The 288,358-nt window shown below is 49.4% G+C and overlaps 2 protein-coding genes across 2 annotated transcripts; one reads left to right on the top strand and one right to left on the bottom strand.

Moving 5' to 3' along the window:
* The first annotated feature begins 12,310 nt into the window (after window positions 1–12,310).
* Window positions 12,311–34,599, top strand: ETFB (electron transfer flavoprotein subunit beta). Its single transcript, XM_056846111.1, has 7 exons — window positions 12,311–12,394; window positions 18,730–18,888; window positions 26,084–26,242; window positions 28,016–28,078; window positions 32,445–32,603; window positions 33,238–33,425; window positions 34,553–34,599. Exons 1-6 carry the CDS (start codon window positions 12,332–12,334, stop codon window positions 33,406–33,408), a joined length of 774 nt encoding a protein of 257 aa, XP_056702089.1. The 5' UTR covers window positions 12,311–12,331; the 3' UTR covers window positions 33,409–33,425; window positions 34,553–34,599.
* Window positions 34,600–100,790: 66,191 nt separating this feature from the next.
* Window positions 100,791–238,779, bottom strand: IGLON5 (IgLON family member 5). The gene is made up of 8 exons (XM_056846372.1): window positions 238,701–238,779; window positions 136,982–137,060; window positions 124,891–125,123; window positions 117,760–117,879; window positions 114,870–115,001; window positions 111,099–111,219; window positions 102,147–102,301; window positions 100,791–100,891 (listed from the first exon to the last, which is right to left on the bottom strand). The coding sequence occupies exons 1-8, from the start codon at window positions 238,777–238,779 to the stop codon at window positions 100,791–100,793; spliced, it is 1,020 nt and encodes a 339-aa protein (XP_056702350.1).
* Between the last annotated feature and the right edge of the window lie 49,579 nt (window positions 238,780–288,358).

Below are 288,358 nucleotides of genomic sequence, written 5' to 3'. Positions count from 1 at the left end.
CATAGATTATAGCTCTCTACATGTCAATGACAATATTAATTAATAATAAATAAGCCTTTCAGTATATATGCAGTGAGATTATAATAGGCTAGTTAGTATTGATAAATTTATGTAGTTGATATAACTCCCGGATTGCAGAGGGTGGACAGAATTTTAAAAAAACAAACATGATAGGGTAAGCATATAGTTTAAGTAGCGGGCACATGTTCATATGTTTTCTTGTTTTCTTATGGTTATGTTATATGTATGGTTATGTGTTGTTTTTTTATGTATGTTAAAAAAGAATAGAAATTTTTAAAAAAAATTTTTTTTAAAAGAAGCAGTTCAAGAGAGCTTTGCCCAAAGTCAGCAGTACTGCCGAGTTCATTTACAAACCAACTGCGGTAATAGATTGCTAAGTGGAACCTCTGTGGTCGTTTATGCACGGCTGTTTCACTCGCCGTCACCCCTCCGACAGCTTTGGGTCTTTGTTGGATTACGCATGCTGTTTCCGGCCACCGGAGGTCGCCTCGCTCTCCCCCTGCATTTCCCTGCGTTTTCAAATTCGAGATAGAACGGATCCCGCAAAACGAGGGGAAAGGCAGGGGGAGAGCGAGGCGACCTCTGACGGTCAGAAACGGCAGACATAACCCAGACAAAGACCCAAAGTCATCGGAGGGGTGACCGCGAGAGAAACAGCCATGCATAAAAGATCTAGGTATGGTGGAAGTATATCCCTTGAGTCCCAATTTTACAGCAGAAAACAGAGACAAAGACTTCATGGAAAACTTGGAAGAGCCCTAGAGTGGGGTTGTCAACCTATAGGTACCCCCTGGAGATCTCCTAGAATTAAAACTGATCTCCAAACTACAGGGATTCCCCCCCCCCGCCCCCCAGAGAAAATGGCAGATTTAGAGGATGGACTCTATGGCATCACATTCCTGGTGAGCTCCATCCCCTCCCTGGGCTGAAACACTTTTATAATAATAATATAGATTTACCTATAGGTACGCCCTGGAATTCTCCTAGAATTAAAACTGATCTCCAAACTACAGAGATCCCCCCACCCCTGGAGAAAATGGCAGGTTTAAAGCATGAACTCTATGGCATCACATTCCTGCTGAGCTCCATCCCCCTCCCTGGGGATTGGATTGGAAGGTCAATTTCCTTTGCTGGGATTGCCCATACATGTAATGTTTAATTCATACCGTGTTTATTATTTTTTTTATAATATTTTTAATTGTTTTCTTCATTTCATTAACACATATAAAAAACATCAATTACTTAAAATCTAGCAAGGTAATAAAAAGAAAATAATTATAACAATTAAAATATTAAATGACTTCCCCCTCACTCTCTTCCATCCTAACTTAAATTGTACATACTTTTGCTAACAACACTAATCCCTATCCTGTTAATTAATATATACTTATCTTATCTCATCTCATCTAATTGTTAATTCAATATCTTAATATAACCATAATTCTAAATTATATAAGGGATTAAATCAAAGAGTATCCTTTGAATGATCCCATTAAAAATTGCTTTTCACAGTAAAGTCTCCACGGCTCCCATTCCCCCCAAAATTGTACATTGTCAGTCTGATTTATCAAAGCCGTACGTTTTGCCATTTCTGTCAATTCTAGCATCTTATTTATCCAGTCCTTTTTTGTCGGTATCTCGTCTATACCGTGTTTATTATGGTTGAGAAATTTGTGAAAAAATAAAATAAAGCTTGCAGTGAAATTAGGGTAGGGTAACATATGTGAATGCTGACACGTTCCGCCATAGTGGGTAAGAAGATAAAAAGATTGGTACGTGTCAACCAGATCCTGGCTCTCTGCCCTTCTACACCCACCCACTCATGTTCTGTACCTCTGATGGCCAATTGGCCTTTTGATCCACTTCAGGCCAAAGCTGGCCATTTTGGCAGGTCCGCTGGAAGACAGGTAATCACACAACTGGGTTGGAGTTGGGTTGCCAACCTCAAGGTGGAGACTGGTGAGCTCCTGGAATTGCAAGTTATCTCCAGATGTCAGAGATCAGCGCCCCTGGAGAAAATGGTTGCTTTGGAGGGTGAACTATGTGGCATTATTATGGTTGCCAACCTCCAGGTACTGCAGGAATGGCTGATAACATCAATTATTTAACAATTAAGCCACAAAAACAACACTCGTGGTATAACAAGGTGTATTCAGTGCACTCCCAGTTCCCATCGGGAACGGTTAACTCAGCTGAAACGTCTGCACAACTATGTTTGTGATAGAAAATATCCCATTATTGGAATCTAAAAATTGAAGTCTACATAGTTGGTTTGCATCCCGACTGGGAGATCGAAATTGTGTTTGGAAGTACGGGTGTATATTTTGAAATATCATATTGAACGGAACTGAAGAAGGAAATAGAAACGATCGTCTTCCTTTTCACCTTGATATTATGAAGTCTTGAACACATTGTCTGTGTAGCAACTGTGGATCTTTGTACTCTGGAGGACTATTGAAATTGTGTTTGTACATTACTGTATACAGCTTGTGTGTTCCACCTTGTTTCTCCTTGCACTGAATACACCTTGTTATACCACGAGTGTTGTTTTTGTGGCTTAATTGTTAAATAATTGATGTTATCAGCCATTCCTGCACTAACTTTCTTACCATTGGTAGCAGTGCAGAGGTGTTTATTTTGGTTACTCAACCTCCAGGTACTGGCTGGAGATCTCCTGCTGTTACAACTGATCTCCAGCTGATAGAGATCAGTTCACCTGGAGAAAATGGCCACTTTGGCAATTGGACTCTATGGCATTGAAGTCCCTCCTCTCCCCAAACCCCGTCCTCCTCAGGCTCTGCCCCAAAAACCTCCCACCAGTGGTGAAGAGGGACCTGGCAACCCTAGGCTTGAGGTCCTACCCCTTCCCAAACCCTGCCTTCCTTAGGCTCCACCCCCAAATCTTCAAGAAGTTCCCAACTAGGAGATGCCAAACCTAGGAGATGCCAAAGCAAGAGGGGCAAATCCCACCCTCTTCAGGAAGCAACTAAGGGCCAAACTACACATTACATTTTTAATTGAGACAGGTCCAGGCTCCTGGATGGGGCCATGGTTAGGCTTGCCAACCTCCAGGTGGCACCTGGAGATCTGCTGCTTCTACAGTTGATCTCCAGACGACCAAGATCAGTTCTGCTTTGGAGGGTGGACTGTATGGCAATATACCCCACTGAGGTCCTGCCCCTCCAAAAACCCTGCTCTCCTCTGGCTCCACCCCCAGAATCTCAGGATATTTCCCAACCCAGACCTGGCAATCCTAGATTTTGGGCAACGTCGTTTTTTAAGCTTGCAGCAACCTGATTTAGCTCAGGACCACGGGGTGGGGAGATGGGGGTCCTGCCTTCCCCCACTCCATTTTCCCCAGCCAAAATGGCTAGGGTTGCCAACCTCCAGGTGGTGGCTGGAGATCTCCCACTATTTCAACTGATCTCCCGATGATAGAAATCAGTTCCCCTGGAGAAAAAGGCTGCTTGGGCCACTGAAGTCCCTCCCCACTCCAAGCCCCGCCCTCCTCAGGCTCCACCCCCAATATCTCCAGGAATTTCCCAACCTGGAGCTGGCAACTTAAAAATGGCCCTGAAGGGAACTATTTGCCTAAGTAGGGACCATGCACTGGATATTCTACATGCAGCCCCCATCGTAATTCTTTGTCCTTCCTATGCTTGTTTCCCCTCATCTCTTTTCCGTCAGGCATCACGGGAGCGATGGGCTTGTTCACTTACATGCGCTTCGCAAGTATGCAGTCCGGCTCCTACCTCTCGTGGTCACTGGCAGCTGGGTGGTTAGCGGTGATTGCGATTTTCGTGGCAGGTATGAGGGGCGACGTTCAAAAGTGCTGGGGACCGTTTGCGGGAGGGGAAGGGATGGCCAAGCAGAGACCGGAGGCCTTTCTGAATCCAGGCAAAGAGTCTAGAACAGGGCTCTGTGCGTCCTAAACTGCCAATATCAAATCCGGTACCTGATGGCACAAAGAACCATGCAGAAGAAACGTGGGGCTCCTAGGGTTGCCGGTGTCCAGATGGGGCCTGGACATCTCCCGGAATTACATCTGATTTCCAGACTACAGAGATCAGTTCCGCGAGAGAAAAAGGATGCTTTGGAGGGTGGTCTCTGTGGCATTGTACGTAGAGAGCCAGCATGGTGCAGTGGTGAAGAGCGGTGGACTCTAATCTGGAGAATCGGGTTTGATTCCCTGCTCCTCCGAATGAGCAGTGAACTCTAATCTGGTGAACTGGGTTGGTTTCCCCACTCCTACACATGAAGCCAGCTGGGTGACCTTGGGCTAGTCACAGTTCGCTCCGAACTCTCTCAGACCCACATACTTCACAGGGTGTCTGTTGTGGGAAGGGAGGGGAAAGTGATTGTAAGCTGCCTCCAGACTCCTTAAAGATAGAGAAAAGCGGGGTATGAAAACCAACTCTCCTCCTCCGAGGTTCCTGTCCTCCCCAGGCTCCATCCCCACATCTCTAGGAGTTTCCAAAGCCAGAGTTGACACCCTTGGATGTGCAATAGCTGGGGTTGCCAGCTCCGGGTTGCAAAATACCTGGATATTTGGGGGTGGAGCCAGGAGAGGGTAACGGGAGGGGCCTCAGCAAGGTACGATGCTCTGTTCCAGATCTCCAGCCATTACCTGGAGGATGGCAACCTTAGCCAGCACCACTGATTCAAACATATCTGAATTAGGGTTGCCAACCTCCAAGTGGTGGCTGAAGGTCGCTCCTGACAGGGAGCTATAGCAACCCTACCCACACGTTTTGCACAAGCTTCTTCAGAGGGATCTTTCCTCACCATTTCCTCATTCTTTGTACTATTTGCTTGTGATTCCCTCGTGACTGAATATGGCTTCCTCGTGACACTGGACTGTGTAAAGCCTACTCATGCTTTACGCATGGCTTACTCAAGGCTTGCAAACTGCTCGTCCACATGTGGCTCCCACACCAAAACAGGAACGTGCATGTCCATCCTCTGACCAACCATCATTCCATCCCAAGTAGGGTTGCCAGCCTCCAGGTACTGTGGAAAAATTCTATGTAGGAAATTTACTTTCAGTCCACAGCCACTAATAAAATTAATGACGCTAAGGGTGTTATTGCAATATTCTGTTATGCCCTTAACATTACAACATAAAATAAACCATCACAGTGGATAGTAATACAGTTACTCAAATGCACAAACGGAACTAAACATTACATGAATGGTCCATGTATCTGAGTCCATATGGTAGACGTTTAGATGAAAAACAACATCCAGTCACTTGTGAACACTGGTAACTTCTTAGAACACCAGGGAAAATGATTATGACTTATCCGGCAGTATGAGCTCTTCGTGCCGAGATGCACTTAATCCCGTGGCCAGCTGGTGGTTGCTGGCCAATCCCATGCTGTAATTGGGAATCCTGCTGCTGTGTGTAACTAACACAAACACGCTGCTGGAAAAAGCTTGCGTTTTAAACACACAGAACACTGCTGGAAAAAGCTATGTCATGAGAATGACATCGTAGTCCCTAAAACAAAGGGACTACGATGTCATTCTCATGAACTGCAAAATTGCAGTCGGCTGTTAGAATATAAAGTCTGAAGAAGCCAATGTGTTTTCAAGCCAACGTAATTACAACGCGAAACAAGATGAAACCGGGGTCTTGTCGCCACGTTCTATGTGCATAGAACACATAGCTTTCTCCAGCAGTGTTCTATGTGTTTAAAACGTGGAGTCAGAGGAGGGAGGGGTTTTGAGAGAGGAGGGACTTCAATGCCATAGAGTCCAATTGCCAAAGAGGCCATTTTCTCCAAGGGAACTGATTTCTATCAGCAGATCAGTTGTAATAGCGGGAGATCTCCAGCCACCACCTGGAGGTTGCTATTCCAATAACTATAAAAGTGCAACGCATCAACATTACAAGTGCTCAATAACAATACTAGTGCTCACATAGATATATACATATATGTACAAAAATTGTCAGCAAGATGACAAACAACAATGTATAAAGCACAATGGCTATCTCCAACAAATTCTGTAGGGAAGTCCAAATAAGTCTTTAAGCCAGAGTCTGAAGGATCAAATTCGCTGCTCCACAAAAACTCGTAGACAAGTGAAAAAGGAAACGTTATTCCGGATACTCTTAGCGCTTTCACCACACGCTTGGCTTCATCAGCCTCAAACATGGAGGATAAAACCCATAGTTTTAAAATCTTTCCAGGAGTTTCTTCAAGTAAATTGTTATTTTTATTTTATTTTTAATTTTTTAATTTTACAGCTCCCACAAAAAATGGGCTGCTAAGATCTCCAGCCAACACCTGGAGGCTGGCAACCCTTTGTGTGTGTGTGTGTGTGTGTAGTGACATCAAGTCGCAGCCGACTAATGGCGACCCCTTTTTTGGGTTTTCATGGCAAGAGACTAACAGAGGTGGTTTGCCAGTGCCTTCCTCTGCACAGCAACCCTGGTATTCCTTGGTGGACTCCCATCCAAATACTAACCAGGGCTGACCCTGCTTAGCTTCTGAGATCTGATGAGATCAGGCTAGCCTGGGCCATTCAGGTCAGGGACCCTACCCTTCCCCAAACCCCGCCCTGCTCAGGATTATCCCAGTGAAGCTGAAGTAGAATTCAAATAGGCCTTCTTCTGACTCAAGGTGTAGCTCAAGGTGAGGTGAAGAGATCTAGGTCCCGTCCACCGCCCGCTTCCAGGAAGCTGAACCACAACCCTACAAATGACCCCATCTCTTTCTCCGTAGGATTTTGCTACTTCTGGGCTTCCCGGAAGGAAGAAGAGCTGCTCGCTATAGAGCTGAAAAGAGTCAGCTCTGTTATGGCCCTGACAGAGGAAAGGAGGTTAACGGAATCCGAAGCGTCTGTTTTGAAAGAGAGGGATAAAACGTCTGTCACAGCATTGTGATTTCGTTTGGCCCAATGCACCCCGGATCCGGACGTTGGGAATCGGGAGACAAATCACGAGCGAACGCTGTCTGCAAGCTCATGCCCCTGAAGAACGGCAAGCTTCCTGTGTCCTCCCCATGTTTGGAAATCATGCTCATGACCCCATGTTGGAAGGAGCCTTTCTTTTTCCCTGCAAAGAAGCGACGGATGCTTACGTCGGGTTACAATGAGGCCGATCCGATATGGATAGCGAAAAAAAGGTCCCTAAGCAGAGCAATGCGAAACAACATATAGTGGAAACATTCCTGATTTTTAAAAAGATCTTGATCTTCATGACCACCATAATATACTCCTGTAATATGCTTGTGATGTGCTCCATTTCTTCAGAATTGGCAGTGAAAGGAGGGATCAGTGCTGTTTGGGAGCTCAGGGTCAGTCCCGGGTTTGGGGGCGGTGGTGGGCAGAGATTTCCCAGGACTCCCCCTCCCCTCCTCTCGTACCCTCCTTCTTTGGCCTTTTATGCAGGGATGTTTCCCCACGGTCACCCCCGCCGACTGCTTCGGGGTTTCCTTTTGATTATGCATGCCTTTTCCGCCCGTCAGAGGTCACCTCGCTCTCCCTGCACATTTTGTTCGTGTTTTCCAGATGCCGTTTTAGCCAGAATCTGGAAAATGCAGGCAAAAAGAGCGAGGCGACCTCTGATGGGTGGAAAAGGCATGCCTAATCAAAAGGAAGCCCTGAAGCAGTCGGCAGGGTGACTGCGGGGAAACGTCCCTGTATAAAAGGTCTCACCCATCTACATGAGTTGCAGTTGCCTTTGTTTCCTAACTACGGTTGCCAGCTCCAGGTTGGGAAATTCTTGGAGAGGTGGGGCCTGGGGAGGGAGGGGTTTGGTGAGGGGAACCTCGCGGGGGGTGATATGATAACCATCTTCAAGTACTTGAAGGGCTGTCATATAGAGGATGGTGCCGAGTTGTTTTCTGTTGCCCCAGAAGGTCCGACCAGAACCAACGGGTTGAAATTAAATCAAGAGTTTCCAGCTAAACATTAGGAAGAATTTTCTAACAGAGCGGTTCCTCAGTGGAACAGGCTTCCTCCGGAGGTGGTAAGCTCTCCTTCCCTGGAGGTTTTTAAGCAGAGGCTAGGTGGCCATCTGTCGGCAATGCTGATTCTATGACCTTAGGCAGGTCATGAGAGGGAGGGCATCTTGGCCATCTTCTGGGCATTGAGTAGAGGTCACTGTGTGTGTGTGGGGGGGGGGAGGTAGTTGTGAATTTCCTGCATTGTGCAGGGGGTTGGACTAGATGGCCCTGTTGGTCCCTTCCAGCTCTGATTCTATGATATAATGCCATAGAGCTCACCCTCCAAAGCAACCATTTTCTTCAGGGGAACTGATCTCTGTCATCCGATCAGCTGCAATTCCTGGAGATCTCCAGGCCCTCCTGAAGGTTGGCAACTCTACTCCTTCCCCTGCTCTATTGTGAGCCCTCCCACCACTAATGCTCATAGCCACCTGCCCTACCTGCAGCCTTTTCCCCAGTGGCACTAGCAATGCAAACATCTGGGAACATTGGTGGTGAAGCACAGTGGGCTGGGGTTGTTACCCAAATGGCCCAAATGAAAATGTCCAAATTCACCAAAGGAGCATCCTCGCTCTAACAGGTCAGAAGCCTATACATACCTGGGCTTTGGGCAAATATTATTGGGACTGTATGGCCTGATGTATACCGAGGTCCAGGATTTGATCTTATGACTCATACAAGTGTGCAGATTCTTAAACAGACATTGGTAAAGGATTTATTAAGGAAAAGAATAATAGCCAAGGGAATTAGCAAATTGAATACAGAGTTTGAAACAACCTGTACAAAATATAAAACAACAGACACTCCTCTCCCTCCAGGTAGTTTCATGGATGGAAAGGTTCTCTAGATATACTGCCTCTGGCTGAGGAGGCTCGCTCATGTAGTCTTTGTGCCACATGTCAACTTCCAACTTTCACCATGAGTCACAAAGGTTGTTCAGCAAAATTGTTGTTGTGGCTCAAAGGGCATGCTCTTGCAAGTCTGCTTTTTCAACCTGCCTGTCTGGACAAACCAATGCAGCTCCATCATCAACCAAGAAATCAGCAGGAGATGGAGTCTGGGAAGGGCAGCCATGAAGGAGCTAGAAAAGATTCTTAAGTGTAAGAATGTGTCACTGGCGACCAAGATCAAGTGAATTCATGCCAGAGTATTCCCTATTACTATGTTTGGGTGTGAAAGCTGGACAATGAAGAAAGCTGACAGAAATAAAATAGTAGAAAAGAGCAAGAGTCCAGTAGCACCTTTAAGACTAACAACATTTCTGGCAGGGTATGGGCTTTCATGAGCCACAGCTCACTTCTTCAGATACAGCTGAGGTGGTTGGCCACTGCCTGCAGACCCCAAGCCATTTAATTTTATTACATTTCTTCCCCGCCCTCCCCAGGCAGAGGCCAGGCTCAGAGCAGCTCAGAGTACCACATATGATAAAAGAAGGGGAGGGGAAGTGTGTGTGGGGTGGAGAGGGAGGATGCTGCTTGGGATTTTCCAGTAGTAGAAAAGGGCAAGAGTCCAGTAGCACCTTAAAGACTTAACAAAAATATTTTCTGGCAGGGTATGAGCTTTTGTGAGCCACAGCTCACGTCTTCAGATTGAGAAAAGGGCAAGAGTCCAGTCGCACCTTAAAGACTAACAAAAATATTTTCTGGCAGGGTATGAACTTTTGTGAGCCACAGGCTCACTTCTTCAGATACAGCTAGAATGTGAATCCATCTGTCTTTAAGCAGAGGAGAGTGAATTCAGACAAGCATTAGTATGTAGATGTTAACAGTATGTCAATGTGACTAGCAGGCGTGATGGGATGAGGTGTGGTATGCAGAAGAGTCTGTGATGTCCAGGGGAGAGATGGGTGTGGAGAAATCAGCATTGGTCATGAGCCATGAATGCAAGGTCTTTATTCAGCCCAGGTAAATGCATTGTCTTTAGTTTGAATATCAACTGTAATTCAGCAGTTTCTCTTTCCAATCTCCCTTTGCAATTCCTTGGTAAGAGAACTGCTACTCTTAAATCTGCAGCAGAATGTCCTGGAAGGTTGAAATGTTCTCCCACTGGTTTTTGAATATTGTGGTTTCTGATATCAGACTTATGTCCATTTAATCTTTGTCTACCAAAAAATATTTGTGTTAGTCTTTCAGGTGCTACTGGACTCTTGCCCTTTTCTACTACGGCAGACAGACTAACACGGCGACCCACTGGGATTTTCCAGTGAGAGAAGTTGCTCCTCCTACCCTCCATGTTTTCCCCTTTCAAACATTGCATTGCTCGCGGAGGCGGCGCGCTTTAAAATTGTTTCCCTTATATCCTTCGCTATACCAAATCGGTGTTACTCAGCGGGGGTTAACCGGGTGCAACAACGCCTGAGCTGGTTTCGCAAGTGTCACCACTCTCCTGCGAAAAGACACGCAACCCCACCAGCTCCTAGGCCAGGGATGGGGAACCTCAGGCCCGGGGGCCGTATGTGGCCCCCGAGGACATTTTTTGTGGCCCTCGGGAGCTCTGGGGCCCTGCTGTGGAGGCGGGGCACAGGGCGGCCCTCCCCGAGGGTATTCCTGGGGCCGCGGCTTACAGGGGCGCTGCGGCACCCTTTGGACCTCCTCTCACCAACTGTCAGCTGTTGGTCGGCGAGAGGAGAGGGGAGGGATGCTTCCCCCAAGGCTGCCCCCTACAGACGCGGCGTGCAGGAATGCCGGGGCACATTGTAAGCCCCTCTTGCTGCCTGTCGGCTGTTGAGCAGCGAGAGGACGGCGGGGAAAGAGGCCGGCGGCTCCCGGCGGCAGAGCATGCATGCGGGAGCCGATCGGGCTTTGAGAGGGGGGCTTTTGTGGACTCTGTGGGGGGGGGGAGAGCATGGAGACTGGGGTCTGGTCGCGTGGGGCTCTGTGCGCCGCCATGTGTGTGTGTGTGGGGGAAGTGGGGAGACTGGGGCGTGTGTGTGTGTGCGAGGGAAGGCTTTTTTCTCTTTTCTTCCTCTTTTTCTGTCACTCTTTCTCCTTTCTCTCCCTCTCTTTCTCCCTCTTTTTTTGTCTCCCTCCGTCCTTGTCTTTCTTTCTTTCCCTCCCTCCCTTTCTTTCTCCCCCTCCATTTCTTTCTCCCTTTCTCCCTCCCTCCTCCTCTTTTTCTGTTTTCCCTCCTCCCTTGCCAATCGACTGTGGTCTGCGTCCCCCCTGGCGCCTCGTTTGCTCGGGCCCACCGCTGGCTGCCCTCCCGCCTGGAAGGGGGAGCGGGGGCGCCCTGCAGGCCTTCTCTGTGTGGCCTCCCCTGGGGTTGCCAACCTCCAGGTGGTGGCTGGAGACCTGGCAACCCTAGCCTCTCCCCCCCCACCAGGAGATTTACACCTGGTATGGCCCCTGAATGATGTTATAAATGTGCAGATGGCCCTTGGCAGGAAAAAGGTTCCCCATCCCTGTCCTAGGCTGTCTGAATGGCCTTCCAACAACCCACGCGGCTTGCCCTTTCCCCCAGATCCCTTCCACTGGCGCCCCGCCCCGTAAAGGTTTGCAACGGTGATTGGCCCAGGGCCCTGACGTCAAAGAACCACCCTTTCCCGCCTCCCTCCTCTTCGCCGATTTAGCCAATGACACCGAGCCTCAGCTGGTCTTACGCCCGCCTACCGGGTCGCTCCATTGGCTCATAGGATACGAACGTGTGGTCTGATTGGGTCATGTGAATTCTATCCCCTGATTGGCCCAGGGCCCTGACGTCAAAGAACCACCCTTTCCCGCCTCCCTTCTCTTCGCCGATTTATTTAATGACACCGAGTCTCAGCTGTTCTTACGCCCGCCTACCGGGTCGCTCCATTGGCTCATAGGATACGAACCTGTGGCCTGATTGGGTCATATGAATTCTATCCCCTGATTGGCCCAGGGCCCTGACGTCAAAAAACCACCCTTTCCCGCCTCCCTTCTCTTCGCTGATTAATCAATGACACCGGGTCTCAGCTGTTCTTACGCCCGCCTACCGGGTCGCTCCATTGGCTCATAGGATACGAACCTGTGGCCTGATTGGGTCATGTGAATTCTATCCCCTGATTGGCCCAGGGCCCTGACGTCAAAAAAACCACCCTTTCCCGCCTCCCTTCTCTTCGCTGATTAATCAATGACACCGAGTCTCAGCTGTTCTTACGCCCGCCTACCGGGTCGCTCCATTGGCTGATAGAATACGAACTTGTGGCCTGATTGGGTCGTAGGCGTTCTATCCCCTCCCTTCGCGCCGTCACGCCCCAGCGCTTTTTCCTCATTGAAGTGAGGCTCCTTCACCGATTGGCTGGACCGGTCTAGTGGGCGGGAGGAGGGCGTCCCTGGAGGCGGGGTCTCCTTCATGGGGGCGGGGCTGCGGGGAGAGGGACCGGGAGGAGGGCCAAGATGGCGGCGTCCGGGCTGAGGGCGATGGTGGGGGTGAAGCGGGTCATTGACTACGCGGTGAAGGTGCGTGTCTTGGGCGCCTGGGTTTCCCTTTCCCTCGGGGTCGGCTAGGCCGGCCTGGGTGGCGCGTCACGTGGAGCTGAGGTTGGGGGGGGCCCCTGAGCTTCCATGTGCAGGAGCAGTCTATCTCCGGGCTCAAGCCGCCAGGCCGGTTTCCTATGCTTGGCACTAAAGGAAGCTGAACTGGATGGAGCCGGTTGCATAGAAAGTGGAAGAGAGGGGAGGTTTTGGGGGCGGGGTCTGAGGAGGGGGCGGGGTTAAGGGAGGGGAGGGGCTTCTTTTTAATTTTTTTATAACATTTTTAATTGTTTTTTTATAGTACAGTAGTCTCCATCATTCATTAAGATAATTACATAATATAAACAGTATTTCTCTAGTCTGTATAACTAATTAGTTCATATATTTACGTTGACGTCCCCTCTCTCCTCCTCTTATCCTGTTGATAACTTTATTGTCACCTTTGCATTTAATTTCTTAGTTCAATATTTAATCTATTAATCGGATTACGTTTCTTAAAATCTGAATCTTTAATCTTCATCATATTTCTGCCTTACTCAATTGAATTAGAGCAAAACATAACCTTCAATGCTTCCCAATTTAAGTTCATTTTGACAATATATTGTCCGTGCCTCCCATTCTCCCACAAATTCTTTATTGTCCTTTCGATTTACGAATGCCGGAAGTTTCGCCATTTCTGCTGGTTCCAACATTTTATTTATCCAGTCCATCTTATCTCTGAAAGTTTCCATTTTGCTGCATAGACCAATCTTGCAGCTGTAGTGGCATATATAAAAAAAGATCTCTGAGTTAATATTGTTTTAATATTAATACTTAATAACATCATTTCTGGCGTTTTAGGGATATTCTGTTGCATAATCAGTCTCAGTTCATTGTAGATCATATCCAAAGGGAGGAGAAGGGCTTCAATGCCATAGAGTCCAATGGCCCAAGCAGCTGTTTTCGTCAGGTGAACTGGAGATCAATTGTAATAATAGGAGATCTCCAGCTCGCGCCTGGAGGTTGGTAACCCTATCCTGCCAAGTTAGGGTTTTCCCTCTGGCTTGGAAAATCCCTGGAGATTTGGAAGTAGGGCCAGGGGAAAGCAGAGCGTGGGGAGGGCTCTTGGAGGGGCCGTGATCCCATTTGGATCTGCCCTCCAAAGCTGCCTTTTTCTCCCCGAGACCTGATCTCCATGTGGAGATCAATTGGGATTCTAGGAAAAAAACCCTAGAACTTGGCAAGTGTCTGTACAGCCTAGCCTGCCATTGAAAAATCACAACCTCAGGCTTCCTCTCTGTCCCATTCTGCAGAGATGAGGCAGGCAGCAGCTAGAGACGGGGCATTTTTAGTGGTGGCTCCTGGCCTGAGCGGTGCCCTTTGACTCCATGGTCACTTGGCACCTGCCTTTGCTATTGCTTAGCTCCAGGCTGACCCATTTCTTTTTTTAACCCGGCTTTTAGTTGAGTGATTCCATTCTGTTTTGAAAGCTGTTTTTACAGTCCGCTTCTATCCCGGGGGCTGTTTTATGGATGCCGGCTGTTGTTTTATGTTGTGTTTCATGTTTTGTTTCAGTGTTGATCATTCTTAGGTTGTTCTTATTTTATGGTGTTATTTTTGCCTAGTGAGCTTCTTCCAGCTGGTTCTCTGGAAAGGCAGTGTGTAAATTTTCTAAATAAACAAGCCCCGCAACAGCTGTGAGGCGGGGAGGCTAACCTGAACCTCCATGTTTAGAGGCAGTATACCTTGGAACTACACAGCCTGGTGACAGATAAGCACTGAGAGCTGTTGCCTTCATGCCCACCTTACAGGCTTCTTGACTGGTCACTTTTGGCAATTGGTTATTGGACTACATGAGCCCTTGACCTAAACTAGCAGTTTATATGACTTTTTTTCTCACTTTTCAAAAAGATTTAAAAATAGGGCAAGCCTGAAAACATCAATGATTTGTTGAAGAGTTCTTCCTGGAACATCACGTTTGGCTGATGGTTGCAGCTAAAATAATAATAATAATACATTTATTAAAAAGCAAAAGCAAGTATGGCTGCATTTATGGCAGGTAGCCAGAAGGAGGCTCATTTTTTTAAGTGTAGCACATGCCCTGTATAATACTTTGAATTTGTAGCTTTGAATCTGTCCGGGGCTTACAATCACCTTCCCCTCCCCACAACAGACACCCTATGAGGTAGGTGGGGCTAAGAGAGTGTGACTAGCCCAAGGTGGCTTCATGTGTCAGAGTGGGGAAACCAACCCAGTTCACCAGATTGGCGTCTGCCACTCATGTGGAAAAGTGGGGAATCAAACCCTGTTTCTCCAGATTAGAGTCCACTGCTCCAAACCACCGCTTTTTACCACTATACCAACACAGCTGCCCTCATCAGAAAGAGATCAGGGGCCTATCTCTGGCGCTTTCAGCCCTAAGACGATCTTGACATCTCAGGCTACTGTTGGGCAAACGTCAGTAAGATGTGCAAAGAGCAGTTTTGCAGTGCAGCGCCTTAAGGTACTTGACACGCTTGTTTGGGTCTATAGAAATACACTGGACAAAATCCACTGGAGGGGAAAATGACCCAGCCTGACAAACAATGGGTACCCAAAAGGTTGAGTGAAATAAAATGCAATTAAACAATAAATTAGTATTTATTACAAATCGCTATGCATATATAGGTTGAGTATCCCTTGTCCGGCTGCTTGGGACCAGAAGTGGTCCGTATTTCTGTCTTTTGGAATATTTGCATATACATAATGAGATATCTTGGGGATGGGACCCAAGTCTAAATTCGAAATAAACTTATGTTTTATATACACTTTATACACATAGCCTGGATGTAATTTTAATATTTTAAATAATTTAATAACATAGCCTGAATGTAATTTTAAACAATATTTTTAATAATTTTGTGTACATTGAACCATCAGAAGGCAAATTGGCATGCTGCTGAGGGCCTGTAGCATAGTCCACTTGGAATGCATCTCATAATACAAACCCAGGCTGATACAAAAATTGTTCTATTTGTTAATGAAAGTTTCTGTGTGCATAATGTGTCGTACAAGACCACCGGAAGAAGGCCTGGGGGCCGAAACGCGTTTGGCATGTGGTTTTAGATTATCAACCCTGTATTTGTTGCCGTAAGGGCTTGTTTTTAATGTATGCATAGCGCTTTGTAATAAATATTAATTTATTGTTTAGGTGCATTTTATTTCACCCATCCTTTTGGGTACCAAACTTTGTCTAGAAGTCCAGCCACTCTTTGTAGCTGTATATGGAGTCACAAGCACTGAGCCAGGCTAGTTACAGTCCCTAACATTGGGCACAAAGGCCCTTCTTTTTAATCATAATCATAATAAACCTTTAATGGCCCTTCTTTCTGACTGTAGTATGTGATTGCTGTTCACTGTGTGGGGAAAGAGCCTGAGGCTTTATGCAAACAGAAGCCGCTCCTGAAGACCTTTGACTCAAATGTTTTGGAGAAGTCTCAGCAACACTAGCTGGACAGGTGCTGCCTTCCAACCTGCCCAGTTTCTTTCCCACAAACAGTCTCAGGGGCAGGGAAGTCATCTGACTAAAGGGGTAGAGGTTTTCCCTAGCCGGGTGTTTCTCACAGATGTTTGTATCATCATTTCAGGACCTAGAATCATAGAGTTGGAAAGGGCCACCAGGGCCATCTAGAACAACCCCCTGCACAATGCAGGAAATTCACAACTACCTCCTCCCACACCCCCGGCGTAGGGTTGCCAACCTCCAGGTACTAGCTGGAGATCTCCCGTTATTACAACTGATCTCCAGCTGATAGAGATCAGTTCCCCTGGAGAAAATGGCCACTTTGGCAATTGGACTCTATGACATTGAAGTCCCTCCTCTCCCCAAACCCTGAAACTCCTCAGGCTCCACCCTAAAAACCTCCTGCCGGTGGCGAAATGGGACCTGGCAACCCTACTAAGTTTGGATCATGCACTGACCCCTTTCTCTTCCCCCTCTTCCTCTTCACCACACCTGGGCAGCCACTGTGTGAACGGAATGTGAGACTAGATGGGCCTTTAGTCTGATCCATCATGGATCTTATTATTTTCTTATTGCATCGAATATCCAGACCAAAGTCTGTTTAAGGGAACCTTCTAGCCGTGGAACCGTAAGGGCAGCCACTTTGATCCGAAGACCTCTTAGTCTGATCCAAAGAGGTTATGTAGCCCTTCTTCCTGTTTTACCCAGATGTCCGAAGATATAAAGGCTGAGACGCCAGCCCCCCAACTCTGCTGCATCTGAAGCACCGTTATTCAAAAAGGGTTTTGTTGTTGTTGTTGTTGTTGTTGCTTCAATCGTTTAGTGCAGGGGTGTCAAACATAAGGCCCGCGGGCCAGATCCGGCCTGTGCGAGGACTTATCCAGCCTGCGAGCCAGCTGAAGCAGGCCTCCCCACTCTCGATCTGGGCTGGTGAGGCACGGCTCGGCCCCCACCAAGGGACATTTATGTCATATCTGTGCCGTGTAACAAATGAGTTCGACACCCTTGGTTTAGTGTCTGGCAGAGGGACCTCTCCTCCAGGAATGTGGCTAATCCCCTTGGCTAATCCCCAGCCTGTGGTTAGTAACATTTGAGGGAGAGTTATTTTTTTTTTGCCTCCTCTACCCCCCCTTCACATGGACTGTCCCCAGGAAAGTGATTGTGCAGAGGGAGTTATTATGCCAACCGGCAGTCCGGGGATACGCTTTGATTCCCGCAATTGTAGAGCGGCGCCGAGCGTATCCGTGTACCACCGGGTCATGTCAGAGTTGGTCTCCGTGTAATTTTATTCCCGTGCGTGGCCGAAGAGAACGCGAGAGAGGGGGGAAAATAATCATCCCGAACGACCGCTGTAATTGGCCTACCAAGAAGCCGGTGCGTGAGAAACGGCACGTGCCGTTGCCCCGTGTTTGTGGCAAAATCAAGGAACGGCGCAGCGCTACAGTCCCGTCAGGGCCGGGAGTTTGGGCACAGTCGCGATGAGCGCCCTGTGTTGAGATCTTGGGTGGTTCGCCTGGCTGCCCTACAGGAGTGTTTCTGCTGGTGCAGAATTTGTAGCTTGATCTCAGCAGATCTTGGGAGCAAAGCAGGGTCGGCCCTGGTTAGTACTTAGATGGGAAAGCACCTAGGAAGTCTAGGGCCATTTATGCGTGGCTGTTTCCTCACAGTCACCCCACCGACTACTTTGGCTCTTTGCTTTGATTATGCTTGCATTTTCCAAACCGTCAGAGGTCGCCTCGCTCTTCCCCTGCGTTTTCTGGATGCTGGCTAAACACGCGGGCAAAACGTGCAGAAACATGCCGGGAGAGCGGCCTCTGACGGTCGGGAAATGCAAGCACAGTCAAAGCAAAGCCCCAAAGTAGTCGGGGTGACTGCGAGGAAACAGCCATGCATATATGGCCTGGGATCACTCTGCAGAGGCAAGCAATGGCAAACCACCTCTGTTCGGCTTTGGCCCTGACAACCTTATGGCAGGGTGTCCCCAACCCTTTTGAGCCTGCGGGCACCTTTGGAATTCTGACCCAGGGTGGTGGGCGCAGCCACAAAATGACTGCCACAGGAGGCAGAGCCAACTACGACATGGCTGCCATAAGAGGAGGAGACAACCACGCAATGTCAGGGAGGGAGGTTATGCCTAACTCTGATCGTAACTTTTCAGCATTTCAGGCAGAGGATCGGTTTACAGGATGCCTTTTAAAATGAACATACTGTTTACAATATTTTATTGAACACGCACAGCTTACCTTCAGTCATGCAATGAAGAACATTGGGCTGTGGTTGCCAGCAGCTGCTTGAAGCAATGTTGTTTTTTTAAAAAATCTGCACAACCAATTAGATCTCCAGTGGACAAAGGGGAGCCTTGCTGGGCAGAAGCCCCACCCACTTCCTAAAAGCACTTGTTGGGCACCAGGAGAAGTATTGGCGGGTGCCATGGCGGCAACCCCCGCCCTATGGGGTCACCATAAATTGGCTGCGCCTTGTCGGTACTTTCCACCACCAGAATTGGTGAGTCCACCTGCCTCTTCTCAGGTCATTGTTTTCTTTCGCTGACAGCTGTCGCTGTTCCTTATCCAAACGAGGAGGGGAGGCCACCCCCAGAGGTTAGCTCCCCAGTTACGGCTCTCCTGGGATGGCTTCCTTAAAGAAATTGCCCTCCTCCAAGAACATAAGAAAAGCCCTGCTGGATCAGACCAAGGCCCATCAAGTCCAGCAGTCTGTCCACACATTGGTCAACCAGGGGCCTCTAGGAAGCCCCCAAACAAGACGACTGCAGCACCACCATCCTGCCTGTGTTCCACAGCACCTAAGATAACAGGCATGCTCCTCTGATCCATTGCAGGTCCGAGTGAAACCAGACAAGACCGGGGTGGTGACGGACGGGGTGAAGCATTCCATGAACCCCTTCTGCGAGATCGCCGTGGAAGAGGCCGTGCGCCTTAAGGAAAAGAAGCTGGTCTCTGAGGTGGTGGCGGTCAGCTGCGGACCACAGCAGTGCCAGGTGAGCCCACGGGTCCTGGACCCAGAGGAAGATGGATGGGAGGAAGTGAGCCTTCCGCCAGGGAAGCCCCATAACCACAACCCACATCTGAGTATCCAAAGTTCTCCTTAAGCTCCTCCTATGCCCACATTCTATTAATGGTATCTCAAACCCCAATTCTGTTCTCTCAGATTACCCAGTCCCCTCTGCTTTCTCTTAAATGGCTGCCGCTTCCCCCCACCCCCTGTAGTTTGGAGCGGTGGACTCTGATCTGAAGAACTGGGTTTGATTCCCCACTCCTCCACATGAGCGGCAGAGGCTGGATTTGTTTCCCCACTCCTCCACACAAAGCCAGCTGGGTGTCCTTGGGCTAGTCACAGCGCTCTCAGCCCCACCTACCTCACAGGGTGTCTGTTGTGGGGAGGGGAAAGGAAGGTGTTTGTAAGCCGGTTTGATTCTTCCTTAAGTGGTTGAGAAAGTCGGCATATAAAAACCAACTCTTCTTTTTCTTCTTTCCTCCACAAATATTCCTTAGGTGTATTTATTTTATTCATTTAAAAAAAAAATTCTATCCCGCTCCTTCCCAGCATCAGCGGGCTCACCAGGTTACAACCTATGAGCAGCCTAAATTGCCCTTCTTAGGCAGAGCTCTTCTGACCTCGAAAGCTATGCAGGGTCGGGCACGATTAGTACTTGGGTGCGAAACCACCAAGGAAGACTGGGGTTGCTATGTAGAGGAAGGCCAAGGCAAACCACCTCTGAACCTCTCTTGCCTGGAACACCCCATGGTTGGGGTCACCCTGTGTCATTTGCGACTTGGATGTACCTTCTTTTTATGACCTCCCAGTTGAATCAGTCGTGTTTGGTGCACAGGTTACATGGAATCTGGTGTAGTAGGACGTGGGCAAGAAACTGCCTTGAGGTTTCAGGCCAAAAAAATTTGACTGGTCCAGCCGGTAAAGTGCGCAGAGGCCTTAGGAGTAATGTATCACCTCGTGTTTTATTACTGGAGGCTTATAAAGTGTCAGATGTTGTACTAAAAGCCACACACTTGTTAAAAATTTTGAGCACAGTGTGAGTCTTCCTTGGGAGCTTATAATAACACAGTTGGCACGTGTCTTGGCTTGCTTACTCAAGTCATCTTAGAACCATAGAGTTGGAAGGGGCCTCCAGGGTCACCTAGTCTGACTCCCTGCGCAATGTAGGAAATTCACAACTACCTCCCCCCCACACGCCCAGTGACCCCCTACTCCATTCTCCCAGAAGGGGGCAACCCCCCCAAATCTTGGTCTCATTGCGAAAATGCCCCCCCCCAGTGAATCTTGTGGCAAGCTCGTCCACGTTGCGTGGGATGATTGAGGTGGGGAGGGGTCACTGACCCAAAGCAGGGGCTGGGGGTCGGCTTTCCGAACCGTTGCCGCTTCAGGCCTCTTGGGTGTCTGGAATGCCTCCTCCCGACTACCTTTCTCTGGCGGCTGTTTGGAAGCAAGGTGGAGGTGGGCAGGTCGAGCCATTTCCCATCTGCCAGCTTGGTCAGCTGTCTGTGAGCGGCATGATTAATTCCAAAGCAAGGATGTTGCACTCCGTTAGCCACGGCCCATGAGGAAGATGGCCACAAGGTGGCAGCAGCTGTACACGAGATGACTGTTCTTTGGGACTGGGTGGGGGGTTGTTGTGTCTGTTTCCTCTCCCAAATCTGACCGCCCTGCAGGGCCATTCTAATTTTTATTCTATTAGACTTTTATCCTGCCCTTTCCCCACCAAGACACTGCTCAGAGCAACTCACAACAAATACAGTATTTTGCCGTCTATGAGGCACCCCCATGTTTAAGACGACCCCTATTTTTTTGAACTAAATTAAGACAAAAATAGGGGTCATCTTATACATGGGGGCGAAAGAGTCCTGTTGCCCTGGCTGGCCGGCATCTGGCGAGCAGGGGAAGAGGCCAGTGGCCCTGGCCAGCCAGCATCCGATGCCCACCGGCGGCAACCGGTTTGAACATCGGATGCTGGCCAGCCAGGGCCACTGGCCTCCTCCCCTGCTCGCTCTCTTCCCCACCTGTCAGCTGACGGCCAGGGAAGAGAGGAAGCGGCTAAAGAGTCCTGTCGCCCTGGCCAGCCAGCGGCCAGCGTTCAAACTGGTCGCTGCCCGTTAGCTGACGGGTGGGGCCAGTGGCAGTGGCTGGCTTCGGTGTATAAGACAACCCTCAATTTGGGGGGCAAAATTAAAAAAAAAAGTCATCTTATACATGGAAAAATACGGTAACACACATTGAGTATCCCTTATCTGGACATCTGATATCCAGACTGACCCGAAAACCAGACTTTTTGAGCCGGCGTGCACTCATTACTCACAGGCCCTCAGCAATCCTCCAGTTTGCTTTCTGATGGTTCACAAAATTATTAAAAATATTATTTAAAATTACATCCAGGCTATGTGTATAAAGTGTATATAAAACATAAATGTATTTAATGTTTAGACTTGGGTCCCATCCCCAAGATATCTCATTATGTACGTGCAGATATTCCAAAATACGGAAAGATCCAAAATGCGGACCACTTCTGGTCCCAAGCAGTCTGGATAAGGGATACTCAACCTGTACATCTAAAAATCATCTAAAGTATGCAATATAATAAAATAACAACTCCTACAATGTCATGGGATAGTCCCATGGTGCAGAGTGGTAAGCTGCAGTATTGCAGTCAAAAGCTCTGCTCACAACCTGGGTTCGATCCTGACGGAAGTTGGTTTCAGGTAGCCGGCTCAAGGTTGACTCAGCCTTCCATCCTTCCGAGGTCGGTCAAATGAGTACCCAGCTTGCTGGAGGTAAAGGGAAGACGACTGGGGAAGGCAATGGCAAACCACCCCGTAAACAAAGTCTGCCTAGTAAATGTTGGGATGTGACGTCAACCCATGGGTCAGGAATGACCCGGTGCTTGCACAGGGGACCTTTACCTTTTTTTACAATGTCATGCAGATTAAAATCCACATAGGATGAGTAGGACTTTCATCTCTGTAAAACTAATCTAAAGAAGGCAGCAGAGTTGCACCCTTCTAAGCCCGTTGACCTCAGTGGTGTTACTCTGCTTTGGATTGCGCTGGTAAAGTCTAAAGCAGGGGTGTCGAACTCATTTGTTACGAGGGCTGGATATGACATAAATGTCATTTAGTCGGGCTGGAGCCCAGCGCGTACATTGTCCTCTCCAACAGTCCCCAACTTCGGGGGCAGTGGGGAAGGGTAATCTACCCACCGGGCTGGAGCTCCCGCCTTCTGATCCCCGCTGCCTGCAGGCTCAGACCTCCACGTGGAGGTCTCACCCAGCAAGCAGTGTGGATTGGAATCCCCCCCACCCCCCACAGAATCGGGAATGGGTGTGTGTGGCTGAGGCTCACGGGCCAGATAACAGCACTCAAAGGGATCTGGCCCACAGGCCTTATGTTTGACACCCTTGGTCTAAAAGGAACGGAGAAGACCTGTTTCAAGGGGTTAGCTGCATTGGCCTGCAGTAGAAAAACCAGATGCAAGTCCAGTTAAGAGCGAGATTCATGCCCGGTAGCACCTTATACCCTGGAAAAACGTGGTTTCTATAGACTGTTCTGACCCACAGAATGACAATTAGGCCCAGATCAGTTTGGGGGACAAGTGCCTGATTTATTGCAGGATTTGGAAAGAGAATCGAAGGCCCTGCCTAGTTCTGCAAAGGAGCTCTGTGTAGAATAATTCTCAGCCCGTGCAGTATACAAAGACGAACATAGCAGTGGTGTTTTTATGGTTTTCCATTGTAAATCATGCCTTGTGGAATGGCCTACCCAAGAAGGTCAGAAATCTTCCACAGTCTTGGCCTTCTGCAAACTATGCAAAACTGAACTATTCAGGAGGGCTTTTCTGCCCAGGTAATAGGGTTACACTGTACAAAATGGTTCACAAACTTACTTCGATAAATAATCCTGGCGTAGCTTATTGTAAGTAGGATCCTATAACCGGTTGAGTATCCCTTATCCGGACTGCTTGGGACCAGAAGTGGTCCTTATTTTGGATCTTTCCATATTTTTGAATATTTTGGAATTTCTGCATATACATAATGAGTTCATTTATGTTTTATATATGTTTTCTATATACTTCATACACATAGCCTGAATGTAATTTTAAACAGTATTTTAAATAATTTTGTGTACATTGAACCATCAACAGTGCTTCTGAGAGCCTGTGAGTAATGCCTATGTGCCAGTTCAAATGGTCTGGTTTTCGGATCAGTCCGGATATCGGATGTCCGGATAAGGGATACTGAACCTGTATGTAATTTCTGTACCGCGCTTAATGCGTCATGTTAATACTGTACGCTGTTCTTTAGTTCTTCCTGGTGGTTCCAGACTTTTAAAATCCTAATGCAATGGTTATCGAATGGCCCATTTCTGTTGATTGTACTGACTCACTGTGTGTAAGATGGGCTATAAATAGCATGTATTAACAAATAACGTAAATAAATAAATAGAACGAGGCTTGCATGAAGTCGTTCAAGAGTCACCGAATACAAAGGGAAAAAGCACCCCCTGGGTCTTTGCACAGAACGGGGAGACACACCTGCCAGCATCCCCTCTTGTCCCTGAGAGAGGGTGTGTGACATCCTTAAAGCTGGGTGTGTGTGTGAATGGAGCAGGGTGTGGGCGAGCAGGGATTAGGTCGTTTGTCCTCCTGCGGGGTCGCCAATGCCAGCCAGGACACCCTTTCCACTCGGTTGTCAAAGGCCTGTTCTTGACTCTCAGATCAGGCAGACTGATCTGGAGAACCAGGTTTGATTCCTCTCTCCTCCACATGAGCGGCGGAGGCTAATCTGGTGAACCGGGTTGGTTTCCCCACCCCTCCACAGGAAGCCAGCTGGGTGACTTTGGGACAGTCACAACTCTCTTAGAGCTCTCTCAGCCTTTCCTACCTCACAGGGTGTCTGTTGTGGGGAGAGGAAGGGAAGGCGATTGTAAGACGGTTTGAGATTCCTTAAAAGGTAGAGAAAATCGGCATATTAAAACCAGCTCTTCTTCTAGTTCAGTTGTGGAAGGGAAGGCGATTGTAAGACGGTTTGATTCTTCCTTAAGTGGTAAAGAAAGTTGGCATATAAAAACCAACTCCTCCTCTTCCTCCAGTTTATGTGTGTGGGGGGACGCGTGGCTGCTCCAGCCTGGTGAAAGTAACCGGTCCAGACATGCCTCTCCATCACCTCCCCTTCTCTCCGCAGACCTGGCTCGGCTCTATCTCCTGCTGGCTGCGGGCTTCCTGACAGCCCCACCGTCGCCAGCTATTTTCTGCACTGCCGCCCTCTCCCTTCCCGGTGACCTTCGCTTTGCTGAGTTGCTCTGCGAAAAAAACCCTTTTTTCAACCAGCCCCCTCTCCCCTCCCTAGTTCCCAACCATTTAGCCTGCTGACATTCCTCAATCTGAGACTAGAAACTCAAGGGGGGGGGACTTTGCTTGTTTGGTCTCCTCCCCCCTCCTTTCCATTATCAGATGCTGCCTCAGGGTGTTTAGGGGGAGCTCGGCTGTTGCGGTGGAGATGTTTGGGATTGCGAACTCAGCAGCTGCCGCTGGGGCCCTGATGTATGGACGCAGTTCCTTGGCAGCTTTCCCAGTGGGGCAGGCATTCCCCCTTCCCCACAGAGGCGATTATCGCTGCTATTAAGAAAGCTGGAAAGAGATCTCAGATTCCTACAGGCTAGCATCAGGGTTTCTCTCTCCCCTCCCCCCTAAAACTCAGCATCAATATTTTATTTACCCTGCCCTGCGTTGAGCAGGTAGTAAATATTCCATGCCAGCACAATGCCCACCTGGTACTGAGAATGTATACCAAATAGCGTTGCTCGTTATTTCATGCTTCTGTCAAATCTGGCCCTGCAAAGCAGGGTGGTCTCTCGATGTGTGGTATGTTGGTTGCTAGGCATGCAAATAGGTATGAGGTGGGGGTGTGGATTGGTAGAATGGCAGTAGATGTTGCAAAGGCTCCCTCCCCTCAGACCAGTTCATACGAGGGCAGGGTGTTTGGGGCGGAGGCAGTCTCTCAGGAGAGTGTCTGTGTGTTTGGAGTACCTGAAGCCTCCTCTCCTTCTCAGCTTTCCGGTAATTCTCCCATCCATGGCATGCCAGAAACTTTCCCCAGCCCTGACTGTTATAAAAGGGCTTCCATCCTTAGAGGTGCAAGGCAGAGCCAAGGTGGTGTTGGACTGGGTTCGAGTCCTCACTCTGCCACCGTACTCACTCGATCCCTTATCTCACAGTCCGGCCTACTTCACGGGATTGTTGTGAAGATAAAATGAAAGAGCTTCTTCTACGGTGCCTCGTTTTCCTTTGCAGCAACACAGTGCACTCATGTGGCCAATACAACCCTGTGAGGTAGGCCACTGTTCCTGTTTTACAGATGAGGGATCTGGAGTTTTGAGACGTTGACTATTCAGGGCTCTCTGTTCAATGAGACTTGCAGGCTGCCCCACTTATGGGGCTTAGGATGGGGCTTTTTGTTGGTTGGTTTTTGCCATCAAGTCACAACCGACTTCTGGCGACCCCTGGTAGGGCTTTCAAGGCAAGAAACGTTCAGAGGTGGCTTGCCATTGCCTGCCTCCGCATCACAACCCTGGTAGTCCTTGGAGATCTCCCCTCTAAATACTGACCAGGGCCGATCCTGCTTAGCTTCCGAGATCTGATGAGATCGGGCTAGCCTCAGCTCTCCAGGTCAGGGTTAGGATGGGTAAAATCTGTTTATTACCCTTCTTTATCCGTGGCCAACAAAAAACACAAACTTTTGGCATGAACAGAGCTTCTACCTCTTCTGGTTTATGATTAATTTCAGCCAAAATCTTCCTCGCACAAGTTCCAAATTCTTTTCTTCTGGGCTACACTGGCTGTTGTGGAAGTGAACACATGAAGCTGCCTTATACTGAATCAGGCCCTTGGTCCATCCAAGTCAGTATTGTCTACTCAGACCGGCAGAGGCTCTCCAGGGTCTCAGGCAGAGGTCTTTCACATTACCTACTTACCTATCCCTTGAACTGGAGATGTCGGGGATTGAGCCTGGGACCTTCTGCATGCCAAGCAGCCCCTCCCTACTGGCTGTATAGTGAGGCTCGATAGCTTTTTTGGGGGGGGGGGTTCTGCTGGTGTTCTTACCATTGGGCTCGCAGATTAGTCAGCTCCCAGATTTGCTGCGTCACCTCTTTTGCCCCTCCCCTCAGGAGACAATCCGCACAGCCCTGGCAATGGGGGCTGACCGGGGGCTGCACGTGGAGATCCCCGCCAAGGATTACGAGAACCTCAGCCCCTTCCACGTTTCGAAGATCCTCGCCGCACTGGCCAAGAAGGAGGGCGTGAATCTTCTGCTGCTCGGCAAGCAGGTGAGACGGAACAGCGAGGAAGGGCTGCAGTCCTGCCACGCAGCGTGTGAAAGCCGAGCCTTGTGAATGGGTGGGCTTTGCTTCTGTGAGGTTTCTAGCCCTCATGGCTGTGAACCGCAGTGAATAGCCAAGAAGCTGATGTTAGGTCAGGGATGTCGAACTCAATTGTTACGAGGGCCGAAAATGACATCAATGCCACTTGGTCGGGCCGGGCCATGCCTCAACAGCCCAGATCGGGGGGGGGGGGGCTTGCCTGGTTGGATCGTGAGCTTTCAAGGGGGCAGATCCAGCCTGCAGGCCTTATGTTTGACACCTCTGGGTTAGGTTTTCAGCAATTGCCCCCTCTCAAGAAGAAGAGTTGGGTTTTATATGCCAACTTTCTCTACCACTTAAGGAAGAATGAAACCGGCTCACAATCACCTTCCCCTCCCCTGTGAGGTAGGTAGGGCTAAGAGAGAGTGACTAGCCCAAGGTCACCCAGCAGGTTTCATGTGGAGGAGTGGGGAAACCCACCCAGTTCACCAGATTAGCCTCCACTGCTCGTGTGGAGGAGCTGTGAATCAACCCCGGTTCTCCAGATTAGAGTCCACCACTCCTAACCACTGCTCTCAACTACCACACCACGCTAGCGGGAGAGATCTAACTGGCAGACAGTATCCTCTGTGGGTGCAACACCAAAGGTAGCGCTGGGCCTGAGATCCACGTGGGCACCTGTGCCCAGAATAAGATACTTAACAAAGCCAAAGAGGTACCCTTTGGGGATTTGTTATGCAGTGGAATTGCTGAGAGGTAAGAGGGCAAGGGGAGACTGGATACTGGAGAGGCGAGCTGAACAGGTCTAGGGCTGACGGGGTCAGAGGTCTTACTTTCAAAGAGCTGGTTCACAGCCAAATGCCTGGACAGAGGCCGATTAGATCCCAGAAAGGTTTATGTAGGCGACCAGGCCAATTGGCTCAGCCTTCCTGGTGGGACCTAAAGAAGCAGGGGATTGTCTTGCTGCTTCCTCCCTTTTACACGCCGAGTGTGGGTCCCTCTGTAGCTGGCGGGTTCTGGGCCTGAAGCAGCTGCCAGTTTGGCAAGAGAGACCACCACTCCATTCGCTCAATACGAGGGACAGGGAGTCTCTTGTCCCCTCTGCAATGGCAGATAGACCACACAGCCCCCTAGTGACCATCTGTGTCTCTACTCCTCGGCCAGCTGGCACAGCGGCGCCTTCCCAAGAGAGTTCTTGTCTGCAGCAGAGGATAGGACACGCAATAATGGGTTTAAATTGCGGGTAGAAAGGTACCGACTGGTTATTAGGAAAAAAGTTTTTACAGTAGGAGTTGTTCGACAGTGGAATCGGCTGCCTAGGGAGACTGCCTCACTGGCAGTCTTTAAGCAGAGGCAGGACAAGCACTTGTCATGGATGCTCTAGGCTGAGCCTGCAGTAAACAGGGGGTTGGCGTAGATGGCCTGTTTGGCCCCTTCCAACTCCGTGATTCTATGAGTTTCATTGGGTCCTGCAACGTGGCTGATTCCTCTCGCGTAATAGCCCTCCAGCGGCGTGACTCTCTCAGTGGCACAGGAAGTTGGGGGAAGCTCTTGTCTAATCCTGGCAGGTTCCTGAGAAATGTCCGCAGGGGATTTAAGATCCAGGTAGTGAGTGTGTTTCCCACCTGGGAGCGACCTTTTGCCCCAGGCATCAGAAGAACAATTTCTGCAAGCTGTTCTTGTCCTCCGTGTGATTACAAACACACACACCCCAACCGCACCCCTTTACTTGTTTTCCAGGCCATCGACGATGACTGTAACCAAACGGGGCAAATGACAGCAGCGTTTTTGGACTGGCCTCAGGTATGACGCGAGTGCATGTGCGAGAGATGCAGAAAAGGTGGACGCGAGTTGGCGGAGCTGACAGGCCGCTGGCCTCCCTCCCAATGCATGCCGTCGCACCCATCGAGGAAAGCAGACAAATTCAGTTACTGTGTGAACAGAGGAAGCTGCCTTCTATTGCAGGGGTGTCAAACTCATTTGTTACGAGGGCCAGGTATGACATAAATGTCACTTGGTCGGGCTGGGCCAGGCCTCACTGGCACAGATTGAGACTGGTGGGTGGCTGGCTCGTGGGCCAGATAAGAGCTCTCAAGGGGCTGCATCTGGCCCCTGGGCTGCATCCTTGACACCCCTGAACTATTGAGTGAGACGCTATCAAAGTCCACCTTGTCTATCCTGCCTGGCACAGTTCTCCAGAGTCTCAGTCTTTCACATCACCTATTACCTGATCCTTTTAACTGGAGATACCGGGGATTGAACCTGGGGCCTTCTGCATGCCAAGGAGATGCTCTACCATTCATCCATGGCTTCTCCCCTGGGTATTTTTTCCCTTCCCTTTATCACTCCCAATTTTTATTTCCTAACATGTATTCACTCACGTCAATGGGTATTTCCTACCATTTACTTCCTGATCTTTTAAACTGGAGATGCCAGGGATCGAAGCTGGCAACTTCTGCGTGCCAAGCATATGCTTGGCCACTGAGCCACAGCCTCATCCTCAAAGCATCTGAACGCATGAAGCTGCCTTAATCTTGAGTTAGACCACTGGCCTATCTGGGTCAGTCTTGTCTACCCTTGACTGCCTGCAACTCTCTAGGTAAACATCTTTCATATTACCGGATACCTGGTTTTCTTTACTGGAGATATTGGGGATTGAACCTGGGACCTTCTGCGTGCCTGTTCTCTCCAGCATCAGAGGAGCATGCCTATTCTGTTAGGTGCTGTGGAGCACAGGCACGATAATGCTGCTGCATTCGCCTTGTTTGTGGGCTTCCTAGAGGCACCTGGTTGGCCACGGTGTGAACAGACTGCTGGACTTGATGGGCCTTGGCCTGACCCAGGAGGGCTTTTCTTGTGTTCTTATGCTCTACCACTGAGTCCCAGCTTTGTCCTCAGAGCATTTGCACACCTGAAGCTGCCTCATCCTGAGTTATATCATTGGTTTGTCAAGGTCAGTCTTGTCCACTCTGACTGGCAGAGACTCTCCAGATGAAGGTCCTTCCCATCACCTCCTACCTGATCCTTTTAACTGGAGGTATGGGGGATTGAACCTGGGACCTTCTGCAGACCAAGAGCTGAGCTAGCGTGGTGTAGTGGTTAAGAGCGGTGGTTTGGAGCGATGGACTCTAATCTGGAGAACCGGGTTTGATTGAGCAACGGGTGCTAATCTGGTGAACTAGGTTTGTTTCCCCACTCCTACACATGAAGCCAGCTGGGTGTTCTTGGGCTAGTCACACTCTCTCAGCCCCACTACCTCACAGGGTGTCTGTTGTGGGGAGGGAAAGGGAAGGTGTTTGTAAGCCGGCTTGATTCTTCCTTAAGTGGTAGAGAAAGTCAGTATATAAAAACCAGCTCTTCTTCTTCTTCCACTGAGCCATGGCTAACCTGAAGAAGGGGAGTTCAGGCTTCCCAGTTTGTCTGATGCTTCCCAGTTTTTTTTCAGCTTGTCCCCAGAGAGTAAGATCTTCCATTATTGAAGACTGCACAAGTGATTAGTTCTAGGGGTCAGTCTGGGATAGTTCTTTTCACATGAATGACAGTGGATTGATCACCCCCTGAAAGGAAATCTTCCTTTCTTTTTCAATAAGTCCACTGGCCTGGCTGTCGTGGGGGCCACTCAGGGCGGAACCAATCGCCAGCAATCTGTTTTGTTCCAGTTAACAACTGCCTAATTAACGTGCAGATGAGACACCAGGGTGGTTGGAAAGCAAATGACCGTTGGAAATCTTATTAGCACGCAGCGACCCAGTTTCCAGAGAGAGAGTCTCCGGCCCCTCCACTCAGGAAACAGTGCCAAGATCACGTCAAAGGGGGTGGCCCCCAGACCTTCCGATGGCTCTTTGCCTGTTCCTCGGCGCTGTGCATCTCTCTCCCCTCCCAGCTTCTCTGCAGTGCATGCCAGCAGCTTTCAGCCGTTAATGGGGGCTGTAGGCCTGTTTGAAATTGTTAAAATGCCAGCAGGTCAGAGCATCAGCTTTTTGGGTACCCTGTACAGTTCGGGTGCCTGCATTTTGTCAGGGTTGGACTACCCGCGCTAGATGTCTGCTTCATCTGCAAAGTGGGGTTTGATAATGGCTGCTGAAATATTTCGTGTTGCCTTGGCTGTGTGGTAGGATCTGTGCTGGCAGCGACAGACCAAGAAAGGGATCTTGGTGTGGTAGTGGATCGCTCGATGAAGGTGTCAACCCAGTGTGCAGCCGCTGTGAAAAAGGCAAATTCCATGCTGGCCATAATTAGACGAGGAACAGAGAATAAAACTGCCGCTATCATACCGCCCTTGTATAAGTCTATGTTGAGACCACACTTGGAATACTGTGTACAGTTCTGGTCACCGCTCCTAAAAAAGGATATTGCAGAGCTTGAGAAGGTGCAGAAAAGAGCAACCAAAATGATCAGGGGACTAGAGCAGCTGCCCTATGAGCAGCGGTCAAAATGTTTAGGGCTGTTTAGCTTGGAAAGAAGGTGGTTAAGGGGAGACATTATAGAAGTCTAAAAATTATGCATGGTTTGGAGAGAGTGGACAGGGAGAAGCTTTTCTCCCTCTCTCATAATACTAGAACGCGGGGTCATCTGCTGAAGCTGGAGGGTGAGAGATTCAAAACAGATAAAAGGAAGTCTTTCTTTACACAGCGCATAGTTAAATTATGGAATTACCTGCCCCAGGATGTGGTGATGGCTGCCAACTTGGAAGGCTTTAAAAGAGGAGTGTTCATGGAGGAGAGGGGTTTCCGTGGCTACTAGTCATGATGCATACCTATTCTCTCTGGTATCAGAGGAGCGTGCCTATTACATTAGGTGTCGAGGAATACAGGCAGGATGCTGCTGCTGCAGTTATCTTGTTTGTGGGCTTCCTAGAAACATCTGTTTGGCTACTGTGTGAACAGACTGCTTGGCTTGATGGGCCTTGGTCTGATCCAGAATGGCTTTTCTTATGTTCTTAAGAAAGAGACCTATTGACAGCTCCCTTCTGGGAGTAAGCCCCACCAAACACATGAAGCTGCCTTATAGTGAATCAGACCCTTGGTCCATCAGTCTGTATTGTCTACTCAGACCAGCTGTGGCTCTCCAGGGTCTCAGGCAGGGGTCTTTCACATCACCTACTTGCCTACTCCCTTTAACTGAAGATGCCGGGGACTGAATCTGAGACCTTCTGCATGCCAAGCAGATGCTCTACCACTGAGCCACAGCCCCTCCCCTGCTGGAGATCTGATTTGCTGTGTGTACTTTTAAAAGCGTTGTTTCGGTGGCAGCTGCGAGACTGGAAGATAGCTGTGTGTCTGTGAGAAAACATTTGAAAGCAGTGTGTTCGATTGAAAAGAGTCATCCTGTTAAACCGAGCCTCTGCCTGAAACGTTGAAGAGTTACTATTAGAGTTGTGCATGACCTCACTCCTGGACATTTTGTGTCAGCATTCCAGAGGTGCCCACGGGGTCAGCCGGGTTGTGGACCCCCTGCCCTTAGCCTTCTCTGTCTTGTTTTTAGAGCTGATGCAAATTTGAAATGCGTACAGCTTAGTGCAATACCCTGTTTAATTTGTGTGTTTGCATCCAGCGGTACCTGCTCTGCTGTTAATCTAGCAACACTTAGAATCATAGTATCATGGAGTTGGAAGGGGTCCTACAGGCCATCTAGTCCAACCCCCTGCTTAATGCAGGATCAGCCTAGAGCATCCCTGACAAGTGTTTGTCCAGCCTCTGCTTGAAGACTGCCAGTGAGGGGAAGCTGACTACCTCCCTAGGTAGCCAATTCCACTGTCAAACAACTCTTACTGTAAAAAATATTTTTCCTAATATCCAGCTGGTACCTTTCCTCCCACAATTTAAACCCCTTATTGCGAGTCCTATCCTCTGCTGCCAACAGGAACAGCTCCCTTCCCTCCTCCAAGTGACAGTCCTTCAAATACTCCAAGAGAGCAATCATGTCCCCCCTCAACCTCCTCTTCTCCAGGCTGGACATTCCCAACTCCCTCAGCCTTTCCTCGTAGGGCTCGGTCTCCAGGCCCCTGATCATCCTCATCGCTCTCCTCTGCACCTGTTTGATTCTGTCCACATCCTTTTTGAAGTGAGGCCTCCAGAACTGCACACAATACTTCAGGTGCGGCCTGGCTAATGCAGTGTATAGCAGAACTATAACATCTTGCGATTTGGATGTTCTCTCCTTCCCACAGGGGACATTTGCCTCTGAGGTGACTGTGGATGGGGACTGGCTGAAGGTGGAACGCGAGGTTGACGGGGGCCTGGAGACGGTGCGTATCAAGCTGCCGGCCGTCGTGACCACCGATCTCCGTCTCAACGAACCTCGCTATGCCACCCTGCCTAACATCATGGTGAGAGGAAAGGGGTTTGGACACCATATCGTGTGTTTGTGTGTGGGGGTTCCTTACAGATTTGGGGCTCCCAGGAGTTCCTTACGAATTTGGGGCTCAACATTGCACCAGTTCTTTGGGACTGCCTCTGCCTTCATGAGGACTAGAAGCTCTAAAGGTTAAAGGTAGTCCCCGTGCAAGCACCAGGTCATTACTGACCCATGGGGTGACGTCACATCCTGACGTTTCCTAGGCAGACTGTGTTTTACGGGATGGTTTGCCATTGCCTTCCCCGGTCATCTACACTTTGCCCCCAGCAAGCTGGGTACTCATTTTACCGACCTCGGAAGGATGGAAGGCGGAGTCAACCTAGAGCCGGCTACCTGGAACCAACTTCCATCGGGATCGAACTCAGGTCGTGAGCAGAGCTTTTGACTGCAGCGCTGCAGCTTATTGCTCTGTGCCACGGGGCTCCTCGAAGCTCTAGCAGACAATGATTTGCCGAAAAGCCTTGAATCCTCAAAGCGCTTCTCCAGGAGCTGGCGGTAAAACAGGGAGAAGGTGGGGATAAAACACCCCCACAGACACACTGCCTGATCCCAACCGGAGGGCAGTGCTTTCAAAGGTGCCCTCTTTTGTGTCTCCCCCCCCCCAGAAAGCTAAAAAGAAGAAGATTGAGGTGGTGAAGCCATCCGACCTCGGCGTGGACCTGACCCCACGGGTGAAGACCCTGAGTGTGGACGACCCTCCCCAGCGCAAGGCCGGGGTCAAGGTGGAGACCGTAGATGACCTGGTGGCCAAACTCAAGGAGAGTGGGCGGATCTGAGCCACTGGAGAGTACTGGTAAGGCAAATGCTAATTGCTTCAGGGCAGCATCTGCTCTTTGCGGGGGTGGGAAACACTGCACCGGAAGAATGCTGAATTCTGCAAGGCGGAGCCCATTTGCACATGTTTAGTCACAGAGACACAACTCCCCTGCTCTTCTGAGATTGCTTCTGCCATTGCAATCAAACTATTTAGAGTACTTTTTAAAATTTTCAGCTCGAAAGATCAAAAAACAGGGCCTAGGGCTAGGCTGTGAGAATAGAAGCAAGCTTAATTGTTGCCCAATCCTTTCCTTTATTATTAAGCTCATGTGACCAAAGATCTTGAGCATGAATAATACATAAAAGATAAAACAAAGTTAAAACATGATAAAATCTTAAAAGACTTAAAACATTATAATATTACAAATATAAACAATAAAGTAGATAATACCTCCAGTTAGCACATAAGAAAATAAATACATAGACCCATCCAATGTGTATGCAATCAACAATAAAATCATTTTAACGCACCTTGAAAGAAACTACTATTGCCAGATATTTTGCAACATATCTAGTTATTTCTAGGTCAGAGTCTGCTGCTAATAGTGATATCGCCCATGGTTCAACAGGAAGCCGATATCTAGATAAAATAGGAGCAATGTTGCCCTATCCTAGTTGTCTGCCTTTACTTTTCTCACTTATCCATAAACAGTTACAATGCAGTTGGGAGGGGAAAATAAGAGGCTGCCTTTGAACGATGTTATGGCAAGGGCAAAACCTGCCCCCCCCCAACCTGGAAACTAAAAAGCCCAGAGCATTTCCTCTTAGGACAGGTTGCTCTAGCTCCTTCTTCCATCTTGGTTGGCCGTGTGGTGTGCTGGTTAGAGTCTGGGGACTAGAATCAGGGAGACCCAGGTTCAAATCCCTACTCTGCTGTGGAAGCTTGCCGGGCGGCCTTAGGCCAGCCACGCATTCTCAGCTTGACCTACCTCACAGGGTGGCTGTGAGGATAAAATGGAAAAGAGGAGAACAATGTAAGCTGCTTTGGGTCCGTATCGTGGAGAGTGGTGGGGTATACATTAAGTAAAAACTTCTTTAAAAAATCAATTTAGTTGCCCTCTTCTCCTATCAGGCTAAAAGCTGCCATTCCCTTTTCTCTTTCAGCCTCGCCTGGAGCCACTGCCCTGGGCCTTCTGCTGCTGCCAAAGAGGGTGCAACCCTCAGGGGTCCGTCCGCCTGCCTCCGTGGGGACCAGTCCCTCGGGGGCCCAGAACCGCGCTGCCTTCCGGCGCAGCTGCCCACCAAAGGGAGCTGGTCGACAAATTTTTAACTTAGTTTTTCTGGATGAATGATGGGTCAGGTTGCAATAAATGTCTTTTGATCGTCGGAGGAAACGCTGTTGTTTCGTTCCTCTTCCTTTTGGCATACCCTGTTCACTGCTTCAGGTTCCCTGGGTCAAGTATTGAGGGTGGGCATGCAGTTAGAAGAAGAAGAGTTGGTTTTTATGTGCCACCTTTCTCTACCACTTAAGGAAAAATGAAACCAGCTCACAATCACCTTCCTCTCCCCTGTGAGGTAGGTAGGGCTAAGAGAGAGTGACTAGCACAAGGTCACCCAGCTGGCTTTGTGTGGAGGAGTGGGGAAACCAACCTGGTTCACCAGATTAGCGTCCGCCGCTCATGTAGAGGAGTGGGGAATCAAACCCAGTTCTCCAGATTGGAGTCCACTGCTCTTAACCACTGCTCTCAACCACTACACCATGCTGGCTCTCCACTTTGCCCGTGCTTCATACTAGCAGCATCCAAACTGTCTTGCACATCATCACCGGCGACTAGTTTTTGAGATTCTCAGACTTTTCGAATTCAGGCTTGGCATAAAGTAAAAAAATAAAGTGGTGGAGCATCTGCTAGGCATGCCGAGGGTCCCAGGTTCAATCCCCGGCATCTCCAGTTAAAGGGACAAGTAGTTGATGTGAAAGACCCCTGCCTGAGACCCTGGAGAGCCGCGGCCATTCTGAGTAGACAATACTGACCTTGATGGACCAAGGCTCTGATTCAGTATAGGGCAGCTTCATGTGTTCAAAGTTTATTCTTGGTCTTTAACTAGGAGAATTCACAAGGCCCTCCCGGTCCCACCTACACGTGCAGCAGGGCGTGCGTTCTGTTCACCGTCTTCTGTCTCTCATAGTCAACAGTTCTGCCATCCGAAGGAGTAGGTTACAGCATACGAATCTGTCGAAACGAGTCTCCCCTCGAAGCAGCGAGATGTAGCCTTTAAATACTGGCAATCAGACATTAAGCACATCTGTCCCGGCACAGTGAGCATCTGGGAATCGCTTTGTTCTTCTGTTGCGACAGCCATATCCACACAAGCCAAAAGGGGAAAAAAAGGAAGGACTGTTCCTCAGCTGTATTACTCCCTGGCTGAAGGAGCAATGCAGATGAAGGCCTTCCTTTTTTCTTTTTTCGTCACCGAGTCACAGCTGACTTATGGCCACCCCAAGGGTAGGGTTGCCAACCTCCAGATGGCACCTGGAGCTCTCCCGCTATTACAACTGATCTCCAGATGGCCAAGATCAGCTCCCCTGTAGAAAATGGCCGCTTTGGAAAGGTGGGCTCTATGGCATTATATCCTGTTGAGGTCCCTCCCCAAACCCTGCCATCCTCAGGCTCCACCACCCAAATCTCCACATATTTACTGGAAATACCTGGAGATTTAGAGGGTGGAGCCTGGGGACGGCAGGGTTTGGGGAGGGGAGGGGAGGGACCTCAGCAGGATAAGGAGTTACTGAATTCAAATCTGCCTTTTCTATGTACATGAAGACTTTTTAAAATATATGGAGGGAGCATTCAAGCAGATAATTCCCCCTCCCCCCATGCATCGTCTCATGGTAGAGTCCAGAAAGGCTGTTACACCTATCTGTTGGGTGCTCACCAGAGAAGCACTTAGCACTGCCAGGGAACATCTAGTTTATTTTTGTGTTGTACAAATTACTCAAAATTACTTCTGTCCCCCTCTCCCCAGACTTGGAAGCCTTCTGCAATGGGGGTAAGGAGCAGCTCTGTTCGGGTTCTGATGGCTGCTCTTAAGAGCTTCATCTAATTTAGTGGACACAAGTGATTCCCCCCCCCCATTTTATCCTCAGTGACCCCTGGTAAGCTGAAAAACAAGTGAGTTTTTAATGGCCAAGTGTGGATTTCAGTTATACTTTCCCTAGTCACTGTTTAGTCACTATGCAGGTTGAGTATCCCTTATCCAGACTGCTTGAGACCAGAAGTGGTCCGCATTTCGGATCTTTCTGTATTTTGGAATTTTTGCAGATACATAGTGAGATATCTTGGGCATGGGACCCAAGTCTAAACATGAAATTCATTTATGGTTTATATACACTTTATACACATAGCCTGAATGTAATTTTAAACAATATTTTTAATAATTTTGTATATATTGAACCATCGGAAAGCACGTTGGCGTGCTGCTGAGGGCCTGTGAGTAATGTGCGCGTGCCAGCTCAAAAAGTCTGGTTTTTGGGTCGGTCCGGATAAGGGATACTCAACCTTTACTATACTGTGATGCATCCCCTCTCAGGGCAGACTTTGGGAGGCAGAAAATTGGTTATAACTAAATAGTAAATAACTTTATATGAAGCCTAATTGCCACTTCCTTGGGGGAGGTAATGTTGCTGCTTTTTCCCTCTGCCATTTCATGCGGCAGGGAGTTCCACAGACAAATTAAAATTACAACCTGTGTGGAAAAGTCAGTTCATGCAATTGGCTTTGATTTGTTTTGTTAAAGCCTTTGGTTAAGTCCCCTCTGTACTTTTCATTCTCTCTTGGTGTCTTATTCCCTAGACCTGATCGCCGGGTTCTTGCTGTGACTTTGGGCTCTCTCTTGCCGACACAGCCCTCTTTGTTTAATCAGCTATCTAAAACTTAGATTTTGTTAAAATAAATGCATTTATCTGGACCCAAGACACTTTTAGCACAATGGCATGCAAGGGGAAGCACGGTGTGGCTACTTCGTATCCGAGCAATGAACAATATCCGAGGAAAGGGGTTAGATTTTAATCCCTGTGGTGTCAGAGAACTACAATTCCCATCAGCCTTTTTTGAGTAACCGAAGGGAAAGCCTGTGATCGGTGGGCTGATTGGCAACCGCCGCAGAGAACCTAGGCATGGAGATCTCCCCCGTAGACAACTTTTTCTGCACAATATGTGCCAGTCTGCACAATATGCAGGAATGTGCGGTGTTTGTCTGTAGGGAGGGGTCGGTGGGAGAGAGAGGAGAGACCTTAAACCTTGAACCCACTTTAAATATTTACCACCTAAGTGGTTCACGTGGGAACAGAAGCCTTGATGAGAAGCCCTTATCTCACAGAGGGGAGGCGAGGGACGCATTCGGCCCTTTTATGGGCGCCTTCTGGCCGCACTCCAAAGTGAGATCTGGGTCAGCTGTTTTCTTTCTGTTCCTCCTTTCAAGAGAGCTTGTTCCAAGCAGCCAGGGCTCTGAATGTTGGCAGCTCCTTCCCTCCCACAAAAGATTTCTTTCTCTCTTTCCCTCCTTCTTTTTTTGGGCTACCAGTAGCAAAAATTGCTTGCTTGAGCAGGGGGGAAAAGCCACCTTGCTGCTGGGCCGGGGAGAATTGCTCCCCAATCCTGCCGCTTTCACCTCTGGAAGCGGCTAATTCCCTCTCTTTCTTGTTAATTTTTTTCCCCTATAGAAGGAAGGGGGGGGGGAGATCTTTTGGCTTCACCATCACGGTTATGGTACCAAAGTAGGTCAGGGCTAGGCCTGCCTGTGCTTAAACAATCCCCCCCAAAAGGTACATTCGCTGTGCTGTATAAATTACATAGTTCTGCATGGCTTGGTGCTTTGCATAATTTATTCCAGTTCGACTAGGCTTGGGGAGAAGGACAGGGAACTATGCAAATTCCGAAGCCCCTGCATCCAAGAGCGGGAAATCTCCTTTGGTGGGTTCTGAGATTGCAGCAGGTATCGCACCAGCAGCCCTGACCTGGATAGCCCAGGCTAGCCTCATCTTTTCAGATGCTTGGAAGCCAGGCAAGGTTGGCCCTGGTAAGTTCTTGGGAGACCACCAAAGAAGTCCAAGGTCATTGACACAGAGGCAGACAATGGCAAACCACCTCTGAACACCTCTTGCTTTGAATGGGGTCGCCATAAGTCGGGCTGCGAGTTGGTGACACTTTCGAGAGCCAGCGTGGTGTAGTGGTAAAGGGCGGCGGACTCTCATCTGGAGAACCCGATTGGATTCCCCACTCCTACACATACAGCCTGCTGGGTAGGGTTGCCAACCTCCAGGTACCAGCTGGAGACCTGCTATTACAGCTGATCTCCAGTGAGACAGCAAGGGAAAAGAGTCTGCCGCAGTACAAGACTGTGTGTTGAGTCAGTGGTGGGAAAGTCATGGTGAATGATAACAGTGACTGGATGCAACCGCTATGCTCCTGTGCTCCTGACTATGCGAAACTACCAGATAAGCACCAAATGGTGACTTGTCATGTCTTAGCCTGGAATTAGGATAAAAATTCATTCCCCAGTATAATCGGGGCTCAGTCTTTTATGCTTGTTAAGGCAGCTGGGCCACAGCTGTAATAAAACTGTTTTCTTGACTAACGGTCTCGGGTCTCTCTCCTCCACGAACCTCCGTTGCCGCAACACCAGCCGATAAAGATCAGTTCACCTGGAGAATACAGCCGCTTTGGCAATTGGACTCTATGGCATTGAAGTCCCTCCCCAAACCCCGCCCTCCTCAGGCTCTGCCCCAAAAACCTCCCACTGGTGGCAAAGATGGACCTGGCAACCCTACTGCTGGTTGACTTTGGACTAGTCACAGTTCTCTCAGAACTCTCTCAGCCCCACCTACCTCACAAGTTGCCTTTGGGGGGGGAAGGGAAGGAATTTGTAAGCCGCTTTGAGGCTCCTTTTGGTAGAGAAAAGCAGGGTATAAAAACCAACTCTTCTTCTTCCAACACCACCATTACACTGGTATAATTTTAAGGCTTATAACTTAAAGTATAAGTATACCTTATACTTTAAGGCTGATACCCAAAGGGTAGATTTTAACTTAGGGAGGGCAAAAGTGCCTCTGTTTTCAGAAATTTGGGAAGCCTTCTTCCAAGCCACAAACCGTGCTTGTCACGCTCTCCCTTCCCCGCTGCGAAACCTTATAAAGGCCAGTTTCTGAATACTTCTCTTACACTGATGCCCCTCCCCTCCTCGAATAGCCGGACAGGTTTTCCTGGTGCATAACTCAAATAACTGAGAGCTCCTGTTGTCCTCGTTCCCGGAGGGAGGATCGTATCTCCGCCCCGGGCCTTCCAGCTCCTTCCGCTACCTGGCGGCACCTGCCTTCCGGCCTGGGCAGGAGTCCCTTCCCTTCCCCACGGTGCTCCATCGAGAGCTCTAGAGCTTCGGGGCCTCTGCCCCACCCCGGTTGTGTCAGCTGGGCATGGCCGGCTGCTGGCATCGGGGCACCTGTCTCTCCGCCACCTTCACTGGCTGGCTGCTGGCACTGCTAGGTGAGTCGGAAATGCTCACTCCAGGTCTTCTTTCCCTTTCTGATCCTGTCCGATCTTGTGTATATTTGAGAAAATTTGGCAGAGCGGCGTGTGTGCTGGGGAGGTGGAGATGGAAGGGAATCTTTTTTTTAAAAAAATATATTTTTATTGTATGATGGGATACAGAGGGAAAAGGGAAGGGAGAAGATAAACATATCTAATATTCCATAAGCAAGCCAAAAATTTGTTGCACCCCATGGGAATCTGTCCTGGCGGTCGAGTGGGGAGATTTGTAATGACAGGGTTTGCCTCTAAGCCTCTGCCAAATGGTGTTCCACGATTGCAGAACCACCTTTTCTACCCTTGGGGTGGAAGGGAATCTAGAGGCACTGATCGAGGATAGTACGACATAGAGGATAGTCTTTTCCTGGTACCACCTAATGTATGTAAATAATGAGTGCCAAGTCCAGGTTCAAAACAGGATACGCCTTGTGAACCTTTATTGACGGGGGAAAGAGGAGAATTTTACTTGGGCGTTGCTTTTCCCTTTACGGGTAGTACTGTCAGGAGGCGCGAGACCCATTGGTCATCTCGGTACAAGTAACTTTTTAAGCCAAACGCTACCAACTTTGCGGCCCCCCTGGATTCTTGGCAACCCCTGTTTTAGCAGTTGCAGGCAGGGAGCAAAAAATTGCGTATTTATTTAAGACATTTCCCCCCTGCCCTTCGTCCAAGAATGGCGTACTTTGTTTTCCCTGCCCTTCATTTTATGCTCACACCAACTCTGCAAGGTAGGTTAAGCCGAGAGAGACAGTGACCAGCCCGAGACCTATCAAGCTTCTAGCGGACTGTGTTGGGGGTCGGGGGGGAAGGGGGTCAAACATAAATCTTGCAGTCCAGACTTGGAAGCATAGGATCCTTGCCCTCCCAGTCAGATTCAAGGAAATGAGTCATATGTCTGTGTTATCAGCTGCAGATACAAAGGGAGGTGGCTTCAACTGTAAACACCCAGAGATGGTACCCTAGCAGCCGGGAATCCATATCTGTTAATAACCTTCCTTGAGGAAATAACCGAGTTTTGGGGGGCAATAAACGTCTTTCTGATTTTTCCACTTAATAATTACCTCTCTCTCCTCCCACCCCGATTAAGAAACGCTGGGTCTGAAGGATTCAGATCTGCGTAATGCGGCGGATCACTCCGTTGCTAGGGTTGGTAACCTCCAGGTGCTAGCTGGAGATCTGCTATTATGACTGATCTCCAGCCGATAGAGATCGGCTCCCCTGGAGAAAATGGTTGCTTTGGCAATTGGACTCTATGGCAATGAAGTCCCTCTCCTCCCCAAACCCCTCCCTCCTCAGGCTCCACCCCCAAAGCCTCCCGCTGGTGGTGAAGAGGGACCTGGCAATCCTATCCGTTGCCCTCTTCATCTAATTTCAAGGGATATATTTTCCCATTAACTTAGATTGATCCATTTTTGAAACCTGTGGGTTTGGGGATGGGAAATTTTTCACAATTGACTCCTCTTCTCCCAAGGTCATGCCAAGTCCATGATTAGCGTTGCCAGCCTCCAGGTGGTGGCTGGAGATTTCCTGGCATTACAACTGATCTCCAGGTCCAGAGATCAGTTCACCTGGAGAGAATGGCAGCTTTGGCAATTGGACTCTATGGCATTACATCACACTGAAGCTCCTCCCTTCCTCAAACCCCACCCCTAGGCTCCTCCCCCCGAATTTCCAGGTATTTCCCAACATGCAGCTGGCAACCCTATCCATGATGTAATCCCATTTTATCATCTCAATAACTGAGGGAGGGAAGTTAGAGAGATTTGCTTTAAAACTGAGCAGGATTTGAACCGTGGCCTCTCTGGACCCAGTCCAACGCTCCATCCATTGCTCAGACAAATGGGTCAGCCTGTACCATTCATCAAAACTCAGCAGGGTCTATTTGGTTTCCTTCTGAGGCATCCGTACCTAACAATGATTTGTCTGTGGTATCTTAGGGTTGCCAGCTCCGGGCTGGGAAGTACCTGAAGATTTGGGCGTTTGGGGAGGGGAGGGATTTCAGCATGGTATAATGCCATCATCCAAAGCAGCTATTTTATCCAGGAGAACTGATCTTGATCATCTGGAGATCAATTGTAATAACGGGAGATCTCCAGGTACCACCTGGGGGTTGGCAACCCTGGGTATCTTTGCTTGGTGGAATTCTGGAGGTTTTGACACAAATCTGGATGCCTGAATTTCTTTGATCAGTTTGAAGCATCGGTTTAAATGCCTCATCTGAAATGGGCTCCGGCCTTCATGTACCCTATGACTAGGGTTGCCAACCTCCAGGTACTAACTGGAGATCTCCTGCTATTACAACTGATCTCCAGCCGATAGAGATCAGTTCCCCTGGAGAAAAATGGCCGCTTTGGCAATTGGACTCTAAGTCCCTCCCCAAACCCCGCCCTCCTCAGGCTCTGCCCCCAAAACCTCCCACCGGTGGCGAAGAGGGACCTGGCAACCCTACCTATGACCCACCTCGGCCTGCATTTCTCAGTTCAATATTTTCATTTTAAAAAATATATGTACATATAGGTAAAGGTCCCCTGTGCAAGCACCGGGTCATTCTTGACCCATGGGGTGACGTCACATCCCCACGTTTCCTAGGCAGACTTTTGTTTACGGGGTGGTTTGCCAGTGCCTTCCCCATTCATCTTCCCTTTACCCCCAGCAAGCTGGGTGCTCATTTCACCGACCTCGGGAGGATGGAAGGCTGAGTCAACCTTGAGCCGGCTACCTGAAACCGACTTCCGTCGGGATCGAACTCAGGTCATGAGCAGAGCTTTGGGCCACGGGGCTCCTATATATACATATACATATATGTATATATATTTTATCATTTGTACGTATACATATATATCAATCTTCCTCCAGGGAGCTCAGGGAAGTGTACCAGTTCCCTTCCTCCATTGTATCTTTACAACAGCTCTGTGAGGTAGGCTGGCAGAGAGAGAGAGAGAAAACACAACAGGCTCAGAGTTACCCAGTGAGCATCTTGACTAACGATTTGAACCCAGTTCTCCCTCGGTTTAATCTGACACTCTAACCACTGTACTGATAATGGGGATATTTAGAAATACGTTTAATCGGAGGATATTTAGAGTGGCCTACCTTACAGAGTCGTTGTAAGGATTGCTGAGGGAAAGGAGCTTCAGCCTTCAGCACCTGCATTGTGTTTCCAACCACAAACACCTCGGAGGGATCCGCTATTTGGCTGTTGGGGAATCGTACAGATATTTGTTGGGGTGATTTCAGGTCAGGATAGGGTTGCCAGCTCCAGGTTGGGAAATACCTGGAGATTTTTGGGGTAGAGCCTGAGGAGGGAGGGGAGGGACTTCAATGCCATCGAGTCCAATTGCCAAAGTGGCAATTTTCTCCAGGGGAACTGATCTCTGTCACCTGGAGATCAGTGATAATAGCGGGAGGTCTCCAGCCACCACCTGGAGGTTGGCAACCCTGGGTCAGGATCATGGGAGGGGGGAGAGGGAGGCTGACACTCCTTGTCCTCACATGCTGTGGTCTCAATCCAGATTGTGCTTGTGTACGCCTGGGAACTGAGTTCTCAGCGCAGAACTCCAAATACACATCTGACCCAAATTCCTTGCTGCGAGTGCCAAATTCCTTGAGAGGAGTGCAAGGAGGCCTCTGATAGTTGGAAAAGGCATGCATAATAAAAAGAAAGCCCTGAAGCAGTCGGTGGCGGTGACCACGGGGGAAACTTCCTGGCATAAAAGGCCTGGGTGAATCGGCAAAATCCACTTGCAAACAATCGTTAAAGTGCATTGAAAGTGGATTGACGGTGCATTATTCAGCATGCATGAAAGCACCCAAATAGTGATGGGCGCAACCACAAAAGGGCTGCCACAAGAGATGGCGCCAGCCACAAAAATGTAAGGGAGGGAGGTCATGCATCACTCTAACAGTAATAGAAAAGAGCAAGAGTCCAGTAGCACCTTAAAGACTAACAAAAATATTTTCTGGCAGGGTATGAGCTTTCGCGAGTCACAGCTCACTTCTTCAGATACAGCTAGAATGTGAATCCATCTGTCTTTAAGTAGAGGAGAGTGAATTCAGACAAGCATTAGTAGGTAAATGTTAACAGTATGTCAATGTGACTAGCAGGCGTGATGGGATGAGGTGTGGGATGCAGAAGAGTCTGTGATGTCCAGGGGAGAGATGGGTGTGGAGAAATCAGCATTGGTCGTGAGCCATGAAGCAAAGGTCTTTATTCAGCCCAGGTAAATGCATTGTCTTTAGTTTGAATATCAACTGTAATTCAGCAGTTTCTAACTCGTCAACATTTCAAGCAGAAGCTCCTTTTTCACAGGATGCTTTTTTTAAATGAACATATTGTTTCAAAACATTTTCTTGCACACACACACACACATACACACACTGCAGATTCTTGCATGCACACTCTGCAGATTCTCATGGTGTGGTGGCAGTTGCTACCGAAGCAATGTTTTTGTGAATCTGCAGACCCAGTCTTTTTCCAATGGCCCCTCAGAAGCCATACTGGACAGAAGTCTTACTTGGCTCCACCCAGCCTCCATGTGGGACTTGGGGGAGCCCCCAAACTACAGCTCATCTCCAGACTATAGGGATCAGTTCTCCTGGAGAAAATGGATGGAGAGTGGACTCCGAGGCATTATACCCCGCTGAGGTCTCTGTCCTCCGCAGGCTCCACGTCCAACTCTAGGGGTTTCCCAACTTGGACCTGGCCACCCTACGCCCTGACTCCTTCCAGGTGCCAGGGATGGTGGCAACCCTAGTTACATGTGGGGAGAAGGGTGGATGTTCTTGATTCTCCACTCCCCCCACTTCATTTGGCCAGCCCATGGTGGCCATTTTAGCAACAGACATAGCCTCGGTTAGGGTTGCCAGGACCCTCTTCGCCATCGGCGGGAGGTTTTGGGGGTGAAGCCTGAGGAGGGCGGGGTTTGGGGAGGAGAGGGGCTTCAGTGCCATAGAGTCCAATGGCCAAAGCAGCCATTTTCTCCAGGTGAACTGATCTCTGCCGGCTGGAGATCAGTCAAAATCTTAGCAGCCCATTCTTCGTGGGAGCTATAAAATTAACACAAAATAAAATACAAAATAAATCTAACATTGAAAACGAACTTTGAAGAAACTCCTGGAAAGAATTTAAAACTATGGGCTTTATCCTCCATGACTGAGGCTGATGAAGCCAAGCGTGTGGTGAAAGCGCTACGAGTATCCGGAATAGCGTTTCCTCTTTCACTTGTCTACGAGTAAGATTGGAGCAGCGAATTTGATCCTTCAGACGCTGGCTTAAAGACTTCTTTGGCCTTTTTAATATTTTGTTGGAGATAGCCATTGTGCTTTATACATTGTTGCTTGTCATTCTGTTGACAATTACTGTACATATACGTATATATCGATGTGAGCACTAGTATTGTTATTTAGCACTTGTAATGTTGATGCGTTGCACTTTTTGTAGCAATTTGAATAGATGCATTTGATATAGTTAAGCCTGCACTGTTTCTTTATTGCTACTAAGTGATCAACAGTGCTAGTGAGTATTTTAGGTACCTGGAGGTTGGAAACCCAAGCCTCAGTCGTTTCGACAGCGGGGGAGCTTCCTCTGTGGATGCCTTCCTTTGAACACACCTGCCAAAAGCGCAGGGCGGCAGGGGGAGCGAAGACGGCCACCTTGCTTCCGTCTCCCACCGTCTTCTCAAAGCCGGACCCAGACGGCAGTGACCTGGAATGCCCACCCCACAGCCCCCCTCCTGTTAGATTTATGACCTTCTCCCATCCGTGCCCCACTCTCTTTCCCCGCAGGGAGCCGGCCCATCCATTACAGCCTGTGGTGGCTGCCGGGCTCCCACCGAGCCAATTTTCATCCATCTTCCCTTGTCTGCGTCCCCCTGCTGCCTCCCGGCTCTCCTCACTCAGCTCCCGCTAATGCAGCCCCTGGCGTGCGGCCGACGCCGTTGCTCGGCTTTTAATTTATAAGGGCCTCGGACCTGCAGGCCTCGCTGGCTTGGGGGTTTTTGTGATATGGATGGTTTCAAAGAGCCGGAGATGGAAAGGAAGGGCCGGGATTAGAACCGGGCAAATAAATCGGAGCGCGTTGCCTCTCCTCGGGAGCGTTGACAGACACTAAAGGGGTTTGCGGAAGGAAACCGAGACTCGAATATTGAGATGGGTGGCGGGCCCAACTCGTATATAAGGCTATTAACCCAACGGAGGGGAGGGTGACGCAAGCTGCCACCTTCAGACTTCCCCGAGTTGGTTGCGTTCTTCCCAAAAACAAACCCTGAGCAGTGTGGGGATTTTATTCTCCGTCCGGTGGTAGACGAGTCAAAGGACACCGTCGTCGGCCGGCAACACGTTGTTTTACTGTGCGAGGGGGATGGAGTCAAGGAAACCAAAATAGCGCGAGGGGGAAACCTAGCCACCTTATGCATCGATACAGAATGGATTCTGGGAGTTCGGTCTCGACACTGCTGGTGAAAGCTAGCCAGGACAGGCCAGCATGTTCTGGAAAAGGAGCCTGCATTTCCCAGAACAAAAAATGGGTCAGCCGCATTTATCACTGATTTTCAAGTAGTGGCAAGATGTTGCCGGAGTTCCCGCAAAAATGCACAGCCCATTTCCATGACCAGCTGGCATGTCACCCCCTTGATTTAATAACTGGTAGACGGTTCAAGGAGGACGCTGTACTTCATGGGGGGCAGGATATCCAGTCGTGGCTTAACTGTACAACTAGGCTTGCCAACCTCCAGGTACTAGCTGGAGATCTCCTGCTATTACAACTGATCTGCAGCTGGGGGCAGAATATCCAGTTGTGGCTTAACTGTACAACTAGGGTTGCCAACCTCCAGGCACTAGCTGGAGATCTCCTGCTATTACAACTGATCTCCAGCTGGGGGCAGAATATCCAGTTGTAGCTTAACTGTACAACTAGGGTTGCCCCAACCTCCAGGTACTAGCTGGAGGTCTCCTGCTATTACAACTGATCTCCAGCTGATAGAAATCAGTTCCCCTGGAGAAAATGGCCGCTTTGGCAATTGGACTCGATGGCATTGAAGGCCCTCCCCTCCCTCCTCAGGCTCGACCCCAAAAATCTCCAGGTATTTCCCAACCCCGAGCTGGCAACCCTACGTATAAGACAACTGCCTCAAGAAGCAATACCCTTGTTTTTCCCTTTAATGTTAAGGGCTGCGTGAGAAATCATGGTGGAACGGGAAAGGGTCTTGCAGATGACAATACAGTAAGAGACCTGCTCAAGGAAGACGGTGGTTGTTTATGCATGGGAGTTTTACCTGAGGTTCATTGCTCGCTGGACCCCCACTTTCCTGTTGGGAATCTCTGCACCAGCAGTCTCCAAGCTCAAATTGGGAAGCAATTGAATCCCCGCCCCTTGAAACGCTGCTTTGTAATTGGCTATAGTGCTTTCTGTGAGAGAAATATCTCTCCCCCTAGCTCCCCTGTCCCGCGCTTTGCCTTATGCATGGTGATTTCACCCGGGCTGATCTCAGAAGAGATTGACAAATCGGGTTAATAGAGGAAGGAAAAGTCCCGGGATTTGTGAGGGATGGCTGCAAGGTCATCTCTAATGGACAGAAAACTCATGCATAACTTCAGGGAACAACCAAGACAGACGTGAGTGAAAGTACCCATGCGTAAACAACCTGTGTGTAATTCACATGTCCAACATCATTTTGGAATCCTCACTGCCATAGGAAGGAAAGGAGGAAGTCAAACTAGAGCAAGACAGGATGGTAGAAGAGAAAATGGTTGCCAACCTGCCAGTGGTGCCTGGAGATCTCCTGCAATTGCAACTGATCCCTAAACTACAGAGATCGGTTCCCCTGGAGAAAATGTCTGTTTTGGAGGGTAGCCTCTATGACATGACACCCTGCTGTGACCCCTCCCCATATGCCACCCTCCCCAGGCTCCACCCCCAAATCTCCAGGAATTTTCCAACCTTGAGTTGGCAACCCCAGCCCACCCCGGGTACTAGATATGGCCAAGGTGATCTGTATGCCGAGGTCCTACACTCAGCCACGAGCAAGTAGCAAACCAGGACTGCCAGGAACCCCCCGAGGTAGCGTGGGATCAGGAGCCATGTAAAGATATATCCAATTCCAAGCATTAGCAATACGCCCACATCCTCGGAGCGGCTGCATGAATATTTCACTTCTCCTTTCATGAATTCCCTAGCAAAGTCACTACCTAAGAATTGTTCTGTCCAATGACTTTCTTCAAATTGGCCTTTGTAAGCCTGGCAAATCTAGGCGAGGGTCAGGGAGGGGGCTGCTGGATGTCAGGAGAGACACCTTTGTTCCCAATTTAGCTCAAGTCGGAGCTGTTTCTGAGACTCGTCGATTGCTCCCAGCAAGATCCCTTGCCCTGGATTCATCCCCTAAGCTCTCTCTGTGCGGGCTCTGATAACTACCGAGAGAAGACCAAAGAACCGGAGGGGTGAGAGCAGGTTGGGGCGAATACAGGGATGATGAAGGCCATCCCCGTCACAGTTTATAGGAAAAATGCAGCTGGTGGAGATTTTTGTCTGGATGCAGGTAAACATCTGTCAAAGCCACTGTGAGGAAGGATTCAAAGAGACCGTCCACCGCTCTTGAGATGCCAAAGACGCTCACCCTCCCTTGAAAAAAATATAGTAGTAATTTTCTGTTCAGACGAGTGAAATGTGCAAAGTGCTGGACCGGATTCCAAAGGTGGCGGCCATCCTGCCCCTTCTAGGCAGGCGCCATTCCAGCAAGCTTTCCCCTTGTAAAGTTAAATAATTTAACAGACATGTAATTTATTTAAATGCATGCAAATTTAAAACAGCTGTTAGCAAGCTTTGGGAGTGAGTTTTAGCATTATTGTTCATTGCTATATAACATTAATTAGAGCTAATTAGAAACTAAGGCTGATGAATGACAATAGATTTTAAGAGGATGAAGGTAAGATGAGAGAGGCGTCCATTGCGGGGGACGGGGGGGCAGGCGCGCTCCCCCATTTTATTATTATTTTTCTCGTCAAATACGTTTTGCAGGTTTCTGAAGCCCAACAGATACCTTCAAAACCTGCGAGCGGAGATGAGAACAGGGCAACTGTTTGCCTCGCGTGCAAAAAACCAGCCCTGCCGTCCCTTCAAATCTACCCCCAAATCATCCCCTTTCTCCAGCATAATTTGGGGGCTGGGTGAATGGGAGAATTGCCAAGCAAAATCCTCTTTGCTGAAATTGGCTGCTCAGTTCCAAATGACATGAAATGTTTGGAAAAGTTTGAAATCTGCTGTTGGCAAAAGCGGTAATTTACATTTTTGTAGCTTTCAGGGATTCTCCCCCCCTCCCACTTTCCCAGTAACTTGTAAAAGGAATTTTTAAAAGGGTGAAAGACGTATTTTAATCTGGCCATTTGATGCTTAAAACTCTTTGCCTTAGAACCAGCCTCCAATAATTACGCCTGAGGCGTTTTAAAAATGAAATGTGAAGACTGCCACATTCAAATTTTGATTCCCCCCCCCCAAATTTGCGACAAAGAGCACTCCAGCCTCAACGAGAATATATATTTTTAATCTGGTGAAGGGAGTTTTGATTCTTGAAAGTTTATACCCCAAAGATCTTGTTGATCTCTACCGTGCTACTGGACTTGAATCTAGATTTTTTTTTTTAATGTCATTGACTCATAATAATTTTGTAAGGTAATATAGAGAGAAACACAGCTAGTACCTGGAAGTTGGCATCCCTATTGCTTTGGAAGGTGGACTTTAGGACATTATACCACATTGAAGTCGCTCCCCTCCCCAAACCCTGCCCTCCTCAGGCTCCATCAAAATCTTCAAATATTTGCCCACCCAGAGTGGGCAACCCCTAGTCAGGCCCACTATCAGGCTGCATAAATTTGCCCACACATTTTGGAGAACCATCAAGAGAACAAATTGTCGGCAATTTTGTTTATAAGAAGCTGGAATTGTGAGAGGAAGGATTTGAAAAACCACTTATGGCCCCACATTTCTTTCTCTAGCAGGGTTGGCAAATCTAGGCTGGGAAATCTGTGGAGATTTGGAGGTTGGGCCAGGGGAGGGCAGGATTTGGGTATAATGCCCTGGAGTCCACCAACCAGCATGGTGTAGTGATAGGAGCTATGGACTCTAATCTGGAGAACCGGGTCTGATTCCCCATTCCTCCACATGACCGATGGACTCTAGTCTGGTGGACTGGGTTGGTTTCCCCACTCCCACACATGAAGCCAGCTGGGTGACCTTGGGCTAGTCACAGCTCTCTTAGAGCTTTCTCAGCCTCACCTACGGCACAAGGTGTCTGCTTTGGGGAGAGGAAGGGAAGGAGATTGCAAGCTGCTTTGATTCTCCTTAAAAGGTAGGGAAAGTCGGCATATAAAAACCAACTCTTCTTCTTCCAAAGTGGCTGTTTTCTTCAGGAGAACTGATCGGGAGATTTTTGGGGCAGAGCTTGAGGAGGATGGGGTTTGGAGAGGGGAGGGACTTCAATGCCATAGAGTCCAATTTGCAAAGCAGCCATTTTCTCCAGGTGAACTGATCTCTATCGGCTGGAGATCAGTTGTAATAGCAGGAGATCTCCAGCTAGTGCCTGGAGGCTGGCAACCCTACTGATAGAGATCAGTTCACCTGGAGAAAATAGCTGATTTGGCAATTGGACTCTTTGGCATTGAATTCCCTCCCTTCCCCAAACCCCACCCTCCTCAAGCTCCGCCCCGAAAATCTCCAGGTATTTCCCAACCTGGAGCTGGCCACCCTCCAAAGCAGCCACTTTATCCAGGCAAACTGATCTCTGTCAGCTGGTGATCAATTGTAATCTCGGGAGATCTCCAGTCACAACCTGGAGGTTGGCAACCCTAGGTCTAATGCTGTACCAAGGAAACTAACAAGACTATCACGGCTGTCTCTTTTTCTCTCTCTCCTCGCGTTCAGCCCTTCTAGTCCCTGCCCTTCCTTCCACCCCCCTGGACAGACTTGCTGGGGACAACGTGTCTCTCGCCCTGCCGTTCTCTTTACCTGCTCCTGAGACTCCCACCTTCATTGCCTGGGAGAAGAATCAGAAGTATCTGGCCATAGGAGGCTTCAGACCCAATTTCACAGTCGTGGTTGACAGCAGCTTCCGGCTTCGGTTCCGCGTGGATCCCGCGAGCGGTAGCCTCAACATCACTACACTGAACCCCTCTGATTCCGGTGTCTACACGGTGACGGTGGGGCCCGTAGGAAGCAGTGGGCTGGAGGCCAACATCACGCTCAAGGTTTATGGTGAGCAGGCGTTTCACCTTTCTTTTTTTTTCTTTTTTTTCAAACTTATTCACATTCAATTGTATCATTCCAATCATAGTATATAATATGAACAATTTCTATCTTATCACTAATATATATATATATCTATATAATATATAATATATATATAATATATAGATAGATACCAAAGTTAAAGATTAGATTTTAAGATAATGATAAATGTGGGTTTATATTATATCTATCTATCTATCTATCTATCTATCTATCTATCTATCTATCTATCTATCTATCTATCTAGATATATATAGATATATAGATATATATAGATATATATAGATATAGATATTATATTATAGATATTATATATCTATATATATTATTATATATATTATATTATAGATATATTATATAGATAAGTTAATTAGATATATATTAGATATAATATATATATATATATATCTAATAAATATATAATTAACTTCCCCTCTCCCCTCCTCTATCCATTTAATATCTTTATTTCTCTCTTTGTAATTAAAGTCTAATTCATTATAATAACCCACATTTATCATTATCTTAAAATCTAATCTTTAACTTTGGTATCTTAATTACTTCAAACAATTTGAATTAGATCAAAACATATCCCTTAATGTTTCCCAAGTTAAGTTCATTTGCACAGTATGTTGTCCATGCCTCCCATTCTCCCACAAATTCCGTGTTTTCCTTTTGGTTTATTAATGCAGTACGTTTTGCCATTTCAGCCAGTTCCATCATTTTATCTATCCAGGCAGTCTTATCTGGTATCTCAGACGTTTTCCATTTCGTTGCATAGACCAGTCTTGCAGCCGTAGTGGCATGTATCAAAAATGATCTCTGAGTCACTATAGAGTCTGGTATTATACTTAGCAACATTATTTCCGGTGGTTTGGGGATGTTATATTGTACTATCAACCTTAATTCATTGTAAATCATATCCCAAAAGTTTTTTGCCTTTTCACACAGCCACCAAACGTGGTGAAAAGAACCAACTTCTTCTTGACATTTCCAACATTTTGATGACATTACTCCGTACATTTTGGCTAGTTTGCGTTTCACCTTTCTGCAGTGCAGTTGCTGGGTTTGGAAATTTCCTAATCTGCCAGCGTGGTGTAGAGGCTGAGAGTGGTGGTTTGGAGCAGTGGAGTCTGATCTGGAGAACCCGGTTTGATTCCCCACTCCTCCACACGAAGCCTGCTGGGTGACCTTGGGCTAGTCACACTCAGCCCCACCTACCTCCCAGGGTGTCTATTGTGGAGACGGGAGGGGATTTTAAGATGGTTTGATTCTTCCTTAAGTGGTAGAGAAAGTCAGTATAGAAAAACCAACTCTTCTTCTCCAGAGAACCTGCTTGAGGCAATTTTCGAAGCTAAACGCGATAAAACATAAAAACCTTCCCAAGTTCCTAAAAATATGAAAACGCCCGGCTTTAAAAGCCCAGCATTAAAAGCCTACTTGAGTTGAGCATCTCTGTGCCATTTTTTACTACAACCTTCCAACAGCCACTGCAGAAGACCTCTGGTCTTCTATTACTGCATGTTAGGGTTGCCAGCCTACAGGTGGTGGCTGGAGATCTCCCGCTATTACAACTTATCTCCAGGCGAGAGAGATCAGTTCTCCTGGAGAAAATGGCCACCTTGGACTCTATGGCATTGAAGTCCCTCCCCTCTCCAAGAGGCTCCACCCCCCAAATCTCCAGGTATTTCCCAACCCATAGCTGGCAACCCTACTGCATGCATTGCAGGTGGCTAAGTTTTTAGTTTTTTGCACACCCCATCTTCTCCTTCAACCAGGCCTCCAGAATCTGTAATCTGGTACAGTCTGGCAACCCTTACCCACTTCCAGCTCGTCCCTGGACACTGTTTCTTCCTCCTGCTCAAATCTCTGGCTGTTGGGTTTCCTGATGGTGTTGGACATGTTGCTCACCTATTGCACACTGTGCATTAGCATAAGGAAGAGGTTGCCTCAGGCAGCCAAGCAAAGCACAGTGGCCATTCTGACGGCGGCCTCGTGCCAAAGTGACTGGTCAGCCGGCGTGGTGTAGTGGTTAAGAGCAGTGGACTCTAATCTGAAGAACCGGGTTTGATCCCCCACTCCTTCACATGAGCGGCGGATGCTAATCTGGTGAACCGGGTTGGTTTCCCCACTCCTACACATGAAGCCTGCTGGGTGACCCTGGGCTAGTCACAGTTCTCTCTGAACTTTCTCATCCCCACCTACCTCACAAGGTGTCTGTTGTGGGGAGGGGAAGGGAAGGTGATTGTAAACTGGTTTGATTCTTCCTTAAGTGGTAGAGAAAGTCGGCATATAAAAACCAACTCTTCTCCTTTGACCTGTGGGCTACTAATTTTGGACTAATGCATGGATGTATAGGGGAGGGAATTGAGAAGAATGGGTCACTTTGATTAACGGGGGGGTGGGTGGAGAGTGGTACCCAGTGGTCAGAGCAGCAATGTGTGGAACCGGTCCCTGGCCCCATCCTTTTGTGTGTCTTCTCAGAGGAGGTGCGCAACGTCTTTGTGGTTCTGTCACCTGAGAAGGTGGTTGAAGGGGACGGCTCGGTGGTGACCCTGACCTGTGGCCCAGTCCTGGGTTCTGTCACCTGGACCAAGGATGGGCAGCCCCTGGGCGAGAACCACCAATATTTGCTCTCTGGAGGCACCCTGAAGATACTTAACCCTCAGCGCATTGATGCAGGCGTCTTCCGTTGCACTGTCTCCAACCCGTTCAGTAGCGGGACCGACTCGGCTCAGCTCACTGTCTACTGTGAGTATTCGTGAGAGACAGATGGTCTTACTCTGTTTTTTTTATTAGAATTTAGGTTTCTGGGAATTCCTGTGCCCAAGGTATGGGAGGGCAGATTAACAATGCGTTGAAAGACTTGAAAACAGCCCGTTTGTTCTATATTTATTTATTGGATTGTTCCTTATATGTTGGCAACCCTTTTCTCTTCCATCCTGGAAAACGTGAACCTGTCTTATACCAAGTCAAACCACTGCTCTATCAAGGTTAGTATTGCCCACTCAGATTAGGGTTGCCAACCTCCAGGCGAGGCCTGGAGATCTCCTGGTTTTACAGTTGATCTCCGGACTACAGTGTAAAGCTTTTTTACTCCGCTCAGAGCTCTCTGCATCCCTAGTGGATGCAGCCAGACCTGCATCAAAAGGAAAACCAGCGGAAAGGCATTCGGCTGGATGGAGCAGGACGCTGGCTTAAGGGGCCTTCCAGCTGACTTGGGTCCCCCAAATTTTGTCCCTCCAGCCCCCCCCCCCTTGTCAGTAGCCCTGCAAATGATCTCCCATCCAGGACTTGACCAGACCCAGACTTAAGATTGTAGGGATGCCAGGTCCCTCTTCGCCACCAGCGGGAGGTTTTTGGGGCGGAGACTGAGGAGGGCGTGGTTTGGGGAGGGGACTTCAATGCCATAGAGTCCAATTGCCAAAGCGGCCATTTTCTCCAGGTGAACAGGAGATCTCCAGCTAGTACCTGGCGGTTGGCAACCCTATAAGATTGCCAGCACTGGGTTGGGAAATTCCTGGACTTTTTGGGGGTGGAGCCTAGGGAGTGACCTCAGCAGGATATAATGTAGGGTTGCCAGCTCTGGGTTGAGAAATACCTGGAGCTTTGGGGGGTGGATAGGGTGGGGTCTGGGGCAGGGAGGGGCTTCAGTGGGGTATAATGTCATAGCGTTCACCTTCCAAAGCAGCCATTTTCTCCAGGTGAACTGATCCCTGTCACCTGGAGATCAGTTGTAATAGCAGAAGATCTCCAGCTACTACCTGGAGGTTGGCCACCCTAATATAATACCAGATGACCCACCCTCCAAAGCAGCCATTTTCTCCAGGGGAACTGATCTCTTTCATCTGGAGATCAGTTGTCATTCCAGGAAATCTCCAGTCCCCACCTGGAAGCTGGCAACCCTACACCCAACGCTGTATTCCCCCCCCCCCCCAGAAATCAGGCTGCCTGAATAATTCAGCGCAAGCCACGGTTTCACACAGGACACCCGTCCTTCCAAAAACACGCACACCACTTCCCCGTCTGCGGTTGCGGCTGGCGATCCAGGTGGCCGCGAGCAAACACGGCTCAGGGAGGAAGGCCGAACATTCCTCCACCAGCGGAAGCGGTCGTGCGAACTGGACCGTAGAGAAGCTCTCTGCATTCTGGCTGGCCGGGCAGAACGAAAGACCATCAGGGGCCGCCTTGCCGCAGCTAAACGGCCACTCCATCAATTCGAATGGCCCCATTCGTCAATGAGGTTGCAACCTGGATATGGAAAGCCGCACCAAAGAGGTGGACCCCCCCTGCACTTATAGACCTGGTAGATAAATTGGCTGTCTTGGGCATTTTTTTTAAACGCTAGCAAACAGGTATTTTGCCGGTGCTGTATTATATCACAGCGATGTTTCCTTTCCTCCCAGATGGCCCCGAGACCCCCCGAATCACCGTCTCCTCGTCGGATCAAGAATTCGAGGCAGAGGGCTTTGTGCTGGTGAACACCAGCGTGAACCTCACATGCCTGGCATCCTCCCAGCCCCCGGCAATGATCTACTGGAACGTGGCAGATCCCGAGTATCCCGGGGTGCCTGCCTTGCCCACTCTTCTGCTCTCCAGCGTGCAGCTGAATCAGGAAGGGACGTATTCGTGTTTGGCCATCAACCAGCACACCAATCGGAGTGTCCGAACGACCTACCGTCTCGTCGTTGCCCGTTAGTTGAGTGAGGTGGTTGGGTCCTCTGTCGCCCCCCCGGTGGGGGTGGAAAGTGTCACATTGCAATCGGCTTGTAGCTGCCCCGTAGGGTTTTCGAGGCAAGAGACGCTCAGATGTGGTTGCCATTGCCTGCCTCGAAGTGGCTACCATGGACTTCCCTGGTGGTCTCTCATCTGAGTACTAACCAAGGCCGACCCTCCTAAGCTTCCGAGATCTGATGAGATTGGGCTAGCCTGGGCCATCCAGGTTAGGGCCTGTCCCCGCTGGAGGTGGTGGAAAGCTCCGTCAAGTCTAGCCAACTTATAGTGACCCTGTAGGGTTTTCAAGGCAAGAGATGTTCAGAGGGGCTTTGCCATTGCCTGCCTTGTGGAAATTGTAGGACTCCATACCGCAGGATGTGGTGATGGCTGCCAACTTGGAGGGCTTTAAGAAGGGAGTGGACATGTTCATGGAGGATAGCGCTATCCATGGCTACTAGTCAAAATGAATACTAGTCATGATGCATCCCTGTCCTCTCCAGTATCAGAGGAACATGCCTATTATATTAGGTGCTGTGGAACACAGGCAGGATGCTGCTGCAGACATCATGTTAGGGGCCGTGGCTCAGTGGTAGAGCATCTGCTTAGCATGCAGCAGGTCCCAGGTTCAATCCCTGGCATCTCCAGTTAAAGGGACTAGGCAGGTAGGTGATGTGAAAGCCCTCTGCTTGAGACCCTGGAGAGCCACTGCCAGTCTGAGCAGACAACACTGACTTTGATGGAGGGTGGGGTTTGGGGAGGAGCAGGACTTAAATGGAGTATAATGCTATAGAATCCACCATCCAAAGCGACCATTTTCTCCAGGTGAACTGATCTCTATCGGCTGGAGATCAGTTGTAATCCCAGGAGATCTCCAGCTAATACCTGTAGGTTGGCAACCCTGCACCTGGTGGTTGGCAACTGTAGGAGAGAAGCAGCTTTTGCCTCCCCCCCACCCATTCTCTTTTTGCAACCTCAAACCACCTCGTGAAGCTGCTACAGGCAACTTTGCAAAAGTCATGTGTGTTTTTCCTACTGTATTTTTAAAAATTATCCCTCTTGTCCCCTGCACTTGGGCTTCCTCTGTGTCACACGGTCACACATGAAGCTGCCTTAAACTGAATCAGACCCTTGGTCCATCAAGGTCAGTATTGTCTGCTCAGGCTGGCAGCAGCTCTCTGGTGGCTCAGGCTAGGGTGGCCAGGTCCTCCCTCGCCACCAGTGGGAGCTTCATTGTGGTGGGGTTGCAGGGGGGTGATCAGCACAATAACGTCTAGGTTTACCCCGGAAGTGACGAGGATGCTCAAGCACATTCCTAAAAAAAACTTTATGGAAACCATAGAGTTTTTGGAGGAATGGGCTAGAGCCTGTCACTTCCAGAACCCTTGCACTTGGAACCCCGGAAGTGATGTTAATCGCCCCCCTTCAGCTGGTCTGCTTCTGCCTGCTGGCCAGCTGAGGGGTGGCATCAGCCCCCTTAATTAACAGTTTGCCCACCATTACCTGGTATCTGGCAACCCTAGCTCAGGCAGAGGTCTTTCACATCACCTACTGCCTGCTCCTTTCAATGGGAGATGTTGGGGGTTGAATCTGGGACTAGGGTTGCCAGCTCCGGGTTGGGAATACCTGGAGGTTTTGGGGGTGGAGCCTGAGGAAGGCGGGGTTCAATGCCATAGAGTCCATCTTCCAAAGGAGCCATTTTCTCCAGGGGAACTGACCTCTGTCGCCTGGAGATCAGTTGTAATAGCGGGAGATCTCCGGACACCACCTGGAGGTTGGCAACCCTACCTGGGACCTTCTGCATGCCAAGCCGATGCACTGAGCCACAGATCCTCATGGGGTGTCATATAAGGAAGTGGATTTTCATAACGGAGCCAATAGCGGTACCATGGGGCAGTCTGCAGGGGGTGAAAATGTTGTGGGAGAGGGGCTGAAGCTGCTTTCCCCACACACACCGTGTTCAGGAACCAAACAGGGCCAGTGTGTGCCAGGGTAGTGTTGCCAACATCCAGGTGGGGCCTGGAATTCTCCCAGGATTATAACTAATCTCTCTATGTCAACCGTATTTCTTGGAGACACAAAATTCCTATTGCTAACTGCTACAAACAGGGCAAGGATCCTGCTGTACACCTCTGGATCCAGTCTGGTTGGTTTTCATGAATGCCTTTTATTTTTTTCCCCCTTGTCTTTCCTTAGAACGACCCACTGGATTACCCCAGTGCTCGGTGTCTTCGGCAAACAACGGCTCTTCTTTGCTTTTTGGTTGTTCCTGGCCCGGGGGATCGCCCGATCCCCATTTAAGCTTCCAGGGCCTACCGGTGGACAAGGAGGTCACTTCCTCTCACTTGGAGCAACTGGTGGCCTCTCCTTTCCCAGCTGGGCTCAGTGGCCGGAACATCACCTGCTTGGCAAGCCATTTGACTGGGGGGAGGAACTGCAGCGTAATTCCAGGTGAGTTCAACTGGACCTGGGTGTACATCCAGAAATGGCCAGGAGGGGGAGCCCAAAGCCCCAGTAGGACTTAGGGTTACCAACTCCAGTTTAATAAATTCCTGGAAACTGTGATTGGTGACGGCAGAGTTCGGGCAGGGGCTACAGTGGGAATGGGAAGTTGTATAGTCCGCCCTTTAAAGCTGCCGTTTCCGACAGGGGAATGGATCTTTGTAGTCTGGATATCAGATGTCATTCTGGGAGATCACTATGCCCTATAAGTAGGGATGCCAGCTGTGGGTTGGGAAAAACCTGGAGATTTTTTGGGTGGAGCCTGAGGAGGGCGGGGTTTGGGGAGAGGAGGGGTTGCCAAAGAGTCCAGTTGCCAAAGCGGCCATTTTCTCCAGGGGAACTGATCTCTGTCGACTGGAGATCAGTTGTAATAGCAGGAGATCTCCAGCAAGTACCTGGAGGTTGGCAACCCTACCTAGAGATTTGGAGGGGGGAGAGCCTGGGGGGTTGGGGTGGGGAGAGACCTCAGCAAGGTATAATGCCATAGACTCCACCCTCCAAATTAGCCATTTTCTCCAGGGGGACTGATCTTGGCTGTCTGGAGACCAGCTGTGTTAGCAGGAGATCTCCAGGTAGGGTTGCCAACCTCCAGGTACTAGCTGGAGATCTCCTGCTATTACAACTGATCTCCAGCCAACAGAGATCACTTCCCTTGGATAAAATGTCTGCTTTGGCAATTGGACTCTATGGCATTGAAGTCCCTCGCCTCCCCAAGTCCCACCCTCCTCAAGCTCCACCCCAAAAACCTCCCGCCAGTGGCGAAGAGGGACCTGGCAACCCTATTGCATGTCCAGGGTAATGCCGATCGCCACTTTGGGGTCAGGAAGCAATTTACCTCCAGATTGGCCAGGGATCCTGGAGGGTTTGTTTTGCCATCTTCTGGGCATGAAGTAGGGGTCACTGTGTGTGTGTTTTGGGGGGGGGAGGTAGTTGTGAATTTCCTGCATTGTGCAGGGGGTTGGACTAGATGGCCCTGGTGGTCCCAACTCTACTATTCTGTGATTCTAAGATAGAATGGTGGGGGAACCCGTTTATCCCTCCCTGACCACATTGGAAGTCGAAAGGGGAAGGTGCCAGTGTGACTCATAACAATAAAAAAGAGACCGCAAAAGAAGCCACACCACCCAAAAGTGATAATGGAAGATTGCCTGGCCCCAAAAGTAAAACGCGAGATTCCAGCCTAAAACGTGCCACCTCTCAGATTTTCCGGGCAACGTTAGTTCATCGACCTGACTCGCTCTCCCTCCGCAGAAGCCCCCTCGGGGGTCTTCCTCTCGTTCCAGGCCTCCGAGGACGCGGGAGGGACGGTCACCATGGAAATGCACTGCCAGGGCACCTTCAACCCGGCCGAGATCGACTGGCGTCGGAGTGGGCAGCCGCTGGTTTCTGCCGGAGACCGTTTTGCGCTCAGCCCCAACGGGACCAGCCTCGCCATCTGGAACTTCACTGCCCCTCAGGACCTGGGGGATTACAGCGCCAACTGCACCAACCCACTGGGGTCCCAAAATACCAACCTCACTCTCATTGGTGAGTTCCTCCCTCCAGTGAACCCAGAAATGGAGGTGGGTGGGGGGAATGTGCCCATTTATTTATTTACTTCATTTATACCCTGCCTTGCTCCCCAGATGGAACTCAAAGTCGCACCATTCTTCTCTCCTCCCTGTTACCTTCACAACCACCCTGTGAGGTAGGCTAGGCGACGAGTGTGTGACTGGCCCAAGGTCACCCAGTACGGTTGCCAGGCCGTTTAGATGGACAGGAGATTGCTTGCCAGTCCGTTGCCCCGCTTGGAAGCAGGGATCGTGTGTGCTCATGGCCGGGGTCACGTCACTTTTACACCTGGAATTGCCACATTGCAATGGGCCTTTTATTACTCAAACGCCCAGTTTGAGTGGTAAAAGGCCTGTTGAAATGCGGGGCTTCCGGGTATAAACCGGAAGTTACGTGATCGAGTCAGCGTGGCCACGTGTGCGTGGTCCCTGCCTAAGCTCCGCCCAAAAAACCTCCTGCCGGAGAAGAGGGGGGACCTGGCAACCCTATCCCCCTGTGAGCTTCTATGGCAGAAGAAGAAGAAAAAGGCTTGGTTTTTATACCCTGCTTTTCTCCACCTTTAAGGAGTCTCAAAGCGGCTTACAAGCACCTTCCCCTCCCCACAACAGACACCTTGTGTGGTAGGTAGGGCTGGAAGAGTTCAGAGAGAACTGACTAGCCCACTAGAACAGGGATTCGAACCTGGCTCTCCCAGATCCTAGTCTGACACCTTAGCCACTACACCAGGGGTCCCCAACGTGGGGCTAATGTGTGCCATGGGGGCCACCAACACATTTCCTGGTCTTTTTAGAAAGTGGGTGGGCCCAGGTAGAGCTTTTGCCCAGCAAGGCTTCTGATTGGTCATTAGAGATTTGATTGGCTGTGAAGAATTTATATATATATATATAAAAAAAATTTCAATAATTGCTATACACCAATAATTGCTATATACCAATCTTTGATTTGATAAAAAATTAAAAACTTATTAGGTGCATGTCTTCAGTGTTAAATATAATTAATAATAATTGACTTCCCCACCGCCTTCCTCCCTCCCTACAAATATCCGGTGTCTCCTTTGTATTAATATTTTCTAATCCTTATAAGTCATTATTTTAATGTTATACTTTCCCCTTATTTAATATATTTTGATAAGCAATAATAATATAATATTAATAATAAATTGTCAATTTTTGTGCACCTGATTTTTCTATGTAAAGACACTTACTTGATGTAATTTTTTGCATTATAACAAGTCCCTGCTCTGTATTTATATTTATATCTTCGGGATATTGTTTTGGTGAGGCTCCACCTCACAATATATTTGCTTGCAAAGTGAGTTGTATGTGCTTTATTGAGCTTTATACGAGTGCAGACCTTTGATTCCTGACCACCTGGAGGTTGGCAACCTAGGGAGAAGGGTGGGGTATAAATAAAGTAAACCATAATATCGATGATGAAGATGCTGTGCCATGCTACTGATAAAAGCAGAGTTGCAGGGCCAATTTTAAAAGATGGCAACCTTCCTGGTTTTGCCTGGGAGGCCCGGTTCATCTTTCCCAGTACCCCCTACAATCATCCCTGTGAATTGGAGTATTTACCCTGTATTTACCCCCCCCCCTCATATCGAAGCAGCAGCTCCACATGACCGGTTTTTGTGTTTCCCGACCTTGGCAGGTCCCACCGTCTCGGAGTGGACATTGTCCTATGGACCTGATCTTGCATCTGCAGCCATCGCTTGGACGGTTCCCAGCGAATCTGTGGTCACCGGCTTCTGGATCCAGATGCAGGGCCCCCGGCAAGGCCGTTCCGCCTCAGAGTGGGAAACGGTACAAACCGTGGGAGCCACCAACCGGTCCACCACCGTGGTGGGGCTGCAACCCCAGTCCTCGTATTCCTTCCGGGTGGTGCCCCTCTTGGGAACCCAAGCTGGAAACCCTTCTCAGGTCCTGACCCTCCAGCCAGGTACGCTTTGTAGAATCGAAGAGAGGATGCTCGACAGAACAGCCTTGCAAATGAAACTACTCAAGTCACCGGTGTTGGTTTTGTCCTTTGAAGCTCCACGTGGCTTGGGACTAGGATATCTGAAGGACCGTCTCCTCTAGGGTTGACAACCTCCAGGTGGCAGCTAGAGATCTCCTGTTATTACAACTGATCTCCAGCCGATAGAGATCAGTTCCCCCTGGAGAAGATGGACACCTTGGTAATTGGACTCTATGGCATTGAAGTCCCTCCCCTCCCCAAACCCTGCCCTCCTCAGGCTCTGCCCCAAAAACCTCCCGCTGGTGACAAAGAGGGACTTAGCAACACATGGACACATGAAGCTGCCTTTTACTGAACCAGACCCTTGGTCCATCAAAGGCAGTATTGTCTACTCAGACCAGCAGCAGCTTTCCAGGGTCTCAGGCAGGGGTCTTTCACATCACCTCCTACTTGCCTAGTCCCTTGAACTGGAGATGCCGGGGATTGAACCTGGGACCTTCTGCATGCCAAGCAAATGCTCTTCCACCGAGCCACGGCCCCTCCCTAGTCTCCTCCCATACATTCTTGCCTGGGAATTAAGATCACAGGGAGTGGCCCTCCTCATTATCCCATTGACCAAAAAAGCCTCATTGGTGGGTACATGAGAGAGGGCCTTTTCGGTGGCAGCCCCACGATTATAGAACAACCTTCCCAGAAAGATGCTCCTGGCCCCCTCACTCTTGATCTGCAGGAGGGAGTTGAAGGTTGTTTTCTTTAGGACTGCATTTGACTAACGTAGGGTTTTTTATTTATTGGCAGCTAGGGTTGCCAGCCTCCAGGTGGTGGCTGGAGATCTCCTGCTATTACAACTGATCTCCAGCTGATAGAGATCAGTTCCCCTGGAGGAAATGGCCATTTTGGTCATTGGATTCTTTGGCATTGAAGTCCCTCCCCTCCCCAAACCCCGCCCTCCTCAGGCTCCACCCCCAAAATCTCCAGATATTTCTCAACCTGGAGCTGGCAACCCGACACACAACCCCGCCACGCTCGTTCACAGGGACATCATGGGAAGGCAGATTGCCAAGGCTGTCCCTATCCCATTATTAATCTCGACAGGTCCCCAAATCCTGATTAAACATTTACGTAGCGCTGATCCCCCGTTCCCGTTCAACCTCGCACCCCCCAACCCGCTGAAAACCGAGGCCGGAAGAGCAAAGTGACATGGAGCCCCAAGACGCCTGTGTGGTAAACCGGGACACATTTTCGACTGTTCATCTGTCCCGCTAGCATTATGCAGCAATTAAGGAACCTTTCCTGGTAATTCCCACGCTTTCCAGAGCGGTTTGCGGGGATTACTTTAGTGATTTTATTTGCAGGGCTGTTCTGACAGCCCGTCGCTTAAATGGAAGGATCCTTGGTGGAGGGCACATCTGCACATTGTGTTCATGTTATGTGCATGCGCGTGTCAGTCTTTCATAGCTTGAAAGGGGCTGAAAGGCCGAACCATTCCTGGAACTCTTGAGTTTCGAATCCCAACTTAGTTAAATGGTCGAACTCTCTGCCCCAAGATGTGGTGATGGCGGCAAACTTGGAAGGCTTTAAGAGGAGAGTGGACATGTTCATGGCGGATAGGGCTATCCATGGCTACTAGTCAAAATGGATACTAGTCATGATGCATACCTATTCTCTCCAGGATCACAAAATCACACAAGGTTGGAAGAGACCACAAGGGCCATCCAACCCCCTGCCATGCAGGATGCCGCAATCAAAGCATTCCCGACAGACTGCCATCCAACCTCTGCTTAAAGACCTCCAAAGAGGGGGACTCCACCCCCCACCCCCCCGAGGCAGTGCATTCCACCGTCGAACCGCCCTTACTGTCAGAAAGTTCTTCCTAATGTTTAGGTGGAATCGCTTTTCTCTTAGTTTAAATCCATTACTCCGTGTCCTAGTCTCTGAAGCAAAAGAGAACAAGCTAGTTCCCTCATTAACTCTGCATCCCTTCAAATATTTAAACATGGCTATCATGTCACCCCTTAACCTTCTCTCCAGACTAAACAAACCCAGCTCCTTAAGTCTCTCCTCATAGGGCATAGATTCCAGACCTTTGACCATTCTGGTCGCTCTCCTCTGGACACGCTCCAACTTGTCAACATCCTTCTTAAACTGTGGAGGCCAAAACTGGCACAGTATTCCAAGTGAGGTCTGACCAATGCAGAATACAGTGGCAGTATTACTTCCCTTGATCTAGAGTCAATACTCCTTTTGATGCAGCCCAGAATTGCATTGACCTTCTTAGCTGCCATATCACACTGTTGACGAATATTCAGTTTGTGGTCCACTAAGACTCCCAGATCTCTTTCACGTGTACTGTTGTCAAGCCAACTATCTCCCATCCTGTACCTGTGCCTTATGTTGTTTCTGCCTAGGTGAAGTACCTTATACTTCTCCCTATTGAAATCCATTTTATTGCTTATGGCCCAGCCATAAAGGAGCATAAAGAAGCATGCCATAAAGGATCAACAGAGCATGCCTACTATATTTAGGTGCTGTGGAACACAGGCAGGACAATGCTGCTGCAGTCGTCTTGTTTGGGGGCTTTCTAGAGGCACCTGGTTGGCCCCTGTGTGAACAGACTGCTGGACTTGATGGGCCTTGGTCTGATCCAGCAGGGCCTTTCTTATGTTCTTATGACTTAGGTTTTGCAGAGCCACAACTGAGCCCTGGTGCCATTGCTGGGATTGTGATCGGCTCCATCTTGGGCGTCCTTCTGATCCTCGCCCTTTTGGTCCTGCTGGTCTTCTTTGTCCGCCGAGGTGAGTGGCGCGGGGGCCAAGGGATCCTTTCCGGGTTCGCCAGAGACAAAGATCTCTTCCACAAGCTGGTTGGACCAAGTAAAAAAGGCTGATTTGGACCGAGTCAAAATGGCTGTCAGTGAAACCTGACGTGGGACACGATTGATCGACTTTCCGACCAATGAGCATGAAATGACTGCGAAGGTCAGGGCCAACCAAAATCAAGAGCCCGTCATAGAAAGGTCGCTGCAATCCTTTGGATCATTTGTAAAATGGGTAGGAGAAGGGAATAATCCTTTTTCTCACCAATCAGTTTGGAAGCGTAAACCCTTATCTCTAAAGGCGCTTGCACACATTCTGAATAATGAACTTTCAGTCCATTTTCAATGCACTTTAATGATCGTTTGCAAGTGGATTTTGCCATTTCACACAGCAAAATCCACTTACAAAGTGAATTGAAAGCGGATTGAAAGTGCATTATTCGGCATGTGTTAAAGCACCCTAAGCCTCGCCCAGTTTCCTTCTTCCATTTTATCTATTTATTTCCTTCATTGATACCTCCCTTTGCTCTCCAGTGGGGACCCAAAAGTGACTTTCAACATTCTCGTCTTCGGCATTTAACTCAAGAGTCCTGCCAAAATTCATCAGGCGCTTTCACACATGCCGAATAATATACTTTCAATCCGCTTTCAATGCTCTTTGCAGCTGGATTTTACTGTGGCCTTTTATGCAGGAATGTTCTCCCGTGGTCACCCCCGCCGACTTGCTTCGGGGCTTCCTTTTGATTATGCATGCCTTTTCTGCCAGTCTGAGGTTGCCTCGTTCTCCCCACGCAGTTTGCCCCCATTTTCCAGACTTTGGCTAAAACAGCATCTGGAAAAAACAGGCAACTGTGCGGGGAGAGCGAGGCGACCTCCGACTGGCAAAAAAGGCACGCATAAGCAAAAGGAAGTCCCGAAGTAGTTGGCGGGGGTGACTGTGGGGAAACGTCCCTGCATAAAAGACCTGTGTGAAATAGCAACATCCATTTGCAAATGATCATTAAGAGAGCCAGTGTGGTGTAGTAGTTAAGAGCGGTGGTATGGAGCAGTAGACTCTAATCTGGAGAACCGGGTTTGATTCCCCGCTCCTCCACATGAGTGGCGGATGCTAATCTGGTGAACCAGGTTGGTTTCCCCACTCCTCCACATGAAGCCAGCTGGGTGACCTTGGGCTAGTCACAGTTCTCTCTGAACTCTCTCAGCCCCACATGCTTCACAAGGTGTCTGTTGTGGGGACGGGAAGGGAAAATGATAATAAGCCAGTTTGATTCTTCCTTAAATGGTAGAGAAAATCGGCATGTAAAAACCAACTCTTCTTCTTCTGCATTGAAAGTGGATTGGAAGCGCATTGTTCAGCACATGTGAAAGTGCTCATTAAAAACTCGGTGATCAGGTGCAGCCCTTACCAGGCTAGAAACATTTTTTTAATGGGAGTTGGGATTTTCAGGATGCTTCACTTTAGACCAGGGGTGGGGAACGTCAGGCCCTGGGGCCGTTTAAGGCCTGTGAAGTCATTTGGTCTGGCCCTTTGTGGGTCCTGGCAGGTCAGAAGGATCTAAGATCTTTCTAGCTCAGAAGGATCTAAGACTGGCAATCCACCCCCTCCCGCGGACAGGAATAGCTGCTATTCAAGGCAGATGTGAATTTGTTTTGCCAAGAAAAGGAACCTTCTTTCCCCCTTGCAGAAGAGTCATTAGCTATGGAGCTGCTAGGACCGCCCAAGAAACTGTGTTAACCCTTTTCCAACCCAGGCCGTGGAGAAACGTATTGGTTGGCTAATTTTTAAGTTGATAAGTTTGTATGGCCCGAAAATGATGTTATAAATATCCAAATGGCCCTTGGCAGAAAAAAGGTTCCCCACCCCTGCTTTAGACCCAGAATCACTTTGGAACTTCACACAGTTTGACTGTGGACTATGGACTCCATGTATGCTCCCCTATGATTTTACTGTCTGACATAAAAGCCCTTGTTCTCCGTGGCAAATTGGACGTGTCGGTATCTGGTTCTACCTGCCCTGACTCTGAGAAGACTCATAATAAACATGAAGAAGGAAAAACCAAGACGTTGTCTGTTCCTGAACTGGCCAGTCATATTAAATGAGGAGAGGAAGCTGGTTTCATGCAAATAGGAGTTGGTAGTGCACATGAGTAACTGGAAATAATGGAATGGTACAGTCTCCTGGGTTATGGTTTGTGCTGTATATATTTTGGCATTCAGGGATAGTCAGTCTCTCAATACGAGGCCCTAATGTTGTTTTTAATTTCTTGTAGCACGCAAGCAGAAAGACCCCCCCACACCACCGGAGAAGCGGCAACATTACCTGTCTCGCCAGGTGAGAGTGATTGGGTATAATCTGGGGGTCTGAGAAGCTTGAAGGTCGTTGTGCTGTGTAGATTGTCTCTAGGAGGAGGTACTGTTCAAAAGCCCCTACCCATCCATCTTATTATGTATTTATTTCATTCATTTAGTCCCAGTGGGAGACCCAAAGTGGGTTCCACCTCCTCTCTTCCATCTTATCCACAGTACAACCCTGTGAGGTAGGCTAGGCAGAGAGCACTTGACAGGCCCAAGGTCACTCATTAAGCTTCCATGGCAGAGCGGAGATTTGAACCCAGGTCTCCCAGATCCTCGTCCAGCACTCTAGCCGCAACACCGCTATGGCTGTTGGGATTGCTGACCCTGTTTTCTTTTTCTCTCTGAACTCCATTCCAGTTCCCGCACAGTAAGGAGTCGAACGAGCCCTCTTGGGGCAACCCCCGCTGGTCCTCTGGAGACTCGGACATCTATGCCATCACCTACGAAGAACATCTGCACAGATACGGAGGGCCGGCCACCTTGGTAAGGCCTGCCCTTTCCATGCAGCCCTTCAGCTTAGACGCAGCACCCAGATCTAGCCGCAAAGAGCCCCCTGTTGTGTGATTTCTGCAGAAATCCCCCTTCCCCAGTGTTGTGCTGGGAGACAGGAGTCTCTTGCTGGATAGAGTGGTACTGGTCTTAGAATCATAGAATCATAGAGTTGGAAGGGACCACCAGGGTCATCTAGTCCAACCCCCTGCACAATGCAGGACATTCACAACTACCTCCCCACCACACCTAGTGTAGGTGGACCATGATCCCTTAGCAAAGGGGTCCACAACCTTTTTTAGCCTGGGGGCACATTTGGAATTCTGACACAGGGAGGTGGGCGCAGCCACAAAATGGCAGCTGCAGGAGGTGGGGCCAGCCTCGGAGGGCTGTGGTTCAGTGGTAGAGCTTCTGCTTCTCAGGCAGAAATTCCCAGGTTCAATCCCTGGTATCTCCAGTTAAAAAGGACCAGGGGGATAGAGTTGCCAACCTCCAGGTACTAGCTGGAGAACTCCTGCTATTACAGCTGATCTCCAGCCGATCGAGATCAGTTCACCTGGAGAAAATGGCCTCTTGGCCAATTGGACTCCAAGACATTGAAGTCTCTCCCCTTGGGTGACTAGCCCAAGGTCACCCAGCTGGCTTCATGTGTAGGAGTGAGGAAACCAACCCGGTTCACCAGATTAGCCTCCGCCGCTCATGTGGAGGAGTGGGGTATCAAACCAGTTCTCCAGATCAGAGTCCACCGCTCCAAACCACCATGCTTAACCACTACACCATGCTGGCTCTCCATGTAGACTCTATGGCATTGAAGTCCCTCCCTTCCCTAACCCCACCCTCCTCAGGCTCCACCCCTAAAATCTCCAGGTATTTCCCAGCCCAGAGCGGGCACCCCTATGTCTTGGCTGTGCTGTAGCTGCCGAACAGCCCTTGCGTTTGTATGCTGGTGAAATGGCTCCGTCTGCAGTTCTCTCACCCAGGTGTCCCCCCCCCCCCAAATCCTGGACCTGCCAATGGGGGCTGGCTTCTTCTAGAATGTTTCTTCCTTTGCGCGGAAGGCATAGATCCCCCTAAATTAATATGGGGGGGGGCGATGGTTCTGCAGAAGGGGAATCCCTGCTTCCTTCTTACTTCTTTCTGACCCCTTCCGCCCCCATTCTCCCCAGCCCTTCGATGCCAGTAGCCACGCTACTGCCACACTGCCACAGCCCAGAGCCAAGAATGTTCGCAGTGCTACTCAGGTCTGACTTCGGGATGGCACATCATGAGACTTCGACTCAGGAGAAAGCTTCAGGCCGCACATCAATGGGGGACTCCAGAAATGGAACCGCTTCTTAATAAAGGATTAAGCACGGGACAAGGAGAGGAGACGACTGAGAGGTGATACGATAACCATCTTCAGGTACTTGAAGGGCTGTCATATAGAGGACGGTGTGGAGTTGTTTTCTCTTGCTCCAAAAGGTTGCGTCAACTAACGAGTTGAAATTAAATGAAAAGTGTTTCCAGCTAAACATTAGGAAGAACTTCCTGACAGAGCGGTTCCCTGGTGGAAGAGGCTTCCTCGGGAGGTGGTGGGCTCCCCTTCTTTGCAGGTTTTTAAACAGAGGCTGGATGGCCATCTGTCAGCAAGGCTGGTTCTGTGAACGTAGGCAGATCATGAGAGGGAGGGCAGGAAGGGTTGAGTCAGCGCTTGGCTCTCGGGGCCCTTTCTTACATGCCCAGGGGAATGCCGATAGCCACTTTGGGGTCAGGAAACAATTTTCCTGCAGGCCAGATTGGCCAGGGATCCTGGAGGATTTATTTTAGCCATCTTCTGGGCATGGAACAGGGGTCACTGGGGGTGTGGGGGAGAGGTAGTTGTGAATTTCCTCTATTGTGCAGGGGGTTGGACTAGATGACCCTGGAGGTCCCTTCCAACTCTGTGATTCTATGTGGGGTGCAAGCTTCTGGAACCCAAGCCTTGGTTTTCTTTGGCATAGTGATGGGAACTGAACTTGCATTGTGGATCCCCAGATGGCTGGAGCTGCAACCTAGCTAGCCCAGGTACAGGAGACCAGGGGGTCCAGTGAGAAATCTTTTGGGTATGTTGCATACAGCCATGGGAGTCAGGCATTGGAAGTATGTACAATATAGAGAAAAACTATTTTGGGGTTTCTGAGGTTTCCGCGGCTGCACTGAGGATATCACCAGGTCGCTTGGAATGGACTTGACTACGGAGCCATCGGCGTGTTGGATTTTGAGGGCTTCATTATGCCCAAATCCTTGTTAATTCAGCAGAGTGCACAAAGGCTAAATGTGCGCAGAGAAGCCCATCCAAGCCTCTGTGTGTGCCAGGAACAAAATTGCTCGGAGCCTTTTGTCTATTCAATTAATATACTTAATTTACTGTAGGAAATCCATTTCTGGATAGGATAGAGTAAAATATAGTTCCCTATCTATTCTAACTAACTAAGGTGGAGGGAGACCCAGGTGGAGGGAGACCCCTCATGGTGGCAAGATGGAGAAAAATGCCCGCATGTGTGAGGAGGTGAGGAAGAAGGAAGTTTCCCTAAGAGTAACAATCTACACATCAAAGGGATAGTTCAGAGCAGTAGAGAAAGGATGCCCCAGTGTCTTGTCCCCTCTATCTCTGTGACTCACTAGTTTTGTCCTCTGCAGTCTGAGGTAAGAGACAGTGCAAAGTCCTTCACTTCCTACATGGAGTCCTTGGCACGAGACAGAAAGAGCTCTCCGATCATTTATGCATGGGTACGTTCACTCACATTCGCCTCCAGTCTGTCTCGGTTGTTCCTCGGATTTATGCATGAGTTTTCTGTCCATTAGAGATGACCTCGCTGCCAGCCATCACAAACCCCAGGATTTCCCGTTCCTCTGTTAACCCGATTCTTCCCTCTCCCCTGAGCTCAGCCCGGGTGAAATCCCCGTGCATAAGGCAAAGCGTGGGACACGTAGGCTTAGCTTCTCTCACAGCCAATTACAAAGCAGTGTGTCAAGAGGCGGGATTCAAATGCTTCCTGCTTCCTGGGAGCTCTTTCTGAGCACAAGAAAGATTTTCTAAAACCGAGGCTTGGATTTCTCCCCACTTTCAATTGCTCCGTTTTGTTGTTGTTGTTGATTATGTTGTTCTTAAAATGCTTTTTTATGCAGCAATTGGGTTTTGGGGGGGGGTTTCTCTCACAGTGAGCACTGTGAAGTAAGCCAATTACAAAGCAGCATTTAAAGGGGCGGGACTTGTGAGCTTGGAGACTGCTGGTGCTTAAGCGACCTCCTAGAGCCAAGGGCTGAGTTGCTTGTCGTTTCCAAAGAGCTGTCAGCTCACGTTTGCAGCCAAGGACAGAATAAGAGACAGCGCTGATTCCAAGGATTTAGAAGAAGGTAGAGGTGCTGCCCGCTTGGGAAGGTGGCGCACATGCCCCATTTAGGCGGTTTCTCCTGCCCAAAGGCTCCCGCATTTCACCTGCCAAAGTTCTCATCCTCCTTGCGACCAAGGTCCAGGACCGGAGTGCTGCCCCCTGCTGTGATTCAGAAACTGTATTCACACGTGAAAGGGGACCTGCAAACCATTTTGGGTTGCCAGCCTTCAGGTGGGGTGGAGTTCTCCTGCAACAACAGCTGCTCTCCAGACTGCAGAGGTCAGATCCCCGGGAGGAAATGGCAGCTTTCACATCCCTGCCAAGCTCCCTCCTCTCCCAGAACTCCACCCTCCACAAGAGAGCCAGCGTGGTGTGGTGGTTAAGAGCTGTGCTTTGGAGCAGCGGACTCTGATCTGGAGAACCAGGTTTGATCCCCCACTCCTCCACACGAAGCCTGCTGGGTGACCTTGGGCTAGTCACACTCAGCCCCACCTACCTCCCAGGGTGTCTATTGTGGAGACGGGAGGGGATTTTAAGCTGGTTTGATTCTTCCTTAAGTGGTAGAGAAAGTCAGTATAGAAAAACCAACTCTTCTTCTCCAGAGAACCTGCTTGAGGCAATTTTCGAAGTTAAACGCGATAAAACATAAAAACCATCCCAAGTTCCTAAAAATATTTAAACGCCCGGCTTTAAAAGCCCAGCATTAAAAGCCTACTTGAGTTGAGCATCTCTGTGCCATTTTTTACGGTGGTATGGAGCAGTAGACTCTAATCTGGAGAACCGGGTTTGATTCCCCGCTCCTCCACATGAAGCCAGCTGGGTGACCTTGGGCTAGTCACAGTTCTCTTAGATCTCTCTCAGCCTCACCTACCTCACAAGGTGTCTGTTGTGGGGAGAGGAAGGGAATGCAATTCCAACATACATCCTGCCTCTACATTAGGCAGATTTGCGGGTGGAACCTAGGGAAGGTGGGGTTTAGGGGAGTGGAGAGGACCTCAGCAGGGTATAATGCCATAGATTCTCCCCCCCCCCCAACTAGCCATTTCCTCCATAGGAACTGATCTCTGTTGTCTGGAGATCAGTTGCAATTCTGAGAGCTCTCCGGGCCTCACCTGGAGGTTGGCAGCCGTACTGTACATGTGTACATCAGTTTGTAAGAAAGAACCCACGTGTTCTCTTTGCAACTGAACCTATGGAGCAGTTCCTGGATAAACATGCAGCTTGTATCACAAATTCATCTGTGCAGGTTGAATGTAATGTGAGAATGACTCGATGTACATATTAAAGAAAATCAAGCGCCCACTGTACATGGTTTATACGTGTGTTCACTGCAACTTGCGAACAGGGCTCTAGCGTTACTATAATATGCTCTAGATGGGGCTGCCCAGGAAGGTGATCCAGAAACCCCGTGGGGTTCAGCTGCTCACCTGCAAGCCATCATGAACATCTGACGCTGTCTAGAAGCGCCATCATTGCCGAACCATTTCATAACATCAGTCCATCAAAGCCAGTATTGTCTACTCAGACTGGCAGCGGCTCTCCAGGGTCTCAGGCAGAGGTCTTTCGCATCATCTAGTGCCTGTTTGTCTTTAACTGGGGATGCCGGGGATTGAACTTGGGGCCTTCTGCATGCCAAGCAGAAGCTCTACCACTGAGCCACAGTCCCCAGCTTTTAACAGCACAGTCGGTGTCTTAAATATCTCAGGGAGTGCCTTTGCTACTGCGTCCCTTTGCAAGTCCAGCAGACAGCTTTTTCCTTACTTTAAAAAAAAAATTGGGTGGGGGGGGAAGAAAGTACAAAGTTGTCAGATCTGCCAAAGAGATTACATTAAACAAAAGATTCACGCTGAGGGTTTGTTCTTTATTTAAGGGGAAGAGTATTTGATTTCATTGTAGCTTAATCTGTGTTGACGGTTCTGTCTCTGCTGTTCATTTTGGCTTATGGCCGATTTTGTGTGTTTTGTTGGTCAAATGTGAATTGTTAATATATATATATATATATATATATATATATATATATATATATATATATATATATATATATATATATATAAGTCATTGTTAACTGCGTTGAAAACTGTCACGGCTGAGAGGCAGTCACTGAATTAATTAATTAATTAAACCTAACCTTGAAATCCTTCCAAGTCTGTGTGATTTAGACATGCCTGCCCTGACATTCAAGTATAACTTCCTCATTTGGCCTGGTGTGCAGAAGACAACACTGCCTCTCAGGCGTGTTAAAGAGAGGGTGTGTTTTCCTAGCCTAGTGCGGCAGTGAATCTTGCTATGGGGATCGGAGTATTGGAAACTATTCCAGGGGAGTCCTATTTACATCTGTAAAACGCCAGCGTGTATGTATTCAGGATCCCTGGACTCCCCCAGGTCACTCCACCTTTCAAAGACATCAACAGACCCTTGCGATGGTCTAGGAATTCCTCAAAGCTCTACGTTAAAGACCATAGAGATTACTGGAATTCCTAGAGCAGCTTGGTGGGAGCCCCTGTGATGTCACGTCTGGGTTTTCGCCTGGAAATGATGTCACAGCATTGATGACACTGTTTCCTCCCTCTTCCCTCCCGGTACCAAATCGATCAGTTGAAGGCACTTGGGTATGGTGGTGGGGGTAGCCTAGGATTGCCAACCTCCAGGTGGTGGCTGGAGATCTCCTGCTATTACAACTGATCTCCAGGCGATAAAGATCAGTTCACCTGGACAAAATGGCCGCTTTGGCAATTGGACTCTATGGCATTGAAGTCCTTCCCCTCTCCAAACCCTGCCCTCCTCAGACTCCACCCCCAAACTCTCCAGGTATTTCCCCACCTGGAGCTGGCAACCCTAGGGTAGCTCACTACCACCTGGCATCTGGCAACCCTACCCTCCCATGTTAGCTTCACAACAGCCCTATAAGGTAGGTTAGGCCGAGAGACAGTAGCTGGGCTGAGATCCCCTTTTCCTTCTCTTGAATAATACCACTACTATTGAACTCATACCTGCACAACAGCAGCACCTGGCCAGGTGACCAGGGCCCCTAGAACTTTGCTCTTCCCCAGAGGCCCTGCCCTAGGGTTGTCAAGTCCCTCTTTGCCACCAGTGGGAGGTTTTTGGGGCCACGCCCGAGAAGGGTGGGGTTTGGGGGAGGGGAGGGACTTCAATGCCATGGAGTCCAATTGCCAAAGCAGCCATTTTCTCCAGGTGAACTTATCTTTATATGCTGGAGATCAGTTGTAATAGCAGGAGATCTCCAGCTAGTACCTGGAGGTTGGCAACCCTACCCTGCCCCCTAGATATTCCCCCCAATTCTGCCCCGGCCCCCTCCTCCCAGCTTTGCTCGCTGCCCTTCCCCCTCCTCCTCACTCTCCTGGATGAGCTTTTGGTATTTAACCCGGCTAATCTGTCCTGATAGCCGACTCCCTCCTGGCTCTTCAATCATTTTTGTGGCTTTTAAATGGGAGCCCTGATGAAAGCTAAATGAATCGGAGCTCTGTGATGGGCCATTGCTCTGATTGGAGACAGCCTGGGACTGCGGGTCAGGTCAGAGATGAGCGGAAAGAGGCCTGCGAGGAGGCTGATAGGAAGCCCTTGGGGTTCTGGGGGGGGCGGGGGTGCCAGGCATGCGGAGAGCGAGAACCAAAGGCATTCACCACCACGGCCAAGTTAAAATATTTGCCTTACAGTACATGCAGTGCTCACACCAGACCTGGAATTAAGGATGTTGAGTCGTCACTTTCTAAGTAGGGTTGCCAACCTCCAGGTAGCAGCTGGAGATCTCCCACGATTACAACTGATCTGCAGCCCATAGAGATCAGGTCACCTGGAGAAAATGGCCGCTTTGGCAATTGGACTCTATGGCATTGAGGTCCCTCCCCTTCCCAAACCCCGCCCTCCTCAGAACCCACCCCCACAATCTCCAGGGGTTTCCCAAACGGAGCTGGCAACCCTACTTCCTCCCCTGTGGGTACCAAACCCCACCCTCCTCAGGCTTGGCCCCAAAAACCTCATGCAGGTGGCAAAGAGGGACCTGACAACCCTAGGGCAGGGCCTCTGGGGAGGGGCAAAGTTCTGCTTAGAGAAACAGTAGGAGCAGTCGAAACAGACACTAGAAAAATTGTGAATGCCTGGATTGTATCTCATGGAGTTTAAAGTTGATTCACTATAAAGGTGAAGTCTGGCTGAAGAAGCCACACTTTTTGGGGAAAACGCCCACTATCCGGAAGGCGTTTCCGTGCCCCGCGCCTCTTGTGCCTTGCGCTTCGCCTACTTCAGCTCTTCAACGGCGCCCCGCGCTTTTTGCCTCGGCGCCTTGTTCATCTCTCGTTGTTTCTGAAACTTTTGAGCTTGTTGCGTATGTTTATGCTACATTTGTTTTCATGTTTAAAATTTGTCCTGTTTTTGAGGCTTTTTTTGTTCACTGTATATATTGTAAGCCCTCACATGTATGTTTGTCTTGTTTGAGATAGATGCACAATAAAAAAAATTTGTACTTCGACATCGTTTCATAGTTGCTTTTCAGATATTATTAGCAACTGAGCGCGTAGTATATTTCTCACAAGTACCTGGAGGTTGGCAACCCTAGGGTTCCAATACGCTATAGTATGGGAACCCTAGCCTGCAGCATACCTAGAATAACAATTAATCTGGCCCTCACCAGTCCCAGCTGGTCGTGACCATGGGGCAGGCTGGGAAGATTCAGAGCCAGCGGTGAACCTTACCAGGGCCAGCCCCACTTCAAGACAGGAGAGAGCTGTCACGGGAAAAAGTCCGGACAGCCAACACAGCGTGGCTGCGATGGCAGGCAGCCATGACGGGATGGGATCTGACAGTCGGCTCTCCGCCGCCTCCTGCCTGTTCTCACATCCGCTCAAGACCCCCGGCCATTTCGTTCATGCCCTCCTTTTCTGCCTGGCTGCCTTGACCTCCCGCCGGCCTCAGCCGGGGCCGCCGCTCTGACCGTTAAGCAAAATGGACAACTGCGGGGAGACAGGAATCGTCTCGTGGGTTCGGCAGAAGCTCCTTCAGGCCCAGCTCTCCAGCCTCTTCCTCCCCGACTCTTGCTCTGTTTGTACATAGGAGCCAGCATGGTGTAGTGGTTAGAGGGATGGACTCTAATCTGGCGAACCGGGTTGGATTCCCCACTCCTCCACATGAAGCCAGCTGGGTGACCTTGGGCCAGTCACCGTTCTCTCCAAACTCGCTCAGCCCCATCTACCTCACAAGGTGTCTGTTGTGGGGAGAGGAAGGGAAGGCGATTGTAAGCTGGTTTGATTCTCCTTAAAAGGTGGAGAAAGTTGGCATATAAAAACCGACTCTTCTTCTTCCTCCTCTCCCACAATGCAGATGCAGTCGTAGCCTTTTAATCCACATTGATTGGAAAATGCAGGCCTTCTGTGCTTGGCTGTTTCCCTCACGGTCACCCCTCCGAGGACTTTGGGCAGTGGTGGCGAACCTATGGCACCCGTGCCAAAGAGGGCACTCAGAGCCCTCTCTGTGGGCACGTGCGCCATCGCCCCAGCACAGAGTTCGCCTGAATTCGTTACTAGAAAGCTGGAGGGACGCGGGGCCGGGCTGCTCCACTCCCCCTTTCCACGTGCGCCTGAGGGCATTTCTCACATCACCTGCCCCTCTGCCCAGCAGCCCAATGGGAGCGCTTCCTCCCTCCCCTGTCACATGCAGCAGGGTGGCTCACATGCCGAGCGGCTCACATGCGGCGTGAGGGTGCGGCGCGGACGGCAGCCTGTTGAGTCTGTTGAGTCTGTGGCAAAGGTGATTCCTGTGGTGGGGTTGGAGAGGAGCTAGGTTGGAGGGGAGCATAGCTCACAGCGTGGCATAGCTGGAGGGGAGCAGAGCGCTTGGGCCACAGCGCGGGCTTTGTGGCGCCTCCCACCTTTCAGTGAAATCCCCTACTAACAGAAAGAACACCCACTTACCCAGCATGTAATTAACCTGTGGAACTCCTTGCCACAGGATGTGGTGATGGCATCTAGCCTAGATGCCTTTAAGAGGGGATTGGACAAATTTCTGGAGGAAAAGTCCATCACGGGTTACTAACCCTGATGGGTATGTGCTACCTCCTCATTATAGATGTGGGCTTCTAAACTAAAACCTCAGTATTCAGGTTAAATTGCCGTGTTGGCACTTTGCGCTAAATAAGTGGGTTTTGGGTTGCAGTTTGGGCACTCGGTCTCTAAAAGGTTCGCCATCACTGACTTTGGGTCTTTGTTTGGAATATGCATGCCGCTTCCGACCGTCAGAGGTCACCTCGCTCTCCCTGCTCGTTTTCGCGCCCTTTGCCCATGTTTTCAGGGACCTGTTTTATCACAAATTTGAAAACGCAGGCAAAAAGTGCAGAAACGCTGGGGGAGAGCGAGGCGACCTCTGACAGCCGGAAACGGCATGCATAATCCAAACAAAGACCCGAAGTCGTTGGAGGGGTGACCGGGAGGGAAACAGCCATGCATAAAAGGCAGAGTTTCCCGTGTCCATCAATGCAGCGTCACATCCTGCAACACTGGATTAGTCCATGTGGACTAACTACCACCCTTTGTTCCAGTTTGGGAACATAACGGAACCAAATGACATCTTCGAAAGATTCAGGTACATCAATTAGTCTGTAAGGGCAAAAACGCGCGGTCGCTTTATCCTCCTTTAATCCCTGTTTTAGCCAGGATCGAACGCACATTAGGCGAAACGCATGGGTTCGATCCTGGATGAAACAGGGATTAAAGGAGGATAAAGCGACGGTGCGTTTTCGCCCTAAAACACCACAAACTTCGTACAATCTGCTCTGACTATTCTTGGCTTCCTTGTAACAATTGTGACCGTGGATCAGAATTTCCACTTATAGGAGTTAAAAACGCAAGAGGTGCCGTGCTGGGATCAGACCAGTGATCCATCAGAGCCAGCCCGGCGTGGTGGGTACAGTGTCAGACTGGGATCTGGGAGACCCGGGTTCGAATCCCCACTCTGCCATTGGAAGCTGGCTTAGTGACCTTGGCCCAGTCACACACTCTCAGCCTAGCCTACCTCGCAGGTGCCTTCCACGGAGATAGATCCTGACGGGTCGCCGTGTTAGTCTGTCTGTAGCAGGAGAAAAGAGCCAGAGTCCAGTAGCACCTTAAAGACGGACAAAATTGCTGGCGGGGTAGGAGCTTTCGTGAGCCACAGCTCACTGCTTCAGATATCTTTTCATGACAGTCGCCTTGCTATTTACTTCTTCCTGCTTCTCCCTTCTCTCAGGATTGTGGCTCCGCTTTACAATTAAGAAATGCTCCAGAGATTCCTTGATATCTGAAAAAAGGCTGAAAATCTTGTACAACCCTGTTCCCCCACACACACCTTTCTTTCCCTCTCCCTTTTCCTTCTGTCCACCCCCACCCCTTTGCAGTACCCGCTGTATTTTAGACAAACACAGGACTCCCTTTCATGGTTTTATTTTGATTTTATTGGAAAAAGAAAGAACTTTTTTTTTTAGTACTTTAATTTGTAATTTTTTTCCCTCATGGATTTGGCAAAAAACAATAAATAAATTAAAAAAATAACCCAAAGGATCAGGAATCCAGCCGTAGCGCCCCCCACCAGCTGGAGATGGGTTCGAGTCCCTGCTTTATGAGGTGTGTTCGAATCCCGCCTCTTTGGGATGGGGTACAGCTTCCCTACGATGGGTGTGGGCCCCCCCCAAGGGGGCTCATGAGATGGAAGACAAGGTGGTTTTGCTTGCTTTGCTTGCAATAAAGTTTCTCTCTCTTTTTTTTTACAATAGTTTTTTTTTGTCATTTTTTAAAACTTTGAGGTACAGCATCCCCCACCATGCCCCCCGCCCGGCTGCCCTCTTATTATCCCACCCCCGAACCTCTGCGACCGTGATTGAGCATGGGACCACTGATGGAGCGTGTGGGCTGAGACCTTCGCCCGAATTAGGCCGCAAACCTAAGAACCCTCTCCTGGAAGCAAACCCCACTGACCAAAATGAGACATGCTTCCCAGTAAACCTGGCTGAGATCGCCTCCTTAGACCGCGCACCCTACCCGGTTCATTCCTCGCTACCAGTTCATTCATTAGGGTTGCCAACCTCCAGGTGGTGGCTGCTATTACAACTGATCTCCAGCCAGTAGAGATCAGTTCACCTGGAGAAAATGACCACTTTGGTAATTGGACTCTATGGCATTGAAGTCTCTCCCCTCCCCAAACCCCGCCCTCCTCAGGCTCCACCCCAAAAATCTCCAGGTATTTCCCAACCCGGCACTGGCAACCCTATCATTCATTCACCCCACCTTTCTTCCGCTGCCTGATCTCCATTTGGGATTAGACCAAGCTCCAACCCTGCACTGCCAACCAGGTTCTTCGGGGAAGCTCACAGGCAGGGCACAATCAGCACCTGTCGCTTGTCCTCAGCACCTGGTCATCAGAGGTACACTGCCTCTGAACGCAGGAGCTCCACTCTTCATCGCTTTTGCGAATAGCCATTAACAAGCCCGTCCTCCGTGGGTGTGTCAAACCCGTCTTTAAAGCTACCCAAGTGAGTGGCCGTTGCCAGATCTGGGGGAAAGGAGTTCCATATCAGAACCCACATATCCCTTATCCCATGCTGCTGTTTCCCCCATCTCATAGTTAGGGTTGCCAGCTTCCAGGTGGTGGCTGGAGATCTCCCGCTATTACAACTGATCTCCAGCCGCTAGAGATCTGTTCCCCTGGAGAAAAGGGCCGCTTTGGTAATTGGACTCTATGGCATTGAAGTCCCTCCCATCCCCAAACCCTGAAACTTCTCAGGCTCCGCCCCCAAAATCTCCAGGTATTTCTCAACCCAAAACTGGCAACCCTAGTCACAGTCCGCTCATACCACCTTCCTTGCTTTCTATTACTTCATCTCTATCCTTCCCTCGCCTAGGGTTGCCAGCTCCGGGTTGGGAAATACCTGGAGATTTTTGGGGTGGAGACTGAGGAGGGCGGAGCTTGGGAAGGGGAGGGACTTCAATGCCATAGAGTCCAATGGCCAAAGCGGCCATTTCCTCCAGGCAAACTGATCTCTGTTGCCTGGAGATCAGTTGTAATAGCAGATCTCCAGCTAGTACCTGGAGGTTGGCAACCCTACCCCCGCCTCCTACCCCCTTTCCCTTCAACTGTCCCTTCTATCTCACTCTGCTTCTTTTCTGCTACCAAATTTGAACTCTCCACCTCCTTTTAACACCAGTTTGACCCCAGAGCAGGTGGAATTAGCCTTCCGCTCCAGATCAGGAAAAGCATCAAATGACTGGTGGAAATCCAACCTCAGTGAAAGGCATCGGAACTGACCAGGTTAGGTTTTCCGAGCCAGTTGGCAACTCTACTGCATATTTTTAATTATATTTTGTTCTTGTCTCTGCTTCATGGGGGGGGGGAATCACCCTCTTTGTTAGGGTTGCCAACCTCCAGGTACTAGCTGGAGATCTCCTGCTATTACAACAGATCTTCAGCCGATAGACATCAGTTCACCTAGAGAAAATGGCCGCTTTGGCAATTGGACTCTATGGTGTTGAAGTCCCTCCCCTCCCCAAACCCTGCCCTCCTCAGGCTCTGCCCCAAAAACCTCCCGCCGGTGGCGAAGAGGGACCTGGCAACCCTGCTCTTGGTAGGGAAGGAGATCTGTGACTTTAGCAGCTGATGCAGAGGCAAGGAACGCTGTGGACCAAACTTTCCCATCTACTACAGAGGCTTAAGGCTAACCGGTGGATCTTCTGCATCCTCTGGAGTTGTTAAAAACCTTTACTGAGCCTTGGCCCAGTAAAAAGGGGCCTCCCACCAAGGATTGCCAACTCCCGGCTGGGAATTTCCTGGAGATTTGGGGGCAAGAACCTGGGGAGGGCAGGGTTTGAGAGGGAACTCAGGAGGTATGTGATGCCACAGAGGTTAACCTCCAAATTGCCATTTCCTCCAGGGGAATGAATCTGGTGATCGAGTGTCATCCTGGGAGAACTCCAGCCCCCACCTGGAGGTTGGCAACCCTACAACCATCACCCTTCTCTCTTTCCCATCTCTTTTTTCTCCTTTGCTAGGTTTACACTCCTGCTTCTCTCCCACCTTTGAAATCTTTCCCACATGGCCAGTCTGCACCAGAACTTCCCCCAACTGCAAGGTTGCCAACCTCCAGTTGGTGGCTGGAGATCTCCCACTATTACATCTGACCTCCAGGCGACAGAGATCAGCTCCCTTGTAGAACACGGCCGCTTGGGCAATTGGCCTCTATGACACTGAAGTCCCTCCCCTCTCCAAACCCCACCCTCCTCAGGTCAGGCTCAGCCCACAAAATCTCCAGGTATTTCCCTGACCCGGAGCTGGCATCCCCACCCAACTAGCATCCAAGAACTAAAGGGATGTAAACCTCTAGGCATCTTTCTCTTTGAAAACTGCACCCCGAAGTGGACTTTCTCAAGCGGCCTCTGTATTTTGAACATTGCGTGTGGTTCCAGCCTGCAGGTTGGCAACCTTAGCTATGGGACATCTCTTCTGGAAAATTTATACTTGTGGGCAAATAGCAGCTTCGGGTGGGGAAAAGAGGGGCAAATGGCCCCAGGGGGGAAGAGTTACGATCAACTCTTCCCTCCCTATCACAGCCTTGATTGAATCTCCCCTAACTCCATTGCTTTTAGTCTTTAAACAAGAAATACGGGAGATCCTAATCGTGTGGCCCCTTCAGAGTTGCCCTCGCTTTCCCCTTGCTGGGAGTCCTGCTCGTTTAACAGACGCGCGACGGGCAGAAATTAAACAGGTAAGGCTTTCTTGGAATACTCTCTGTGCTGCGGAAAGCGACACCTGCTGGGGCTTCTGCCTGAACCTGCCGCTGTTAAATGAGGGGGAAGGAACAGGCCTGTCGGCTTGCACGGCTGCCCTCGATAGGAATCATCGATCTTTTCCAGAGAGGTGCGGGCGGGCCCCCTAAATCGGTTCACTTCTCTGACGCCAGTAGCCCAGAAGCGTCTCACCTCTGGTCTAAATTTATCACCAAGTCGTGCATAAGAACAGCGGGGGCGGCAGAGGAAGAACCACCCGCTCCATCAGAAATCGCTCAGCGCTCTTCCTTGGGGCGGGGGGGGGGGGAGAAAAGAAGAACCATCAATCCCCTATTCCCCCTTCCCCACCCTCAAATTTTACAATACTGACATGGTGCATATTAATTAGTGGCTTGCACAAGTAATTTGCAGGTGCAGACAAGGTGTAAAGTCTGTGTAAAGCCTGGGGAAGGTTTACGGCCTCCCCCACCCCCCTTACCTAGTTTCAGTTTTTTAAAACTGTTTGCAAAACCCTCAGCACATAGATTACACCCTGTTTATGCACACAGAGCTTGCCACTCTGTTCAAAATCATTTGGCGTCTTTAGGGTTGCCAACTGTGGGTTGGGGAACTCCTGGAGATGTTGGCAGGGTTGGAGTTTGGGGGTGGAGAGGGGGTTCATCAGGGTGTATACCACAGAGTCCACCCTCCAAAGAAGCTATCTTCTCCAGGGGAATGGACTTCTGTCATCTGGAGATCATTTGTAATTCTGGGAGACCTCCAGGCCCCACCAGGAGGTTGGCAACCATAGCTTTGCTTTACTGAAAAATCTTCTCACACATCCCACCTAGCTAGCAATGGCTTTTCACATGCTTTCCATAGAGCTTACACTCTGTTTCCACATGCTTGATGAATTGTTTACACCTGGTTTGAAAAGAGCTCAAACTCTTTGCAATGCGCGCACACACACACACACTTTACAACTATTATACATCTGGCTTACATGTGCTCCACAAATCATTTACATCCCTTTTTTTTGTTTTTTGTTTTTTTGCACATACTTTACATGGTGTGGCGATTTGGGAAAGACTTGCACTCTGCTTACACATGCTTTAGGCAGAGTACGCACATTGCTTTTTCACACAATTTACACGGAGTTCACACCTTGTTCTGCCTGTGCTTTACAATGGATTTGCATATGCTTTATAATGAGTCTGCACTTTTTTTTCTTGGCATGCACTTTACACAGCGTTTACAAGTGCTTTACACAAAGTTATGCCTTGTTTACATATAGTTTATACACAGTGTGCAACTGTTTAAAACAATTCTTTTTGTTTACATGGGCATTAAAAGTTTACATGTTGTTTGCACACTCCACACACCTTGATAATGTGTTCTTGCGCTTCACACATAGACTGAGAATGTCTCATTTTTTTATTTATTAACACTGTTAAACTAAAATATCATTGTCGGTTTAGGATACTAGACAAGCAATGCTGTCCAGTACATCAAGGCATAAATATGGAAAATTGTAATAAGTTTACTCCCAAATGGCACCATGAGCATGTACCTACTCATGAGTGTATGTATGTTTTCATTAGTACTGACATGTATTACATGTGGATTTTCATGTGACTTACACATGGTGTACACATGGGTTGACACATGGTTTACACATATGTTTACGCCAGGGGACTAGATGTTGGTTTGCACCTTGCATTCACATGCTTAGCATGTGATATACATATGATACGTTTGAAAATAATTTTCTGGAAGAGACTGATTGAGGCTGGCACCTGGCTTACATGAAATTGTTCAGGAAGTTATATATCACACATAGCTAGCACATGCTTTACTCCTGGTTTTACACTGGATTTCCTCACCGTTTACTCTTTCACGGTTTCCATGACCATTTCCTCATGCATTGTACTATTTGCTTGTGATTCCCTCATGACTGAACGTGGCTTCCTCGTGACACTGGACTGTGTAAAGCCTACTCGTGCTTTACACATGGATAACTCGCGGCTTGCAAACTGCTCATCCACATGTGGCTCCAACACAAAAACAGGAACTTGCATGTCCATCCTCTGACCAACCATCACTCCCAAGTAGGGTTGCCAGCTTCCAGGTGCTAGCTTCCAGGTAATCTGCTATTACAACTGATCTCCAGCCGATAGAGATCAGTTCCCCGGGAGAAAATGGGCTCTTTGGCAATTTGACTCTATGGCATTGAAGTCCCTCCCTTCCCCAAACCAAGCCCTCCTCAGGCTCCGCTCCAAAAATTCTCTAGGTATTTCCCAACCCGGAGCTGACAACCCTACTCCCAAGGTCATGCATACACATGACCCTATTTGAGCCATCACTCACTTCACGCACATGGGTTGATGCTGGGACATGTTAATGACACGCCGTCAACAAAGACACCTCCCTGCCAATAATATGTGATTCTGAAGTATGCGTGTGTAAAGCAGGACAATAAACTCACGTAAACATTGTCAGCTTCACACATCGGGTTGCCAACTCCGGATTGGGAAATTCTTGGAGATTTAGGGCTGGGTTGTGGGAAGGGTGGAGTTCGGGGAGGGGAGGAACCTCAGCATGGAATAGTGCCAGCATCCACTCTCAAAACTGCCATTTCCTCCCAGGGAACTGATCTCTGTTGCCTGGAGATCAACTCGATTCCAGGAGATCTCTAGGACCCACCTGGAGGATGGCAACCCTATCTCGCTAAGATCACCATAGCACTGGTAGTAACACCAGGCAATGGCCAGAAGAGCTAACAGTCAGCGTGGCGCATACTTGTCCCACCCGTCTCCCTCGTAACAAATTCCCACGTGTCGCGGCAACGTTATGCCGTTGTGCCACTTGGGCACGAAAGACGTTTAGGGGTTGAAGCCGGTGGCACTGGGACCCAGCTCGAGCACGGTTGGAGGCTTTATTTATTTATTTGTGGCACCGCTCTTGAAACAAAGGGAGGGGAGCGCATTCGCTGATGCATGTATGTATGCGACTGTACAGCCAACCTTCTCCCGAGGGCTCAGGATGGGCCGCGACGGCTTAAAAACCAATATAAAATCCTGTTAAAAATGCAGACTCGAAATCCCGTCCAACAGCTGTGAACGTTGCATATATTAAAGAGCCCGGCCCTCGACTGTGTTAAAGCTCATTCTCCGCTCCCCCCAACCCCAGCCCAAATGGAAAGACGAGCGCTGGGGAAAGATACTCGGGCTCTGGCGAGGCTCGAAGAGACTGATTCGCAGCTCCGTGTGCATCTCCTGGTTTTTGCTCATCTTTGGATGACTCACAACAACCCAATGGGTGACCTGACTCTGTGGAGAAGCACCAGGGCTTGAGGAATGTTCTCCTGCGGGCGTTTGATAAGTGGTGACTCATTCGCACACGTGCACCTCATGGCTTAATGCTGCCTGTATGAAAAGGGCACAAGTCTCAAAGGGAAGGGGATTCTATAAGCGATGGGGTGGCCGTCCCTCTACACGCCTGCGCTTCTCAAATGCGTTGCTCGTTCTGAGACACGGGCCTTTGCTTGTGCATCCTTCCTTTCTACCACTGCGGCCCATCGCTGGCAAAGCTAAACCCGCCGCATTTCTGTCTGGTTTCTACAGAAAGACCTGCAGCATGCTATGCTCCAGAACACATTCCCAGGGAAATGACAGTAAGCTGTAGTAAAAAAAAAAAAAAAGTTTTCCTCCTAGAGGAGAACAAACCCGAAAGAGAGATGGAAGAGAGAAAGTTGACAGGCAGAGAGAAGTAACTTTGGGTTGCCAACTTCCGGTTGGGAGTTTCCTGGAGATTTGGGGGCAGAGCCTGGGGAGGGCAGAGTTTGAGGAGAGGGAACTCCGGAGGTAAGTGATGCCACAGAGGTTACCTTCCAAAGTGCCATTTCCTCCAGGGGAACAGATCTCAACTGTAATCCTGGGAGAAAGAAAGAAAGAAAGAAAGAAAGAAAGAAAGAAAGAAAGAAAGAAAGAAAGAAAGAAAGAAAGAAAGAAAGAAAGAAAGAAAGAAAGAAAGAAAGAAAGGAAGGAAGGAAGGAAGGAAGGAAGGAAGGAAGGAAGGAAGGAAGGAAGGAAGGAAGGAAGGAAGGAAGGAAGGAAGGAAGGAAGGAAGAAAGAAAGAAAGAAAGAAAGGAAGGAAGGAAGGAAGGAAGGAAGGAAGGAAGAAAGAGGACGAAAGGAAGGAAGGAAGGAAGGAAGGAAGGAAGGAAGGAAGAAAGAAAGAAAGAAAGAAAGAAAGAAAGAAAGAAAGAAAGAAAGAAAGAAAGAAAGAAAGAAAGAAAGAAAGAAAGAAAGAAAAAGAAAACTGCGTCAACATTGGAAGGGATTTTCAGAGGTCTAAACTGCATATTTGCTAGCTAACTAGGTTTTTTTCTGGGGGGAAAGCCTAGGATAATGAATGGGCAACCTAAAGATAGGGTTGCCAGGTCGCTTAGATTGGCACATCTCAATGAGCCTTTTACCATTCAAACCCCCAGTTTGGCTGGTCAAAGGCCCGTTGCGATGCGGCACTTCCAGGTGTAAACCGGAAGTGACGCGATCTCGTTGGTGCAGCTGCACACACACAATCCCTGGCTCAGCTCCGCCTCAAAAACCTACCACCGGGGGAGAGGGGGGAACCTGGCAACCCTACTTGTAGATTGCTCTCAACCACGGTCAACCAAGTTTCCCCTGTCTACCCAATTCTACCTAGCTACTCTCTGGCCCAGTAGTTCCATCAGGATATCCTCCCGCACACGGGCATCTCTTCTTACTCGGCTCATTGTGAGGACTGGTAATAGACATACTAGCTCTAGTGGCAGTTATGAGAATCTAGGTCGTTCTCTCAAAGGCCTGGAAAGGTCTGTACGGAAGGGGGGTTAATACTTTACGCTGGATGCTGTCACCTCCCCAAACCCCTCTGCCTCTCTCCCTTTCTGCCCTGGTCTCTGCCAAGTTCTATCTACCTATGTATTTACCCACAGAGATGTGTTCCCTTGTAGGTAGGATTACTAGGTGCCCACTTATGGGGGGCAAACTCCAGGTAATTATTTCTGATACCCCCTGATGCTTATCTGCTTGGTGGGCAGGAGCATGCGGGTAAAACAAGGGGCGGCAGGGACCTCAATTGCCACATGTTGACATCACTTTCGGTGCGACCAGAAAGTGCCGGCATCACACCGCAGTGATGCTCTGGCACTTGCCTAGAAACTCAATGGAACCATAGAGTTTTAGGGTGAGTGCTAGAGCATCACTCCGGCACGATGCCAGCATGACCCAGAAGCGACATCATTGCGCAGTGACGAAGATTGTGGCCTCTCCTCACAGTAAGAACCCACTTCCCCCCATCTCCTGCCAGTTGCCAGGCCTTGCCTCTCAACCCTACTTGTAGGGTTGGCAGCTCCAGGTTGGGAAATACCTGAAGATTTGGGGGGTGGAGCCTAAGGAGGGCAGGGTTTGGAGAGGGGAGGGCCTTCAATGGGTAGGGTTGCCAGCTCCATGTTGGGAAATGCCTGTCAATTTTAAAAGGCTTTGGGCTTCTCTTGTGTCGCTTGTATGCATGTATGGGTAATCTTAATGCCGAAGCCAAAGAACAAGAGAGCCGCTTTGAAATGGTTTTTCTAGCAAGATTGCTGCAGCACTAGTGCTGGAAGAGGTGTGCATGGCAAACTTGTATGGCAAACCTGGGCAAGAGGACGATGGTTGGTGAACTTAGCTTAGGGTTGCCAGGTCCCTCTTTGCCACCAAAGGGAGGTTTTGGGGGCGGAGCATGAGGAGGGCGGGATTTGGGGGGGAAATGCAATGCCATAGAGTCCAATTGCCAAAGCAGCTATTTTCTCCAGGGGAACTGATCTCTATCGGCTGGAGATCAGTTGTAACAGTGGGAGATCCCCAGCCACTACCTGGAGGTTTAGCAATCAAAACTGAAACGAGTGCCCCCAAAAGTGGCTATAGGAAATCACAGGCACTTATGGCAAAAAATACAGATGCAATTATGCTGTTATAACAAATATACTGTGAGCACAAGCACAAGTACAAACACACATATGAACTTTACAATCCAATAGATGCCAAAACATGATTATACATGTGTAAAATCCATCTGGAGTGGCATCAAAAGTCCGTGTGACTCAAAATCTTCAACGCTGTGTGGTGAAAGCCAAAATAGGTCTCCGGTAAGTATCCTATTTCGCAACCGCTTTTTCGTCATTGGCAGTCCACAAACACTGCATCATCAGATGATGCAGATTCGTCATCCAGCATTACAGGGAGGCTATGAGCCGGTATTCGGAACAAAAGTTCTGAGGAATTTGTCTTTGTGGACTGCCAATGATGAAAAAGCGGTTGCGAAATAGGATACTTACCGGAGACCTATTTTGGCTTTCATCACACAGCGTTGAAGATTTTGAGTCACACGGACTTTTGATGCCACTCCAGATGGATTTTACACATGTATAATCATGTTTTGGCATCTATTGGATTATAAAGTTCATGTGTGTGTTTGTACTTGTGCTTGTGCTCACAGTATATTTGTTATAACAGCATAAATATGTCTGTATTTTTGCCATAAGTGCCTGTGATTTCCTATAACTACCTGGAGGTTGGCAACCCTATCAGAGGCCCTGGGGCTTGGAGAACTAGCCATGTGACACACCCTCCTTCTACTTCCCTGCATTGTCAATATTTAGACTGCAAACTCCTTGAGACACAGGCTTTTCTGCTTCATAGATGCCACTGTATATATTACAGCGGCTGTATCTTCAGCAAAAATACACCTAGGGCTGCTTAACTCCCCGCCTCCCCACCACCAGCAAAAGATGATTGCCCAGCAAAAACGCAAAGATTATCTCAAAATGCAAAGAAAGCCCAGAGATCCCAGGATTCTGGTTTTCCTTCACAGACTCGGCTTCAAATGCCTCCTCCTGACTTCCTAAGCCTAATGGTGTCTCCAAAGCTTACCCTTCTCATCCCTTCCAAAGTAATAGGTTGGCTTCAAAGGTCGAGGCTTAGCCCGCTAGGTTAAGGCGGTACAGCAAACATGATACCAGGATCGGAGGAAAGTGAGTTCTCCACCCTCATCTTTACCTCCTGGCCTTCTTTCCTCATTAGAGGAACTAATAAGGGCATTTGCACACATGACATTAAAAATGAGCAATTTCCCCTCAGTTCTGGTCCTGTGTTGTCCTGGCATAGGGTTGCCAATCTCCAGGTGAGGCCTGGAGATCTCCCAGAATTACAACTGATCTGCAGACGACTTGAGATCAGTTCCGCTGGAGGAAATGGCTGCTTTGGAGGGTGGACACTATGTAGGGTTGCCAACCTCCAGGTACTAGCTGGAGATCTCCTGCTATTATAACTGCTCTCCAGCCGATAGAGATGGAGAAAATGGCTGCTTTGGCAATTGGACTCTATGTGGGGTTGCCAACCTCCAGGTGATTTTCCTGCTTTCCCAAGCCATCATGGTGCATTCGTGTACCTATGGGGTATGGTTGCCAGCTCTGGGTTGGGAAATAACTCGATATTTGGGGGGTGGAGCCTGAGGAGGGTGGGGTTTGGGGAAGGGAGGGACTTCAGTGGGTATAGTGCCATAGAGTCCTTTCCATAGCAGCCATTTTCTCCAGATGAATTGATCTCTGTCGTCTGGAGGTCACTTGTAATAGCGGGAGATCTCCAGCTACCACCTGGAGGTTGGCAACCATACTATGGGGGCTTCCCCAGCTTTTCTCTGATCTTTCTCAAACCTGCTTTGCCTGAGAAGTTTTGGGAAAGATTGCATGAAAACTTTGAAGGCTGCTGTGGTTGGGAAAGTTTGGATTTCCCTACCCACATGTAGCCATTTTCTCTGACCCCTAGGGTTGCCAGCTCTGGGTTGGGAAATACCTGGAGGTTTGGGGGGCGGAACCTGAGGAGGATGGGGTTTGAGGAGGGGAGGGACTTCAATGCCATAGAGTCCAATTGCCAAAGCAGCCATTTTCTTCAGGGGCACTGATTTCTGTCACCTGGAGATTAGTTGTAATAGTGGGAGATCTCCAGCCACCACCTGGAGGTTGGCAACCACACTGACTCTGTCCACACTAGCCATTTCTTCTACCTGCCAATCGGGGGGGGGGGGCTTTAAAAACGTGGCAATGGAATATCGCTATATTATAACCATTTAAGTACCAGATTCTCTGAATTCACAGCTTGCTTTTTTTTTAAGTTAGTCTCCAGCTCCTTTCGTTGATGGAGGTGTAAGTGGAACGGCACATCTCCACAACGGAAGAGGCTAGAGACTCAACTAAAAAGAAAAGAAAAAAAAGAAACCTGATGCACGTATTGTTATAATGTTATAAGATAATTAATTTCTGATTTTTAAAGAAGATTAAAAAGCCCTGGGGGCCCAGGGGAGGAGGGGTCAGCCACTGCCAAGGGTTGGGGCAAGGAAACGGCAGGGGAAACATGCTAGCTGGAATCCCTATCGCCGCTGCACTGGATTGCCAGTGGCGGCAGCAACAGAGAAGCCGCCCAGGCCTGAATCGGTGTGGGAATCACCTTTGAAAGCTCTCCCCCACCCCGTGCCTTTCGGTGGCTTGCAGCTTTTCGTATAAGCCCATCTGCCTAACAGACGTACGTTCCACGTAGCTGTTAAAGTGAGCTCTGACTCATGAAAGGATACTCCGGAATTAATTTTGCTCGTCTTTAAGGGAGCCCTGCTGTTTGAATTCGATGCCTTTTAAAAATCCCAGCACTGGCTCACAGGCAGTTAGCGTCTATTTTCAGCTCCTTTCTGTCTTTTCTCCGTCTGTGTCACTAGTGTAAGTTAGTAGGTTACTTATTGCATTTCTACCTTGCTAGCCTGATCTCGCCAGATCTCAGAAGCTAAGCAGGGCCAGCCCTGGTTAGTATTTGGATGGGCAACCTCCAAAGAATAACAAGGTTGTGACTAGGGTTGCCAACCTCCAGGTACTAGCTGGAGATCTCCCGCTATTACAGCTGATCTCCAGCTGATAGAGATCAGTTCACCTGGAGAAAACGGTCACTTTGGCAATTGGACACTATGGCATTGGAGTCCCTCCCCTCCCCAAACCCCACCCTCCTCAGGCACCACCCCAAAAATCTCCTGCCGGTGGCAAAGAGGGACCTGGTAACCCTGGTTCTGACACAGAGGCAGGCTATGGCAAACCACCTCTGACCATCTCTTGCCTTTAAAATCCTATGGGGTCACCATAAGTCAGCTGTGACTTGACAGCACAAAAAAATAAAGAAAAGAAAGAAAGAAGCATACATGCACCCTTTCCCCATTTTATCCTTACAACAACTCTGACAGGTAGGGTACAGTGCAATCCGATGCAAAGTGCTCCACTCTAAGCCCACTGATTTTAATAGATGGGGAGTCACTTTGCATAGGATTGCACCATTTGTCTGGGAGCTTGATTGGCCCACACTTAACCAGTGCGTTTCATGGCAGAATGGAGATTTGAACTCATCTCCCCAATTGTACTTGAACAATCGAATTGCTGCGTCACACTGGCTGCACAAAAGACAACCCTGATGTGACCAAAATATGACTGTGCCAAGATTCTGTTTTCCTGCAGTGTTTTCCTGCGTACATGTGCTCCTTTGCATTGGTAAAACACCACACAAAATGAATCTTGACACAACCATACCTACCACGCCATCCTGACTGTTGAGGGTTTTTTTTTTTTGCAGTGTTCTATCAATGTGCACTTGCTCATCAGTAAAACACAGAGGAAGATGTGTGGCACCTGAAGGAACATGTGTGGCAAACTGCACATGTGCATCTCTCTGCACAAAATTTGAATTTAAAAAGGAAGATAACGAATGCATCCATTTAATCTTGGGAATGGGTCCAAGTAATTAAAAACTCTCAAATCAGGGATGAAAGTTGGATGATGATGATGAAGTGTTCTGTTTATATCACCCAAATCTGTAGGGTTGCCAGCCTCCAGGTGGTGGCTGGAGATCTCCTGGGATTACAACTGATCTCCAGGTGACAGAGATCAGTTCGCCTGGAAAAATGGCCACCTTGGAAGGTGGACTCTATGGCATTCTACCCTGCTGAGGTCCCTCCTCTCCTCAAACCCTACCCTCCTCAGGCTCCACCCTTAAAATCTCCAGTTTTCCCAACCCACAACTGGCAACCCAGTGGATCTATCATTCAAAAGCAAAGCTTAGACAGTGGGGCTTTTTGGACAAGTAAGTCACAAGTCGAGTGAGCCACCATAACGCATGCTTCAGACCATACTTCATGTCCTTTTTTGCTCTAATCTACTGATCCAGGGTGGGGGGCTGTAATGCAGAAAAGGATAGAGAAGCAGAAATATAGGCCTCTGTTCTTTAGCTAAGCTAGGGTTGCCAACCTCCAGGTGGCGGCTGGAGATCTCCTGCTATTACAACTGATCTCCAGCCAACAAAGAACAGTTCACCTGGAGGAAATGGCCCCTTTGGCAATTGGACTCTATGGCACTGAAGTCCCTCCCCTCCCCAAACCCAGGCCTCCTCATGCTCCGCCCCCAAAACCTCCCGCCGGTGGCAAAGAGGGACTGGCAACCCTAAGCTAAGTTCACCAACCATTGTCCTCTTGCCCAGGTTTGCCATACAAGTTTGCCATGCACACCTCTTCCAGCACTAGTGCTGCAGCAGCCTGGCTAGAAAATCCATTTCAAAGCGGCTCTCTTGTTCTTCAGCATTAAGATTACCCATACACGCATACAAGCGACACAAGAGAAGCCCAAAGCCTTTTAAAATACTGTGTATGACAATGCCAGAGAGGCTGATTTCACAGGATCCTGCTTAACAAAGAAATATTCCCAAGAGGGGAGAAAGCCCTGCCATTTGTAACATGTGTAGTACAGCCCGTGCCACTGCTGTGTTTTCAAAAGGCCACTTGCCTTTTTTATTTTATTTTTGCAGAGGAAACCCTTGCTTCTGTTTCCCTTTTGCTTGTTCAGGGCACATTTATAAAAGCAATCAGACATGGAAAAACGTCAGGAATTGCTTGCCTTGTAGTAAGCGTCCTCAGTGAAATATGATCATGCAAACTCATCTCAGGTATACCAGAGGTTCAGTGGAAGAGGATTCTGAATTCTAAGATTAATCAAGGGGGCATTTCCTATACCACTACCAAGCCAATTACTTCCTGTACCACTACCAAGCCAATTGCTTCCGGTACCACTACCAAGAAAATTACTTACTGTACTGCTACCAGGCAAAACTGTTCAAAACCCATTTTGTTTCCGACAAGAGATCTTGGCCAAACCCTCCTCAGTCGGTAGCTGCAATTCATGAAATCTATTCAAATTAAAATCTTGCATTACAACGACAGACTTAAATCCAGCTGACGTGATTTTTAAATTGTACTGCTCAGATAACAGTGGCAGTCCTCTGCATATTTGCTGTTTGTGGCCTGGAGGGACATATGGGTATTTGCTCAGAGTATGTATTCGGTGCCTTGGCCCTATGAATGGCAGTTTTTCCACTGCCAGTCCCCACTGTTCACTGACTTTGCCTCCATCCTGTCCACCCAATGAAGGCATGCAAACCTTTGCAGGGCTGGGAAGTACCGGAAGGAATGTGCCACTTCTATGGCTTGCATACTGACTGCAACAAATGTTAAATAGCAATACCTGTTGATAGGAACGGACAGAAACTGGTGGAATGAACAGCTAGACAGATTGCAACATGTTGCAGGGGAGGATGGGAGAGAGGGGTAGGGACTACCCTGACCCCAGTGAAGGGATCATCTCAGGTGGGGTACCACGAAGGACTTTGCAGAACGGAAAAGAGTCAGCGTAGGGTCCCGAGCCCAGAGGCAAGGTCCTGACCAAACCTCATGATAATGAATGGGGGCTGCAGAACTGCACTACATAACTATTGCACACCAGATTATCATTACAGGCTGAGTATCCCTTATCCGGACTGCTCGGGACCAGAAGTGGTCCGTACATTGGATCTTTCCATATTTTGGAATATTTTAGAATTTTCGCATATGCATAATGAAATATCCTGGGGACGGCATTCAAGTCTAAGCACGAAATGCATTTATGTTTTATATATGTTTTATGTAAACTTTATAAACATAGCCTGAATGTAATTTTTAAATAATTTTGTGTACATTGAACCATCCATGGCACTGCTGAGGGCCCGTGAGTAATGCCTGCATGCCGGCTCAAAAGGTCCGGTTTTCGGATCAGTACGGCTATCGGATATCCGAATAAGGGTTACTCAACCTGTATTATTATTTAAAACATTTTAATGCCTGTATTATTATTTAAAACATTTTTTATGCTGCCTTTCCAGCTGATCAGGGTCCACAAGGTGGCGAACGTAAAAAAAAAAACATTAAAGCGTCTATCAATTAAAAATACAGTTAACATTATTAAAATGCAATTAAAAACACATACTCAAGCAGCACCAGAAGGGCCAGTAACCATTATTGGGAGTATGCCAGACGAAACAAAAAAGTGCACATTTGCTGGTGAAAGACACTGATAGAGGGAGACAGACGAATCTCCCTGGGGAGGGAGTTCCAACGTTTTGGGGCCACGACCGAGAAGGCCCTTTCTGAGGTGGCCATCCTTTGCTGACATCTATGAAGCCACTGGCCACTGTGGTGCATGCCCTGGTTACATCTGGACTAGATGACTGCAATGCACTCTACGTGGGGCTGCCCTTGAAAAATGTTCAGAAACTTCAATTGGTACAGAGCCAACCTCCAGGTACTAGCCGGAGGTTACAACGGAACTCCAGCCGAGAGAGAGCAGTTCCCCTGGAGAAAATGGCCCCTTTGGCAATTGGACTCTATGGCATTGAAGTCCCTCCGCTCCCCAAACCTTGCCCTCCTCAGGCTCCGCCCCCAAAACCTGCCAGTGGCAAAGAGGGACCTGGCAACCCTACACAGCAAAGATCCTTGTGCTGCGGCTGTAGCTGCTGCCAAAGCAACATCTGTTTTAAAAAATACGCCCAGCCAATCAGAAGCCTTACTGGAGAAAAGCCCCACCTGCCCCCACTTGGCAGGCGCCAGGAAAGGTGTCAGCAGGATCATGGGTGCCCATGGGCTCCATGTTGGGGACTCCGGCATTACAGGAATGGACAAAACCTGGTTGGACCGGAAACCAAGGCATGACACACCCACACAAAAAAGCAAGTATGGGTCTGAAGGCAATCACAGCTGACCAACAGTACCTCCAGGCCTGTGAAAAAGCCTGTACCCAGCCTCAAATTATGTGCACAGCCCACCAAAAGTGCACAAGTCTAGAAGCAGCTCCTGCTTCCGTTGAGTTTGCAATGTGCACAAAGCAAAACAAATTTAAAAAAATGACATTAGCCAGAATGCCCATTTGTATTACAAATGCCTCCTCCTCCACTTTCTCTTCTGCAACTTCCAGCTCAAACTCATTGGGAAGGAAAACCAGAAGAATGCGTCGTTGCAATGCCTCCCCGCCGCAAAGCATGCAAACGTAAATACCATCAGTTCTTAACTTTTCCTAGACTCAGTCTTTCCACTGCTTGCTGATCTTCAGGACCACCTGCTCCAATGCCAATAACCCCGAGAAGAGAAGCAACTTGGAGGGCAGAAGGCTGGAACAGACTCTAGAGGCAGAGGGGAGTGGGAACGGGAATGCCTTCATGCTGATGATAACCATGCCTGGCTCTTTCCCTGCCTGGAGAAGGTTCGCAGCATGCATACCCAGGATTCTGGATTATAACCAGGGCTCCATACAAAAAAGGGGAAATCTCCACTGAGGTAACTGAAATTCTGCACCCAAATGCCCATTTCTGCAACCTGGATAAATTATGCAAATCCACCTCCTTATTTGAGTCATTTAAGCTGTCGTTTGACTGTCAACTCTTCTTCCGCTTTTCAAGGGGAGGGCAACGGAAGGCCACGGAAGTCCTGCCCGTGGAAATCTTTGGCTTTGGAGATCCCAGCAGCATTGCACACAAACTTTCAAACATATTGCCCTAACCATAAGCTTGCTCTTAAAAAGAAAAAGGCTACGATTTTCAGAAAGCTGAATTCAGCAAAATCGTAACATACACACACCTGCATAGGGTTGTGGGTTCTCTAGTTAAAATTCAAAACAAGTTCATGTAAATCCTGTGCCAGGAAAAGCTGCAAACCTGAATACATGTGGAAATTGAGCAAATTGCAAAGCATTTGCATATTTTTGCATAACTTAGGCTGGAGACAGAAATTGCTTGCAGGAGAGTCGAAAAGTGGGCCCAGACTGGCTTCCCTTCCCGTGGTGTGCTCACGTGTTTTGTCCCACGATTGACCGTTTTGCAAGTTTTGAAGGGTGCAAATGTATATTACAGCCCCAAAGTTATTATCTGACCCTGGATAGTCCAATCTCGGTAGCTAAGCAGGGTCAGCCCTGGTCAGTATTTGGATGGGAGACCACCAAGGAAGTCCAGGGTCGCTTACACAGGGGTAGGCAATGACCAGCCAACTCTGAAATCTCTTGCAAGGAAAATCCTACAGGTCGTTGTAAGTCGGCTGTGACTTGACGGCAAAACCCCCCAAAAGTTATCCTCAGGAATAGCAATCCTGCACCATCTTCTCCTCTCTCGCACAGTGCCGTCCGAAGCAGAGTTACACTCTCCTGAGTCCATTGATGGAAACAGGCTTAGAAGCATGCAAGTGTGCTTAGGATAGCAGTGTCAGCAATGCGTAGTAAAAGAGAAAGCACCAATTCGGGGTGAGCGGATTCCCCCCCTATTCTGTTCCCCCGTTGGTTCCGAATATCCATCTGTGCTGCAACCCGCAGCTCCTTAATTCTGTTCAGCTAGGAGAATTTCTAAAATTAATTCTGGAATCGGAGCGTGAGCCGTCCGCCGCGGCTTTCGATGGCTTCGCTTCGTTTGCGCGCAGAGGAAACGCCAAAAGGCAGCCTGTGATCATAACACAGCCAGATTCTTTCGGTGCCGCGTTTTACCGATGTACACAAAATAACAGAGAGAAAGAATCGTGATATAACCATGCACACGAACACTTCAAGATCGCTCTAGTTTTAACATCTGTTGCGTGTGCACTGGTAATCCAGAGGAGGGAGGCGATTCCAAATGACGTTTGGAAATTTAAAAAAAAAATCCATGGAGTAATCCTAATCGCCAGTTCTACTACGGAAATCACAGCAGAACTCAAAAATCTGGGGAGGAATTTGGATAATTTGAGAAGAGCTCCCATTCATGATATAGCGGCAGCACATTCCAGATGTTCGGGCCACAGTTTTATCGGGGCAAAGTTTCTCCATTCTCTGTTGTTGTAACGACATATTTGAAATTAGAATTGCCAACTCCAGCTGGGAAAATTCTTGGAGATTTGGGGAGGGGGCAGTCCCTGGGGAAGGGGAGAGAACTGGGGAAGGGGAAAGAGAGAGAGGGGATGTATTGCTGCTCTAGGACTTCTATCTTAGGCTCAAATGGAAGTCCTAGAGTATACCACAGAGTCCAATGCTTCCAATGCTACCATTTCCTCCAGGGCAGCTGATCTCTATAGTCCAGAGATCAGTTGTAATTCTGGGGAAACTCCAGGCCCCGCCTTGAGGTTGGCCCGACAGCAGTCCGATCGTCCTCCGCCAGGGCCAGGGCCTTTTCGGCCATGGGCCCTGCCTGGTGGAACTCCCTGTCTGAGGAGACCAGGGCCTGCAAGATGGAGATGTTCCAGGCACCTGGTTGATGACTTTTGGCTGCTCCATTACATCCACCAGTCACTGGGCAGACCCCCCCCCTTCTATATGCTCCCCTAGGTTCCCCTCTTCACCTACTTTGTGGAGGGTTTGCTATTCTCAGGGGTCAGTTCTGCTGGGAGCTTAGGGCGCCACCTTATTTGCATTTCATAGACGTTAATCGAATTGTTTCTGTTTTTAAATGCATTTGATTTGGTTGTGACCGGCCCCGAGCCCTGTTGCGATGGGGGAGGGACAGGGTATAAATCTAAAATATTGATAAATAAATATAAGGAGCAGTTTTTCTACTTGTCAGAAGGCGGTCCATTTTGTGTCGAACTGCTGAATATAGGCCCCCAACGATGAAAAGGCATCGGAAGTGATTTACAAAGAAGTTCAAACCAGAGTTGTGCCCCTTTAAACGAATCTGGTTTCAATGGACTTAGCAGGGTGTAACTCTGTTTAGGACTGCACTTCTATCGGATGAGAATTACATGCTATCAGTCCTGACGCTTGCACCTTTTCCACTGGTAGGTAGCGGCTGTGTAGTATGCAGTTCCACCCCCCGAGCAATACAAAAACCTGCTTGGCCTTGTTCACCGGAAGCAAAAGCACCGTGAGCACACACACACACACACACACCAGGAGCAGCGATCCAAGCTGCTTCCGATGCAGAAAATAAAACCCAAGTAACCGCCTTCCTGCAGCTTTATTTCCCTAGCGGTGGAGAAGAGCAAGATGTTCGGCAGGGAACAGAAAACCCAACCGTAAACACGGAAAGTCTTCTTGGACCAGAGATATCATCAGAGATTAGCCACTCGTTTTTAAACCCTCTTGACAGCGGTAGGGGGTGGAAATATTTTCGTTTGAATGGAAGCTCAGGATGCTGAATCTTGCACTCACTGGTCATTTATACATGGGTACTTGCACTCACGTTTGCCCCCGGTCTGTCTCGGTTGTTCCTTGCAGTTATGCCTGAGTTTTCATTCCATTAGTGATGACCTCACTGCCAGCCCTCGTAATGTCCGGGTCTTCCCCTTCCTCTGTTAACCCGACTCTTCAATCTTCCCAGAGCAAAGCCCGGGTGAAATCCCTGCTCACAGCCCATTACAAAGCAGCATGTCCAGAGGCGGGGATTCAAATACTTTCGGCTTTCTAGAAGCTCTTTCTGAGCACAAGAAAGGCTATTTAAAATCGAGGCTTGGACTTCTCCCCTGCCCCTTCTTTTCAGATTGCTCCTATGTTGTTGTTGTTGTTAAAATGCTTTTTTATGTGGCAATTGGGTTTTGGGGGTTTTATGTGGCAATTGGGTTTTATGTGGCAATTGGGTTTTCTCTCACAGTAAGCACTACAAGTAAGCCAATTAAAAAGCAGCATTTAAAGGGGCGGGACTTGATTTGAGCTTGAAGACTGTTGGTGCATAGATTCCCAACAGGAAAGCGTGGGTCCAGCCAGCAACGAACCTTAGGTAAAACTCCCATGCATAAATGACCACTATCAAATTCTGGGCTTTTTTTGGGGGGGGTGAATTGCAGAAGCGCAGAACCCAACAAGCCCTGGTTATCACTCCATCTGACCGAGAAGCCACGTTATGACCAGCCTCTTTTCAAAGGCTCGGACGGCCATTGGTTGCTTCTCTGACCCAAGAAGCCCTGGGGGGGGGGCACCCTGAAATCTGTCCAGCACCTAACAAGGTCTCGCCTAAAATATGATTGCATAATACCTCCTGCACTCCATCGTAAACAAACCCCAGACTGGGCCTTCTCCATTATGCCCTGAAAGATATTTTCATCAATTTTAGTCCTACTTTAAAAAAAAATGTTTTTACTGAAAGTCCATCCCAAAGAAGAGTTCTGGGGGGACTCAAAAGCTTTAGCTCAGTACTTTACGACACATTCGTTGACCTTAAGTCAAAGGATTACCCTCCTTGTTGGGTTTGGATTTTGAAGTCAGGGGTTTCTAAGGTGCAATGAATAACAATAACTTTAGAATATTACTCTGTGTACAAAAAAGAAGAAGAGGGAGACACATAAACATGGAAAATTTCAAGCGCACAATCCTTTCGTTCAACAAATATATAGAGAGCAGGTATAAATGGGGAGGGGGGGAATGGGAATCCTCACCACTAGGGAAATCACCAGGAAAAAGATTTTTTGTGAAAGTGCAAACGAATGTCATTGATTTAAGGAGCTGGCAGATGTCCCACGTAATGATTTTTTGAGAGGAAAAATGTAATCCCGACCATGAAGCAACAGTCGGAGCATAAAGCAAGAACAATTCCCCAGCCCAAAATGAGACTGCGTCTTTGCGAACAGGGTTGCCGGGTTGCAACTCGGAGACTCCCCCGATACTTTTACATTCAACACCGCCTGATGCAACAAACAGCGATGGATTCTCCCCCTCTTCCTTGCTTCAGCCTATAGACAACGAAAAGTTACCTGGTGACCAACCTCATTGGCTAGGACCTTCTCATCCCTCACGGTTTAAGGGGTAGGTATGCCATGCCTTAAAAACTGAGCAAACTCAATTCACTGACACGTGAGTTCTTCCGAGGACTCTGAAGCGGCAACACATTGAAGGGCTGTGGGTCCGAGTCCCATTGCCAGCCTTCAGGGCAATTCTTGTGGCGGGAGCATAAATTAAGTCAGGCTTTCTTGCATTGCCAACATTTTTTAAAAGGAGATGCGTTCGGTGCCTAGGCTGCATGGCTGGGCCGATCGCCTTCCCGATCTCACTTCCAAGTTTCCCAGCCCCAGGCATGAGTCGAAGCTGGCAATACAAATCCATTCGAAGGAACTGGGGAAATAATTCCATTTGCACGGGAGATTCCCAGCCCAGCCCGAAAGCAGTAAAAAGGGAAGCCCAGAAATTCAGACGGACTGCTGGAATTCTCGCCCCGAACAACAGCAGATGAAAAATTGGGAGAGAAAAATGAACACGGTCACCCCAGAACACCCTCCCCCCCAAAAAACATCTGTACGGAACTGGCATTCCAGGATGGTGCATTGGGTTCTCGAAAGGTCCAGTTGACTCAAGGAAGAGAATGATGGTTTATTAAGTCGCAGAGGTGGGGGGGAGGAAGGGGGAATGTTGTTTGCAGTTAACCCTTTAGAGCCCTCTGTCTTTTCAGTTGTGTTAAATAACAAGTTCGACTGGAAGTGTCTGAGATGGAGGGTGAAGATCGATGGCTGTAGAAACAAATGCATATTTGTTGTGTGTGTGTGTGTGTGTGTTTTGTTTTCTTCTATCCCTCACAGTGATGGGGTTCTTGATAAATTTCGTTTCTCTTGCTTCATCTTTCCCAGAAAGTAGAGATGCATCTCTCTCTCTCTCTCTCTCTTTCTCTCTCTTTCGGATTCTTTCTCGTTCACTAGTTCCCTTGCCTTGTTCTGCTTTGTTTCCCTGGCCGGCCCTAAATTTTAAACAACAGAGTCACAAATGCACAGGACAGCAAGCCCAAGAAGAGGGGAGAAGCCTGCCCAGAGACGGCCATGTTTTCCAGAGCACCTGGTCCTGTGGAAAGAGGGGAAAACAGTCATTAAGATTGAGGGGAATGGACCTACAAAGCTCTCACAACATCCTATATTGGTGGTTCCCAACCTGGGGTACACATACCCCCAGGGGCATGAACCAGGATATTTAAGAGTACATGAAAAAAATTGAATAATGGCAGGAGAAGGCATTTGAAATAACAGCAACTATATTCATTACAAACATTTGGTAATATGAGGGGTACAATTTATGGAAATGGGGTGCCAAGGGGGTACACAAGTGGAAAAGGTTTGGCAACCACTGTCCAATATGACTCCTACACATGTCTTCCCCTCCATGTTGCTCATGGAGAATGTCAGTGGCTACTAGCCACGGTGACGACAAGGAACCCCCATGTTCTGAGGCAGTAAACCTCTGAATACCAGTGCCAGGAAGCAACATCTGGGGAAGGCATCAGTCTCTATGCCCTGTTGTTGGACCTTCAGAGGAACTGGGTGACCACTGTGTGAGAAGGACGCTGGACTAGATGGACCACTTGGTCAGATCCAGCAGGGCTCTTCTTATGTACTTACGCTTTGATCCTACCCCGTTCCTACACTACTCTCCCCTCTTTCCCTCATTCCTACAAATGTCCACCCTCAGCACCACTTCATGTCCCACCTGAAGAATTTACACTGCAGCAAATATGGGTTGCTCCTCACAAGAACTTAAGAAGATATTTCCTAGATCAGACGAGTGGTCCATCTAGTCCAGCATCCTGCCTCACTCACGGGCCAACCAGTTGTCCTAGAGGGCCACCAAACAGGGCATAAAAGCAAAGGCTTTCCCCTGATACTGCCATCTAGCACAGATATACAGAAGATTGCCCTGCTTCTGAATATGGTGGATTCCTTTGGTCACCAGTGGCTAGTTGCCACTGATGGACCTATCCTCCATGAATCCGTCTAATCGACTCCATTGCTACATCTACAGGCAGTGAATCCCACAATTTAATTACTCACTCCCTTTCCGCAACCCCACAAAGAGGTTGTGAGCCCCGGGGGGGGGGGGCACCTGAGCCTGGACTTCTTGGTTTGAAGTTGTGCTCACCCCCTACTCCTTGCTGGTATCCCTACGCACCCCACGTCGAGAAACCATGCTTTGGGATTGCCATTCGCTGTACTAGATTTAGCCCTGGGCCTTTCCAAACCCCAAGGGGTTTCAACCGGCAAACCTGGTTTGGCGAGAAAACCTGGGAAACAGTGAAGAGAACTGCTAAGGAGCACGGGGGACTCACTGATAAGCCGCAAGCTGACATTGAACGAGCCCAAACTGTTGGAAGCCAGGCAGGTGTAGTTGCCGTAGTGCCGAGTGGTAACATTGGTGAAGAGCAGCATGGAGCGAGTTCGCTCATTCTGGATCTGCAGCCCGTCCACGCCGCCGATGACTCTGCTAGGAAGAGGGCAGGGAGGGAGACCGCGGAAGGGTACATCGTTAAAGCATTGCCACGCATGGATAGCGCCCATTACAAATAGTGGGAGGAGCTGGTCTGATCTCACCTCCTGTCCCTATCTGGCATTCCAGGCAGGGATGGTTCAAGGTACCATGTCACTCATACCACCTCCCCGGCAAGCTGGAGAACCACAGCTGGAGAACCCAACCAAGCCTACCAATGGCCAACTCATATCTCATCCTGTTGAGGGCCGGGAGGGTATCAGATTGAGATCACCTGTTCTAGATCCCTTGAACGGGAGATGCCGGGGATTGAACCTGGAACCTTTTACACGCAAAGCAGAGGCTCTACCACCAAGCCACAGCCCCTCCCCTTAACAAGAACACATGAAGCTGCCTTATATAGAGTCAAACCATTGCTCTATCACGGTCAGTACTGTCCCGGCCTTGATATTATCAGTATTGTCAGACCTTGTACAGAGCCATCCTTCCACCATAAAAACACTGTTCTCTTCAGGGGGGAAAGGAGGATGGCGGTTTTCTCTTTTGCACAACCTGAGTTCTTTTGCTCTTGCACCATCTCTGAGGGAAAGAGGAGTATCTCAAGGCATGGCATGGCGTATTTCTATTTTTGTTCCACTCTTGAATTCAGGGTAGTATATACAGCCCTTCCTCATTTTATCCTCACAATAACCCTGTGAGAGGCATGTTTGGGTAAGGGAAGGTGATTGGTTTAAGGCCAGTATGTCATGTTCATGGCAAAGTAGGGATTTGAACTCGGATCCTAATCTGAGACTCTGATGACTATACAACACTGGTCCACCTTATGTTCTTAATGAGTCTTGCCAACGTGTGACTGTTTTCTTTTCGCAAACAAGTGAAACTCTTCCCCTCCCCTCTTGAGCAAGCTTTTGCCATTTTATGGGAACCGTCCAGCAAAAGTTAATCACGACCAAGCCCCATTAAAGCCAGTGGAGCTTCGGGGAGCCATTACCAAGCTCTGTTCAATTGCTTCAGGATTCACTTTGGGGCTTTGTACCCTTTGTGCCCGGTTTTATGAGGGCGGTGCCATTTTATTAAATGCCAGTTTCCAGGCTGATGTTTATAGTGCCTTATCAGTACATGTTGATACGTGCTGGATTTTGTTAGTGGTTGTGTCTTCTTGCGGAGAGAAAGTCTGGATTAAAGTTCAAAAAAATAATTAATAGAATTGAAGCAAAATACGCAGGGTTTCCAACTCCGTGCTGGGAAATTCCTGGAGATTCGGGGGTGGAGCCTGAGGAGGGGAGGGAGCTCAGCAGGGATGTGATGCTATAGAGTCTGCCATCCAAATCTGCCATTTCCTCCAAGAGAACTGAGATCAGTTATCATTCCAGGAGAACTCCAGGGCCCAGAACCCAGAAGGTGGTTTGTCATTGCCTTCCTCTGTATTGGAGGAAGAGGAGGGGAAGGAGTAGGAGTTGGTTTTTATATGCAGACTTTCTCTACCACTTAAGGCAGAATCAAACCGGCTTACAATCACCTTCCCTTCCCCTCCCCACAACAGACACCCTGTGAGGTAGGTGGGGCTGAGAGAGCTCTAAGAGAGCTGTGACTAGCCCAAGGTCACCAAGCTGGCTTCATGTGGAGTAGAGGGAAAACCAACTTGGTTTATCACATTAGCGTCTGCTGTTCATGTGGAGGAACAGGGAATCAAATCCGGTTCTCCACTGCTCCTAACCACCGCTCTTAACCACTACACCACGCTTGCTCTCCGTGCCCTGGTTGCAGTCAGCATGCTATGCAAGCCTTCCAGTTAAACTCAGAGCATTCCTCACATTAATTCAGGAGGTGTGCTGCATGCATGTCCCTGTACAATTTGCATCTTCCTTTTTAAAGCAAGTTATGGAGATGCTCTTGCTCATCTGGACGTTGATTAAACCATGGCACAAAAAAGGGGACCCTGAAGCCACAGCAGGTGGGCCTAAGTCAGTAGTGCATGAAGAAAAAGAAAATATCCGCACCGGAGTAAAATTGCCCCTGTCTGAACAAAGTGGAAAAAATCAAAACTGTCAACACGGAGTGGCACTGACGTGCTGCAAACCGGGTCAGGGGTTTCGGAAGCCGAAGATTCGGGACAAAAATTCAAAAGGGGGGAATTTCAAAAAAAATATGCCTAGAAATCAGCCCGTCCCAGTGGTGGATGGGAAAAGCTGGATCTGCGGATGCAGTCGAAAGGGTTCTTGGCAGTTTCCGCACCTCCCTGGGGCCACCTCCCCGCAGCCCCAGTGGTTGTTTGTCTCTGCTCAAGCCTGTCAGACAGGCGATCCATCTTCCGTTGGACCACAATCCCCACAGCAGCGGCGGATCCAGAATCCCATCTTACCTGCCTCCCTCCCTCTCATAAAGTGTGCGAGAGTGTCTGGAGCTCTGGAGAGAAGGGCCACTTCATCATTATTAAACGTGACAGCCATGGCAGAATTCCCCACGCCCGCACCCCTTTCTTAGTGGGCCAATGGACGCGTCCCAACTGATCCCCCCCCCTCTCTCTCTCGCCTTCTTTTGTCTTTTATGGACAGCTTGCCTTGGGTTCGATTAAACCAGGCCCACCAACGTATGAGCCGGTCCATTGGCTGGGAGGGATGGGGGAGTAGAAGCTTGACAATCTCCCTGGTTTTGCATTCACGGCCGGCAGTTAAAACAGGACATTTATTGAGCCCCCTCGTGCGCCGTTGCCACGCATGACTGCTGGGCCATGTTCAGGCAAGATCAACAACGACCCGCACATGTGCGTTCTCTCTTGTGGCCCCCCCTACCTCATGAAATGGCCTGCCTTGATGAGGTCAGGAAGGCTCCCACGCTTTTGGCATTTCATACACTCTGCGAAACTGAATTGTTCAGGAAGGCGTTTCAATAAAGGTAACAGGGCTATATAGGGAATCGTTCTGGAAAGCGCTTTTATAAAGGGAACGGGACTGTCAACGAATCCATATGATACGCTTGCATTATGTATTATCCCACCATCGCTGCACAATTTGCTACTGATGTCGTACCATTTTTTCTGCAGCGTAGCTGCATTCTCTATCATATCCAATATTCTATGCTTGTTTCAGGGCGCTTTTATACATGCTGAATAATGCACTTTAATTCACTTTCAATGCACTTTAACCATCATTTGTAATGCACTTTAACCATTAGATTTTTCCGATTCACACAGTAAAATCCATCTGCAAAGTGCATTGGAAGTGGATTGAAAGTGCATTATTCGGCATGCGTGAACACGCCCTCACATGCCCTTATGCATCCCAACTTAGGCTAAAACGGATTATGACGTGTTTTAACAAATGGTCCACGTTTTCTCAAGCAACTTTAGAGCAAATGGTTCCATTCCTCTTAGAGGACTCTGACCCTCTGTGTACTTATTTTGTTGCTCATTTTTTAGAAACTGCAGAGAAGGGTTGGAGGTGTTTTTAGATAGGGGTCCTATTTAAGTTTTATGGTTGTATTGTTTAAGACCTCGGTCTAAGAACACGGGAAGGAAAAAAGAAAAAAGTAAGCTGCGACTTGGTGGAACTTTCCACGGCCACCAATCTGAGTCTCCATGAGAAACTTGGACTGTAAATAAATAAATAGATAGATAAATAAATAAATATTGAGATGATCATGCATTGCTTGGGCCTGGAGTAAGCCACTGAGACTTAACAATGCAGTGTGATGTAGTGGTTAACAGCGGTGTAGTGGTTAACAGCGGTGGTTTGGACTCTGATCTGGAGAACCCAGTTTGATTACCCACTACTCCACATGAACGGTGGAGGCTAAACAGGTGAACTGGATTTGTTTCCACACTCCTAAACACGAAGCCAGCTGGGTGACCTTGGGCTAGTCACAGCTCCTAGAGCTCTCTCAGACCCACCTACCTCACAGGGTATCTGTTGTGGGGAGGGGAAGGGAAGGTGATTGTAAGCCGGCTTGATTCTTCCTTCAGTGGGAGAGAAAGTCAGCATATAAAAATCAACTCTTCTTCTTCTTCTTCTTCTTCTTCTTCTTCTTCTTCTTCTTCTTCTTCTTCTTCTTCTTCTTCATGTTATCTTGATGGATTTGCCCTGCTATTGTGTCGTGGGTGGTTCTGGCTAGCCCGGCCCTGGCAGCAGTGTTGAAATTAAAGCAAACCCACCCTGGAAGCACCCACCAAACCTGGTCGATCTGGGAGCGGAGAACACAGCAACATCCTGGATCAAGGGTGGTCAGGGCTGCTCTTGGATCTCCCCACAGCCAGCTAGCTCAATAGGGCTTGGTGGGGGCATGAGGGCAAACAAGAATCCTCCCAGGAGGGGGCTGGGTGGAATGGCCCACACATGAAGTCCAGATCACAGGAAGTGATGGTATTGCTTTACACTGATCTGGTTAGACCTCACCTAGAGTACTGTGTTCAGTTTTGGGCACCACAATTTAAGAAGGATGTAGACAAGCTGGAACGTGTCCAGAGGAGGGCAACGAAAATGGTAAGGGGTCTGGAGACCAAGTCCTATGAGGAAAGGCTGAAGGAGTGTGGTATGTTTAGCCTAGAGAGGAGACGACTGAGAGGTGACCTGATAACCATCTTCAAATACCTGAAGGGCAAGTACCTGAAGTTGCCCTAGAAGGTCAGACCAGAATCAACAGGTTGAAATTAAATCAGAGTTTTTGGATAAATATTAGTGTTTGGATAAACATTTCTGACAGAGTGATTCCTCAGTGGAACAGAATTCCTCAGGATGTGGTGGGCTCCCCTTCTTTGGAGGTTTTTAAGCAGAGGCTAGATGACCATCTGTCAGCAAGGCTGATTCTGTGAACTTGAGCAGATCATGAGAGGGAGGGCAGGAAGGATTGAGTCAGTGCTTGGCTCTCATGGCCCCTTCTTACATGCCCAGGGAAATGCCAAGCATCAGTTTGGGGTTGGGAAGCAATTTTCTTCTAGGACAGTTTGGCAAGGAATCCTGGAGTTGGGTTTTTTTGGCCATCTTCTGGGCATGAAGGTCACTGGGGGTGTGGGGGGGGGAGGTAGCTGTGAATTTCCTGCATTGTGCAAGGGGTTGGACTAGATGACCCTGGAGGTCCCTTCCAACTCTATGATTCAATGATTTGATGATTCTTCCTTTACATATTTATTTATTTATTTCGATACTTATATCCCACTTTTCTCCCCTGCGACAACCCAAAGTGGTTTACAACATCATTTTCCTTCATTCTCCTCTCCTCCCTTTTATCTTCACAGTAACCCTGCGAATTAGCTTAGGCTGAGTATATGTGACTGGCCAAAGGTTACTCAGCAAGCATCCATGGCAGAGTACGAATTAGAACCTGGGTCTCCCAGATCCCAGTCTGACACTCGAACCACTACACAACACCGGCCCTTTTCCTTTGTTAATGTCAGCAGCGGTTAGGGTTCTTGGTTCTTCTGTCCCAAATATAGTTAACAAGATTTCATACCAATTAATCACCCTCAAATTACAGCTCCACCCTGAACTCTCAAGAACAGAAATTACTTGCCACTCCCCCCCTTCAGGGACAAAGGATGTGCAACAGGCAGCAGTTCAACAGGTAGAGCTGTCCCAAGCGTGGGGTGTGTGTGCGCGCAGCGGTGTCCCTTTCCACCTGCTGTGGCCTTCTACAGGCATAGACTCACCACCCTTGACAAAGGGGTAACCGCACCCTTCAAGAGATGAGTCAGGAGTGGATCCAAATGTCTTCCAGTATTTGCTGGGTTTTTTTTTTTCATATTATGTTTCAAATTGTCGTCCAAAAAAAGAAGGAAGATCCAATTTCTTACCTGCAGAGCGGTCTGCCTCCCTCTGCCTCCCCCGCTTCCATTAGCGGCTCTCTCCCATCATATCTTGTTAAGCCTCACCAATTGATTTCCCAGAAAGCATACCTGGAAGGTCTTCATCTGAATCCCAGACATGTGAGTTTTTTTGGGGGGTGGGGCAGTCAAGTCGCAGCCAACTTACAGCAACCCTCTAGGGAAGGATTGTCAAACATAAGGCCTGAGGGTCGAATCCGGCCACTTGAGAGCGCTTATACAGCCTGCGAGCAAGCCGGGGCAGCCACCATTACATGGCTTTGCCTGTGTCTTCTATAAAGTTTGTATCCCATGGCATTAAATTTTATGGTACACATGGCCCAGCCTGACCAAAGGACATTTATGTCATATCTGGCCCTTGTAACAAATGAGTTCGACACCCCTGCTGTAGGGTTTTCTAGGCAAGAGACTAACAGAGGTGGTTTGCCATTGCCTGCCTCTGTATAGCGACCCTGGACTTCCTTGGTGGTCTCCCATCCAAATACTAACCAGACCAGGGCCAATCCTGCTTAGCTTCCAAGATCTGATGAGATCAGGTGGGCCTGGGCCATCTAGGTCAGGGCCAAACTTGTGATAGCTACCAATGCATACTGCACATGCTCTGAGGCATGCTCATCTCTTGTTATTACTTCGTGCTTTCCAATCCTGAGATTCTTGGGACTGAAAAGAGATGACAGGGCTGAAAGCCACCCTGGATGCCTTTCTGAAAGTTGGAGTGGTTCCTCAGTGGAGCAGGCTTCCTTGGGAGGTGGTGGGTTCTCCTTCTTTGGAGGTTTTTAAGCAGAGGGCTAGATGGCGATCTGCCAGCAAGGCTGATTCTGTGAACTTAGGCAGATCATGAGAGGGAGGGCAGGAAGGGTTGCATTAGTGCTTGGCTCTAGTAGCCCTTTCTTACCTGCCCAGGGTAATGCCGATCGCCATTTTGGGGTCAGGAAGCAATTTCCCTGCAGGCTAGATTGGCCAGGGACGTTAGACGTTTTCTGGGTTTTCTTCTTTTTACAATTTGAGTCTATGCATTCCATTCTGCACTGCCTTAACAGACCATAACTGAATCTCTGTTTTTTTCATGTCTCATGGGCAATCCTTTGCATTGCCAGGTTTGACTCTCCCCCTCCCCTTTTCACACTTGATGCTCAACACCCCTCTAGCGCCGTTTCCTAATGAAATATGATAACGACCTGCGGGTTCTTGTCATCGAGCAGGCCGGGCCACAAATGGCCCCTCTGAGACACGAGTGGTTTGAACCGTGAATTTTTAGCACCACACTGACATGGGAGCGTTGCGGAAAAATCATCTGGAGACTGTTTCAGAGTTAACTGCGATCCTCTTGGAAGGTGTCGGTCTCCAAAACTGGAGTTTTGCACAGACAGGGAGAAAAGCAGGAACAATCTCCCCGTTCCACCAGCCCCCACCAATTCCATCAGCAAAAAAATGACCCTGGAGTCTTGTGGCATCTTAAAGATGAACCAACAATAGTTAAATTGTGGAACTCCCTGCCCCAGGATGTGGTGATGGCTGCCAACTAGGAAGGCTTTAAGAGGGGAGTGGACATGTTCATGGAGGAGAGGGCTATCCATGGCTACTAGTCAAAATGGATACTAGTTATAATACACACCTATTCTCTCCAGGATCAGAGGAGCATGCCCATTATATTAGGTGCTGTGGAACACAGGCAGGATGGTGCTGCTGCAGTGGTCTTGTTTGTGGGCTTCCTAGAGGCACCTGATTGACCACTGTGTGAGCAGACTGCTGGACTTGATGGGCCTTGGTCTGATCCAGCAGGGCCTTTCTTATGTTCTTATGTTCTAACTTTTATTCTAACATAGGCTTTTGTGGACTAGAGAAATTAATGCTTTTTTAGAATAAAAGCATTTCTAGTTTTGAAGGAGTGTATTTCTTTGGTTTTTCTTATGAATTCCACTCCCCAAACCATGCCCATGTGGTACTCTCTGACTATTAGACCATTCATTGGGCAGTCGTCCCTGGAGATTTCTCTTGGTAAACACTGGCGGAAGATAGTTTCCAAGGGTGGCTGTGTTGGTTTGCAACAGAACAGCTAGATTCAAGTCCAGCAGCACCACAGAGACCAACAAGATTTCCAAGATCAAAGCTTTCATAGAATCACATAGTTGGACGGGACCATACAGGCCATCTAGTCTGACCCCATGCTCAATGCAGGATCAGCCTAGACTCTAGAGCATCCCTGACAAGTGTTTGTCCAGCTGCTACTCGAAGACTGCCAGTGAGGGTGAACTCAGCACCTCCCTGGGCAGCCAATTCCACTGTCGAAAAACTCTTACTATAAAAATTATTTTCCTAATATCCATCCGGTACCTTTCCACCTGCAATTTGAACCCATTATTGCGAGTCTTATCCTCTGCTGCCAATAGGAACAGCTCCCTTCCCTCCTCTAAGTGACAGCCCTTCAAATACTTAAAGAGAGCAATCGTGTCCCCCCTCAACCTCCTCTTCTCCAGACTGAACATTCCCAGGTTCCTCAGCCTTTCCTCGTAGGGCTTGGTCTCCAGGCCCCGATCATCCTCGTCGCTCTCCTCTGCACCCGTTCCATTCTGTCCACATCCTTTTGGAAGTGAGGCCTCCAGAACTGCACACAGTACTCCAGGTGCAGCCTGACCAATGCACAGGAGAAGACAAAGAAACAGGAGTCTCCGGTGAGAAAGGGCACCAGCTTCCCAAATGGAAAACCGAACAAGGTTTTCCAGCAGCCAGCTTAGAGATTTAGGGCCTGTCCACACTACAAACCTATATGGGCTTGATACGACTTTAATGGTCATCAGATCTCACAAAGATTCCTGGGAACTGCAGTCTGGCAAAGGTGGCTTCGGGACTCCACCACCTGCAGGACTCCAGTTCCCAGGATTCTCTGGGGGGAAAGAATGAAGGTGGTATCGATTCACCTTAGCTGTATCAGCAGCAGCAGGCGTCAGGGATTAGGAAGAAGGAAAGCGAGCGACTTACTGTTTGTCGTCTTTGAACCACTGAAACTCGGCAGGCGGCACCGCCATAGCCTCGCAACGTAGCAGAGCCGGCTTTCCCAGCAAGGAAGGAGAATCTTTTACGTCTGTGATGGTTGGAGGGTCTGGGGAGAGAGTGGGGGGCAGAGAGGTGTGTTAGTGGAAGCGAGGTCGCATCTCTGCCTTGCAGGGCCATCTTCCTCAACAGATGGGCTGCACACAGGCCATCTCGAGCCAGCTGAGTGCGTCCAGCGACCTGATCCTTTTCGGCTGGAGATGCTGAGGATTGAACCTGGGACCTTCTGTAATGCCAGGCAGATGCTCTACCACTGAGTTGTGGTCCCTCCCTAGAAAATGAACACGCGAAACTACCTTATACTGAACCAGACAACTGATTTATTATCGTCGGTATCATCCACCTTTTATGCATAGCTGTTTCTATCACGGTCACCCCTCCGCCCACTTCGGGTCTTTGTTGTTAATCACAACGCATGCCGTTTCCGACCGTCAGTGGTCGCCTCGCTCTCCCCTTGCGTTTCCCTGCATTTTGCCCGTGTTTTGAAATTTGAGACAAAACAGGTCCCTGAAAACGCAGGCAAAATGCGGGGAAACGCAAGGGGAGAGCGAGGCGACCACTGACGGTCGGAAACGGCATGCGTAATCCAAACAAAGACCTGAAGTCCTCGGAGGGGTGACCTTGAGGGAAACAGCCATGCATAAAAGACCCCAGACTGACAGCGACTCTCCAGGGTCTTTCCATCACCCTATATCTGATCCTTTTAGCTGGAAATGCCGCGGATTGAACCTGGGGCCTTCTGCATGCCAGGCAGATGCTCTACCACTGAGCTATGCTCTGCCACCCCTCCCTATTTTCTGGTGCCGTGATAAATCACTATTCGTATGGCCCTCACTTTTGCCTTTGGGGGAATTCCTTGTTACAATTCCTCACCACGGCCAGAGCAGTTATGAAGGAATTGGCATCCTCTCCAGTGTTTATTAGTTAAATCGTGGCATGGATATACCATTTCTAGTGATAACAGACACACACACAAAAAAGACGGCGCTGTGGAGCGCATAGCCTACAGTTTGACCGAGGTACATTTTGAAGAGTCGATAACCTATTAGAGGACATTAATGATTTGTAGTATGCCTTTTAACAAAATTAACAAACACCTTCCTGGCTTTTAAATGAGTGGAAGATTTAGGACCTGTCCATACTACAAGCCTATATTGGCTTCATACCACTTTAGCATTCATCAGGACTTCGGCAAAGTGTAACGACAATGGGATGGCTTGAGCAGTGAGCCTTGATCTGAGAATTGGTGTTCCAAACACATCCCCATTTCAGTTTGTGAAATGCTAGAGCAGGGTTCCCCGATGTTTTTGAGCCTGCAGGCACCTTTGGAATTCGAACACAGGGTGGTGGACACCACCACGAAAGGGCTGCCACAGGAGGCACAGCCAGCCACAAAACGTCAAGGAGTAAGGTCATGCATAACTGTAATGGTAAGTCTTAGCATTTCAGGCAGAAACCCTTTATAACAGGATGCTTTTTCAAACGAATATATTGTTTAAAATATTTTCTTGCACGCACGTTGCATCTCTTCAGTTACAGATTCTTGTGCTGTGGTGTCAGCGGCTGCTGAGGGACTGTTTTTTAAAATCTGCACAGCCAGCCAGATCTCCAATGGCCAACCAGATGCCCTGACGAGGAAAAGCCCTGCCCACTTTCTAAATTCACTTAACCGGCATCAGGAAAGATGCTGGTGGGCATCGTGGTATCCATGGGTGCCATAGTGGGGACCTCTGTGTTACCAGGTATTCCTTAGTATGCTGGATATGTGAGCGCAGGCACACACCTGTCTACATTTCACAAATGAGAATATGCATGTGTGTGAATGTACCAAGAGCCAATGTGGCGTAGTAGTGCTGGACCAGGACTGGAGAGATCTGGATTTAAATCCTCACATGCCATGAAACGTACTTGGCGACCTTGGGCCAGTGGCCAAAACAACCTCACAGGGTTGTTGTAAGGATAAAAATGGATAAGGGGAGAATGATATGCATTGCCCTGAGCATCCTGGAAAGAGGGTGAGATTAATACTTACTAATTAATCTCCTTGTTAAAGATGTACTAAAAGGCATACTGAGGGACCCCGTGGCACAGAGTGGTAAGCTGCAGTACTGCAGTCCAAGCTCTGCTCACGACCTGAGTTCGATCCCGACGGAAGTTGGTTTCAGGTAGCCGTCTCAAGGTTGACTCAGCCTTCCATCCTTCCAAGCTTGGTCAAATGAGGACCCAGCTTGCTGGGGGTAAAGGGAAGATGACCGGGGAAGGCACTGGCAACAAAGCCCGTAAACAAAGTCTGCCTAGTAAACGTCGGGATGCGACGTCACCCCATGGGTCAGGAATGACCCGGTGCTTGCACAGGGGACCTTTACCTTTTAAAAAGGCATACTACTCCATCCACAGTTATCATCAGTTCAAAATCTACTTCTGTGGTTGCAGTTCCTGAGCTAGCAGGATGTGTTCTGCACATGGTGCTTTAATGTCCATACGCATGCAGTTCACACTGGCAGTAATGCTTCGAGTCCTCATCGGTCCTTGTCAAACAACTGTTTCTATTTTCACCTTGCAGAGCTGGCTGTTCAAATTCAATTGCCAGAGAGGGAGCAGAACCGCGAAGAAGGTCTGCTGTCAGTGCTGAAAATCTTAACGAAAGGAAACTATGGGGCAATATAGGGATGTGTGTGTGTGATTATGCCATCAAGGCACAGCCAACTTATGGCAATCCCATAGGGTTTTCAAGGGAAGAAGCTTTCACAGATGGTTTGCCTTTGCCTGCCTTCACATGGGCTGAGAGAGTTCGGAGAGAACTGTGAATGGCCCAAGGTCACCCAGCAGGCTTCATGCGTAGGAGTGGGGAATCGAACCTGCTTCTCTAGATTAGAGTCCGCCGCTCTTGACCACTACACCACACTGGCTCTCGTATAGGGATAGCTGCCAGAAAATAGTAAATAGAGACAGCTGAAGCGCATGACTGTAGACAATACCAGAAGGGCCCTTGTAAGGAAAAAAAAAATAACAACAATCCTGAACATATGACTCCAATGCGCCAGAGTTGGCACTAATTTCTTGGCAAGATTCAGGGTGAAGACAGACGTTATCTTCAAAAAGGAGTGGGTGTGGGATTTTCATCTGCAGGATGTGATCTTCCCTGCCCTGCTCTAGGTTTTACTACTCAACCAAAATACACGTCACTGATGGATTAAAAGCCAGCTAGCTTTCCACAAGCTTTCTGCTGTATTTCATTTCTCCCCCATTAAAACTCTGACCTATTTCCCCACTGGGACATTTGTTCTGCGCTGTCTTTTCTTGTCCTGACTGTCGGATTCCCTATTTATGAAAACCGCTCCAGTAAGGGGAGGGGAGGGGGCTTCCTGACTAGCACACTGGCTGGCCCATCAGTGATGTGCACAGCCCGGTTCTCAGAAAGGGAAGGGCGTTGCTCCATGACTGACACAAAGACATACCCCTCCTTCCCATACTGCTTTTGTCCCAACCCGATAGGGAGCACCACACAGCTGAACAAATATGAACAAAAACTTTGGGATAGCCAATCAGGGATCTCCAATGTAATGGTTAGCTTGACCCCCCCCCGTAGTACTAATTTCCAGTCCAGTGCTAGAACCCTTCTATAGACTCCAGAGCCCCCCAGTACAGTTTAAAGTAGGCGAGAGAGGGGATCACAGAAGTGTTTTGGGGAGCACTTACAATTGACAGTGATAAGAACCCGTTTCCTGTCCGGTAACGAGACGCCGTTCGCTGTGATGCACTCATATTCTCCGGCCTGTTGCCGGTTGATCTCCGTAATCTCCAGATATTCCCCTTCGCTGGTGAATCCATCTATGGGGGAGGGACCGGGGGTTGGGGTCGGGGAGGGGAGACAGGGCCAGCGGTAGGGAGACAGACACAAACACAGACTTACACACACGAAAACACATACGACAACACAGCAGTTATCAACCCCTCCTGCACTCACGGCTGCCTTGCACCGGGGAATGGGAGCAAGTACAATGCAAGCGGTATGGTTTAGAAGTGAGGGGGGATCCCGGGAAGAGATGACCAATTACCCTCTGGATCAGCAGGGGTTTAGGCTGCACCATGCGTGGACCAGCAAGCCAAACACAACTCCTATACCGTAGACCAGGGGTGTCGAACTCACTTGTTACGGGAGCTGGATGTAACATAAATGTCACTTGGTCGGGCCGGGCCATGCCAGGGGAGAGTGGGGATGGTGGCTGCCTTGACTGGCTCGCGAGCCGAATAAGACTTCTCAAGGGGCTAGGATCTGGCCCCCGGGCCTTATGTTTGACATCCCTGGCGTAGACTATCAGAGGTGCCACGAACCTGCTTTTGCAAAATGCAAAACCAAGGGGAGTCGTCAGGCAATAGCCCAGGCAACAATACAGACAGCTGGTGGTCTGTGTTCGGGTTAAGTCACACAATGTGATTTTGCTTTAGAGAAAGGCAAGGGGGTGGCGAGCGTGGTAAAGGAAAGTAAAAGTTAGCTGTGGTTGAGGATCACAGGTCAGAAACTGGAGCAAGTGCTGGACCTGGGAGGCTTGGAAGTCTCCAGCTTGGCTCAGTGAGTGGCATGGGGCTGGCTGCCATCTATGGGCCTCAATCTTCCAACTGTATAATGGGCATGCTGAGGATCAGCTTTACAGGCTAAAGCGAATTGTGTGTGTGTGTGAAGTGCCGTCAAGTCGCAGCCGACTTATGGCGACCCCTTTTGGGGTTTTCACGGCAAGGGACTAACAGAAATGGTTTGCCAGTGCCTTCCTCTGCACTTACAGCAAGCTAAATTAGGTGAAGATTGCAGAGCATTTTGCACATCAAAGGTCCTAACAAGAGGCATTTTTCAACGAGTCGGGTCAAGGTTCCCCGGCCCGAACTCGCTTCCCCCACAACCATCTAGGAGCTGCAGGGGGCACGAGCACTTCCTCAGCCCACACTGTCCAGGGAACTCATACCCGACTTGTTCAAAAACTCCTCTTATCGCTTGGCCCAAAGATTCGGATTGGTAGGTGCTGGCATGGAGGCAGTGGCCAAGAGGGAGGGATCAAAATCAAGCTTTTTTTCTGTGGATGTTCTTAACAGCCATTTATGGGGGGCTGTTTCCCTGCGATCACCCCTGCCGACTGCTCCGGTGCTTCACTTTGATTATGCATGCCTTTCCCGACAGTCAGGGGCTGCCTCCCTCTCCCTGCACGTATCTGCATTTTGCCCGCGTTTTTCGGATTCTCGCTAAAGCAGCATCTGGAAAACTCCTGGCAAAACACAGGGAAACACGCAGGGAGAGTGAGGTGACCTCTGGTGGTCGGGAAAGGCATGCATAATCCGAACAAAGCGCTGGAGCAGTCGGCGGGGTGATGGCGAGGGCAACAGCCCTGCGTAAATGGCCAACAAAAACTGCGGGTGGCAGGCGCCATCTTGCAAACCGCATTCCGCCTTCATTCGTACACAGATGCCTTTCCTAAGATAGTGACGATGGAGGCATCCTACAAAACCAAAGTGAGTTTTTCCCGAAAAAGGCTGTTCATATACATATTTACACAGATTCACAGTGAAATCAGTGGGCTTGGATAGGAATAAAGCCACAAAATATCCCACTATTCTTTAGCGGGGTGTCAGCAATAAAGCCTTATGCTAGTTTGATTCTGATAGGGACGAGGAGAAGCCCCAAAATTTCCACTGCAAACACTATTCAGCTTAGGGCAGGGGCAAATCCCCCAATGATTACCCTCGTTCCCCAACAGTACTTCACATGTTAAAGGTAAAGGTCCCCTGTGCAAGCACCGGGTCATTCCTCACCAAAGGGGTGACGTCACATCTCGACGTTTCCTAGGCAGACTTTGTTTATGGGGTGGTTTGCCAGTGCCTTCCCCAGTCATCTTCCCTTTACCCCCAGCAAGCTGGGTACTCATTTTACCGACCTCGGAAGGATGGAAGGCTGAGTCAACCCTGAGTCGGCTACCTGAAACCAACTTCTGTCGGGATCGAACTCGGGTCGTGAGCAGAGCTTGGACTGCAGTACTGCAGCTTACCACTCTGCGCCACAGGGCTCTTCGCTTCACATGTTAGCAGGAGAAAATAGGGGGAGATCAGGTGGGGGGGGAGGCTGCTGGCATTGCAAGGGCATGCCCATGGTCACTTCCAGCAAAAAAAAACTGCAAGCAACATCATGTCAGGCTGACACTCTAGGATTCACCCTAAACTCAATGCCAGCACAATTATCCCGCCCCCCAATTCCTCCCAGTGGGTTGTCCAGCCCACCCCATTCCTTCAGCTTCTAGGATTTTACTAAGTCAATCTTAAGGACTAGAAACTTAACAACAACAACAACAACAAAGAAGCTGAGATGCTCAAAATGCTGAAACCTGCAAATTTTGCACCTCTTAAAGGATTTCGTGTAGCAACATAATGCATTTCTTTGGGACGAATCCTGCTTTGGACACACGTTTCTGCCAACGCCCATTCTGGTTTTTCTACGCTCGCCTTCTTTCATTCTCACGACAAAAACGAGTCGCTCAGAACAGTGAGCACAGGTCTGTCAAAAGGGGTCGACCTGATCCCTCCTCCCCCCTCCAGCCTGCCTTACCTTTCAGCTGCCGCCAAGTTACCGTCGGCTCTGGCTTCCCTTGGGCTAGGCAGAGCAGGTTCACGTTGCTTCCCTCGTTGACGGTCACAGCGGACGAAATGTTCACGATCCGAGCCGGGACTGTGAAGGTCGGAGGAGACAGGTGGTGAATATGAAGACAGCTCTGGCCTCCCACCGCCACGGGGTGCCGTTCTCTCGGAGACAGCCCTGATCCCAACCCCTCCAGGGAACGGGTTCAGGTACCTTCTGTAGAGGCAGACCACTGTCCTGTTTACAGTGCAATCCTAAACAGAGCTACGACCACTGATTTCAGTGGGTCTAGAAGGGTGTAACTCGGTTTAGGATGGCACTGCTAGTCTAGCATGGTCTCCTCTGTCTGGCCACAGTTGTCCATACTCTCAGGCAGAGAAATGCCTTTCCCTACACAGAGTCATAGAATTAAAACGTTGGAAGGGTCCCACAGACCATCCTGTCCAACCTCCTCTGCAATCCAGGATAACCTAAAGCATCCAGAATGGTCAGAGGTCTGGAATCCATGACCTAGGAGGAGAGACTTAGGGAGTTGGGTTTGTTTAGTTTGGAGAAGAGAAGGTTGAGGGGAGACATGATAGCCATGTTTAAATATTTGAAGGGATGCCATGTTGATGAGGGAACTAGCTTGTTCTCTGTTGCTCCAGAGACTAGGACATGGAGTAATGGATTTAAACTAATAGAAAAGTGATTCCACCTAAACATTAGGAAGAACTTCCTGACAGTGAGAGCTGTTCGATGGTGGCATGGACTGCCTTGGAGGGTGGTGGAATCCCCCTCTTTGGAGGTCTTTAAGCAGAGGCCGGATGGCCATCTGTCGGGAGTGCTTTGATTGTGGGATCCCGCATGGTGGGAGGAGGGTTGGGGTCACTAGGGATGTGGGGGGGGGGGAGGTAGTTGTGAATGTCCTTCATTGTGCAGGGGGTTGGACTAGATGACCCTGGTGGTCCCTTCCAGCTCTATGATTCTGTGATTATCCCTGAAAAAACAGTAATCCAGCCTCTGCTTAAAAACCACCAAAAAGTGAGAACCCACCGCATCTCTGGGCAACAGGGATGCCAGCCAACAAGTGCGACCCGGGGATCCCCCAGAATTATAGCTAATCTCCAGACTACAAAGACCAGTTCCCTTGGAGAAAATGGATGCTTTGGAGGGTGGTCTCTACGGCACTGTACCCTGTCCTCCCCAGGCTCCATCCCCAAATCTCCTGGAGTCTCCCAACCTGGATCTGGCAACCCTACCCCCCCTATCCCTTAAAACCATGCATCCCTAAATTATTCCGTGCCTCTGATGGATCCCACAACCACTGAGGGCCGAAACGAGCTCAGGACTGTTCTTGTCCCAAGCTGTGTTTCCACTCACCGCCGTTATTCCGGATGCCATTCCCGTGTCTGGGTCCCATGCCAACGCCTGTCTTTTTATTTCATTCACACATTGTCCTGACTAATCTAACCATGCTTGCCTCTCCCTTTGATTGCCATCACAAGAGCTTTGTGCTGGAGTGATATATTCCTGCCCCATGTTCCTTTGCATAGAGTCAGGCTGAGGGCACTGTTTGGGGGTGGGTGGGGGGTGAATGCCAGCCAGTTTTCCCCCAGTACAAACTGAATCGGAAAATTGTCGTCTTCAAAAAATGCTCTATATTGTCAGGTAGGATATTGAGCCAACTTGTTTTTAAAAATCAGCCTATAATCAGAAATTCCTAGATGGTTTCCCCACCTTATCCCTTTATGGATAAGGTGGGGGAATCATCTGGGAATTTCTGATTACTGGCTGTCTTAGAAGGGTATAATTCATGATTTTCCCACCTTACCCCTTTTATGGATAAGGTGGGGAAATCAAGAATTACACCCTTCTAAGACGGGCTAGACCGATCTCACCAGATCTCAGAAGCGAAGCAGGGTTGGCCCAGGTTAGTACTTGGATGGAAGACAACCAAGGAACACCAGGGTCGCAACGCAGAGGCAGGTAAAAGAAAACCACCTCTGAACGTCTCTTGCTTGGAAAACACTACAGGATCGCCATAAGTCAGCTGCCACTTGAGGGTAAAAAAAAAAAAGGTTCATCGACTTCTACCAAAGATTGCACTGTTAGCAATACAAAATCGCACTGTTAGAAGTACAAAGTGTTTTCTCAGTGGTATTCCATGTTTCAGAGGGAATTGGCAACTCATTTCCTTCTCAGTGGAGGGGCCGTATTTTGAACTGTGCAAGGGTTGCATGGCCAGCAACGGTGGTTCTAGCCGTGCAAGCTCAGGTGCCTTTGTTTGCAAAGGGCTCCTGAACCCCAATGTGAGCAACAGTGGAGGCTTGGGGGAGAGCTCTGCCTTTATTTTCCTCAGCAGTCATGCCCACGCACCAGAGTGAGCGACTGAGGTACACAAGGGGAGAATTCGGCCCGAGACATTTTTTGCTGGGGTAAAAGAGCCCGTCGAAAAGGAGGTCTTTCTTCACACAACACATGGTTAACTTGTAGAACTCCCTGCCCCAGATTGTGGTGATGGCTGCCAACTTGGAAGGCTTTAACAGGGGAGTAGACATGTTCATGGAGAAGTATCCTTGGCTACTAGTCAAAATGAATACTAGTCATGCTCATAAGCCAGTGGTCGAAATTAATTATCAGGAAAATCAAGTCTGTCGGTATCCCATTTGATTCTCTTTTGATGCTTGGGGAAGAGCAAGCATTTAGATTGATACGCCAGCGCCTACTAGATATAGAAATGCAGACCTTAACCTCCCTAGCTAATAGACATTGTTCCCCCATGTTTCATGGTATTACTCCGGCTTATGGAGCTGCAGCTTCCCACTTGTCTTATTTGGAGTCACCGGACATTCGCAGAGCTTTCATGCTCGCTAGACTTAACATTCTTCCCTCAGCTATCCTACAAGGAAGATACAAAGGAATCCCTTTTATTGATAGGTATTGTCCATGTAAGACTGGGGATCCTGAACACCTAGCTCACGTGCTGTTGTACAGCCAGCTTTACATGAGGCCGAGGAATACTTATATTAAACCCCTACTGCCTAGTGAACAGAGTCTTTCAGATCAGCAGTCAGTGATGTACCTTTTATCTGATAGAAACCCTACCGTTACCCAACAAGTAGCTAGTTTTCTCCTGTCTGCACAAAGGATTCGTGAGCAGTTTGTACGTACTTCTAAGTAATGTCATTTTAATGTAATCTGTTTTAACCGATTTTGTAATTCTGTTTATGGTATACTGATGTAAATGCCTAATAAAGGTAATGATGATGATACTAGTCATGCTGCATACCTATTCTCTCCAGGATCAGAAGAGCATGCCTATTATACTAGGTGCTGTGGAAGACAGGCAGGGTGCTGCTGCAGTCGTCTTGCTTGTGGGCCTCCTAGAGGCACCTGGTTGGCCACTGTGTGAACAGACTGCTGGACTTGATGGGCCTTGGTCAGATTCAGCAGGGCTTCTCTTATGTTCTTATGAGAGCATGGTACAGTGGTTAAGGTGTTGGACTAGGACCTGAGAAACCCAGGTTCAAATCCCTCTTGCGCCATGGCAGCTTGCTGGATGACCTTGGGCCAGTCACATACTTTCAGCCTTGACCCTGGCAAGTATTTGGATGGGAGACCTCCAAGGAATGCCAGGGTTGTGAGGCAGAGACAGGTAATGGCAAACCACCTCCGAAGTGTCTTGCCTGGATAACCCTGCGGGGTTGCCATAAGTCAGCTGTGATTTGAAGGCAAAAAAATTAAAAAGAGCCCTTTGCGCTCACCTGGATAGCCTAAGCTAGTCTGATCTAGTCAAATCTTGGAAGCTAAACAGGATCAGCCACGGTTAGTACTTGGATGGGGATGGGAGACCACCAAGGAAGTCCAGGTTTGCTGTGCAGTGGCAGGCAATGGCAAACTATCTCTGAATGTCCCTTGCCTTGAAAACCCTATAGGTCACCATAAGTCATCTGTGTCTTCACGGCACTTCCCACCACCAAAAGAGCCCTTTGCCAATGTTTATTCATTCAGCTCTTGCTCAGTTCAAAAACATGGCTCCTGGATTTGATATACAGTAAGCTGCAGATCACAATGGTAGGGAACAGGCTTGAGGAGTCCTTTGCCTGTGTCTTGGCTTGGAAGAAAACATCTCAGGTGCCCCAGAGTGGTATGTTTGAGGATCCATGCTGAGAATCAGATGGGAAATCCTTGGGTCAAGATCACGCAGGTGGAATCTCACTCCTACCAATCCCTCTCTGTGAGATTTTAGCCTTTTCCAGAACACTCTTATGGGTGGGGCAGGTAATGCTGGCAGTGCATGGAGGAAACAAGAGCAAGGAGTGCGGAAAGATGGAGATTCTCTGACCAACAGCATTCAAGACCACTTCCTCTCTACCAAGGGAGTCGAGAGCACTTTGCCAGTCCACACTGGACAGGCTGGCACTGTACTTGAATTGCAAAATCAGGACAAGCGCCCCAAAGCAAGCCTGGAAAAAGACGGGAGGACAGCAGGTGAAACACTGAGATGCAAAGTTCTGGCAGCAAAATTGTCCAGATTCTGCAGAACACCTGAGCGAGAAAATGAGTTCTGGAGAAAACGGGAGGTGTGGCAGCACCCAGGGATTCCACAGTGAAGAATAAATTAGGGGGGTCAACAGGGGTGTACCACTTCCCCTCCGGGGGCGGTGGTCCCCGCAATACATATTAAAATAACGACAGGGCTTTTGATCAACATTTCGCAAACTGCCCCACCCCAGAAACAGGTGCCTTCCCAGTGCCGCTTCAGCACATCCCCGCGCCGGGTGCCTTCTGGGTTAATTCCCGATGGCTGTTTTCTCTGGCCCAGCGGAAGAGGCCCCGAAAAAGAAATTGCTTTTTTCCTGACTGGGCCTAAACGATCCCCATTGTCTGCCCCAATAGGTTGGGGTGACGTCGACGGCAGCGAATGATGGAGCAGCTGGGAACAGCTGTTTCCTGACGCCCAGGCGGCTTCGTTCCGGACCGGGTCCAATCAGCGCCTATTGTACCAGTTTTCTCGGCTCCAGCAACCCTGGGGAAAGGGAGGGGGGGTAATTACGGGGTGGATAGCGTTGCAGTTCTGGCTTTTGCCAATGCTGCAGAAATCCTGGAGGCGGCTGGGAATCAGCAAAAGAGCCAGAAGGAAGGAGGGAAGAGACTGGCGGTTTTGACAGATGGCGAGAGATTCCTTGGCCAGGGCCAAAGGGCGGCCCTTTTCAGGGGGGTGAATTTTTATATACGGATATTCAGAATGACCACATGCAAAGACAGACCGGGCGCCTGCACTGTTACCATTTGAGGAATGGCAGCTGGCCACGCCACGGCAAGGAAAGTGAAATCTGTTGAAATGGGCTCTTCTACAGTGGGAATTAAAAGTTTGTCTGCCCTCTCAGTTAGGGTTGCCAACCTCCAGGTACTAGCTGGAGATCTCCTGCTATTACAACTGATCTCCGGTCGATAGAGATCAGTTCCCCTGGAGAACATGGCCGCTTTGGCAATTGGACTCTATGGCATTTAAGTCCCTCCCCTCCCAAACCCCACCCTCCTCAAGCTCCGGCCAAAAAAATCTTCCGCCGATAGCGAAGAGGGACCTGGCAACCCTACCAACAGAAAGTCTGCGGCAAGCCCATCATCTCCAAGGGCTTTCTTGCTTTGGGGGCACTTCACCCCACATCCATAGGGTTGCCAACCACCCGGTACTAGCTGGAGATCACCTCCTATTGCAACTGATCTCCAGGCAATAGAGATCAGTTCCCCTGGAGAAAATGGCCGCTGTGGCAGTTGGACTCTATGGCACTGAAGTCCCTCCCCAAACCCCGCCCTCCTCAGGCTCCACCCCCAAAACCTCCTGCTGGTGGCGAAGAGGGACCTGGCAACCCTAGTCTCAGAAGGACAACCCAGTTTGATCAAACCATGGGGCCACCGAGTTTTTTTTTGTTAGTAAATGTATTTCTTGCCTTTCTTTCACCAAAGCACGGCTCATGGCAAGGAGAGGGATCCCCGAATGGTCTTCCTTCCTGACACTGTCCGGACTCAGCACTACTTTGGTTCAGCAAGGGGCTACCACATCATATACCTCTGGACTAGACCCTTAAGCACGTGAAAAGAATTACAGGTGTGTCCGACACCACATCGAGTCCCAAGTTACACCAATAAGGATATATATTTTTTGCTGTCAAGTCACAACTGACTCATGGCAACCCTGTAGGGCAGGGGTGTCGAACTCAATTGTTACGAGGGCTGGATATGACATAAATGCCACTTGGTCGGCCCGGGCCATGCCTCGCCAGCCCAGATCGAGAGTGGGGGGTGCCGGATGCCTTGTGGGCTGGATAAGAGTTCTCAAGGGGCTGGATCCGGCCCGCGGGCCTTATGTTTAACACCCCTGCCGTAGGGTTGTCAAGGCAAGAGACGTTCAGAGGTGGTTTGCCATTGCCTGCCTCTGCATCACAGCCCTGGTATTCCTTGGAGGTCTCCCATCCAGATACTTGGCAGGATCAAGGCTGAGAGTGTGTGCCTGGCCCAAGGTCACCCAGCAAGTTTCCACGGCGGAGTGGGGATTCGAACTTGGGCTTCCCAGATCCTAGTCCAACACCTTAACCACTACAACACACTGGCCCTCTAATACTACTACTACTAATAAACAAATAAGTTCAAATAAGTAGGAGATGGGAGGGACCCAAATAGGGCAGCGTCTGTGGCTAAGTGGCTGAACATCAGCTTTATACGCAGAAGGTCCTGTATTTAGTCCCCGGCACGTCCAGTGAAAAGGGCCGGTTAGTAGGAGACATGGAAGACCTCAATCTGAGACCCTGGAGAGCTGCTGCCAGTCAGAGTAGGCAATACTGACCTTGATACACCAGAATAAGCCAGCTTTATGTGTTCTGGATAAGGGGAGGGGCCATTGCTGAGTGCTAGAGCATCTTCTTTACATACAGAATGCCGCAGGTTCAGTCCCCGGCATCTTCTGTTACAGGGATCATGTCGGAGGCGATAGAAAAGACCTCCGCCCGAGACCCTGGAGAGCTGCTGCCAGTAGACCGCGGCAACCTCGCTAGATCAGTGGTCTGACTCAGTGCAAGGAAACATCATGTGTTCGTGTGACCCGTCCCACGCCCGTACCATGAACGATGAGATACACCTGCGAGGTGTGGGGCTTGTCCTGCGTCTGGAAGGAGCAGGTGTAGAGGCCCTCGTCGTATAGGTCCACCTGGGTGATGACGATGCTGAATTCGGAGGCGCTGTTGGTCAGCAGCTGCACCCGCGAGTCGATGGACCACTTGTCGTTGCCGGCGTAGAGGATGTTGGAACGGTTCAGCCAGGCCACGCGGGTCACTTGCTGGTCTATGTAGCAGCTGTGGGAAAGAGATCGGCAAGTCAAGGTCAATAATGGCAGGCCATTGGGGCGAAGAGATGCCAACTGGGCTGGGAGTCGAAGAAGAGGAAGTGATTCCAGCTCTTTTTATCAGGCCCTGAAAAGACTGAACACCTTCCAAACTGCAGATTTGTGAAAATAACAAGAATTTGGGGGGTGGGGGCGGGGAACCGGACTCCTGAACTCGGCTGCGGGTTTAATTGCTATAGAGATGCCTTTGGATGCAATGCCGGTGCTCAGCTCCGGCTCCCCATCCCAATGCTGCTCGCTTTTCCTGACGCCTGGGCAGCCGTTCCTTCCCTCCTTCCTCCGGGCTCCCTCTCCGCACCCCTCCGGCTTCCAGCCGGGAGATTTAATTATCGGCGAGCGTTTTTCTCTCGCCTGGAAGGCGAGTGGGCGCTAAGTAATCCCGTTTCTTGGTCCCTGACAGCTGTCAGGCGCAGATTGGACAAGCGTTCCGAAGATAACCAAAGAAGAGCGGGAGGAAAAAAAACTCTTGGGCTCTCTTTTTCTCACTCCTTGAAATCAGGACGGAGGCTGGGGTTGCCAACTCAGGGCTGGGAAATTCCTGGAGGTTTGGGAGTTGAGCCTGAGGAAGGCAGAGCTTGGGAAGGAGAGGGAGGCCAGCAAGGATGTGATGCCATAGAATCCATCGTACAAAGCTGCCATTTTCTCCGCGAGAACTGGAGCAGATGCATGCTTTGGACAGTGGACTCTCTGGGCACTATACCCCACTGAGGGGTCACCTGCTGAAGCTGGAGGGGGAGAAATTCAAAACAGACAAAAGGAAGTATTTCTTCGCACAACGTATCATTAAATTGTGGAACTCCCTGCCCCAGGATGTAGTGACGGCTGCCAACTTGGAAGGCTTTAAGAGGGGAGTGGATATGTTTGTGGAGGAGAGGGCTATGCATGGCTATTAGTCAAAATGGATACTAGTTATAATACACACCTATTCTCTCCATGATCAGAGGAGCATGCCTATTATATTAGGTGCTGTGGAACCCAGGCAGGACAAGGCTGCTGCAGTCATCTTGTTTGTGGGCTTCCTAGAGGCACCTGGTTGGCCACTGTGTGAACAGACTGCTGGACTTGATGGGCCTTGGTCTGATCCAGCAGGGCTTTTCTTATGTTCTTATATCCTCCCCAGGCTCCATTCCCTAATCTCCAGTAAACCTGGATCTGACCTAAAGTTGCCAACCTCCAGGTAGTAGCTGGAGATCTCCAGCTATTACAATTGATCTCCAGCTGATAGAGATCAGTTCACCTGGAGAAAATGGCCGCTTTGGCAATTGGACTCTATGGCATTGAAGTCCCTCCCCTCCCCAAACCCCACCCTCCTCAGGTTCCACCCCAAAACCTCCCACTGGTGGTGAAGAGGGACCTGGCAACCCTAATCTGGCCACCCTACCCCCCATCCTCCACTGGTGCCCAGGGGGGACCTAGCAAGTCTACTTCCTTGCCACCTATTTTTGTGCTCAATATGGCCTCCCCTAACTGCTCTGCTCCCCATGGGTAGCAAGAAGTTGTCCCTCCCACCTTCTTTCCCCCCACTGTTGTGAAACCAGCTTGCAGGGGTGTAAATCTGAGATAAGAGCTGGTTAGAAAAGGATGAAGCAAACCACCACCACCCATTCTTCCTTCAACAGTCCAACCTTCCACAAGGACTTTTTGCTTTTAAAAAATCCTATTGCTGGAAAAGACTCATGCACCTATGTATAATGTGTGTATCCTGCTAGGATTGCCAACTCCAGCTTGGAAATTCCTGAAGATTTGAGGGTGGGGGGTGGAGCCTGGGGAGGGCAGGGTTTGGAGAGGGGAGTGACCTCAGAAAGGTATAATGCCCTACAGTCCATCCTCCAAAGCAGCCCTTTTCTCCAGGGGAACTGATCTCTGTCATCTGGAGATCCGTTGCCATTCTGGGAGAACTCTAGCCCCCACCTGGAGGTTTTCAAAGAAGTAATTTCAACTGTACAATATAGGGGGTTACCGCACTTTGTATTCCCAGCGATGTATTAAGAGTTTGAAAGTGTTATAAAAAACATCGCTTTAAAAGGGTTTTTGGATACCACGGCTTATAAATGGTTGGAAGACGTCTTCACAACTAAAGGGGCCAAACAAAGTGCAAACAGTATTTTTTATAACGTTTTTAAACTCTTAATACATCGGTGGGAATACATAGAAAGTGCGAACAATATTTTTTATAACATTTTCAAACTCTTAATACATCCCTGGGAATACAAGTGGGGTAACCCCCATAGTTGTATTCAAAAACTACTGGAATATAAACAATTACTTTATATGTTATATTATTCACTTCATATATAACATATATAACACGTGGTATGAAAGAAAGCACTAACAAAAATTCTAGTAAGTGTACATTATTAAACGCAGTCTTCTGGCCAGCTAGAATAGCTAAGCTTCAACTTGGAGATGCCCATTATATTTTTAAAAGTGGGGATAGGAAGCAGGATTCGAGGCAGATACCATTTCTTCTGCCCTCGTCCTCCTCCCTGGATGAAAAACCAGAGTCCTGGTTGATGCAGACTAGGGGATTGGAGGGAATCTGGGAGGGAGAAGTTACGGGGCGTTTCTAAAGGCATAGGCAGCTATCCTGGGTCCCTTGGCGGAAGGGAAGGATAACAATTCAACAAATCACTACAAATAATACCAGAACCAGAACTTGGAGACACTGACTGGCAATAGTTGCAGGACTGACCAAAGGAAGAACATTTTCACACAACTTCTGGAACCCAGGGCTACATGAAATGGTGACAAGCTACTAGCTTGGATGGCTTTAAAAAAAAACAGATTAAACAAAGCAACAGAGGATAGGTCTCTCGGCAGCTGATAGCCATGTTAAGCTAAGGAGAACCTCCATGGAGAGGGGCAGTATACCTCAGTGCCAAGCACTACGGAATGGGTAGTGTTTCGCTGCCCTATGTGCAACCCTCCCAGAAGCATCTGACTGGCCGCTGTTGGAAACAGACTCTAGACAAGAGGTGTCAAACATAAGGCCCGCAGGCCGACACGGCCCCTTGAGAGCTCTTATCCGGCCCGTGAGCCAGCCGAGGCAGACGCGCGTCACCTCTCGATCTGGGCTGGCGAGGCGTGGCCCGACCCGACCAAGTGATATTTATGTCCTATCCAGCCCTCATAACAATTGAGTTCGACACCCCTGACCTAGACCACGAGTATAAGAAGAACCCTGCTGGATGAAACCAGTGGCCCACCTGGTCCAGCATCCTGTCTCACACAGTGGCCAATCATCTCTTCTAGAGGTACAACCACAGGGCATAGAAGCAGAACCCTTCCCCTGATTTTGCCCCCTGGCAATGGCTTTCAGAGGTTGACTGCCTCTGAAAGTGGAGGTTCCCTTTAGTTGCAATGGATAGTAGCCACTGGTAAACCTATCATCCTTGAGTCTGTCTAATCCCCTTTAAAAACCGACTATGCCTGTGGCCATCACTACATTTTCTGGCAGATAATTCCACTTTTTAATCACTCGCTCTGTAAAGAAGTATTTCCTTTCGTCCATCCTGAATTTACTACCCATCAGCTTCATTGGATGCCCTTGAGTTCTAGTATTTTGGGAGAGGGAGGAAAAACTCTCTGTGTCAACTCTCTCCACCCCGGTCTGATCCTGCAAGATCATTCTTCTACTGACCATGAGGTGGGTCAGGAACGGGTGGCAGTTACAGCTGGGGGAGCCAACTCTGGGTTAGAAGAAGGAGTTGATTTTTATATCCCACTTTTCTCTACCTTTAAGGAGTCTCAAAATGGCTTACAATCTCCTTCTCCCCCCCCCTCTCCCCACAACAGACACCTTGTGAGGAAAGCGGGGCTGAGAGAGTTCAGAGAGAACTGTGACTAGCCCAAGGTCAACCAGCAGGCTGCATGTGTAGGAGTGGGGAATCAAACCCGGTTCTCCAGGTTAGAGTTTGCAGCTCATGTGGAGGAGGGGAGAATCGAACTCGTTTCTCCAGCTTAGCATCCACTGCTCATGTGGAGGAGTGAGGAATCGAACCCAGTTCTCCAGATTAGAGTTTGTCGCTCATGTGGAGGAACGGGGAATCAAACCCGGTTCTCCAGATAAGAGTCCACCGCTCTTTACCACTACACCACACTGGTATTAGGAAATACCTGGCGATTTTGGGAGGTGGAGTCTGGGGAGAGACCTCTGCAGGGTATAATGCCATACAGTCCACCTGCCAAAGCTGCTGATCTCTCCAGGGGAACAGATCTCTGCTGTACGAAGATCAACGGTAATACCAGGAGATCTCCAGACCCCACCTCATTACGGCTCTCTCTCCAGGGGAGGGCACAGGCTTTGGCATCCCGGGCACGGGGTGTCTCTTGCAGGGATCCTGCAGAGCGTTTGGGGGCCTTCCCCCCTCCCCTTCCCCGCTTTCTCTCCTGCAGCGAGCATAGGAGGGAGAGGTCTCAGAAAGCAGGTCAGAGCCTCTGCTGATTCAGGCTGGCGAGAACCCGGCGCACTGCAGGCTGAGCCGAGAGGGGTGCCGACGGGCGGGGAGAGGTGCGGGCATCACAGCCACACGGTCTCGGCGTTGCTGACTCACAACCTCCAGCTGCGTGTGTGCAGAGGGGGAGGGATGCAGAGGCAGGCATGGCTGCGGGGGGAGAGATGAAAAGCTCCCCGCGGACGCCTGTCTGGCTTCCCTCCCTCTAGAAGCCCCGCTTGCTTTTTGACGCAGGTTCAGGGAGTGCGAGTCAGGCCGGAATTTGGCAAACAGGCCCTGCTCTCTGCTGGATGGAGCCAAGAGAGCCGCCGGTGCGGGTTCGAGGGCTTTTGTGGGGGTGGAAACCGGCTGCCGTCGAGGCCCGGCCGACTAAAGAACATAAGAACATAAGAAAGGCCATGCTGGATCAGACTGTGTGTGGGTGTTAAGTGCCGTCAAGTCGCTTCCGACTCATGGCGACCCTATGAATGAAAGTCCTCCAAAATGTCCTATCTTTGACAGCCTTGTTCAGATCTTGCAAACTGAAGGCTGTGGCTTCCTTTATTGCAATCCATCTCTTGTTGGGTCTTCCTCTTTTCCTGATCAGACTATGGTCCATCAAGTCCAGCAGACTGTTCACACAGTGGCCAACAGGGGACCTCTAGCAGGGTTGCCAGGTCCCTCTTCGCCACCAGTGGGAGGTTTTTGGGGGCGGAGCCTGAGGAGGGCGGGGTTTGGTGAGGGGAGGGATTTCGATGCCATAGAGTCCAATTGCCAAAGCAGCCATTTTCTCCAGGTCAACTAATCTCTATCGCCTGGAGATCAGTTGTAATTGCGGGAGATCTCCAGCTAGTACCTGGAGGTTGGCAACCCTACACACTTAACAGACTATAGTATAGTGGAAACATAACTTTTATATGCACTGGGAAACCCCAAATATTAGTGTGACTTGCTTTATTGCGACATTCGCTTTATTGTGGTGGTCTGGAACGGAACCCAAAATATCTCAGAGTTATGCTTGTAACAGAGAAGGAGACACCGTTGCAAGCCGCTTTAGGTCCCCACTGGGAAGAAAAGTGGGGTATAAATGAAGTGAATAAAATACATTAAAATAAATGTGAAATACGTAAAGGAGCACACAGGCTCAACCTTTGTAACACCCCTCTCTCCACCTGTGGCTTATGTACCCACAAGTATTCTGTCTGAACAGCCAGTACAGTGTAGTGGTTGGAGTGTTGGTCTACAGCCAGACGAGTAACTGTGTCACTCCGCGGATTACAATCACAAAGACCTGGATTCAAATCCCCAAGCATCCTGGGTGACCCTGATGCAGTCACTTTCTCAGTCTCACCTACGTCACAGGGTTACTGTGAGAATAACACTGGGGAGGAGGAACCAGGTATATCATCTTGAGATCCTTAGAGGAAGGACAGAATATAATTCTAATAAATAATTCTAAGCACTTTCCTCCCAGCCAAGGACACTTCCGCTAACAGAGAAGAGGGGGGAAAAACACAGGAAAGTAATTCTGCACCCAAAATTAAGTCCAGAATCTAAAATTACCAGATTGCACCATCATTTTTTACATGGTGCTTAGCAAAGTGGAAGTGCTCACGTATGCGTTGGTAAAACACCCCACACATTAAAAAGTGTTGATGTAATGGTATGGATAATCACACTAAGATTTTTTACCGTGTTTTAGCAACACACAGAGGCCTGTGTATGCATCTATAAAACACTGCACACAAAAAATCTTGACGTAACAGCATGTATAAATCACATCAACATTTTTTGCAGCATTTTAACAAGGCACAGGTACCCCCACATGCGTTAGTAAAACACTACACACAAACACACACACACACACACACACACACAGAGACAAAATCTTGATGTAATGGTATGGATAATCACATTAAGATTTTCCTTTTGCAGTGTTTTACCAATGTGCTACTACCCATGTATGCATCAGTAAAACACCACACCCTCACAAAACTTGATGTTATGATATGGATAATCACAGCAAGATTTTTTGGGCAGTGTTTTAGCAATGTTCTAGTGCTTGTGTATGCATTAGTAAAACACCACACCCCCAAAAAATCTTAATGTAACTGCATTTGTAATCACATTAAGATTTCTCTTTTGCTATGTACACACATGCATGTGGGTAACACAAACAGGGGGGAAGATACATATGAACAGAAAGGTTAAGAATGATGGCTAGGGTTGCCAGGTCCCTCTTTGCAACTGGTGGGAGGTTTTTGGGGTGGAACCTGAAGGGGACGGGGTTTGGGGAGGGCAGGGACTTCAATGCCATAAATTGCCAAAGCGGCCATCTTCTCCAGGTGACTTGATCTCTATCGGCTGGAGATCAGTTGTAATAGCAGGAGATCTCCAGCTAGCACCTGGGGGATGGCAACCCTAATGTTGGCAAATGGTGCGCGACATTTTTCGGGAATTAATTTTAGAAATTTTCCTGCTTAAACCAGAATTCAGGAAGCCACAATAAAAGAACAATCAAGGAAGAGAACTAGGGCTGTTGATTCGGTTCGGCCCGAACTGAAAATCAGCCGAATTTCCCCTGATTCAGTGGTTTTTAGTTCGGGAGGAACCGAACTCAAAACTGGCGGGCAACCGGGGGAGCCGAATTCAGCGAGTTCGGGAGTTCGCGAATAAATTCGGCAAATTCGGGGCCGTCAGTAAGCAGCATAACCGTCAGTAAGCAGCATTCTCCTCCCCCGGTAAATCGGTGGCCAAGCTGGGTCTTCTTCTGGCCAATCAGTCAGGATTGAGTACTGGAGGAATCAGCTGATGTGCGGCCCGGCCAGGGAGAGAGAGAAAGAGAGAGTGAAATCCTCGTGTGTGTGTGTGTGGGGGGGTGCTTGTGCACATTCGCTCCTTTCTGTGGCTGCAGGGGGTGTATTTTTTGGGGTACAGACACAAAATTTCACTGGAGCTTCAGATGAAGCTTCTTAAGATACCCCCCCAAGTTTTGTAAACATTGGGTCAGGGGGTCCCGAGATATGGGCTCCCCCCCTTTTTCTTTCCATGGCTGCAGGGGGCGCATTTTTGGGCGTACAGATCCCAAACTTTGAGCGGAGTTTCAGACCAGTGTTCTTAAGATACCCCCCATGTTTTGTAAACATTGGGTCAGGGGGTCTCGAGATATGGGCTCTCCCCCTTTTCCCTCCCCCCCTTTTTCCATTTATGTGGCTGCAGAGGGCGCTTTTTTGGGGATATAGCCCCCAAACTTTTAGCATAGCTTCAGTCAATTATTCTTAAGATACTACCCAAGTTTTGTAAAGATGGGTTCAGTGGGGGCAGAAATATCGCCTCCCCCCTTTTCTCTTTCCATGGCTGCAGGGGGCACATTTTTGGGGGTGCAGATCCCAAACTTTGAGCGGAGTTTCAGACCAGTGTTCTTAAGATACCCCCCAAGTTTTGTGAACATTGGGTCAGGGGGTCCCGAGATATGGGCTTTCCCCTTTCCCCTTTCCCCTTTTCCCTATTGGGATGAATGGATCAGCCGATCCTGTGCATCTCCAGAGCAAAACGTCCTGTGCCTAATTGGAATCATCTTGGATTACAAGTCCTCTTCAGCCCCTCTTGATGGAACAGAAGACAGCCACAGTAAGACCCCTTTGGGGGCTTTAATCTATAATTTTTCTCCTGTGTATGTGTGTGTGTGGGGGGGGAAAGCAGAGTCTGTGTGTGTGTGGGGAGGGAGCAGTTTCTGTGGATGGGGGGGAAGCCAAAGGGGGCTTTCGTCGGTTCTGCCTGGGGTGTGTGTTCCCCCTCGAGTCTCTCGCTCCCTGGTTTGAGGGGGGAGGTTTCAGTTGTGTGTTGCAAAGGTGTTGTCTTACAAGGTTGTGTTGTTTTGCAGTTGGTTTGCAAACGTCTCAGCTGTTGTCGGGGCTGGGAGCTTTGTGCGTGGGCGGCAAGCTCTGCTGAGAGATGCACATTAAGGGTGGGGGGGACCCCTTTCAGGGCCCATATCTCAGCCCCCCCTGACCCAATCTTTACAAAACTTGGGGAGTCTTTCAATAAACGTCCTTTGAAGCTCTGCCGAAAGTTTGGGACCTCTAACCCCAAAAATGCCCCCCCCAGAGCCGCGGAAAGGCGCGATTGTGTTTTTAATGGCTTTATTCGGCCGAATTTTTTTCTGAACTTTGAATTCCCGCCGAATTGAACGGATCCGAAGTGGGGGAGTTCGGACTTCGGCATATCCCGAATCTAAACGGGCTGAATTCGGCCGAATCCGAATTATACCGAATTTTTTTTTAATTCAACAGCCCTAAAGAGAACTGCGAAAATCCACTTGTCCCTCATTTTGGACCAGGGCCGTACTGTGCTTGGTTTGCCTTGCTTCTACACCAGAGTTTACAGCAGCCAAGGGGAGGGGGTTTCAAGCAGCAAACGGCAGGAGGGGGGCAGAATTAAACCCCTTTTCTGCAGCGCCACAGCCTCCATCCATGCCGAGTCTCTCCCCCAACCCCAACGGCTGATTTATAACGCTGTTTGGAATTCTAGCCATGCGGGGAATGAGACGGCGGGGCACAGGCTACATGCAAGGTCCAAGACCTTTACGAACAATATTCCCTTCGATACTGGAAAGTGTCTGATTTTGAAGCAAATGCAAAAAAAAAAAGTATTAAAATCAAAGCCCAGGAATTTATGCCATGCTTGACAGAGTTATTAGCCATTCCGTGAGTCTTCTCTGGTTGCTATTAACACATTATGAGAAGGTAATAGTGCATTTTGCCAGGGGCCCATCTTTTATTTAAATACAGCCAGGATGTCGTGATGAAACTTTAATCGTGCGTGCGGGTGGGGGGGGAGGGGGCTGAATTATTGAACCACATGCCAGTGGCATGAAATTGCGCTGAGTTAAGGGAGGAAGGGAAGGGACAACGGGAGGACGGGGTCAGGGAAAGGTGCCGTTCAGTCCCCCAGTCGGAGTGCTTTGACAGGCCAGAGAATTCAGGCGAAAAATCCGTGCACCGCTAGAGGGAGCTTTGGGAAGGAGGCTGCCGTTCCTCAATAGCAGGCGGGTTGGATCTCATGGGTCTTGAGGCCATGCACAGCCTGCATGACAGCCATGCACGATGGCCTGTGGGGCTCTCTATCGCCCGTCCCCCAATTTTTCCTTCTGCCTAGGCATGCAAAGGGAAACCAAAAGCTCTCAAGGTTCCCCTCAAAGGGCTGCACTGCCAGGGGACACGCAGCATGGGGCAGCAGGATAGGCGCCAACCTCCAAGTGGAGGCTGGAGATCTGTAGGGTTGCCAACATCCAGGTAGTTAGCAAAACTGAAAGGCATTGGAACAGACGCAAGTTGGCGAGATACTCGCAAAAGACTTTACTGATTAGAAATGTTTGTGATTCAACAGCATATATGCGAACTGATATGATTTAGAATTGATAGGAATTCACATAATTTGGGCATTACTAATAAATATATTATTGGAAATACATATGCCTAATTGAACTATTGTCTTAGTGAATGTTTTCTGCTATTTTGGGTTCTGCTAACTAACTATATAGCAGGCTAACTGTATATTTATTCAACCTCCAGGTAGTAGCTGGAGAGCTCCTGCTATTACAACTAATCTCCAGCCGATAGAGATCACTCCACCTGGAGGAAATGGCTGCTTTGGCAATTAGACTCTATGGCATTGAAGCCCCTTCCCTCCCCAAACCCTGCCCTCCTCAGGCTCCACCCCCAAAACCTCCCACCGACGGCAGAAAGGGACCTGGCAACCCTAGAGATCTGGAATTACAGCTCATCTCCAGACTACAGAGGATCAGTTCCCCTGGAGAAAATGGATGCTTTGGAGGGTGGACTTGATGCCACTGTACCCCACTGAAGTCCCTCCCATCCTCAAGCCTGTCCTTCTTAGGTTCCACCCCCAAATCTCCAGGAATTTCCCAACTGAGAGTTGGCAACACTACACAGAATGTTAGCAGAAATCAGCAAGGGCCTTTGGCAGAATAGAGTGTGGGGGGACTATACAGGTGTATAACAAAAGCATCCCCTCTTCTTGTGCTGGGAAAAGCGGCCATTGGTGAAATTCCCACTTAATCCCAACTATGAAAAGTCCAGCCTTGGCTTTATTTCTTTATTCATTTATTTAATTTATACCCCACCCTATCCAGCCAAAGGCCAGGCTCAGAGCGGCTCGCATAAAACTCCAGTAGACATTAAAATAGAATAAAACCTTTAAAACAGCAATTAAAACAGCCCTGTAAAAATCCTCAATAGCATGGAGCTATCCAATGGCGCCCCCGCCTCCGGATTGTCACATGGAGCTTCAGAGGGGCAAACAGATGGATAGGCCCCCATAGATGGTAAAAGGGGGGGATCAGTAGTGGAGGGTTGGGGAGGCCAGCATTTACAGCTAAAGGAACCTTAGCTGGCCTCAACCGTAAACCCGGAGGATTAGCTCTGTTTTACAGGCCCTGCAGAACTCTCCAAGGTCCTGAAGGGCCCTGGTCTCACTGGAGAGGCTATTCCACCAGGCAGGGGCCAAGGCAGAGAAAGCCCTGGCCCTGGCCGAGGCCAGCTGGACACTCTTTGAGCCAGGGGTCACCAGAAGGTTGGCATTTGAAGTCTGTAACGTTCTTTGGTAAGGTCGCCAACTCTGGGTTGGGAAATACATGGAGATTTTGGGGGTGGAGCCTGAGGAGGGCGGAGTTTGGGGAGGGGGGACATTAATGGGGTACAATCTCACAGAGTCCACCTTTTCTCCAAATGAATTAAGCTCTGTAGTCTGGAGATCACTTGTGATCCTAGGAAATCTCCAGCCACCACCTGGAGGTTGGCAACCATCTATACAGTGCCTCTTTTCCACGCCCGCTCTACATTGTTGGCTCCCACCTGCGGGATTGGGGCCAAGCACACAACGTGATACCGTCACAACACAAGGTGAATCATAGCCAATTACAGATCAGGTGACCAGACACTAGGGTTGCCAACTCCAACTTGGGAAATACTTTGGGGGTGGAGGCTGAAGAGGACAGAGTTTGGGGAGTGAAGGGACCTCAGCCAAGTATAATGCCATAGAGTCCACTCTCCAAAGCAGCCATTTTCTCCAGTTCTTGGTCGGCTGGAGATGAATTGTGATAGCGGGAGATCTCCAGGCGACACCCGGAGGTTGGCAATTCTACCTAAATGGTATATCCAAGCAGATGCCTTGGGGAGGGCGTTCTTTAGGAAGAAAGAGAACCATATTTTCATCAGTTGTGAGGAACCCAGCCATACTTTGCTGGGCCACTTTAACAAGTTGTCAAGGAGCGTACACAGTAGCAAGCGGCAGGGAGAACTGTCTCTCACACACCAGCCCGTTCACTGTCCCCCATCAGACGCCGGCAACTCACCTTAGCGTTGCGTTGTCCCCCTGGCAGACTGTATAGTTGTCCGCTGGCTGGTTAAAATCCGCACTCCGCACCAGCAGCCCTGCGCAGTGAAAGACAGAAGATGCCATTAGGGTCCGGTGGAGGAACGGCTTCCCACGCATTCCCGATTATACGCATGCATGGTTAGGAATAGTACTTCATTTAGTAGAACGTCCTCTACCAAAGATGTGGAAATAGGCAAGCTTCGAATGCTGTGTCTAGGGTTGCCGGCTCCGGGCTGGGAAATTACTGTAGATTTGAGGGAGGGGCCTCACTGGGGTATAATTAGGGTTGCCAACCTACAGGGACTAGCTGGAGATCCTTGGCGGGTTGCCAGGTCCCTCTTTGCCACCAGCACGAGGTCCTAGCTGGAGATCTCCCACTATTACAACTGATCTTCAGCTGATAGAGATCAGTTCACCTGGAGAAAATGGCCACTTTGGCCATTGGACTCTATGGCATTGAAGTCCCTCCCCTCTCCAAACCCCGCCCTCCTCAGGCTCTGCCCCCAAAACCTCCAACTGGTAGCGAAGAGGGACCCGGCAACCCTACATAATTGTGTTGCGCACAGTAGCGCAAACCCTGCTCCAGAGCAGCTGGGTGGATTGGTGGGCAGTTGCTCGCTGAAGCCACCTACATGGCAACCCTGAGGGGGGTGGGGTTTGGGGAGGGGGAGGGACTTCAATGCCATATAGTCCAGGTGCCAAAGCGGAGAATTGAATTGATCTCTATCGGCTGGAGATCAGTTGTAATAGCAGGAGATCGCCAGCTAGTACCTGGTAGGGTTGCCAACCTCCAGGTACTAGATGGCAAACTCCTGCTATTACAGCTGATCTCCAGCCGATAGAGATCAGTTCACCTGGAGGAAATGGCCACTTTGGCAACTGGACTCTATGGCTTGGAAGCCCCTCCCCTCCCCAAACCCTGCCCTGATCAGGCTCTACCCCCACAACCTCCTGCTGGTGGTGAAGAGGGACCTGGCAACCCCAGTATCTGGAGGTTGGCAACCCTAATAATTAGTCTGATAATTTAGGCTTCCAGGATCCACTAAATGACTGCCCTAAAACAGGGAGAAAGAGATGAGAGGGAAAACAGAACGTAGGACCTAAAGCTCATAAGAACACAAGTCTCGCTGGCACAGAGTTCGAACCACACGGGACTGGGGGGGGGAGAGACATTTGGCCCTCCCTTGTCATTTAATGGCTCCCTTTTCTTTCAGGGAGGCATGATTTGACCTCCTACCTCTATTCAAAACCACCCCTCCCCAATTCCTCTCTAATCACATCACTCCACCGTGTATATCTGTCTGGCAGAGTGGGGCCTGTCCGACTAGAGTAGAGGTTAGGATTGCCAGGTCCTCCTCTCCATCGGCAGGAGTTTTTGGGAGGTGGGGCTGGGGCGATTGTGCATGCACATGGCCATGCATGATGCGATCATGCCACTTCCGGGTTTACCCCCAGAAGCGCCGCAACACGACGGCCACTTTAGCACTCAAACCTCCAAAACGCTGGCGGGAAGTGATGCGATTGTGTCCCAGTGGCCGTGCACACGTGCAATCCCTGCTCTTGAGCACCTGGCAACCCTAGTAGAGATCCATCTGGATTTTGCCCCCAAAGAAACCCTTGGTCCTCTTTGCTATGTAAAAGTCCAGGATGGGGAATGCAAGCAATTAACAAATCCCTGAAAAGGGGAATGGCAAAAGGGCTCCGTCGAGCCCAGAACAAGATAAGTCCTCCCCGCCCCCGTGGATGTAATTTTATCACAATGTGTAAAGACATTCAAAGCAAGGCATGGCCACGGCCCTTCTCCTATTCTTTGCCACCAGCAACCGGTATTCCAAGGTATACTGCCTCTGAACATGGAGGTTCTATTTGGCCAGCATAGCTAATAGGCACCCCTCAACCTTCCAGCCACCTTAATTTTGCTCTAGCCCAGGGGTCGGCAAACTCATTAGTCAAAAGAGCCAAATATCAACAGTACAACGATTGAGATTTCTTTTGAGAGCCAAATTTCTTAAACTTAAACTATATAGGTAGGTACACTGTTTATTAATAAACTTTAATTAAAGTTTTAAGTCTTAATTAAACTATAGGTACACTGAATAAAACTTGATATCATACTTAATAGTGATCTTATTTATTGATAAAAATTAAATTGTAAGTCCCTGCCATTTCCCCCTCCCCGTCCGGAGTCCTCGTCTGGAGGCCTGGTCTACCATAAAAGCCTATTGGTAGACCTGGCCTCCGGCTGAGTCTCATTGGAAGGCCAGGTCTATCCATTGGCTTTCTTGGCAGTAGACCTGGCCTCCGGAGGCCCATAGAAGCCAATTGGTAGACCTGGCCTCTGAAGGGGGACTTTTCCCCCTCCTCGGAGTCCAGGTCTACCGCCAAGAAAGCCAGTGGGTAGACATGGCCTCCCAATGGGACTCAGCCGGAGGCCAGGACTACCAAAGGAAGCCCACCCCGCCCAACAGCTGATAGGCGGGCGGGGCAGGAACCGCCGAGCCGCCAGCCCAGCAATCGCACGGCTAGAGGGGAGGCTTTAGCCTCCCAACCATTGAGGGCAAGGGAAAGGGGGACCTGGCCATTCTCCACGGCGGCGGGGGGGGGGGGGGAGAGACAGCATGCCCACTCGCCTGCTCTCTCTCTCTCTCTCTCTTAGGCACGCCGGCTCCGCAGCCTGGCTGCCGGCGTGAGCGGGCGCGAGAGCAGGGGCTCCAAACCAAGTTCGGAGAGCCGCACTCAAAGGGCCAAAGAGCCGCATGCGGCTTGGGAGCCGCAGTTTGCAGACCCCTGCTCTAGCCCACTAGATTCCAGGTGGAAATAGAACCCAGGGGCTCGGGTTGCGAGTCTGTGATGCAAATGGCCGCGGACTGAATATCCAGCCCACCAAGAGGGGCAATTTGAGTGCCAGCTCCTATCTGGGACAGCAACAGAAAATTCATGCCAGAGAGTGACTCAAGGTGGAAGCCGCTCCTCCTCTGGACATGCACATGAGTGTGCGCCCGCATGGAATCTAGCATCCCCCGAGGGCTTATCAAGGGAAGGGTGCCTCATCCGATCTTCCTCAGCCATGTTTCCCTGTCAAAAACCCACTAGCTGCCCCCTGCAGTGAACTAATGTCATTCTGCCTCCAGAGACTGAGGAAAGGTTCGGAGAGGTTTGTGCGGAATCAAACGGAGAACTCGGGGAGGGAGAAGGCCGAGTGCTAACAGGATTGGATCTGATACTTCGTGGTTAATGCTGCTTGTACTGATCCCATTACTTAGCTGACTGGCTAAATTTATCTGAGGGGATAAAAGTCACCCTGGGTCTGTGTGCAAACTCGTTCCTGACAATAAACTCTGGATCTGAAGATAGGGTTGCAAGCTCTGACTTGGGAAATACCTGGAGATTTGGGGGGGGGTGGAGCCTGAGGAGGGCGGGGGTTGGAGAGGGGAGGGACTTCAATGCCATAGAGTCCAATTGCCAAAGCGGCTATTTTCTCCAGGGGCACTGGTCTCCCTCCTCTGGAGATCAGTTGTAATAGCAGGAGATCTCCAGCCACCACCTGGAGGTTGGCAACCTAACTGAGGGCCCTCCCCTCCCTAAACCCCGCCCTCCCTAGGCTCCACCCCAAAATCTCCAGGAATTTCCTGGCTCAGAAATGGCAACCCTAGTTTCAGACAATTCCTGAAGCTACCTTTCGTAGGGTTGCCAGGTCCATCCTCACCACCGGCGGGAGGTTTTGGGGCGGAGCCTGAGGAGGGCGGGGTTTGGGGAGGGGAGGGACTTCAATGCCATAAAGTCCAATTGCCAAAGTGGCCATTTTCTCCAGTTGAACTGATCTATATTGGCTGGAGATCAGTTGTAATACCAGGAGATCTCCAGCTAGTACCTGGAAGTTGGCAACCCTAATCTTTTACCGCTTTCAGGTAGCTTTGGAAACACCTGGGACTCTATGGCAAATTTCCTGTAAGTAGACAAGGCCTTATTTTTTTTTTTTAAGTTTTCTCCTGCTGGTGCTTCCAGCAGGGAGAGGCAACAGGACCTGGGGGTGGGGGATCCCCTGCCCCACATGGAGCTTGGCATTCCTATACAGGTTTGCCAGCTAGCGGTTGTGAAATTCCTGGAGATATTGGGGGTGGAGCCTAGGGAGGGCAGGGTTTGGGAAGGGAAGGGACCTCAGCAGGGTATAACGCCATAGAGTCCACCTTTCAAAGCAGCCATTTTCTCCAGGGGAACTGATCTCTGTCGCCTGGAGATCCGTTGCAATAGCAGGGGATCTCCAGCCACTCCCTGGAGGCTGGCAACCCTATCTGGAGACAATTTGACAATTTTAAACACCCAGGATTGGTTGTTGGTTGTTGTTTTTTGCCACAGTCACAAAGTCGCAAGATTTGCCAGTTTGCTCTGGCCACTTGGTGCATGCATGCCCATCGCTGCGTCGAGTGACGAATTGCATGTGCGTATGTCACACTGGGAGCCACAGAGTAGCGTAATGAAAAATCAGGAGGGAGAAAAGGACTTTGTGCCAGTAGCAACAGCCACTTCTGCTCCCGCCCCTAGTAGCAACTTGCTTCGTATGCCCTTTTTCAGATCTAACTCACCCCCCGAGTGCTTATTGGCCTTACGAGGGCAAAAAACGACAGGCACCATTCAATTACTTGTACATTTTCTGCCGCAGGGGTACAGACACACCCTGCCCCCGCTCCTTCTTAGCTAGGGGTCTGGCGGTGTTAAGCCCAGGAAGTGGCCTACCGACCTACCGGTCAGAGTTTAGTCAGCAAATATATAGCGGGGACCCAGTGGGCACCGTCTTTATTATGGATTTATTTATCAATGTTAAGAAGCTTCCAGCAAACTCCCTGCTCATCTGGCCGTGCCGCCGGTTACGCAGCCAGCCACTGATGTGAGTCGAGCCAGGAAAGAGGGCAGAGGGGCTTGGAAGGAGATGGATGGAGCCCCCTTTTTCCGCCGTATGCACATGAGATTGCACCCTTTGGTCTTTCAGGCCTTTGTTTTCATTACGCATGCCGTTTCCGACCGTCAGAGGTCGCCTCGCTCTCCCCTTGCGTTTCCCCGCATTTTGCCCACATTTCCAGGGACCTGTTTTATCTCGAATTTGAAAACACGGGGAAACGCAGGGGGAGAGCGAGGCGACCTCTGACGGTCGGAAACGGCATGCATAATCCAAACGAAGTCCCAGAGGGGTGACCGCGAGGGAAACAGCTATGCATAAAAGCCCTTTGACTCCCGATTAAAAATCTCCTTGCGCTAGAAGCAAAGCAGATCGGCATTTCAGTCTCAAGCAAATTCTCTTGGCCCAGGGGTGCTTGTAAGGCTTCCAAAGGGTATTCTCCTAAAATTGCCAATCGTTATGGACGAGCAAGTAACTCGCTGTTACACGTTGACGGCTGACTTTTCAACTCAAATATCATTGGGTATGAATTAGCAGAATGCCAGCAATTGGGATGAACACGGAGCCAAATACTCTAGAGCAGGGGTGTCGGGGTTACGAGGGCTGGATATTAAATTGACGCCACTTGGTTGGGCGGGGCCATGCCTCGCCAGCCCAGATCGAGAGTGCGGGGTGGGTGGCTGCCTCTGCTGGCTCGCAGGGGGCCGGATCCAGCCCGCAGGCCTTATCTTTTACACCCCTGCTCTAGAGAAAGCATTCATACGTCACAGGGGCATGGGATGGGTCAGTGCAGTGTACTTTCTGTAGGGAACTGATCTCTCTGCCATCAGGAGATCAGCTGTAATTCTGGAAGCTCTCCAAACCCAACCTGGAGGTTGGTAACCCAAAGCCAGGATCAGGATTGAAGGGCAGAATTGGTCCAGCAGTAGTGTCCAAGGGTGTTAGGATTCACTCTCCCCCCACCCTGTAGGAATAAACAACAGCAATCATAGCAGAAATAGACTTGCAATTTCCAAGTCGGCAAATTCCTGGATATTGGAGGAGTGGAGCCTGAGGAGGGCAGGGTTGGGGAGGGGAGGGACTTGAACGCCATAGAGTCCAATTGCCAAAGCAGCCATTTTCTCCAGGGGAACTGATCTCTGTTGCCTGGAGATCCGTTGTAACAGCAGGAGATCTCCAGCCACCACCTGGAGGTTGGCAACCCTATCCAGGCTCTGGCTGGAAGCAAGAAACTCTAGGCTCCATCTTAGCTAGGAGTTTGGTTCTATAAATGACAGGCATCAGCTCCAGGGAGTGACCTACCGGTCAGAGTTTAGTCAGCAAATATATAGCGGGGACCTCTGGGCACCGTCTTTATTATGGATTTATTTATTTATGGAGTTGGGAAGCTTCCAGTGAACTCCCTCTTCATCGTGCCATGCCTCTGGCTGCAGAGCTAGCTGCTTGTATGAACTGATCCAGGGAAGAGGGCAGAGGGACTCGAATGGAGCCCCCTTTTCCCACTGTGTGGATGTGAGATCACACCCTTCGATTCCCGATTAATCCTCAGCTTGGCCCAGGGGCGATGCAGATCTGTGTCTCAGTCTCGAGCAAATGCTCTTGGTCCAGGGGCACTTGGAGAGCTTCCAAAGGGGGTTCTCCTAATTTGCCAGTTATTATGGACTAGTGAGTGACTTGTTTTTATATGTTGACAGCCGGCTTTTCAACTGCAATATCACTGGGTATGGTTTAGCAGAACGCCCGCCGTCGGGAAGGGCAAGGAGCCGAGCACTCTAGAGAAAGCGTTCGTACGTTGCAGGGGTTTTTATATGCCGACTTTCTCCACCACTTAAGGAAGAAACCGGCGTACAATCACCTTCCCTTCCCCTCCCCAGAACAGACATCCTGTGAGGTGGGCGAGGCTGAGAGAGCTCTCAGAGAGCTGTGACTAGCCCAACGTCACCCAGCTGGCTTCGTGTGGAGGAGTGGGGAATCAAACCCGGTTCTCCAGATCAGAGTACACAGCTCCTAACCACTGCTCTTCACCACTACATCACATTGTACTAATAGGGTTTTTGGTGCCAAGGTAGGTTGCCAATTCCAGGTTGGGAAGTTCCTGGAGATTTTGGGGGTGGAGCCTAGAGAGGGCAGGGTTTGGAGATGGAGCTCAGCAGGGTCCAATGCCATAGAGACCACCCCCCAAAGCAGCCATTTTCTCCAGGGGCACTGATCTGTGTAGTCTGGAGATCAGTTGTAATTCTGGGAGATCTCAACCTGGAGGTTGAGGTTGCCCAGCCTGGAGGTTGGCAATCCTAAGCCAGGATCACCGTGAAGGGCAGATTTGGTCCTGAAGTAGTAACCTGGGGTGTTAGGATTCGCCCCAGCCTGCAGGAGTGAATGAAACCAACCACAGCAGAAATATACTTGCAAATTCCAGTTGGGAAATTCATGGATATTTAGGGTTGCCAGCTCTGGGTTGGGAAATACCTGGAGATTTTGGGGGCGGAGCCTGAGGAGGGTGGGGTTTGGAGAGGGGAGGGACGTCAATGCTATGGAGTCCTTCCAAAGCGGCCATTTTCTCCTGGGGAACTGATCTCTTTCGACTGGAGATCAGTTGTAATGGCAGATCTCCAGCCACCACCTGGAGGTGTGGTAAACAAAGGTTAGCGTGCTGTAGGATACTCAGCAAACTAGAAACAGCACTTCACAAGCTAGACACAATGATTATAAAGTAGTGGTATTTAATAACATATCCACCACTGATAATATATAGGCAAGGCCAACGCAGAGAATGTTAATAACAGCCAGCGTTGGTCCCTAAAGAAGGCATTAATCGCTGAAACAGAAAGATCACCGGGCTTCTGTTGAGAACAACTGCACTACTGAATTGCTACTCTCAAGAAGCATATCTGTGGAAGAAAGGGAGGTTGGCACCCCCTTTCATGGACTTACCTATAATACTGTTATTTGTTTGTAACAAGGCATAGTCCTCTCTTTGGTGTTACTTTTAAGGCAATAATTAACAACACATGTTTTTGCCTATATACTATCAGTGGTGGATATGTTATTAAATACCACTACTTTATAATCATTGTGTCTAGCTTGTGAAGTGCTGTTTCTAGTTTGCTGACCACCTGGAGGCTGGCAACCCTATGGATATTTGAGGGGTGGAGCCTGGGAAGGGCAGGGTTTGGAGATGGGAGGGACCTCAGCATGGTATAACGCCTATATCCCAGACACCAAAGAGGTCATTTTCTCCAGGGGAACTGATCTCTGTAGCCTGGAGATCAGTCTGTAATTCCGGGAGATCTCCAGGCCTCACCTGGAGGTTGACAACCCCAAGCAGAACGGAAAGGGAGGGGGACACAGCTAGGACCAATGGCTGAGGTTATCAGAAAGTGACCAGATGCCAGCTCTTGTTATGCCAGCCATCTGTGTTCTCCTTTAATAGAACGCATCTTAACTAGCGCAACTTCACAACTAGCGCACCTTCATCTGCTTGGGGACTGGCGCAGTGGCTTTGGTGTTTAACCTTTTCTGTCTCACGGTTTCCCCAGTATAACTTGGTCTTCTGAAGGTCCATGGGGGGGTGGGTGATGTAGGCATCTGCATCATACCCATATTCCCCCTTTTCTGCAGGAAGAGGCAGCTGGCGTGCGATGTAGAGCAGCATAACACCCCCTCTCACCCTCAGTTTTGTATCCCCATAAAAGCAGAATTTCTTGTGGCTACCTTTAATAATTTTGGGGGAAAAGGCACTGGGACAATAACAAGAGATATTTTACATAATTTGGCCCTTAAATTTATAAACCGAAGGGGAAACAAAGGTGTAAAATACAGCCTTTAGCAATCTGAGACATAAAAGCGTTGCCTGATGCTTGTTAAAACCTGACGTTTAAAAACACCCTTCAAAGACCATTTTTAATGCAATGTTTGAAAAGTTCCCAAATTTGCTTGTGTGTTGTGTGTGTGTGCGTGAGAGAGAGAGAGAGAGAGACTGAAATCTGAAAATGTCATTGTTTGAAGGTATACCGTGTTTCATTTTCTGCTCCTATTGAAAACTACCATTTCAAACAATAGTGGTCAAATGGCCGATGTGGACCGAAGCCCTCATTACAACAGAGTCAAACCCACTTTCTGTTTCTCATGAATATTTTCAGCAAGGTGGGAAAAAATAATTCCCCTTCCTGGCGACTGCTTTTTCACTCCCTTTTTGTGAAAATATCTGTCGATTCCTTTAAATGGCCCTCGCTTGCCGTTCGTGACATCACGACCCAGACAACTCCGATCGGCTACACAATGTCATGACATCATGGCGTTCGTTCTGGGATCCCTGAGTGGATGGGAATTGCTTCCATGATCAGTCCTGAAAGAAGGAAGGCGGAGCAGCCAACATGGGAAAGTGTGCCTAAGAGCTTTGGAAAAGACAAAATAGTCTAAGCAGTTTTCCAAGAGAAATATCCGCTCCTCTGTAACTGCGAGTTGCGACCATAAAAAAGCAGAAAGCGTTCAGTGCAATACATATTTGTAATTTACAGAACCGGAAGGGATAATTTTTCCCCTCCAGATTCACAATAAAAGGATGGGTTTCCTGTATGCGCGGGGTGGAACGACCCAAAGCCAAAAGGCCCTGGGTGACCTTGTGGATTCTTAAATCTGCTCACAGATAAGTTGTGTGTGTGTGTGTGTTAGTGAGCATGTGATAGAGCCCCCCTAGTTCTTCCCGGTGAAGCGGTTGATTAAGATTCTGTCTGGCTGACGGATGGAGCCGGACATGAGCCGGGGAGGCAGACGGTTACTTTGCATGCAGGACCAGAGAGAAGGTGACGAGGGAAGAGAAAGACATGGACAGAGATCAATCACAGCCTGCACACGACCTGCCAGGTTTCCTCTGCCAACCTGGCGCTCTTCCTCACCCCCCCACCCCACATGCACCCAAGATCGTACCACCGTGCCTGGCCGATTCCTCCGGAGTCTTTCCCAGGTATCTCCCCTGTCCGTTCCCCACCCCAGATGGCCTGACTTTATGACAGTTTGCAAAGGACAGGTATCTAATTGGCGGCTCTCGCTTGGATGTGACACCGTGTTTACTTCGTGTTCTTGCGCCAGCTACGAGTGGGGACTGTCAATCTCCAGCTGCCGACATTGTGCCTCTCAGACAGCTCGACAGCTGCTACAGAAAGCCAGCAGTGCTCCTTCCTCTTGGATCGGTACACCCCCACCCCCAAAGCACACCAATACCGCCGTCAGAGCCCAGGCATGCTTTGGTTACATCATACTTCAGCCAACCATTTTGATTTTTGAGCCTAGGGTTGCCAGGTCCCCGCTAGCCCCCAGCGGAGGATGGGGGGTAGGGATACCAGATCCAGGTTAGGAAGCTCCTGGAGATTTGGGGATGGAGTCTGGGGAGGACAGGGACCTCAGTGGGGAACAATGCAATACAGCAGGGGTGTCGAACTCAATTGTTATGGGGACTGGATATAACATAAATGTCACTTGGTGTAGCGGTTGAGAACGGTGGTTTGGAGCGGTGGACTCTGATCTGGAGAACCAGATTTGATTCCCCACTCCTCCACATGAGCGGCGGATGCTAATCTGGTGAACTGGATTTGTTTCCCCACTCCTACACACAAAGCCAGCTGGGTGGCTTTGGACTAGTCACAGCTCTCTCAGCCTCACCTACCTCACAGGGTGTCTGTTGTGGGGAAGGGAAGGGGATTGTAAGCCGGTTTGATTCTTCCTTAAGTGGTAGAGAAAGTCAGCATATAAAAACCAGCTCTTCTTGTTGTTGTTGTTGCCGGCTCCGGGTTGGGAAATACCTGGAGATTTGTGGGGCGGAGCCTGAGGGTGGGGTTTGGGGAGGGGAGGGACTTTAATGCCATAGAGTCCAATTGCCAAAGCAGCCATTTTCTCCAGGTGAACTGATCTTTACTGGCTGGAGATCAGTTGTAATAGCAGGAGATCTCCAACTAGGACCTAGAGGTTGGCAACCTTACAGATAACTGAAGCCACATTTTCATCAGGCATTAGATCAGGGGTGTCAAACTCATTTCTTACAAAGGCTGGATATGACATACAGGTCATTTGGTCAGTCCGGGCTATGCCTCACCAGCCTAGTTCAGGACTCGAGTTGGGGGTGCCTCAACCGGCTCGCGAGCCGGATAACAGCTCTCAAGGGGCCAGAACTGTCCCGCGGGCCTTAAGATTGACACCCCTGCAATAGAGCTATGAATGCTGACAGGAACAATTCACAAGCACACTGCATGTACACTGGCGCCTGGTCAGTATTTTCATGCAAACGTTGAATGTTTCATGAGTCTGCCTGTCCTGTCTAGAGGTAATGTGTCCTCCATTTGTGTTTCCCCCCTTGCATTTCTGTTAAAATCGCATCCAAACCCAGTATTTAAGCATCTCTTCCCTGTCTGCAAAGGTACAATCCTTGACTAATAAACTGCAGACGTGTTACCCACTCATTGATTGCTTCCACAGCATCTTGGTCTTTTTCGCAGAACGTTCCCCCCTGCCCCCCCCACCACCGGACCGAGGCATTTCTCTTTGGGTTGGCAACAAATAATGCACACAGGCTATCTGGGTTTTTCCTGTCTGCCTCATTAATCTTTCCGCCGGGGGAATCCCGTGCTCTGCCGGCATCCCTCTGCTTTGGCCCAACGCAGAGCAGAAAATGAGCATCTTTGGGGTGGGCAGACCACTTATCTGACTCTGCTTGCGAAAATAACCACTCATCCCATATGACCCAGTTCTCTGAAATCACTCCAGATCCCCCCCCCCATTTCTTGCATTGGCCTGTGTGGTAGGGTTGCCAGGTCCCACCTCTCCACCGGTGGGAGGTTTTGGGTGCAGGGCTGGGGCGAACGCGCATGTGCGCAGCTGCAAGCAATGCGATCGCGTCACTTCCAGGCTTACCCCCGGAAGCACCGTATTGCCACGGTCGCTTTAGCACTCAAACTCCCCAAACGGCAGCTTTTGAGAGGTTTGAGTGCTAAAGCGGCCGCAGTAGGGTTGCCAGGTCCCTCTTCGCCACCGGCAGGAGGTTTTTGGGGCGGAGCCTGAGGAGGGACTTCAATGCCATAGAGTCCAATTGTCAAAGCAGCCATTTTCTCCAGGTGAACTGATCTCTATCGGCTGGAGATCAGTTGTAATAGCAGGAGAACTGCAGCTAGGATCTGGAGGCTTTGGATTCAAGGGCAGAGCACAAGCAAAGGTGAACCCAAAGTAGGCTACTGTAATGCAATATTTCTGTTTAGAAAAAATATATTACAGGTTGAAATCTCACAAACACAACCGCAGTTGAGAAGAAAATAGAAAATTTACAAACTGGTCAATATAGACTCAATATAATAGCGCACTAGGCGTTACAAAATTGTAATCCTAGGCGTGAAATGCTCAATACGTATCAAGTCCATACATATAAAGTGCAACAATCAAGCAACAGAATCAGGACTCTGTGCCATGGACTTCCGGTATAGTTCCATTTCATGTAAGACTTTCTCAAGCTTCTAGTCCTTCTGTGCAAAATTCAATCATAAGATGAAGGAGTTATCTGTATACAGTAGCCAACTAAGATGAAGGAGTTACAGTTATCTGTAAGGTTGCCAACCTCTAGGTCCTAGTTGGAGATCTCCTGCTATTACAACTGATCTCCAGCCAGTAAAGATCAGTTCACCTGGAGAAAGTGGCTGTTTTGGCAATTGGACTCTATGGCATTAAAGTCCCTCCCCTCCCCAAACCCCGCCCTCAGGCTCCGCCCCACAAATCTCCAGGTATTTCCCAACCCGGAGCCGACAACAACAACAACAACAACAACAAGAAGAGCTGGTTTTTATATGCCGACTTTCTCTACCACTTAAGGAAGAATCAAACCGGCTTACAATCCCCTTCCCTTCCCCACAACAGACACCCTGTGAGGTAGGTGAGGCTGAGAGAGCTGTGACTAGCCCAAAGCCACCCAGCTGGCTTTGTGTGTAGGAGTGGGGAAACAAATCCAGTTCACCAGATTAGCATCCGCCGCTCATGTGGAGGAGTGGGGAATCAAACCTGGTTCTCCAGATCAGAGTCCACCGCTCCAAACCACTGTTCTCAACCGCCACACCAAGTGACATTTATGTTATATCCAGTCCCCATAACAATTGGGTTCGACACCCCTGCTGTAGGGCATTGTTCCCCACTGAGGTCCCTGTCCTCCCCAGACTCCATCCCCAAATCTCCAGGAGCTTCCTAACCTGGATCTGGTAACCCTACCCCCCATCTTCCGCCGGTGGCTAGCGGGGACCTGCCAAAACCACCCACCTGGCAACCTTACTGTGTGGTCAGCCTGTACCCTTCTGGCCCTGCAAGTTCATAACCCTTAGGAACTGAGACTCCATATATGTGTTGGTCACTCGGGGTTACTCAGAGAGTTCTGTGGGGCTTCCAAGCTAAGCCTGCCTCAGAGTCGCGGTGGAGGTTCAAAGTCCTGCTCAGTCATGAAGCTCATCAGATGCTCTCGAGCCAGTCTTGCTCTCCCGTTCTCTCCCAGCCTGAAGGACGGGAGAGGTTTGTAACCTACACAGATCTCCTGGGAGGAAGGGTGAGGGGAAGCGTGTGAGATTCACTGGCCCCCAAGACAAATGACCAAACCAATGATGGTTTTCCTAATAAAAACGAGAAGATCTTGACTGGTAAGCCCACACCTTCTCCCTATCTCATCTGAGCCTTCATCTTCTACCTATCTTAGTGGTAGGGCTGCCAGGTCCCCCTAGCCACCCGTGGGGGATGGGAGGGAAGGGTTGACAGCTCGAGGTTGGGAAACTCCTGGAGATTTCCGGATGGAGCCTGGGGAGGAGAGAGAACTCAGTGGGATACAATGCCATACAGTTCACCTTTTCTCCAGGGGAATTGATGACTGTAGTCTGGAGAATAGGTGTAATTCTAGGAGGTCCCAGAATGTAATTCTCCAGGCCCCACCTGGAGACTGGCATCCGTAGTGTTTGTTCACTGCTGGCTGAGAATGAGCCTCACTAACAACCAGCAAGTATGCTGGTAGAAAGCCTAGATTGTCTCACAAGAAGGGCTCTGTCTTCACTAGCTTCTAGGGTTGCCAATGTCCAAATGGCACCTATAGATTTCCCGGTATTACAACTGATCTCCAGAAGACCAGGATCAGTTACCCTGGAGAAAATGGCCACTTTGGGCCATTGGAGGCATTGAAGGATGAACTTTATGGCATTATACCCAGCTGAGGTCCCTCCCCTCCCCAAAGCCTGCCCTCCCTAGGCTCCACCTCCAAAATCTCCAGATATTTCTCAACTAGGGTTGCCAGCCTCCAGCCAGGTACTAGCTGGAGATCTCCTGCAGTTACAACTGATCTCCAGCCGATAGAGGTCAGTTCCCCTGGAGAAAATGGCCGCTTTGGCTATTGGACTCTATGGCATTGAAGTCCCTCCCCTCCCCAAACCCTGCCTTCCTCAGGCTCCACCCCAAAAAAGTATTTCCCAACCCGGAGCTGGCTACCCTAAGAAGCATAAGAAAAGCCATGCTAGATCAGACCAAGGCCCATCAAGGCCAGCAGCCTGCTCACACAGTGGCCAACCAGGGGCCTCGAGGAAGCCCCCAAATAGGACGACTGCAGCAGCACCATCCTGCCTGTGTTCCCCAGCACCTAAGATAACAGGCATGCTCCTCTGCTGCTGTTGAGAATAGGTATGCCTCATGACTAGTATCCATTCTGACTAGTATCCATGGATAACCCTATCACCGTCAAATATAACCGGACCTATCCTATTTCCGCACGCTGGGCTCCGGACTCTCCTCCCGCATTGCTCAGGCCCATCCATATGGATATCCCCAGCCCTTCCCCCTTCCCTTTGTCTCGCTGGCTTACTGCCTTCACGTCCCACCGGCATCCATGGCTGCCCGTCAATATCATTCTTTCTACCTGAAGGAGTCGGGAAGGTCAAACCTGGGGAGATGGGGATGAATTCATGGCTCACAGCGCCAGGCTCCCTTCTCCCCCCCCCGCCCCCTGCCCTCCTCCTCCTCCCCCCCAATCTGCTCGGCGGCTGAGTCTTTCTGCTGCCTTTTGAATCTCTGGATCCCGACACGCGGCTCGGCGGCTTTTATCTTTGGGCTGTGCGTTCCGCCCTCCCTTATATGTGACCAAGCTCAGGACACCGTCATATATGTTTTCCACAGAAGGAACGTAAATGTTCTGGCTCAGAAAGGTTGAAAACGACGGCAACAAAAAACCAGCGGGGCCAATAATGTGTGAGAAAAAAGGCAGCTTCGTGGGATGGCTGGGTTTTGTGTTTCCCTTTGAAAGGACTACACCAGCACTTCCCTTTTAGTAATCTCTAACAACAACAATATTAATAGCGATATATTATACCGCTTGGGCCAGCGTCAGCATACCCCAACGTAGGGCAATTGCCAGGGCTAGGGTTGCCAGCTCCAGGTTGGGAAACTGATCTCTCCAGGGGAACTGATCTCTGTCGCCTGGAGATCAGTTGTAATAGCGGGAGATCTCCAGCCACCACCTGGAGGTTGGCAACCCTAGCCAGGGCCCAGGGCAACAGGTGTAGGGTATCCAGGGCCCAGGCTTTGAGGAGGGGAGGACCTCAGTGGGGCACTATGCCAAGGAGTCCACCCTCCAAGAATCCATTTTCTCCAGGGGAAGTGATCTATGTAGTCTGGAGATGAGATGTGATCCCGGGAGATCCCCAAGTCCCACCTGGACTTGGGGATCCCAAGTCTGGTGGGGCCCACTGCTGCTGACCTACACCCATGTGGCTTGCCTGCCCGCTGTCTGTACCTGTTCTCCGAACTGCCCAGCATCACTGAAGAAGGGCATGTGGGTGGTACATAGTGGTGGCACTTCTGGTAGGGTTGCCAACTTCCAGGTACTAGCTGGTGAGCCTTAAGTCGCCCTGTTCACACACATAGGCCTTTTTGCATGGCTGTTTCCCTCGCCGTCACCCCTCCGAAGACTTCGGGTCTTTGCGTTATTACGCATGCCGTTTCCAGCTGTCAGAGGTCGCCTTGCTCTCCCCCTGCCTTTTGCCCACATTTTCAAATTTGAGATAAAACAGGTCTCCGAAAACGTGGGCAAAGCATGGGGGAATGCAGGGGGAGAGCCAGGTGGCCTCTGACAGCCGGAAACGGCACGCATAATCAAAACCAACACCCAAAGTAATCGGAGGGGTGACAGCAAGTGAAACAGCCATGCATAAAAGTCCTGAATCTACAGTATGGTCCAGAGAGGCAAGGCGTATTCTCCTATTATGCCCCAGCTCCCTGTGGGATAAAGGGTTGCATATCATCCGAGTATCTGAATATTGTGCTTCCCTGCATTTTGCCTGCATTTTCAGAGACCTGTTTTATCTCGAATTTGAAAACGCGGGCAAAACACAGGGAAAGGCAAGGGGGAGAGCGAGGCGACCTCTGACAGTCGGAAACAGCATGCATAATCCAAACAAAGACCCAAAGTCGTTGGAGGGGTGACGGCGAGTGAAACAGCCATGCATACAACCAAAGTACGGCACACACTTAATGTAATTCTCATGTTACATTCAACACGTGTCCAGCTGAGCGTGCGAATGAAACCCCCACGTTTACCCAGGGGCTGATTCCTGATTTCATTCATAAAGCAAACACATGTTGGGCTGGCTCTTTCTTACAAACAAGTGGATAAATGTGCATGCAGGTTGTTTGTGTGTTTGCTGTAACATGGGAGCGATGCGGGAGACCAAGGTTCAAATCCTGACTCAGCCATGTTGTTCACTGGATGACCTTGGGCCAGTTGCGTTGTCTTAGCCTATCTCACGCGGAGATTAAAAATCGAGGAACAGACAATCATGTGCATCCCCTTGAGCTCTTTGGAGGAAGGGAGGGGTAAAAATTATGTTAATGTGCTTTGCTATGTCTCTGTTTCTATTATTTAAATGATCTTTTCTTTTTTTCTCTCTCTTTATTATTAATATTATATTATTATTGCTTATCGAAATATATTAAATAAGGGGAAAGTACAACATTAAAATAATGACTTATAAGGATTAGAAAATATTAATACAAAGGAGAGACCAGATATTTGTAGGGAGGGAGGAAGTCGGTGGGGAAGTCAATTATTATTAATTATATTTAACATTGAAGACATGCACCTGATATTTTTTTTATTTTTTATCGAATCAAAGATTGGTATATAGGACGTATTGTCAAATGAGATGTATAGCAATTATTGAAAAATAATAAAAATATATATTAAAAAAAAAAGCAGACATTTTCTCCAGGTGAACTGATCTCTGTCACCTGCAGGTCAGTTGTAATCCCAGGAGATCTCCAGCCACCAACCGGAGGTTGGCAACCCTAGCTGGGTTGGTACTTGGACGGGAGACCTCCAAGGAAGACTCTGCAGAGGAAGGCCCTGGCAAACCACCTCTGCTTAATCACTTGCCTTGAAAACCCCACCAGGAGTCGCTACAAGTCGGCTAAGACTTGACGGCGCTTTGCACACACACAAATGCAAGGCAGAACTGGGTCCTGGACTGGACACAGGGATACCGCTGAAAATGGCAGCCCCAGGTTTTCTCTTCCTCGAAGCACATGTAGGAATCCTTAGACGTGTTGCTGTTTTGTGCCGGTGCCAAGAGTTGGAGTGGGAAGGCACGCTATCACAGCATGCCTAAGACCTCTAAACGTTACGCGGAGGCAGAAATAACTTCCCCCAGAGCTGCTTTCTTTCCTGTGCTTTTTTTTTAAAAAAAACCTTCCTACAGATTATCTCATTACAACAGCCCTGCAAGGTAGGATAGGGTATCTTCATATTGCAGGCAGAGAGCTGAGCCTGAGAGATAGCGGCTCGCCTCAGGCCACCCGCCGAGTTCACTGCCGAGGCGAGAATTCAAGCCGGGATTTCTCAGCTCAGCGCTCCTGCTGTTAGCCACTAAATTATGCAACACCATGCATACACACCATGCGCGCGCACAGATGCTTAAAAAAAAAATCCCCAACCTATTCAGGCTTGGCAGGGAAGAGAAGGGAATGGACATTATCCTGGCTCAGAAATGTAGTCACCTTTATAATATTCACACGGGTTATGCTTCTTGGGGAGGGGGGCTGGTTTGTAAGGAGGCGCTCTGGAGGCGCCATAAAAAACTCCCAGAGACCCTGCTTTGCCCGTGACATGAGAAAGCCACATTTCTGACACACATCACAAGGACAAAGCTGGGCACTGAATTCTCGACACCTGCTGTAGAAGACGGACCACACCCCAGTGTGGTCCGTGGCTTGTTTGGATTCCAAGCAGCTCATTGTTTTGCAGGTAAAATCTTGGGGTGTGGCGGTCTCCAACCTTTCTGAGCTTGCTGGCCCTTTTAGGATGCTGCCCCAGCACTGCTACAAAATGGCTGCCACAAGAGGTGGAGCCAGCCACGAAATGGCTGCCACAAGAGGTGGAGCCAGCCACGAAATGGCTGCCACAAGAGGTGGAGCCAGCCATGAAATGGCTGCCACAGGTTACTTTCAGTCACACAGTGAAGATCCTTGGGCTGTGGTGGCAGTTTGGTTTGGCCCGAACCGAAAAACAGCCGAATTTCCCCCGATTCGACGGTTTTTCGGTTTGAATTGAACCAAACTCAAAAAAGGGGGGGAAACGGGGAGCCGAATTTGGCGAGTTCGGGGTGTTCAGAGTCCAGTTACTGCCAGGAAGGCCACAAGGTACCCTAGGCTTTGGATAGATCCACACATGCACAGACAACACCCCAGGGAAAGTGCATGATTGCTCTCTTTAAGTATTTGAAGGGCTGTCACTTAGAAGAGGGCAGGGAGCCGTTCCTGTTGGCAGAAGAGGATAGGACTCGCAATAGTGGGTTTAAACTGCAGGCAGAAAGGTACCAGCTGGGTACTAGGAAAAAGTTTTTTACAGTAAGAGTTGTTCAACGGTGGAATTGGCTCCCTAGGGAGGTGGTGCGCTCCCCCTCACTGGCAGTCTTTGAGCAGAGGCTGGACAAACATTTGTCAGGGATGCTCTAGCCCAGGGGTGGGGAACCTTTTTACGGCCAAGGGCCATTTGCACATTTTTAACATCATTCAGAGGCCATACCAGGTGTAGATCTCCTGGTGGGGGGGGGGGGAGAGGCTAGGGTTGCCACCACCTGGTCTCCAGCCACAACCTGGAGGTTGGCAACCCTAGGAAAGGCTATGCAGAGGAGGGAGGGAGGGAAGGAAGGAAAGGGAGGGAGGCTTCCCCCACACACACACACAAGCACACACGCCTTCCCGGCTTTCCCCCCCCCTCCACATATACACACGCACTCACCGGGCCAAGCAAGCGCTTATGTGGCCCGGTGATTGGGGGAAGCCCTCCTGGCTTCCCCCCCTCCACACACACACACACACACACACACACACACTCACCAGGCCATGCAAGCACTTCCACGGCCCGGGGATTGGGGGAAGCCCTCCTGGCTTCCCCCCCCTCCACACACACACACACGCAAGCAGCCTGGCGCAATCGGGGGAAGCCCTCCCGGCTTCTCACACACATGCGCATGCGCACGGCCCTTAGGCAGCAATGGCAGCGGCTTCCACAGGAGACTCCGCGGGCCGCACCAATGATGTCGCGGGCCTTAAACGGCATGTGGGCCAGAAGTTCCCCACCCTTGCTCTAGCCTGAATCTGCATAAAGCAGGGGTTGGACTAGATGGCCTATATGGCCTCTTCTAACTCTATGATTCTATGTAGCCACCTTGCTGAAGGTAAAAAGATCTGGGTCAAATTGGTGCCTGGGCTGGGAGATCCTACTGAGTTCCATTATAGCAGAAAGGTGGGATATCAGTGGAAAATATGAAATAATATTCTGCGGGGTTAGTAATAAATGGCAGCCACATCTCCTGTGATGCTCAGCCACCCTCAGGGTTGCCAACTTCAGGTTGGGAGATTTGGGGGCGGATCCTGGAAGGACAGGATTTGGGGAGGGGAGGGATTTCAGCCAAGTATAATTTTTAATTATAATTTAGGGTTGCTGCGTTCTCTTCTTTTGCCTCTGTTCTTTCCTGCCCGGATATCCCCGTTTCTGTATTGTGTCGGTATTATGGCTCTTATGACTTTTAAATTTTATAATATGTACTGTATTTGATTGTTTATGCTTGTTGGTAACTGCCCTGAGCCTGACTGTAGCCAGGAAAGGACGGGGTACAAATCTAACTAAAATTAATGTCACAGAGTTGACCCTCCAAAGCAGCCATTTTCTTTACAGCAACTGATCTGCATAGTCTGGAGAGCAGTTGTAATTCTGGGAGATCTCCAGGCTAGGGTTGCCAGCTCCAGGTTGGGAAATACCTGGAGATTTTGGGGGAGGGGCCTGAGGAAGACGGGGCTTGGAGAGGGGAGGGACATCCATGCCACAGAGTCCAATTGCCAAAGCGGTAGGATTACAAACCTCCAAGAAGTAGCTGGAGATCTCCCACTATTCCAGCTGATCTCCAGGCGACAGAGATCAGTTCACTTGAAGAAAATGGCCGCTTTGGAAACTGGACTCTATGGCTTTGAAGTCCCTCCCCAAACCCCGTCCTCCTCAGGTTCTGCCCTGAAAACCTCCCGCCAGTGGCAAAGAGGAACCTGGAAACCCTACAAAGTGGCCATTTTCTCCAGGGGAACTGACCTCTGTCACCTGGAGATCAGTTGTAATAGCAGGAGATCTCCAGCAACCACCTGGAGGTTGGCAGCCCTACTCCAGGGCCAAGTGGGAGGTTGGTAACCTTAGTCACCCTAGATGTATTGCTCATTCATGAGAGCACGCAAGACCTTTTCAGAAACTTGTGCTGCCCTCCGCCCCGGAACAAATTAGACCTTCTCTACCACTACCCTTCTTTGGTAACATCAAGAACATCTGATCCCTGTTTAGGATTGCCAGCTCCGAGTTGGGAAATACCTGGAGATTTTGGAGGTGGAGCCTATGGAGGGCGGGGTTTGGAGATGGGAGGGACTTCAATGCCATAGAGTCCAATTGTCAAAGCAGCCATTTTCTCCAGGTGAACTGACCTCTGTCACTTGAAGATCAGTCATAATAGCGGGATATCTCCAGCTACTATCAGCTCGCGTGTAAGTATGAATTGTTACTGCATTGTATAATATTGTATAAAATACTGTTACTATTTTTGTTGATTCCATGTTGTATGCCGCATTGTTGTATATATTTGATTGTATATTTTGATACAGTGGCCGCTGAGGAAGGCTACATATTAGCCGAAACAGAAAGACAACCGGGCTTCTGTTCCAGGGACATTGGATTTGTCTAACCTCATGAACCACGTATTATTCTACTGAGTTGGATCAGGACTTTATTTTGTCTGTTATCACGAATGAAGAACAATATTTATGGTTCTCTTTGTGTTCCTTCTCACATGTGATGACAGTTTGTTTCATCCTTGTAATTAAGACCTTATTGCTTATGCAAAATAATATTGTTTTTTTCACTTAAATTGTTTGGATTGTTGCTGTTTTTGGTTTGCTCAACTACCTAGAGGTTGGCAACCCTATCCCTGCTGGATCAGACCAGTGGTCCATCTTCTTCCACATCCTCTTTCACTCAGAGGCCAACTGGTGGTCCTGAAGAGCAAACAAACAGGGCATAGAGGCCAAGGCCTTCCCCTGCTGTTACCTCCTAGCCCTGGTATCCAGAGGTCTCCTGCCTCTGTATACGGAGGCTCCCTTCAGTCACCACGGCTAGTAGCCATTGATGGACCTCTCCTCCTTGAATCGGTTGACCCACCTTTGAAAACCATCTTTGCAAGAATCCTTCAAGACCTCACAAGCACCTGGATCACACCATCAAGTGCAGAAAAGGCCATAGGAATTTCAATGGCTTTTTGCACCCATTTTGGAACACAGGCTTTTGCTCCAGGCTCCAACAGGGTTAGGGATGCCAGCCTCCAGGTGGGACCGGAAGATCCCCTGGAATGACACTTCATCTCCTGACAACAGAGATCAGTTTCCCTCAAGAAAATTGATGCTTCAGAGGGTGGACTCTGTGGATCGTACTCCACTGAGGTCCCTGTCCTCCCCAGGCTGCATCCCCAAATCTCCAGGATTTTCCCAACCTGGATCTGGCAACCCTACCCTCACCATCTCCCACCGGTGGCCAGGGGGGCTTGGCAACCCTAAACAGGGGTCTGAGAAAACACAAACAACTAGGGTTGCCAGCCTCCAGGTGGTGGCTGGAGATATTCCGCTATTACAACTGATCTCCAGGCGATAGAGATCAGTTCCCCTGGAAAAAATGGCTGCTTTGGCAACTGGACTCCATGTAGGCTTGCCAACCTTCAGGCAAGTAAGTAAGTAAGTAAGTAAGTTTATTGATACGGTCTGTTTGACCAGCCCAAAGTTATGCATAAAATTAACTGACTTAATAAAACTGCAAAATTAATATAAATTACAAAATTAGATAAAAGTCGAATGGTGGCTAGAGATCTCCTGCTATTACAACTGATCTCCAGCCGATAGAGATTAGCTCAACTGGAGAAAATGGCTGCTTGGGCAATTGGACTCTATGGAATTGAAGTCCCTCCCCTCTCCAAACCCTGCCCTCCTCAGGCTCCACCCCCAAAATCTCCAGGTATTTCCCAGCCCATAGCTGGCAACCCTAGGGATAACCCCCCCTTCCCGAACTGGGGACTGGATGCACCCACGCCACTGTCGAAACCGACGCTTTGATTTTTGCTTGAAAGACAAGAGAAGTCAGTACTGTTGCTAGCACACTTCTGGGCTCCCTAATGTTGTCATAAAGTTATCACCTAAACCCATTTTGTCTCTCTTAATCTCTGGGACCAACACAGCGACAGCTGTCTGTATCCCATTACTATGAAAGATACCGGAACTTGCCATCTGAAAATGGGAAAGTTCGCACGGGGAAGATGAAGGAAGGGAAAATTAACTGTGACGTCTGTTTCTAGGGTGAGAGCAAGAAAAAGAGTATCATTCCCTGAGGATTTTTTTATCCATCTTAACCTTCTGCTCTGCTTTAATGGGTGACGTTGCCCTCTATCTACTGGGAGCTTTGCTTTTCTGCTTGGTGAAGACTTCTGTTTAATTGGAAACAATGTGCATTCCCTCACTGCTCGGAAAGAAAAATCCAGGGACATGGAAGGTAAGTGGTGTGGGAGACAGCCCAGGTGCTAGCCAGCTGGTTGTAGGGCTGCCAACCTCCAGGCAGAGCCTGGAGATCTCCCAGAATTACGACTAGTCTGCAGACGACAGAGATCAGTTCCCCTGCAGAAATGGATGCTTTGGAGACTGAACTCTTGTGTCATTATACCCTCCTGAGGTCCTTCCCCCCCCCCATGCCCATCCTCCCCAAATTCCACCCTCAAAATCTCCAGGAATTTAGCAACCAGAGTTGGCAACCCTAGCTAGCTACCCACCAGATGGAATTAGAGGGCCGGAGCAGGAGTACAGGCATTGCACCGGCATGCAACATCAATTCTGGTGCAAAACCAGAATTTTGGAACAAAAAAAGGATTTTGGGCAAATCCTACAGCCTTATCCCGACCCAATACAATCTGGTTTCGTGCCGGAAGTGACATCATAAACTGGCACAGCACCGGTGAGCCCCCCATTTTCCCCACGCCAGCCTGTGAAGTGCCGGTGACCCTGTTTTCTGATGCCAGGGATGCCAGGTGGACTCTACGGAACCCTTCTATTTCATTAAGAGATCCCCAACTATGGTTTCTGCCGCTCTTTTTAATAAAAGCTACAGTTGGATTCAGCAGAATGCAGCTGTGCCACCCAGAGGAACAGATCTCCCAGAATTATGGGGAGCCAGCGTGGTGTGGGGAGCCAGCACGTTGTAGTGGTTAAGAACAGTGGTTTGGAGCAGTGGACTCTGATCTGGAGAACCGGGTTTGATTCCCCACTCCTCTACGAGAGCAGCGGACGCTAATCTGGTGAACTGGATTTGTCTCCCCACTCCTACACATGAAGCCAGCTGGGTGACCTTGGGCTAGTCACAGCTCTCTCAGCCCCACCTACCTCACAGGGTGCCTGTTTGTTGTGGGGAGGGAAAGGGAAGGTGATTGTAAGTCGGTTTGATTCTTCCTTAAGTGGTGGAGAAAGTCGGCATATAAACACCTCTTCTTCTTCTTCTTCTCCTCCTCCTCCTCAGGGGCCGTATCCAGCCCGTAGGCCGCATGTTCGACACCCCTGCTCTATGGTAAATGCTGCAGCCACCTGGCACAGTATCCTTGAAGAGTAATGGATGACTCTTGATCATGGTGTACTAGGGTTGCCAACTCTGGGTTGAGAGATTCCTGGAGATTTAGGGGTAGAACCTGCGGAGGGACCTCCGCAGGGTATGATGCCATAGAGTCTACCCTCCAAAGCAGCCACTTTCTCCAGGGAAACTGGTTGTCTTGAGATCAGTCACCATTCCAGGCGATCTCCTGGCTCCACCAGGAGGATGGCAACCCTATGTTGTGCTCAACTCAGCCACAAACACAACAGTATCAGCTGAATTAAGGATGGGTGAGTGACATTATGAGTGTGTGTGGGTGGGTGCCAACACCATACCCTCCTCAACCTGACTCTCCTCAACCTTCCTTACACCTATAATCCATTTTTGTGAGATTTCTTGCCGTCCTCTTATTGTCTCTCATGCCGCTGAAACACAATTTGACAAAAGAAACCCAACCCACAGGTTTTTTTCCCTTCCTTTCCCCCCTCCTCCTGCGCTTTTGATAACGGCAAAGGAGGTTGAAATTCAACAGTGGAGTGTAAAAAAAAAGAAGACCACCCAGCTATGGTGGAAAAATAATATTTAAATGAGAACAATACTTCATATTTCAATGAAGTGTTCTAAGCACTTCAGGTACGTGATGTCAGTTCTTCACAGCGCCGCGACAATCTTGTCAGTATTATTGCTTCCATATTGCAAAACCAAGTGGAGGGTGGAGGTGGGGAGGCTGGCATAAAATCGACCTCATGCGCTCACGGCTAGTTTTCGAAGCAGAGGCTAAGAGTTGACCCCCTCCCGGTTAAAACTGCTCTCCGGGCCACTACGATCAGTTCCCATGGAGAAAATGGCAGCTTCACAATAGGGTTGCCATTTCTGGCTGCGGAACTATCTGGAGATTTGAGGGTGGAGAGTCGGCTTTAGGGAGGGAAGGGGGGTTTCCAACCTCCAGGTACTAGCTGGAGATCTCCTGCTATTACAACTGATCTCCAGCCGATAGAATGTAAGACCATAAGAAAAGCCCTGCTTGATCACACCAAGGCCCATCAAGCCCATCAAGTCTTTTCACACAGTGGCCAACCAGGTGCCTCTAGGAAGCCCCCAAACAAGACAACCCCAAACTAGAGATCAGTTCACCTGGAGAAAATGGCCGCTTTGGCAATTGGATTCTATGGCATTGAAGTCCCTCCCCTCTCCACACCACGCCCTCCCCAGGCTCCGCCCCAAAAACCTCCCACTGGTGGTGAAGAGGAACCTGGCAACCCTAGAGGGAAGGGACCTTGGCAGGGTATAATGCCATGCAGTCTACCTTCCAAAGCAGCCATTGTCACCAGGAGAAATGGAATAAATGTTTTAAATAAATGAGTATTAAATACGTAAGTGATTTTATGCAGAATGGAGATCAATTGTAATTCCAGGAGATCCCCAGCCTCCACCTGGAGATTGGCAATGTTACTTCAGAAGGAGGACACAATGGCATCAAATTCTTGTTGAGGTTCCCCCCTCCCCTTCCCCAAACTCCAATCTCCAGGAATTTCCCAACCCAGAGTTGGCAACTTTAGCAGTTGGGTTGCCAGCTCTGAGTTGGGAAATATTTGGAGATTTGGGGGGGAGCCTGAGGAGGATGGGGTTTGGAGGTAGGAGAGGCTTCAGTGCCAGAGTCCAATTGCCAAAGTGGCCATTTTCTCCAGGGGAACTGATCTCTGTCACCTTAAGGTTGCCAACCTCCAGGTACTAGTTGGATATCTGCTATTACAACTGATCTCCAGCCGATAGAAATCAGTTCCCCTGGAGAAAATGGTTGCTTTGGCAATTGGACTCTATGGCAATGAAGTCCCTCCCCTTAGCAAACCGTTCCCTCCTCAGGCTCTGCCCCCCAAACCTCCCGCTGATCATGCAGAGGGACCTGGCAACCCTATGCCACCTGGAGATCAGTTGTAATAGTGGGAGATCGCCAGCCACCACCTGGAGGTTGGCAACCCTACTTAGCAGGGACTCACAGCTTCCTTACTGGCTTTTTTTGGGGGGTGGGGGGGAGAGCTAGCTTTACCAGCTGAACGCCTGCCTTTCACGCGCTTGTTCAAGGCACGGTGCCCTGCCAGAAAATCTATCCCCGAGCCATTGAGCCGAGCAAATCACTAATGCCCCCTTCCCCGCATTTATTCTCTTCCCCCATGCCAGTTAAGCCGGACTCCCCCCCACCCTTTCTGCCTTCTTCTCTAGTGTTCAGTTCACTGGCTCCAGCTAATTAGAATGATTAATGGTGCCTGGGAATTATGTAAATTGGAGCGAGGTGAATTTAAGAGGCAGAGAGAAGAGGGTGACGTTGGCAGGGCTGAGAAGTCAGGGCTGAGAGGTGCCATGCGGAAAGCTTCGGGGAGGGGGGGTGGGGAGGGGTCCAGGCCTGTGGTTTGCAAAGTGCATTCCGGATGGAGCCCCCTGAAAGCTTTTCAGGGGCTCCTCGTGCAAACATTTTGTTATTCTTGTATTTACTTCATTTATACCCCCTCCTTTCTCCACAATGGGAACCCACAACGGCTTATGTCGTTCTCCTGTCCTCCGTTTCATTTTCCCGACAACCCTGGGAGGTAGGTGCAGCTGAGAGTGCGTGACTGGCCCATAGGGAAACCAGCTTCCAGGGGAGACGTGGGGATCCCCCAGAATTACAACTCATCTCCAGACAACAGAGATCAGTTCCCCTGGAGAAAATAAACGTTTTGGAGAGTGGAGTCTATGGCATTCCACCCCACTGAGATCCCTATCTCCCCCAGGCTCCATCCCCAAATCTCCAGGAGTTTCCCAATCTAAATCTAGCAATCCCTGGCAATCCTACTAGCCCAAGATAACCCAGCAAGTTTCCCTGAACCTGAGTCTCCCAGATCCTAGTCTAGTAGGATTGCCAACCTCCAGGTACTAGCTGGAGATCTCCTGCTATTACAACTGATCTCCAGCCGATACCGATCTGTTCATCTGAAGAAAATGGCCGCTTTGGCAATTGGACTCTATGGCATTGAAGTCCCTCCCCTCCTGAAACCATGCCCTCCTCAGGCTTCACCCCAAAAACCTCCCACTGGTGGCGAAGAGGGCCCTGGCAACCCTATAGTCTAGGGTTGCCAGCTCCGGGTTGGGAAATACCTGGAGATTTTTGGGGCGCAGCCTGTGGAGGGCGGGGTCTGGGGAGGGGAGGGACTTCAATGCCATAGAGTCCTATATTGCCAAAGCAGCCCTTTTCTCCAGGTGAACTGATCTCTAGCAGCTGGAGATGAGTTGTAACAGCAGGAGATCTCCAGCTAGTACCTGGAGGTTGTGAACAATAAACAACAGAAAGGCAAAACCACAAATAGTATGCAAAGAGTGAATGTTGTTATCAAAATATCAAAAAGTGTGTCAACTTCAAAGTGCAAGAGTATATAACAATATAAAGCTTATATGCAAAATACAAAGATGTCCAAGATAAATAGACCTTTTAGATCATAACATGAATCTTGTAAGGGTGCCTCCAGGGCAATCCACCAGCTTGCTATGTAGCATGCGTTCTTGGACATATAGTGCTGTTTTGGGGTTCCCTTGACCTGTATCAAGAGTGTAGGCAAACAGGGATCCGGTAATCTTCCTGTCTCGATGGTTAATCTTCCTCAGACCAGGACATGGACCGCTCAGTAGCTGGCTCACATGTCCGAATGAGAGAAATTCCTAAAATGCATGGTTGTGTTCTGGCCTGCACATTCTGCAGCGCAGCCATTAGGCTCACAGAACTGGCAAATTCTCCATATGAAATGTGTGCACTGGTATGCCCTTCCCAGAACACTCTGCAGTGTGGAAAGGCTCCATGACAGATTGACAAGGGTAGACTCTAGGTAGGGTTGCCAACCTCCAGGTGGTGGCTGGAGATCTCCTGCGATTAAAACTGATCTCCTGGTGACAGAGATCAGTTCACCTGGAGAAAATGGTCGCTGTGGCAGGTGGACTCTATGGCCCTAGTCCCTCCCCTCCTCAAACCCCACCCTCCTCAGGCTCCACCCCTCACATCTCCAGGTATTTCCCAACCCAGCGCTGGAAACTCTCACTCTATGGCATCACGTCCCCAGTGAGATCCCTCCCCTCCCCAAACCCCATCTTCCCTAAGATCCATCCCCAAATCTCCAGGAATTTCCCAACCCAGAGCTGGCAACCGTAGACTGCTGCCAGAAATCACCCGTCCTTGCTTGCCTCAACAAATCTGGGCTTCCTCTCCTTCTCTCTGTTTCCTGGGAGGGCACTGCCAGAGAACAGGCTAGCATTAACCCACGAGAAAGCATTCAGACATCCTGTAAATCCATAGTTAAGACTCATAGTTAAACCCATAGTTCAAAAATCAAGCCCAAACAATGGTTTCTGGTCCTGGTATATCAGACCCTAACTAACCGCAGTTAGCAGAGTGGCTTGCATTCCGACAATCAATTAAATTAATTTAATTCAATTAAACCAAGGGTCCCTAAGTTGGTGCCTGTGGGGGTCACGGTGCCTGCCAATACCTTTTCTGGCACCCACAAAGGGTTTCTAGAAAGTGGGAGGGACCAGGTGGGGCTTTTACCCAGTCAAGCTTCTGATTGGTCATTAGAGATTTGATTGACTGTATAGGGTTTTGTTTGGGGTTTTTTTTTTAAAAGTGCTTTGGCAGCAGCTGCCCCCCAGCACAAGGATCTTCACTGTGCAACTGAAGGTAAGCTGTGATGGCTATTTTGGGACTGGCTCCGCCTCCTGCAGCAGCCATTTTGTGGCTGAGACCACCACACTGTGCCACAATTCCAAAGGTGCCCACAGGCTCAAAAAGGTTGGGGACTCAGATTAGGGTTGCCAACCTCCAGGTACTAGCTGGAGATCTCCTGCTATTACAACTGATCTCCAGCCGATAGAGATCAGTTCACCTAAAGAAATTGGCCGCTTTGGCAATTGGACTCTATGGCATAGAAGTCCCTCCCTTCCCCAAACCCCTCCCTCTTCAGGCTCCGCCCCAAAAACCTCCCACCGGTGGGGAAGAGGGACCTGGCAACCCTACGTCAGATCTGAGCTGTAAAACATTAGCTCCTCTCCTTTGCTTTCCTGCACTAGTTTCCATTTCCATCCCTGCCTTTCCAACAATTAGCTCTGGCAATCTACATTTCTCCCCCCCCCTCCCCAAAAAATAAATAAATAAAGGGATTGTGGCAACTCGAATCCAAGCACATCTGTTTCTTCGCACCGAGGGAGAATGTCTTGCAACATCAAAATAGTTGTGTAAAACAAAACAATGAATCATTCCAAATCTGCTCATCGCCACCTCTGCCATTCGGCATCGCGTTTCAAACACACCAAGAAGGAACCGGCCCCGGACTTTGCAACTCCGTACGCTGCGATCACATCTGATAAAAGATAAATCCGTCTATCCAATGAAGGACAACCAATCACGTTCCTGAGAAATGATCCCCAAAAAGGCCTTCTTAGACGATCTATACAAGGGGCAGGAAAGCATAGAATGACGGATACCTTCCACGCTGCCTGAACGGGAGCAAAAACCTTCGGAGAATGGAAGGTGGTTATATTGGCTGCATTTTATGAGATTACAACAAGACTACAGACATATACAGAGAGCCATATGTTGCCTATATGTAGGGTTGCCAGCCTCCAGGTGGTGGCTGGAGATCTCCCGCTGTTACAAGCGATCTCCGGGCAACAGAGATCAGTTCCCCTGGAGCAAATGGCGACTTTGGCAACTGGACTCTGTGGCATTGAAGTCCCTCCCCTCTCCAAGCCCTCCCTCCTCAGGCTCCATCTCCAAAATCTCCAGGTAATTCCCAACCCGGAACTATTCATGGAAAAGAGTTTCTTTATTTTAAGTGAAAACCAGGTTACCTTGGGCCAGTCTCTCTCTCTTTCTCTCTCTCTTTCTCTCTCTCTCCCCCCCCCCAGTCCACCTCACAGGATTGTAGTGAGGATAATTGAGGGCAGGGCTGCCAACTCTGGGTTGGGAAATTCCTGGAGATTTGGGGGTCCAGGATAGGGAGGGTGGGGTTTTGGGGAAGGGAGGGACTTCAGCAGGGTATAATGGCATACAGTCTAACCTCTGAAGCAGCCATTTTCTTCAGGGAAACTGATCTCTGTCATCTGGAGACCTATTGTAATTCTGGGAGGTGTCCACGCCCCACCTGCAGGTTGGCAACCATTAGGGGTGGGGGTGTTAGAAGCCCACCACTAATTTTCCATGCGAGAAAAAGCTGTGCCTGAGTAATTTCTTGATGTTCATCACCTTTCCAGCAAGAAAACTGGCATATGTATGTTCTTTAAGCATTACCATGTACATATCTTTGCTAGTGTTGACGGCCTACATGTAGGATTGTCATGTGTGAAGTGCAAAAGCAGATGGGGCCTTTTCAAGGATGGCCCCTCACTTTGTAGAACTCCTTCCCAAGCAAGACCCACTTGGCTCCATCATGAGTGGGATTCAGCCAGGCGTGCCTATCTGGGATTGCAGGTAAATAGTGGCCCCTTAAACCCTAAAGTTTCAATGTGTTTTCTTTTACTGGTGGTGTCACAATGTGGTTATTTTGTAATGTTTTGTGTAAAGTTCTCTTTAATTGTTGTAAGCTTGCCTTGCAGATGTGAGCAATGGAAAGGCATAGCGTGAGCATGGGGGGAGGAGCCGTGGCCCAGTGACAGAACATCTGCTTGGCATGCAGAAGGTCCCAGGTTCAATCCCCAGCATCTCCAGTTAAAGGATCTGGCAGTAGGTGATGTGAAAGACCTCTGCCTGAGACCCTGGAGATCGGCCGCCAGTCTGAGTAGACAATACTGACTTTGATGGACCGAGGGCCTGATGCCGTATAAGGCAGTTTCATGTGTTCATAAATATTTCAAATAAATAAATACTCTGCCAGAGACCGTAAAACATCCCTGTATAATAATAAAAATAAATAATATCACTCACAGCCACGTTCCCACTCAACCTAGAGTAAAGAATGAGTAACACTGCACGTTACCACCTGCCCATTAATGTGATTGAGACAGATACGTACGCACATAATGCATGAACAAAAGGTGTTTTGAAATATGGATACACAAGAACTTTCTCTCGCACTCACTCGCACACACTCGCACACTCACAATAGCTTAAGCCAGACTAATCCTGCTTTTAAACCCATCCTCCGCCTTAAAACCTCCATAATCCTTCAAAGAAATTTAAAGGAACCGAAATCTCCTGGCGCAGCCTCCGGAGCCGCTTCTACCGTCTCATCTTCTTTCTTTCGCGCCCCCCCCCATCCCACTCACAGCCTCCCCTCCACCCTCTCATCGCCAGGGAAACTGGATTGGGGGGCCAGCCCTACAGCTCAAATCGAGGGCACTGTTTTCAAACTCGAGCATCGCCATTTGAATATTCATGTCCTTCTCAGTGGCACCGAGGCGGCCATGTTAGTTTCCGAAACACTAATCTGGTCCCCAAAGGGATGGATGCCGAAGGTGGGGTCAGAGCGGCCGAGATAATTCACGCCAGATTCCACATCTGGGACCAGATGTGCCAGAAAGGAGGACTGGGGCGAGGAATGTTTCTTCCCAGGGCCGAAGCATTATCCAGAGGAGCAAATGGACCCAACTCGAGCTCTCTCCTCTGGGCCGATAGCCTGTTATTAAAGGCCAGTTAGCATTTAATAATCCGCAAATGGCTAAACTTACAGCGTTGATAAATCAAAAGGACAATGCGGAATTTGTGGGAGAATGGGAGGCATGGATAACATATTGTGAAAATGAATTAAACTTGGTAAATATTAAAGGATATGTATTGACCTAATTCGAATGTTTATAGATCAATGGTAATGGTTTATTTTTGACTACTAAGATTTTTAGTGAAATTTAAATATAAAGAACCATGACGAGTTAGATAGTAAATGCAAAGGGGAGTATTAGAATTTTAAATGGACAGAGGAGGAGGGAGGGGAAGTTACAGAAAGTATTATAAACATATGAGAAATGTTTGTGTGTGTTTTTTTCCTATTAAGACAAATGATGATGAAATTAACTGTAATATTATTAAAAATAATTTAAAAAAATTAAAAAAGCATTTAATAATCCGCTTTGCCAACTGCCTGCTATCTTCCGTACACCTCAACAGCACAAAGAACAGATCTGTGGTTGCAGATCGCAGATGCCGTTTCAGATCTTGGGGCTGTTCGAGAAGTATTATCACCTATGGAGGGGTGGGAAAGGAATGAACCAAGGAGGGTCTGATTAAAACACATGACCTGCAGGGGCGGGATGGGGTTTAAGTAGGGTTGCCAGGTCCCTCTTCGCTACTGGCGGGAGGTTTCTGGGGCGGAGCCTGAGGACGGTGGGGTTTGGGGAGGGGAGGCACTTCAATCTCTATCGGCTGGAGATCAGTTGTAATAGCAGGCGATCTCCAGCAAGTATCTGGAGGTTGACAACCCTAGGTTTAAGGTCTTTAAAATTATGGCCCACTTTATGGGCACTACTTTGCATTGGTAAGAGGCTAGCAGAGTTGTCTAGGGGTAGTGATAGGGTGACAAGCCTCCAGGAGAAAAAGCCTGGCGAATTCTCAGAATTACAACTGCTCTCCAGACTGCAGAGATCAGTTCCCCCGGAGAAAATGTTTGCTTTAGAGGGTGGACTCTCTGGCATGATATCCCACTGAGGTCCCTCCCCTCCCCAAATCCCGCCCTTCCCTAGGCTCCACCTCCAAATCTCCAGGAATTTCCCAACCCCAAAGATAGCAACATTGCCGAAGTGTAGCAGGTTTAAATTTGGTAAGTGGCTGTGGGGAAGGGAAAGGCACCTGGGAATCCCCCACCCCCGGTACACCATCCATGGTGGAAGAAAGAGGAGATATAGTGAGATATTGAATGGCCCAATCCCCGAAATATTTTAATCAGTGGATTTTTTCCAAAGCCTTCCTCCAAGAAGCTCCGTGCAGTGTCTGCGGGTCTCTTCTTCTCAGATTTATCCTCATCACAACCCTATGAAGGTTATGCTGAGAAAAAATGATCAGCCCAAGATTACCCAGTAGGTTTTAGGCAAGCAGAGATTTGAAACCAAGGTTTCCTAGTCTGATACTCTAACCACTATACCACACGAGTGCTCTGTGTGCCGGAGAAAGCAGCAGATTCTTTGTTGTAGATGCTTTCGTACATCTAACAATTTTAGCGGTGTTATCAGAACTCTTCCTTCCTTCCTTCTGAACATAAGAACATAAGAAAAGCCCCGCTGGATCAGACTAAGGTCCATCAAGTCCAGCAGTCTGTTCACACAGTGGCCAACCAGGGGCCTCTAGGAAGCCCCCAAGCAAGACGACTGCAGCAGCATTATCCTTCCTTCCTTCCTTCCTTCCTTCCTTCCTTCCTTCCTTCCTTCCTTCCTTCCTTCCTTCCTTCCTTCCTTCCTTCCTTCCTTCCTTCCTTCCTTCCTTCCTTCCTTCCTTCCTTCCTTGTGCCTTTGACATGTATATCTAGTATGTAGGCCCATTTCATTGTTGACAACAATTCCATGTACAAGCAGTGAGTTTGGCCTGAAATCCAGCATGGTGTAGTGGTTAGAGTGTCACGCCGCCATCTGGAAGACCCAGGTTTGAATTCCTACTCTGCCTCAGAAGCTCACTGGGTGACCTTGGGCCAGTCACCCACTCTTACCTCAACCTACCTCGCAGGATTGTTGTGAGGCTAAAATGGAGAAGAGGAGAATAACGGGAGCAAATTTGGTTCCCCATCAGGGGAAAAAAGCAGGGTATAAATGAAGTAAATGATCAAATACTTTATATATTTTCCTGAGTGATAATTATGTGTGAATGAAAACAAACAGATGAGACATGTCGCCTCCCAGACTGTCCTAAAATAGCATCCTGACTGTTGTTTATTTGCAACATTTTCCTCCAAGGCTCTCAGAGGGACACAGAAGAGGAAGGTTGCCGGTTTTTTAAAAAACTCTTCCTGCCTTTTTGCTCTGGTGCCCAGCTACGTCTGCCTTATGCGCGCATGCACCGTCAAGTTGCAACGATTTACAGTGACCCCAGCCAGGGGCTTTAAGGCAAGTGAGAAGCAGAGGTGGGTTTGCCATTGCCTTCCTCGGCAGAGCCTTCCTTGGGGGTCCCCCATCCAAGTACCAACCCTACTTGTAGGGTTGCCAGCTCCGGGTTGGGAAATACCTGGAAATTTTAGGGGTGCAACCTGAGGAGGGCGGGGTTTGGGGAGGGGAGGGACTTCAATACCATAGAATCCACTTATTTATTGATTTTATTTCTTCATTACATTTCTAGCATACAAGATCTGACGAAATCGGGCTATACTATACCATTTTCCATCCCTCTGCAGAAATTTAGGTGGTGATAAATAATGAAACACGTGAACACATGAAGCTGCCTTAAATTGAATAAAACCCTTGGGCTATCAAGGTCAGCATTGGTTCTTGTGGGTTATCCGGGTCAGCAAGGTCAGCATTGTCTACTCAGACTGGCAGCACCCCCCCCCCCCCAGGGTCTCAGACAGAGGTCTTGCACATCACCTGCAACCTAATCCTGTCAACTGGGATCGAACCTGGGACCTTCTGCATGCCAAGGAGATGCTCTACCACTCAGCCACAGCCTGCTCCCTTTCGGCTGGAAATGCCAGGGATGCTTCTTCTCCAAACGCCTATTCACCCAAGCTGCATTTTGCAGGTCAGACTGCCATATAAAAGACACAGGAGCAGGCAAGTGTTCTCTGATCAGTTGGCAACCTTGTTCCCTCATCCAGGTATAAGCTCCTCTCCTGACCTGTGCTGAGTCAGAATACTTTCAGGGCATTCTCGGCCTTCCATCCCTTTCTGGACACATCTCGCCCATCCTGCCGCCTGTCTCGGCAGCCCCCCTCTCCACACCTCGTCTCCTCCTGCCCTGCTCTGGCAATCAATCTCTGTCAATAAATGGCTGCCATTCCCCAATTACTCAATTAGCTCCTGACCTTTGTGACGTGCCATCAATCACTCTTCACCTGGGCACGGGGTGTCATAGCCTGGCTCCTCCAGGCGCCAGCCCAGATCCGACTCAGCAACTCGGCCGTGGGAAACCGGTGCAAGACCAGACAAATAACTAGAAATTAAGTGTTGCTCGGAAGCCAGACAAACAAGCTGACAGTGGGTACCAGCTGCCTGGAATCAGACAGGGTAGACAGGGTGGTCCTAAGCAGACAGGGTGGTCCTAAGAAGAGTTACGCCCTTCTAACTCCATTGAAGTCAATGGGTTTAGAAAGGTATATACCTTTGCTTCTTGGGAGGGAAGGCAGCACGGTACAGCCCAATTTTGTGAGATTTCAGAAGCTAAGCAGGGTTGGTACTTGGATGGGTGACCAAGGACTCTGCAAAGGAAGGCAACAGCAAACTACCTCTTCTTTTCACTTGCCTTGGAGGAGGAGGAGGAGGAGGAAGAAGAAGAAGAAGTGTTTATATGCCAACTTTCTCCACTACTTAAGGAAGAATCAAACTGACTTACAATCACCTTCCCTTTCCCTCCCCACAACAGGCACCCTGTGAGGTATGTGGGGCTGAGAGAGCTCTAAGAGAGCTGTGACTAGCCCAAGGTCACCCAGCTGGCTTCATGGGGAAATCAACCCGGTTCACCAGATTAGCCTCTGCCGCTCCACTTATACCACTTAATGGAGTCGCCATGAGTCTGTTGGTGACTTGATGGCACATACATGCGTATAATGGCACATTTAGTGGCTCTTCCAGTGTTTGGAACACCATACCACACAGGGTGACGCAGTGCCCAGGAACCAAACAATTCACAAGTCTCTCGCTGTTTTGTCTCCATTTCAGGCCTGCAGCCAGAAAAAAAAAAATTGGCAAATGGGCCTAAAAGTAAACAAAGAGCACAGTGCAGAGTGGTCAGCAGTGTTGGACCAGGATCTGGAACACCCAGGTTCGAATCCCCACTCTGCCATGGAAGCTCACTGGGGCAACTTGAGCCCGTCACTCTCTTACTCCCAAACCTCCCTCAAAGAGTTGTTGGGAGTGTAAAAGGGAGAATGGTGTTGTACGCTGCTTGTGTTTCCCACCAGAGAGAAAAGCAGTGTATAAATGCCCAAACACATATAGGCTTTTAGAAATTTGGGATTAAATAAACATAAACATTCGTTTTATTTTTTTAAGTGGTTGTCAGTTATTCCATTCCCTTTGCCCTCACTGACCAGAACACAAGAAGAAGATGAAGAAGAAGAAGAAGAAGTAGTAGTATTGGTTCTTATACCCTGCTTTTCTCTACCATAAGGAGTATCAAAGCGGCTTACAATAGCCTTCCCCCCCCCCACAACAGACACCTTGTGAGGTAGGTGGGGCTGAGAGAGTTCAGAGAGAGCTGTGACTAGTCCAAGGTCACCCAGCTGGCTTCATGTGTAGGAGTGGGGAAACCAAGCCTGTTCACCAGATTAGAGCCCACCGCTCATGTGGAGGAGCGGGGAATCAAACCTGCTTCTCCTGATTAGAGTCCACCACTTTTGACCATTGCACAATGCTGGGAAAAGGTTTTTTTTTTTAAAGGAAGCAGTTGGTTAAAATGCTACCTGCATGTTTGGGCTTCCCTTACTATGATAACCAATGAGGTACAATGGTTCTGGTGTTAGACTAGAACCAGGGTGATCCAGGTTCAATTCCTTGTTCAACCATGAAGCTTACTGGGTGACAGGCCATGGGGTTGCCAATCTTGGGGTGGGGGTGGGGTGGCACACTGGAGATCTCCCAGAATTACAACTGATGTCCAAACAACTACGATCAGTTCCCCTAAGAAAATGGCTGCTTTGTTTGTTTGTTTTTAAATCATTTTTTTTATTTTTCTTCATTTAATATATCCATAAAAACAATCTAATAATAATAATAAAGAGAAAAACAAATATTTTTCTAATTTAACAATCAAATGACTTTCCCCTCTCCCTCTTCCGTCTAAAATTAAATTGTATAATCTTTTGCTAACAGGACTAATCCCAATATTATTTTAATTTATCTGTTCTTGTCATATCCAACATTATGAAATCAATACCTAATATAAAAATTAACCCAAAATATGAATAAGGGATTAGATCAATGAGTATCCTTTAAATGGTCCCGTTAAAAAGTAGTTTTCACAGTACATTCTCCAAGCCTCCCATTCTCCCCAAAATTGTTCATTCTCATTCTGATTTATCAGAGCTGTGAGTTTCGCCGTCTCAGTCAATTCCAGCATCTTTTTTATCCAGTCTTGAAAATGGCTGCTTTGGAAGGTAGACTCCATGGTATTATACCCTGCTGAAGACCCTCCCCAAACCAAACCAAGTCTTCCCCCACCTTCCACCTCTAAAATTGCTGGGAATTTCCCAACCCAAGAGCTAGCAATCCTATAATGGGCCAGTCACTTTCAGCCTAATTTATTTCACAGGGTTCTACTAATTTAGGCTATTGGTCCACATAAATTAACATTGGGCGAAAACGCATGGTCGCTTTATCCTCCTTTAATCCCTGTTTTAGCCCGGATCGAACGCACATTAAGCAAAACGCATGCGTTCGATCCAGGCTGAATCCTGGCTGAAACAGGGATTAAAGGAGGATAAAGCGACCATGCGTTTTCGCCCATTGTCTACTCTGACTGCTAAGAGCTCTCCATGGTCCTGGAGGCAGAGAAGAATCCTTTTAGTATGAGGGTCAATGCGCCAGCTCGGGAGACCTGAGTTGAAATCCGCAGGTAACCTTGGCCCAGCTACTGTTTCTTTCTCTGTCTAACCTACCTTAAAAGGTTATTGTGAGAGGAGAACCAGGTACCCTAAACTCCTTTGAGAAAAAGTGGAATAAAATGTGATGGATTTAAGAAGAGGAGTTGCTTTTTATACACTGATTTTTTTTCCTACCAGCCTTCCCTTCCTCTCCCCACAACCGGCACTCTGTGAAGTAGGTGGGGCTGAGAGAGTTCGGAGAGAACCGTGACTAGCCCAAGGTCACCCAGCAGGCTTCACGTGGAGGAGCGGGGACTCAAACCCGGTTCTCCAGATTAGAGGCCGCTGCTCTTAACCACTACGCCGTGCTGGCTGCAACCTGAGATTCCTGACCCCAGAAAACGAACCTGGGACCCTCGAGCAAGGAAAGCCTGAGCTGCTTATTTAAGAAAGAGATTTACATTTTTTTAAAACTGAAAATTTGGGAAGGGGGACCCCAACAGGCCCCATGCAGTTACAGCCCCGGTCTCCACTGAACGCGACAAATTTAGCCGTTTCCCTCCTTGCAGTCCAGCATCCATTTAGCCGTTTCCCTCCTTGCAATCCAGCATCCTTCCCATCCCCATTCTCCTTTCTAATTTTTCTTTTCTTCTCCTTTCTAATTTTTAGCCTCCTCTCCCCATCCAATCTAACCCACCTCCTCCAGTCCCTCCCTCTCTCTTCCCGGGCCCGGGGCTGGCAGGAGCTGTCTGTCTGCTGTGACCGCCTCTCTTCATCCTGGCAGAGGCCAAAAAAAAGGGAGGGGGGACAGCAAGATAGGCAGGGATGCAAAGGCAGAGAGAGGCCTGGATTTTAATAAGAAAGTGGCTCTTTGCAAGCTTATTGATTGTGAAAAGGCCACTGGGGTGGGAGCAGCAAACGAGAGAGACGCGCCTGCCAGCCCCGCTCAGCTTCACACAGTCGCTGAGGCAGCAGTTAAAAGGGGGGGGGAGAGAGAGAGAAAGAGAAAAAGATAAAGAAAGAGAAAGGGAGGGAGGGAGGAGAGAGAGAGAGAGAGAGTTCCCTAGGCCTATGGTAGGGTTGCCAGGTTCCTCTTCGTAGGGTTGCCAACCTCCAGGTACTAGCTGGAGATCTCCTGCTATTACAACTGATCTCCAGCTGATGGAGATCAGTTCCCCTGGAGAAAACGGCCGCTTTGGCAATTGGACTCTGTGGCATTGAAGACCCTCCCCTCGCCAAACCCCGCCCTCCTCAGGCTCCGCCCCAAAAACCTCCTGCGGGTGGCAAAGAGGGACCTGGCAACCCTACCTGGGGATGAGTCATCATCCCAGGAGATCTCCAGGCCCCACCTGGAGATGGACAACCCTAGACCTTGTGCATCAGGGTTGCCAGGTCTCTCTTCACGACCGGCAGGAGGTTTTTTGGGGGCGGAGCCTGGGGAGGGCGGGGTTTGGGGAGAGTCTTCAATGCCATAGAGTCCAATTGCCAAAGCGGCCATGTTCTCCAGGGGAACTGATCTCTATCGGCTGGAGATCGGTTGTAATAGCTTGAGATCTCCAGCTAGTACCTGGAGGTTGGCAACCCTAGCCTATGGTCATAAGGCCATCTGCTTTGCCAGTCCACTCTGAATTTAGGAATACAGGATTCAAAGAATGAAGAAAAAAATCAATATACACATAGAGAATTACTCTCTCTCACACACACAAAATAAGTCAGGACCACATTTTTGATCAAGGGAATGGGTTTTGTAGTTTCATCTGTGGGAAACCTTTGGGCACTTTTTACTGCTTGGTTTAGTGTATGCATTGTGCTGTTTTTATTGCATCCCCCCCCCCAATTTTGTAGTCTAGTTTTATGGCATTGTCTTACTGTATTCATTACTCTGTTTTCATGGCATGGTTTTCTAAGTTTGTACCCTAGTTTAATGGCGTTTATATTGCATGTATCACACTGTTGCTATGGAATGGTTCTCTAATTTATTATGTTAGTTTAAAGGCATTCTTTACAGTCTGTATTACTGCTTCTCTTGCACTTTTTATAAAGTTTGTAATCCCCTTGAGCCTCAGAAAGAAAGATCGACTAGAAATGATATAGAAATAAATAGGCATTCTTCTACAAGAAAATGTGTAAATACACGAAATCCCCAGCATCTATTGCAGTACCCAAAGTTCCCATCTGGTCCAGTTATTGCTTAACCCAGGGGTCCCCCACGTGGTGCCTGTGAGTGTCATGGCACCCACCATCACCTTTCCTGGTGCCCGCCGAGTGTTTTTATATGCCTACTTTCCCTACCACTCAAGGAAGAATCAAACTGGCTTACGCAATCCTTTTCCCTTCCCCTCCCCACAACAGACACCCTGTGAGGTAGGTGAGGCTGAGAGAGCTCTAAGAGAGCTGTGACTAGCCCAAGGTCACCCAGCTTGCTTCATGTGGAGGAGTGGGGAAACCAATCCAGTTCACCAGATTAGTGTTTGCTGTTCATGTGGAGGAGTGGGGGAATCAAACCCAGTTCTCCTGATTAGAATCCACCGCTCCAAACCACTGCTCTTAACCACTACACCACGCTGGCTCTCTCACAGATTTAAGTGAATACCCAGATGTAACTGAATGGGCAAACAAGTCAGCAGAATATTTAGCTATGGCTAAATTAACATCTTTAGTGCACGATAGATCAACCTCTGAGTTCTATGAAAAATGGAAAGCGTTCCTTGACTGTACAACTGACAACCAATAAAAGTGGAATGTAAGAATTTAAGTAAGAAATGCATTGTCAGATATGCAAATATAATCAGAAAATGGAAAACTAAGTCAAAGAAGGTGATAACTGGATTGTAATCATAAAGTAAGTTCCAGTGCAATGTAATAACCTGGCATTTATGTTTGTATGTTTTGTTTGAAAAATAATATATATATTTTTTAAAAATCAGGGTATAATGCCATAGAATTGACTCTCCAGAGCAGCCATTTTCTCCAGGGGAGATGATCTTGGTTGTTTGGAGATTCAAACAGACCCCAAATTATAATAGCAGGAGATCGCCAGGTGCTACCTGGAGGTTGGCAACCCTAAACACTGTAGGGGCTGAGCTCAGACACAGGGAGTAATAGCAGGAGCCCGGGAGCTGATATTTGCTGGCCAGGAACCAAACCAAGCCCTGCTAAGGCAAAGTGACCATTAGTGCAGTTGGGATGCAGACTGAAGTACTAGCCTTGGTGGGGGCTAAAGAATGCATGTATTTCCCAAAAACTCTTCTAGATGGCACAACTGGTAGGGTTGCCAAGTCCAGGTTGGGAAAATGCTGGAGATTAGGGAGGGGAGGGACCTCAGCGGGCATAGTAACACAGAGTCCCCTTTCCAAAGCATCCGTTTTCTCCTAGGGAACTGATCTCTGTAGTCTGGAGATTGGCTGTAGTTCTGGGAGATCCCCAGGCCCCACCTGAAGATCGCCCACTATTAAAACTGATCTCCCAGTGATAGAAATCAGTTCCCATGGAGAAAATGGCTGCTTTGTCAATTGGACTCTGTGGCACTGAAGTCCCTCCCTACTCCGCCCCCCCGCCCTCCTCAGGCTCCACTCCCCAAATCTCCAGGTATTTCCCAACCTGGAGCTGGCAACCCTATGTGCTGACCCCTTCCTTTACATGCAGGTTTATGCTAGCCAGCTTTACTCACCTCTGCCACCACCCCAGCCACGGCTATACAGCAGGTTATTTTTTTGAAATAAAATATTGACAACTTTAGCTAGCAACTGAAATAAACGTGAGAAATATTAAGAATATGTTAAACGACAAATCATTGCTTGGCTCCTGGGAAGTCTGGAGATCAGCTGTAATTCCCCCCTGGAGGCCGGAAACCTTAACAGCCGGACATGGTCCTTAGCTTGTCCGGTACATGTATAGAGTGTCAAGGCCGTTAACACGCATGGAGCATAACGCGCATGGTGTCTCGTTGCTTCTCTGCGCAGCTATCGCCCTCGAAGATCCCATGTATCATTTTCTTACAAAACCCCCAAAGAGGATTAACATGAAAGGGTAGGCGATGTTTGTTTCTTACAGCTTTTGAACATTAGGAAACAATTTTCTTTCCATTACAAGTTTATCTAGATTCCAATTAGGGGGAGGGAACAGCTGGGTAGATCCAAGTCACACTGTACGGGAGCTCTCATGGAGGGCTTTGAGATCCCTGCGCATGCCCAGTTGGCCAAACAGGCAAGGTCTTTATCATGGTGCTTAATTTCTCTGAACCTGCTGCCTTCACAGCATAATTCAGAATCATAGAATCACAGAATCATAGAGTTGGAAGGGACCACCAGGGTCATCTAGTCCAACCCCTTGCACAATGCAGGAAATTCACAACTACCTCTCCCTACATCCCCAGTGATCCCTACTCCATGCCCAGAAGATGGCAAAAAAACAAACAAAAAACCCTCCAGGATCCCTGGCCAATATGGCCTGGATGAAAATTCCTTCCTGACCCCAAAATGGAGATCAGCATTACCTTGGGCGTGTAAGAATGGGCCACGAGAGCCAAGCACTGACGCAACCCTTCCTGCCCTCCCTCTCATGATCTGCCTAAGTTCACAGAATCAGTGTTGATTTCAGATGGGCATCTAGCCTCTGCTTAAAAACCTCCAAAGAAGGAGAGCCCACCACCTCCCAAGGAAGCCTGTTCCACTGAGAAACTGCTCTAACTGTCAGGAAGTTTTCTTAATGTTTAGCCAAAAACGCTTTTGATCTAATTTCAACCTGCTGGTTCTGGTCCGACCTTCTGGGGACACAGAAAACAACTCCACACCATCCTCTATATGACAGCCCTTCAAGTACATGAAGAGGGTTATCATATCACCTCTCAGGCCTCTCCAGGCTAAACATACCAAGCTCCTTCAACCTTTCCTCATAGGACATGGTCTCCAGACCCCTCACCATCTTCGCTGCCCTTCAGCTTGTCTACGTCCTTCTTAAATTGTGGTGACCAAAACTGAGCACAATACTCCAGGTGAGGTCTAACCAGAGCAGAGTAAAGTGATACCTTCACTTCGCGTGATCTGGACACTACACTTCAGTCGATAACAGCACAAAAATCGCATTTGCCTTTTTAGCTATCACATAACACTGCTGACTCATGTTCAGTGTATGGTCTACTAAGACCCCTAGATCCTTTTCGCACACAGTACTGCCAAGACAAGTCTCACCCATCCTATAATTATGCATTTGATTTTCCTATCCAAATTCAGAATTTTTTTAAAAAGTTGTTATGAGCACATTCAGGGTTTGTCCAGTTGCCTCCTTCCTACAGAGCCCACGCTTAACTATCCCAGTGTGGTGTCATGTTTAGAGAATTGGACTAGGATCTGGAAGAGCCAGGTTCGAATCCCCACCCGGACAGGGAAGTTCCAGCCAGTCATGCTGTCTGCCTCGCCTACCTCACAAGGCTGTTGTGAGGATAAAAATGGAGGAGAAAACAAAGGTACACCGTTTGGGTCCCCACTGGGAGACAGGTGGGGTATAAACGAAGAAAATAAATACTCTTTTGCACAGGTGCTTTACTGGGTGGTTAAATGTTAAACCTAACCTGCAACCTCAGATTAGGCTAGGTTAGATATAAGAAAGATTCCTGGGATAGCCAAGATTTTGAGAACATTCTTCAGGGAAAACCCCACCCAGTAATCCCAATTTGAAAAACGCAGTTAGCTATTTCCTATTGTCTTGTTTTTTTTAATGTTTTTTTTCCCTTTTTGCACTGCTAATATTATGGGGAAAGACATCTAGGTTCGAGTCCAGTAACGCCTTAAAGGCCAACAAGATTTTTGGGGTATAAGCTTTTGAGACTCAAAACTCCCTTCATCGGAGGAAGACAAAGTACTCTGCTAAAACTATGCAGAAACCTCTGAAATTTGGATATATTTTGCTTTACGGAGATGCCGATAAAACTATAATTGGCGATCGCATACGTATAACCCCTATGTGGCTTCAACAAAGAAGCACCCCATGCGCTTTTCAATGCGCATACTGATTTCCCCCCCATTACAGTCAATTCAGGCAATACTCAGCGCTACATTGAGTGGGGAGTTGCCAAGAGAGACCTTACCCCACCTGCGTTCTGACTCCAACTCCTGCTGCCCATCCACACAGAGGTGCAACATCTAAGCGGGGCCAACAATGCCGTCTAGGGTTGCCAGCTCCGGGTTGCGAAATACCTGGATATTTTTGTAGCGGAGCCTGAGGAGGGCGGGGTTTAGGGAGGGGAGGGACTTCAATGCCATAGAGTCCAATTGCCAAAGCAGCCATTTTCTCCAGGTGAACTGATCTCTATCGGCTGGAGATCAGTTGTAATAGCAGGAGATCTCCAGCTAGTACCTGGAGGTTGGCAACCCTAATGCCATCCTAAGCAGAGTTACACACTTCCGCACCCTCTGACTGCAATGGACATAGGTGAGTGTCACTTTATAGGATGGCGCTGCAAGTATCACAGGTGTGGTTCAGACCGTGTGGTCGGTCTTGCAGATAAAATCCAGCAGTCACTGGTGTGATCTGAATCTACCCATGCAGGATTTGGCCCCATTATGTCACTGGTGACATCTGAGGTCTTTTATGCATGGCTGTTTCACTCGCTGTCACCCCTCCAACGACTTCAGGTCTTTGTGTTGATTGTGCATGCCGTTTCCGACCATCAGAGGTCACCACGCTCTCCCCCCTGAGTCTTACCCACGTTTTCAAATTTAAGATACAATAGTTCTCTGAAAATGTGGACAAAACATGGGGGAATGCAGGGGGAGAGCGAGGCGACCTCTGACGGCTGGAAACGACATGCATAATCAACACAAACACCTGAAGTAATCGGAGGGGTGACGGCAAGAGAAACAGCCATGCATAAAAGACCTGAATCTACAGCATGGTCCAGAGAGGCAAGGTGTATTCTCATACTATGCCCCAGTTCCCTGTGAGATAAAGGGTTGCATATCATCCAAGTTATCTGAATATCAGCCTCAGACTTTCTTCCCCAAACTTTCAGATTTCAATGCAATTTACTATTGGCTAGTTCTTTTTCTCAGGCTCATTGAGTAGGAACGCCAGCCTCCAGGTGGGACCAGTGGATCCCCCAGAATTACACCTAATCTCCAGACTACAGAGACCAATTCCCCTGGAAAAAATGGATGCTTGGGAGGGTGGACTCTATGGCATCTTGGCCCTCTGAGGTCTCTGTCCTCCCCAGGCTCCATCTGGAAATCTCATGGAGTTTCCCAAACTGGATCTGGCAACCCTACCCCTCATCTCCTGCCAGTGGACGGGGGGACCTGGCAACCTTACCACTCAGATAAGTAGAAGATGGAGGCTCAGACAAGACAGGGAGAGGGGGTGTGCTTGCCAGTCAAGATCTTGCTGTTTTTATTAAGAAAACCATAATCGCGTTGGTCATTTGTTTTGAGGGCCAGTGAATCTCACATGCTTTCCCCCACCCTTCCTCCAAGGAGCTGTGTGCAGGTCACAAACGCCTCCCTTCCTTCAGGCTGAGAGAGAGAGAGCTTGGCTGGCTCGAGATCATGTGATGAGCTTCCTGACTGAGTCAGACTTTGAACTCAGGGCTCCCAGGTCCAGGCACGACCACTACTCTTCCATTGCTGGGAAGGGTTGCCACCTCCAGATTGAGAAATTCTGGGCGGTTTGGGGGCAGAGCCTGGGGAGGGTGAGGCTTGGGGAGGGGAAGGACCTCAATGGTGTATAATGCCACAAACTCCACCCTCCAAAGAAGCCATTTTCTCCAGGGGAACTGATCTCTCTCATCTGGAGGTCGATTGTACTTCTGGGAGATTCCCACACCCCACTTGGAGGCCGGCATCCCTACGTGCCGAACCCTTTCCATGCAGGGTTACGCTTCTTACCCACCACCACCACCCAGCCACAACTACACAGCGGGTTATTTTTGACATAAAATGTTGACAACTTTAGCTAGCAACTGAAATAAACATCAGAAATATTAAGAATATGTCAAATGACGGCTCATCGCTCGGTTCCTATCTAACACAGAGGCGGCAATTGCCACTTTCCCTTAAGCAGCCCTGCTCCGGCACTTTTAGCAGCCACCTAAACACGAAGAACCTTGGTCTTCCTCTTCGCTTTAATTTCCACGAGGATGAGAATCACCTGATAAAGACTTTTGTGGCAAGCTACTGTAAAAAGCACAGGAGCCGAGCAATGCTTGAAAGCTGGCAGCTCTAAGAACATAAGAAAGGCCATGCTGGATCAGACCCAGGCCCATCAAGTCCAGCAGTCTGTTCACACGGTGGCCAACCAGGTGCCTCTAGGAAGCCCCCAAACAAGACGACTGCAGCAGCATTATCTTGCCTGTGTTCGACAGCACCTAAGAGAATAGGCATGCTCCTCTGATCCTGGAGAGAATAGGTATGCATCGTGACTAGTAGCCATTTTGACTAGTAGCCATTGATAGCCTTCTCCTCCATGAACATGTCCACTCCCCTCTTAAAGCCTCCCAAGTTGACAGCTGTCACCACATCCTGGGGCAGGAAGTTCCACAATTGAACTATGTGTTGTGTGAAGAAATACTTCCTTGAACCTGTTTTGAATCTCTCACCCTGTAGCTTCAGCAGATGACCCCATGTCCCAGTATTTTGAGAGAGGGAGAAAAGCTCCTCCCTGTCCACTGTCTCCATAAAATGCAGTCCACCCGAGTAGGAAACCCAGCGGCCCTCCCAGGGTCCTGCTTCTTGCAGCTAGAATCAGGAACCCTTGGCGAAAAAGCTCCAGCCCTGACCTGCGAAATATATGCCCCTTGCTGCAGGGGAAACCTGCCAACGAAGAACTGCTGGACAGCGACGAGAATAATAATCATCAAAACCCTCTACAATTACTCAAGGATTTTCTCTCTCCTGATCTCAGCCGCTGAGTGATAGAAGCCTGGCTGGGGGAGGAAAAGTGCTTTTACAGCCTGCGGCGTCCCCTGGGGGAGAAGGTCACCCCGAACGGCGGCACATCTGCCGGGTGGAAAAACCTGGCTGGCTTTGGGCGGAGATTACAATGGAGAGGGGACGGGGGGGGGAGGTCGGGGATAAAGAGGGCATCTTGCCCCTGGCAGGTGGTGCGGCTGGCTCGGCTCCAGCTGCCAAGGGAGAGCGGGCCTTCTGCGGACCTCTCGATGCCAGCCACTGGAGTTCGCGGGCTGGGAAGGATGCCAGTCACCTGGATTCCAGGCCTGCGCTTTATCTCAGAGTTTCCTTCCTGAACAAAATCACGGGGCTTCTTTTCACATATAAATAGTACAGGGGGGGGTGCCTTTTTTATGCCTCTTTTCATAAGATTTGGAGCACAGCGACGGAGAGAAAGAGAGAGCCCGGCAAGTAGCCATATAGGCTACCTGCGTGAGTGTGTGTGTGTGTGTATGCATATACATAGAAGAGGAGGTTGAGGGGGGACATGATTGCTCTCTTGAAGTATCTGAAGGGCTGTCACTTAGAGGAGGGCAGGGAGCTGCTCCTGTTGGCAGCAGAGGATAGGACCCGCAATAATGGGTTTACATTGTGGGCGGAAAGGTACCGGCTGGATATCAGGGAAAATTTCTTCATAGTAAGAGTTGTTCGGCAGTGGAATCAGCTACCTAGGGAGGTGGTGAGCTCCCTCTCACTGGCAGTCTTCAAGCAGACGCTGGACAAAGACTCATCAGGGATGCTCTAGGCTGATCCTGTGTTGAGCAGGGGGTTGGACTAGATGGCCTTTATGGCCCCTTCCAGCTCTAGGATTCCATGATTCTAACCTAAAGGTGTCATGATAAAATCCTTGGTGTGAATGAAAGGCTCCCCCCCATTCATAACATCATCAGTTATAAAGGGTCTCGGGCTAAGTTGTTCGACAGTGGAATTGGCTGCCTAGGGAGGTGGTGAGCCCCCCCCCCCATCGGCAGTCTTCAAGCAGAGGAGGGACGAACGGTCATCAGGGGTGCTCTAGGCCGATCCTGCATTGAGTAGGGGGTTGGACTAGATGGCCTGTATGGTCCCTTCCAAACGCTATCATTCTATGATGCTATGCCTAGGAAGCTGGCGTTCTGGGCTGCTGGTAAACGCAGGCCCTGACGCGTCCTTTATTTTTGCTTTTCCCTGCTCTGCCTAACACACAAGGAGGCCGGGATCTCAAAGCGACGCCCCCCCCTTTCCCCACCGAGCTGGCATTTTCCGAAGGAGCTGATCTGATAAACGTGAAGACTGGAGTCTGCGGCAGAACCCGCCTTGGCGCTATTTCCCGGTTCACTTCACCTGCCCACCTCCTGATGGTGTGATGGGGGGCCACTGCGGTGGAAAAGCAGCTGCAGTTAATCCCCACGCGCTGCGAGGGGCAGCGGAAGGAAGGAAGGATGTCTCTGCAATGAATTGCAATGAAGAGACGCCCCCCCCTCCCCTCCCCACCCCTCCCTCCAGCCCAGGAATAATGGAAGGGATTTAGGGATGGAGCCAGAAATCTAATGTTCTTCTCAGAAGCCATGTGATGCTCCATGCATCGCCCTGGTCCGGACGCATGCCTGTCTCCCCCGGCACCTGCAATCTAGCAAGGGACACCCTCAAACTAGCAAGGAAACACAAGACATTTTGGAATAAAGAACAGGGTGCTCATTTAGAACAATGGGATAAAAATAAGTGGGGGGGGGAAAGAGCTGTAGTGGTACCGCACATGATTTTGGATGCAGAAAATGCCTGCTTCAATCCCTGACTTGTTTAGAGGGAGACCTTGGGGAGGGGGGTATCTATGAAAGAACCTGGGTATTGGTGAGACCAGGGTTGCTTCCAATGGAGCAAAGCAGTGGAACACATGAAGCTGCTTTATACTGAATCAGACCCTTGATCCACCAAGGTCAGTACTGTCTACTCAGACCGGCAGCAGTTCTCCAGGGTCTCAGGCAGGGGTCTTTCACATCACCTACTCACCTAGTCTCTAACTGGAGATGCCGGGGATTGAACCTGGGACCTTCTGCATGCCAAGCAGATGCTCTACCACTGAGCCACAGCCCCTCCCCTGGGAAAAACCCGGAAGGTCACAATCTGGGGAAGAAGAGTTTAACCCTTAACCCCTCACCATTCCCCCCCACTCCATGCAGCCCCCGGAAGCCGCTATTTGCCTTAGAGGGGAATTGTTCTGGTACCATAAAATGATGGTTGTAAGTTGATAGCCCAAGCTAGCCCAGTCTCGTCAGATCTTGGAAGCTAAGCAGGGTCGGCCCTGGTTAGAACCTGGAGGGGAGACCAGCAAATACAGGGTTGTGACACAGAGGCAGGTAATGGCAACCCACCTCTGAACGTCTCTCACCCTGAAAACCTAACAGGGTCACCATACGTCAGCTCTGGCTTGATGGGGAAAATAAAACAGTTGACTTCCCTTCATCCTAAAATGATTGTTTCCATTTAAAAAAAAAAAAAAAGTAGGATTTTTGTTCACAGACTTCCTGATGTCATACTTGGTCTGGCTCGGAGAACACTGAATCACTAAGGACAAGTAAATTGCCTACTTACAGCTCTAAACACTCCCCACTGTGCATCTGGAAGTCAACCCATGCTTAAAAAGGGGCGGTGGCCCAGTGGTAGAGCATCTGCTTGGCGTGCAGAAGGTCCCAGGTTCAATCCCCGGCCTCTCCAGTTAAAAGGATCAGGTGTTGTGGAAGACGTCCACCAGAGACCCTGAAGAGGTACTGTCAGTCTGAGTAGGCAATAAGTGGCGATGATGGACCGACCAGCCTGATCCAGTATAAGGCAGCTCCACCCACAGCAGTTTCTCGGTGGTTCGGTTCCGAACCCCTTTGCTCTTGCTCGTGTTAAGCCCCAATAATTCATAAAGTGCTGCAAAGTGCTGTGAAGTTGCAACCAACTCATAGCATAGCAATCCCTCATGGGGTTTCCAAGGCAAGAGTCGTTCTTTGTAATTGACTTTCTCTGCATAGCAACTCTGGGCTTTCTTGGTGGCATCCCATCTAAGTACTAACCATGGCCGACCCTGCTTAACTTGTGGTGTGGTGGTTAAAGAAGTGGACTCTAATCTGGAGAACCGGGTTTCCCTCCTCCACACGAAGCCTGTTGGGTGACCTTGGGCTAGTCACAGTTCTCTCCAAGCTCTCTCAGCCCCACCTACCTCACAAGGTGTCTGTTGTGGGGAGAGGAAGGAAAGGCAATAGTAAACCAGTTTGATTCCCCTTAAAAGGTAGACCAAGTCGGCATATAAAAACCAGCGCTTCTTCTTCCTCCTCTTCCTCTGAGAAGTTCAGGCTAGTCTGGGGCATTCACGCTGCTTATGTCTCAATATGAGAGCCAACGTGCTGTAGTGGACCTGGGAATCCCAGGTTCAAATCCCCACTCACACCGTGGAAGCTTGCTGGGTGACCCTGGGCCAGCCACACACTCTCATCCCTGACCCTGGCTAGCATTTAGATGGAAAACCTCCAAGGAATACCAGGGTGACGTGGAGACAGGCAATGGCAAACCACCTCTGAACATCTCTTACCTTGAAAGTTCTGTCAAGTCACAGTGGACTTATGGAGACCTCAAAGGGTTTTCACGGCAAAGTTGAGATGTGGTTTGCCATTGTTTGCCTCTGCATAGCAACCCTGGACTTCCTTGGTAGTCTCCCATCTAACTGACCATGGCTTCCCCTGCTTAGCAGCCGAGATCTGATGAGATCAGGCTAGCCTGGGCCACTGGGACTTACTTCCAGGAAAAAATGCCATCAAGTCAGCTGACTTATGGCAACCCTGTGGGGCTTTCAAGGCAAGAGATGTTCAGAGGTGGTTTCCCATTGCCTGTGTAGCAACCCTGGTATTCCGTGGCCTTAGCCAGGGCTAGGGATGCCAACCTCCAGGTGGCGGCTGGAGATCTCCCGCTATTACATCTTATCTCCAGGCAATAGAGATCAGTTCACCTGGAGAAAACGGCTGCTTTGGAAGGTGGGCTCTATGGCATCCTACCCTATTGAAGACCATTCCCTCCCCAAACGCCGCCCTCCTCAGGTTCCAACCCCCAAGACTCCAGGTATTTCCCAACCCGAACCTGACAACCCTAGCCAGGGTCAACCCTGCTTAGCTTCCGAGATCTGACGAGATCAGGCTAGCCTGGGCCATGTAGCTCGGGATGTTTTCGGACCTAACACAGGCATAACCCAACTATTTCTTCTGGATGTGTTCAAACAATATTATCAATCCTTGATCTCCCTCCTGCATCAGCATTGCAAAGCCAGGGATTTGGGGCTGGTCCTGAAAAAATAGGTAGATAACTCCCAACGTGGCAGAAATTCTCGGCTCTGTCTTTCTCTCTGCAATTTCCGTAGCAGCACTTAGCCTTCGGGGTGGTTTGTTTTCAGTTAGTGGGAGCAGGGATGCAGCCCCCCACCCCTGCTCAGATGGGCCAGCTGGGGGGGGCAAACATCTGCCCTGTAGTGACGACAAGCCGAACTCATCCGCCCAGCACCAAGACGCAGAAGAAGAGGAGGGAGCAGCCAGGTGGAAAATGCAGAGGCAGCAGAAGGAAGCGTGGCTGGGTGGGTGGGGGGTGGGGAACTGATTAGTTAGAGCCAGAGATAAGGAGTCTGCATGGGGGGGGGGGGCTGCGGTCTTGGCAAAAGGAGGTGAGAGGAGAAGAAGAGAGGGAGGTTCCCCAATGTGTACACACACAGAGAGAGATCTCTCCATCACAGCCACACAGTTTTCTGCATATAACCTTCCCCCAAACCAGGATTTCATAAGCCACCTCGCTTGCGTTGCCTTGGTTCAAAGCCAAGGTCTGTTTCCTGCCCTGACAAATTCCATGCAAAGGATTCTGCAGACCAAGATAAATCAGGTCAATCCCCCCAAGTGTTGTCTGGATCCATTTTTATCCCTCCCTGTACAAATGTGTGTAGTTATTTGAATATCTGGCTTCTCAAAAAAAAGATTTTCAAATAATTACCTCTCTCTCTCTCTCTCTCTCTCTCTCTCTCTCTCTCTCTCTCTCTCTCTCTCTCTCTCTCTCTCTTTGTGTTTTACAAACCTACAGGATGGGGGGGAAAGAGGGGTTGGAGCTGGGGGGGGAGCTGGGAAATCATAGCCACATGGAGAAGGAAGAGAGACTATGCAGCACACTGAATAGGGTTGCCAGCTCCAGGTTGGAGATTTGGGGAGGGGGCTAAGGAGGGCGGGGTTTGGAGAGGAGAGGGACTTCAATGCCATAGAGTCCAATTGCCAAAGCGGCCATTTTCTCCAGGGGAACTGATCTCTGTCGCCTGGAGATCAGTTGGAATAACAAGAGATCTCCAGCCAACACCTGGAGGTTGGCAACCCTAATATTGGAGCCTTAGTCCACAATCTTTGACCACTGACAAGTCCGCATTGCTCAGCACGCTGGAAATCTGGAGGTTTCTGTAGACCAGGAAGTGGTAGAAGGAGACGGCAAGTCAAAACTGACTTTTGGTGACCCCATCGGGCTTATCCTGAGCAATAGCAAAGGGGTCTGGATCTGCACCACCGAGAAGCCACTGTGGATGAACATGCATGGACCTGACTTATAATGGGTCAGGACATTGGTCCCTCAAAGGCACTAATGTCTACTCTTCAGAATCTCAGGCGGAGATCTTCCACATCACCTGCAACATGATCCTTTTAACTGGAGATGAGGAATTAACCTGGGACCTTCTGCATGCCAAGCAGATGCTCTACTGTAGGTTTTTCAAGGTGATGATGAAGAAGAAGAGTTGGTTTTTATACCCCGATTTTCTTTACCTTTAAGGACAGGGGTTGCCGTGTGGAGGCAGGCAATGGGAAACCACCTCAAGAACCAGCGTGTTGTAGTGGTAAAGAGAGGTGGACTCTAATGCGGAGAACCGGGTTTGATTCCCCATTCCTCCACATGAGCGGTGGACTCTAATCTGGTTTCCCCACACCTATACATGAAGCCTGCTGGGTGACCTTGGGCTAGTCACAGTTCTCTCCAGACTCTCTCAGCCCCACCTACCTCACAAGGTGTCTGTTGTGGGGAGAGGTAGGGAAAATCAGGGTATAAAAACCAACTCTTCTTCTTTTTCTTCTTCTACCCTGCGTCTGATCTTGGTAAGTCTTTCTGCGACTGAATTAGGGTTGCCAGGTCCCTCTTCGCCACTGGCGGCAGGTTTTTGGGGAGGAGCCTGAAAAGGGCAGGGTTTGGGGAGGGACTTCAATGTCATAAAGTCCAATTGCCAAAGCAGCCATTTTCTCCAGGCGAACTGATCTCTATCGGCTGGAGATCAGTTGTAATAGCAGGAGATCTGGAGGCTGGCAACCCTAGACTGAATGGTCCCCAGACAAGTGAGATCTGGCTGTGATTGGCAAGGAAGGGAAGGCCCTTTGCCAATGCTCAGAGTCCTTCTCTCCTTGATTCTCATTTGCTCTGCTCCAAGCCAAGCCCTGACTCTAAAAATAAATGCCGGGGCAAACACCAATCATCATTAAAAATACTTAACAGTTGCACTGTGCTCTGCATAAATAGATTTAAACACACTGTATATAAAACCTGTATCTGGGGCTTTCTGTCAGAGCAATCCTACTCGGACTTATTCCACTCTCGGGCTGTCAAAATCAGTGGGCTTAGTAACTCTGGATAGGACTGAGCTGGAAATAGCAAGGGGCTTCCGCTGCCTGCAATCTGCAGGTTGGGCCCTGCTGCATCAATAGGGTTGCCAGGTCCCATTTCGCCCCTGGTGGGAGGTTTGTGAGATGGAGCCTGAGGAGGGCGGAGTTTGGGGAGGAGAGTGACTTCAATGCCATAGAGTCCAATTGACAAAGCGGCCATTTTCTCCAGGTGAACTGATCTCTATCGGCTGGAGATCAGTTGTAATAGCAGGAAATCTCCAGCTAGTACCTGGAGGTTGGCAACCCTATCCATTGAGCTACAGCTGGAGGAGAAGAGAGCCATTTTTCCAGCTGTGGAGGTTGTTAAGGAACCTCCCCAAAGAGGGCTAGAGCTGGTCTTCCTTAGAGTCGCCAACCTCCAGGTGGGGCCTGGAAACCTCCCAGAACTACAACTGATCTCCAGATGACAGAGATCAGTTACCCTTAGAGTTGCCAGCTCTGGGTTGGGAAATTCCTGGAGATTTTCAGGGCAGAGCCTGAGGAGGGCGAGGTTTGAGAGTGGAGGGACTTCAGTGGGGTACAGTGCTGTAGAATCCACCATCCAGAGCGACCGTTTTCTGCTGGTGAACTGATCTGCATTAGTCAGAGATCACCCAGGACAGCAGTTCCCAATCTAGGGTAGGTGTACCCCCAGGGGTATGAGCCAAGACATTTAGGGGTACATGGAAAATATTGAACAATGGCGGGAAAATGCATCTGAAATAACAGCAATATATTAATTACAAGCATTTTGGTAATATGGGGATACAGTTTATGGCAATGGGCTGCCAAGAGGTACGCAAGTGAAAAAAGGTTAGCAACCACTAACCCAGGAGATCTCCAGCTAGTACCTGGAGGTTGGCAACCCCAGTTACACTGACTGATTTGGAGGGGGAAATCTATGGCATTATGCCCCGCTGAGGTCCCTCCCTTCCCCAAACCCTGCTTTCCCCAGGCTCCATCCCCAAATCTCAAGCAATTTTTCAACCTGGAGTTGGCGACTCTAGGGTCAAGGTATCCTGAAATGCAGGAAAATACACAATGAAATGTAAATAATGTACAATTCAAATCTCATCAAGAAAAACAGAGACCATTCACCACCAGTCAGGAAGGAGGGCTTCAGATCCCCCTGGCCACTGGCAGGGGGGGTAGGGTTGCCAGCTCCAGGTTGGGAAATACCTGGAGATTTTGTGGGAGGAGCCTGAGGAGGGCGGGGTTTGGAGAGGGGAGGGACTTCAATGCCACAGAGTCCAATGGCCAAAGCGGCCATTTTCTCCAGGGGAACTGATCTCTGTCACCTTAATGTTGCCAACCTCCAGGTACTAGTTGGATATCTGCTATTACAACTGATCTCCAGCCGATAGAAATCAGTTCCCCTGGAGAAAATGGTTGCTTTGGCAATTAGACTCTATGGCAATGAAGTCCCCTTACCAAACCGTGCCCTCCTCAGGCTCTGCCCCCAAAACCCCCCGTTGATCATGCAGAGGCACCTGGCAACCTGTCGCCTGGAGATCAGTCGTAATGGCGGGAGATCTCCAGCCACCCCCTGGAGGTTGGCAACCCTAGGGAGAACTCCAGGGCCCATCTGGAGGCTGGAACCTCTATGATAAACTAGTTGACATCTGGAATTTTTGTGGGGTTTTTTGGCTGAAATGGTTAACATTTTCTAGTGAGAGAAAAATCCCATTTCAACCTGGCAGGAAAGGGAAAGGGAGAGAGAGCGTGGAACCTCTCAATTAAAATCCCAATTCAGCAATTTCACACCGGAGTCTCCCTCTGAAGTAACGCCGAAGATCTAATAAAATTTTATCCCAGCACACAGTTTCTGTGCTCTAGAGCCCCTTCCTCAAATGAACTTCAAACTTCATTTTAATAAACAAGCTCCATGAGCCCTTGATGCGGGAACGAAAACGTATGCAGAAATAAAAAGTTGTTAGCCGACTCCTGGTTATTAGGAGCTGTTGGGAAACTTCTGTTCACTAAATTTTTTTTTAATTTGTTTATATTACGCTTAATGTTCTTAAGGTATTGTGATCCAAAAAACCTAATAAGAAAGTTAAAAAAAAAAAAAAAAGACTGGTGGTTGTAGTCATATTGCTCCAAAAACATAACCCCAAACCAAAAGCCATGACAGCCTTGGATTAAAACCAACCAAAATGACACCAAATCACATAAGCTTTACAGCTCAACAGAATTCTTCATCTGATGAAGAGTCCTGTCGAACTCGAAGGCTTGCATACTGTTCAGCGTCCTTTCGGTTGGTCTTAATAAAAAGGGATTTCATGGCTTTTGTTTATGAACAAGCCAGAGTTTGTTCATCACGGTCACAAACCTGCTGGTCATAGGGTTGCCAGCTCCAGCTGGGGAAATTCCTGGAGATTTGGGGGTGGGCCCTGTAGAAGGGGGAATTTGGGATTTCACCTAGAACCTCTGTCAGGGGCCCCCAACCTTTTCTAGCCTGCAGACCCCTCTCGAATTCTCACACAGGGTGGCGGGCACAGCCACAACATGGTTGCTGCAGACGGCAGAGCCAACCCCAAAATATCAGGGACTGAGGCTATGCCTAACTCTAAGAGTAACACTTTCCTTCCCTTTATCCCTTAGAAGCTCCTTGATCCATTGATCTTGAGCAGCATATATCGAATGTTTGAGGGATATAAGGACTGAAACAAATCTTTCCACTGACAATGTAGCCTTGGGATCCCTGTCACTTAGTAAAAAAGGCATTATGTCGGACACTGAGGCATTAGATTTATATGTTAAAGGGGGCGAGATCTAATGTGATCGAAGTTCCTCGTAACAGCGGCATTCCAAGAGAGCACGAGCCAATGGATCAATAGAGCCAGAAGAGCAAGGACATGTCCTGTCTGGGTATGGTATATTCAGAATTCTGCCCTGCATCACCATCGAGGGGTTAGCATTCAGTCTAGCTAAACAGAAGGCTCTAGAAAGACACGTGGTGGTGGTATCCCAAAGAACTGGGACGAACAAACGTGGCGAGCACGAAACGTTGTGCTGTTGTAATCAAGCTCTTTAATGCGCTTTTTAATTTTGGTGAAAGCTTCAGTTTTTCCAATATCTAATAACATATCCTGCGAGAAGCCCAACAGTGACAGTTTCTCATCCGAGAAGAGTAACAGTTCTACATTGCAGGCAGACGCTCTGTATAACAGGGTGCCTTTTAAAATGAACATATGGCTTTAAAATATGTTACTGAATACACACAAGGCATCAGAAACCTGCCGGGCAGTGGACGGGCGCCAGGAAAGCTGGTGGGAACTATGGCGCCCCCGGGCACTATGTTCAGGACCCCCAGTCTATAATCGTGTCTGCCCTCTGAAGATGCCATTTTCTCCGGGGAAACTGATCTTTGTAGCCTGGAGATCAGTTGTAGTTCCAGGAGAACTCCAGCCTGGAGGTTGGCAGCCCTATCTTGTCAGCCGTGCGTGCCCCCTTATTCCCGCTCCGTTCATATGGCGCACAGAGGGCCGAAATCTTCAACTAGCTCAAGTTCATCAGGATATCTGAAGACAGGCACCTTACCAAACTGAGGTTTGCTTCTTCACCAGTAACTGGGATTCCTCAAGCAGGGTTAAACTATAATCAGAGTCTAAAGCTGCATGTGCAAATGGCCGGACGTTGCTCCATCGGTGTGCTAGAGCAATAATTCGCCGCCGGATTTTCCTGCGGGGGACCAAACAATCTGGTTGCAACTGATAGCTACGCCGCAACGATAGCCAAGACCCAACCCTGGATGCTTCCGCACGGGGATTTTTGCTCGCACAGAAGGCTTGAAGCGCCTCCATTCATAGGGAACATCATGCTCCACTTGTTTTTCTCCGGTTTCAATGGGTATGTCCAGAACAGCGGTGAGAGAGTGTTCGTATGGGTACCATTCCTACTAGGGCTGCGCATAGGTACTAGCTGGAAATCTCCTGCTGTTACAACTGATCTCCAGCCGATAGAGATCAGTTCCCCTGGAGAAAAATGGCCGCTTTGGTAACTGAAGTCCCTCCCCTCCCCAAACTCCGCCCTCCTCAGGCTCCGCCCCAAAAATCTCCAGGTATTTCCCAACCTGGAGCAGGCAACCCTAGCTGCGCACTTCAGGCTAAGAAATTCCAGATTTTATCATGGATCCTGGGGAGGAGAGGGTTTGGGGAGGAGAGGGACCTCAGCACAAAATAATGCCATAGAGTCCACCCTCCAAAACAGCCATTTTATCCAGAGAAATCGATTGGAACCCAAGTTCCCACCTGCTCCTGTGGTGCCACGATAGAGGCACATTTTCACACCCCCATGTGGAAGCAACCCAAGTGCATGGATGCGCCAAAACGTACTATGAAAGAAACACACCTCAGCTGGTTAAGTAGGGTTGGCAACCTCCAGGTACTAGCTGGAGATCTCCCACTCTTATAACTGATCTCCAGCCGATAGAGATCACCTGGAGAAAATGGCCACTTTGGCAATTGGACTCCAAGGTATTGAAGTCCCTCCCCTTTCCAAACCCCACCCTCCTCAGGCTCCACCCCCAAAACTTCCCACAGCTGGCGAAGATGGACCTGGCAACCCTATGGTTAAAGACACCCACACTTAGACAACATGACACATGGAAGCTAGTTGAAAGCTTGGTCTGGAACTGGGTCTGTGCCAAGGGAGGAGGAAAGCCACACGCAAGGCTGCTCATAATAAACCAGATGTCCAGAACGGCTGAGAGGGAGTGTCACGTGTGGGCACCGTTCCTACTAGGGCTGCTCATAGGGTATCATCTGGAGATCACCGTTCCTACTAGGGCTGCTCATAGGGTATCATCTGGAGATCACCGTTCCTACTAGGGCTGCTCATAGGGTATCGTCTGGAGATCACCGTTCCTGTTAGGTCTGCTCTTAGGGTATCATCTGGAGATCACCGTTCCTACTAGGGCTGCTCTTAGGGTATCGTCTGAAGATCACCGTTCCTACCAGGGCTGCTCATAGGGTATCATCTGGAGATCACCGTTCCTACTAGGGCTGCTCATAGGGTATCATCTGGAGATCACCGTTCCTACTAGGGCTGCTCATAGGGTATCATCTGGAGATCACCGTTCCTACTAGGGCTGCTCATAGGGTATCATCTGGAGATCACCGTTCCTACTAGGGCTGCTCATAGGGTATCGTCTGGAGATCACCGTTCCTGTTAGGTCTGCTCTTAGGGTATCATCTGGAGATCACCGTTCCTACTAGGGCTGCTCTTAGGGTATCGTCTGAAGATCACCGTTCCTACCAGGGCTGCTCATAGGGTATCATCTGGAGATCACCGTTCCTACTAGGGCTGCTCATAGGGTATCATCTGGAGATCACCGTTCCTACTAGGGCTACTCATAGGGTATCGCCTGGAGATCACCGTTCCTACTAGGTCTGCTCATAGGTTATCATCTGGAGATCACCGTTCCTACTAGGGCTGCTCATAGGGTATCGCCTGGAGATCACCGTTCCTACTAGGTCTGCTCATAGGGTATCATCTGGAGATCACCGTTCCTACTAGGGCTGCTCATAGGGTATCGCCTGGAGATCACCATTCCTACTAGGTCTGCTCATAGGGTATCATCTGGAGATCACCGTTCCTACTAGGGCTGCTCACAGGGTATCATCTGGGGATCAGTTGTAAATCCAGTCCTTCAGGGAACCCCAGTTCCCACCTGCGCCTGAGCCACTTACATGGGGAGATCTCTATCAGCTGGAGATTGGTTGTAATAGCAGGAGATCTCCAGCTATTACCTGGAGGTTAGTCAAAAAAAGCAACCACTATGGCTAATTTACAAAGACCATTGAGATCAGTTTGCACAAAATAAATTTCTTATTGGTGCTTTTGTTTCTGCACAAAATAATATTTTTCCAAACTTGGATATTATTTACAATCAAAACATAACATCAAGATTGATTCAAACCAAGACAGGCTTCCGGTAACTCCAAGTATTTTTATAAATTATTACCTGGAGGTTGGCAACCCTAGTCTGAACTGAACCCTCGTAGCGAGCACGGGGCCGAGGCGAGGACTGGATCGGGAAGTGTCCGGGCTGGCAGCCTTCTCCACAATGTTACAGAGGATCTCAAGGGCAGATTCACATTTAAACCAGCCAGATGGATGTAATGGAGGGATGGTTGGCGACAGATAAGAAATATGGGGGACGGAAGGCAGAGAGAGAGAGAGAGAGAGAGAGTGACAGAGAGATAAACGGTCCGGTTTGAAAACCCATTCCAGCTTCCTAAGAGCCCCGATAACTAGGCACCTGGTATTTTTCCAGCCCTGCGGCTAATCTTGGGACGCGTGTTGGAAGGGAGGGGCGTGTTATCCCAAAGACAGGGGGGGGGCACGTTTAGCATGGAACTGGAGGAGTCGCAGGCTGACAGACAGACACGACAGGGGAAAGGGGGGATGCTCCAGGGAGTGATAGATGGCGAGAACGACAGATGGAGCCCAGGGATTCTACAAATGCCATCCAGTGTAAATAATGCCTCGCAACAACAAATCAATGCTCCCCGGAGAACCTGTGGTTGAAAATGGGGCCGAAACACGAGACGCCTTTGCCTATGAAACAACCGTCCCCAGACCTCTACGGAGGAAAATTGAAACTATCACCGAAGGGCCCTCCTCCAGGCCCAGGGCAAAATAATAGGGAGACTGCAATGACAAATCAAAGGTCCTGAAAGGCCTTGTGGCACCATGCGCAGGCCCGGCACACGGAGAGCCCGCGCAATTATGAATTGGACGGCGCTCCATGCGCCGCTGAAAAGGCGTCAGTTTGGCCCTTGTTCCTTCGGCCCAAGGCTCTCTGGACCACCCACACCTATCCACATCTCAAAGCCCCTCCAGGAGTTCTCTCCTTCCATCCGTAGGGTTGCCAACCTCCAGGTAATAGCTGGAGATCTCCTGCTATTACAACTGATCTCCAGCTGATCGCGATCAGTTCCCCTGGAGAAAAGGGCCGCTTTGGCCACTGGACTCTATGGCGTTGAAGTCCCTCCCCTCCCCAAACCCTGCCCTCCTCAGGCTCCGCCCCAAAAGCCTCCTGCGGTGCTGAAGAGGGACCTGGCAACCCTATTCCATCTGGCCTGCCTCAGGGAGCAGAGGGGCAGGAATGGGCCAGGTTCTCTAGGGAGTAGGCTTGCCAAACTCCAGGTGGGACCTGGCGATCTCCCAGAATTACTACTGAAATCCAGGCTCCAGTTCCCCTGGAGAAAAAGGATGGTTTGGAAGGTGCACGCTACAGTGTTATACACCACGGAGGTCCCTCCCCTCCCCAAATTCCAGCCTCCCAAGCTCCACCCCCAAATCTCCAGGAATTTCCCAACCCGGAGTTGGCAACCCTACTAGGGACACAGACAGGCGGAGGGACAGCAGCATCCCAGTGGAGCGTCCTGATGCAAACAGCAGAGAGAAATGCCCCAGACATAGGGTTGCCAACCTCCAGGTGGCACCTGGAGGTCTCTCGCTTTTACAGTTGATCTCCAGCCGGCCAAAATCAGTTCCCCTGGAGAAAATGGCCGCTTTGGAAGGTGGACTCTATGGCATTATACCCCCCTGAAGTCCCTCCCCTCCCCACACCCCTTGGACCAGTGGTTCCTTTTTGCTGCAGCTGAGCCAAAAGGGCTGTCTCTCTCATTCTCTCTCTGGGACTTTGGGCAATTTCTTGCGTCAGGAGTGACTCAGCAAGAAAACCCTTCCAGCTCTGGCCGTATTCAAAATATAGCCCCTGTTAAAAAGTACCGGCCGACCAGGGACCGGCGCTTTTATCTCTCCCTCCGCTATCCTGTCTCTATCTTTACCCATCCATCCTCATCTGATATATCATCGGATCATCGATCGGTGCGTGGCTTTCATTTTGTGTCTCTGCGCTTACGCTGATATCTGCCATCATTCAGGCAATATCTAGAGGTCTGGAAAGAGCCCCTGGCCTTTAGATGGTGCTTCAGAGACTAGAGGCTTTTTTTTTGGGAGGTGGGAGAGAACATACACACACACACTCACGCATACACTCTGCAGTGTTTTGGTTAGGCTTGGTGAATTGTTACCCCCGCCTTGAATGCCTGGAATATGACGAATGGAAAGCAAAACGATCCGAATCACCTAAGGAACCATTCATCCACCATCCATCCATCGGTCGTCCATCATCCATCTCTGTATCATCAACCTTCCGCAATGAGATCCGAGAGGTGCCGCAACCTTGCGATGGGCCCGAGGGGTGGATTAGGCTGAGTCCAAGTGTGACTCGTCCAAGATCAAGTAGATTAGGTAGAGGATGAGCCCCCTGCTCAGGCCCAGAGTCCTTATATACACACGGAGTTGCTTTACCCTGAGTCAAACCCTTGGTCTATCGAGATAGTCTCACAGGGTAGCCACCCTGGGCTGCAGTAGAACAGTTAAGATTTGACTACAGCAGCATCGTAGAGTAGGGTTGCCAGCCCCAGGTTGAGAAATACCTGGAGATTGTGGGGGGTGGAGCCTAAGGAGGGTGGGATTTGGAGAGGGGAGGGACTCTAATGGGGTAGAATGCCATAGAGTCCAATTGCCAACGCGGCCATTTTCTCCAGGGGGACTGATCTCTGTCACCTGGAGATCACTTGTAATTGTGGGAGATCTCCAGCTACCACCTGGAGGTTGGCAACCCTACTTACAGAAAGCTTGTGCCCTGAAACTCTTGTTGATCTCTAAGGTGCTACTAGGGCTGCCAACCTCCAGGCGGTGGCTGGAGATCTCCCACTATTACAACTGATCTCCAGGCAACCGAGATCAGTTCCCCTGGAGAAAATGGCTGCTTTGGAGGGTGGCCTCTATGGCATTATACTCTGGTGAGGTCCCGCCCCTCTCCAAGCCCCACCCTCCCCGAGCTCCACCCGCAAAATCTCCAGGTATTTCTCAACCTGGGGCTGGCAACCCTACTCTAAGATGCTGCTGTAGTCAAATCTTAACTGTTCTACTGCAGCCCAGGGTGGCTACAGGTATTTTCTCCAAGTATTTTCCAAGTGGGAGCTGGCAACCCTAGAGGCTACTGGAGTCAAATTTAATTGGTTTAGCAAGGATCGCTATTATCTCCTGTGACTGGCTGCAGCTGTCTGAGGCCTCGGGCAGAGGTCTTTCACTTTGCCGGCCGCCTGGTCCTTTTGACCCAAGAAGAGTCTAAAATTGGGCCAGCCGGCAAGGCTGCAGGCAAGGCTGGCCCGGTTTTAGACTCTTTGTGGCAAAAGACTCCATTTACATGACCATTGACATTGACATTGATCCACTTTCGTGGGGACTTTAAGTATTTTTGGTACTTCGTAGTCTATGGGGTCTATTTGTAGCGGCATGAATTGAATGCTTCTGTATTATATGCTTTTGCTTATTCCCCAATTTGTTTTTGTTCACCTGTAGTCGGCAGGACTCACGCCTACATTTATATTATTGTTTTCTCATTTGAAGTTGGCATGCCTTTAATGCCCATCTAATACAATTGTTTTTCCATTGGCAGTTGGTCATCATGTATTAATGGTTTTTGTAATAATCACTTCTTTGCATTGTATTTCGATTTTGAGCCCACGTGCTGTTTATTGGGTCCAGCTGTATTCTATTGCCAGCATAGGTTTCCTTTAATCACTAGTACCTGGAGGTTGGCAACCCTATTGTGCATGCAAAGCAAATGCTCTTCCCCTGAATCATAGCCTCTCTCCAGCGTTCTTCATTCAGTGAAGGAAGCCAGGGAAATGCCTCTGGGATACCTAAAGGTCAGGCATGAACATGTTACTTTAACTTGTCCTGTAGGGTTGCCAGCTCCAGGTTGGGAAATACCTGGAGATTTTTGGGGCGGAGCCTGAGGAGGGCAGGGTTTGGGGAGGGGAGGGACTTCAGAGTCATAGAGTCCAATTGCCAAAGCAGCCCTTTTCTCCAGGTGAACTGATCTCAATCGGCTGGAGATCAGATGTAATAGCAGATCTCCAGCTAGTACCTGGAGGTTGGCAACCCTAGCTGTCTCCCTAAGCATCTTGTAAGCAGAGGTACACTGCCCCTGAACACAGAAGCTCCATTTAGCTAACAGCCATTTGTATAGACATCTCTTCTATCAATTTTACCAATGTGGTCCTTTCCCAAAAGGCCTTCTGCTTAAGCTGGTACACTTCCTTTTGCTGCTGATTCCATTATTCTCTCGCCTGCATCCTCGTTTGATTGAATTATTGTGGTTAGGAGGTAATGTCTTGTTTGCATGTTTCTTTGAGGCTTTTAATATTGCATTATATTAAGTCTGCTATGCCTGCGGTTCTGGTGGTAAGCAAGCCTGCCTGGAGCCTTTGGGGGTTGGGGAAACAGTAATACTAAACAACTAAATCGGGAAAGCAAGCTAAGCGAGAAGCTGTTACTACATCTTGTGGCAGTGAGTTCCACAAGTTAATTATAACTTGTATGCGTAGAAGTATGCTTTTTTTGCCTGCCATGAATGAACTAGGGTTGCCAACCTCCAGTTGAGGGGTGGGGGTGGAGATCTCCCGGAATGCCAACTGATCTCTAGATGGCAGAGATCAGTTCCCCTGGAGAAAATGGATGCTTTGGAGGGTGGATTCTGCGGCATTATACCCCACTGAAGTCCCTCCATTTCCCAAAGCTCACCTTCCCCAAACTCCATCCCAAATCTCCAGGTTTTTCCCCATTGGGAGTTGGCAACCATACGTGAACCTACTGCCCCTCAAGTTACTACTGCATCTCTCCATATAATTGTGTTTCTCTCTCTCTCTCTCTCTGGCATCGATCCTTAAACTCAACCCACTCTTGTTTTCTGGCATCTCTGCCTCTCTCTAAACTAAGACTGTGTGAATTGTTCAGGGGGAGAACGCCACATATTTCACAAGCTGGAGTGTAGCTGTTCATTTGCATATTTTCGTCGCTTGTCATTAACACACTTTGCATATCCTTCTCGCGAATGGAGCAGATGCCAAAAATACAGCTGGTAAAGATGTTTCCAGTTGTTCGACAAGATTCTCATTCTAAAATGGTTCGCCCTCAAGTGGGAAAAACCTACGTCAGTCCTCGACATGCCTTGATATATCGGCTCGGAACCCACCACAGCCAAAAAGTGAAACAGAACAAGAATCAGGACAATTTATTTTACTTATTCTTTATACCAATTCTTCTTTGCTACGTCCTTCACCGTTTCTGATCTGTTAGACTCCCCTCCCCCCCCATCATGTTGTCAAATTTATTTTTGTAACCATGAGGTCTAGAAACTTAGTTTTTTACTTTCAAGAACTGCAATTCTCAAGAGCCTCAAATGAGATTCCCAAGGGTGGCATAGGGTGGCATACACCATTTAGATATTGTCTATGCTGGCAATTCCCAGCAAGCTTCCATGAACACATGAAGCTGCCTTACACTGAATCAGACCCTTGGTCCGTCAAAGTCAGTATTGTCTACTCAGACCGGCAGCGGCTCTCCGGGGTCTCAGGCAGAGGCTGGATGGCCATCTGACAGCAATGCTGATTCTGTGAATTTAGGCAGCTCAGGAGAGGGAGGGCAGGAAGGGATGAGTCAGTGCTTGGCTCTCGTGGCCCTTTCTTACATGCCCAGGGAAATGCTGATCGCCACATTAGGTTCAGGAAGGAATTTTCCTCCAGGCCAGATTGGCAAGGGATCGTGGCCAGGGATTTTGCCTTCCTCTGGGCCTAGAGCAGGGGTCACTGGGGGAGGGGAGATAGTTGTTAATTTCCTGCATTGTGCAGGAGGTTGGACTAGATGACCCTGGTGGTCCCTTCCTACTGTATGATTCTGTGATTCTGAATTATGCTATGAAGGCCCTGGCAATCTGCTGCCAGGCAGGGTAGACAACATTGGTCTGACCCTCCATCAGAAGATAGTTTCTTATATCTTAAACCTCCCCAAAAAACTGGAAGCAGGCGTTCAAAATACATAGATCTCTTTATTTTCCGGCAAAGGCGCTCTGGCGTCAAAATATTTTTTTAAATCCCTCCATGGCATTGCAAGTCAAAGATGATATTAACTGGTCATCGCTCAGCAGTATTTATGAGAAAAGCCGGGGCGGGGGGGGGGGGGTTGCACGTCCTGCTACCTGAGTTGCAAATTGCTTCGGCTGTTTTGCAAATCGTCCCCCCTTCCGTTTGGCACCCACGAGGGGTTTCCCCTTCCACCCGTTCTCTTTCAGCGCTGGTATTAGATAGCTATAATTAGCCGTATAAATAAACAGATGAACCACTATAATCAACATATTAATAAACAACTTTCCGCGACAATATACGATATCACCGAGTTTTGATCTCATTATCATATATTCATTAAAACGGCACGGAATAATCGTGCATGATACAAAGCCGCTGGGAGAGACAAAAAGAAGGAAAAGGAATTTTTTAAAATGTAAGTCGGATGGCGGAAGGTCCGGTCTTGGATTAGCTCCAGCTTCCCAGCCATGAGGACTAGCAGCTTGCTTTTTAAAAGAAAAGTTCTGGATGCTTTCAAAACAAATAATTCTGCAGCTACTCCTGGGATTCTCATATTTACAGCCAAGAAATGGACTGGCATACCCAGATTCTGGAGGAGCATCCATAGCTCAGTGGTACAGCAGCTGCTTTGTATGAAGAAGGTCCTGGGTTCAGTCCCAGGCATTTGCATGTATTTATTTTATTTTTAAAGGATCAAGTTAGTAGGGGATGCAAAAGTCCTCTGAGATGTAGGAGAGCTGCTGCCAGTCAGAGCAGACAATGCTGAAAGACTAACAGTCTGATTCAGCAGTCAACAGCTGCACTTGTACAGGTATCTGTCTGAGAAGCACAAACCTTTGACTCTTTGAGGGATTTCCTCCTCTAATTTGAGAAATCTGAAGATAACTATTTTGATGTCATCAGCATTCATTTTTTTTAACTGAAACCCACCTGGTCAGGTATTATTACCTGATGGGTCCTTGACACGCTTCATCTAGGCTTGCCAACCTCCAGGTGGGGTCTGAAGATCTCTCAGAATAACCACTAGTCCCCAGACAACCACGATCAGTCCCCCTGGAGGGTTGAGCCTATGGTATTATACCCTGCTGAGGTCCTTCCCCCTCCCTAAATCCTGCCCTCCTCAGGATCCAGATGCAAATCTCCCAAAATTGGCAACCCTTGTTCAATTCTTTGCGGTTCCAGGCAGGTGGCAATACACAGGCATAGTGGTAAGACGGCAGTTACTAGAAACCCTCCAGCCCTGCCAGACTATTTTTTCATGCAGGATTACTGCCAGAAAAGCAAAAGCCCAGGCTGTTTCCCCCCTTCAGCCTTTTTTTTTAAATTTATAAAAAAATATTATTTATTTTTTAGCATTTGAGCCAGCGAGGCATAGTGGTTAAGATTGATGGACTCTAGTCTGGAGAACTGGGTTTGATTCCCCACTCCTCCGCATGAGCAGCGGACACTAATCCGGTGAACCGGGTTGGTTTCCCCACTCCTCCACATGAAGCCAGCTGGGTGATCTTGGGCTAGTCACAGTTCTCTTAGAGCTCTCTCAGCCTCACCTACTCCACAGGGTGTCTGTTGTGGGGAGAGGCAGGGAAGGAGATTCAAGCGGGTTTGATTCTCCTTAAAAGATAGAGAAACTCGCATATAACTTCTTCTTCTTCCTCTTCCTATTCCCACCCAAAACTGCGAGCTCCTCCGTCCAGCATAAAAAAATATCACCAAGCTCAGCCCCCCATCTGCCCAGATTCCAAAAGTTATTATTTTTTTTTATTTCAAGATTCAGCATCCATCTGCGGCTAGAGAGCTGCATTCCACTTTGGGATTCGCAAATGATGCACTTCAATTCTAGGACCATTTTCCACACCCTGTCCTGTGCCCAAACCCTGCACTTGGAAGGCCAGGAGAAACCTCCCCAAATAAAGATCTCTGCACCGCAGCGCCAACCGAAGCTGCCTTTTTCCCTCTGAGAAACGGATGGAGCGCGTCGAGGCTTTGATTTGTTCTGATGTGTTATTTTAGCCCGATCTTCCTAGAATAAACCGACAAAACGGCCGTGAGTCATGATACGTAGGATTTAATGACCGTGGTGGGCTTGCATAGAGTACAAGACGCTGCCATTCTTGGAAAGAATGAATCACTGGAGGAAAGATGGATCTGAGTTTGGGATGGGAGTTGAGGGTTTTTGACCCTATGTTGGGCTGGGTCACTCGGTGAGGGTAACCCATTCTCCAAGACCCTTTGGGGTGGTGTAGTGGTAAGAGTGACGGACTCTAATCTGGAGAACCAGGTTTGATTGCCCACTCCTTTTCATGAGCAGGGGACTCTAATCTGGTGAACTGGGTTCGATTCCCCACTCCTCCACGTGAGGGGCGAATTCTAATCTGAAGAACTGGGTTGGTTTCCCCACTCCTCCACATGAGGATGGACTCTAATCCGGTGAACCGGGTTGGTTTCCCCACTCCTCCACATGAATGGTGGACTCTAATCTGGAGGACTGGGTTGGTTTCCCTACTCCTACACATGACACCAGCTGGGTGACCTTGGGCTAGTCACAGTTCTCTCCAAATTCTCTCAGCCCCACCTATCTCCCAAGGTGCCTGGTATGGGGAGAGGATGGGAAGGAAATTGTAAGCTGGTTTGATTCTCCTTAAACAAGGTAGAGAAAACCAACTCCTCCTTCTTCTGGGAGGCTAAGTCCCTCTACCTATAGACACTAGAAGATTGTAGTGATAATATTGACTGAATGACCACATCAGATTCGACTATAAAGCTCCCAGTAGCCGCTAATGAGCACCCTGACAGCCCAGCCTAGCCTGATCTCATCAGATCTCAGAAGCTAAGCAGGGTCGGCCCTGGTTAGTACTTGGATGGGAGACCACCAAGTAAAACTGAGGTTGCCATGGAGAGGAAGGCAATGGCAAACCCCCTCGGCCCCTCTCTTGCCTTGAAAACCCCATGGGCCCGGGTTCACCATGAGCTGGTTACAACTTGAAGTCAAACAATGAGCATTATATTAGCTGCTACCGAAGCCAGTTGCATACTGAGGCACGCGGCCACAAATGTGCGAGCTGCGGCTTGGGTGGGGGGGGAGATACATTTCCCCCAGGTCATCTCTCTCATCCGAGCTGTGACATGTGTCGGGTCCTGCAGTTGTTACCAGTTCCACAACTAGACATTTCTGAGCCTGGCGCAGGCTCCCAATGTTATATCCCCTTCTACTCAGAGAGACTGCTCCTTCGCAAAGGTAATGAAGGCGACTGTTTAATATCACGTCTCCAGTTTCCTCTGGCCCGCTACAAAGGCTTTACATACTCTGTTTTGATGCAAGCACAAGGCCCCAAAGAATTTGCAACTGTGCCGCACTGTCTGGTCTGCTGCCCTCGCTAAGCCTCTCAGCACAAAGCGATCTGGCTGATCATCTTGCCATGCTGAAAACAGGGTTAACTATATGATGCTGAAAGGAGTATATAAAATGTGGAGGGGGGTTTGAAATTACTTTTTTTAATGCTTGTTTTGTTTGATTTTGTATTGGGGTTGTTTGCCACTAGTTTGCCACTATCACTTTTTTACAGATGGGTCACGCTGTTATGTAACTTATTGTCATAGTTAAATATTGAGAATTCTTTATAAGTGAGCGTGTACTGGTTGTTTTTGCTAACCTACTCTTACAGTACTGGTGAATTCTTCTTACAAAACCTTCAGGTAGTAGCTGGAAATCTCCTGCTAGTACAACTGATCAACTGACAGAGATCAGTTCCCTTGGAGAAAATGGCCGCTTTGACAATTGGACTCTATGGCATTGAAGTCCCTCCCACTCCCCAAACCCTGCCCTCCTCAGCCTCCGCCCTAAAAACCTCCCACCAGTGGCGAAGAGGCACCTGGCAACCCTAAGCCATACAGACGGTCATTGTCAGCTAGGGTTGCCAGGTCCCTCTTCGCCATCGGTGGGAGGTTTTTGGGGCGGAGCCTGAGGAGGGTGGGGTTTGGGGAGGGGGAGGGACTTCAATGCCATAGAGTCCAATTGCCAAAGCAGCCATTTTTTCCCAGGGGAACTGATTTCTATCGGCTGGAGATCAGTTCTAATAGCAGCAGATCTCCAGCTAGTACCTGGAGGTTGACAACCCTACTGTCAGCAGGTAACCGGGGGAGGACAGCCACACCTGGTTCATGACCTCCCGGAAGGATTTGGCTGGGCTCAGTTGGATTAGAAGGATCCAGCAAGGCGGTTCCGACACGTGATGGAAACCGAAGTATCCCAAAATGCCAAGACTTCTTGGCTTGAGCCTTGAGACCCAGCCCCCTCCCTCCCCGGCGGAGAACAGACCCCCCACCCCGGGCTCCTTGGTGCCAACCCCAGCGACTCCGACGGCATTGATTCCTCCAGACATCTCCCCCACTCTGTCAACGTCAGCAGTCGCTGGGAGGAACGGCCGCCGCTCTGAGATGTCCTCGTGCCTCTCAAGGAACGAACGAGGCCTGAAATCTTGAGCTCTAATTAAATAAATAGCTTTTTCTGCCTCCTCCTAATCAGGGTGACTCAGAAAGAGGGGATTCTGCACATGGAGGGAGGGAGCGCAACACGTCCACTCTCCCAAGAGCCACACAAGCACATCCTCTGGCTGGGGCTTGAAGACTCCACATTGAGGAATTCCTGGAGGTTTGAGGGTGGAGCCTGAGGAGGGCGGGGTTTGGGGAGGGGAGGGACTTCAATGCCATAGAGTCCAATTGCCAAAATGGCCATTTTCTCCAGGGGAACTGATCTCTATCGGCTGCAGATCGCTTGTAATAGCAGGAGATCTCCAGCTAGTACCTGGAGGTTGGCAACCCTAACCTTTAAGGAATCTCAAACCGGCTTACAATCACCTTCCCCTCCTCTACCCACAGCAGACACCTTGTGAGTAGGGTTGTCAACCTCCAGGTACTGGCTGTAGATCTCCTGCTATTGCAACTGATCAGGCAACAGAGATCAGTTCCCCTGGAGAAAATGGCTGCTTTGGCAATTGGACTCTATGGATTGAAGTCCCTCCCCTCTCCAGCCCCCGCCCTCCTCAGGCTCCACCTCCAAATCTCCAGGAATTTCCCAACCCAGAGCTGGCAACCCTATCTGGGAATCGGTTGTAATTCTGGGAGATCTCCAGGCTTCACCTGGAGGTTGGCAACCTTATTTACACATCTACAGTGTACACCAAGTCTAGCTCAGTACTCTGACTAGCAGCACCTCCCAAGCAGTGAAAAGTCTTCCCCCAGACTTTCCACCCAAGATATTCTCAGTGGGAGGGCCAAGGATCGAACCCGAGGCCTTCGGTATGCAAGGCAGGCGTTCTGCCACTGAGATACAGCCCATCAGGGACCGCCTTCGCAACCATTTAGGGTCGGAAAGGTCAACAGTAGCATTTTGAATGAGGGCCCGAAACACGCCAGAAGCCCAAGTGTTGGATGCAAAAGCCAAACCTCCGCTCTATGGCACAGACTCACCAAGAACAAGGACGACTTAGGGTTCCTTGGGGGGAAGCAAGAGGTAATTTTATTTGCTAGCAGGAAGAACTTTGTCTCAAGACAGCAAATACAACTTTTCAAAAAAGCATGCAGTACAGACATGTATTTATACCTTTTGTGAGTTCTTTGTCTAGTCCACCCTCTTATCTTTTGGTTATCTTTTGCCCATGATCTCACACGATTAATTTTGGCCTTTAGCTTAATCGACACTGGACTTTGGATGACTTTAGCCCTTTTCCTTATTTTTTCATGCCAACTTTTACACCTGTGATAAACAAATACCGTTTTTTACCTTTCCCGAATGAGATAACGCATGAGAGATGTTCATCTTGGTGTCATTTGGGCATACCTTTTGCCCAATTAGCCAGGTGTGTTATCTGACAGTCCATAAACTACTGTATGATTTAATACGTTCTTGGAGATTCATCTAAGCTACTGTCTTATCCGGTGAACTTCTGTACTTCGGCTGCCCTGTAATACTTGGCTATTTGAGGCTATTCGTGAAGTGTTGCTTATCTTTAAAGTGAAACCTTCAATATGTGAACTTTTGCCTTTAGGGTGGGCAGAACAATTGGCGTTTAGAACAGGGCATGGGGGAGATTGGGTACACTTCTTTTGACTCCTACAACCGGCATCAGAAGTTTGTGCATTTACATCTCCTTTCATCCATTTCAGAAAGCTGCTCTTATTATTTTCATTAACCCCTACCTCAAGCCTACACAAGGAATCATTTGGCTTGGATGATCGTCGGTTGCGTCTGTTATAGGAGAAACAGCAGTCAAACCTTTTCGGGCGCTGGGGTCGCCAGGGCCCCCCGGCATCGGAGCAGGTCCTCAGAGATTAAGCCATAACTAGCCATCTATTTCGGAGTGTCTTCAGCAGTTGCAAAACTCCCTGAAATTTTGCATCGGTAGTTGCATGAGGTTGCAACGCTCACGCTGGCAATGAAATTGAGGCGGGCGACAGCAACCACACGCATGAATGACGGAAGCCCACTGCGTGACAGCATTGAACACTGAAGGCTGCATGACGTTCGATGATGGCGTCTGGTGGACTCTAATCTGGAGAACTGGGGTTGATTTCCCACTCCTCCAAGTGAGCAGTGGACGTTAATCTGGTGAACCGGATTTGTTTCCCCACTCCTCCAAATTCAGCCAGCTGAGTGACCTTGGGCTAGGTCACAGCTCTCTCATCCCCACCTACCTCACAGGGTGTCTGTTGTGGTGCGGGGAAGAGAAGGTGATTGTAAGCCAGTTTGAGTCTCCCTTAAATGGTAGAGGAAGTCGGCATATAAAAACCAACTACTACTCCTCTTCTTCTTCATTATGGCAGTCATTGCCTGCCGTTGAGGCATAGAGCAATATGGGAATTGGTGTGGGACAAAAAAAATTGCCAGCAGTTTCAGCTGAGAGCAACCGATTTCGACAGGGGCATTGATTTCCCTGCCCCCCCAAAAAAAGGGAACAGAGAAGATTTGCTAGTATGAAAAAGGATCCTTTTGGAAGAGGGAGTTACATATTGAACATTGTGAAAATACAGCAGGGTGCTAATTTTAACTTTTGTTTCCAGGGCTGGAGCTACAGAGGGGTGGTGGAGGGTTGCCAGCTAGGGTTGCCAGGTCCCTCTTTGCCACTGGCGGGAGGGTTTTGGGGCAGAGCCTGAGGAGAGGAGGGACTTCAACGCCATAGAGTCCAATTGCCAAAGTGGCCGTTTTCTCCAGGGGCACTATCTCTATCGGCTGGAGATCAGTTGTAATAGCGGGAGGTCTCCAGCTAGTACCTGGAGGGTGGCAACGTTATCTGCCTGGCATGCAGAAGGTCCCAGGTTCAATCCCGGCAACTCCAGTTAAAGGGACTAGGCAAGTTGGTGATGTGAAAGACCTCTGCCTGACACCCTGGAGAGCCACTGCCAGTCTGAGTAGACAATACTGATTTTGATGGACCAAGGGTCTGGTTCAGTATTAGGCAGCTTCACATGTTCATGTGGGGAAAATCGATGCCTTGGAGGGTGGACTCTGTGGCATTGTACCCCACTGAGGTCCCTGCCTTCCCAAGGCTCCATCCCCAAACATCCAGGATTTTCCCAACCTGGATATGGCAACCCTGCCCCCCATCCCCCGTCGGTGGCCAGGGGGCACCTGGCTATCCTAGCCCCCATGGTTATTTTTTTACCATTAAACTACGTTTTGGGAAATCCAATTAAGGTTAACATAACATGCCACTAGGAACCTTCTCACTTCCCAAGGAACAAGCAAAAATGGCAGAGACAGTAAGGAGAAATCGGTTTGTCGTATTCCCCGCCTCGGCTAGAGGGTGGATCTCTTCCGCTGAGAAGGCCTAAAGGACCCTCAGACCTTGAGCCCCCACTGTCTGCTTCTATAAAGTTATTTTATAAATATCGCTCTTTGCAAAGAAAAAGACTGCGCCCCGCCGTTGATGTTTACCCTGATTATGTCTTCTTCCCTCCGATGCATAAAATATTCCTCAGCCGCAAGATTCCGGTGCGATATAAATAGGCAGGCTTTTTGCAAGCAAACATACCTCAATGCAAACGCTCGCCAGCGCCCTGACGCGCGCGCAAAGTTTGACGGCTCGATTCTGGCAGGCGCGCCTTGTTATCTCGCGGGCTGATTGGCCGTCCCTTTTATCACAGTGGCTCTCGGAGCGGGAGGTGAGCCTCTCTAAAGAGGCGTACAAAGCTGACAGCCCAGGGCCCGGCCCTTCCTCCGTGCATCCTCGCGCAGACGTAGCGGCGGGGCTCCCAACTTGAGCCTGCAGATAAGGGGTGCGTGTTTTGCGACTCTACAAAGAGTGCAGAATATAATAGCGGGGGCAGATTCAGTCTCCTGAGAATCTCAGGCTTGTGGAGTTGTCTTCAAGTATCCTCCGCTACGGAGTGCGTTACTCCGGTGCAAAGTGCCTCTGCTCACGTAAGAACAGTCTCATTCAATGAACCAAAAGCGCTCAGCGACAGAACAAAGAGTCCCCCTCGCAGAGCCAGAAAGAAGGCGGCTAAGGGGAGACATGATAGAGGTCTATAAAATTAGGCATGGTCTGGAGAGAGTGGACAGGGAGAAGCTTTTCTCCCTCTCCCATAATACTAGGGTGCGGGGTCATCTGCTGAAGCTGCAGGGTGAGAGATTCAAAACAGATAAAAGGAAGTATTTCTTCGCACAACGCACAGTTAAATTGTGGAACTCCCTGCCCCAGGATGTGGCGATGGCTGCCAACTTGGAAGGCTTTAAGAGGGGAGCAGACATGTTCATGAGGGCTCTCCATAGCTCCTAGTCAAAATGAATACTAGTCATGGTGCGTACCTATTCTCTACAGTATCACAGGAACATGCCTATTATATTAGGTGCTGAGGAACCCAGGCAGGACAATGTAGTTGCAGTCGTCTTGTTTGTGGGCTTCCTAGAGGAACCTGGTTGTCCACTGTGTGAACAGACTGCTGGACTTGATGGGCCTTGGTCTGATCCAGGAGGGCTTTTTTTCTGTTCTTATAGAGCATTACCTCGGCATTGGAAGCAAGCGAAAGCAAGGCATCGGATCCAAGCTCACGCTTCTAGTCGTTATCATGGCAATGCTGTGCTTCAGAGTATGCGAGTCTGCGATGCCCCACAGAGCTCCTTCCCCCCTGAACCAACCGGCACAGAATCAATTCTGCAAAGCTGTGCCAGTTGGCCTCATTTACATCATTTCTGCCGGTCGCAGACCTCTCTGCTTTTCTGGACCCAGAAGGCGGGTTACTTTGCTGCATCTGTGCATTCAGATACATCTGATCACGTAGCAGAACTGGGACAGAGCCCCTGAACCAATAGCCACAGAGGGAGAGGAGGGTTAAAGCTGCCAACCTCTGGGTGGGACCCGGAGATCTCCTGGAACTACAACTGATCTCCAGACTAGACAACAGTTCACCTTGAGAAAATGTCTCCTTTGGAGGGTGGACTTCATGGCATTATATCCTGCTGAGGTCCTTCCCCTCCCCAGACCCCACCATCCCCAAGCTCCACCCCCAAGCCTCCAAGAATTTCCCAACCTGCAGCTGGCAACCCTAGCGGGCATCCCTCTGTCATGCCCAGATGTAGCTCCAGCTGAGTAGCCCCTCCCAAAGTAACATTTGGCATTGAACTTTCATTGGCATCTCTATTTGATTGTGATTACCAGAAATCCTTTTGGGAACCAATTTTTAGCTGAAAAGCAGGATTTTAAAAAAGATTACACTTTGGTTGAAGGTCAAGGATTGCTCGTTGGAATACTTTCCCATGTCCAACCCTCCGAACATCCCAAGTGAGTATATTTAAAATAGAGCACAGGAGGGGGGGACAGTCAAACACCCTCCCCGATACAGAATCATCCCTGTAGTCATAGAAATGGTACTAGCAGCTATGTAATGAATCTGAATGCATAGATCGACAGGTGATTGAGGGTCAACGTACACGAATTTCATTCTCTTGCTGCGGCAACTGTTTTCAAATATCCCGCCTTCGGGGTACACTTTCAATATAAATTGTCATGCACATCAACACTTGTGGCCTGATAGGGAGTTGTACCATTGGTCTATCAAACTCAGCATTGTTTATCGACGGTGGCTCTCCAGGGTCTCAGGTAGAGGCCTTTTGCGTCAACCAATTCCTGATCCTTGTCAACTGGAGGTGCCAGGGATCGGGACCTTCTCCACACAAAACAGGGGCTCTCCCAGTGAAGCACAGCTCCCTCCCGTGGCTGAGAAGCCCTCGAGCAGGGCTGCCTACCCAGCCCTTTTCCTGCTACTGAGATCTAACCCCAACACTGTTATCAAGGCAGACCCTATGCCAAGGGTGTTGTTACGAGGATATGACATAAATGTCACTTGGTCGGGCCGGGCCATGCCTCGCCAGCCCAGATCGAGAGTGGGGGGATGGCTGCCTCAACTGGCTCGAGGGAGATAAGAGCTCTCACGGGGCTGGATCTGGACCATAGGCCTTATGTTTCGCACCCCTGCCCTATGCCTCACTCCCATGCCCTCCCCCCGAGTGACCTGGACCCCCAGCATTTTGTCCCCCTTGTCCCCGTCTTCTCGGAAATACTACCCTCCAGATGAGGAACCCTTATATGATGCAAAGGATGCTGGAGCACATATTGTAGGGAGCACATAGTTTGCGAAGGGACTTGCGGAATCTGTTGTCTCCCCTTTGGATTCAAGAGCGTGCCTTCTGCATTCCTTCACTATCATTGGCTTTCTCATTCAGGAATCCCTGATAAGCTTTCACAGAGCCCCAGGGTTTCCAGAACAGCGTTTGGCAGCTGCCGGACAAAGGCTGTTTGGGCTTAGCTCCGCTCCTTCTGTCCTGTGCCGTTCCGGGCCAGGTAAGCCCCAACTGCCCTGTCAGCTTCTTTCTCCATCTGGCTCGCCGCTTCATTGATAGTCCACACAAGACACCCTTCAAGCAGCCGCTTAGACGACCTTCCCTCCGCTCTCCTCACGCCGGCGCTGGCAACCTAACCTGTCACTTCCTTCCCTTCCCCTCGCAGAAATTATGATGACACCGGTTACCTTCCCGAGCAGCAGGCCGGGTCTCTCGTCCTTCAGAAAGGAGGTGTCCAGCACTGTTTTTTCCTGCCCGACTCTGATTTGTCTCGGAGTGCTTTTCCAAGGGAAAGGGTTTTGTGTCAGCCTCTGTTCCCGGTGTGGTATCAGACAAAAGGCTCACCATGCCTTAGAGAAAGCAGACTGCGCATCCCCCTAAAAAAAAGATCAGCCCTGTCCAAACAAAATTGCTCATTCTCTCTGACTTTTGGGTATGGCCAATTCACACATTACACAGGCTGAAATCAGGGAGCTGCCTCATAACCAGCCCTGTTTGCACGTTACAGTGAATCCATGTACATCCTGTGTAGGCCTGTTTGCAAGAAACAGCTAACATGCATTCGCTTTACAAATAAAACTGGGAACAGTACCTGGATAAATGAGGGGTTTCAATCAAACGTTCAGCCGTACATGCATCAACTGTAGCGTGAGAATTATTCAATGCACATACAAGGTTCAACTGTACACTGTACACAGATTGTGCGTGCATTCACTGTACCTTGTGAACAAGATTACTGAATAAGACCACTTGTCCATCCAGGTCAGTGTTGTCTACACAGATTGGCAGTGGGTCTCCAGAGTTTCGGGCAGAAGCTTTCCACAGCCCTTGGCCCACAGAACCAGAAATCACCACAAAGTCATATAGAGTCCAAACAGATGGCTTTTACTGGTCAAATAGGCATACAGTGCAAACGAATAAAATGACAGCTATGAGAGACTCACTAGCTGGGAGATATTATAAGGCAGGAAAGGCGGGAGATTACACGCATAGGCTGAATACAGTTTCCCAGGAGCTGAGTTCCCAGGCCTAGGTATGCGACCTTGGGGGGCAGACAATACAGCGCAGAGACAGAGGCAATAACGAAACCGAGATAGCAGCCTGACATTCTGCTCCCCTCAAGGCCCCCTCCCAGTTCGCAAGGGGGCTGGCCTATCCGGGTAAGCAATGTGAAAGGCGTCGACGAGGTCGGGGGCGGAGACATCCCGTGCGCGCACCCATTCGTCATAGGCAGGGGGGAAATGTTTCCAACGGACTAAATATTGCAGGTTGCCATGGTGAACACGGGAGTCAAGGATTTTGGAGACTTCGAAGTGTTCCTCCCCCCCCACCATGATGGGTTGCGCAGGAGGTGGGTCCGGATGCCACTGTGGAGAAGCAACATGGGGTTTGAGGAGGCTAATGTGGAAAACAGGATGCACACGCCTCAAGGATCTGGGGAGAGCCAGTTCCACCGTGACAGGGTTTATGACCCGGGTGATGGGGAAAGGGCCAATGAATTTAGCACTGAGCTTATGGCACGGTTGGGTGGAACGGAGATTTTTGGTGGAAAGGTAAACCAAAGCACCCACTTGTAGATCACCCCCGGGGGAGCGATGTTTGTCAGCTTGCGCTTTGTATTTACGTTTGGCCCGGTCGAGGTTGCTAACGAGCCAGGGCCAAGTGGTACGGAGGGCGTGTGCCCAGGAGGCAATGTCGGGGTTCCCCTCCCCCTCCACATCATCTGCAGGAGCGATGGGACTGAAATCTTGTCCATACACAGCAAAAAATGGGCTAAAACCTGTGGATTGATGCATGGCATTATTGTAGGCATATTCTGCTAAAGGTAACAGTTCCACCCAGTTATCCTGGTGGTAGTTAACATAACAGCGTAAATAACATTCAAGTACAGCATTGACACGTTCAGTTTGACCATCAGTTTGAGGATGGTATGCACTAGACAACCCTTGTTCCACTCCCACCAACTTGAGGAAAGCTTTCCAAAACTTAGAAACGAAACCACTTCCGCGGTCACAAATTATTTTACGCGGAAACGAATGTAAACGAAAGATATGCGTCACGAAGAGGCGGGCCAGTTTCTGAGCAGAGGGGATCCCTGCGCATGGAATCAAATGTATTTGCTTAGAAAACAAATCAGTAACAACCCACAACACAGTTTTACCCCCACTGAGAGGGAGATCAGTCATGAAGTCCATAGCAATCACTTCCCAAGGTTTGCTGGGCGTTTCAAGAGGTTGTAGCAGTCCCGGGGGTTTGCCCTGCGATCGTTTCGCAGCGGCACAAACGGGACAGCTGCGGATGAAGGAGTCAATGTCGGAACGCATTCCCCCCCACCAGAACTGTCTGCGCAATAAGTGAAGGGTTTTCAGAAACCCAAAGTGCCCAGCTGTTTTGGCTCCATGAGCTAAATGTAAAACGTCCTTCCGGAGAGCTTTGGGTACATACAATTTCGAGTCCTTGTACCAGGATCCTCCTTGTTCCAAAACACCAGGAGGTAGGGTATGAGCGGAACGTTCTAAAAGGCACTGGTCCCGCAGGACAGTTAAAAAGGACTCGGAGATGGGGATTTTGGAGGGGGCCCCCCCGTCGGCCATGGAGATCTTAGAAACAGTTATGGGGCTAGTGCTTACGTGCGGCGGCGCGCAGACTGCAGGCGGCTGGGTGGTCGGAGGGGTAGGAAGGGCGGGAACTCCGGTTTGTTGCGGTGGCGGCTGGGCAGCCGGTTGGGCTGGCGGAGCTTGTAAGTTGGGTAAGGTGTGCTGATGCTGGGATCGAGTTTGCACAGCCAGCATAGGTAGGGCCCCACGTTGCATAGGGGTGAACAGAGAGTTGGTGGGTCTCTCGAGTTTTACCGGATATTGTGGTAAACGGGAGAGGGCATCCGCGAGAACGTTCTGCTTCCCAGGGACGTGCTTCAGGGTGAAACGGAACTGAGCAAAGAACTCCGCCCACCGTTGTTGTTTCGCCGATAGCTTATGGGACCCCGTGAGGGCAGCTAGATTTTTGTGATCGGTCCAAACCTCAAAGGGGACTTTAGACCCTTCCAAGAATTGTCGCCATAGAGTCAGTGCATGATGAACTGCTGAGGCCTCTTTCTCCCAGATGGGCCAGTTTAATTGAGCGTGCGCAAATTTTTTTGAAAAGTAAGCGCAAGGGTGAAGAAGACCATCCGGTCCTTGCTGGAGGAGAGCCCCTCCCATGGCTACATCGGAAGCATCGACTTGCACAATGAACATTTGATTTGGGTCTGGGTGCTGTAGCACCGGCTCCGAAGTGAAGAGGCGTTTGAGGGCCAGAAAGGCGGCTTGGCATTGCTCAGTCCATAGGATTTTTGCGGAGGGCAAGGCAGCTGAGCTTACTTTTCCCTTAGTTTTCAGTAGGTCTGTAATGGGTAGAGCCACCTGGGCGAAGTTAGGGATGAATCCTCGATAGAAGTTTGCAAATCCCAGAAATTGCTGTACTTGCTTACGGTTGGTGGGGGGAGTCCAATCGAGGACGGCTTGGACTTTGGCGGGGTCCATGCGAAGACCTTGGTGGGAGATGATGTATCCCAAAAACATGAGTTTGCTTTGGTGAAATTCGCACTTAGCTAGTTTTGCGAAAAGTTGATGGTTACGCAGGCGTTGCAGAACTTCCCTGACCAGAGCCACATGCTCGTCCATAGTTTTCGAATAAATGAGAATGTCATCTAAGTAGACCACCACCCCACGATATAGAAGGTCATGTAGGATTTCATTGATGAGTTGCATGAAGACCCCCGGGGCCCCTTTTAATCCGAACGGCATCACAAGGAATTCATACATTCCGAAACAGCTAGAGAAGGCAGTGAGGTGTTCATCCCCTTCGCGGATACGGACTCGGTAGTAAGCTTCCACCAAGTCTAATTTAGAGAACACACGGCCTTCCTGTAATTGTCCCAAAATATCTGATATTAATGGGATAGGATAGGCGTTGGTCTGGGTAACCGCATTGAGCTTTCTGAAGTCAATGCACAGGCGAAGGTCGCCCTCTTTTTTCCGGACGAAAAACGCGGGGGCCGAGTTTGGGGCATTCGAAGGGCGAATGAACCCTCTGGCGAGGTTTTTGTCCAAAAAGTCCCGGAGGACAGTGCGCTCGGAAGCGCTCATAGGGTAAATCTTACTCTTGGTTAATGTGCAGTCCTTTACCACTTCAATCGCACAGTCTGAGGCCCGGTGGGGGGGTAAGGCATCACATTCCCTAAGGTCGAAGACATCTTCAAAGTCCCGGTATACAGCGGGTAGAGCCGGTGGTGTTGGGGCAGTAGAGGTTAATGCTGGAACGGGCGGGTATAGCAGAGCAAAGTTTTGCCGATGCTGGTCGCAGGTGGGACTAGCGAAGGAGATAGTGTTTGTTTCCCAATCAATACTGGGACTATGTCCTTTAATCCAGTTAATTCCCAAGACCACTTCAAATCGGATAGGGGCTATAGTGAAGTCTATTTGTTCCCAGTGGGAACCAATTCCCATTGCCACCCCTATGGTGCGGTGATCAACTGGACCCCCCTGGAAATGGCTTCCGTCCATTTGGGCAAATTGGACGGGGGCGGGTAAAGCCTCAGAGTCGGCTCTGAGTGCAGCAAAAGTGGCTTCGCTTATGAGAGTGCGACAGCAACCGGAGTCAATTAGTGCTTTGACGGGGATTTGTGGGCCACCGTTAAGTTGTTGTAAAACTGCATCCACGTAGACAGTGGAGTCCACTTCTTTGATTTTGGTAGGAGCATTCGGTTTGATAGGAAGATCCTGAGAGGTCTGTGGAGACGCTCCATTCACCACAGACCGGAGCCGTTTTTTGACAAGTCGAGGGGAGATTCCAGGTTTAAGGCTGGAGAAATCCAAGGATTTTCCTCATCCGAAGAGGGAAAGTTGTCCCCCAATGGGGCACTTGTAATCCGAGACCCGGCGGGGTCGTTGGTAGTAGGCAGGGAGGCTGGGTCCCCGGCATGGAGTGCAGAGGGTGTGGGTCTTCCCGGAGCTGCGCTGCGGGTGGCCGCGGTGCCTCTGCGTGGTGGACGACCTCGGGCGCGGGTTGTCGTGCTGGGACGAAATAATTCCTGGCGGCGCGGGCAAACGGCTGCAAAGTGGCCCATTTCTCCGCAAGTAAGACAGGCACCCCTCTGAAATCGGGCTTCACGTTCCTGGGGCGGACGTGGGGGATTTCGTGGGACAAGCAGTGGTGCCTTGGGTTGAGGCTTTTGGGTGCCTTTTTCCTTGTGCTTTTGACGGACGAGAGAAATAAAGCGTCGGCGGCTTTCCACTTCCTCGGCTAATAGGATCCAGTCTTCGAGGGTATCGGGATCGCCCCGCATGTAAGACCAGTTCAGAATGTCAGGATGCAAGGCTTCCCTGAAATGATGGATCAGGGTGGTCTCGGGCCAACCTACAATTTTACTTGCCAGTCGTTGAAATTCATCGGCAAATTCTCGTACTGTAGCAGAGCCTTGTTTTAATTGTAAGAGTTCCGTTTTGGCTCTTTCCCCCAGGAAGGGGTCCTCAAACCTCCTTCTCAGGGCAGTCATGAAGTTGTTGAGGGAACGAATAGCACGAGAGCGGGTGTCAAACTGGAGGACCATCCAGTCAGCCGCTTTACCTGTCAGAAGGGAAGCTACGTAACGCACCCGGCTATCTTCCGTGGGGAAAAGTTGTCCTTGTTCTCGCATATAACTGTCCACTTGATGCAAGAAACAAGGCAAAGTCTCGAGAGATCCGTCATACGTAGTCCTCAATTTGAGTTGCTTCCAAGGGCCGGGCGCAGGTTGACCCGGTTGCACGGGTGGTCCGGGCGGAGGGACAACAGGAGCTCCAGGAGGCAAGGGTGGAGCAGGCACATTAGCGGGTGGTTGCACGGGTGGTCCGGGCGGAGGAGCAACAGGAGCTCCAGGAGGCAAGGGTGGAGCAGGCACATTAGCGGGTGGCTGTACGGGTACCCCCTGACCCGGTATCGGAACGGGCTGTCTCTGAGCTATCAGGGTTTGTTGTAATTGCCTGTTCTCCTGAAGCATACGTTCCATTACTTCCTGGAGTTGATCAACACGGTCGGAGAGCTCCCGATTCTGGGCTCGTAAGAGATGAACCTCCTCACTTGGGCCACCAGTAAGATGAGGCTTACTGGTCCGGAAGCTTGTGGCCCATTGAGAGCTATCCCCATATAAATCCTCGTCTTCAGACTCTCCTGAATCTCGACGTCGGTCAGCCAAACGGCGTGCGCGTTGGGTCGCGCGCGACGGGACAAACGCCGGGGAAAAAGACAGACCTGATAGCCCTAGTACATTGTCCTTGGGGCGCGTGTCCACGTTCGCCTGATTCCTAATCCTTGCTGCAGCCGCCCTGGCTGCTTCCGCAGCCTCTCTCTCTCTTGCGACCTTAGCCACTTCGGCGGCTTGCTGATCCGCAAGAACTTTGGCGTTCTCAAGTCTTAGGGCAGTCTCTGCCGTAATGCGCGGCAAAAGTTCTGTCTCCAGGAGTGAGAGTATGGGGTCGGGTTCCCCGCCCAGCAGAGGTTGTACTCGAACCGCCAGTGCGGGTGCCTCGGCTCCAAAAGTCGAGGTCAAAACTTGAGCCAAGGTGGCTACCGGGGTGTCCTTTGTACATTCCACAAGGAGAAGAGCGGTGCTAATAGCGACTCGCTTGGCCTCAGCCTGACAGCTGGCTGCATCCGGGATCAGGGAAAAACCCTCCGGCGGGGCTCCCGCCATGGTAGAAAGAGTTTCTCGAGAAATAAGATTATCCAAAAGTCCAGTTAATATTTGTAAATCCTCAGTCGCCAATCGGGCATCGTCCAGTAATTGATCCAAGTCCTGAAGATCTAAACGAGCATCAGTATCCTCCGACGTTAACATCCAGAGACGTCCTGTAAGAGATTGCCACTGTTCCTGTACCAGTCCCCTCAAGCGGCAAACCTCTCGGGTCGTCCGGAAAAGTTCAGCGATTAAGTCTTGTAACAGAGTAGGATCCTCAGAGAAGGGCTCCAGGGTAATAGATCACCTGGAGAGCTGCACAGCTCCCATCCAAGTGGCAGGCGAACCCCCCTGGGCTCCAGCCTGGCTAGTAGAATGGTGAAGAGAGATAGCTGTCATAATGTCAGCCCTTGGCCCACAGAACCAGAAATCACCACAAAGTCATATAGAGTCCAAACAGATGGCTTTTACTGGTCAAATAGGCATACAGTGCAAACGAATAAAATGACAGCTATGAGAGACTCACTAGCTGGGAGATATTATAAGGCAGGAAAGGCGGGAGATTACACGCATAGGCTGAATACAGTTTCCCAGGAGCTGAGTTCCCAGGCCTAGGTATGCGACCTTGGGGGGCAGACAATACAGCGCAGAGACAGAGGCAATAACGAAACCGAGATAGCAGCCTGACAGCAGCCTACAATTTGGTCCTTTTCAATGGAGATGCCGGGGACGGAACCTGGGACCTTCTGCATGCAGAGCAGATGCCCTATCACTGAGCCCACGTTGCAACCGGGGTCTCCACCCTTTGTTACAGTCAGATAAAAGCTGCCGGGTTTTTTTCTCAGTTCTCGCATACCCAGTATCCAGCGATACAAGTAGGCTTGCCAACTGAACAGTGGGGGCGGGCAAAAGCCTGCCAATCCATCGGGCTGCCTGCCGACTCTTAGCTGGTCGGCCAGTGGAAGAGGGCCAGCTGAGCCCCCCCACCACCACAATTGACGTGCACGCGGCCCACCGGTGTCACTTCTGGGTTTACCTGGAAGCAACATGGATGCGCTAGCAATCACCTCTGAAAGTGATGGCACATCATGCAGGATGTAAACGCCCCAATCACGGCCACACCCTTGCCAGCCACACCCCCGCAAAGCTCCCGTTGGTGGTGAGGAACGACCTGGCAACCCTAAATACCAGTAGGTTTTGAGGACAGGCCAAATAGTGCGCCCAGGAGCCACTGCATATCAGGAAACCAGCACAGGGGGAGGCTGAAGACCCTTCTCTACCTGACCTGCAGTCCTGATCTGAATTGGGCACTGAATACATGGGAACTGAGGACAACCCAAGCTGTCCTCTGGCTGTTACACAGGGTGGGGACTCCAGAGCTAGGGATGCCAGCCTCCAGATGGGGCCTGGCTATCTCCTGGAATTACAGGTCATCTCCAGACTACAGAGATCAGTTCCCCAGGAGAAAATGGATGCTTTGGAGGGTGGACGCTGTAGCATTATACCCCACTGAAGTCCCTGTCCTCCCCAGGCTCCACCCCCAAATCTCCAGACGTTTCTCAATGTGGAGCTGGAAGACCCCTCCTTGCCAGTGGCCCAGGGGGATCTGGGAACCCTACCCAGAGCCAACCGGTGTACTCTACAGTTTGAGACATGGGATTTAAGGCTTAGTCTCTAGAGTTTCAACCACACAAGCAAAGCTGAGGCAGGTGAGCTACCTGGCCTGCACAGGGTCAGAAAGGACAGTGTCTAAGGCCATTTATGCATAGCTATTTTCTTGCAGTCACTCTGCCGACTACTTCAGGGCTTTGCCTTGATTATGCATGCATTTTCCCACCATCAGATATTGCCTCGCTCTCCCTGTGCATTTCCACGCATTTTGCCCGGGTTTTCTGGATGCTACCTAAACACAAATCCAGAAAACGCAGGCAAAATGCGCAGAAACGTGAGGGGAGAGCAAGGCAAACTCTGACGGTCAGAACACACAAGGATAAACAACATAATATGGTACCCATCAAACTGTATATGAAATTGTATTCTTAATGCAATTTCTATATTTACATTTTTTTGCAAATAGCAATGAGTTGTTGATTTGAGCAGCAGTGTATAACATAATATAAACTGATGTAAATACAGAGTATATTTCTACCAATTAGTCATAGAGTCTTTAGTCCATTATACATACAATCAGGGATACAGGTAACAATTCATCAGGTAAAGATTTCAGACGGGACAAAGGTATTAAATTTTTGTTAGGTGTTCATTTCTCTAACAAGCTGAAGCGTTCTTGATGTTTTCTTGTCAAATTGAAAACTACTAGGCCAGGCGTTCTCAACAAGGGGGGAATTTCCACCACCACCACCCCCGGGTTGCAAGGTGGGGACTGGGACCACTATTCAGCAAAATGTGATGTCCTGTAGATTATGTACAATCTGTAAAATTGTAGGGGTTTTTTTTTGAGTTAGACTATCTTGGGAAGCCCTGACCTGGATGGCCCAGGCTAGCCTGATCTCTCAGATCTCAGAAGTTAAGAAGGGTCAGCCCTGGTTAGTATTTGGATGGGAGACCACCAAGGAAGTCCAGGGCTGCTATACAGGGGAAGGAACAGGCAAACCACCTCTGTTAGTCTCTTGCCTTGAAAACCCCATAAAGGAGTCGCCATAAGTCGGCTGCGACTTGACGGCACTTTACACACACACACATCTTGGGAAAGGGGGAATTATATTCTGAACAATGGGGAAAGGGGGGGGATGGAGTAAAAATGGTTGAGAACCACTGGATATCAGATGGGAAACACATGCATCATCAAAGCAAAGCCTCATCAAAGAAGTCGGCGGGGTGATGGCGAGGAAACAGCCAGGCATAAATGGCCAACAACACCGACCCCTTTTTATTTGGAGATCAGTCTGGGGCTACAACAGCAGCTTGGTAAAACCGCTAAGCGCTCCCACCATCCCTGGGTGCTAAAGACCCTACTTTCTGGACCCATTAAATCACTGGCCCTCTTTCGGCCCTTTGGAGGGATGCCTTGTTAACACGGCCTCTTTGTTTGCCACCAGAGTTGTCGTCCTTCTGGGATCAACTCCCTTTCCGGGGGTCTCCAGAAGTTAACAGCCCAATCCTCTGCGGCGTTAACTCCCGTTGGGCTTAGACAGGCGTAACTGTCTAAGATTGCGCCGTAAATCTCCGGGGGGGGGGGGCGGCCGGTCGGATGGATGCGTCCGGTCCCTCTCAGGCCCGCTCATGTAAATGCAGACGCATCAACATAAAGACACAATGCGGTACACGGCGGCCCGGGTGGGGAAGCTTGTTTTGCTAACAGCTCTAGAGGACGAGAAGGCTTTCCTAGCATATCTTTCACCTAAAGGACACACATCTTCCGGGCTTGTAAAACAACCCAGGATGTGCACGACTAAAAAGGCCTACGGAAAGCAGATGGAATAATGGGGGAGGGCGACCTAATGGTAGATTCCCCCCTCCCCAGCCACCGAAGAGGGATGGAGGGGTAGGGTTGCCAGATCTAGGTTGGGAAACTCCTGATCTTCAGATACCAGCTTCCCTGGCGAAAACAGCAGTTATGGAGGGTGGAGGGCGGAATCACATATCTGCTGAGCTCCATCTAGAGTTGCCAGGTCCCTCTTTGCCACAGAGGGAGGTTTTTGGGGCGGAGCCTGAGGAGGGCGGGGTTTGGGGAGGGGAGGGACTTCAATGCCGTAGAGTCCCGTTGCCAAAGTGGCCATTTTCTCCAGGGGAACTGATCTCTATTGGCCGGAGATCAGTTGTAATAGCAGGGGATCTCCAGCTAGTACCTGGAGGTTGGCAACCCTAGTTCCATCCCCCCCCAACTCTGCCCTCCATGGGTCCCACCCCCAAATCGCCAAGTTTTTTGCAAGCCAGAGTTGGCAACCCTGTCACAGAGTCTAGGGCTGCTTCCATGCAGATGTTGCCCTCTGCCTGGCCTCCAAAACTGAAACTTTGGTGTCCATCCTCAAGCACATGAGGGAACACACACACACAAACACACACACACACACACAAAAGCTGCCTTGTACTTAGGGTTGCCAACCTGCAGGTAGTAGCTGGAGAACTCCTGCTATTAAAACTGATCTCCAGGCGATAGAAATCAGTTCCCCTGGGGGAAATGGCTGCTTTGGCCATTGGGCTCTATGGCGTTGAAGTCCCTCCCCTCTCCAAACCCCATCCTCCTCAGGCTCCGCCCCCAAAATCTCCAGCTATTTCCCATCCCGGAGCTGGCAACCCTACTTGTACTGAATCAGACCATTGGTCCATCAAGGTCAATACTGTCTACTCAGACTGCCAGCAGCTCCCCAGGATCTTGGCTTGATGCAAGCAATCATCCACCTTTGAGGTTGCCAGCTCTGGGTTGGGAAATACCTGCTCCGTTGTGATCTTTCCCAAACCTGCTTTGGTACAAGCCTTCCGGAAAGCTTGTACCCAAAGCAGGATTGCCAAGAAGATGTGGGATTTTGGGCCTCCACCCCCACATTGGCACCATGGCAGGGAGGGGGCCAAAGCTCAGAGGCAGAGAATCTCCTCTGCATGGACAAAGTCCCAGGTTCGATCCCTGACATTTTCAGTTACAGCATTTCAGGAAGCTGGGGTTAAACAGTAAAGTAGCCAAGTTTGCAGATGACACCAAATTATTTAGAGTGGTTAAAACAAAATTGGACTGTGAAGAGCTCCAGAAGGATCTCTGCATACTGGAAGAATGGGCATTAAAATGGCAAATGAGATTCAATGTGAGTAAGTGTAAAGTGATGCATATTGGGGCAAAAAATCCCAGCATATATACACTGATGGGATCTGTGCTGACAGTGACAGACCAAGAAAGGGATCTTGGGGTGGTAGTGGACAGCTCAATGAAGATGTCAACCCAGTGTGCGGCTGCTGTAAAAAAGGCAAATTCCATGCAGGCCATAATTAGACGAGGAATAGAGAATAAAACTGCTGATATCATACTGCCCTTGTACAAATCTTTGGTGAGACCACACTTGGAGTACTATGTACAGTTCTGGTCACCACACCTAAAAAAGGATATTACAGAGCTTGAAAAGGTACAGAAAAGAGCAACCAAAATGATTAGGGGACTAGAGCAACTGTCCTATGGGGAGCGGTTAAGACGCTTAGGGCTGTTTAGCTTGGAAAGAAGGCGGCTGAGGGGAGACATGATAGAGGTCTATAAAATTATGCATGGTTTGCAGAGAGTGGACAGGGAGAAGTTTTTCTCCCTCTCCCATAATACTAGAACACGGGGTCATCTGCTAAAGCTGGAGAGCGAGAGATTCAAAACAGATAAAAGGAAGTATTTTTGAACACAACACATAGTTAAATTGTGGAACTCCCTGCCCCAGGATGTGGTGATGGATGCCAGCTTGGAGGGTTTTAAGAGGGGAATGGACATATTCATGGAGGAGAGGGGTATTCATGGCTGTTAGTTAGAATGGATACTAGTCATGCTGCATACCTATTCTCTCTAGTATCAGAGGAGCATGCCTATTATTTTGGGTGCGGTGGAACACAGGCAGGATGGTGCTGCTGCAGTCGTCTTGTATGTGGCTTCCTAGAGGCACCTGGTTGGCCACTGTGTGAACAGACTGCTGGACTCGATGGGCCTTGGTCTGATATGTTCTTACGAAGCCGTCACTGGCAGATAACCTTTCTTTGCCTGAGACCAATTCTGGTCGGTCCATATGTCCAGATATCTCCTTTGCTGAAAAGAGGCACCTGAGCATATGGAGCTGCCATCTACCAGCTTAAGCCACTGATCCCTCTTGCTCAGGACTCTGAAGAGCAGTGGTTCTCCAGGGCCTCAGGCATTTTTGAAACACCTGCTACCTGAAATCCTGTCATCGTACAGGCTGGGGAATTGAACCAGGGACCCTCTGTAGGCAAAGCAGAGGCTCTACCACTGAGCCACGGCCTCTCTCATTAACGAGAATGCATGAAACTGCCTTATCCTGAGTCAGGCGTTTGTTTCCTCTGAGCGGCAGCCTCTTTCCAGGCTCTCCGGCCAAGGCCTTTCACAACACCTCTGATCTCATCTTTTTAACTGGAAATGACAGGGTTTGAACATGCAGCCTTCCTCATGTAAAGCTGATTCTCTTCCCACTCGGCCACAGACCCTTGCCAAATGGAGTGCAACTGTAGCCTTCCCCCCCGACCCCTGTTGTTATGGGGGCTACAAAGGCCTGCTGAAGGACACCTGTCTCCAAAGGTTTAAATTCCAGGGGAGTTTTTCCATTTGGGCATTTTCGACCCGGTTCCAACCAGCCTCAGCACATACCCCTCAACACGCGGAAGGGGTCGCGATTAGGGTTGACAGGTCCCTCTTCGCCACCGGCGGGAGGTTTTTTGGGCAGAGCCTGTGGCGGGAGGGGTTTGGGGAGGGGAGGGACTTCATTGCCATAGAGTCCAATTGCCAACGCGGCCGTTTTCTCCAGGTGAACTGATCTCTATTGGCTGGAGATCAGTTGTAATCGCAGGAGATCACCAGCTAGTGCCTGGAGGTTGGCAACCCTATCCTCCATGGACGAGGCACTGACTGGAGGCAAACCAGGGACACGGCAGCCCGAGATCCTGGGGGTAAAACTGACAGTGTGGAGTAGCAGTTAGAGCATCAGACTAGGAGACCCAGGCTCAAAGCGCGCCTCTGCCATGGACGTTCACTGGGTGACCTTGGACCAATCACAGGCTCTCAGCCCTAACCTACCTCACAGGGTTGTTGGGAGGATCAGACAAATTCACCAAGGAGAAATCACTCAAGGGCTGTTGAACATGATGGCTAAATGGAACCTCCATGTTCAGAGGCAGTCTACCTCTGAGTAGCAAACACTAGCGATCAACAGCCGGGCAAAGCTTTCCCTTTCCTGCTTTGTGTGTAGGTTTCCTAGAAGCACCACGGTTGAGCGCTGTTGGGCATGAATTGCTGAACTAGGCAAATTCAGGGTTTAAGCCACCAAGGAAGTTCTTACATTAAGGAAGAAAAAGGGCATATTTTACAGTTCCTTTTAAAACATGCGCAAAGAATCAACAGCTTATATCATTAGCCTGTCTGGAAAGAAATAGTTCAGGGAAATAAAAGAAAATGTTCCTTGGGAGTTTCGAAAATCCAATTCCGTAGCACTCTGGTTGCCAAATTAAAACCATTCCAGCGCTGTCTAATTGCTGGCCCTGTAACTTGAGGGGTCTCTTAAACATATGCTTTGGGCTTGTCCAGTTATTCAGCCTTTGTGGGAGGTAGTAATTATTCCTATCAATTTTGTATTAGACTATGCACTGATCTTTGAGGATGCTGATGTACTTTTAAAACAGTGGCCTGTCTCCAGGAGACTAACTCAGGATCAATGAAAATGGACCCTCCGTGCCCTTACAATTGCTAAAAGACTTCTATTACAACCCTGGAGAGATAAATGCCCACCTCCAGTAATCCAATGGATTGAAGACCTTACAACCTTATCAACCTTTCAACATAGGGAACATAGACACATGATAGGGTTGCCAACCTCCAGGTGGTGGCTGGAGATCTCCTGCTATTACGACTGATCTCCAGGCAACAGAGATGAGTTCTCCTGGAGAAAATGGCAACTTTGGCAATTGGACGCTATGGCATTGAAGTCCCTCCCCTCTGGAAACCCTGCCCTCCTCAGGCGCCATCCCCAAAATCTCCAGGTATTTCCCAGCTCAGAGCTGGCAACCCTAATGCATAAACATATGAAGGGGCCGTGGTTCAGTGGTAGAGCATTTGCTTGGCATGCAGAAGGTCCCAGGTTCAAGCCCCAGTATCTCCAGTTAAAGGGACTAGGCAAGTAGGTGATGTGAAAGACCTCTGTCTGAGACCCTGGAGAGCCGCTGCCAGTCTGAATAGACAATACTGACTTTGATGGACCAAGGGTCTGATTCAGTATAAGGCAGCTTAATGTGTTCAACCTCCAGGTACTAGCTGGAGATCTCTCGCTATTACAATTGATCTCCAGCCAATAGAGATCAGTTCCCCTGGAGAAAAAGGCCACTTTGGCAACTGGACTCTATGGCAATGAAGTCCCTCCCCTCCCCAAACTCCGCCTGCCTCAGGCTCTGCCCAAAAAAACCTCCCGCAGGTGGCGAAGAGGGACCTGGCAACCCTACTCACAGGGTTGTTGAGAGGATACAATGGAGGAGAGGAGAATGATAGAGGTCTATAAAATTATGATTGGTTTGGAGAGAGTGGACAGGGAGAAGTTTTTCTCCCTCTCCCATAATACTAGAACACGGGCTCATCTGCTAAAGCTGGAGGGCGAGAGATTCAAAACAGATAAAAGGAAGTATTTTTTCACACAACGCATAGTTAAATTGTGGAACTCCCTGCCCCAGGATGTGGTGATGGCTGCCAGCTTGGAGGGCTTTAAGAGGGGAGTGGACATATTCATGGAGGAGAGCGGTATTCATGGCTGTTAGTTAGAATGGATACTAGTCATGCTGCATACCTATTCTCTCCAGGATCAGAGGAGCATACTTATTATTTTGGGTGCGGTGGAACACGGGCAGGATGGTGCTGCTGCAGTCGTCTTGTTAGTGGCTTCCTAGAGGCCCCTGGTTGGCCACCGTGTGAACAGACTGCTGGACTTGATGGGCCTTGGTCTGATCCAGCAGGGCCTTTCTTATGTTCTTATGTTCATTTGCATCCCTCATCAGGGAGAAAGGCAGGATGCAAATGAAGTAAATAAAGAAGAAAAATAAATTCTCTGCCATTCTCCCTACCATCAACATTGCCTTGCAAATCATGTCCACAACAGACTGCAACTACACACTTAAAGTATACAACCAACAATAAGAAACTCGGCCCTCGGATTTCAAACTATTACCTAATCACCTTATGTAAGGCAGACTGGCAGATGCGAACAGGACTATGCAGTGATCTCACAGGAGTATGGTGTGGGGAGGGGGGGGGGACAAACAGAGTGTATTTACTCTATTTCTATCCCCCCTTTCGCCCCAACGGCTCACATCATTCTCTCTCCTCCATTTTACTCTCACAACAACCCTGTGAGGCAGGTTAGGCGGGGAGCGTGCGGCTGGCCCAAGGTCACCCAGCAAGCTTCCACGGCAGAGCATGAATTCGAACCTGGGTCTCCCAGATCCTAATCCGACACTTTAACCATTGCACCACACTGGCTGTGCTAATGGGCATGGAATTTTGGCTGAGAATTTTAGCTCTCTCTTTTTTTAAAAAAGAGCAGGTTTTTACTCCTTGGGATTGCAAAAATATGTTTGAAAGAGTCTGGATGATACCTGCTTAAATCTCAGAAGACAGAGAGGCAATAGAGATTCCAGTGAAGAAGAATAGGGTTTAGGGAACAGCTCCAAGTGTTTCCCAGGGCCTAGAAAAAGGTTGCCAGCTCCAGGTTGGGAAATACCTGGAGATTTTTTGAGCAGAGCCTGAGGAGGGTGGGGTTTGGGGAGGGAATTCAATGCCATAGAGTCCAATTGCCAAAGCGGCCATTTTCTCCAGGGGAACTGATCTTTATTGCCTGGAGATCTTTGTTGCCTGGAGATCTCCAGCCACCACCTGGAGGTTGGCAACCCTAGACTAGAAAAAAAATCAGAATGAATGATGGAAGATGATAAACCTTATGGGTGGGGGGAATCTTACAATATAAGGTTTGTGCAAATTAGCTTCGTTTGCATAATTCACACAAGACCCAGAGGGTCGTGGGGATTGCCTGGCTATAACATTTCATTTTTGCATTTTTAGGACGGAGTGTAGAACAGCTCTGGTTATGCCTCTGTCATTCTGGAAAGGATTTTCGACATGGGGGAAGGGAAGGGACTTCGACGTATTCTCTCTCCCAGATATAAGTTCCTCAGCTGACAAACCGCTGCCCCTGCCAAAATTCAGTCCCCTGGCGTCTCAAGAGAAAGGATCTCGGGTCACAGGTGCCGGGCAAAGCTTTTCTCTGCAAGACCCCTAGAGAGCTTCTGCCATTCAGAAGAGACAATAGGGATACACACACGGTATAAGGCAGCTTCTGCCATCCATGTGATGCTGGATTCTGCGCCCGTCCACCCATGAGGCTTGCCAGCCAAAGAGGGGAAAGAAACATCCCTGCCAGTAGCATTGCCTGTAGGCCACTTGCCAGATTTGGGTTTTTGGTTTGAATAAAGCTAGAGTTGGCAAAGAGCTCAAATGCTCATTTAGTGCGCAGTGTTCAAACTGTGTATCCCACACATGGGTTCTAAGGCCAGATTTTGGGACTGCTCTATTTATCTGCCTGTATGTCAGGAAGGGGCAGGGATTTAGTGGTACGGCATCTGCTTGGCATGCAGAAGGTCCCAGGTTCAATCCCTGGCAGACCTCTGTCTGTGACCCTGGAAAGCCACTGTCGTAGGGTTGCCAGGTCCTTCTTCGCCTCCGGCAGGAGGTTTTTGGGGCAGAGCCTAAGGAGGGGAAGGATTTCAATGCCATAGCGTCCAATTGCCAAAGCGGCCATTTTCTCCAGGTGAACTGATTTCTATCGGTTGGAGATCAGTTGTAACAGTAGGGGAACTCCAGCTAGTACCTGGAGGTTGGCAACCTTATGCTACCAGTCAGAGTAGACAATACTGATTATGATAGTCGGCGGTCTGATTCAATATACGGCAGCTTCATGTGCTCTTTTGTTAGGTAGGAGCCATGGCTCAGTGGTAGAGCATCTGCTTGGCATGCAGAAAGTCCCAGGTTCAATTCTCGGCACCTCCAGTTAAAAGGATCAGGCAGCAGGTGATGCGACATTGAAATCCTGGAGAGCTGCTGCCAGCCTGAGTAGACAATACTGACCTTGATGGATTGATGGTCTGACTGTCTGTCTGTGCAAGTTCTAGATAGTCCTCAGCCCAAGGAGCTCAAGACACCATATAAGTTTCTCCCCCTGTTCCTTTTGCCCTCACAACAACCCTGCGAGGCATTTTTAAAGATGGTGGTTTTAATTGTACGCCACCTCAAGCAGGACTCTGAAGAGGCAGCATAGAAATATTCTAAATAAATTAAGAGGTTAGGCTGAGAGAGCGTTTGGCCTATGGTAGGGGTGTCGAACTCAATTGTTATGAGGGCCAGATATGACATAAATGTAGGGTTGCCAGGTCCCTCTCTGGCACTGGCAGGAGGTTTTTGGGGCGGAGTCTGAGGAGGGCGGGGTTTGGGGAGGGACTTCAATGCCATAGAGTCCAATTGCCAATGCAGCTATTTTCTCCAGGGGAACTGATCTCTATCAGCTGGTGATCAGTTGTAATAGCAGATCTCCAGCTAGCACCTGGAGGTTGGCATCCCTACATAAATGTCACTTGGTCGTGCCAGACCATGCCTCGCCAGCTCAGATCAAGAGGGGGAGTGGCTGCCTCAGCTGTCACGCGGGCTGGATAAGAGCTCTCAAGGGGCCTTATGTTTGACACCCCTGGCCAACGGTCATTCAGTAAGATTCTCGGCTGACTGGGAATTCGGGCCTGGAGTTCCCCAGTCCTGGCGCAATAGTTAAAACCACGAAAACCACAGTGCTTTTCACGACACAACAGCGTTCAGCCACAATGCATCCTTTTGTGCACCGGAGACTGCAGGGGCTCATGTGCGGGCATCTGTCTGACCCACTTCCCCCATGCATTTCTGCAGAACCAAGTAAAGCAGGAGGGAATGCGGCCAGGCAACGGGGCAAGGTGGCAGTGCCCACAGTGAGAGGCGCTCCCCCCACAAAGTGGTTCCTCCCCCCTCCCACTACAGAATACATGAACACATGAAGCTGCCTTGTACTGAATCAGACCCTTGGTCCATCCAAGTCAGTATTGTCTACTCAGACCGGCAGCGGCTCTCCAGGGTCTCAGGCAGGGGTCTTTCACATCACCTACTTGCCTCGTCCCTTTAACTGGAGATGCCGGGGATTGAACCTGGGACCTTCTGCATGCCAAGCAGATGCTCTTAACATCGAGCCATGGCCCCTGCCTAACAAACAAAAAAAACCCCATCAAGCTGCCCTATATTGAATCAGACCTCAAAGACAGTATTGTCTACTCTGACTGGCAGTGGCTCTCCAGGGTCACAGGCGGAGGTCTGCCGGGGATTGAACCAGGGACCTTCTGTATGCCAAGCAGATGCTCTACCACTGGGCCACGGCCCCTCCTCCAGCCCAAAATATCTTCCAGTACACCGTGAGAAGCAAACAGAAAGCTTCGAATCCTAGATCTTTCGGTGGAGTTCTCTAGGGCCTGCTCACAGACTGAAGGCTTTTGGGTTTCCCTTCAATGGTCTGGCTCTGACCAGGTACAAGAACGTTTGAAACCCAACCTTGGCAAGCTGAATAGATTCCCAGTGGTGCCGCAGACACCGAAATGAGCATCGCCAGTCTTGTCGGTATACATGCGCCAACTGCTGAGAAGCCAACCCCAGAAAAGGAGGACAAAACCAAATCACACAGGAACAGTGGCTGCCAACAAGAAAGGTAAAAATACCAACCATACCCCTCCTGACATGGGCAACTGCCCTGGTATCATTGTCATGGACACCCCCTGCTCCCCCCCAATGCAATCTGCAGTACTGGACTACCGGATACGGTAGTAGACATATCAGCGTCAGGGGGTGCGTGTTGCAGAGCTAGCAGCCCGTACCATCAAAACCGACAGTAGAAAATTGGATACAAACAAATTTAGGTTAGGAAACCAGAAGGAAGTTTCTGACAAATCAGTGGCGTAAAAGGCCAGGAGTTCCCTTTTTCAGATGCCAGCAGGGTTGCCAACCTCCAGGTGAGGCCGGGAGATCTCCTGGGACGGCAACTGGTCTCCAGAAAACAGAGATCAGAGCCCCTGGAAATAAGGTTGCCAACCTCCAGGTAGTAGCTGGAGGTCTCCTGCTATTACAACTGATCTCCAGCCAATAGAGATCTGCTCCCCTGGAGAAAACGGCCACTTTGGCAATTGGATTTTATGGCATTGAACTCCCTCCCCTCCCCAAATCCCTCCCTCCTCAGGCTCCAGCCCAAAAACTTCCTTCTGGTGGCGAAGAGGCATCTGGCAACCCTACCTGGAGAAAACGGCTGCTTTGGAGGGTAGACTCGAAGGAATGGTGTGTCAAACATAAGGCCCGCGGGCTGGATCTGGCCCCTTGAGAGCTCTTATCTGGCCCACAAGCCAGCCGAGGCAGCCACCCCCTCCCCACTCTCGATCTGGGCTGGCGAGGCATGGCATGGCCCGACCCAGTGATATTTATGTCATATCTGCCCCTCGTAACAAATGAGTTTGACACCCCTGCTCTAAGGCATTATATCCTACTGAGGCATTATAACCCTTCCCTCCCTAAGCCCCACCTCCCCCAAGTTTCACCCCCAAAGCTCCTGGAATTCCCCAATCCCGGAGCTGGCAACTCAAAATGGTGGAGGACCCCGAGTTCAAAATATGGGGCACGAACATGAAATTTATATTGCATACTGCATTCTTATGCAGAATTACGCCAAGAAGCCCACTGAAATCAGCTTAGACTGGAGCTACTCTGCATAGGATTGCATTGGTGTGATTTCTTTTCCGAGGCCTCACTGGGGGTTTCAGCCCCATGTACATCTACAGTTGCCAGTCTAAGCCCATTCATTCCAGTCTCCAGTTCAATCCCCGGCACCTTCAGTTAAGAGGACCAGGCAGAAAGTGATGCGAAAGACCTCCGAGACCCTGGAGAGCTGCTGCCAGTCTGAGTAGACAATACTGACTTTGATGGACCAAGGGTCTGATTCAATATAAGGCAGCTTCATGTGTGTAACATGCAGGTTCCAGCTTGCCTACCAGACCCAGATACCAACCAGGATTTCTATGTAACCATTTCGGTGGAAATAGTAACAACCCTACCAAAGGTATCACAGCAGTAGCGGTGATCATAGAGGTGGTAGAACACCTGCTTTGTATCCAGATGGTCCCCAGGTTCAGCGCCTGGTATCAGCAGCTAAACAAGCTCTCAGGCAGCAGGTGTGAGGAAAGACCTTTCTCTGCCCGAGACCCTGGAGAGCGGCTGCCAGGCAGAGGAGAAAATCCTGAGCTGGATGGGCCGAGGGTCTGAGTCAGTCTCCAGACTGCTTTCAAACACATTGGATAATGCACTTTCAATTCACTTTAGCAACTGGGTTTTCCTGTATGATTTTCCTAGAGACCAACCCCTACGAGGAAAGGGTGAGGGAATGTTCAGCCTGGAGATGCGTAGGTTGAGGGGGGACATGAGACTTACAGCACAGAGGATGCCACATGCAAAAAAGGACCTAGGGGTCTTAGTAGACCATACACTGAACATGAGTCAGCAGTGGGACACAGTAGCTAAAAAGGCAAATGGAGACCGAGCCCTGTGAGGAAAGGCTGAGGGAGTTGGGAATGTTCAGCCTGGAGAAGAGGAGGTTGCGGAGAACATGACTGAAGGGCTGTCACCTAGAGGTGGGCAGGGAGCTCTTCCTGTTGGCAACAGAGGATAGGACTCGCAATAATGGGTTTCAGTTACGGGTGGAAAGGTACCGTCTGGGTTTTAGGAATTTGTTTTTTTACAGGAAGAAGAGTTGGTTTTGATATGCCGGTTTTCTCTACCTTTTAAGGAGAATCAAACTGGCTTACAATCTCCTTCCCTTCTTCTCCCCACAACAGACACCTTGTGAGGTAGGTGAGGCCGAGAGAGAACTGTGACTAGCCCGAGGTCACCCAGCAGGCTTCATGTGTAGGAGTGGGGAATCAAACCCAGTTCTCCAGATGAGAGTCCACCCCTCCTAACCACTACACCACCGGGTGGAATCGGCTGCCTAGGGAGGTGATGAGCTCCCCCTCACCAGCAGTCTTCAAGCAGAGGCTGGACAGACACTCATCAGTAATGCTTTAGGTTGATCCTGCACTGAGCAGGGGGTTGGACTAGATGGCCTGTATGGTTTCTTTCAACTCTGTGATTCTAACCTAAAGGTGTCATGATAAAGCCAATTCTCGGTGTGAATGAAATGCTTCCCGCCCCCCATTCATAATATCATCAGTTATAAAGGGTCTCGGGCTGAAGGGCTAAGAAAGAGAGAAATGGACCAACAGGACCTTTCTTACGCTCTTATGTATCCAGCCAGGGGTCTCTGCTGCTCACAGAGGGCTTGAGAGCCATCGTAGTGTAGTGGTTAAGAGCAGTGGTTTGGAGTGGTGGACTCTGATCTAGAGAACCGGGTTTGAGTCCCCACTCCTCCACCTGAGTGGCGAAGGCTAATCTGGCGAACTGGATTTCTTTCCCCACTCCTCCACATGAAGCCAGCTGGATGACCTTGGGTGAGTCACAGCTCTCTTAGAGAGCTCTCAGCCCACCCACCCCCGGCCACCCCTGTTAACGGTGGAGCAGGAGAGGAGGCCACTGTGGTGGGCTCAGATATGGGTGCATGTAGCACCACCTATATTAGGTGTTATGGAACACAGGCAGGATGCTGCTGCAGTCATCTTGTTTGTGGGCTTCCTCGAGGCACCTGGTTGGCCACCGTGTGAACAGACTGCTGGACTTGATGGGCCTTGGTCTGATCCAGCATGGCTTTTCCTATGTTCTTATGTCCATGTATGTAACATGCAGATGCCAGTTTGGCTACCATACCCAGATTCCAACTGGCTTCTAAACCTTTCTCAGTCCACTGATATCCATGGGTTTAGAAGGGCATCTCTGTTTAGGATTACCTTGACTTTTATTTAATTTAAACACTTCCTGCTTTTTTTCATATCCCAACACAAACATTGCAGGAAAAAAAGCAAGTTTTTTTAAAACCAACAACTACACAAAATCCAGGTACATTAAAATTTAAACAACAAAGCAACAGGATAGTACTCAAGCAGCAAAGAAGGAAGAAACCCAGGAACAAAAAGCACAATTAACCGTTAGAAGCTTGGGAGATTTTTTTCTTCAAAGATGAAACACGATGTCTGAGTGAATGCAACGTTGGTGGATGCCTCCTGTACCTGTCTGGGGAAGGAGTTCCATAAACTGGGTGCCAGGCCTCCAAAAAGACTGGGCACGTTCAGATGGAAACAGGCCCCGCTCTACTGATGCCAATCTCAGCATGCTCTGTTGGCAAAGATCTATGTACCAACACTGATCTTGCTGCCGCTCAGATGGACATCAGGGCATGGTCTTCGGCAGGCGCCTACCTGCAAATGGGCAAAGTCAACAACTGCCTGAACACGTGGCCTTCTCCGTTGTGGCCCCAACCTTATGGAACGGCCTGCCAGAGGAGGCCGGGAAGGCTCCCACTCTCCTGGCTTTCCGCAAACTATGCAAAGCTGAATTATTCACGAGGGCTTTTCTACGCAGGCAATAGACTTGCCCTGCGCTAAATAAGTCCCAAAGTTACTTGGAAAAAGTATTAGGGACTGCGGTCTATACTACGGTGTACAACTTGCTGAAACTAGGATCCGACTATGGGATTTTTGTATCATTTACAGTGCATTCCTAAGGAGAGTTACTCCAGTCTAAGCCCATGGTTACTTAGACTGGAGTAACTCTCCTTAGGAACGAACTGTTAATGTGTCATGTTAATACTTATGCTTTGCTTCCGTCCTGTTTTTAGACTTCTGGTCAGTTCTACCACCCTAACCCTACTGCATTGTTTACTGAATGTGCCATCCGCCGATTGCATTGACTCACTCTGCGGAAACCGACCTGAGTCCAAGAGAGGAAGGTGGACTATAAATAATGTAAACACATAAATAGAAATAAATATCGTCCTCGCCTGCGCAGGCTCCCCCAAGGATGTTGCTCACCTTAATGACAATGGAATGGATCCAACCATCCACCAAGTGCCTCTCCCTCCAACCTAAGTGGTTCTTCTTCCAACAGAAGCGCCACTTAAGCTGGAGGAAGGCTCCTTAAATTGGAGGCACTTGAGGCAAAAGGGAAGGCGGCGTATAAATATTTTAACAAATAATTACACTTTGCTCAGGGCAGCAAAGAGGTACAGTCCACCCCAACGCCTCAGCCAACCGGGGCTTCAATCCACAGCGGCCGGTTGGCAAAACCAAACTGCCCTGCTTGGAGTTCCACCATTCAAACTCCAGATGTGGTTTTGGGCTCAAGAAAGCAGATGCAGGGGGTTGGGGGGGGGGCTCCCAGTGCAGGTTGCACCAATGAGAAACCACTGCTTTAAGCCCTGGAAAGGAAAACAGAGAGAGAGAAGAGTATTTGTTTTGGGGAGGGGGTGCTTTTTCCATTGGAAACCATAGCGTGGGGAGAGGGAAGAGTTTCCTTCCCCAGTGAACAGAGCCCTCTGTGACTGCTTTTCAGGGCAAATTACACTTCCGGAGTTCCATTATGCGGAAGTACGAACACCACAGGCATTCTGCGCCTTCATCTTTTGCAGCAAGAGCAAGCCAGAGTTCTCCAGCTTCCAGTCCGACGGTTTTATAGCAGTTAAAGCTTTTGGGTGTGCAACCGAAGATGTGGGTTCCAGTGCATGACATCTTCCGGCACAATAGATGCGCCGGTCTTTGAGGTGCCGCAGGACTCTCGGTTGGCCACGCGACGAGCGGCAGTCCTGCCTTGGCAGATATTACCCATGGAGCAAGAAGAACCACAAAATAATGAGATCGTTGCAGGCACCGGAAACGAACTGAGGAGCCCTCCCCAGCGACCGTGGTAAGATTGTCACCAACAGGGAGGGAGGGCAGGAAGAGTCGTGTCAGTGTTTGGCTCTCGTGGCCCTTTCTTGCACGCCCAGGGTAGAGCCAATCGACTCTTTGGGGGTCAGGAAGCCATTTTTCTCCAGGCCAGATTGGCCAGGGATCCTGGAGGGGTCTTTTTTTTGGCCATCTTCTGGGAGTGGAATAGGGGTCACTGGGGGTGTGGGGGGGAGGTAGTTGTCAATTTCCTGCATTGTGCAAGGGGTTGGACTAGATGAGCCTGGTGGTCCCTTCCAACTCTATGATTCTAATTGTCACCAACAATATCTCACACTTACTGCCCTGCCAGCCTCTGTATATCTGGAGAGAGTAGAGGGAGAGAAATTCTTCTCCCCTTCTAACAGTCCTAGAACTGGGGGCCACCCAAGTAATTTGTTCGGCAGCAGCTTCTGGAGAAGCAAAAGGAAATACACCTAATTAACACCAGGACTACCTACATGGAACCTCCAAGTTCAGAGGCAGTATACCTCTGAAGGCCAAATGCTAGGGACTAACAGGAGAAGGTTGTTGTTTGCAGGCCCTGCTTGTGAGACTCCAGGTGTGTCTTGCTGGCCACTGTTGGAATCCAAATGCCGGAAGCGAGGATGCCTCGATCCAAACCTGCAGAGCTTTTCTCGGGTTCTTAAACCAACAGCTGCTCAGGGTGACCCAAAGCCCCAGCCTCACACGAGCCCGATCCGCGCCGCCACAAGAAACCGACACGCCAGCACCATCGCCCCCGGTCACTGATCCGCACGGCCCTCCCCATCAATGCCCATGGCCACGCCAAAAGGCCAGGGATCACACCCACTCCAAAAAAACGGGCCCTCTCTCCGGTCACGTCATGCCAGTACCCACAATGCCACTCCTGATAGGGCTGATAGGGCTGGCTCCATCCTTCCCAGAAGGCCGTGAGCTCCCCCAATTGGTCCTATAACTTCAGCCCTCGACCCCATACACAGACGCATGCCAGAACCAGGACCCAAATAACGAACGACGGAGCCAGCGGGGTCAACGGAGAAGAAGAGCCACCAGAGAGAGGGACTTCGCATCAGGCGCTCCAACCTCACCGCGCCCGTTTCCTTGGCAATAAGTCCCACTGAGTTCCATGGGGCTCAGTCCCAGGTAAGCGTGCAGAGGACCCCAGAGTTCCTCTTCCCAAATGGGGCTCTGTGGCTTGGCCCACTGGCCTCCCTCTGCGTGCCTCTCACCTTCGGCGGTTTCCATCCCTTCGGGTCCGTCCACGCCGCTATAAATATTCCGGTCACCATCGCTGCCACAATTACCCATCCTCACCTCCGTCACCTCCTCCCGCCACCCCCTTCCTCCGACATTACACAAGCCCCCCCACCCGTTTCACCCCCCCTTCTTAATTCATCCCCACGAAGACAAGGGTCCTCACCCAGCCACGGACACACATACAAACCTTTCATTCAGGGACTTTCCTCCCTCCACACGTCTGTCCGCCCGCCCGGCGCACACACACACACACACACACACATCCCCTCCTGTGCCTCACCAGAGCCAAACAGTGCGCTCAGTGTTCCCTCCGCCTTGCACATCCAGCCCCTCTGCAGATTCTCGACCCAGCTCGGTCGGAGCCTCCTCTCCCCCCCCACCACCACCACCCCGTGGCAGGCACAAGCGTGCCAATTCAGTACGCGAGTGGTACCCAAACGCACGGGAGAAGGGCTTGGCGAAACGGCAGGGGGAGGACGGCACCCCCTGAAGCCAGCCAGCCAGCCAGGCAGCTGGATGTCGGTAAGGGGGTGCCAGATGCATTTTTGCATCCCCACAGGACGGCACCCCCTGAAGCCAGCCAGCCACCCAGGCAGCTGGATGTCGGTAAGGGGGTGCCAGATTTATCTTTGCATCCACACAGCACGCTTGCAGTTGTTGTGACACCTCGTTCGCAGGAGGGTGGGGGGGGATCTGGGTTTCCGCGGCGGGCATCCGTGACACTGGGATGGTGTATTCCTGCGGGACCGGCACAGGTGGGGGGGACGGGACCCGTCCAGGATGGGACAGCCCCCCCAGGGGAAACCTGGGCAAGACCGGCGTCCAAAGAGCACCCACCGTGGCACGCAGGAGCCCAGCGGGGGGATGCCCGTGCCACGCGCGCCTGCATGCACATGCACACGCACACGCGTGCCCAGGGGGGCCTCGGGTCCGCCGCCCGCGCCCTCCCGCGCCCCAGCCCGGACTGCGGTACCTTGCGAGAGGCACATCGCCGCGATCCTGCAGAGGAGCCGGAGGAGCGGGGCGCCGGTCATGGCTCTGCCTGGTCGGGCCGGGGGGGATCTGCGGCGGGGGGACGCGGGCAGCGCGCGGCGGAGGCGGGCAGCGGCGGAGGGGGAGACGGCAGCCTGCCTCGCGCGTCCAGCCCGCCAGCCCTGCTGCATCTCAGAAGGGGGGGGGGAGGACCGGGGAGGGGAGGGGAGCGGGGGATGCTCCGGGAGGGAGGGGGGCGCGCGCCGAGCGTGACAGACAGTTGGGCAGAGAAGAGGGCGGCGCCCGGGCGGGCCAATGGGGGGAGCGGGCGGGCCGGGGGGGGGAAAGGGGCCGGCCATGCAAATGAGGCGGGAGGGGGCCCTCCAATGGGAGGGGGTGGGCGGGGCCGAGGAAAGGTGGGGGGGAGAAGGTGGTTTATGAGAGGTCCTTTGTTACTGCAGCGATGCCGGGGAGGGGAGGGGAGGGGGGGAGAAAGGGGAGGAGGGGGGGAGAAAGGGGAGGGGGGAGGGGAGGGGGGAGAAAGGGGAGGGGGGAGAAAGGAGAGCGCCCCCCCCATGATGTATAATTAGGCATACATCTACTTGCCCCATGAATATTGTCCCAGTACATGCTATCATTAATTTTACATATTACATACTATGTATAATTAGGCATACATCTACTTGCCCCGTGAATATTGTCCCGGTACATACTGTTATTAATTTTACATATTACATACTATGTATAATTAGGCATACATCTACTTGCCCCGTGAATATTGTCCCGGTACATACTGTTATTAATTTTACATATTACATACTATGTATAATTAGGCATACGTCTACTTGCCCCGTGAATATTGTCCCAGTACATACTGTTATTAATTTTACATATTACATACTATGTATAATAAGCCATACATCTACTTGCCCCATGAATATTGTCCCAGTACATACTATTATTAATTTTACATATTACATACTATGTATAATAAGCCATACATCTACTTGCCCCATGAATATTGTCCCAGTACATGCTATTATTAATTTTACATAATACATACTGTGTATAATTAGGCATACATCTACTTGCCCCATGAATATTGTCCCAGTACATACTGTTATTAATTTTACATTAAACATACTATGTATAATTAGGCATACATCTACTTGCCCCATGAATATTGTCCCAGTACATACTGTTATTAATTATACATATTACATACTATGTATAATTAGGCATACATCTACTTGCCCTATGAATATTGTCCCAGTACATACTGTTATTAATTTTACATAATACATACTATGTATAATTAGGCATACATCTACTTGCCCCAATGAATATTGTCCCAGTACATACTATTATTAATTTTACATATGTACATATTGTCAAATAAATGAGGATTAAAAATGCATGTACTAAAGACATAGATTTTTTACCAGACATATCACGAGAGATCATCAACCCGATGATCAGGGAAGCCCGGGGAGATCCCGACTGGGATCTCTCCTTCCCTGCCTCCCCTGCAGCCCCCACTCCTTAGTTCACACCCCCCAGATCATCAAGGATGGGTTTGTGGGTAGGGGGGGAGCCAGGGAGGGGTTTTCAGCCTGTGCAATTTCTTCCCCATCCCCAACTCCGAAGTCTTCCCTCTGGCTCATTTGCAAAGCTAATCCGCCCACCCCCCTTGCACTTTCCCTTCCCTGGAGCAATCCCCCCCTTCCCATTCTAGGAGCTCTCTTCCCCACCCCAGCCCCAGATCTGGTTCCTTCACTTGCCCAGGAGCTGCGCTCCTTCGTCCTAGGCTGCGGCTGTTCAGTGGGAGGGGGACTCTCTGCACATGCTCCGGGGCACTTTTTGAAAATTAAAAAAATGACTGCTTTGGGGGATTCAGGACGGGAGCCAAACTGTACTTCTCTGGGCCACTGCACCAAAGGGATCACATGGGACCCCTCCCTCAGCCTTTCCGGTTCATATAATCTCGTGGAGGGGGGGATGCTATGTCAGGAAAGTCGTACAGAGACTGTAGTTGTGAGTTTCCTGCATTGTGCAGGGGGTTGGACTAGATGACCCTGGGGTCCCCTTCCAACTCTATGATTCTGTGACTGCACCGCTGCATGCCAACTTCGGTGAAGCGCAACTCTCTTCTCCTGCCCCTCCTCGCCAATGCTCCGACCGATTCAGGAAATTCAGCCCTTAGTACTGAATAGAGAATCCAGGTGCTCTGAGCTCCGGCCCCAATGATGCCCTGCCTCGAAACCTTTCCTTCTTTTAACCTCCTCCAGTGGTAACTCCTGGTGGGTGACAGGACAGCTAGTGTGGTGTCGTGGTTATAAGGTTGCCAGGTCTGGGTTGGGAAATCCCTGGAGATTTGGGAGGTGGAACCTGAAGGGCAAAGTTTGGGAAGGGAGCTCCGCAGGGTCGTCGTAGAGTCCGCCCTTCAAAGTGGCCATGTCCTCCAGGGAATCGCTTGTAGTTCAGGAGATCTCCGGCTACCACCTGGAGGTTGGCAACCTGAAGTGGCTAGAGCATCAGCCTGGCATCTGGAAGACCCGGGTTCGAATCCCCGCTCTGCCGTGGAAGCTCACTGGCTGGCCTTGGGCCAGTCGCACCCTCTCAGCCTAACCTGCCTGGCAGGGTTGTTGTGAGGGTAAAATGGGGGAGAGGAGAATGCTGCCAGCCGCTTTGGGTCTCTGTTGGGGAGAAAGGCAGGGAATCGATGAAGCAAATCAATCAATCAAACTTTTCCCAGGCAAGTCACCAATAATTATATTACCAATAGCACACACACACACCCCAAGTGGCTCTCTCTCTTCCATCATCTCTGGGTTGCTTTCCCCCATTATAACTCCTCCTTTGGCCCCTGATGGGCATCCTTAAGGTTGCCAACTGATACACAGGAAAAGGCTGCTGTGCCTTTAATTGTGCAGAAGGGAGGAGGGTTTAAGGGCAGGCATGCTTTCACCCAACATTGCAAAAGCCTTCTTGTTGGCGGCTGGCCCATAGAACACCCTGTCAACCTTCTTGAGTCCCTTCACCAGAGGGTTGCCAACTCAGAAAGCTGGGAAGTTCCTGGAGATTTGGGGGTGGAGCCTGGGCAGGACAGGGACCTCAGTGGGGTACGATGCCATAGAGCCCGTCCTCCGAAGCATCCATTTTCTCCAGGGGAACCGATCTCTGTAGTCTGTAGATGAGTTGTAATTCCAGGGGATCCCCAGGTCCCACCATGAGGCTGGCACCCCCGTTCAGTACACCTGGAGGAAACAGCTGCTTTGGAAGGTGGACTCTATGGCATTATACCTCACTGAGGTCTGGCCCCTCCCCAAACCCCGCCCTCAGAGAGCCAGCATGGTGTAGTGGTTAAGAGCAGTGGTTTGGAGTGGTGGACTCTAATCTGGAGAACCAGGTTCAATTCCCCACTCCTCCACATGAGCAGCGGACGCTAATCTGGTGAACCGGGTTGGTTTCCCCACTCCTACACATAAGGCCAGCTGGTTGACCTTGGGCTAGTCACAGTTCTCTACGAACTCTCTCAGCCCCACCTACCTCACAGGGTGTCTGTTGTGGGGAGGGGAAGGGAAGGTGATTGTAAGCCGGTTTGAGTCTCCCTTAAGCGGTAGAGAAAGTTGGCATATAAAAAACCAACTCGTCTTCTTCTTTTTCTTCTGCCTCTTCCTGTAAAAAAAACAAATTCCTAATATCCAGCCAGTACCTTTGCCCTAATTGCTAACCATAATTGTGAATTCTATCCCCTGCTGCCAACAGGAACAGCCTCCTACCCTCCTTTGTTCTCCTTCAAATACTTAAAGAGAGCAATCATGTCCCCCCTCATCCACCCACCCAAATCTCTGGGTATTTCCAAACCCGAAGCTGGCAACCCTATTTGCAGGGTGGACTCGATGGCATCCAATCCCTGCTGAGCTACTCCCCTCCCCAAATCCTGCCCTCCCCCGGGCTCCACCCCTAAATCACCAGGAATTTCCCAACCCATACTGGGCAACCCTAAGTCCATCCACCCTTTGCCCTTTGGCAAGCTGGAGTAAAACACAGCAACTAAAGGCCGGAGGAGACACAAGAGTAGGCGATCCCTGATGAGTAGGGTTGCCAGGTCCCCTTTCGCCAATGGTGGGAGTTTTTTTGGGCAGAGCCTGAGGAGGGTGGGGTTTGGGGAGAGGAGGGACTTCAGTGCCATAAAGTCCAATTGCTGAAGTGGCCATTTTCTCCAGAGGAACTGATCTCTATCGGCTGGAGATCAGTTGTAATAGCAGGTGATCTCCAGCTAGTACCTGGAGGTTGGTAACCCTACTGATGAGGCTTCCTCCATTTTTAAAAACATTTTTAAAGCAACCCTGACTGGGGTGAGGGGCTTTAGCCCTGCAGTGGGGAACTTCTCCTTTCCTGGCATCCTTTTCCCAACTGAAATTGCTCCCTGCAAGTTGATACCGAGGGAAACTTACAGGTATCTATTCGGTACTGTAATATATTTGGGGGGTGGGTGGAGATTTAAGTAATGAAAGGAGCTTGAGAGTAAAGGGTTTAACCTCCCACCCCCCAGCTCAGCTGCCCTTCCCTGATTCAATTACCCCCTCCCTCCCCCCCCCACACACACAAATACACATAGCTGCTATTAACAATTTTCAAAAGCCGCAGGAGGTCTGTTCACAGAATTCCCGCTGGGATGTCTAATTTGACCCTAAGCAAACGAGGAAGAGAGGTTGGGAGATCCAGGCGGAAATCCTGCACATTTTGAAAAATTGGTAAATAGTGTCTTGGGAAAGGCCTGATTCAGATGGGGTGGTGGTGGTGGTGCAAACCTCAAATGCCCCCCCCAAGCTGAAGTTTGCTCTCTAGCACACGGGGGGGGGGGGGAACAGGAATATGCTTTCTCCCAATGGAAAGCAATGGAGAGCAATTGGAATTGAGGAAACTGGGTTATACCCCCTCCCCCTGAGTTTCAGCCCATATCTGAATCAGTGGGGGAGCAGCTTTTCTGTCAATTCAAGGGTCCTGTCTTCTTTATGACCTGACCTGGATAACCTCAGGCTACCCTGATCTCATCAAATCTCTGAAGCTAAGCAAGGTTAGAATTTGGATGGGCAACATCCAAGAATTATCAGGGTCGTGACTCGGAGGCCGACAATGGCAAACCACCTCTTAACGTCTCTTGCCGTGCAAACCCTACGCGGTCACCATAATTCAGATGTGACCTGATGGCGCGCACACACCCACATAAACACACACACTCGCATACCTCTTCTTTATCTTTGAGGTATGACTCAAGGAAGGCACTGGTGTGAATTTCACCGCTGCCATGAACTCATCAGGTAAACCTCCCCGGCCCCTACCGGCAATATGCAAAAGTTATGCATATTGGAGCAAAAAAATCCCAGCATATATACACTGATGGGATCTGTGCTGACAGCGACAGACCAAGAAAGGGATCTTGGGGTGGTAGCGGATAGCTCGATGAAGATGTCAACCCAGTGTGCGGCTGCTGTGAAAAAGGCAAATTCCATGCTGGCCATAATTAGATAAGGAATAGGGAATAAAACTGCTGCTATCATACTGCCCTTGCACAAATCTGTGGTGAGACCACACTTGGAATACTGTGTACAGTTCTGGTCACCGCACCTTAAAAAAAGGATATTGCAGAGCTTGAGAAGGTGCAGAAAAGAGCAACCAAAATGATCAGGGAGCTAGAGCAACTACCCTACGAGGAGCGGTTAAAATGTTTAGGGCTGTTTAGCTTGGAAGGAAGGGGGTTAAGGGGAGACATGATAGAGGTCTATAAAATTGTGCATGGTATGGAGAGAGTGGACAGGGAGAAGCTTTTCTCCCTCTCTCGTAATACCGGAACGCTGGGTCATCTGCTGAAGCTGAAGGGTGAGAGATTCAAAACAGATAAAAGGAAGTATTTCTTCACACGACGCATCATTAAATTGTGGAACTCCTTGCCCCAGGATGAAGTGATGGCCACCAGCTTGGAAGGCTTTAAAAGGGAAACGAACATCTTCATGGAGGAGAGGGCTCTCCATGGCTACTAGTTAAAATGAATCCTGATGCATACCTATTCTCTCCAGTATCAGAGGAGCATGCCTATTATCTTAGGTGTTGTGGAACACAGGCAGGATGCTGCTGCAGTCATTTGCGGGCTTCCTGGAGGCCCCTGGTTGGCCACTGTGTGAACAGACTGCTGGACTTGATGGGCCTTGGTCTGATACAGCAGGGCTTTTCTTATGTTCTGAATATGGTCACAATTGCAGGGTTGTTGTCAATTTGGCAGCAAGCTCTGGATCTGTCAGATGGAGATGCTTTGAAGAGCTGAAATAGCTTTAAGTAGCGTTAAGTGTAAGCAGCCGTATTTCACATGGGGATTTTCTTTTTTAAGAGCCATCAGACACAAAATGTGCAATTCCACTGGGGGTGGGGGACGACCCTAGAGAACATTTCTGCCATTCCAAAATCCAGATCTTCTGCATTAGTGTTGTCCATTTTATTGAACAAATTTCTTGATGGCATCCCTTAATAATAAAAAAAAATACGCATGGATTTCTCAGTCACTCTTTAAATGTCACCAGATGTGGCTGCAAGCGACGAAGCATGTTTGCGGACCGGCAAGGAAAATGCGCAGGTGTGTTGCAACGGCGTGAACAGTGTTGGCAAATGACAATCGTGTGCAGTTCCAAAATGTGCCTTTTTAAAAACTCTTGCACACTCACAGTATTCCTGGAAAGCAAAAGGGCGAGTTTTGAGTCCTACACAGGTGGAGAGCTGTAAGCCAGTATCCTTTGTTCGCATTGGATTCTGGGATGTGCTTCTCTAATTGAATACATGAAGATGCCTTATACTGAATCAGACCCTCAGCGGGGAAGAATGCCACAAAGTCCACCCTCCAATGCAGCCATTTTCTCCAAGGGAACTGACCTCTGTCATCTGGAGATCAGATGTAATCTCCAGCCCACACCTGGAGGCTGGCAATCCTATTTATACCCCCACTTTCTTCTCCCCACCCCCATGAAGACCATAAATGGCTGTCAACAGTGTTTCCCAGCCTTCTTGGTCTGGTGACCCACAAGTCCAAATTTAATCAGTGTGGTGACCTAATTAAAAAAAAAAAAAAACCCAGAGCAAATCAATAAAACTGCAAAAGCCTAGGGGCAACCTTTCACGGGCTTCATGACCCACATTTGGGCCAGGGCCCACAGGGTGACAGACAGCGGGTTACAACACTGGTCTCTTTATCTCTTCCTGCGAGTCGGTTATCAGCTCTGGTTTAGGAAATTCCTGGATGTTTGGGGCTGGAACCTGGGAAGTGGGGTGGGTGGGTGTTGGGGGAAGGGATGGAACTTGAGCAGGGTATAATGCCATACAGTCCAACCTCTGAAGCAGCTGTATCCCCCAGGTAGGGTTGCTAGGTCCCCCATGGCCACCGACGGGGGATGGGGGGGTAGGGTGGCCAGATCCAGGTTAGGAAACTCCTATAGATATGGGGAAGGACCCTGGGGAGGAAAAGGACCTCAGTGGGGTACAATGCCACAGAGTCCACCCTCCACAGCATCCATTTTCTCCAGAAGAACCGGTCTCTGTAGTCTGGAGGTGCACTGTAATTCCAGAGGAGCCTGGAGGCTGGCACCTCCACCTTCGGGGGAACTGATCTCTGCAGTCTGCAGATAACTTGTTTTTCTGGGGGAATCTCCCAGCCCTACCTGGAGGTTGGCAACCCTACCCATGACATAGGTTGGCCTGAGAGGTAGTGACTGGTCCGAGGTCACTGAGTGAGCTTCATGATCAGGGTAGGGATTTCAATCTGCTTCTCCTGGATCCTAGGCCGACACTCTAACCCAGGCTCGTCCAAACTGTGGCCCATGGGCCGTATGCGGCCCAACACAAAATCGTAAACTTACTTAAAACATTATGAATCAGCTATCATTAGTGTTAGTGTATTTTATGTGTGGCCCAAGACCATTCTTCTTTTTCCAATGTGGCCCAGGGAAGCCAAAAGATTGGACACCCCTGCTCTAACCATTACAATTCCTATTGCCTTGGCTATTGTGGTGGAAAGTGCCATAAAATCGCAGCTGACTTATGGCAGCGCTATCGGGTTTTCAAGGCAAGGGAGGAGCAGAGGTGGTTTGCCATTCCCTGCCTCTGCATAGCAACCCTGGACTTCCATGATGTTCTCTCACCCAAGTTGATCCAAGGTTGATTCTTCTTCTTCGTCTTCGTCTTCGTCTTCTTCTTCTTCTTCTTCTTCTTCTTCTTCTATTTATACCCCACTCTTCCCAGCAAGGCTGGGCTAAGGGCTGCTTACAATAAACAAAACAGTCAATAAACAGGTATCGCTTCTGAGAGCTGCTGAGATCTGGCTAACTCAGGCCATACATAGGGTTGCCAACCTCCAGGTAGCAGCTGGAGATTTCCTGCTATTACAATTGATCTCCAGACTACAGAGATCAGTTCCTCTGGAAAAAATGGCTGCTTTGGAGGGTGGACTGTATAGCATTTTCCCTTCTCCCCTTTTTCCCCCTCTGCCTCACTTATTGGGTTAAGGTTCAGGGATCCAGACCCTTCCCCTTCAGGGTGGCTGCTGCCCTGTGTGCTACGAACTAGGAGCCAGTTAGATTTTATAACTATGAACTACGCTTTTAATTGTAAATTATTTTGTATACAAACGAATATAGACAATATTTTAATAACATGAGCCTCTCTGAGCTTTGGCCAGGATAGAGCAGGATATAAATTCAAAAATAAATAAATAAAACAAATAAATTATACCCTGCTGAGGGCCCCTCTCCAGCCCCCCTCCCCACCCCAATCTCCAAGTGTTCCACAACCAGAACTCACAACCCTAGCCATATAGGTCAGGGCACCTTTGTCATTACTAACAACCACAACAAACCCTCTGAATATCTGCATTATTGAAAGCTGGTGAAGACACACAAGCTAGGCTGGGGTAAAAAAAAATGTGGTGACCCTCTTTTCCTGGATGGTGAAGCCCAGGTGAATGGCACAGCTGGCTCACTTCAAAAAGGGTGTGGACAGAATGGAGCGGGTGCAGAGGAGAGCACCGAGGATGATCAGGCCTGGAGACCAAGCCCTACGAGGAAAGGCTGAGGGAGTTGGGAATGTTCAGCCTGGAGGAGGTTGAGGGGGGACATGATTGCTTGAGCTGCCAACCTCCAAGTACTAGCTGGAGATTTCCTGCTATTACAAGTGATCTCCAGCCAATAGAGATCAGTTCACCTGGAGAAAACGGCTGCTTTGGCACTTGGACTCTATGGCATTGAAGTCCCTCCCCTCCCCAAACCCCATTCTCCTCAGTCTCCACCCCAAAAATCTCCCACCAGTGGTGAAGAGGGACCTGGCAACCCTAATGCTTGCTCTCTTTAAGTATTTGAAGGGCTGTCACTTAGAGGAGGGCAGGGAGCTGTTCCTGTTGGCAGCAGAGGATAGGACTCGCAATAGTGGGTTTAAATTGCAGGCGGAAAGGTAATGGCTGGACGTTAGGGGGAAAATAAATTTCACAGTAAGTGTAGTTCAGCAGTGGTGAGCTCCCCCACTCTGGCAGTCTTCAAGCAGTGGTTGGACAAACATTTATCAGGGATGCTTTTAGGCTGATCTTGCATCGAGCAAGGGGTTGAACTAAATGACTTGTACAGCCCCTTCCCAGTCTATGATTCTGTGATTCTAACCTAACGGTGTCATGATAAAACACATCCTTGGTGTGAATGAAATGCTTTCCCCCATTCATAACATAATCAGTTATAAAGGGTCTCGGGCTGAGTTGTTCAACAGTGGAATCGGCTGCCTAGGGAGGTGGTGAGCTCCCCCTCACTGGCAGCCTTTAAGCAGAGGCCGGACTAACACTAGTCAAGGATGCTCTAGGCCCGTGTTGGCGAACCTATGGCACGGGTGCCACTTCCGGCACGCGTAGCCCTTTCTGCCGGCACGCACGGTTCCTCCAAGCCACTGGTCTTTCCGGCTCTGCCCCACCCCGGATGGGGGAGGCTGTAGCCCAGGGGTGGGGAACTTCCGGCATGATTGGCGGTGGCCCCCGGACTCTCCCACAGAAGCTGCCGCCATTGCCGCCGCTGGAGCGTGCGCGGCCAGCCAGGCGGGTGGGAGAGCGGGGAACAGAAGCCGAGCGCTCACACTCGGCATGGCCGGCGGCTTCTCCGGCGCCCTCTGGGCCTGTGCGGGCGGAGGGGCATGGCTGGTCGGTGGGTGCGAAGGAGGTGCCCTCTGCCCCACCCTGCTTGCCTCTCACAAGCCTGCTGCCGCGCCCCACCGAGTGGCAAATCCAAGGCAAAACCTCCCATGCATAAATGGCCTCTTTCTTTTTCTGTCTCCCTCTGTCCTTTTCTTTCTCTCCCTTGCTCCATTTCTTTCTCCCTTTCTCTCTCTTTTTCTTTCTTTCTCTCCCTCCCTTCCTTCCCTTTCCCCCTCCCTTCCCTTCTTTCCTTCCTTCCTTCCTTCTTTCCCTCCAGCGGCTTCTCCGGCACCCTCTGGGTCTGTGCGGGCGGAGGGGCGTGCAGTCCTATTCCACCTTTGAAGTGCCCACAAGCTATCCTCCAAACACCTTTCCATTTGTCTTGATATGTAGAGAGAAAACACTAAGGAACTAGTTGCCAATCTCCAGGTACTAGCTGGAGATCTGCTATTACAGGTGATCTCCAACCAATAGAGATCAGTTCCCCTGGAAAAAATTGCCACTTTGGCAATTGGACTCTATGGCACTGAAGTCCTTCCCCAAACCCCGCCCTCCTCAGGCGCCACCCCAAAAACCTCCCACTCATGGCGAAGAGGAACTTGGCAACCCTAGCCTCTCCCTCTGAGCCCCCTCTGGGGGTGGTATTCAGGTTAAATTGCCGCATTGGCACTCGGCGATAAATAAGTGGGTTTTTGGTTGCAGTTTGGGCACTCAGTCTCTAAAAGGTTCGCCATCACTGCTCTAGGCTGATCCTGCATTGAGCAGGGGGTTAGACTAGATGGCCTGTATGGTCCCTTCCAACACTATGATTCTACGATTTCTTCCACTGTCCCAGGACTGGCAACCTCCTTCCACCCTCCAGTGGTACAGCGCCCCCACCCACCCCGAATGGGGGCACAGCAGGCCGCTGTGGGTCAGGGCTGTGACTCTAAGGGTAGCGCCCCCTGCTGCTGCCTTCTGATATTAATTTTGATACAATATCAGTTCCAGAAACGCTGATGTTCGCGAGCCAGTGATGGATGCTAATTACCAGGGGTTTAATTGGCCCTCTTTACACCATTAGCGACGAACCACTCAGCGTCTGGGATAGAAAGAGGATCATTAATATGAGCAATTCCCAAGGAGTCGTTTGGGAAGGGGGGGGTTAGAGAGATGGGTTCTCTTTCTATTCTCTCTGCTTCATTTGCTCGGACTACCTGCACCGTCCCTTATTCCTGCTGCATCCTTCTTTAAGCATGATTGCCAACTTTTTTTTTTTTTTTTTTGCACTCAGTCTCTCGCACGTTTAACTGCTGGAGCCAGCGTGGTGTAGTGGTTAAGAGCAGTGGTTTGGAGCAGTGGACTCTGATCTGGAGAAATGGGTATGATTCCCCACTCTTCCACATGAGCGGCGGACGCTAATCTGGGAAACTGGATTTGTTTCCTCACTCCTACACATGAAGCCAGCTGGGTGACCTTGGGCTAGTCACAGCTCTCTTAGAACTTTCTCAGCCCCACCTCCCTCACAGGGTGTCTGTTGTGGAGAGGGGAAGGGAAGGTGATTGTAAGCCAGTTTGATTCTTCCTTAAGTGGTATAGAAAGTGGGCATATAAAAAACAACTCTCCTTCTCCTTCTCCTCCTCCTCCTCCTTCCACAGGAAATTCAACATGGGACGCTTCACCTGCTGAATTTCTGCTTGCCCACAGCTATAGGACACACTGGAGCCTTGCCAAGAGGTGGGGGGAAAATATTAAATCAAATAAGCTTACTATGGCACCGTAAGGACTAGCAGATTTATCGTGGCTTCGCTTTTCACAGGCTTTGGCAGAGGCATGGCAGATATATCGTGGCAAAAGAAGGGATACTACATTCCCTCACAGTTCCCAGTTCATGGAGACTATAAACCAATATGGTTTATGGATTGCCAATGTAGAGCAACATGGCCCATTCCTGTAACTCTAAGAACAGCTTGATTGGCAGGAATCAGCCTATAATGCCTTCCATGGCCTGGAGATATCATTATCTCCTGGCAGTATTTGGTCAGGCGGCATCCTGTTACAGGCACAGAGACAGATCGCAAAAAGGTGGCAACCCTCGAATGGGCCTCATTTGCTGGGTGCCCTACCAAGCGATGACTTGGCTGCGTGAATGAGATGTCACAGAACCAACGCCACGGCGAGAACTTTCGTGGCAGTCAGTGTCACATTTAAAGACGTTTCTTTTCCCAGCAAGTCAGCGCACGCATTCACCTGCCAATCGCCAGGCAGGGGGAGTCAGGTGATAACAATGCCAGGGACGAAAGTGTATTAATTAATTTCTGCTCTCCGCATCCACTTAACCCAGCAGCGTACCACCATTTCTCTCTCACGTCACTGACTGAGGTCTTCCCTCTCAAGAAACTGAATTTTCCTCTCCGCTTCCCTTTGAAGTAGCTGCATTTTTTTTGCAACTGTCCCCTTCCCATCAACAGTTGGAATGTTGATGAACATTCCAGGATAGCACATCAGCTTAACTAATGATTGAGGGGGCAGGCAATGCCATGAATGCTTCCCAGCTTTTAACTTCTTATGTAATAGGTGTTATGTAAATATGTAAACATTTTCTTAAAGATCTTATTGATTTGAGAAACAATCCCAGCATGCTTTCCCCAGAATCCTGCTTTGTTTGCAGAAATTTAGTTGGTGATGCTTCTTCCGACATGGGAAGACGTGGTGGAAAAGTCTTCCCCAGTTAAATTTCTATGAGTCCAGCTGCTGCCAAAGCTCAGGAACAGGGCTAATTTAAAACATGGCAACCCTAGAGCAAGACAGACAGCGACATATTGTCCCTTTAGCATCGTTTGCAATGAGATTTTTATTCCACCGTGACGTAAGTTATTTGGACAAACACGTTTTATGGATCATTTGCACCTTTTTAAATTGAGAAGAGGGTGGATGCACCCCCAAAATCCTCCGTTTTGTAAAGCTGACCCCCCCCCCCCGAGCGCAGGTCTCGCTCTCTGTTTGCAAAAGCTCCAGGCGTACATTCTACGTTTGGTTAAAGTGATCTGCAGAAATGTCTTCTGTCATGGAAATATATGCCAGTGGTTCTCAACCTGGGGCCATATGGCCCCCCGGGGGGCCCAGGATATTCCAAGGGGGCCACAGGTGAAAATTGCATAATGGGGGCCACAGCACGAGACTAGGGGGCCACAGAGGGAAGTGAGAAGTGAAGAAAACAGAAACACATGAAAACCTAACACATGACTTTCTTCGTTGCACTTCTATGCATCGTTTGCAACTGGGTTTTTGCATCGCTGTAATCTTGTGCAACTAGAGGCTTTGTTCTCCCTTGAATGTGAACGTTGTTGTTTATTAGCATGTTGTATTCCCTTTTTGTGGGGTATTTTTTGTAAATTTCAGTTTCCCAATAAGAACTGCATGTGTGCATTTTGTGTGGCTGTTTCTGTTTCTTTGTTCCTTGGCTATTTACAAACAAAGCATTCAAATAGCTACCTTTCTACCAGTAGGGCAGGGGGGCCACAGGAAGGAAACAAGGTCAGAAGAGTGCCACGGTCATATATGCCATGGAATGAAACGAATATGTGTTCAGATCCCTTTTGCCAGCTGTCTTCTTCATCCTCAGTCTGTCTTCTTCATCCTCAGAACGTCTGTCTGTCTTCACCCTGGTTAGCTCGGCGCTCTTAAAGAGACAAGCACCCCTTCCCGGCAACAAGGTGGCCATGTTACTCCAGACTTCATTCAACTTTGTTTCCTGTCTGGAAAGGGATCCAGGACTCCTGGTGGTTTCTAGCAAGACGGCCCAGGAGACAACGCTGCCAATCCCCCATATGCTCACCACCGAACAGCTGCAACAGACACAGCAGGTCAAGGAGTCAAATTCCACAGTTAGATTTAATAAAGGGGTTGGGAAATTTTATGACTGCTAATAACATCTGTTGCTATAGCAATGAGGCTAATGATAGGGACGTCGTAATCGAATTTCACACTTCGACGCTAGCTGGGGGCCATCAGTCTGATCTATTGGGGCCAAGGCAACAGTACCAGGTTAGGTGGGCCCATCGGTCTGGTACGCAACATCGGAGTGGGTGGAAATAGATGGCGAGGAAGACGCCCCGAGCAGCAAGGAAAGAACGGACGCGACAAGTTGGAGCTGCCGGTTCGTTGCTTTGATTCAAAAGCTGGAGGACAAGTGGCACCCAGGTCCCCATCCCCAAGCTGACCCTCCTGTGTTCATTATTCTCCCGTGCTTACAAATTCCAGAGTAGCCATCCTTTGCGAGACCTGAGAGGTCAGCAATGTATCAGCTTAGGTTGAGCAAAGCTGATCTCCATTAAAGCCCCCTTCAAAGAATCAAAACAATTTTTTTAAAATTATTCTGTCCTTCAATTAGCTTGAAGAAGAAGAGTTGGTTTTTATATGCTGACTTTCTCTACCACTTAAGGAAGAATCAAACCGGCTTACAATTGCCTTCCCCTTCCCACAACAGGCACCCTGTGAGGTAGGTGGGGCTGAGAGAGCTCGATCAGAGCAGTGACCAGCCCAAGGTCCCCCACCTGGCTTCATGTGGAGGAGGGAGGAAACCAACCAGCTCCAGATTAGCGTCCTCTGTTCATGTGGAGGAGTGGGGAATCAAACCCTGTTCTCCAGATTAAAGTCCACTGCTCCGAACCATTTTTCTTAACCACAACACCATGCTGGCTCTCTCTAGGTATGCTTTCCCCACATAATGGATGGTAGGCAGGAAAGACGGAGGGAGAAGGTGAGTCAAACTGGTATTTACTGCTTTGTGAACGAGTCAGGATGAGCATTGAGAACTACAGTGTGGGTCAGCACTAGCCAAGTTAAGGATCCTGAGTTCAGATCTGGTTACAGGAAGGGGTCTCACGTGCCCATAAGAGTGCAGCACAGTGTAGAAAAACACAGTACCCAACTTCATGAGACCCAGCATGGTTCTTCCATGTAAGCTTTCTGGGTGACCTTGGACTAGTCTCTCTCTCAACAGCCTAGCTTTAATAAATGAAACAAACGCCAGACGGGATTAGATCATGCGTCCCTTAAACGATCGTGTATTTATTACAGCACTTTTTGAATGCTGAAAGCACTTCGCGTTATCAGAGCAATCTTTACAAGCACCTAGTAAAACAGGCCAGAATTATGATCCCCATTTGGAGGGGGGGTCTGCTGCTGAGAGCCAGTGGGTTGCCCAAGGCCATCGAAAAGTAGAGGGCAGAAGCTTAAATTCAGCTGAGAAGTCCCCTCCCCGATTCTATGCTCAATCTAGGGTTGCCAACCTCCAGGTGGGGCCTGGAGATCACCTGGAATAACAGTTGTTCCCCAGATGACAGAAATCAGTTCCCCTGGAGGAAATGGCTACTCTGGAGGGTGGTATTGTCTCTCCCCTCCATAACCCTGCCTTCCCCAGGCTCCACCCCCAAAATCTCCAGGTATTTCCCAACTCAGAGTTGGCAACTAGCTCAATCTCTTCATCATCACTATGCCGCATGAACAGTCATATGACACAGATGATTTATTAGACTCTGAACCCTGGCAGCTTGGCTCTCAGGATGAGGAGGTTTGGGGCAGATCTACATTTTAAGGGTAATTCTGCACTAATTTGATTTTTTGCCTGGATGCCGAATATTCGCTGGGCCCTGTTGCAATGCACTTCTGTCTTTAACATCCAAGTAGATGTGACTGCAATATTTTGCAATTGATCGCTGGCAGGCAATAAATAGTCTGGCAACTCGCAAGGTTTCATGTTTGACACCTGCCCCAAATTTGGAGGAATAACTTCACAGTCAAAAGTCTTGCCTTCAGATTCTGAATTGCAACTTTCCAAATGTTGGCAAGTCTTGAATATTAACCGGATTCCCCCAAAAGGCCTACATACAACTTACCTAGGCCAAAGCTGGTGTTGCCCCTAGCATCAATATTCAGAGAATTACTGCTCTTGAACACAGAGGTTCCACTTACTTGTCATGGTTGATACCCATTGAGGGACCTCCCCATGACTTTGCCTAACCACCTTTGAAGGCCAACTAAATCGGAATATTTATACCCTACATTTCTCCCTAATGGGGACCCAAACCAGCTTACAGCACCTTCTCTATCCTCACAACAGCCCTGTGAGGATGCCAATCCTAGAGGTAGGGACATGCAGGTTGTAGCAGGTGGAAAGGAAGGCATCAGGGTAGGATTGCCAGCTCCAGGTTGAGAAACACCTGGAGATTTTAGGGGCAGAGTTTGAGGAGGGCGGGGTTTGGAGAGGGGAGGGACTTCAATGCCATAGAGTTAAGGTTGCCAGGTCCCTCTTCGCCACCAGTGGGAGGTTTTTCGGGTGGAGCCTGAGGAGGACAGGGTTTGGGGAGGGGAGGGATTTCAATGCCATAGAGTTAGGGTTGCCAGGTGCCAGCTGGTGGCGGGCAAACCCCCGGCAATTTGCCCCTCTGCCCGCCGACCACCTGAGGGTCGGTGGGTAAACGTGCAAGAGTGCGCGCCAACGCACACGTGTCGCTTCCGGTTTAGAATTGGAAGTGCCGCCTCGCAAGGGGCCTTATACCTCTTAGTTTGAGTGGTAAAGGGCAGCTTTACCACTCAAACTTAGAGGTATAAGCCCCCCTGCGAGGCGGCACTTCCGGTTCTAAACCGGAAGTGACGCACATGTGTCGGCGCGCGCACACTCATGCTTTCAACCAAACGGCCTCCCGCCGGAGGAGAAGAAGGACCTGGCAACCCTACATAGAGTCCAATTGCCCAAGCGGCCATTTTCTCCAGGGGAACAGATCTCTATCGACTGAAGATCAGTTGTAATAGCAGGAGATTGCCAGCTACTACCTGGAGGTTGGCAACCCTACATAGAGTCTAATCGCCCAAGCGGCCATTTTCTCCAGGGGAATTGATCTCTGTTGCCTGGAGATCAGTTGTAATAGTGGGAGATCTCCAGCCACCACCTGGAGGTAGGCAACTCTACATCGGGGAGCCCTGGTTGTGGATGGGCTGGGGGTAGGGTTGCCAGGTCCCTCTTTGCCACCGGTGGGAGATTTTTGGGGCAGAGCCTGAGGAGGGCGGGGTTTGGGGAGGGACTTCAATGCCATAGAGTCCAATTGCCAAAGCGGCCATTTTCTCCAGGTGAACTGATCTCCATCGGCTGGAGATCAGTTGTATTAGCAGGAGATCTCCTGCTACTACCTGGCAGTTGGCAACCCTAGCTGGGGTCCTCCTGGCCACTGTCTGCCCGGGGCCCCCCCAAATTAGGCTCTGGCCCTGCCCAACAGACTGCAGCGACTGATGCACGCAGATTAAACGGGTCGCCCTCTGAGCAGAAGCTGCGCTGGCTCCTTTTCTCTGTGTGGCGTATCACTCATTTGCTAAATAAATGGTAAACAGTGGCTGTTGCGGCAGACATTTAATTAGTTAGGAAGTCATTAAGTCAATTACATTGGGCGAGAAAAACGCATAGCAACCAACGAGGAAGAGAAGCCTGGAGTCCTTACTCCGCTCCCCCCCTCCCTGCAAGTCAGCCCTACCCTTCTTCCCCAAAGGACCCAGGAATGCTGCCCCCCCACCCAGCTGGGCCATGTGACCTACCCTCGGTCTCCCGCAGGGAGGACCAAAACTAATTACGTTTATTGCTGGCAAATACCAAATGCAAACAAACAGGGATAATTACGGCTCTCAATGCCTGGGCCCGACTGAGCCCCCCAACCAAGGAACTTGGGGGGGGGGAGGAGTGGTAGGGCACAGTCACAGACTGCTAAAACGATCCCGCACTTCTGGGTTCTCATCATGTTTCCTCCCTCTTTGCTTTTCCCCCTTAGCATCATCTTGGGTAGAAAGTGCGGTCAAGTCGCGTCGAATTAAAAAGTAAGTCAGTAAGTATTTATGACGATCCTAGACCAGAATGCTGTTATACCCGTAGAATTAAAAGTGTTGCATAGGTTGTAAGTTTAAATATCATGTCTTCAATCAGTCTTCCTGTGATTGATGAATTGAAGAATCACGTAACAACAGGACTGGGAAGACCTGGACATTGCGAGGGCTGGGCGCGAGGTCATCTCTTGTCCTCACTAAAATATAAAGTAAAATAATACTAAAACAGATGAAAATAAGTAAAAAGGAAGACATACAATATTAGCTGCTTATGATCCTTCTTGAACCTGTGTCAAGTCGCAGCCGACTTATGGTGACCCCTTTGGGTTTTCGGATATTCAGAGGTGGTTCACCATTGCCTGCCTCGGCGTAGCAACCCTGGACTTCCTTGGTGGTCTCCCATCCAAGTACTAACCAGGGCCGACCCTGCTTAGCTTCTGAGATCTGATGAGATCAGGCTAGCCTAGGGTTGCCAGGTCCCTCTTCACCATTGGCAGGATGTTTTGGGGGTGGAGCCTGAGGAGGGCAGGGTTTGGGGAGGGGAGGGGAGGAGAGGAGAGGGGACTTGAATGCCATAGGGTCCAATTGCCAAAGTGGCCATTTTCTCCAATTGAACTGATCTCTATTGGCTGGAGATCAGTTGTAATAGCAGGAGATCTCCAGCTACTACCTGGAGGTTGGCACCCTAGGCTAGCCTCAGTCATTCAGGCAAGGGCAATATCATCTCTACCAGCTATTAAAAACAGGGAATGAAGAGGTACTTCTGTTGAGAGAACCAGTGTGGTGTACTGGTCAGAGTGTTGGACGAGGAACTGGAGGAGCCCCAGGTTCGAATCTCTGCTCTGCCATGGAAATGTGTAGGAAGACCTTCAGCCAGGTCTTCCTGTCTCTCAGCCTAACCTACCTGGCAGGGTTGTTGTGAGGATAAAATTGGAAGCGGGGAGAATGACATGGTAAGTTGCTTTGGGTTTCCTTTGGGAAGAAAAGCAGGATATAAATATGTCAATCAACACGGAAGGGCCTATCTTAGACCCAGGAGACATCCTGAGACCCGGTTTTAACTGCTCGATCCTCTCTGCCCATTTTTTCTCCTCGTGCTGGGTTGCCTTGGGGCAAAAAAAAAAGAGAGAACACTTTTCATAATTATGCAGATCAAGGAATTTTGGCAGACGCAGCTTTTCCCACCTCCTTGGCCTGACTCAGATGAAATTCAAATTAAGCTGCCTCTGGTTAGTGTAGATGTCTGAATGCAGACCGCCCCACTGACTTAGTTTGTTGATAAGCAATTTCTTTCCCATTGCAGTTGACTTAACAGCGCAATCCTAAACAGTCACACCTTCCCAAATCCGTTGACTTCTTGTTTTATTTGGCTTCAGAAGTTGTTAGTTGTTTTGAGAGATAGTATGGTTTAGTGGTTAGTGTACAATCGGGGGGGGTCGTGGTTCAGAACCCCACTCTGCCATAAACCATGCTCAGGGAGGGGCCGCGGCTCAGTGGTAGAGCATCCGCTTGGCATGCAGAAGGTCCCAGGTTCAAACCCCAGCATCTCCCAGTAAAGGGACTAGGCAAATAGATGATGTGAAAGACCTTCGCCTGAGACCCTGGAGAGCCGCTGCCGGTCTGAGTAGGCAATACTGACTTTGATGGACCAAGGGTCTGATTCAGTATAAGGCAGCTTCAGGTGTTCATGTGTTCAGGGACCGTAGGCCAGTCGCAGTCTCTCAGCCTAACCTACCTCACAACATCGTTGCGAGGAAAAATACAGAAGGGAGGATCTGACTTCTTTGGGGCGAGAGTAGGATCGAAATGTACTAGACAGATAGACAGTTCCACAGAAAAGGTGGGATGGGGATTCTTCAGAATAATGGAAACAGCGTTGTTTGATGATGTTTGTTTAAAGACAGTGTCTGAGAAGATAATTAAAAGCCATGTGCCCCGGGGGCAATTCTAAATTTGGACCCTTGAACGGATGGCATTCGAATGAATGGAAACATCCCTTTGATAAAAACTAAACAAAGAGGGAAGTTAAAAGCCACATAAAAATATCTATTGTCAGTTTTCACGTGTGGATTTAATTCCACCCCCACCTCCCAGCGCTAGATCTAACCTCCCCATGTCCGAAAGGGTTCAACCGGCGCAAAGTCTTTCAACATATCCGTAATCGGGGTGACGGTTTCAAAAGAGGCGAGGGTTTTTATTCCCCCTCTATTATTATTTTTTTTTAAATTGTTCCGTTTCTGATGATTGTTCTTTGAATTCTGGAGTGTAGAAACAGAATTTGCACAAAAGGAGAAGCAAATATAATGAGCCGCGCGAAGCCCTCCTCATTATGCGGTACAAGAGCTCAGCCACTTCATTAAACTCGTGCCGCACATAGTAATGAAGGTCTTAAGTGGCGTCATGGATGGTGGGCCCAAGATGGTTAACAGGTACAAAGGAGCCGTCTCCGACTCATTCAGTCTAGAAGAGAAGAGCAGAAATAGTGACAGAGAGAAGGAGGAAGAGAAGGCGGCGGCGACGAAAGGGGGGGATAAAAGATTCAAGGTTAGACTCGGAAGGTGGAACCAAACAGCAAGAAGATGCGCTGAAGCCCTGCCCCCAAACCCAACAAGCCCCGCCCCTTGATTCCATAAGCCACACCCTCAAATATATTTAATGGGGTTTTTTTAACTAATGATAGGACAGTTTAAAAACCAAAAATATGAGAAATGTACACTCAACCTGAAAACAATTTTTTAAAACTGCTCAGAAAAAAATGACAGCTTTTTGTACTGTCAATAATTAGCCCTGGGAAATAATTACGGTAGTCCTGGCATAAGTTATTTCAAATGCCTTTTCCCATTCAATTTTTTAATGTGTCCCTAAATATCCTGGTTCATACCCCTGGGGGTATGTGTACCCCAGGTTGGGAACCACTGATCTAGAAGGTCCTAGGCTAAATTCTTGGCAACGAATGATCTCAGGCCCTAAACTACATATTTCCCCAAACCAGGCTTCTGCTACGGTAACTCTCCTCGTCACTTTCAGCTAAATGTGATGTGTCATATGATGTAATCGTATCTGGAATTACCCACCCCGTGGGCTGTGACCCATTGGGGGAGAAGAGACATCTGGAGCGCAGTGATATCCACTTCAACGAAGCATTCCCAGAAAGATTCCCAGCAACAGCCACATAGTTTGGATAATAAATCACTTGGTCCCAAATGATAGGAAATACCACTGTTCCAGGCCTTATGGATCTGCTTCCAGGAGACACTGCTGAGCTTGACAGACCAGTGGTCTAGTACAGTATAAGGGAGCTTTGTATCTTCATATAGAGTATAACTAGTTCGGTCATCCCAGCCAGAAATAGCTTTATTTATTTATTTCCTCAACGTACACCCCTTTCTCCCCACTTGGGAACCCAAAGCGGCTTACCTCGTCTGTCTTTCCTCCATTTTATCCTTTTTATGCTCAAAACAACCCTGTGCAGTAGGTTAGGCTGGCCCAAGCCAGCTTCCATGGCATAACTGGGGTTTGAACCTGGGCCTCTCCGATCATAGCCAGACACTCTAACCACTACACCACACGGACTCTCAGTGAACATAGTGAAAAGTACCCTGGGATAGAAACTAGACGAAGCGTGGATGATAGATAAGAACATAAGAACATAAGAAAAGCCCTGCTGGATCAGACCAAGGTCCATCAAGTCCAGCAGTCTGTCCACACATTGGCCAACCAGGGGCCTCTAGGAAGCTCACAAGCAAGACGACTGCAGCAACCTGAAGAGAATAGGCATGCATCATGACTAGTATTCATTTTGACTAGTAGCCATGAATAGCCCTCTCCTCCATGAACATGTCCACTCTCCTCTTAAAGCCTTCAAGTTGGCAACCATCGCCACATCCTAGGGTAGAGAGGTCCACAATTGAACTAAGGTGTGTGAAGAAATATTTTAATATTTTACTATTTGGATTCGAACCTGGTATTTGGGTAGGCAGCTCCATTCAGAAGCGGAATGGATCATGGTCCCATATTCCAGAGATTATGGGATGGCCCCTATGGCTGTTGGTTGCTCTCGGAAGAGCTAGCAAGCGCACCAACCAACCGCTCCTTAAATGGTAAGTACTACTGTTGCCAACCTCCATGGGCAGCCTGGAGATATCCCAGAATTACAACGGATCTTTAGACTGCAGGGATTAGTTCCCTTGGTGGAAAAGGCTGCTTTGGCCTCTATGGCATTATAACCTTCTGAAGCCCCTCCTCAAGCCCCGCCCTCCCTAGGCCCCACCCCAAATCTCCAGGAATTTCCTGACCCAAAGTTGGCAACCCTAACCGAGACACTCCTCGTTTCGAAACTTCTGCCCTAATTCTCATTCACCCTCCTCAACAGGAAATAAAATGTGGAGGCCTCCATCCAAACTCCAGGTCCGTTCCATGCCACAGTTAGTTCAGCTCTAGTACAAACAGGCAGGTAGAAGAAGAGACTGGGGTGGATGGGGTGTGGGGGGTAGAGAGAGAGAGAGAGGAAAAGGAGAAATCTTCCAGCACACAGATTAAGGATTAGAATTTAAAGGCTTAACCAGATGAAACAGATGAAGAGATTAACAAGGTCAGATTAGAGGGATCATTTTAAACATATTAGTGTATAAGATTAAATACGGTCAATTACCTTGATCCTGCTCCCGACTAAGGGGGCGGGAGGGAGGAAGTGGAAGGGGCTGAAAAATGAAGATAAAATTATCAGTGTTCTGCAGGTCTAAAGAATGGTTCCCAAGCAATGGCGTCTTGGTTTATATGGCAACACCACCTCGCATTTTGAACAGCCATCTATAATGCCCTCCACCATGCCTCGGACTCTACAGTCCTAAATTAGGGTTGCTTCCCTCCAGGTACTAGCTGGAGATCTCCTGTTGACTTCTGGTGCTGATCCGCAACAGTGAAGCTCAATTTAATGAAAATGAAGGAAAACTAATTTACAGTCCAGCACAGAGTCAATGATATCTGAGCCCACTGATACTGTTGGGTTTAAAGATGTTTGGATCTGTGTTGGATTGTGGGTCCAGAGCTATCAGCATTCATGCCAGTTTTGAATTTTAATGCAGGACAATAACACTATAATCCTCAGCAGGGTAAAATACCATAGAGTTAGGGTTGCCAGGTCCCTCTTCACTACCGGCGGGAGGTTTTGGGGGCAGAGCATGAGGAAGGCGGGGTTTGGGGAGGGGAGGGACTTCAATGCCATAGAGTCCAATGGCCAAAGTGGCCATTTTCTCCAGGTGAACTGATCTCTATCGGCGGGAGATCAGTTGTAATAGCAGGAGATCTCTAGCTAGTACCTGGAGGTTGGCAATCCTACATAGAGTCCACCCTCCAAAGCAGCCATTTTCTCCAGGGGAACTGATCTCTGTTGTCCGGGGATCAGTTGTAATTCTGGGAGGTCTCTAGGCCCCACCTGGAGGTCGGCAACCCTATCACTGTCATCTGGAGCTCGGTTGTAATTCCCGGAGAACCCCAGACCCCACCTGGAGGTTGGCAACCCAACTCGTCAACCAATTGACTTAATGGGCTTAGAAGGGTGTAGCTCTGTTCAGGGCGGCACTGTGAAACACTGAAACGATGGAGGGGTGGGGGTGAAGCTTATTTCGGTGCCAGCAAGGCCACAACGAAACGTTGGCAGCCCTAGTCAATGCCCACTTTGTCGAGCTGAAGCCGTGCGGAACCATTTCCCGGCAGCTTCCACGCGGCTGTTGCAAACTCACGTACGCTCACCCTCAGAAAAGCACTCATCCCCGGGTCAGAAAACCACAGGCTCACCGCCAGAATTTTTGTGGTAAATGGGATGCCGGGGTGGAGGGAACAAAAGGTACTCTAGCATCAGGGGAAGGATCAATGCAGAGCGGCAGGAAGCTCGATAGAAAGAGCCTAATGTGCACGGCACTATTTCATATTAATAGAATCAAATTTAATTTTATGATAATGTGAAAATAAGTGCCTGGTGCTTGTCAGTTGATCCCCCTTGGCCAGAATGCTGGAAGGCAGAAACAATTGGATAGAATATACCCGTTAAGTCAGAGGTCCCCAACCTTTTTGAGCCTGTGGACACATGGTGGCAGCTCCAACAAAATGGAGCTCCATGGTGGAGCTCCAAAAGCTCCAACAAGTGGGGCCAGTCCCAAAATGATTGCCATATGTTAGCTTCAGTAACACAGTGTAGATCCTTGTGGCGTGGTGGCAGCTGCTGCCAAAGCAACAGTTTAAAAAATCTGCCCAGCCAATCAAATCTCCATTAGTCAGTCCGAAGCCTCGGTGGGCAAAAGCCCTACCTGGCCCCACCCACTTCCTAAAAACACTTGGGGGGCAGAAAAGACATTGGCAGGTGGCATGATATCCATGTAGGGTTGCCAGGTCCCTCTTTACCATCGGCAGGAGGTTTTGGAGGCAGAGCCTGAGGAGGGCGGTGTTTGAGGTGGGGAGAGACTTCAGTGCCATAGAGTCCAATTACCAAAGCGGCCATTTTCTCCAGGGCAATTGATGCCTATCATCTGGAGATCAGTTGTAATAGCAGGAGATCTCCAGCTATTACCTGGAGGTTGGCAACCCTATGTCCATGGGCACCACTTTGGGGATCCCTGCATTAAGTCTTCCCACGCTAAGGACTTGCCAACGAATCCTTAAATGGCTATATTAGTAGGTCGCTGTAGGGTGTTGCTTAAGAGACCAAGTCAATGTGGTGTAGTGGTGAGCATGTGGGGAAGTGGGGAGACCTAGGTTCAAATCCTCACTCAGTCATGGAGCTCACTGAGTGACTTGAGGCCAGTTGGTGTAGAGCCAGCATGGTATAGTGGTTAAGAGCGGTGGTTGGAGCGGTGGACTCTGATCTGGAGAAATGGGTTTGATCCCCCACTCCTCCACATAAGTGGGGGACACTAATTTGGTGAACCGGGTTGGTTTCCCCACTCCTACACATGAAGCCAGCTGGGTGACCTTGGGCTAGTCACAGCTCTCTCAGCCTCACCTACCTCACAGGGTGTCTGTTGTGGGGAGTGGAAGGGAAGGCGACTGTAAGCTGGTTTGATTTTTACTTAAGTGGGAGAGAAAGTCGGCATATAAAAACCAGCTCTTCTTACTTCCTCAGCTGAATCTACTTCACGGGGTTGTTGTGAGGACCAAGGAAAAGTGGAGAGCTTGATCTCCTTGGATGAAACGGTGGGATGGGGGAAAAAATGGGATGGCTCTCTACACGCTTCAGCCCAACCCCAAGGAATCTGTGCGGCTGTGATGTTCATTCTCCACTTAGACCTTGTATTGCTCGTTCATGCCATCCCCACCTCCTATGTGTCTGGCTGCCATAGGAAATCAATCGGCCAGTTTACTGTCTGGTCGATTCCCGAGTGGTTTCTACGTTACTTGGGCCTCTTTGACGCAGCCGGTACGGTGCTCGGATCAATGGGAAACCAGCAGACTCTTACATTACCTTCGTGCCCTTGAGAGATCTGACTAGGCCAAGCTTGGAGAAGTTCTGTGCCTCCTGCAAGTGGAGATAGGAAAATAAAGCAACCGCAACTTTGTCCGTAGTGGGGGTTATCTTCGTTGGGAGAGCGCTGCCTTTGCGTGGCAGAAGTCAGAGTTCATGGACCCTTAGCAGAACCACCTTGACAACTGACACATCGCACAGGGGTAAGGTTGCCAACCTCCAGGTACTAGCTGGAGATCTCCTGCTATTACTACTGATCTCCAGCCAAGAAAGATCAGTTCACCTGGAAAAAATGGCCGCTTTGGGAATTGGACTCTATGGCATCGAAGTCCCCCCCTCCCCAAACCTCACCCTCCTCAGGTTCTGCCCCCAAAACTTTCTGCTGGTGGCAAAGAGGAACCTTCTGCCAGTGGGAACCTTACATAGGGGTATGGCTTCTGTACATTTTCAAGTATCCAAACCAGGGGTGTCAAACATGAAGCCCGAGGGCAGGATCCGTCCCCTTGAGAGCTCTTATCCGGGCAGCAAGGCAGCCCCCCCCCCCCCGTCCCAATCTGGGTTGGCGAGGCATGGCCCAGCCTGACCAAGTGACATTTATGTCACATCCGGCCCTCGTAACAAATGAATTTGACACCCCTGTCTTAAACAATATGTGATCAGAAATATAAAACGGGACATGGTTCTCTCAGACTGTGAAGTCAGGATTGACACTGTTGGGCTAGAAGGAGGAACGCATACACATGGTTAAGGTTGCTAGGTCCCTCTTTGCCACCGGCGGGAGGTTTTTGGGGCAGAGCCTGAGGAGGGCGCGGTTTGGGGAGGGGAGGGACTTCAATGCCATAGAGTCCAATTGCCCAAGTGGCCATTTTCTCCAGGTGAACTGATCTCTGTTGGCTGGAGATCAGTTGTAATAGCAGGAGATCTCCAGCTAGAACCTGGAGGCTGGCAACCCTACACATGGTCCCACTTAGGGGTACCCTCCTAGAGATGTCCCAGAATTGCAACTGGTTTCCAGACTGTAGACATCAGTTCCCCTGGAGAAAATAGCAGCTTTGGAGGGTGGACTTTATGGTATACCATCGATTCTGGGCAAAACCCTTTCCCAGACTCCACCTTCCACAGGCATCGCTGTCAAATCTCCAGGAATTTCCCAGTCTAGAGTTGTCAGCCCTAGTTCCACTCTACCTGTGTAATGGACAAAGCACCTGTTCTTTTACACTGTGTGCCATTTGTTAAGAACATAAGAGCCCTGCTGGATCACCCAAAGGGCCATCAAGTCCAGCATTCTGTTCACACAGCTCACATCCCCTTACAGCCCATTACTGAGCTGGCGGCATACGGGGACGGCGGGGAAGAGGTGCAGTGGCGCCTCTTCCTAAGCCGATTCCTGTACACCGTTAAACAAAAACGCCGTTTCGCGGCTTTTTTGTTGTTGTTTAACTGGGGCCTTTCGCCCCATAGGGAACAGCGAGGCTGCGATGCAGCACCGCCATGGCGGCGCCGGCGTAATGGGCCGAACCGGGATAGGGAGCCGCCTAACCAGTGGCTCCTCCTCCTGGCCCGCCCCAGGCCAGCCACCCTGCACCTTTTGAGACCCACATACAAATTATTTGCGGTCCTCATGAGACGTCACCTATTAGGATATTTATATATTCATTCCTGATACAGGTAGCTGATGAAGCCATAAGCGAAACGTGGTCCCGATCTAGATGACACGTCCTGGCATCTCTCCTTTGTGGCTTTGTTCCAGTTGTGTTGTATTCACTTTGTCTAAAACCTGGAAACAAATTTTGGAATTACCAAAGACCTTATATAAAAAGATACCTTAATGGGTCGCATACTCTGACTTACCTATTGAATTAGGATCTGTGATATCCTTTTAATGGTCATATTTACTGGATTGCATATTGTAAATTTTGTATCTTGTGGTACCTCAATTTTCTACATATTTGTATATAATTTTTCACTTTTTCACTATTATAAAATTCACTTATTCTTTGCATAAGAAAATTGTCATAGTGCTGTTTTGGGTTGCTCCAATTATCCTTGCAGCACTGAGCCTTAATTTTGTGGACTACTTGGCAGTTGGCAACCCTAAAATCAATATATGTAATCCACTCCCCAACATCTCTTTCATGATAACTTGAACTCCATGGCCTGCAACATTCTGGCATTCCGGGCTCTTTTTTTGCATCTACAACACAAGGAGGAGGAGGAGGAGGAGAAGGGTTGGTTTTAATATGCCAACTTTACTACTTAAGGGAGAATCAAACTGGCTTACAATCACCATCCTTTCCCCTCCCCACCAGAGACACCCTGTGAGGTAGGTGGGGCTGAGAGAGCTCTAAGAGAGCTGTGAGTAGCCCAAGGTCACCTGGCTGGCATTGTGTATAGGGGTGGGGAAACCAACCCAGATTAGCATCCACCGCTCATGTGGAGGAGGATTTTTTTTATATGTCGACTTTATCATTTTTAAGGAGAATGAAACCGGTTTACAATCTCCTTCCCTTCCTCTCCCCACAACAGACACCTTGCAAGGTAGGTGGGGCTGTAACTAGCCCAAAGTCACCCAGCAGGCTTCATGTGGAGGAGTGGGGATTAGACTCGGCTGTTCTTAACCACTACACCATGCTGGCACTCCTTCATTCCTAAACCCTAAACTCTTTCATTCCTAAACCCTGAGTAAACTGCTGTCTAGCAAAGTTTTCACCTCCCTTATTAATCCCACACCCTTTACCAGCATCTGCTTGTGGACAGGTTTTCCCTTTCAAGGAGTCAGAAAGTTCATAAATATTCCATGACATCACTGCAGTTCATCCAATGGCCAATAGCTTGGGGGTGGAGTGGGGAGCTGCCGATAACAGGCCAAAGGTTTTAGCCTGCTCTATAAAAATATGGGATTATATCATCAAACCATGCACAGCTGGTTAATTATTTTTCTATTGCATGTAGCCACTTTGCTGCTATACCGAGTTGTGCAAATTATGGTATTTAGGAGCTCAGTTTGAATGACACAGTGATCAACATACAGATTAGCAGTACCAAAGAGCAGAATCAGAGATGAGGAGGTGAACCAGTGTCCCATGTTTCCCCCATAACAATAATGCAGAGCTGGGGTGGGGATACTTGCAAAGGACGAATGGCACCAGGAAGGCGATACTTAACCTGTCCTACACCTGCCAATTCTCCCCTGCAAATGCCCTGTCCTCTTCTGTGGCCACATTTAATTGTTTTCCTACGGCTCAGTTCTAGCAACAGCAGAAATCAGAGGAAAGGGGAATTTGCAAGTGAGAATCAGCAGATGGGGGAGAACCTTGTAAGGATGCCAATTCTAGGATGGGAAATTCCTGTGGGTTTGGGGGTGGTGTCTGGGGGGGGGCAGAGTTTGGGGAGGGGGAGGGGTTCAGCAGGGATGGGATGTCATACAGTTTGCCTCCAAAACGGCCATTTCCTCCAGGGAAACTGATCTCTGTAATCTGGAGATCAGTTGAAAGTCCAGAAGATCTCCAGGCCCTACCTGGAGGTTGGCATCCCTATGTCCTCCCCTCCCCTTGTAGGCAGTGACTGAGGTTGAAAGACCTATAATGAGTCTCTGAACACTCTTCTCATTAGTTGCCATCTCTGGGTTGGGAACTACCTGGAGATTTTTGGAGCAGAGCCTGAGAAGGGCGGGGTTTGGGGAGGGACTTTAATGCCTTAGAGTCCACTTGCCAAAGTGGCCATTTTCCCAAGGTGAATTGATCTCTATCGGCTGGAGATCAGTTGTAATAGTGGTAGATCTCTAGCCACCACTTGGAGGTTGGCAACCCTATCTACTGGTGACAGGCATTAGGTAAAGTTAGGGTTGCCAACCTCCAGGTATTAGATGGAGATCGCCTGCTATTACAACTCATCTCCCACTGATAGAGATCAGTTCACCTAGAGAAAAATAGCCACTTTAGCAATTGGTCTCTAAGTCCTTCACCTCCCCAAACCCCACCCTCCTCAGGCTCCGCCCCAAAAATCTCCCGCCAGTGGTGAAGAGGAACCTGGCAACCCTAGGTAAAGTTGATGCTTTCTAGGAGATCCTTTGACAGGCAAATATTTTAAAAACTTGTGTGGTGCATGGGCAGCTTTGAATTTGTTGATGTTCCAGTATTGTATGGTATAGTTATTTTAACATGATCCCTTAAGGGGAAAGCCTTTGCTTTGCTTTCACTTTTCACTTAAGTTGCTGGTTGCTGGGCGTGGCTTAGGGTTGCCAACCTCCAGGTACTAGCTGGAGATCTCCTGCTATTACAACTGATCGCCAGCGGATATAGAGATCAGTTCACCTGGAGAAAATGGCCACTTGGGCAATTGGACTCTATGGCATTGAGTCCCTTCCCTCCCCAAACCCTGTCCTCCTCAGGCTCTGCCCCTAAAACCTCCTGCCGGGGGCATTGAGGGACCTGGCAATCCTATCCACAGAGGGACTGCAGCAGACCCATCACCTCCAAGAGCTTTCTTGCTTTGGGGCACCTCACCCCACATCCATAGGGTTGCCAACCGCTAGGTACTGTAATGCCTGAAATCATTATTTGCTATGGGAAATGTATTAGAAATATATTCTTTGATTTGAAATATTCTTTGTAATCAATAAAGTATAATCTGCACTTATGAATATGCCATACTCAATATATAAGAGTTGGCATCTATGATTAAAGTTACACCAAGCACATATATGTTAAAGGCCTTGAGTATAAGAGGCCCAGCTTTGCTAGTTAGAAGCTAATTAGAGAATCCATAGAAGGCCCCAGTGTGCTTTCATGAGCTGGCTCCCCACACATAGGGGCCAGATAGGAAAACTCCCTTAGTTAGTTCTGGCAGCTGGCAGAGTCCAAGATAAGAAGAATTGCAGAAACTTAGGATCAAACATAGAAGCACCTGACACTGGTGGGTCTTCTCTGCTCATTAGAGAGCATTAGATCACCACTTTCTCTGCAACGCCTTCAATTCTGTTATAGGTTATGCTAATGTGGGGGTCCCAAGTATTGGGCAGTTGGGTCTTACGTGTGTATTACGCCTCTGTAACCACCCATTATCGAAGTCTATATTCATGCTTGTAACCCTTTCATGTGTGTGTGAATTGTCCTGCGCTTAGGGCAATTTCCACCAGGCGTTTTGTGTATTGGCCAATAAAACAAACTGCTTTGAATCTTCAACTTCCTACTGTTTTATTGTGATTGAATATTGATACAATAAGACGGGCTTATCAGTACTAGCTGGAGATCTCCTGCTATTACAACTGATCTCCAGCCGACAGAGATCGGTTCACCTGGAGGTAACGGCCGCTGTGGCAATTGGACTCTATGCCATTGAAGTCCTTCCCCTCCCCAAACCCCGCCCTCCTCAGGCTCCACCCCAAAAACATCCCACCGGTGGTGAAGAGGGACCTGGCAACTCTAGTGTGGCTGGTAATGGCCTAACGGGGCCCAGACCAGTTCTTGGTTATGTTCTAATAAAGTTTGGTTCTGTTCTGGCGCCAGGTGTTGTGAGGGATGCCAGCCTCGAGGTGGGATCTGGGGATCCCCTGGAATTACAGCTCTTCTCCAGACTGCAGAAAATGGATGCTTTGGAGGGTGGAGTCTGTGGCGTTGCACCCCACCGAGGTCCCGGTCCTCCCCAGGCTCCATCCCCAAATCTTCAGGAGTTTAACCTGGATCTGGCAACCATACCCCCATCTCCTGCCAGTGGCCAGGGAGTACCTGGCAACCATAGGTGGTGTGGAGTTACTACAGTGGCAGTGAGGATAACCTACAATGACCATGGTGATGTATGGTGCCATGCAAGAACTTGATGGAGTAAGTGCGTGGTCTGAGTATACGTTGAGAGGCTGGCATATTTCTTTAAAGCTAACAAGATTGAAGATGCAGACCAGTAGAATTCTTAAAATTATTTTTGACTGTTTGTAGGCAAAAGACTTATACCCTTTTAAGAAAGCTGGTGGCAGCTGAAAGCCAGTGCAGTGTAGTGGTTAAGAGTTATGGACGCTAATCTGGAGAACCGGGTTAGTTTCCCCACTCCTCCACATGAAGCCTGCAGGGTGACCTTGGGCCAGTCACAGTTCTCTCCGAACTCTCTCAGCCCCACCTACCTCACAAGGTGCCTGTTGTGGGGAGAGGAAGGGAAGGGGATTGTAAGCCGGTTTGATTCTCCTTAAAAACTCGAGAAAATCGGCGTATGAAAACCAATTTCTTCTCAAAAGCCAGGTGAGAAAACTTTGAATGAACAAGCGGCGACCCACAAGAAACTTGCGGAGACGGGAGGACAGACGCTCCGCTGCACCCTCCCCCCCCCTCAACGGCACCTTGAGGCACCCCACTTTCCCTCCCTCCCTCCCTCTAAATGGTGTGGAGGCTTTCTCCCTCCCCATTTTCTCTGTGTCTCTCTCAACAGCGCATTGACGCTTTCCCCTCACTCTCTCTCAAAATGGCACACAGATAGGGTTACCAGGTCCCTCTTCACCACCAGCTGGAGGTTTCTGGGGTGCAGCCTGATGAGGGCAGGGTTTGGGGAGGGGAGGGACTTCAATGCCATAGAGTTCATTTTTCTCCAGGTGATCTGATCTCTATCGGCTGGAGATCAGTTGAATTAGCAGGAGATCTCTTGATACTACCTGGCAGTGGGCAACCCTACACACAGAACATTCTCCCTACACCCTCCCTCGGTGTGTTGGAACGGCTCCAGGTTGGCACATTGAGGCTTCTGCCAGAAAACACTACCGCGCCCACCATGGTTGCCAACAACCTGAGGTAATTTAGGGGAGGATCCCCCCATTTAAAACAAAATGTCAGATTTTTGCAGACCTAGGGTGTTTGGGGTGAGTGGGTACCCAGCCTGCGGATAGCTAAATCTGCAGATGTGGGATGTGGCGCATGTGGGAATTAGATATATAGATTGTGCACTCTGGTACAACAACTGCAGCCTTCAGCAGTGCTCCAGTCCCTCAAATGTCATAGTCGCCAGGAGGAGCCCGGTGAACCTATTTCTGAATTTGTGGCAGAACTGCATTCTTTGGCTGAATCCTGTGACTTTGGAGCTTCCCTAGACCGGATGTTGCATGACAGGTTTGTTGCAGGCATACTTGATCAGGCAATACAACACCGTCTGTTGGGTGGGGGGGAAGGACCTTGATCTTAAAACAGCAGTGGACGTTGCTGCGGCCACAGAACTGGCCACGCAGCAAGCGCGGGAGTTACAGAGGAGTGGAAAAGAGGATGCGGCAGGATTGAATCGGGTGGCAGCACGTCCATCAGGGCTGGCGCAGAAACCACGGCCTCATGTCCTCCCCAAGGGCAGGCTGAAAGGGTTTCCTGTCCAGACCAAGACAGAGTGCTGTTTCCGTTGTGGTTCCCTGCACAGTTCTGCCCGTTGTCGCTTTCGAGGCACAGTTTGCTGGCGTTTCCATCGCAGGGGACGTTTACCGCGTCGGTGTGACTCGTAGCTGCCACCCCCTCCGCCAGCCAGTGAGACGGCAGTGTCGAGAGAGAGAAATGCCAACTCAGTGGACCAGGGCAATGAAGATGGTGAAGATGACAGTGATGGATTGTATGCTGTGTATACCTTGAGTGATCACCGTTCACCGCCAGTTCGAGCCCAAGTAACCATTGCCAGATGCACTCCAGACAGGAAAGTGGACACTGGAGCAACATTTCCCATAATAGGAGAGGACACCTTTAATAACTTATGGGCCCCAGCCAGACCACCACCTTCACAACCAGTGGATCTGCGGCTTCAAGCTTATACAGGAGAAGCTATTCCCCTGTCAGGCAAGGCACATCTGTCAGTGACATACAAAAATTTATTTTTGTGGGTGGTGCAAGGAAAAGGCCCTGCCTCTATGGACCAGAATTGGCTGTGTGAATTGGGATTGGATTGGCAGAACATTTTTTTTTTGTGCTCTGCTCCCAGTCTCCAGAGGAGGTGTTGGAGCAAACAAAAGAGATCTTTAGTCCAGAGTTCAGCGCACAAACTGAGATAGCAGCAAAGATTCAGGTGAGCCCAGGTACACAGGCCATTTATGCAGGCTGTTTCCCCGCGGTCACCCTGCCGACTGCTTCGGGGCTTCCTTTTGATTATACATGCCTTTCCCAGCCATCAGAGGTCTCCTTGCACTTCCCACATGTTTCCGCGTGTTTTGCCCACGTTTTCCAGATTTGGGCTAAAACATCACCTGGACAACGCAGGCGAAAAGTGCGGGGAGAGGGAGGTGACCTCTGACAGTCGGGAAAGGCAAGCATAATCAAAAGGAAGCCCCGAAGCAGTCGGCGGGGGTGACTGCGGGGGAGCATCCCTGCATAAAAGAGCAATGTCTCGTTTTTTGAGACCCCATCTGTGCCATATGCTTTGCGCAGTAAAGTGGAAGCAGAATTACAGTGCCTGTAGAAGGATGATATTCTGGAACCAGTCCAGTTTTCACACTGGGCCACCCAAATTGTCCTCGTAGCTAAGGCAGATGGATTTGTGGAGATTATAAAGTCACTATCCACAGAGGTGCGAATCTGGATCCCTCTCCTCTGCCTAAAGTTGAGGATTTATTTGCATCCTTAGCAGGAGGGACTGGGTTTTCCAAACTAGGTCTTAGTCATGCTTATCAACAGCTGCTTTTGGATGAGGAGTCTAAGGATTTGCTTACAATTAACATGCATTGTGAGTTATTTTGGTATACGCGCCTCCCATTTGGGGTGTCTTCGAAAGGCCATGGAGGGGGTGTTACAAGGGATCCCCAATGTTTTGGTCTGTTGGGACGATATTCCGATCTCTGGTGTAGAACAGGAAAGTCATTTAAATACACAGAAGATGGTATTGGAGAGACTCCAAAATGTGTGATTCAAACTACAGAGGAATAAGTGTTCTTTTATGGCCTCCTCAGTATAATACTTGGGGTGTATTATTGACGCGGAAGGGCTCCATCCAGGTAAAAGCTATTGTTTGCTTGCTATGCTCACATGTGAATTTTTTGTGTGACCTGTAGTAGTCACCAGGCTGTGTTGGAGTGAAACATTTATGTATCAATGATGCCATTCAACCAGGAGACCATGTTTGGGCATCTGCTTTTGGAGGAACCAGATGATGGGTTACCAGGAGGGCGAAGGAACAAACGGGGCCAGAATTTTCAGGTAGAGCTGTCTTCAGGACAGATACTTAAGAGACACGTGGACCATGTCCATAGGACGCCATCAGAGTACCCAGCAGGTGAAGGGTTGGCAGTAGCAGGGCAAGGTCAGCAAGGACATTGGGGAGATGGGGTTGTCCTAGAGGCATCGGAGGAAGGGGATAACCCCATCACAGGGGGTGCCCAACAATCAGAAGCAGATGCACAAGAACCCCGCATATCAGAACTAGGGCGCAGGAGTAGGCTTGCCAACTGTCATTTGGGGGAGGGCAAAAGCCTGCCAATCTGCCAGGCTGCCTGTTGACCCTCAGCTGGTCAGCCGGCAGAAGAGGGCCAGTGAAGGGGGGGCTGCGATTGGCAGCCCCGAAACTCTATGGAAATTGAGTTTCTCTGGCGATTGCTAGAGTGTCCACGTCGCTTCTGGGTAAACCTGGAAGTGACGTCGGTGCATTGATAGGGTTGCTAGCTCCAGGTTGGGCAATACCTGGAGATTTTTAGGGGTGGAGCCTGAGGAGGGCTGGGATTGGGGAGGGACTTCAATGCCATAGAGTCCAATGGCCAAAGTGGCCATTTTCTCCAGGTGAACTGAACTCTTATCGGCTGGAGATCAGTTGTACTAGCAGGAGATCTCCAGCTACTACCTGGAGGTTGGCAACCTTACGCATTGCGCGGGTCGTGGCCACCAGCCCATGCTCCCGCAAAGCTCCCGCTGGTGGTGAGGAGCGACCTGGTTATCCTAAGCAGGAGCCCCAGGGGAAGGAGGGTCAAGATCTATGATAGACGAATTCGGACATGACTGGCCCCCGGCAGAATAAGAAAACCAGCAGATAGATTGACATTGTAGATTGAGTTTTAGGGCGAAAACGCATGGTCACTTTAGCCTCCTTTATTCCCTGTTTCAGCCAGGATTTAGCCAGGATCGAACGCACATGCGTTAGAAGAAGAGGGGTGTTGTATAATGGGCCGTTGTGAATTGTTTTATGTTCTCTTATGGCATGGTATAGTTATTTTAAAATGATCCCTTAAGGTAAAAGCCTTTGCTTTAGTTTCACTCTGTTGTTGGTTGCTGGCTGTGGCTGTTTAAAGCCTAGCAGGGTTCAGATCAGGCCTTGCTTATGTTCCAATAAAGTTCTGTTCTGTTTCAGTACAGGGTGCTGTGGAGTTATTACAACTTGGTTGTTGACTTAAGTTTCCTGTGGGTGGTTCCTTTTATAGGCTACGGGATATAATAAGTGCGATGGCAGTAGGGTTGCCAGGTGCCCGCTGGTGGCGGGCAAACCCTTGGCAATTTACCCCTCCGCCCGCCGACCACCTGAGGGTCGGCGGGCAAATGTGTACCCAAAGGGAACTTAGTAAGGCTATCTGGAGCTCAGCTGTAATTCTGGGAGAACTCCAGGCCCCACCTGGAGGTTGGTAACCTTACAAGAACCTTGGTACCCACCTTCTCCTGTTCAAGTATTCCTTCTGCCTGTACTTTCCCAATATCTCCGAAAATGCAGGGCTCGAACCACTTGTTTTACAAGATAACGTCTTGTTCCAAAACAAATCTCTAAAAGCACATGTTTCGTGGACAGCAGGGAAATATGTACCTTAAATTTCACACAAGCTAGAGTAAGAGTCTCAATTCTGCAGCACACAGAGGTTTTTTTAGGCATTATTCCCACTTAAGAGTTTTTGAGAAAACTCTGCCAGCTAACCTGGAGGACTCTGCATTGTTTTAGAGCGGAAATGACTTGGCTCTCCAGAATTTCCCTCTAATCCTGTGACGTTTGAAATGTATCCTTCAGGTATTATCCAATTTTCTGTATTCTTGTCAAATACTCTTTGCCGGATTTCTTAGCTGTATTTTGACCTCCTCAGATATTAGATTTCAAGGTATGCCATTTAACATTATATGTCGGCATATCATGCTAATTAACAGTTAGGGCTGCTAGCTCTGGGATGGGAAATAACTGGAGATTTTGAGGGCGGAGCCTGAGGAGGGTGGGGTTTGGGGAGGGGGGACTTTGGTGGGGTATAATGCCACAGAGTCCACCTTTCAAGGTGGCCATTTTCTCCAGGGGAACTGATCTCTGTCGCCTGGAGATCAGTTATAATCCCAGGAGATCTCCAGCCACCACCTGGAGGTTGACAACCCTAAGTATATGCCTCAGCTGAAGCTGAATTCTAAATTCTTTCCAGCATCCTCTTATGAAGCAGCTGTGCAATGAGATTAGGCTTGCCGGGCCCCTCCTGTCCTTCGGTGGGAGGTTTTTAGGGTAAAGGTGAGGTGGGATCGCGCATGCGCGCACGGCCGCACTGATGCGATTACGTCACTTCTGGTTTACAACCGGAAGTGCTGCATCAAGACGCCTTTACCACTCAAACTGGGAGTTTGAGTGGAAAAGGCCTCTTGCGATGCAGCACTTCCGGTTGTGAAACACATCACAAAGGGCCATTTACCACTCAAACTCCCAGTTTGAGTGGAAAAGGCCTCTTGAGATGCCGCCCTTCCGGCTGCGGGCAGGCGCGCGTGCATGCATTGCCCCCCGACCCTCAGCTGGTCGGCGGGCAGCCAGGTGGATTGACGGGGGTATGCCCGCCACCACCTAGCACTTGGCAACCCTAGTTGAGAATGAGGCAAACCGGAATAGCAGACCCTCGACAGGACCCAAGTTTAAGGACCACTACAGTATGCCGAAGCGATGTTGGAGGTGCAGCGGAACCTCTCCGACTCCCTTTCTGTTGCTGGGGGAGATAAAAAACCCGTCTCTGTCAAAGATGATGCATCTCTGCTGCGGTCTATTTCTCTGTCTCTCAAACCACAGGCGCTGATATCTCATTGATTTTCATGTTTCCCTCCCACTTGCCAACCCACAGGCAGCAGGAGGGATCCTTCATGCTGCCTTGTCAGCAGGAGAACTGCTCCCACTCAGAGCGGAGGCTTCTGCAGTGAAAGACGGTGCGTCATTATCACGGGTGTTATAGCCCTGCCCACACCTCATCACCTCCATCTCCCCACCACCACCGCCACACACCTCCCTTCCATCACAAATTTAATCTCACGCGCTGTACAGAGGGAGAAAAGCAGAATCCCTGGCCCAGAAAGATCACGGGCTGAATAGGGAAAGGAAGAGACTCAGAGCAACTCCTGGCTAAAGGGTGTTCAACTGAGGTCTAGAGGTGGATGATGTATTCCCCAGTTCCAGGGGCCAAAATACACATTACATGTTGGACCACAGGGGCCCGACCCAACTAGGGTTGCCAATCTCCAGGTACTCTGAATTCAAAGCCAAAGCACCAGCAAAGTCAACCCAAAATAAGGCTACTATAATACAATATTGCTGTTTAGAAAAATATATTGGAATCTCACAAACACAACCGCAGTTGAGAAAACAAGAATTTTACTAACTGGTCTATTTTAGACCCGATATAATGGCGCACTAGGCGTTACAAAGTAGTAAATATCGGCATGAACGCTCAAATCATCTCAAGTCCATACATATAAAGTGCAATAATCAAGCAACGGAATCAGGACTCTGTGCAATGGAATTCCGGTATAGTTCCATTTCATGTAAGACTTTCTCAAGCTTCTAGTCCTTCCGGGCAAGGTTCATTCATAAGACAGAGTGTACCTTCCCTGTATGCATGGACGGCATACAGGGAAGGTACACTCCTTCAGCTTGATTGTTGCACTTTATATGTATGGACTTGAGATTATTTGAGCGTTCACGCAGATATTTACTACTTTGTAACGCCTAGTGCGCCATTATAACGGGTCTAAAATAGACCAGTTTGTAAAATTCTTGTTTTCTCAACTGCGGTAGTGTTTGCGAGATTCCAATATATTTTTCTAAACAGCAATATTGTATTAGAGTAGCCTTATTTTGGGTGGACTTTGCTTGTGCTTTGGCTTTGAATTCAGAACTCCTGAGCAGCACTTGTAGCCGGTTTTTGACTACTAATCTCCAGGTACTAGACGGAGATCTCCCGCTATTAAAACTGATCTCCCGCAGATCAGAGATCAGTTCCCCTGGAGAAAACGGCCTCTTTGGCAATTGGACTCTATGGTACTGAAGTCCCTCCTCTCCCCAAACTATGCCCTCTTCAGGCTCTGCCCCAAAAACCTCCCGCCGGTGGCGAAGAGGGACCTGGCAACCCTATCTGTAGTATGCAGAGCAGTTGTAATTCTGGAATTCTCCAGGCCTCACCTCGAGTTTGGCAGCCCTATGGTTGGCAACCCTGGTTCTCACACCATGTGGTGGTCTGTTCGGGACTGGCTTTCAAAGAGATAAAAGATAATTCTACAAGCAAAATCCACAATAACCCTTATCTGCTAACCCCCCAGAATAAGTTTGGGAAATAGGCCACTGTTTACTGACAGGGACCCAAGGTTTTCAAGACGGCCACTCACACTGTTTATCCTGGTGGTTGGCACATCGTTCCCGATGTCTTTCAACCAACACACTGTTCATTGCACCATGCAGCCGTTTCCCCTCCGCACCATAAGTAATTCCGCAGCGTCTCTCCCTTTCTCCCTGGTCGCAGCGCGCGGACCTTCGGCCCATCAATAGCAACGCATGGATCCGATTGCCACATTACTTAAACCTTGGAGAAAAATAATTTCAAGGATAAATTATTAATTTGTATCGAACGTGCCGTAATTGTCCTATTAAGTCTAACAAAGCCATACGTTTGGCCGGGGTATTTATTCAAGACCGTAATTCTCATCGACGTCCTCAATTCTAATTAACGGACGTTTAGAAAACAGGTCCCATAATTGATATACCCCCACCCAAATCGATCACCTTGGTAGAAATCCTCTCCCTTCTCCCCCGCCCCCATCGGTGTCTCGGACGGTTGCTTTGAAGGATACCGATTCCTTTCCTTTTCTTTAAAAGCAATAACGCTGCTTTGATTTTTCAGCGGCTGTCATGTTTGATGGCGTAGGACAATCAGAAGCGGTTCATAGTTGTGTTGAAGAGAGAATTTTTCTTTTGGTGCCAAGGCAGGGTTTTTTTTTCTAAATGTGTGTGTGTGGGTGGGGTGGTCCCATCGCCCTCTGCAGCCAGTCACCCGAGGCCAAGGGTCACCCCACGCTGACCCTCTTTATGCATGGTCAAAGGGTCCTATTTCATGCTCTTAATTATACCACCCGTACATCTTCTAATGCAAGAGAGGCCGTGACCCTTCCCCAACCCCAGAGGAAAACTTACAAGTGACATTATTGTACTGTAGTCCTTCCCAAAACTGTGTGTAAGGGCCCTCTTCCTGGCATGTGGCAAGAAAGCAATTAAATCATTAGACTCCCACAAACGCCTCTGAGCCCCTCCGAAATGGGCATCTTCCTCTGAGGGCATCCTGTTACGGGACCAGTCAGTAACTCAGCTGCAGAAATGCCTGGCCTGGTAGGAGTAAGCCCATTATGTCTCTGCATGAGTCACTGCTCAGAATCTCATCTTGCAGTGACTGGTGCAGACAGCAGGCTTCTCTGTTCCTAAAAGACAACACTTTCAAGTCGCTGTAAGAGTGAACTGTGTCTCAGCGTTCACGTCCTAAACTGAGGTTGACCCAGCTGTCCAAGGTCTCAGGCAAATAGGGTTGCCAGGTCCCTCTTCGCCACCAGCGGGAGGTTTTTGGGGCGGAGCCTGAGGAGGGCAGGATTTCGGGAGGGGAGGGACTTCAACGCCATAGAGGCCAAAGCGGCCCTTTTCTCCAGGCGAACTGATCTCTATCAGCTGGAGATCAGTTGTAATAGCAGGAGATCTCCAGCTAGTACTTGGAGGTTGGCAGCCCTACAGGCAGAGCTCTTTCACATCTCCTCTATCCTGATCCTTTTTAACTGGAGATGCCAGAGATGAAACCTGCAACCTTCTACATACCAAGCAGATGCTTGTCCGCTGAGCCCCAGTCCTACCTTCTGCTCTGCCTTTCTCGCCATCCATGGTGACTCATTAAGCTGCCTTCTACTGAGCCAGTCTGTTGGAGTATCAAGGTCAGTACTGTCTTCTCTGATTGGCCAGCTCTCCAAGGTCTCGGATCAAGGTCCCTCACATCACCTACTACCTGTTCCTTTTAGTTGGAAATGTTGGGGATTGAACCCACTGAGCATGACTGCCAACTCCGGGCTGGGAAATGCCTGGAGATTTTTGGGGTAGAGCTTAGGGGAGGGCAAGGTTTGGGGAATATAATGCAGATGCTAATCTGGTGAACTGGATTTGCTTCCCTGCTCCTGCACCTGAAGCCAGCTGGGTGACCTTGGGCTAGTCACACTCTCTCAGCCCCACCCACCTCACAGGGTGTCTGTTGAGGGGAGGGGAAGGGAAGGTGATTGTAAGCCGGTTTGATTCTGCCTTAAGCGGTAGAGAAAGTCTGCATATAAAAACCAACTCCTCCTTCTTAATATTGAATCACAGCCTGCCCCCCCCCCCCCCAAAGACCAAAAATGTTTCCTGGCTGTGAAAGAATCCAAAGTCCGGATGGAAAAGTCAGGATCTGAGGAGGGGCCATCCAATTTCATCTTTAGTAAAGGAACGCACCTTAATCGAAACTTTTCATATGTAATCCAGCTGAATATCAAAAGGGAAGAACTGTTAGGATGATTGATGCTAATGTTCCCCCTCCTCCTTGGAGGGGGATTGCTACTGCAAGCCATTTGGATTCCTCTTGTCAACCACCGAACTGTATTAAACACTTGAATAGTTTCAAGGTCTCTTGTGGAATTTTATTCCCCGCCCCGCCTCCTCGAACAGTATTAGCGGTCTCCTTAAACAGCTATCGCAGCGCAGCGCCTCTTTTTCCGAGGATATTCTTCACTGTTCGTTACCTGATGACGGATTGACGTGAAACAGGGATTTGCCTGGAACCCCCCCCTCCCTCCTCGTAGTGCATCTCTATTTGTGAATGCGCATTTGTCCGTTGTCAGTGCTTTTAATATGATGTCGCCGGTGCTGCATCAAATACAAAGCCGTTTTTGATGATAATAGATGGCATTGGTTGTGTTGTTGGTGAAATATGTGTCAGCTGTATGGGGAGGGGAGTTTGTTTCCGTCCCTCGCTTAGGTTTCAGCAGCTTTCTTTTTCCCTGGCAGCTGGGTTTGGACGAAGGCCTTGAAGGAAGCGAAAAAACTGGCAGGGGTGGCGTTAGAGGTGGGCACGGGTGAGCCCTTAGTCCGGCCGGCATAGGGTCCAGAGACTCTGGGTCAATCTTCTGTGGGTTTTTTTTTCTTTTCCCATTGGGAGAAAGCCATGGAGGAATCAGAGCCCAAGGGAATTGTACTCTGTTGCCTCTTTCAGAAACCCCTCCCGATCAGCCTCAGGGCCCCTGCCAACTTTCTCCTTTTAGACTGGCTGGCACCAGTAGGGTGAAAAAGAGTACAAGAAAGTACCCATCATCAGGGTCATAATTGGAAGCGGGAAGAGAGCTGAGGCGCATGGGGCCTACGGACACCTTTGTGTCCGATAGCCCATTAAAAGCCAGTCCCCATTTATTTATTTTGCCATTATTTGGAAGGCAAATGTACACGCCGCCTCTCCGGAGACTGGCCCAAGGCAGCTCACGAAGTGAAAGTAATACATTATTATCACAAAAAAATAACAACGATCAATATCGAAGCAAAGCCCTGGAAAACAGCCACACTCTGGGGGAGCACAGCAGCATAAAACAACATTCAGCAGTCTGCAACAATATCCATGAAGCAGTTCTCAGGCTAGGTCAGTGATGGCGAACCTTTTAGATACTGAGTGCCCAAACTGCAACCCAAAACCCACTTATTTATTGCAAAGTGCCAACACGGCAATTTAACCTGAATACTGAGGTTTTAGTTTAGAAAAAACAACACATACATTAACATCTTTTGCCTTAAAAGAAAAACACAATAACAGAGCTTTCAATGATACAAACAACCTTTTATTGAAAGGTAAAAGTTTGCATTTGGCATGCTTTTGAACAATTAATGTTTGTTCAAAGACCCTAAGCTGGGCGGCGGGGAGTCCAGGGAAGGCAGACGCGAGGGCTGCTCAACTTACCCGCGCGTGCCCACAGAGAGGGCTCGGCGTGCCAAGTCCGGCACTCGTGCCATAGGTTCGCCAACACGGGGCTAGGTGGAGACCAGAAAAACGGAGAAAGAAGAAGGAATTTGCTCAGCCTTGGTAAAAAGGAACATTTAGGCCTGGGGTCTAAGGAAGGAACCGCCAAGGGGAGGGCATTCCAAAGGAGAGGTGCTACCACTGGAAAAGCCCCGTCTGTGGCTGCCATCTGCCTCTCTTTGGTACGCAGGGGCTCAAAGAGCAGAGCTTGGGAAGAGGATCTTAACAGGTGGGCTGGAGATAAGGGACAACGTAGGCCTTCAAGTGTCCCAGCCGAAGATTGCCGGCTTCTAACGGGGCCCGGAGTTCTCTTACAATTACCGCTGATCTCCAGGCAACAAGGATCTGTTCCCTTGGAGAAAATGGCAGCTTAGAAGGTTGGGTCACATCCCTGCTGAGATCTCTCCCTTCCTCAAACTCTGCCCCTCCAGGCTCTGCCTCCAAATCTCCAGGAATTTCCCAATCCGGAGTTGGCAACACAACCCCAAACCCCCAGCAGTTTAGGGTCTTAAAGGTAAGCACCTGGGATTTTTAACTGTGTCTGGAAACAGATGGGTGGGGATGGGGTGGAGAGCAAGGGAACTTCAATCCTCCCCAATAGAAGTCAACCTTCTCTGCAAATAGTTGTCAATAGGGTTGCCAGCTCCAAGTTGGGAAACACCTGGAGATTTTGGGGGTGGAGCCTGAGGAGGACAGGTTTGGGGAGGGGAGGGACTTCAATAGGGTATAATGCCATAGAGTCCAATTGCCAAAGCGGCCATTTTCTCCAGGTGAACTGATCTCTGTTGCCTGGAGATCAGTTGTAATCCCAGAAGATGTTCAGCTACCACCTGGAGGTTGCCAACTCTAGTTGCCAACCTCCAGGCAGAGCCTGGAGATCTCCCAGAATTACAAGTGACCTCTGGACTACAGCGATCACTTCTCCAGGTGGGAAGTTTTTGGGGTGTAGCATGAGGAGGTTGGGGTTTGGGGAGGGGAGGGACTTAAGTGCCATAGAATCCAGTTGCCAAAGCGGTCATTTTCTCCAGGTGAACTGATCTCTATTGGCTGGAGATTAGCTGTAACAGCAAGAAATCGCCAGCTAGTACCTGGAGGTTGGCAACCCTATTTGGAGGGTAAACTCTATGGTGTGATAACCTACTGAAGTCCCTCCCATTCTCAAACCACACGATCCTCAGGCTTAGTGTTGCCAATCTCCAGGTGGTGGGTAGAGTTCTCCCCTTATTACAGCTGATTTCCAGGTGACAGAGATCAGTTCCCCTGCAGAAAATGGCTGCTTTGGCCATTGGACTCTATGGCATTGAAGTCCCTCCTCTCTCCAAACCCCACCCTCCTCAGGCTCCACCTCCAAATCTTCAGGAATTTCTCAACCTGGAATTGACAACCCCAGATGGCAGCAACAGCGCTGGCCAGAAGATCAGGCCAGCGCTCCAGGTAGGGATTGCCAGGTCCCTCTTCGCCATTGGTGGGAGCTTTTGGGGCGGAGCTTGCATAAGGCAGGGTTTGGGGAGGGGAGGGACTTCAATGCCATAGAGTCCAATTGCCAATGCAGCCATTTTCTCCAGAGGAACTGATCTTTATCGGCTGGAGATCAGTTGTAATAGCGAGAGATCTTCATCTAGTACCTGGAGGCTGGCAACCCTAGCTCCAGTTGAACTGTGCCACTCCCTACAGTGTGCCCAAGAATCCTTTGCAAGGACAGATTGTCCTCAGCAGAGGTCAACACGGGCAGTGTTCGTTGAAGACAGAGCCGTTTGAAAAACTGCTGCGGTGCGGCCTTCAGGTAAGCAACATGACAGGGAGTGATTTCTGTCTGCAGACAGAACAGAAGCCAAGTAGTTACCGCAGAAGTAGCACTAGAATGAGAATCGGTTGTAACAACCCAGGAAAAATACAGCCGCGTTGCCCTCTCTTGGCTTGGCTCTTTGTAATAGCTGTGGTCAGTCCTGTGCTGAGTATTTATTGGGTGTGTGATTTTTTTTTATTGCTCTGAAGTGGCTGGAGGAGAAGGTCAAAGGTTTATAATGTGATGATGAAGAAGTTATTATGGGGCTTACAAGCTAATATTAGCAGAAAATTATCTGGAGTTAATAAACAGGGCTTGGAGATATACAAACTGCTGCCGCATGCAGAGAGAGATCCAGACCTAGCAGTGCGTAGTCAGACCAGAAGAGGAAAAAAATTGAACTGTTGCATTTGGAATGCACACCTTCTCCCTCTGCAAAAAAAATCCCCTTGTTTTGCATAGTTTGCTAGCAAACACATCCTCTTTTCTATTTATGTATTATATCTAAACACCTATTAGCCACCTTTCTACCTTATAGGAACTCAGGGTGCCTTACAGTGTAAATAATAATAAAATTCCATAGCATACATAAACAACACATGTTAAAAATCAATAATTTAAAACAGCTGGTAGCCTAGGGTTGCCAGGTCCCCGCTTCCACCAGTGGGGGATGGGGGGCATGGTTGCCAGATCCAGGTGGGAGAACTCCTGGAGATTTGGGTATGGAGCCTGGGGAGGGCAGGAACCTTTGTGTCTGGAGATGAGCTGTTTCTACGAAGCCAGCATAAATCCACTAGTGCTAGAGGTTGTGTGTGTGGTAATGTCAAGGATTAAGGGATGTGGAACGAAACTGTACCAATGTGGGCAGTAGGGTTGCCAGCCTCCAGGTGGGGCCTGGAGATCTCCTGGAATTAGAACTGGTTTCCAGAAGAGAGCAATGAGTCCCTCTGGAGAAAATGCCCCCCTTGGACTCTACGGTATGTTATCCGGCCAAGATCCCTCCCCTTTGCAAAACCTGCTCTCCACAGGTTCCAACCCCCAAAATCTCCAAGAATTTCCAAATCGAGAATTGATAACCCTAGTGGGCGGGGAAGTTTGGAGATCTACACTGTCCCATCTACACGTTGGCCAACCCACTGTGACTAGAACCCATTCTGGAAAGATCAGCAAGAGGATTGCCAACTTCAGATTGGGAAATTCCTGGAGATTTGTGGATGGTGCCTAGGAGGGCAGAATTTGTGGAGGGAAGGGAGCTCAATGGGGAATGTGATGCCACGGAATCCACCCTCTGAAGCTATCTTTTCCCCCTAGGGAACTGACCTCTGTTGTCTGGAGATCAGTTATAATCCCTGGAGAATGCCAGGCTCAACCTAGAATGCGGGGTCATCTGCTGAAGCTGGAGGGTGAGAGATTCAAAACAGATAAAGGAGGTCTTTCTTCACACAAGGCATAGTTGAATTGTGGAACTTCCTGTCCCAGGATCTGGTGATGGCTGCCTACATGGAAGGCTTTAAGAGGTGAGTGGACATGTTCATGGAGGATAGGACTATCCATGGCTACTAGTCAAAATGAATACTAGTCATAGGGTTGCCAGATCCCTCTTCACAACCGGTGGGAGGTTTTTGGAGCGGAGCCTGAAGAGGGCGGAGTTTGGGGAGGGGAGGGACTTCAATGCCGTAGAGTTCAATTGCCAAAGTGGCCCTTTTCTCCAGGTGAACTGATCTCTATCAGCTGGAGATCAGTTGTAATAGCAGGAGATCTCCTGCTAGTAACAGGAGGTTGGCAACCCTAGTCATGACGTATACCTATTCTCTAGTATCAGAGGAGCGTGCCTATTTTATTAGGTGCTGTGGAACACAGGCAGGATGTTGCTGCAGTCTTGCTTGTGGGCTTCCTAGAGGCACCTTGTTGGCTACTGTGTGAACTAACTGCTGGATTTGATGGGCCTTGGCTTGATCCAGCAGGGCTTTTCTTATGTTCCTATGTTTTTAACCTGGAGGCTGGCAATCCTACAGTAAAGCAGGTTTGGGAAACACCAGCACAAGCAGGAGAAGCAGAAGAATAAGAAGAAGACGAAGAGTTGGTTTTTATATGCCAACTTTCTCTACCACTTAAGGAAGAATCAAACCGGCTTACAATCACCTTCCCCTCCCCTCCCTACAACAGACACCCTGTGAGGTAGTTGGGGCTGAGAGAGTGTGACTAGCCCAAGGTCACCCAGCTGGCTTCATGTGTAGGAGTGGGGAAACCAACCCAATTCACCAGATTAGCATCCGCCTCTCATGTAGAGGAGTGGAGAATCAAACCCGGTTCTCCAGATCAGAGTCCACCGCTCCAAACCACCGTTCTTAACCACTACACCACGCTGGCCCTCCAGAAAGAGAGAGATGAGCAAGTGGAAGACAAGGTAATGTGGCACTACACAAAAACCTGCTTCAGTTTGATATCCAGGGTGAATCTAAACTCCTGTTCAAAAGCAGCCTCAATTTCTATGGGTCCACTTGAGGGTGCGTGTAAACCTCCCCCCCGCAAATCATGGGGGCACTGTGTGTCTCGGAAACCGACCTGTGGCTACTGCTTTGCCATGAAGCCGATGCCAAATCACAGTCATAGGCTGAAGCCTCCCGACAAACATTTAGGATCCATCTTGCGTTCTTCAGAGTAGAGAATGAGGATGATATATGGAGTTCCAGCCAATTGGTGCTTCAGGTCTTTTACACGAAAATAATATCGTAAAAAAAGAAAAGAAAAGGCAATTCAATCATGTTGAGAAATCCATTTGAAAATCATTTTAACAGCCTCCCCCGCCCATTTTCCTCCAAACCCTTGTGTTCATATAGGTCTGCCATTTGCTGTATGAAGGAAGGTTCCGGAAGCAAGAGGAAGTCAACATGGTAGGCGTGGGGAGAGAATGAACAGAGGAAAACCAGGCATCGGCAGCTATGGGGACCTTGTCTCCCTGTTCATTGGTGGGTTTCAGAGTGAAAAAGGAAATTGCCCGATTGCAACCTGGAAGCCAGTACGTTTATACAAGCTCAAAGATTACCAAACGGAAGTCCTTCAAGTTCCTAGTCCCTTTGAATGACTGCATTACCTCTGTATACACATTATGGTGAGCAAAGGTACTTCCTACATGTACATCATGGGGTGCGTTTGACACTGGAACAGTCTCCCTTGTAGGGTTGCCAGGTCTCTCTTCGTCACCAGTGGGAGGTTTTGGGGGCGGAGCCTGAGGAGGGCAGGGTTTGGAGAGGGGAGGGACTTCAATGCCATAGAGTCCAATGGCCAAAGTGGCCATTTTCTCCAGGTGAACTGATCTCTGTCGTCTGGAGACCAGTTGTTAATAGTAGGAGATCTCCAGTTAGTACCTGGAGGTTGGCAACCCTACTCCCTTGTGAGGTGGTAGACTTTGTTGTGGGAGGTTTTTAGGTATCAATTGGATACCTACTTGTTGGGAATATTATAGCTGTAGTTCCTATGCTGGCATTGGACTAGATGACGCTGGTGGTCCCTTCCAACTCTGAGGTTAAATAAATAACCAGCATGGTGGTTAAGAGCAGCAGACTAATCTGATGAACCAGGTTTGATTCCCCACTCCACCACATGAATGGTGGACTCTGATCTGGAGCACCAGGTTCGATTCCCCACTCCTCCACATGGAGCCTGCTGGGTGACCTTGGGCCAGTCACAGTTCTCTCAGAACTCTCTCAGCCCCACCTACCTCACAGGGTGTCTGTTGGGGAGGGGGAAGGTTATTATAAGCTTTCTGGGACTCCTTACGGTAGAGAAAAGTGGGGTGTAAAAACCAATTCTTCTTCTACATAAATATATTTGGAAGAAAGAGCCAACTCGTGTGCCATTTGAAAATAAAACCAGGAACCAGTCATTGAGTAAATGTGGGGGGTAAATAAGGCATTCAGCTGATGAACAGAATGTAAGAATTAATGCACATAAAGAGAAAAATCGTGTGCACGCTGTACACTGATTGTACATATGTTCACCGTGATGCTAGAGTTACCTCCATGGGGTCTTCTGAATAGGGTTGCCAACCTCCAGGTACTAGCTAGAGATCTCCTGCTATTACAGCTGCTCTCCAGCCGATAGAGATCAGTTCACCTGGAGAACATGGCCACTTCGGCAATTGGACTC

The sequence above is a fragment of the Euleptes europaea genome, chromosome 3 (genome assembly GCF_029931775.1).
Source record: "Euleptes europaea isolate rEulEur1 chromosome 3, rEulEur1.hap1, whole genome shotgun sequence".
Classification (NCBI taxonomy): Eukaryota; Metazoa; Chordata; class Lepidosauria; order Squamata; family Sphaerodactylidae; genus Euleptes; species Euleptes europaea.
Note: the sequence above shows the minus strand (reverse complement) of the source record. Positions and strands in the feature narration are given on the sequence as shown.

What these genes read in the sequence shown, in the direction of transcription:
- ETFB (XM_056846111.1), top strand. Translation starts at nt 12,332, where the DNA reads ATGGCGGCGTCCGGGCTGAGGGCGATGGTGGGGGTGAAGCGGGTCATT. An exon ending in GCGGACCACAGCAGTGCCAG is followed by an intron (nt 18,889 to 26,083) that starts GTGAGCCCACGG and finishes CCCTCCCCTCAG; the next exon opens with GAGACAATCCGCACAGCCCT. An exon ending in TTCTGCTGCTCGGCAAGCAG is followed by an intron (nt 26,243 to 28,015) that starts GTGAGACGGAAC and finishes CTTGTTTTCCAG; the next exon opens with GCCATCGACGATGACTGTAA.
- IGLON5 (XM_056846372.1), bottom strand. Translation starts at nt 238,779, where the DNA reads ATGGGTAATTGTGGCAGCGATGGTGACCGGAATATTTATAGCGGCGTG. An exon ending in AGGGATGGAAACCGCCGAAG is followed by an intron (nt 137,061 to 238,700) that starts GTGAGAGGCACG and finishes TTCACTGCGCAG; the next exon opens with GGCTGCTGGTGCGGAGTGCG. An exon ending in GGTGTATCTCATCGTTCATG is followed by an intron (nt 117,880 to 124,890) that starts GTACGGGCGTGG and finishes CGACCTTCACAG; the next exon opens with TCCCGGCTCGGATCGTGAAC.